General features: G+C 41.8%; 11 protein-coding genes, 2 long non-coding RNA genes and 1 pseudogene across 20 annotated transcripts; 9 read left to right on the top strand and 5 right to left on the bottom strand.

Moving 5' to 3' along the window:
* Positions 1-13,810: 13,810 nt before the first annotated feature.
* LOC143104058 (uncharacterized) lies at positions 13,811-15,938 on the bottom strand. Its single transcript, XR_012982987.1, has 5 exons — positions 15,850-15,938; positions 14,884-15,022; positions 14,568-14,624; positions 14,360-14,445; positions 13,811-14,148 (listed from the first exon to the last, which is right to left on the bottom strand). It is a non-coding gene; the product is annotated as an uncharacterized LOC143104058 (long non-coding RNA).
* An 8,825-nt stretch (positions 15,939-24,763) lies between these two features.
* Positions 24,764-37,034, bottom strand: LOC143104888 (class I histocompatibility antigen, F10 alpha chain-like). Its single transcript, XM_076269220.1, has 8 exons — positions 36,893-37,034; positions 33,887-34,144; positions 29,273-29,548; positions 27,962-28,236; positions 27,660-27,675; positions 27,059-27,154; positions 26,937-26,954; positions 24,764-26,827 (listed from the first exon to the last, which is right to left on the bottom strand). The coding sequence occupies exons 1-8, from the start codon at positions 36,948-36,950 to the stop codon at positions 26,517-26,519; spliced, it is 1,308 nt and encodes a 435-aa protein (XP_076125335.1). The 5' UTR covers positions 36,951-37,034; the 3' UTR covers positions 24,764-26,516.
* LOC143104767 (uncharacterized) lies at positions 29,949-32,501 on the bottom strand. Its single transcript, XR_012983128.1, has 4 exons — positions 32,337-32,501; positions 31,519-31,608; positions 30,749-30,834; positions 29,949-30,643 (listed from the first exon to the last, which is right to left on the bottom strand). It is a non-coding gene; the product is annotated as an uncharacterized LOC143104767 (long non-coding RNA).
* Positions 37,035-38,369: 1,335 nt separating the features above from the next.
* On the top strand, positions 38,370-51,857 carry LOC143104093 (major histocompatibility complex class I-related protein 1-like). Of its 2 annotated transcripts, none has more exons than XM_076268035.1 (8): positions 38,370-38,508; positions 42,318-42,575; positions 44,343-44,579; positions 45,027-45,302; positions 49,398-49,526; positions 49,630-49,673; positions 50,090-50,133; positions 50,289-51,857. In XM_076268035.1, the coding sequence occupies exons 1-8, from the start codon at positions 38,409-38,411 to the stop codon at positions 50,314-50,316; spliced, it is 1,116 nt and encodes a 371-aa protein (XP_076124150.1). In that variant the 5' UTR covers positions 38,370-38,408; the 3' UTR covers positions 50,317-51,857. The 2 variants fall into 2 exon arrangements, with proteins under 2 accessions (XP_076124150.1, XP_076124149.1); XM_076268034.1 differs by having other exon boundaries at positions 38,371-38,508; positions 50,087-50,133.
* Positions 51,858-54,645: 2,788 nt separating this feature from the next.
* Positions 54,646-64,141, top strand: card19 (caspase recruitment domain family, member 19). 2 transcript variants are annotated; one of them, XM_076269121.1, is made up of 6 exons: positions 54,646-54,752; positions 55,567-55,706; positions 56,231-56,387; positions 56,506-56,571; positions 61,980-62,045; positions 62,436-64,141. In XM_076269121.1, the coding sequence occupies exons 1-6, from the start codon at positions 54,746-54,748 to the stop codon at positions 62,546-62,548; spliced, it is 549 nt and encodes a 182-aa protein (XP_076125236.1). In that variant the 5' UTR covers positions 54,646-54,745; the 3' UTR covers positions 62,549-64,141. The 2 variants fall into 2 exon arrangements, with proteins under 2 accessions (XP_076125236.1, XP_076125235.1); XM_076269120.1 differs by having other exon boundaries at positions 54,709-54,803.
* Positions 64,142-64,228: 87 nt separating this feature from the next.
* On the bottom strand, positions 64,229-78,455 carry ninj1 (ninjurin 1). The gene is made up of 4 exons (XM_076269122.1): positions 78,127-78,455; positions 73,237-73,474; positions 65,966-66,132; positions 64,229-65,238 (listed from the first exon to the last, which is right to left on the bottom strand). Exons 1-3 carry the CDS (start codon positions 78,175-78,177, stop codon positions 65,990-65,992), a joined length of 432 nt encoding a protein of 143 aa, XP_076125237.1. The 5' UTR covers positions 78,178-78,455; the 3' UTR covers positions 64,229-65,238; positions 65,966-65,989.
* A 5,749-nt stretch (positions 78,456-84,204) lies between these two features.
* wnk2 (WNK lysine deficient protein kinase 2) lies at positions 84,205-121,204 on the top strand. 3 transcript variants are annotated; one of them, XM_076267949.1, is made up of 28 exons: positions 84,205-85,641; positions 93,203-93,375; positions 93,621-93,841; positions 94,738-94,895; positions 96,397-96,485; positions 96,968-97,187; positions 98,262-98,532; positions 99,827-100,242; positions 102,273-102,425; positions 102,709-102,747; positions 103,246-103,413; positions 103,877-104,305; positions 104,707-104,994; positions 105,426-105,475; positions 106,909-107,071; positions 107,504-107,620; positions 109,015-109,185; positions 109,649-109,697; positions 110,144-110,332; positions 110,815-111,671; positions 111,861-111,918; positions 112,036-112,097; positions 112,746-113,356; positions 113,723-113,970; positions 114,410-114,616; positions 117,747-117,782; positions 118,301-118,596; positions 118,925-121,204. In XM_076267949.1, the coding sequence occupies exons 1-28, from the start codon at positions 84,976-84,978 to the stop codon at positions 119,219-119,221; spliced, it is 6,702 nt and encodes a 2,233-aa protein (XP_076124064.1). In that variant the 5' UTR covers positions 84,205-84,975; the 3' UTR covers positions 119,222-121,204. The 3 variants fall into 3 exon arrangements, with proteins under 3 accessions (XP_076124064.1, XP_076124063.1, XP_076124062.1); XM_076267948.1 differs by having other exon boundaries at positions 117,747-117,785; XM_076267947.1 differs by having other exon boundaries at positions 117,747-117,788.
* A 5,941-nt stretch (positions 121,205-127,145) lies between these two features.
* LOC143104887 (inter-alpha-trypsin inhibitor heavy chain H3-like) lies at positions 127,146-144,712 on the top strand. Its single transcript, XM_076269219.1, has 21 exons — positions 127,146-127,150; positions 130,972-131,184; positions 131,344-131,448; positions 132,267-132,429; positions 132,543-132,653; positions 133,088-133,216; positions 133,352-133,468; positions 133,688-133,856; positions 133,969-134,079; positions 134,629-134,810; positions 135,871-136,065; positions 136,161-136,294; positions 136,381-136,643; positions 137,616-137,666; positions 139,495-139,560; positions 142,894-142,959; positions 143,350-143,457; positions 143,661-143,835; positions 143,927-144,075; positions 144,260-144,338; positions 144,424-144,712. The coding sequence occupies exons 1-21, from the start codon at positions 127,146-127,148 to the stop codon at positions 144,536-144,538; spliced, it is 2,706 nt and encodes a 901-aa protein (XP_076125334.1). The 3' UTR covers positions 144,539-144,712.
* A 4,530-nt stretch (positions 144,713-149,242) lies between these two features.
* LOC143104886 (myosin heavy chain, fast skeletal muscle-like) lies at positions 149,243-156,184 on the top strand (annotated as a pseudogene).
* Positions 156,185-159,007: 2,823 nt separating this feature from the next.
* LOC143104885 (inter-alpha-trypsin inhibitor heavy chain H3-like) lies at positions 159,008-180,087 on the top strand. Its single transcript, XM_076269218.1, has 22 exons — positions 159,008-159,079; positions 159,538-159,701; positions 159,840-159,944; positions 162,409-162,571; positions 162,733-162,843; positions 163,011-163,139; positions 163,716-163,832; positions 163,915-164,083; positions 164,378-164,488; positions 164,581-164,762; positions 168,869-169,048; positions 169,210-169,343; positions 169,430-169,638; positions 170,119-170,148; positions 177,209-177,334; positions 177,508-177,570; positions 177,672-177,716; positions 177,835-177,942; positions 178,865-179,042; positions 179,129-179,277; positions 179,446-179,521; positions 179,625-180,087. Exons 1-22 carry the CDS (start codon positions 159,008-159,010, stop codon positions 179,737-179,739), a joined length of 2,736 nt encoding a protein of 911 aa, XP_076125333.1. The 3' UTR covers positions 179,740-180,087.
* Positions 180,088-180,763: 676 nt separating this feature from the next.
* On the top strand, positions 180,764-201,066 carry LOC143104884 (inter-alpha-trypsin inhibitor heavy chain H3-like). The gene is made up of 21 exons (XM_076269216.1): positions 180,764-180,835; positions 182,084-182,247; positions 182,385-182,489; positions 190,321-190,483; positions 190,629-190,739; positions 190,912-191,040; positions 191,617-191,733; positions 191,815-191,983; positions 192,274-192,384; positions 192,477-192,658; positions 194,600-194,779; positions 194,941-195,074; positions 195,160-195,368; positions 196,770-196,847; positions 197,017-197,097; positions 198,131-198,175; positions 198,294-198,401; positions 199,727-199,904; positions 199,991-200,139; positions 200,306-200,381; positions 200,484-201,066. Exons 1-21 carry the CDS (start codon positions 180,764-180,766, stop codon positions 200,596-200,598), a joined length of 2,676 nt encoding a protein of 891 aa, XP_076125331.1. The 3' UTR covers positions 200,599-201,066.
* Positions 201,067-202,817: 1,751 nt separating this feature from the next.
* Positions 202,818-218,612, top strand: il17rc (interleukin 17 receptor C). 4 transcript variants are annotated; one of them, XM_076269377.1, is made up of 15 exons: positions 202,818-202,964; positions 205,827-206,085; positions 207,630-207,930; positions 209,270-209,373; positions 212,901-213,015; positions 213,293-213,325; positions 213,519-213,637; positions 213,738-213,791; positions 214,766-214,838; positions 214,949-215,166; positions 215,301-215,354; positions 215,562-215,607; positions 215,775-215,870; positions 216,783-216,821; positions 216,986-218,612. In XM_076269377.1, exons 2-15 carry the CDS (start codon positions 205,963-205,965, stop codon positions 217,624-217,626), a joined length of 2,016 nt encoding a protein of 671 aa, XP_076125492.1. In that variant the 5' UTR covers positions 202,818-202,964; positions 205,827-205,962; the 3' UTR covers positions 217,627-218,612. The 4 variants fall into 4 exon arrangements, with proteins under 4 accessions (XP_076125492.1, XP_076125491.1, XP_076125493.1 ...); XM_076269376.1 differs by having other exon boundaries at positions 202,818-202,972; XM_076269374.1 differs by lacking the exon at positions 202,818-202,964 and adding an exon at positions 204,590-205,289.
* On the top strand, positions 218,135-222,294 carry creld1a (CRELD disulfide isomerase 1a). Its single transcript, XM_076269379.1, has 6 exons — positions 218,135-218,198; positions 219,451-219,632; positions 219,740-219,823; positions 220,182-220,277; positions 220,804-220,944; positions 221,389-222,294. The coding sequence occupies exons 2-6, from the start codon at positions 219,464-219,466 to the stop codon at positions 221,607-221,609; spliced, it is 711 nt and encodes a 236-aa protein (XP_076125494.1). The 5' UTR covers positions 218,135-218,198; positions 219,451-219,463; the 3' UTR covers positions 221,610-222,294.
* A 5,986-nt stretch (positions 222,295-228,280) lies between these two features.
* On the bottom strand, positions 228,281-271,634 carry erc2 (ELKS/RAB6-interacting/CAST family member 2). Its single transcript, XM_076269215.1, has 17 exons — positions 270,942-271,634; positions 253,536-253,970; positions 252,967-253,041; positions 250,350-250,505; positions 248,450-248,617; positions 247,221-247,388; positions 245,826-245,963; positions 244,859-244,999; positions 244,509-244,649; positions 241,797-241,993; positions 236,805-237,163; positions 234,740-234,751; positions 233,125-233,314; positions 232,451-232,598; positions 229,743-230,198; positions 229,401-229,607; positions 228,281-228,307 (listed from the first exon to the last, which is right to left on the bottom strand). The coding sequence occupies exons 1-17, from the start codon at positions 271,632-271,634 to the stop codon at positions 228,281-228,283; spliced, it is 3,711 nt and encodes a 1,236-aa protein (XP_076125330.1).
* Between the last annotated feature and the right edge of the window lie 16,724 nt (positions 271,635-288,358).

Genomic DNA, 288,358 nt, shown 5'->3' with positions numbered 1-288,358 from the left:
TACACACACAGAAATAGGATGGCTGTGGTTCTATGACTGCTTATATTTTGTGTATTCTGTCACATAGTATGTAGTCACGTAGCTGCAAGTTGGAGGAGTTAGAGAAATAGAGACAAGATGTACATCTCTTTCATGCATGCACGCACATGCGTAACACACACACACACACACACAAATAGGATATAGGAAATAGGAAGGCTGTGGTTCTATGACCACTTTCATTTTGTGCATTCTGTCACATAGTTTGTGCATGTAGTCACAAGGGTTTTCAGCTGTAGTATTTCTAACCTCAGTAAATGTCATGCTGAGGTGAGTTTAACAGGTGTCACCTTTACATTATCCAAAGCTGCTATATAGTTGCTCAGGAGCTAATCTATTAATGTTGTCTATGTGAAGAGATCAAACTAATAGGCCTATACTTGCCTAAAAATATGTTAGGAAATACCAATGTAGGGTTTTTATAGGCTGTATTGCCAAGTCAAGTCAAGTTTATTTTATCCATAAAAATGGAAATTACAGTGCTTACGCCCACCGCCATGCCCACGTAAAAAAACCCTCAGTTGAGGGTATAGTATACATGCATCTGCATCGGAGCCTGTAGTTACAGACACTGATAAATTAACATTAAATCAACACTACAAGATAATAAGTTAACATTAAATACACACCACTACATACCGTACATACCACTAAAAAAGTTCTACAAATGTATGTTTAAAGTGCTCATTGTGCTGCCTAACCGCTTGTGGTATAAAAGAGAGAGCATACCACTTAGTGCATGTCAATGGTGCGTATTGTAATATGCTATAGTCAATGAATGTAATATATTTTAAGTCTCAATTTATCAAGTGCACCAGACCATCTATTTTGGGGGGCCCAGAATTATTTTCTGCAACAGGGTCCACATTTTCTAGCAGCGCCGCTGGTGTACAGTATGAAATTTTATTGTTATAGCCTCTCAAACCAATGATGGAAGTGTAGAGGCCAGTGACCCAAATTAGACGTTGCAAGCAGAGCTGTGTGTGCCTGACTGTTTGCAGTGTAAACAAAGATGACCATTTGGGAGATTATGCTTTACCATCTCATAGTCAGGGTATTAAGTAATTTCAAAGGGCATTAGTTGTGGAGGAGACAAGTTGTGATGTTGATGTTTGGTGTGGTCAGACCCATTTACTGTACAGCTCCATACATGCTTTTTTACATATCAGGGTAAATATTTTAAATGTTTTTACAGTTTTTACAGGGACCTGTGATGAGATTTAGATTTTTTACTTTCTGTAACAGGGAAACCTGTTCATAACCATTGAGCAATTAAAATTTGCTAGTTTGAATTTGGCTGATTACATTGGGGCCACTTGACAGCAATTTCCTGGACTGCTTTTTGTTGACAGTCCACCCATCCATGAGACACAAACATACACTCAAAATGAAACACTGACCACTTGTGTGTCTTTTTAGACATTGCACTTAACATTCAAAAGGCATTTGTTGTAGAGGAAACAAGTTGTGATGTTGATGTTTGGTGTGGTCGGACCCAGTTACCCTTTCAAGAGAGTTCCATTATCAGCATCATAGTTGGCCCCACAAGGCTTCCGTTTTAACATTCCATGTTATCTTAATGCAGAGGAAGTAGATTGGGACCCAAATAGAACGTTCAAGCATTGTTTTTGTTTTTATTGATGAAAGGGTAGCCTATATACGATTCCTTATTTTCTTTTACATATTGGAGTAATTTTTTATGTAAATTCATACCACATGAGTAAATGGAACTGAACATCTAGAGCAGGTACCAGTGAAGCCCCTCTTGAAAAAAAAACGAATTCACAACTCATCTAAAAAATGTTAAGATACTTTACCAGGTTATTCTTTCATTCAACACTGTTAGACATTTCAGTGGTATTTTACAGTAACTAACTGGCAGCACTTTTGCCAGTAAGTTACTGTAATTCAGATTTACAGTACCACTACTGTATCTCAATTACAGTAACAGTACTGTAAACCTTCAGATAAACAGTACTGTACTGGACACTATTCTATTATTAATATTACTATTAATAATTCATATTGTGTGTATAATTATAATATTGTATTTATTTATCCTTTTAAATGTATCATATAGAAGTAACATACTGCTGATCAAATTAACACAGCCAAACTTTGCAAAATATTGAAAAGTTTATTTCATCCAAAGTACACATTTCACTTCACCTTGGCCTTAAAAATTACTCCATTGGTTATAAACAGAGTGCTGCCAACAGTGTCAGTCTTGACACAAACGAAGAAAGTCACAATGGCTCTTCATCACCTGTCCTGGTTTCATACATTTACTTCCCTCCTTTCGAAGAATGTAGACAAGAGAAGATGAAAAAAAAGTATTGTATTAGATACATATTCAGTAACGTTAACAGTTATGATGAAGGTGAAGCTTTTTACATCCCCTTTAGGACATGCTACAACCATAGGTGATGACAGATCGAAGCAAAGACGTGTAGGGTTTTAATGTGAACACAGATTACTGTTAATGTTACAGAGATCCTGCCCTCCTGCAAGCTAGCCGCCCACTACTGCTAGCTACTGGCTCACTTAACATGCAACACCAACGTTAAACTATTCAGCGCTATCCAGTCAACAACACTTCATTTGATAAAGACTAAATATGAAACAAAATAAACACACAAAAACACATAGCCCACTGGTATTCTAATGCTACCAACCCCTGACATGGGCTAACCTAAAGCTAGCGTTAGCTATCTCACCATACCTCAGTAAATAACTACTATGATAAACGTCCAGCAGTTGAACTGCAAAGATGATAGCAGCTAGCCAGAGCAGCTGCCAATTTAAACAAAACATCGCGAACCGACATTATACAGCTAGGTTTCAGGACAGGACAGGACAGACTACCAAAATCGGGGACGTCTAGCACTTAGTCAGTCACCCTAGAGTTTTTACATTGGCTAACGTTAGCTTCTAAGTTATGTCAATGTGCATTATGTCTGTTCACTCTGTTGGCAGAAAGTTGACGGTGTCATACTATATCGATAGCTGCTATTTTACCAAACATTGACGAAAAGAAGACCCATGAACAGGGTTGTGTCTGTTTTGTTACGGTGCATTTACCTTTTTGTCAAGTTCTCTCAGGTCCAGTGGCGAAACAGTAGCAGCTAGCCGTTGTAGAGGAACAAACAGACAGAGCCCGTCTACGGAGAGCCTTGCCACTCCGTATTAAGTCCCATTGTACCGAATTTTGGTTGCAGTTCCACCATATTTCCACTGGGGGCGATCGCCATGAGTGCAGAATGAATGGGAGTCAATGGAGCTAGACGGCTAAATTTGTCTCTTTCACCTGATTGTCGTTGACAAATCTCAGATTTGATTGTAGTTTGTATAACTTCAACATGGGTTATAGGTCAAAAGTTGAATGAACGAGTACTTATGTCCTTTTGATTTCTTACAGTTTGGGTCGTTGTTGCCCATAACACGCTAGCATTGTGCTAATGAGTGACGTCATTGACACGTTTGAAAAGCTTTTTAGAACAATTAAGTGACTTTGTGGGGTATTTATATTATGCCCCATCTTTAAGGTATATTGAGTAAAGCCTTCAAACAAACCAAGCACAGGCAAACAAGTTGAAACAACCCAAATTTCAGGCAGTAGGCTAAAATGCCTGCAACTGAAAGCAACCAGGAAGAGCAACCTCTGCCTTACGCTGAATGGCTCTTTTTATGGTACTTTTCATGTGGTGTGAGTCAACATGTGAGGTCTTATTGGGTACATTGAAGATTTTTAAAATAAACATGCATCTTTCCTGGACAATCTATGTAAAGACTAATTATATGTTCAGAAAATCATCTTGCAGATTTGTGAGTTACTGTATGTCCCATTATCTTGCAGGTTGAATAGCCTGCATGTTTTAAATGGGAGCATATAGTGCACATCTGCATCAAGGATCAACAAAAATACAAGATTCAAGTAATGTCAAGTCAAGGTATTCAGGTCCTGCTCCATTTACTGATGTAATTTATTTGTAACATGTCCGAACTTGTCTGTTCTGTCTGTTTTTCCCCCTTTCATTTAGGCTGCCTGTTTCATGTGCTTTGTGTCTTTTTAACATTTACTTTAACCATTATGTGTGTTAAGTTAACTGACTGTCGCGCAGGATTAACTTGACGTGGAGAAGAATAAGCGGAGTGTCTATTCAATGTCATTTATTAAATTAACTTTCACATAGAGTACGGCTCTGTTCATCCGTCACCTTCATCAACTACATACAAGTGAAACTGAAGTAGCATGGCATACACGCAGGTATGAAAAACCGTAATACCCCACATATAACAACCAACACTCTTAGGCTACCGTAATACAATATAAGAGCGCTATACACAAATTATATTTAACACCCCCACTCGCTCTTATCTCATTAGGTTGCATGAAAACAAAATAACAGAATGAGGCTTCCTCATTATCTTGAAGTATAAAACACTCTTTGCACTCCTAAGTGCCAAACATGTCTCCTGTAAACTTTTTCAACTTCAGCTTAGTAGCTGGCTTTGTCAGAACATCAGCAATCATTTGATCAGTAGGACAATATTCCAAAATAAACTTCCCATTATTCACATTCTCTCTGATGAAATGATATTTAATATCAATATGTTTGCAACGTTGTCTGTTAACTGGATTTTTGGCTAGTGCTATGGCACCTTGATTGTCTTCATACACCTTTGTTTGTGCGTATTGGTAAGTGTCTATGCCCCTGAGCAGTTGTTCTAAGTAGATGCATTCCTGTATGGCTGAAGCTAAGGACATGTATTCAGCCTCACAAGTAGATAACGCTACTGTTGGTTGTTTTCTTGTTTTCCAGGATATCAAAGAGCTTCCCTCATTTAGACTGACACAATACCCTGATGTACTTCGTCTATCCGCTGAATCTGACGCCCAGTCAGCATCACAGTAGACCCTTAAAGCGTATGGTACGCTCCCGCGTCTGCGTCCCGCGCACGCGGCACTGGTGAGCGCGTGACGAGAATTGCGTCATTTTTACAGCATGCGTCGCGTCTTTGAGTCGACCGAATTTTAAGACCGCGCGTCAAAGTGACGCGTAGACTGCGCATGTGTGAAACGGAACTGCTGTAAACACTCCCCTCCAGTAGGTGGACCACATAGAAGAACAACACTTAAACCTACAAACAAACCTAGACAGAAGAAGACTTGTTTGGTTATAACGACGATGGAACAGAGAGAGCGCCTGTCCTCAGCTTGCCTGGCTTTGAGTTACGTGAGACACCACGAAATGGAGTCAACTTCAACCGATTAAAGCCACAATTATCCACAGATACATTCTTTAACATTATATTTAACGGTCACTTTATGTTGTTGAACCCAAAGTATTTCAAGACACCACATTTTAGATGAGTTGGGGACGTAATTATCTGCTGGCCGTTCTGTACGTCACCTGATTGTCGAAACAGGGTGGCTGCATATGGCTCATTGTGGCTCCTGGCTATTATATTGGCTTGCTTTGGTCATGAACCCTGGATCATGTAGCACTGAATGAGATGGCAAACAATAAAATAAAACTAATCATAGACTGTAGAAATGCGCTACACAGCACTAAAAACCGAATAGTTTATTTATAGTTTGACTACGGATATTTCACGTCATGTTCAAATAAAAAGTGACAGCCCTACTCCCTGCATAGAGAGCTGACATGACTTCGGATTAAATGCATCTTTTAAAAATGAGCGTAGCCTAGCACCTATTACTGAACAATGCTGAAATCAAATCGCGAAACCCAGAGCCATATAAAGGTATCTATCTACAACGCTCAGGCGAAACCCAGTAACACTTGCTGATCGAGATGCATTCTCGCCTGTTCCGTATATAATGCGTTATCAATAGTGATTATAATAATAAAGGGAATGTAGCCTACCTCTCCCAGGTGCAATCATTATCACCTAGCTCCTGAACAATGCTGAACTCAAATCTCGAAACTCGCCTGTCAACACCGGATATGCATTATCATAATAATAATTGAAGGAATAACCTAGGCTACCTCTCGCTCTAAATACACCCATTATCACAGTGAGACATTATACATTATGAACACAAATAGTTACTTCAAAACTTTTATTGACACGTCATATTTACAGGTTTTTGGTTCATACTTTTTGGTATGAGGCAGGTGTGAAGACTCACTACAAATTTAACTGAGGACATATGTACGCACAACTCGTTCTTACCATGCTGTGTTTAGAAAAATGTCCCAATTATTGCTGAAATATCCGTAGTCAAATATCCGTAGTCAAACTATAAATAAACTATTCGGTTTTTAGTGCTGTGTAGCGCATTTCTACAGTCTATGATTAGTTTTATTTTATTGTTTGCCATCTCATTCAGTGCTACATGATCCAGGGCTCATGACCAAAGCAAGCCAATATAATAGCCAGTAGCCACAATGAGCCATATGCAGCCACCCTGTTTCGACAATCAGGTGACGTACAGAACGGCCAGCAGATAATTACGTCCCCAACTCATCTAAAATGTGGTGTCTTGAAATACTTTGGGTTCAACAACATAAAGTGACCGTTAAATATAATGTTAAAGAATGTATCTGGATAATTGTGGCTTTAATCGGTCGAAGTTGACTCCATTTCGTAGTGTCTCACGTAACTCAAAGCCAGGCAAGCTGAGGACAGGCGCTCTCTCTGTTCCATCGTCGTTATGGTAACCAAACAAGTCTTCTTCTGTCCAGGTTTGTTTGTAGGTTTAAGTGTTGTTCTTCTATGTGGTCCACCTACTGGAGGGGAGTGTTTACAGCAGTTCCGTTTCACACATGCGCAGTCTACGCGTCACTTTGACGCGCGGTCTTAAAATTCGGTCGACTCAAAGAAGCGACGCATGCTGTAAAAATGACGCAATTCTCGTCACACGCTCACCAGTGCCGCGTGCGCGGGACGCAGACGCGGGAGCGTACCATACGCTTTAGACCTAGTTTTTCTGTGTCATTTCTCCTGAAGAATAACCCCTGTTCTGTTGTACCCTTGAGGTACCTGAACACATGCTTTACTGTGTTCCAGTGTTCTACTGTTGGTTCAGCAAAGTGCTGAGAGAGTTTACTGACCACAAAGCTTATATCTGGACGGGTGCATGTGGACAAGTAAATTAAACTACCTACTGCCTCCCTATACTTTCTTGGCTCTTTCATTTTCTCAGCATCTTCTGTGTATTCAAGTTTTGGTTCACATGGTGTTTCTCTAGATTTGCAATCCTGCATTTCAAATCGATCTAGAATCTTTCTCACATATCTCTCCTGTGACATTTTGACTAAACCATCTGCTTGTTCAAAATCTATCCCCAAGAAATGTCTCAGCTTTCCCATGTCTTTCATTTTGAACCTTTCAGTAAGCATCATCTTTACATTTCCCAGAACACTCTCATTATTAGCTGCTATGATCAGATCATCAACCCAAATTATTAGGATTACTTTCTCATTGTGTTTTTCTCTTGTATACACACAGGTATCAGCTGGGTTCTGTACAAAATCATTCTCAACTAAACATGTATGCAACATAGCATTCCAATTCCTCCCTGACTGTTTAAGACCATAGAGAGATTTGTGTAACTTGCACACTAGCTTTTCACCTGATTTTGACCTTTTCTCATAACCCTCAGGTTGCTCCATATAAATTTCACAGTCAATTGGGGCATGCAAATAAGCGGTCTTAACGTCCATCTGGTGTAAGACTAGATCATCCTGCACTGCCTTTTGCATGACCACTCTCACACTTGTCATATCAGCTGTGGGTGAGAAAGTCTCATCATAATCAGTGCCTTGTTTCTGACTGTAGCCTTTTGCTACAAATCTTGCCTTGTATTTGTCAGACCCATCAATTTCTGTCTTAAGTGCAAAAACCCATCTGCCCCCCACTGTCTGTTTGCCTGGTGGCAACTGAGTTAGGCTGAAGGTCTCGTTCTCCTCCAGAGATCGCATCTCCTCTTTCATGGCATTTGTCCACTGCCTCGCTTTGGTTGATGCAATAGCGTCCTGGTAAGTTTGAGGTATATCACACACCGCTCTGTAACAAGAGTCCATGCATGTGTGCAGTTTGTCCTCCTTATCACCAGTCTCAAAATCCTGTAGATGAGCTGGTTTCTTTCTATTTCTCGGTGGGTACCTTTTGGTCACAGTCTCTGTGACTTCACCTGGCTGTGTGTACTCAGTCTTTTCAGGTGAAGTCTCGGTAATACCACTTTGATCACCCTGACCTGGTACATCTTCCACATTTTCATCAACAACACTCTCTTCACTGTTGTCAACCCTTGGATGTACACCCCCGTGTTCTATGTGTGACTCAGATGTTTGTGTTTCTCTTTCCTGGGTTGTTTTAATGGTGAATTTCACCAGTCTATGCTTTTGGACCCTCTCTGTGTCTGGATAGTATACTAGATAGGCTGGGCTGTTTTTATCGTAGCCTATGAAAACGCCTTGCTCACATCTAGAGTCCAATTTGCTTTTCTCTTGCTTGTAAGCAAAACACATTGATCCGAATTTTTGCAATTTGGATACATTTGGTACCTTGCCTGTGAATAACTCGTAGGGCGTTTTCTTTGTGCGTCTACTGTAGCACCTGTTTCTCACATAAGCTGAGGTCTGCACAGCATAGTTCCACAGCTCATCTGGCAGCCCGCTTTCTATCAGTAGGCATCTGCTCATATCGTAGAGTGTTCGCCAACCTCTCTCCGCAGTGCCATTTTGGTGGGGTGAGTAAGGAGCAGATGTCTCATGCCTAATCCTATTCTTTGTTAATATTGCCTGAAAGTCTCGACTTGTAAACTCAGTGCCGTTATCTGAACGGATACCCTTGATTTCTCCATAAGGCGCTGTGTCTGCTAAGAATCTTTCTGTGGCCTGCACCGTATCACTCTTAGACTTTAGAAAGTACACAAGTATAGTGCCTGAGTAGTCATCTGTGAAGGACTGCACATATCTGTGTCCCTCTTTGCTTGGTGTGGACATAGGCCCGGCTAAATCAGTGTGAACTAGTTCTAGGGGCTTCTTTGCTTTCCTATCTGGCTCCCTATTTCTTGTCTGAGTGAACTTTCCTTGTGTACACACATCACATGACTGATCCAACCCAACTGCACCTCCCTTAATCTCCATGCCCTTCACAACACCTTGTAACCTTTTAACATCCTCAAAATTACAATGACCCAGTATTTGGTGCCATGTCTGTAGATCATGACATACATTACACTGATCAACATCTTTTTCAACAGTTGGCAAGTAATACAAATTCCCAGTCTCATGAATGTCAAACCTGCTACCATCCTTGGTGACCATGCGGCTGTCCCCCTTTTTGAAAGTGATTGTAGCTCCTCCATTTGACGCTCTTGCCACTGAGAAGATGTCGTGTGGGTATGATGGCATGTAGAGTGTATCTCGTAGCTGCACTGTGTGTTGTCGTCCAGCGTTGTCTAGAAGGTGGATCACCGCAGTTCCTCTCTGTTGGGCCATTCTACTGCACTTGCTTCCGTCGGCTAATTCCACACAGTGGGTCTCTGGCTGGAACGAGCTGTCAAAGTTCTGGAACTTGTTGATGTCGTTCACAATGTGGGAAGTTGCCCCCGCGTCTACCATGATGCCTTTTGTTTTCATGTTGAGTGGTGGTCTTTCACTTTTCACATGTTTAGCCATGAAGAGGTAATCTCCTTCATCGCCATCTTGTTCCTCAGCAACTTTTCTGGCGCCATCTTGTCCCCCCTTTTTCTTACATAGTGACTCAGCATGGGTATTGTTTCTACAGTAATTGCACCACACTTTCTTGTAACACTTTCTCGCCCTGTGTCCTTTTATTCCACATTTATAACAAGTCAAGTTGGCATCTTCTTCCTTTCTGTTACCTTGTGGCTTGCTGTGGCCTCCGCCCTGTCTTGTATGCGTCTTCATCACGTTATCTGTAGTCTGTTCTGTCATTTTCATTTTCTCCGATTCTTCATAGACCCGTAGCCTTCTTTTAAAGTCTGAAAACGCAACGTTATCCTCATTCTGCGTTACATGGACTGCTAGCGGCTTGAACGAGTCTGGTAACCCGCCTAGCATCATGGCTACGATTAATCCATCACTCATGGTTTCTCCCGCATCTCTTAACGCTGTAATAATGTTCTCTGCCCTTATTAAAAAGTCTGTAACAGTTTCGTTTTCTGCCATTCGCAGCTTTGTTAATGACGTGTACATATTTATAATCCGTGGCTTGCTTTTTCCTGAATAATGTTCTTTAAGTATGCTCAGGGCTTTCCTGCCATTATCAGCGGCTTCGTGCCTGATTAGCGATAGGCTTTTATCGTCTATTAGCCTTACCAGTTCGGCATAGCAGTCTGCATTTTTCCGGTTGTCCTCATCGCTCGCCTGAGCGGGTTCATGTAAAATGGTCTCCTTCAACTTGAGAATGTGTAGACAGCTTAGGAACCTCGTTTCCCAAAGGTCATATTTTTCTTCAGATCCGTCGAATAAAAGCTGCGGTGCTGGGACTCCTGTTGCTCGGTTTGCCATCTTCCAACCCCGCCAATTTCTCAGCTTCTTGCTGGCTAGCTATCGCGTAATACGTCGCGTTAAACTTTTTCACACTCGCTTATCTTCGGCCCTGGGCCCATAACCTGTTAAGTTAACTGACTGTCGCGCAGGATTAACTTGACGTGGAGAAGAATAAGCGGAGTGTCTATTCAATGTAATTTATTAAATTAACTTTCACATAGAGTACGGCTCTGTTCATCCGTCACCTTCATCAACTACATACAAGTGAAACTGAAGTAGCATGGCATACACGCAGGTATGAAAAACCGTAATACCCCACATATAACAACCAACACTCTTAGGCTACCGTAATACAATATAAGAGCGCTATACACAAATTATATTTAACAATGTGTATTTTCTATTAGGTGTATCTGATCTTTCAACACCGGCCCATGAACAACAGATATTTTACATTTCATGTTTATTAATGTGCAATGTCCATGTCAAATAAACCTTAAATAAATAAACCACTTTTGCAGGTAATCCACATGTGGTACAGTTTACACTATTTGTTTTGAGAAATGCAAACTGGTGTGCGAACATTAATGATGATTCATTGAAATGCACCAAAGTGATAAAGAGAAATTGTAAACCCTCAAAAGATGGCGAGTTCAAAGGGAGCTGGATAGCTGTAACAACGATTTTAGAACGGTGGAGCCTAATCTTTGGGTGTACTGGGTATATCCATGAGGGCTTGGACCCAGTCATAGTCTGGAGGCTGCCGCCACTTGTGCCACAGCGTCCACCATGCGGTTTGTTACTTTGAGGTTGAACAGAGCACAGCACATCAGTGCATGTCTGGTTGGACTGAAATACACTCAAAACTGAAATGAAACATTACACTCAAAACTAAACGCTGACCCCTTGTGCCTTTGTAGACATTGCACTTACCATTCAAAAGGAATTAGTTGTGGATGAGATGTGTTTGATGTTAGTAAGTTGTTAGTTGATGTTGATGTTTTTTGTTTTTACATATCAAAGTAATCTTTAAAATAAAATGTTCATACTACATGTGTGGCATACTTTGTAAATGGAAACGAAAATCTAAAGCAGGTGTACCAAGAAGTCGCTCTTGGACAAATAAAATCACAAGTTGTCTTCAAGGTGTTAAGATTTTTCCTACCAGGTTATGTTTTTAACCGCTTAGCAACAGACATTTTAACGTTTCATTGCCTGCACATTTCTTAAGTCCCAGAGAAGAGCCTCAGCTGTTTTAAAGCCCCTTCCCCAAAAGAATAATAGATGCTTCTCATCTCTTTTTTCCCTAAGTATATATTTTTTGGCTTTTTACCTTTATTCCGATAGGACAGTCAGTGAAGGGCGATGGAGAGATGGGGTGGGATCAGGAAATGACCGCAGGTCGTATTCAGACCTGGGTCCCCGTACACCCCGTGGATAGTATGGGCGCTGTAGCTTGTTCCGCCACAGTACCCCCCCTACACACACACATTGAACACTTTTAAAATAAACATACAGTATATCTTTCCTTGACAGGCTATAGCTATCCTGGGACTATCTAAAGACTTATTTACACCAGAAATCTTCAGGGAATCTTCTTGCACATTTGTGTATTAGGTCCATTTATCTTAGTTGAGGCTGCACATGTTAAATGGGAACTGCATAGTGCCTATCTGCATTAAGGATCAACAAAAATAATTGGATAGTGATTGAGACTCAGAAGGTATTGAACAGTCTTATTGCGGTGGGAACAAAGGATTTTCTGAAACATTCTGTTTTGCAGCTCAGCAAGCGTAGCCTTCTGCTGTAGCTGCTCCTCTGTCCCTCCAGGAGACTGTGGAGGGGGTGCTTGTTGTTGCCCATTATAGCATTCAATCTGCTCAATGTACCCCTCTCCATCACAGTTTTCAGTGGGTCCAGTCTCCTGCCTAACACTGAGCCAGCTTTCTTGACAAGCTTGTCCAGCCGCTTGGCGTCCTAAGCCTGGAGGTCTAACTGAATGCACATTTTCATATGAACATGAGTGTCTACAATTTATTCTAGTGTCTAGGATGAATCCCCATGGTAATTCGCTAATGAGACCAGGTTGGTAATTTATGTGCAATATCTTTTGTGAAACCAAGTCCGCCGGGATAACAAAAAGAAAATCCTGGCTTAATACCATATCTAAGTTTTGTGAAATACCACTTAGGACTAATCAGAGGAATCAGATGTTTGTCTGGTGACACAAATTTTAGTGTGTTGGCAAAGAGTCCAGTTCCTTTCTCATACTGGAGAACCCAGAAGCCGTTCTGTGGGGTTGTGGGATAATTTTTATGTTTCTCATTGAATGTTTAGTATACCTTATATGCATGTAGTGAAATCTAATTGTCATCTCCTTACTCTGACCCTTGTGTTTTCTGAAACTCCTATTTTGGAATGTTTAGTTAAATTAACCCCTGTGTCACCGAACTGTGGGTAACCCTCAGGATGGGGGGTCGTAAACATTTCTTATCTCTGTTAAAATACCAGATGGTTAGGTGATCACTGGAGGGTGACAACTTGTGATTTCTGTGGGTGTGTGTTAAGGGTATAAGAGTTGGCTTCACCCACAAATATGTCGGCTTGTTACTTTGACATTTCATGTGGGTAACATGCTCCCGGTGTCTTGAATAAAGCTGCAGTCTCACACCAGTTGTCTTGGATTAATTTTGACCACAGGGTCAAAGAGATCCTCTGTGTTTGTTCTGCTGTGGCATTGCACACCCCCACATACTGTACCACGATTGCCTGTTCTTATACCCACTCTAACCTCCCCACACTGTAAAAAATAATATGCCCTTTTAACTTAAAAAGGTTTGTTACCCCGCTGCCTTACGTTTTTGAGTTAACTTGACATAACGTTTTTGAGTTAACTTGACATAAAATTAAATTTGATTTAACTTATCTTTCTTAGTTAAGTCAACTGAAAATTTTACATAGACTCTTGTTGTGTCAAAAAAGCCATGTAAGTTAACTTGATTAATTTACATGTTGTTTCAAAATAGAATCATTAGTTGAAATAAATTTGTTCAGACATGTATTTTCCTTGTTAGTTTTATTAACTTTTAAAAACTTTTATACTTATTTTTTTCAAAGAGAGGATGCACATCACAATATCGAAGAAAAAAACAAAAACTAACTAAAAATACACAGGTGGATGTACAGCACATCAAATTTGGGGGGGAAACCCATTATGCTACATTATAAAAAATAATCTGAAAACACACATAAAAACAAATCAAAACTGAGGACCAAGTTCTACGGAAGGTTGTTGTACTACTCTTTACCAAGCAGCCTGTTTTGGAGAAAGCAGCTGCAATGTTCATGTGAAGAGGAGCTCCTTCCAATGTTCAAGAACAGCTTTTGTACTTCAAACGTGAATTTTAGATGCTTCGGGTAGTCCATATTGAGACCCATCAGTCCAAAGAGTTCAAAGGCCTTTGGAATATTGGAAATGTCCATGACGATAAACTGTTCCTCCAAAACAAGACATATGTGATTGATTTTGTAGAACTACGCATTTGCTGCAGTCCTCATACACGATCAGGATCCCCACACTGGTTTCTTTTAAGACATCTTCAACTGGACCAGTTGGCTGAAAAACAAATCACCAGAAAGGTGAATATTTAACTCATTACCAGGGACATGCTTTTATTCTATTACAGTTTAGAACAGTTAAAATAATCTGCTTAGTTCAAATACAATGTTACATGCTTTATAAAATTATGAGTTTCCATCTGTAGAGCATGTCCTTGTATTTCAACCAGTGCTTCCAAATCACATTTAAAATCATTTGCTAAACCAACCTCACAGGTCTTTAGAATGCTGGAAGTATCTTGACGAAGAAAGTGGGGCATGCCAAGCAGGTTGTTCGCTTATTCTGGTTGGAATCCTGAAATGCAAAAGGAAACACACAAACGCAAACACAATGTTAAACAAAAACAAAATAGAAAAAACTCTGAGCTCATTAATATTCACATCATAGAATGCAGGAGTCATATGTTCAATACTTACATGAGCATCAAGCTATCTAAGAATGTCTTGGAGCTTGTGATGGCAGGGTCCCTTTTTCTGAAAAGGACAAGAAACATGGGCAGATATTCATCAAGTTCACTGAGGAAGGTTCTCAAGAGATCAGCAGACATCAGACAGTTGAATTCCGTGAGGATGCAGTGAATGCAGAATATGACAACAAAAAAGAAAAGATAAAAGACATTAAATCAATATAATTTTGTGTTCATTCTACAGACAATTCTGTTAATACCTGGTGACACTATAAAATAAAAAAAAAGTCAATTGTGTGTAGAAATGTCCGTTGAGGTCAACTTGCCTTCTGAAGGTGATAAAACAAGCAGAGCAAGGGGCAAAAGTGGCTGTGCTGTCCGTGCTTCAGAGTATATCTTCTGATGACCCTCTGATTCCGCGTTGAAAATGGGCTCAGTTTACAGGTCCACTTCATTAACACTCTTCTGTAACAGAGATAAATTACAAGCATCTGAGATTTTAATGCACAAAAATGTGTTTGTAAAAGCATTAGGCCTATTGAGATATCTGTTAAACATTGATACTACATGGCCTACATTATAATACACAATATTATTCAGATTTGAATGAGGACTTTCTATGAACACTGTAAAAATGCTTAGGTAACTTTTATCACCTATACTAAACATAGTGAGAATGAAGTCATGCTTAATAAAGATATGCTTAATGGGTTCATAATAATATTCTACATTTATGTCCACTGTGCTAAATAGCATCGGAGATGGTTGATATAGGATGTAGGCTACTAAAGGATCTTTGATATTGACTCATTTCTTGCCACACACTCTCAGTGCTGTTTAAAGTAAACTTTTGGCTCAAACTGTGAAAACAAACATATCACCCTTACTAATCTGAATTAAGGTTAAATTGTCATTAGTCCTTGTGAAGGGAGAACATGCTCATGGACAAGAGAAGCTTCCGTTAGTTAGCAGGCTAGTTCGTACCCATCTAAGTGAATGTATGCAAATAGATAACCACCAACCAACTTGGCTTGCCTTAAACAAACAAACAAAAACATCTCCTTAGCTATTTTAAATACACCAGGGGAAATAACCATAAGGAATAGAGAAAAGACTTGTTTTCTTCAAGTGGCTTGGTACATTACAGCATTATGATAGCTAGCTTTTACTGGTACTAGCGAGATATGTGGTTAAGCGAAAACATCTACGAAATGCAAGTGTTTCATCCAATTATATGGAAATAGTTCTACTCATTCAATTCATTGAGTGGTTGTGTACTAAAGTTTACTCACCAAAAACACTGAATATTGACGGATTACGTCGGATGAAAGTTGAGACGATTCCTCCATGTGCTTTTCTTCCAACAGGGCAAAGTGATGTAAACAGGTCTGGCCAGAGGTGGCAGTAACGAGCATGTGTCGTGTTTTGTTAGGGCTACTTGTTCATTTAAGTGAAGACAACAAAGTGCTTGTTCATTGAACTTAGAACAAAGTTGAATCAGTGAAAACTTAGTATTTCTTTTTGACTCGACAATTTTCACAGAGTTTAGTTATATTAACTAAACAAATTAAGTTAAAGCAACAAAACCACAGTATTATTTTTTACAGTGCAGTGCTTCCCTGAGCTGAAAGAGTTTTCACATAACGCATGAAGAAATCTTATCTCTGTGCCCAAAACCTTTGATAAATCAGGCCAGAGAATTGAAGTTTTGTTATCGTGTGCTTTGAGAAAAGAAGACACGGTCTTCATATCCAGAGTCAGATTCACTAGGGGGGGAAAAGAGTAAATCAAGATTAATTTCACATGTAGTCATTTCACAAGCTATTGTTACAAATGATGAGAAAATTGCTTGTATTACCATAATGTTTTTTTTTTTTTTTGCCTGCTCCATATCTACACATAAAGAACAAAACAAAATGATACATTTTCAGTCTAGTATAGAATAATTACCTGGTATTCTGATTACAATGGCCCTTGCACTGTGCTGGCGGGCCACCTCCCAGATAGCAAGAGGCTGGCGGACCACTGTCGGTCCATTGGGGGCATAGCTGGCGGTCCGCTAGCATTTTGCTCATCGGTTCTCTGGTGGTCCACTGGCGGGTTGCAGACATATTGCCCAATATTTTGCCACTATTATAAAATCTTTTTCATTTGTTCAGTTATACTTCATATATAATTTTTTTAACTTTTCTTAATATTCATGACAAGTTAAATTTAGAGAGATGGTGGTCCAACGGCGGACCACAAGCAGCACGCCACTGGCAGCATACCACCAGCACTGTCATTTTTATGCACAAAACATTCTGTTTGACATTTATCATGTTGAAGATGGCAACATTCTCTTCTATCGTGCTATGTGACAGAAGGAGTGAGGTGTGTGTGTGTGTGCGTGTGGGTGTGCATGTGTGACAGTCCCCCCCCTGAGCTGATTCCCTGGTTCTCTCTCGGCAGCAGCCGCTTGTGGGATCACAGGGCTCCTCAGCGGAGAGGCATGCTGAAACTCGACGCTGAACACCCCCACTGTTGAGAGGTCCGCTATCTGCCAATCTGATTTTGCTATCTGGGCTGTTGCTGAACCATGGTCTCGTAACTAGCTGCTCAATATGTAACCAAGACAATATTGGTGTAACTCATAGACTATATATATATAGGGAGAGAGGGGTAAGATGAGCCACTTTTTACATTTTTCATCACAGCCACATGTTAAAGACGTTTTTTTTTTTTTGCAATCTTCACACCATATCAAATTGTGTGTCCTGCTATTGTACATTAACATTCTATGGTCCAAGTGCCCTTTTGAAAAAAAAAATGGTAAAGTGGCTCAACTTACCCCATGCACGGGGTAAGATGAGCCTATGTGTGGGGTAAATTAAGCCAAAACAAAAATCTCAGGTAAAAGATTGTTTTATTCACTCTTAACCCTTTCAGTGTTCATAACACAAAATATGGCCTATAACAACTATGGCAACCAATTCAGGCTTTAAACTAAAGCTTAAAGGGGACATAGAATGGATGCATGGAACATTGTACCTTGTTCTCATAAGCTAAAATAGAATATCTTCAACATTAATTTATCAAAAATAAACTGCAATTTTAGAAGCCTAATTAAAACCTTATATTTAGGTGGTGAGTTGAAATTGTCCTTTTGATGAAATGGTGCCCTCTTTGGCAACCACAATTAAACTACAATGGCTTTGTGCTATGACATCACTTGTATTTCCATATGAAGGATGTCCTTTCTATGTCTCCTTTAAAAGCAGAACAATGTAGAATAGTTCAGTGTAGCCAATAGCTAGTGGCTCAACTTGCCCCACCTCTTATGGCTCATCTTACCCAATAGCCACCTTTTTTAAAAATGTGCTTCTCATGACAAGCTAGGCTATAGGATTTGTCATTTTCATTAGCCTTCATGTACAGTAATAGCTTATAAAGGCACCAACTCAGATATAATTGTTATCTCTAAATCATCTTACAGTGGGCATTACTTCAAATTGGCCAGCTTCACTCGAGATTCCCACGTGACCTCAACGGGGATCATAGCCTGACGAGCCAGACCCACAGTTTGGGCACTCACCGTTCGCAGTGCTCAGTCCGAGGGGCGGAATAATCGGTTGTCTTTCAAATTCCCTCTGCACGCAATAGGACAGCGCTTTGAGTCCCATGCGTTTCCCACCAGCGGAGCTAGTTGGCTAGTTCAAACTTTTGCCAACTTAATAAAAGCTTAACTCGTATCACACTGTTTGTAACTATCCACTGGCTATAGCTTAAATTCAGTGACTCCACGGTCTCATACTGATGTCCAATATCCAAGTTTTTTTACTGTTGGAACACTGTGAAAACTAAGAAGACATACAAAGACAAACATACAACAACCGTTTTTTTTTTTTTTTTGAAGTATATTTTTTTGGCCTTTTTATGCCTTTAATGATAGTGACAGTGGAGAGTGACAGGAAGCTAATGGGAGAGAGAGCAGGGGTGGGATTCGGAAAGGACCACGGGGCGGGAATCGAACCTGGGTCGCCGGCGTACGGTGCAGGAGCCCCAGCCAGTTGCGTCACAGCTGGGGCCTACAACAACCGTTTTACACATAACATCTCAACAAGAAACATACAATCAATCTTTAAAATACGATACATATAAAATAGTTCATTACCGTGTGCGCCTGATAGCCAGCAGTAGAATTCAGTTCAACTTTAGATTCATGTACAACTTCAGAATCACGTACATGCGGCCTTATTCTTAGTCCATTCTGAACGCTAACGCGTCCGAGTCAAATAAGGAAAGGTCACGTGAAACACACCTTTCCGCCCAAGTACAAAATTAAACATGATCAATTTACACGAATTACATAATCCAAATACAATGACTCAATTCTTACACACAATATTCAATGATACATTCGCATGAAATATCTTATTTCCTCCTATGCTTCAACTGACCTTCCAGCGTCAGCTACACTGTTCGCCAACAGCAACATTATCTTATCTCTTTTCAAGTAGCAGGGAATTCAAGCCAAACCGTTGCAACTCTGCCATCAATCATTAGGTTAAGCTCGCCTAACGACTCTATACACAATTTGATTGGCCTGATAGAAGTTTAATTTTTCGAGCTCACAAGCCAACGGAGAGTTGCTAGACTAGCCCTGGCAGCAAATGTAATTTGCCGCTAGGGTGCGTCTAGATTTCTAGGCTAAGTTTAAACGGCAAGCCGGTAAGAAAAACTATTGTCAAGACATTAGGCAATTAGGCTACTGTACCCCGGAATACAAAAATAAACTTCAGAAAGACAGAAAGTTTGTTGTACTGTAGAGTCTCAATGACTGAATCAGTAGATTTACCTGTTGTCAGTTGAGTTCGTTCAATTCATTTATTGTAGGCTAGTGGCCTAGGCAAATATGAAACGGAGATGTAACTTGCATGTTTCATGCATTTTAGGGCAAAAAATACCATGGGATTGATGTGTTCTCCATTTGAGGAATGTAATAAATTGCGGACGTGCGGAGACAGCACAGACACAGAGCGCATATTCATTACGTAAAAGATGCTTCATACCAAAACAACGATATAGTAGGCCGACATAGTAGGCCTTGGTTAGGCTACTTTCACTTTCTAGAGTGCGCATTCACAGTGGTGGGTAGTAACGCGTTACAAGTAACGCAAATGAGTAAAAAAGTACTTTTTTCGGGGTAAGAATACTTTCCACATTCCTTTTTTAAGGCTGTAATTTTACTCTTACTCGAGTAAATATTTGAACTAGAATTGTACTCTTTACTCAATTACATTTCCCATTGGGCCTTCATTAAAATGAGTATTTCGATAGAAGTAGGCTACACATCTTCATTGACTGGAATACAAGCATACACGTTAGCGATGTGCCTTCCCTAGGTTGCAACATTGTTGCGATTACACAGCAGAGGAGACGAGTCGGCCGTTACGTTGGTACTGAGGACTAGAAACGCCATGGATGCAGAGATGAACGTTAGTAGCCTACTACCAAAAGCAGCCCCCACTCCCATGGTCAACGTCTGGCCACATCTGCAACACTGTTCCGTCCTATGCGAAGGAAGGGAGACAACCATAATGAAAGGAATGTGTCAGCCTAAGCATAACAATATCAGCCTTCAAAATGTTGAGGTAAATTGCATTGTTTTCTATCAATGGTTCTCGTAGTGCTACTTATTAGCGAGCTAGTCCTAGCTGTATTCGACTGAAACAAAGGCTATTTCTTGACATAACTCAGGGGTCTCCAAAAACGGTGCCGGCGGGCACCATAGCCTGCGGGATGCCTTTACGGCGCCCACAGCGCACTTTCTAAAAATAGCCAACAAGTCGCCTGCAGATCACGCTCTAAAACATCCTCCATTGTGTATTTTTAAATAGATATTTAATTGTAGACCATACATCTGTAATATTGGCTATATTAGCTTGCTCATCTGGTGTAGCCAATGCAAGCATATCTCTGCAAACGTTCTGTGGCTATTCCGTGTCCGTACGGTTCGTGCATGATTGTTCAAGGACTGTAAAACAATTGCTTTAGGTCACGGGCCCTTTCTCCTCCGTAGCCTACTGGTGTAGCAATAGCGTTGAAAATCTTGTGGCATGCATACCAATAGGACTGTCAGATCATGGAGAGATTTCAGATGTGCAATAAGGCGTCTTCAGTCTGGTGTTGGTGATTGCTATGGAAATGTTACAACCGAATTGTTCACTGAAATCAGAACTTAAACAACCTCTGAATTATGAATGGTGGGCATGCTTTTTGTAATCTACATTATTAATTGCATTAAAGATGGCTTTTTTCGTTTAAAAAATTAGATCAGATTCCTCATGGAAACTTTGAATTGAACTAACTGAACAATTAGTTCAGAGCCTGACGTTTGATAACAAAACCACGCCGAGTGTGGACTGGACAAACCCCTAAATGTATTTAAGCTATCTGCAAGTGACCATGTGTTTTAGATCACCAAAATAGGGCCTGTTATGTCTTTTTCACTGATCCAAGCACATCAATACAAAAATGAAAAGTAACTTGTAATTTGAGTAGTTTCATAAAGAAGTACTTTTTTACTTTTACTCGAGTAGGTTTGTCCAATTGGAATATTTACTTTTACTCAAGTAGATTTTGAAGGAAGTAAATATACTTGTACTTGAGTATAGATTTTCAGTACTCTACCCACCACTGCGCATTCATTACGTAAAAGATGCTTCATACCAAAACAACGATATAGTAGGCCGACATAGTAGGCCTTGGTTAGGCTACTTTCACTTTCTAGAGTGCGCATTCATTACGTAAAAGATGCTTCATACCAAAACAACGATCACACATTATCAAATGTATCATGACGTGTTGTCACAAAGACTTACTCCAATTAGAAAATCGAAACCAAAATCATGTGTTCTCTCATTGACGCCTGTAGGCCTATAAGGAAAATGTGATTTCAGTTTGTAAAATGTATCCCCCCCACCCCCCAACTGAATTAGTCCCACTATGTGAAGCACTGAAGGGGGGAACCCCCCCCCCCCCCCCCCCATTTTGAAAAAAATATTTTAAGCCCTGGATTAAACTTAGCTTCATGTGTTCCACTGAACATTATAAGTGGGTTCACAATATGTGGGGCTGTGCTAAACCTGACCATAAGGCTACTTTGGCCAGAGTTCAAAGTAAAAATGTATTGAGACAAGGTAGCATCCCATCAGGGTTATCTCAGCATAGTATACTAGGCTATAATATAGCCTACAAACCATAACTCATAAAAAACGCTTAATTAACTAATTGCATGCTGATCAGATAGGTTATGCCTATAGACCCCTCTTGAAAGACCCAAAGTGCCAGTCAGATATACAGTACCTTGAGTCTCACATTTGTAAAGTCTCAATGTGTCCATTAGTTTACACAGAATTCACTAGAAGTCATTATTTAAGGGGTTATTTTTCAAAATTTTCTGAGCTGTCTGGCTCCGCCCCTGTCGCTTAACCTGAATGGCCTCAATGGAGGGGAGTGAGGAAATTGTGGTGCGTTGGGCAGTTTTCACCATCCTCTGCAGTGCTTTTCGGTCGTAGGCAGAGCAATTGCCATACCAAACTGTGACACAGTTGGTAAGGATACGCTTGATGGTGCAGGGGTAGAAGTTCACCAGGATCTGAGGAGGCCGGTGGACCTTCTTTAGCCTCCTCAGATAGAGGAGATGCTGGTAAGCCTTCTTGATCAGGGTAGAGGTGTTGAGGGTCCAAGAGAGGTCCTCAGAGATGTGGACACCCAGAAATCTGAAGCTGGTGATACACTCCACTTCAGTCCCATTGATGAGAATGGGGGTGTGTGCTAGCTGTAGACTTCCTGAAGTCCACAATGAGCTCTTTGGTCTTCAATAATTCTGTTAACAGGACTTGCCGGAAATTGTGGGAACATATGAATTTGTTGATTCTATGCAAGCCTAACGCTGCCCACTACAGCTAAGTCTGCCTTCATCCATGAATTGTGACTGGTTTCAGAAACAGCATCCTCTGAACAATCTACAGAGAGTAGCTCAGTGCAATTAACACACACATTGGATAGCATCTTAATGGCATGGCTGTTGTGCAGGAGATGGTTGTCAGGAAAAGTGACATAAACTGTTGCCAAGATCTGGCAGAATGGCTACAATGACATATACTTATTATTTAACAACTATACCATCACAAACTCCATGAAAGACAGGATGAGACAGGTCCATACAATGGGAAAAGCACATGATAAGGGATAAAAAATACAAGACTCCACACCAATCAAAGACTTTAAAGCTTTCCTGGGATCGAAAGAAACCAAAGCCAACCCCGTCCTCTACCTTGCTCATAAAGCTGTTGAACTATGTAAACTGCCAGTCAGTTCATATACACAAAGGTGGTAGTAGCAGTAAGTCATTTTGGCAAAACCCCACATATCTACACATGTCACACAGATGTCTTGGTGCTTGCCCTTCGCAGGGTACTAGACATCAACAAAGACAGTCTCATTATCATGGCCACTGGAGAACGTTGACAAAAGATACATCTCAGCCTAGAAATCTTGACGCACCCTAGCGGCAGCAAATGTAATTTGCAGCCAGGGTAGTCTAGCAACTCTCTGTTGGCTTGTGAGGTGGAAAAACCAAACTTCGGTCAGGCCAATCACATCGTGTATAGAGTCGGTTGACCTATCGGGTATCCTATTGTATCCTATCCTATCAGAAAATTGAAAGTCAACCGTTTGTCCCGCCATTTACTGTTTATCCCGTGGGAAAGGAAAGGTTTCTGTTTCAAGTCAATCAAATCATGATGGTGTCATTAACACACTTTGTAGGCTTGTAGTAGGTCCTCATCCATCTCCAGACGTGTTAGCTGGATGTGAGAAATTTGTGTGTCAGCTCCTCAAAACATGGTTTTCAAACAGCTAAAGCCCTTCGGTGGAACATGTTTAAAACTCTAAAACCCAACCAGGGAGTGGAAAAACTCGGGAACTAGGGAAATCCCATCCCTATGATTGCCCTACCATCGCCTATTGCTGTCCCCATGCTCGGATTCCTGCCCGCGCAGCCTAGCGACCCACTACTTGTCCTAATTCCTATGGACAATTCATCCCCTACACTGGACTATTTGAACTTAACACTAAATAGGATTCATGCATTATCATACTGGTTATCTAACCATCCAACCACTTTGTAACATATACCTCAGGTGGCTCTAAATACCATATTCTATTGTCTGTATATAGATCTTACTGTCCTGTAACTGACCCCAGGCAGATGGGTCAGGCCCTTGAGTCGTGGATCTGCTTGAGCTTTCATCCTATATGTTTCTCCAATTCTTGGGAGTTTTTCCTCACCCCTGTCTGAATGTTAAACACTCTGTAAAGCGCCATGAGACATGTGTAATGTTTTGACGCTCTATAAGAGAAATAAAATTGAAATTGAAATTCTGAGAGCACACAGGCAAGCAAATGTTTGGGCACAAGCTACAGTGCCTGCTCCAAAGATTCTTGACCCACTATCATTGGGATGGAGACAAATTGTTGATGGGCAATGGGCTCCTGGTCTGTCAAAACTTACACCAGCACCAGAGGCTGTTGAAGAACTTGTGAAGTGTTGTTGTTTTGCCAGCCAATGCAGTGGAAGGTGTTCTTGCAAGAGTAACAACTTACCATTCACGCAACTTTGCAGGTGTGAAGGCTCTGAGGAGATGTGCACCAATATTAAAAAGACAGTGACAGTGGTGAGGATAAATACTTGAGTGACAATGACAATGTTTTGTTGAACTCTTCAATAATAAAACAAGATGCAGATTTTTTTTTTTTCTTTTTTTCTCTCTTTTGAAAATAGTCTGTATCTCACTTGTCTACCTTATTAGGTGTATATTTATCAAAAAGTTGACCACTTTAAGCCTTTATATTATTTTTCTGCATATATTGTCCGCCATCTTGAATTTTGGCAGTGAAAATGAAGAAAAAATTGGAAACAGGCTGTTTTGTATTCAATGGGGTCCTAGCAAGTAAAAAATCACCAGTTGCAAAAATCTATATGAACCGTTCCTAAAATTACATGATTCCCCTAACTATTGGGCAAAATATAGATGTGAAAGCTAATTTATGATTGAGTGTGCTAACACAGGAAAAAGCAAGTCTTCCATTGTCATCATTTCCAGTGGCATTTACATTGCAGGCTATTTTCCCGTTGGTCTTATTTAGGGCGCTTGATGATGTAATAAATATGTAATGTTTATTTTGAAATCGTCCCACATCACATTGTTTTAGGTGTGTTTCTTGGATCAGGGCAATGTCTACCTTATTACGATACTCAAGAACATGTGTGCGTTTGATAGCGGAGTTTAGGCCATGCACAGTGAGTGATAATATATTCAATGACTGCGTCAACATGTTATACAGCTAAAATCTGTCTTAAAATATAAACGTGTTAGTAAAAGATATAAGAGAAGCGTGTAATCATTCTGCCAATTACCGTACAGATGCCCCAATGCTGATGTTGGGGGTGGGGAAAACTATATACAAAAACATACACAGACGACCGCACAGACAAAAATCTGTAAGTATGTAAAAACAAAAACATTGTCTGATTCGTGACCAATCCACCACAACGAATGGCTACAGCTATCAGATAAACTCACACAGTCATGACACATGAAATGAATACATTCATCACCATTCGAACTGGTACAGCTAGGCTAATTTAGCATGCTAGTGTAGTGCAACGTTAAGGATTCTGAGACTGACCATTGCTACATAACTTGCAGGTTAAGTGATGTAAGTTCATTCCTTTTTGTCCATTAAGTTGTCTTCTCTGGCGTGTGGAAGATCCCCGTGGTTCTTCTCTATGGTCGGGTTCGAGGCTGCATGAGTAGCCTACCTCCACCGTTGTGCCATACTGGCGGTAACGTTATAGAGGTGGACCTCTGTGGAAGAGAGTTGATGAAATCTTTGGCAGCCTGAGGGGAGTCGAACATCTTCTTTTCGCCTTTGTACTGCAGTTTAACCTGCGCAGGATAGATGAGGAATAGCTCCAGGCCCATGTCTTTAGCCTTCTTCATGGCAGAGCTGAAGCTCTTTCTCTATACTGTTGTCGACTGTAGTCGGGGATTTCCGTTCGTAAATCACGCAGTGCTGGGACCAAGATAGAGTCCACAACTTCCCTGACAGCGGAGGTTACAGCCATATCTAGACCACATTGTTGTTCTTGGAGGGCTAGTTGTATGCCATTAACAATAGCTGCATCAAGTTCTTCCTTGCAGATGGCAGTATTTTCTTTAAAGGCGATTGTTCATTTTCCCTTTTCCTTGCTTCTTTGATTGGGGAAGGATTCATGATGAGATAGATGTCGAAGTATTCGAAGTATATGGTAGGATTATTGAAAAAATAAGACTATGTGAGCAGAGCTGAAAACTATGCTTGCATCGCTGTCGATGGGTCACTGTGATCTCAACAATGCAACTTTTTAATGATAGCCTAACTAATGTTTTAATTTGACAAGCAGCCCATTCATTTGTCCACTAAATGTCACTATCATCCAATTGCCTGTGTAGTGTCTTGACAAGAAAAAGGTTCAAATCAAAACCCAAGATGGAGCCGTCAACTTCGACCGATAGACCCGTTCCAGTCAAGAAAAATGCATTCAGTATTTGCCAATATTGCCACAATTTTGAATTAAAGGCAGTGGAAAATAAGAATGCATGTTGTGTGCAAGTTGTGTAAAATGTAATCCTAAATTGCCATGTATAGTCTGTACTAGTCATTAATGGATTACATTTCAAAGTAATCTGACCCAACCCTGGTGGTGGCTGGGTAGCTCATAAGTGGTTTACCTGGTAACAACACTAACACCTGCTCTATAGTGCAGACAGTCACCGGTTCGAATCTCAGGTAAAGTGATCCGGTATGAGCCCTTGGGCAAGGCCCTTTACACTACTAACTTGTCTACCTCATTACCAATATGAGTCACTCAGATGAATCCTGGTCTAACATCTGCAGGTGCTGAGGGATAGTAGCTCAGTGTTCCAATATCCTTGGGTTCTCCTGATGATCTTGGAGTAATCTTCCTTCTCACTCTCTCAGTATCAGATGTGGTACTGGAATCTGGAATCAGACTCAGTATCTTAGTACTGGTACTATCCTCCTTGGAGTTATCCTGGAACTGAACTGGAACTGGAACCTGGGACTGGACTGGAACTGGAATCACTATCACGGTACTATCCTCCTCCTTCTTATCAGTATCAGTATCAGATGTCATGGTACTGAAACTGGAATCAGTATCTGAGAAATTAAAACAAATATTAAACTTGTTGCTGTTTGTACCAGGAGGAAGTTATAATAACTTTTATAATATTATAATAACACCCAGGTTTATAACTGCAGTACTCACGCTCTGCCTTCTTGTAGGCTGTAAAAGTAGAAGCAAGATTAAGCAAGATTAAGCTGATGCATCATCAAGGGTGAAAAGTTTTACCTTAAAACAATGAAATGCATGAAAGAAATGATGTTCACCTTTTTTCGTCATCATGACAAACCCAACAATCACAATCACACCAGTCACAACAAGAGCAGCAATGACACAGCCAATAATGATGCCAAGGGAATTGCCTACAGGAAAAAAAGTTTCTGTTTAGTGGAATCTTCTCATTACCCGTGCGCCCTGTTATCTGACTAAAACTGGCAGCAGTATCACAAATATACATAAAGAAAATAGACATCCCAATCAGGGTATACAGAAAAAGACAGTGATCATTAAAATTTTTGCCTTTAGAATCATTAATATTTACTATATGAAAAACTGTTGAGATCAGTTAGCCTAGAAATCTAGACACACCCTAGCGGCAGCAAATTACATTTACTGCACGGGCTAGTCTAGCAACTCTCTGTTGGCTTGTGAGCTGGAAAAGTTAAACTTTGATAGGGCCAATCACATTGTGTATAGAGACGTTAGGCGGGATTAACATAATGATTGATGGCAGAGTTGCAATGGTTTGGCTTGAATTTCCTGCTACTTGAAAACAAAGAAGATGGATGTTGCTGTTGGCGTACAGTGTGACACGAGTTAAGCTTTTTCTAAGTTGGCAAAAGTTTGAACTAGCCAACTAGCTCTAACTAGAGTTGTAGCTGTCCTATTGCGTGCAGAGGGAATTTGAAAGACAACCGATTATCCCGCCCCTCGGACTGAGCACTGCCAACGGTGAGTGCCCAGACCCTACATTTTAATGTGGGTCTGGCTCGTCAAGCTAGAGATCAGTACTACACAGCAATACATGTGCTATAGTGATGGGTTTGGTTTATTAAAAAGCAGATGGTGTTACAACAGTTATTCACATTCTATTTGAGGCTTTGGGAGGTTTTACTAATACCAAACTAATGTAACAAGGCAGTGGTCCATATCCACATTGTGTATCTTACCATCTTCTTCAGGGTGATGCTTGTCTCTCCACTGATGTGAGCCACCTCACAGGTGAAGATACTGTTCTTCAACTCCTCAGGTGACACAGGTAGCACAGCTCTCTTCTGGAAGGTTCCATCATGATTTGACAGTGTCTCCCTCACAACCACACCCTCCTGCATCTCTTCTCCATCTCTCTTCAAGGTGATATTCACTGCCTCAGGGTAGAACCCTGTAGCATGGCACACCACTGGAGAGGAGGAGTTCATCCGGAGAAGAGTGACCTCTGGAGGAACTGAAATTATTTCATAGAGATAGATCAACAGTGGGAATCAATTACTGTATGCATGCAAGTAAAACAGCACAAGGAGGGTCTCACTTATAACATATTGTTTACGGCCACTTGTTTCTCTAAACAAATATGAAGGGATAATGTATTGTCTGGCAGTCAACACAAGGAAAATAAGTCCTAATAGGATCAACAGGACGACGACTTACTTCATCCAGGAGGGGCCTATTTGCCGAAATTGACCCCTGGATTATACATTATCTCGTACAATATCTCTATATGGTTCTGGGATTTCCAAACCTTGGGAAAGTCCATTTATGTCAATGGAACTTTCCGCAGCATTCTGAAGAGCCATATAATAAACATAATTCATAACTCATTAAAGTAATTATCCGGAGTAAAATGCACTTTAGATCGATTCACAATTTCGTCGCCGTTAAAAAAAAAAAAAAAAAACATAGTCCAGTATTTCTTTCGAAATTGAAATTAAGTTGTATGGACTGGACTATGTTTTTTTTTTTTTTTTAAACGGCGACGAAATTGTGAATTTCCAGAGCGTGTTACAACACACTCAGCAATAAGACTCCTACAGCAAAGATGGCAACATTTCCGGAAAGGTACTGGCTTGATGAAATTCATTCTGGACTCTCTATTCGACCACATAAAGACCTCGGGATACTTCGGTTTGGCTTTAGGGACCCTCTACTCACTACCACGTAAGTGTTATGTTGTTTGGAACTGTAGAAGAGGTATAAAAATAGCGTTTTGTAGAGGCGAAATTGAAATGCCCTGCTCACTTCCAGGCTACGAGTTGTGTGACTGAAAACGGTACAATCGAACTTTCTCAAAACACATCCGAATGACATGATTTTGATGTCAACTCAACGTATGTACCCCCAATCATCCGTAAATCGATCTAAAGTGCATTTTACTCCGGATAATTCCTTTAAGCATGATACTTTTTTCAGTAAGTCCTTTACTACAAGAGCAATTCAGCCTATTATAAAAACTGGCAAGTTGAGTATTGTCTGTGCTGCTGTACCTTTCCTCCCCAGAGTGCTGGTCCCATAATGAACATATTTTTTCAGCCATTCAATACATGTCTCTTCGAAATACACTCTCCTGTTTATAAAATGTTCTGTATTATCCCACTTTAGTTTGGTTGGGAGTGCATGTGCCACTTTTGCTTTCCATTTCATGGTCTTCAGGTCTAGTTTGAGAAAGTTCTCTCCATCATAACCAAGAACTTCATAACCATGGGTAGCTCCAGTGTCATCATCCCAATGACAGCCATATGCTTTCTGAAAAACATACACTCCTAAGAGACACAGAGGAAGACAAATTAAAAATGTTCCATGACAACAGATCCATGTGTTAGCCATTACCATCACTCCACGATGTATACAGTACATATGCACACTGTAAAAAAAAATATGCCTCTCCAACATAAAAAATTCTAGTGACCCGTTGCACCTAAAATTTTTAGTTAGCCCAACTTAAGTTGCGGAAACCAACTTTTTTTTGTTGTGCTGACTATCCCTGCATGTAGACTGAACTTAAAATAGAATGTTGTGTCAATTAAATATTCTCTGTTGACTAACCATAGCTTGTTGGGCCAACAAGCAGACTCAACTTGAAATAAAATGTTGTATTAATTAAATATTTCATGTTGGCCAAAATGTCTATTTTTCATTATTTCAAATAAATGACACACTATGTTCTGATAAAGTACATTTTATTTATTTATTTAAATCCATATGAACTCGCCTGTAAGGCTCAAGTGCAATATTACACAAGTATTTAACCAGTGTCCTAGAAACAAGATCTGAGAGTTCAAGAAAGCATGGCATGTCACTCAATAGTTGTATTGGAAAAACAAATATCTGCTTTACAAAATGAAACAAAAGTAAAACATGACAGCTTTGCCTGTGAACATCTGATGTAAAATTGGTTCAAAATGATTTGTGACATGTTCCAGAACAGTTACAAAAATCCAACAAAAAAAGTCACTGCCATTTAACAGAAACATTTGCATGAAACCTTTGATACCTCAAAATACCTCAATGACTGGCAATTAACATGTACTGTAATGACCATTACACCTGTAATAACTCTTTCTTCAAGGACTGTATCCTTGCTGTGCTTTTTCCCAGGTTTAAGAGAATCGTCTGGACTGCCTCGAATGTGTACCTTAAGTCCTTAGGGTACTCCATATTTAGAGCATAAAGCAGACCAAAGAGCATCATGAGGGTTTGTGAAGTCTCCTAGATTGTCCATGACAACTTCCTCCTCCAGTACTACAGCCACATTGACCACTGTGGGATATGGTCCTGAGTTGGTAGAACTGTCAGTTACTTCCAGGATCCCCATGTTCATGGCTTTTGTGTGTGGCCCCAGTGCCTCAGTCAGTATCCTGTGAAAGACAATAAATGACACTTAGTGTCAGACTGAAAGCATGTCTTAAGCAATCATTACTGCATCTCGAACAGTAATACCATAAAGTTTTCAAATGAATTACCTTAATAGTCTTTGAAATTGCAGATGCTTCTCTTAAGTACAGGGGAAGACCATGAAGAACAGCAGACCGTCTATAAGTAGTTAGATCTGTGGTGTGCAAAAAATTAATTATTATTAATTATTAAGTCACCTAATTCACAGAGGTTACAATGCAACAGTTTAGGATCACTTACTCCTTTCACCTTTGGGCTTCATTACAACCAACTTCATGAAATAGCTACCTGAAATGCATTAAGATTACAATCTGCGACGGATAATCAGCTAACAAGTGATAAGTACGCAGATCCCTTAAAACTGTTGGAATAACATTCCCAGAGTTAAGTTAGATACTGAAAGTGGTTTTCTAACAGTCCTAAAATAGTTCTCAAACATGCTGTGCACTTGTTGGCTGTTTTTTGTTCAGTCATATTGACCAAAAGCATGTCAGGTGACTTTCATGAGGCTGGTCAAGATGAACCAATGGTGAAATTAGTCAATTTTGCACAGTAGTGTATGTAGGTGCTGGTCAAATGGAGCTATATGATAGGAGAAAAACAGCTTAATACTACACCAGAATCTCTCTGTGTAATGCATACATGATGTTGATCACAAGGTCTTGATCAGGGAAGTTGACTGCTTTGAGAATTCACATAATTCACACCGAAAACTGGCATGGTCGGTGCATGCGCCTGTCTATTTTAGGATGTGCTCTCCATAAATGGGTTTTTAAGGCCCCTGTTTTTGTAAAAATACAAACACAGTCTGGATGAATGCAGGGGAAAAAAACGTTACCTGCTTGCCAATGATGAAGCCTGTAGTGCTTACAGCAGGATGTCTTACAATAGCTGCACTGCATTTAGTTTTAAGCCTGAAACAAAATACCTGAAATACAAACAAGACAAATGCATCAATAACTCATAATTCTATAAACAGGACAACCATGCTAAACTATGCTTAAGTATTTTAGGGTATTCTTAAACATGGCGCGTTAGCAATCATGCCTCTCCTAGGTTACGTATAGCTGGGTACCAGGCTAAAAGGGCGTTTGGTGAGGCAAATTGATTAGAGCTACGTCCAAATATGTTAAACAGCTTACAACTCTGGTAGCAGCTATTCGTTTTCGTGTTAGCACAACTGGTTATTTTTTTAATCAGACTGAAATGTTATTTCACCCTTGCATAAGGATGCTTTGTGCAGAGTACTAGCTGCTAACATGAGGGCACACGTGCTTTGAATGCCAGCTAACCGTTAGTACTAGCCGACACTCTGTGATCGCAAAAGTTGCCAAGACTAGCTGGCTGCAGCAAAGTCAATAATCATACATATCATAAGCCAGAATGCAAATGGAATTTGGAAAAACTACTAAACGGTAACATGCCATGCAATATAGCGATACTTAACTGTTAGGGTCAACGTTAAAACCACATGCCAGTTGGAAAGGAATGCTAACTTTTATGAGTTAAAAATGTGATTTGCCAGCACTGCTAATCGCTGTAGTAACTGACAATATAGCTATTTCAAACTTTGTTGATAGACAATAGATATTATTAACCTTAATTTTATGATTACCTCACAGCACAAAGATAGAGAGCTAACTTTGAAGCACTCACCACAAACAACGTCGTGACGGTCGTGACTCTTGGTGGGAAATTCCAGAGTAGTAGAACTCATTTGCTCATGCTCGGATGATTCCCTCTTGCTCGGCCAACATAATATTTTTTGTGCAACGTTAAAAGTTCCGTGAACACAATTATACATTTTATCTTGATGAACATTTTGTAGTACAGTAATGAAAAACATGCAATCATTGACCAAACATATTTTTCTTTGTTTACACAACCATTATGTTGAGCCAACATGTATTTCCTCATTTGTACAACTTTTTGCATCGATCATTTTTTACAGTGCATTATATATACACTATATATTCACTGTGTGTGTGTGTATGTGCCGTGTGCGCGTGCATGTGTGTGAGAGAGAGACAGAGAGAGGGAGAGTGTTAAACTATATATTGGTGTAGCCATCTCATTTTTAGGACCAGATACTCTCAAAAAAGTTTAAGATTTATATTGATGTAAGTGCAAGGTAGTATGCTTGGTCTTGGGGGAGAAGATATGCTTCGGATGCTGCCGCTGTATGAAGAATGAGAATAGCTAAATCACAGTCTGTATGTTTCCATAAGAAGATGTTTTTACATTCCCTTTACAAACCCAGACTATAAGATTTGTAAACTGTGAATAACACATTTCAAGTATGTAAGTTGCATCAGTCAAAAAATGTGTGATGAAGAGGAAAAAACATATATAAGTCGCATTTATCTAGAAATGCAATTTATAAAAGATTCACTGAACAAAAATGAAAATTTAGCTAGAAATGTGGAGAATGCAATGCAGTCAGGCATTTTGGGCGATGTTGAGGCACAAGCCGGCAGCAGATCAAATGCTCGGAAGGCTACCTCTGAGATTGAATGAGAACGAGAAAAAAACGCGTGTTTTAAAAGAACATGCAGATGAAGGTGTGAATGGCTACAAGCTGAGGCGAGCCAGGCAATAACAAGGGCCCGACAGTAATTGTAAAGCAATTTATTCACTGAACAAAAACACTGATGTGGTACATGAAAATTTAGCTATAAATGTGGAGAATGCAACGCAATCAAGCATTTTGGGCGATGTTGAGGGACACGCCAGTGCTGGCAGCAGAGCAGATGCTCGGGAGGATACCCCCGAGAGAGCGACAGAGAAAAAAAGATGCGCGTTTAAAAGAATGTGCAAACTTTCAACGGCGCTATACTAAGGAAGCTACCCTTATTTTAGAGACTGTTAATATGCCTTTCTTAACCAGTATGGACATTTAATCTGGAAAGGCAAGTTATTCAATTAGAACACAGAATAGGGTGACCAGACCTCCCCGTTTAACCGAGTTTGAGTTGTGTGTCCCGATGCCCGACAAAAGCCTGTCAGGAAGCTAAAATGTCCCGGTTTACACCAATCACTATTAAAGTGTGATCTTACAGCCTGATCATTAACTAAACCCATGTAGAAAGACTATAGCCTAAAGCGTCCAGCCCGTTAGTTATGTTAGTTATTTTTATGCTATGACTTGTGTTTCTAGGCAAGGTTCTTATTACATACTGTTTTACCTAAAGAGTGGCTGAACCTACCTCCAGTTTGATTAAAGCGTTGCCCTACAGTCACAATGCCCAGCCTGAAGATCTGATCATACATTTTAGACACGCTGGACTCTGAATCCCAGTACTGCTGATCCAGTTGCTCCATCCACATCTGCCTGGGAACACTCCTCTGTATGATGCTGTCATAGTAACTAATGTCCACACCATCCACCTTCCCAACACTTATAAACTCTGGAAAGTTTGAGATTCCTGATGTAGCTGTGTAGAAGTACTGCAGGCTATGGATTTCTGGAAAAGCAGAAAAATGAAACAGAACACTGTATCAGATGAAACTGCAAGATGATGGACAGAGAATGTCTGAGCCCCTGTTACAGAATGACTGAGTGAGAAGTTTTTGCCTCTTACATATTGCTACAGTTGGTTAATGTTGTAGGCTAGCTTAAACAACTGTATTCAATGTTTCATTTTTATAGCATGTTTTCATATGCAACAAGTAATGGTATGATGTTCAGATTAGTTCTGATGGTATATCAGGGGGCACTAGTATTATGCCGGATTTGTTCTACTGGAACATCATGAGGACTGGAATATTTGTTATTATTATTATTATTATTATTATTACTCAACTTAATTTGTCTCAATGCATAATATATTGCATATTTATTATTGGAAATAATTCAAGAAGGACTAGACACCTGATCATATGACAAACTAGGCCCATGCAATTAAAGGGAAACTCCGGCCTTTTTCAATAGGCCCCTGTTGTTTGAGTACTGTCGGTAGGAAAATAAATAAATATATTAGTCCTAGATAACTTGAGTCATCCTGCTGGTAGGTAGCACAGCCAGGTAGTGCAACATGTAGATCCTTACAAGACACTATGTGTGTTTAACCCTCCTATCATCCTTGGGGTCAATTTGACCCCAAGCAACGTTTAACATCATAAAATATATGGTTCACTTTTTTTTGCTTCATGTTTCATGACTTTCCCTCAATTGAAGGGACAACAGAGTTAGCATGAAATTTGTACAATAATATGTTTTCAGTGTCCTGTACAAATATTTTGTACATTGATGTTCCTTGGGGTCAGTTTGACCCCAGCTGTATGAAACATAAGATACATGAATATTTGACACATTATGGATATTATTATTGTAATAGTTATTGTTATTATCATTATTACATACACAAGTACATATTACATATAAATCATTTTGGCAGGACTGTATAAGTCAAAAGGAGAAGCAACAGCAAGCCTTTGAGCTGCTGACACTGGATGGGCAATATTGCCAGCCAGGGTTCCAAGGTTCATAAAGGGGATTGTTTTGTAGGGCTTTTGATGGTGGTTATTACACTCTTGTTAAGTGTCACAAAAAAACTGGGTAACAATATGAGTTATTTTTCAATCATTTTCTGAGGGTTTATTTAGCTGGGGTCAAATTGACCCCAAGGATAAAGCATGTCAGTAAGATTTGAGGGTAACACAAGGGTTAACTCAGTTATTGTGAAAAAAAGTATAAATCAAGTGTTTGGACAAACTTAGGATTTATACTGTTGATGCTGATAATTGTTGATGCTGTTTTTAGTGTTAGTATACAGATTTATAGAAATGCTGCTTCTTCACTCACAGCCTCACAGCCTATTGATCTGCATTTTGTCCTTTATGATTAAGTGTGTTGGTCATCTTTAGCACGAGGAGAAATAAACATGGTTGGGAAGTTACCATAAACTAACCATAAAATAACATTAATCTGTTACCATGTTGTTAGTCGCTTTGGTTAAAAATGCGTCAGCCAAATGTAATGTAATGTAATGTAATGTAATGTAATAAAATATTTTTATGCTTGTTTGGAATTCTGGACTCATAGTTGCCAAGTCCGCTTATAATACGCGACTTTGGGCTTGTTTTTACAGAAAGTCGCTTGGAAAAATGTGGAGTCGCGGGTTGCGTTTTTGGGCTTGTTTTTGAAAACGTGGTTGCTTAAAAATAAAAAATAATACGCAACTTGATTTTTTTACATTTCAATTGACTGGAACATTTCCAGCCAGGCGCCCTATCTCATAAGATTCCATCATAGAATTTTGACATAGAAGAGGGAGTAGGGGCGCCGTGAGCGCTTAGCGAGCAGTAGTGAGTTGCTGTCTATGGAAAAAGATGGATACAGGAAAAAAAGTTGTTGGTGGCTAAAATAGAAAAAGAAAGAGGGGAAAGGAGATGGCATGTCAACTCTCACTAACTTGACGCAAGGGGGAGGCAAGGGGCCTTGATTAAAATGCAGTTTCGGGTATCTTTTTAAATGTAATGTAATGTACATAGTACATGCCCTAGTCGCAAATTGTAAATACCCGTCACAGCTTGAGCTCTTTCTCCCTGGACACCGGTACATGTGCATTTGTAGCCGCACGATTAGCAATAGGCGAAGACAATCTCCAATGAGCCATATCTACTGACCAGGTAATGTTTCACAATTCTCACCAGATGTCACTGGGTCACTGTCAGCCAAATTGCAAGGCTGATTCTCCACCTGTGGGCATCAGCCAGCTATGCTAATGCACAATTCTCCCTATTACAAGTTTGTTTACCATCAAAATTACTTCAAAGTTGTTATATTAAGGTAGAAAACTTCAATAGTGTGCCTTTGATTTGCTGGGGGCAAACGCAATATGCATAGTGCATGTATAGTGCACGTATAAGGCTCTGTCAAATGCTCTAATGACTACTTCCTGGAATAATCTTCAACACACTGTAAAAATGAACTCTTTTCTTGGTCAATTCAAATCTGTAATCACATATCTTGTAACTGTTTTAATTCACTTTTCCCTTCACCTTCTAAAATTGTATGTTTTTTATTGCTTATTTTGTTTTGGTTTATTTGTACATTTCACTACATCTATTGCTGTTTTATTGTAATTGTAATCCTGGCATCACTGAAAATGAGGATTACCCTCAATGAACTTCCCAGAATAAATAAAGGTTGAATGAATGAATGAATTTAGTAAGCAATCAATAAAACATAAACAAGTATAAAGACTCACCGGTGGTAGAAAAGTGAAGACAACTGCAAAAAAGTACAAGTTGAATAACAAAACCCATGGTTTAACAGGCTTTTTCCACGCGTAGAACCCCTTGCGGGGCGTCCTGCAGTTGGATCTAGTACATGCTCTGGCTTGAAATCTGTACCTGCACATCCGGAAATAGAGCTCAGTAGTGACCGCCCACCTCTTCAACAGCTCAGCAGCCGGTTACACCAGTTGAACTCCATCTGTGATTATTTCAGTATGTTTCAATTCATGTACATGTCTGCCCACATTCCCTCAATGAACTAGTGTACTATCTCTGAATGAGAAAATGGATATCCTACATTCTGTGAATGCTGCCAATAGAAGTGTATTGGTAATTGAACAGATAATCACAAGCAAATTGCAACTTGTATAATATATAGGTTATGAAATGCAATTCCTCAATTTTGTGGGGCACTTGTATTGTGCCCCATTTGAAGGCATACTGAGTGTAGCCTTCAGTCAAACCAAGCACAGGCAAAAACATCCAATTTCAGGCAGTAAAATGCCTGCAACTGAAAGCAACCAGAGACGGCAACCTCTGCCTCACACTAGTGACTCTTACTTATACACTATACTATTCATGTGCTGTGAGAGCATGTCTCACACAGTAGGCCTAGGAGTATTCAGGCCTATTATTTAATTCTGTCTGACAAATTAAGGTTTTGCCTATTGACTTATTGGGTACAATGAAGACTTTTAAAATAAACATATTTCTTGTGCAACCTTCCTGGGACTATTTGGGTAAAAAATTATTGACAAATTATCTTCAGGGAATCTTCTAATTGTATGCTATGTATCGTGTGATTGTAATAGCAGTGAAATAGTGAATAGTGAAATAGCACTGGAAAGAAAAAAAAACAATAAATAGGCTACATTAATAGAGGCTAGACTATACGTGCTGGGTATTGAGTGTCAGTTGCATTCATGGCCTATGGCCTCATAGAAGAAGCTCCTTCTCTCCCAGTTTTGTGACTTGAAAGCACTTGATGGCAACAGTTGAAACAAACATGACTTTTGGCATTTCACATAGCCTATGGGATTATACTTTATGCTTCTGTCCCAAGGCATAAATCCCAAAATCACGTGACACCAACTTTGGGAATGTGTTACAAACAACACAAACAGTGTTGTCCCTATCTGGACATAGAGATGTATAAAAAACAACAACACAAGTCTTGTTATTTTCAACACATTTGTTTTAAGAGTGCAGGTACCATATGTGATAATTATTGTATTTGTAGGCCTACGACAATTTTGCCCTCTATGTATGATCAATAACGCAAAAAAAACATAATGTAAGATAATTTCATGATTTGGTGACACTTCCTACATACATACATAAACCTAAACATAGTTGTCATCTAGATACTGGATCCTACCCAGAGACAGGCCTAAAGGGCAAACACTGCAGCCTCCCACAAGTAATTGGGGGTGTGGTCAAGGTGGGAAACAGCAACAGTCAAAAATGTAGAGGTAGAGAGTATAGCCTATGGGCGGAAAAGCCAAATATCATCACAGCTCAGTCCAAATGGCGCAAAAAGCAATCATTATTGTGCTTCTTTTCAGTTATTTCCCCTTCTCGTTGTCCGGTGAGTTATATGTTCATTTATTTGTTTGTTAGTATAATACGCCGCCATACCTTATATTAGGCTAAGTGCGAGTTTCAAAACGCAAAAAGTTCATCTGATGAAAAATAAATAGCGATCAACGCTGACCGAAACACTACAGCCTAGCCTACTTAACAATCGTGGAAACGTAGGCCTAAATTAGGCATTTAGGTGCAGAATGTAAGTAGGCCTAGGGATAATGTATAGAACGCCGGTCATTATTTAGAAAATGGCCTAAGTCCCAAGAGCCATAGGCTATTATGTAGCCTAATCATAGGCAACATCAAACTTTTTCTTAATAACAATGAGATTGTAAGATTAGGCTACAGTGGTGTCTAGACGTCACTGATGCCAGCTACTTATGTTCAAATTGCTAATTACAAAGGCATTCATTCAGATTACACTTATAACCACTAACCGTCAAGATGGATACGAACATGTGTCAAAATAACAACATGCGTCATAATACACTGAGCCACAGAGCTCACAGCATAATGGGGCATTTTTTGTAACTGTATCTTTGCATTTCATTCTTTCCATCAGTTTTAAAAAGTATACCGAGTTGTCTTTGGCTCTGAATGGATTTGTACTTATGGCCTCCTTACACCAAACAACTTTGACAAGATTTGGGAAAGATTCTTGAAAGATTGGAGTCTTTTGAGTAAAGCTTGAATTAGCATTAGTTAAAAGACTCCAATCTTTCAAGAATCTTTCCCAAATCTTGTCAAAGTTGTTTGGTGTAAGGAGGCTATTAGATGTTCAGTGTCTTTGTTTTTATCATAAACTTCATGTGACTTCCTTAAAACCAGTTGACCACCTACCTGTTCATACTAGTCATGTGATCACCTGTTAAAATGTTGAGCCGAATGGCAACTTTTTTTTGTCTTGCTTTGTCATTTTGTCATGCTCTGATGAAGGTAATGCGGAAAGGTGTAGGCATGTTTTAAAATAATAGTCATGTGAAATAAAAGGCTTTTAAAACATAGAACCCTCATGGGAGATTCAGATGTTCTTCAAAATGTTTTTTGAAACGTTTTGGATCCCCAAACTAGCACCAGAAGAACACCCAGTCTTACTGTATACCCTAGCAGAAACTTCCTGCAAATTGTAGTGGCGGATTTGTTATTATAGCTTGGTTTTAACATGTAGGCTATATACCTACCTCTGCATTGCCATTTCTCTATTCCTCGATAGCTCTGTCCTCATTCCATTTGTAGGCCTACTTCCTCCCTGTTTTTCACTCTCTATTGTAGGCTACTGTATCCCTCAGTCAGGCTGTCTATGCCTTGGCTGCTATTTTTTATAACATAACATCAGACCTTTAATGTAGCGAGAAGAATAAAGCCATAGATTAAGTCTCTGTTGCAAAATAATGTTGTGCTAATCAAACCATGGTAATTTGGGACGGCAAGAAAATGTCCTAATCTAAAACAGGCCTATATGTTTATTTTGGGACACTATTAAACTAACCATGTTTGTATATCATTTATACCTACAATAGATTAGTCAGTCAAAATATAACCTTATTAAGCTTAAGCAAAGGTCTTTTTTCTTTCATTTGATGATTTTTGGGATCAAAACTTTGTGATGCAGCACACCCCCCTACATGATGTCGTATGAATTATGTGATTGGCTATGATGACTTCAGTCACATGCCTCCACAACAAGGTCTTTGATACAATAGCATTCAGTTACGCTTTTCAGGACAGAAAAAAATGCTGTTTTCTTATGCCGTCCCAACGCTCTTTACCTGCTGTTACAATATACCTGAATTCACACCAGATAAATAACGATAGAGTAGACAACTGTTTCACTACCACATGTAAATGATACACAGTAGCCTAAAGGATAAAAAAAGCTAATTGAATTAATTCACAAGGTCAGTCTACATGAGCAAATCAATAAACTTGAATAATAAATAATAATAAAAAAGAGATGAAACTAAGGTAGCCCATCATAAGTTTCAGGGTGCATTCGAGATGGGCTTAAGTCTATCTACTTAACGTCTAATGTGATGTGCAGTGTCAGCCAGGAAGAGCAAGAAAAGACAGCAGGCAAGCCTTGACTACTGTACTTTTCTCCTTGCAGTCTACACCTTATATGACTTACAGTTTTTCTCTATCGCTTTTATGTTTGTGTCAACTCTGACATCATCAACTGTCTCCAGTGAAGATCCACAATGCAGAAATTAACCAAGTCACAACCTACAAGTACTTGGGTGTCATCATGATAGACAAAAACCTTTCATGGATCCCTCACATAAAATTTACCTGCAAAAACATACAACAGCGGATTTATTTGCTACGGAGATTTAGATTCTTTGGAGATAGCACCCAAATAATCTCCTTGTTCTTCACATCAGTGATCCAGAGTGTAATGCTTAATTGTAGCACAGTTTGGCTGAGTAGCCTTTTAGTCAAAGATAAAGCAAAGCTATACCATCAAATTAAAATCTGTTCAAAGATCACTGGGCTACCTGTAGCACACCTCTTCCAGGAAGCCCACAACAACAGCATGCTCAGGCTGGCTAGATATATTTACACAGACACCTCACATGTTCTACACAGAGAATATCAGCTACTGCCCTCAAACAGGTACTTTAGAGTTCCATCCTTCAACCGCAACTGACTCAGATACTCTTTTATACATCAATCAATCCTTTTAACCGCAACAGACTCAGATACTCTTTTATACATCAATCAATCCTTTTAACCGCAACAGACTCAGATACTCTTTTATACATCAATCAATCATTTTGTTAAACCAGCAACGTTAAGATCTAGTGCAATATATATCCATGGATGCAATGTCGAAAGTTTGGATGTATTGATGTAGCCTCTTTGTAATATATTGTCTTCTGTCATGCTTGATACTATCTTTTGTGGCTATGTTTCATGTTTGTCTGTTGATACTGTCATGTGTGGCTAAGTTTCATGTTTGTCTGTCGATGCTTTATGTCCTACATGTATGTATTGTTCCTGTCCTTTGTATACTGTCCTATACTTAAATGAGCTGCCCAGGGATGCAAAAAGAATTTCAGCACAAACTCACAAATAAAGTTGTATCGTAATTTTATCGTATCGTACATCACATTTTTAAAACCATTAATCTGAACAGAAAGCACTCTAGCCAAAATGTCACATTTCGCTTGCAAAAAGCTGTTGCTCTCTCTCTCAAATTTTGCCTTCAAACACATCCTGTCATCAAATTTGTTGATTTGAAATCTGATCACTACGGAGTGCCCCAAAGGGCCATGATGGGAATTTGTTTTTAGAGGTGAAAATTTATTTTTAGAGATCCTTTGGCATTCTCTTGCAGTACTTTTGTCATTTATGAGGGAACACAAAACTTATTGTGAAAGAATACAACAATTGTTTGAGGGAATGTAAAACTATTGTGAGGGAACTCAATAGGAGCTCCCTCCCTTTGGGGGCCTCGTAGATTCCCACGTACTAAGTTTCTATCTTTTAGTATTTCAAGTAGGATTAAATAAAGTCTTCTTTAATTTGCTAGGCCACATTCACATCAGCAGCAGCAAATTCACTCATTCTCTCTTTACCTCTCTCTCTCTCACACACACACACAGAACGGAGCGCACATCAAATTCATTTTCAATGAAATTGTCAAATGTATCACTTTTTGATATGTCTTCTATGTCCTTTTTGAAGCTAAATATGCGTTTACACGCTTTGCAGAGTCACATTCTATTTTATACAGCATCCCTACTTTTTGAAATTGGGGTTGTATTTTCTTACGACATTCAATGTCTCTCATTTGTATTTTTTTTTTAGAAAACTATACCCTGCTTCATTGTTGCACAGCCATGTCAGGATTTGAAGGCTTTCCAGATTATATGGACATTGAAATGGTTGATGGTCAAGACTGGAGCCTTTATACCAGTATCACGAAGATGAAAGTCCCCTTGGATCCATTCGTGAAGGAACATCTGGATCCAAAGCACTGGGATAATAGCACTGAAGAGTCAGCTAGATTGGAGCTTGTAGTCACCACCATATTTGATTTGATAAAATTTCACAACAATGAGACTGGTGAGTGGGCATATACAAATGCACTATAAGTACTTTCCATGCACATTACAATAAGTAAGTAACATGTAACATGCGACGTGCTAGCGGAGTGCCTAAAACCCCCCTTAGCTGTTGTAGAATCAGCGTAACCTACGGACTCGAGTGGCTTATTGCTTTTCTAAAATTGTTGCTATAAATACCTGGCTAAGTTTAAAACAACCTACGGCCTCTCGGGGCTTATTGCTTAATTCAATTTCAATTTAATTTCACTTTATAGAGCACCAAAACACATGTCTCATGGCGCTTTACAGAGTCTTAAACATTCAGAGAGAGGAGTAACAGGGGTGAGGAAAAACTCCCTAGAATTGGAGATACATATAGGAAGAAACCTTGAGTAGATCCACGACTCAAGGGCCTGACCCATCTGCCTAGGGTCAGTTACAAGGCAGTATGGTCTGTGTACATGATAAATGAATAGGTTATTTAGGTGTAGAGAATAGCACATATTGTTTAAAGCCACCTGAGGTATATGTTACAAAGAGGTAGGATGGTTACATAACCAGTATGATAATGCATCCTATTTAGTGTCAGAAAGTTCAAATAGTCCAGTGTAGGGAATGAATTGTCCATAGGGATAAGGAGTTGTTACAGGGCAAGCAGTGGGTGGCTAGGCTATGCGGGCCAGGAATTCAGGCAAGGGGACAGCAACAAGCGATGGTAGGGCAGTCATAGGGATGGGACTTCAGGTGTGGGCCAAACACAAGGATGGATGATGACTGGTAATGGTTTACCTCACAAGTGAACTAAGGGGGAAGAAAGAGATATAGAGTGGGTTAGTATTACTCATGATGGTTAGTATTAATAAGTATATCAATGGTACTATTAAAGTGTTATACTATTGAGAGAAAAGGCAAGAGAGAGAGAGTTGAGAGAGAGAGGGAGAGAAGAGGGAGTTGAACGGCAAGACAGAGAGAAGAGGTAGGAGGAGAGTTGAGAGAGAGGGGGAGGGGGAGACTACGGCATGGTGAAGAGTAGTCAGCACTTAATCTGTGTTTCATTGAATTAGGCCCACAACACCTCTAGAAGGCTGAGCAGTGGTATGTGGTACCCCAACGGTATCATGTCCAAGAGCTCCCACGTACAAGGCCCCAGAGTGTAGCGCTGGAGCTGCCTGGCTGCATTAGCTGCTGTAGCAACTCGAGATGTGAAACCGATTGTTTTCGGGGTTTTTTTGTACCGACAGTACTTGGTGACCTCCAGAAACAGAGATCTATGTAAAAACTTGCCGGATTTCTCCTTTAAGTCCTGAGTAATCTCACTGACCAGGTGCTGCTGGGCAGGTTGCAGATCAGTGTGCTAGTGTATTCTCAGAGCATGTGTTTTGTTGACTGCAGCATGAAGGGAACAAATATAAAGTAAAGCAGCATTTATATTTTAAAGTTTTGACACAATAGAATTTCCTTTTTTTAGAATAGTATGATATCAAATTCATTCAAGTAAACAGCATTTTTTTTTCAACAAAAGACTACTGTATCAGTGCCAGTGTTCCCTCGAATATATGTTTTGGTATGGTGAATAATTGTAAAGTGAGAACCCCACATACGATCACAATGTGAACACAAATCTATGAACGTTTTGAATTCTTTCTCATAAAAATACCCACTGCAGAAACCCGTATAGACAAAACCTTTGTGTATTAGTTTGTCATTCAACTTTGTCAGTCATTTTTCACCCTTTAGTGTACATGATCTACCTTTTAATGTCTCTTTATATGCCTTTAATCTATAGCAGGAGCACATGTATTCCAGATGAGTATTTCCTGTTGGTGGGATGATAAGACTCATGCCACAGGTAGTAGTGAGGCATCTGCGTACGATGGACTAGACTTGGTATGGAGTGGACCAGTGGCTCATGTGTCAAATGGATTACCTGGCAAAGATGAGAGAGAGCCAAAATACCTGCAGGAGTGCATTGGGCAGCTAAAGAAATATGTGACGTCTGGGAAGGAATACTTGAACAGGAAAGGTACAGTAGCGCTTGCAATAGAGACACTTCATCAACCTATTTTAAAGGATTGTTTTTACTTATAAATGTTTAATAAATAATGACATCAAATATATGTTTGATAAATTAATTAAGTGCATCTACAAAATGTATAATATCATGGAAAAGTTCATTTTCTGTCCTCTGTCCTCCTCACACAGTGTTGGAGATTTTTGCAAGTTAATTGAATGTATTAATCTATACATAGTTAATTTAATGATTTATGTATTAATATAGCATCATAATATAATATATTGACATGTGATTTGTATGCCAATGTATTAGTTGTGTTATATATAATCAATTAGTGACTTTGTGTATGTAAATATAAATATGCACATTAATGAAAAATGTAATTCAATTATGGTTCTCATGGTGTATGATTTTCTTTCTTGTTTTAATATTTCTCTTCATGTCCTGTTCCTCCAGTCCCCCCAGATGTCTTGCTGTTCTTTAGCTACTCTTCCAACTCTTCAGTAGTGTGCCATGCTACAGGTTTCTACCCTAAGAGAATGAACATCACTTGGAGGAAAGATGGACAGGTGATGAAAGAGGATGTGGGGCCGATACTGCCCAATGGGGATGGAACCTTCCAGATAAGAGCTGTGATCACTGTGTCATCTGAGGAGAGGAAGAAGAGCAACTTCACCTGTAAGGTGGAACATGTCAGTGGACTGATCATCAAGATTCTGAGTGAGGAAAATGGTAAGAGAGCACTGGAACCTTGACTACCATACTATATATTATTTCACACTTGTCTGGTTTGAATGGACTCAATAAGGCAATAAAGATGATGATGATGACTAATGGGCGTAAGGTGCAATGCAACGGTCTTTGTTAGTTTGTGGCCAATGCAGTTGAGTTATCATTATCCCACCAGGCAGTTATCATTATCCCGCCAGGCACACATGTTGTCTAAATAGCAAATGAACAGGCACTAGTGATGAGACCTTAGTAATGTGTCAGGATCCCCACCTGGGGCCTATTGCACAAAACTAGGATAAGGGATTAAGCCGGGATAGCTCAATTTATCCGTGATCCGGTTGCACAAAAGCAGGATAGGTATGGAATCAATTTTGTGTCAAAAAAATTAAAGAATACTTATAAAATAGCAAGCAAAAAAATACAAATCAAAATACCAAATAGGAAAAAATCAAACAAAAAAATTAAACTCAATTAAAAAAATACAAGATTGCAATGAAATCATTTGGGTAACCGTGTAAAATATTTGTCTTTGCCTCTTTCTCAGTTTTGTTTGATGCTGTTTTCTCTGATTACGATTCCAGCTTTCTCGTTTGCGCTCCCTGACTTTTTGATTTCGGTTTTGACACAATCGTGTCTGGGGGTTGGGATTTCCTTGGGTGCATTCCCATTGGCTTATTTATGTTTGACGGACAGCTAAGCAAGCGTATGACGCGAATGCCGTACTCTGATAACAATGTCATCACCAGTGCGACACAGTTCTTCCAGTATGGCCATGTGAGTTTGTCGTAACGTTTTTGCCTGATTAAAGATCAACTTTGGAAGATAGCTGAGCATTATGAGCTGCTTATCACAGCTCAGGAGGAAAAAGTGCCTACAGAGAGAGAGCGAGAACCCCTTTTATAGCCCCACCCAATACAGGTGCACCTAATAATGTTATTAGCCTAACCAGGCCCAGCCCTGCCCGTGCACTGACAGGACAGGACCTGAAGGGGCACAGGGGGTCGTAACATATCACATATAACTAGATCCACTGTCATTATTTAAACGTTTGTGATCATTAATTACTGTATTTTCCGGACTATAAGTCACACTTTTTTTCATAGTTTGGCTGGTCCTGCGACTCAGGTGCAACATATATATATATTTATATATATGTTTTTCCTCTTCATGACACATTTTTTGACTGGTGCGACTTATACTCCGGTGCGACTTATAGTCCGGAAAATACGGTAACTTTTACATACTCATTCCCGACCTGTCATGCGACAATGATAGATAGATAGATAGATAGATACTTTATTGATCCCCAAATGTGACGTCACGGGAGCACCGTAACCATTTCGCGCGTGGTGGTCGCGACACTAGTTGCAATATTCTCCTAAACAGAGGTGTTGCTGTTTGTTGCTGTTGTGAAAAGCCTATCACTACCTACTTTACACCGTAGAAGAAGCAATGAAGCAGCTCTAGTTGCCATGGTGAATCTGTGATCGATGGCGGGGTCTATTTGAGGAAGCCCTGAGCGTGCACTTATCCAGGATAGGTTTCACCTGGCTTGATGAATCCGTGTCTGCTCATCCTGGCTTGGTCTTTTTGCAACCAATTAAGCCTGTGCACTCTTGTTTTGGATTCATTGAGCGCAGCTCAGTAACTTATCCTGAGGGGTATTTCACAAAGGCAGAATTAAGACATCCAAGATAAGTGATAAAGCGAGGTTTGACATAGCGTTGTCTGGTCATCCTAGCTAAACTCGTTTCATTAACGCCAATCCAAGATGAGTAGGAGCAACTGTGTCAAGCCAAGTGTAAGTAATTCAGGATGTGTGCGCGTTCTCGTTTTTGCTCCAAAATGCCCACGGTTGGAATAAAAAAGACGCGGAAAATAGCGTCATTCACACAAAGTGAACAACCGCTTTTGATATAGACTAACAAAGAAGTAAAGTTGTCCTTTTTGGAATGGGGAATCATGGCTATTTCTGTAAAACAGCGGGAGTAGGCGTGGTAGACCAACTGAATGCAAATTTACGTATGCACCCACGTGTGAGTGCTTTCTTGTCTCGGCACGCAACGTCATTAAGAAAGCGCTTGCCTCTGCAAAGATGCACATAGTATGATATACCTTAATATTATAGTTGAAAATACCTCTGAGAACTTGCCCCTCCACTTCCAATCAACTACAGTAGGCTATTCATTAAACGCCTTTCAATAAATTAAGCAAACAAAGAGTACCTAGGCCTATGTTAATAATTATAAGGCTATCACAATTAAAACTAGATGTACCGCAGAGCGGTACAAAATATGACCGCCGCCCAGTCCAGCACATTTTTTCCACAAAAATAAATCACGCTGAAAGGCCTATATGATTCTAACTGCCTCACTAAATTGCATTATCCACACTCAATTCTCACTGGTATCTGCTAGACAAAAAGTACCAAAACATGATTAGTTCATAGATTTCACATGTAAAATTCATTTTATACAACCCCACCCCCATCTTGCCTGTTCATAATTCTGAGAAATTCTTGAATTGTGTGCGCGTACACGTTTATGTTTATGTGTGTGGGTGTGTGTGCGTGCTTGTATGTTTGCCTGCGTATGTGTGTTTGTGCATGTGCATGCATGCATACATATGTCTACTGTGTGAGTATGTGTCATACTGTACGTATGATTACTGTGAATGTATGTGTGTGTGTGTGTATCTGTTTATGCACATGTGGGCACAAATGGGTTAACATGACCCCTGGAGGCAAAATACAGAAAAAAATGGTCATCCTAGGCCCTACGGTTCTCAAGATATTCACAGAAAACTGTGTCTGCCCTACCCTCCTTTCGGGGGGTCCAGTCCAGGCTACAGATCAAAACGAAAAACGATGGTTCCATGCTATCCATGTGGGGTTACATGCCCACCAAGTTTCGTGTGCCCCGGTCTTTCAGTGTCCCGGGAATCCTTGACGGAAATTTGGACATGCGAAAAAGAAAAAAAAAGAAAAAATCTGTCTAAACCTATATGACCGCCGCGCTTCGCTGCGCGGCGGTCATAATTAGCACGGAGGTCTGATGTGAATGACAGCTAGCTGAACCAATAAGACGACATAATTACCATTAGAATTAACTTGGCTGTTGGCTGTTAGCTGTGCTGTTAGCCTGGTCGGGACCAGGCTAGGTGCAGAGAATAAATTCTCATGGTAGCTTATGTGCCATCTCTTTTGTGAAACCAAGTCAAGGCTAAATTCATCCAGGATAACCTAAAAATCCCAGCTTAATCCCTTATCTAGGTTTTGTGAAATACCCCTCTGGATGTCTTAATTCTGCTTTTGTGCAACGGGCCCCAGGTTGTTAGTAAGTTTGTAAATTTGTAAAGTTTGTAGTGTCTTAAAGCATGTTTGTTGTAACTTCTGCGTGAAGGAGTCTTGCTGCTTGGTTCCTCCTGCAAATTCCTGACATAATGTGTCCCTGGCAACACAGTGAAAAGGCTGTGCTGGTGTGCTTGGATGAATGTCCTTAGGATTTTTATTTGAATGATATTGGGATAAATGTTTTTTTCAGGCTGTTTCCAATTGTATGCTCTTGTTAGTCGTTGCTATGAAAATAAATAACTAAGTTTAAGACTTTTGTCGTAGCTCTGTCTGTACTCTGCTTGTCACACACTCACCTGTTTTAGCAAAACAAGCTTGATGGTATCCTGCGCTTACATAGACAGTTGCAGATTCCTTCTGCAGAGATGTGTTCACTCAACATCATAATGCCAAAATGCTGTGGTCCAAGTGTTCCATGCTCTTAAAGGGTATGGGTGATGGCACTCTCATTGGTTTAATGGATATTATGCCCAAAACACACCTATGATTACCGGTCATTAAGAAACATAAGAACACCCAAAATGTATTTAAACCATACACTTCAGACCATGCGTTAAAATAGGGCCTGTTACAGCACCCACTCACTTTGGGGTGTACGTAAGTCAGATAGGTCCGAGTGCAGAGCCCTCATGAAAGATACAGTATCAGAATCATTATTTATAGTTTTTGATTTAAAGTATCAGTTGCATTTTTTATTTGTGAATTTTAATGTTCTTTCTGAAGTGACTTCTGATTTATTCCAGGTTCTTCGATTGTGATTGTGACTGTGATTTTGCCTTTGATTGTGATTATTGTGGCTGGATTTGGGACATTATTTTGGACAAGAATGAGGACACAAAATGAGACTGGACTTGCACCACAGAGAAGACAAGGTGGGACTGGATTTTGGTAAACTTTACAATTCTATATTGTATATTTGTTTTCTGACTCTATTGCTGCATCAGTGGTAATGTTAACATATTTTTGTTTTTACAGACAAAGAGGCTGCCTCTGAATGCTGTGTGAAGTTCTCAGATTTGGTAAAACACATCTGTGCTTCTCTCAGTATCTCTCTATCTCGCTCTCAGTATCTCTCTTTTCTCTATTTTGCTCAGCAAGGGAAAAACACCTGATAACTGGTCATTTAATGGTTCAGCATGTAGTTGTAGTTGTAGCCATGAGGGGAGCTTTAGTGCAAGCGGCAGCATGCATACCACATTCAGGTGTAAGTTCTCCAAACCCATGGTACTCTCCCAATTCTCCCGCCATCTTACTTTCCCACTCCTGTAAAAAAATATCTAGACATCCAATGATGTAATTCCAAATATATGCTTAGAAGGCAGGAGGTCCTCAATATCACTAGACTATAGCAACATATTCAAAAATATATAAATTCTGTTGATACATGTTGGTAATCATTGAATCTTTGTTTTGGTGTTTTTTTGTGCTACAGCAGAATGGTGCAAATTTCAGTGGATCTGATACACCTCTGATGACAAAGTATGTTTTTCTGCTTCAAAGTAGACTTATGACAGCTTTCTACCAAGAAGCTAAAGAGATGCTACATAATCCATATTTGTGTAGTCAATAATTAATTTAGTGTTCTCTGATTCTGTTAATTGTTTAGCCTAATGTAGTGTTTTAATTCCTTACAGCCCTGACAATGTTCCGTGCTACTCCTGAAAAGACAGGATTTTCATCCACAAATACCTGGTCTGAAAATGCCTTTTCACACCAGCCTGGCTGCCATTTTTACATAACACTGCAGTTCCTCTGTTTTTCAGTTTTAACAACACAATATTGTGAGAAGTTAAGAGAGTGTGGTTCTTATATTTTTGTGTCTTTGAGCTCTTTGTGTCTGTCAGGATAGTGCTTGTGTCTTTGTGTCTGTCAGGATAGTGCTTTCTCAAAGGGGCCTCCAAACTGAGCATTTACTAATGCTAGCAATTGATGAAATGGATTTTATAGGGCTGAAGATGGCATACGGCCACCAGCAAAAGGAACTGGCTGAGGGACCCAGTTGGACTGCCATTTGATCGTGGTTGTTATGAGGAAGTTTCCCTATAATAGGCCTACATGGGTGTATGTCTCTGATATGATGCCTTACGAGGCCCTTTTTTTTGCCAAAAATGACAAACAGTGAATCAGTAAATGAGAAATTTAGTCGGTCATCGGTTGTGACATCCACGTTTTGTGCCGTTTTAGCTGGGGTCAGTGAAGATGTCCAAGTCCTTTTAGGTAAGTCCCCCCACTCAGCAGCCATCTTGGTAACACACTTTGGGCAATTATGGGGCAGCTATTCCTATTCAAGTGAATGGGGAGGCATACAGGAAGGGACGGGATATGTGTAGAGACTACTGCCATGTTGGCGTCATGAACTAACCCCATGCATTTCTATGGAGGATTCTTCGGATCTGTAGGGAAATAGCTGCAGTAGCTGAGAATACCATGAGCTCAGTTTTGGAGCTGAAGGTGCCGATGTTTTCATCCAGACTGAAATATCCCAAATGATAATATGGTTATGAAGATGTTCTGCATAGCTCTGTGCCATTTGCATGTTTTAGCACAAGCAGACATGTTCACCTGCAGTGTCTGCATAGTTGTATGTGAAAATGTTTTTTATTTCAATTGAATGCATCTATTTACATATACAACAGTGTATGTAAATAACTAAATATTTTAAATGTATATTGCCCATCAGTATGATGGTTGCCGTGTAGGCCTACTCTGTTTTAATATAATATTTCAGCTATTTCAGCTGGGTTGTTGGGTACTTGAGATTTGGCCACTATTTATCCAATAGCAAGGAATTTGACATCTTTTCCTGTGTATACCAAAGAAAAAATGCAAAAAACTTAATTGTTTGTCAAACACAAAAAAATTTGATTTTTTTACAACAAACTGTCTGTTTATTTTTTTATCACTTTATCACTGTCAGTGGAAAGACTCATCCAGTCCTCTGTCTTTGCTTTCCTGTTTTTCACTAGGACATTTAAACAATGCTTGTTAAAGTCTGCTGGTAAACAAAAAAAAATCCAGAACCAAGACATGGTATTACCTGGGAAAGACAGACATATATTCATTTGTAGTGTAGCGAATATTTAAATAGTTTCATCAACAGTCATTTACAAGTAAATTAGCCTGGCAGTGTATTTCAATTTGTATGTTTACATCTCATTTGTACTGTAAAGTTGCAAATAAAATATTAATATTTTAAATAGAAATGGGTGTATCTGGCTTTGATGATTCTAAAAAATATATAATATTATAAATATAAATTATGATACCACTTCAGAATAAAATATCACTGAATAAAGAATTCAAAGAAAACGTCTGTCTCTGTGTCTGATAACTTGGGAGAAAAACAGTCTGCCCTCTAGTGTCCTATTCTGGTCACTGCACTGACATAAGCATCCACCTTCAGCTCTGTTTGCAATCACATAATAAAGTCTTATCAAAAAATCTTTGGCTCAAGAGATGCAGAATATATTCTCTAGTCATAAACAAAATGATTATGTGCAGATGAACATTTTTATTCCATCTAATGTAAATATAAACCACAGAATCTTTCGGTGAAGAGCAATGAGGAATGCTCTACATAATAGCCATCTGCTTCAGGCCCAGCATGATTTACACTAGAAATAGAAATTCTCTCCAAGGCTAAAGTAACACAATAGGAAGCTACAAAGTGCAATACCAGGTGTTTAGGGTATGCAAACTGTAAACCCAAACATGTCAAACAACTCAAAATAATGATTTAACAAAACTTTATTGACATTAATTCACTTCAAAATCATTGAGAAAGGAAACTCATAGCAATCATGTGAAATAATCAAATATAGTTGTCCGGGGAGCACTTTATATTAACATTGCATTTATTAATTTAGCATATATTAATTTAGCAGATATATGTATCCAAAGCGACTTACAGAACAGTTGACTGTGTGGGCTGACTGCACTAAAATGCTGATTCAATGGCCATGGATTGTGTCCTTAGTGAACTCTGACGTGTACTAGGAGGGATGCAGGTGAATGGAGTATGATAACCCTTATGGAGAGGTCAGTTGACCTACTTGACTATAATTTGTCTGTGCTCTCAATGTGAAACAGAATATTTAACAAAGTAGCATTGATTAGCACACCTGCAGATGTCAACAGTTTAGGCTTTATTGTCCACTGTTGTGCAGTATGTCCTCCCAGCTGATGGCAGTTCAATGAACTACTATCTGCTACTGTTCTTTGTTCATTTATGAGAAATTAAATATATGTGTGACCGACTTTCACTTCACTTGTGTAGACACTGTACACAACAGAAGAAAGACCCTGACTTTCACTTCACTGCTGTGTAGACACTATACACAACAGAAGAAAGACCCTGACTTTCACTTCACTGCTGTGTAGACACTGTACACAACAGAAGAAAGACCCTGACTTTCACTTCAGTTCTGTCTAGCTAGCCCTATGTATAGGCTACACAACAGAAGAAGGGCCACCACTGACTTTCATGTGGCAATTAATGGTTTGGTGATGTGAGATAGTTCTGACCTTTTTCTTTCAGGCCTCCAAAATAAGTTCAGAATTTGAAGTACACTGCAGTAGAAGGCCAAAAGATGGTGATACCTGGGACATATCTCACCTGGCTGCCAGAGATTAAAGCTCAAGAGATCGATTACATGATATGGAGGTAAAGATGCACAGATCTAGAAAGAGGGCTACAGTAACTTGATTAAAGTGCATTAGTCAAAAGCACTGAAAGCAATTAAGCACTTGAGCAATAGCAATTATTACATCAGTGCACTACTACACTCCGGGGGCATGTTCATGAGCCCATGTTCATGCCCCTAGCAGCTCTAGTTTGTTGGCTGCAGCAACACTAAGTAGAACTGATTGTTTTTTTCCGTACCAACAGTAGGCTACTCAGTGACTTTGAGAAACAGAGATTCTCCTTTAAGTTGATCTAAATGCCTGAGAGTGTTGTTGAGACATTGATCAGTGTTAATGTAATGGAGTACAGCATATTTCGGACAAATAAAGCAAAATTTTGTTTCCTGTTTTGGTTGATTTGGCCTCTGCACACTAGCCTGGAAAATCCAGACCCTGATAATCTAGAAAGATTAAGGGTCTGGCAAAGAGCAATGCAATGGCCCAACTTGAGGGGCGGCAACAAGCATGCATTTAAAAATCTCACTGCACGCAATTGGATAACACTAGACCATGTTTACTTTGAATGATTTCGGACTTAAACGCAATGGGATAACACTACGACCAATGTGTACTGTCCTCCAACGTTGCAGCGCTTTCTTCATCAGTTTAGCTGGTTTCCAGGAATGTTGGGGAAAAAGTAACGTGCATCATTGCTCTTTGCCAGAGTGTCTCACAGAGACAATTCCATTGTGTTCTCGCGGGAACTCTGGATTTCCAGGGTATCTGCACACTGCCACAGAAACGCATTTGTTGGAACAACCTCTGATGTGTGTGTTGTGTATGTTCTGTGTGAGTGTTTTGTGGTTGTGGTGGTGCTGTGTATGAGTGTGTGGGAATGATGTTGTGTATTATAATTTAGATTTTAGCACTTTACAGAACCGAGGGAATCCTGAGACAAGGGCTCTAGGCAAGTTTGAATATGTTGAGGCATTATCTGATTATGTGCTCATTTTCATACATTTTAAGTATGGAAATATGAAGCATTGGCAGGGCAGCCAACATCAACTGAGGGAAGTGGACAGTAGGCCTAGGCTAAATATTTTTTTTAACAAACCTAACTTGGGTGGGCAGCCTCGCTAATATTTCATTAGGCTTATTTGCTTCTGTTGCTTGCTGGTGTGTTTATTTATTTATGAATGCATTTAAATCCAAACTCTTAAACTTGTCAATTGAAAACAAGCCTATTTTGTCCCAATGTCCCGGAAGTTTGACTGAAGGACCTGAATGCATTTCTGGACTTGAACCATGAACCGATTCGACTGGACAGTCACTCACTTCGAAGACTCGAATCAGCAGGACGACTCTTATTTGCCATCTTGCCGTCTTTGCGTTACTTCCTGTTCGACCCTCCAGGCAGCTTACCATAATGGGAGTGTCAGAACAAAGGGCAGGGTAGAAGGAATCTGCAATGGGAGGTTTGTTTCGAATTTGGTCTCTACGAAAAACAGCGCTTATATTTACTTTGGGTCAGTGTTTATATGGCGACGATATTGGTAGGCTACATTGTGTTACATTTGTATCCTTTGTGCGTGACGTAAGCGTCAGCTAGTTACCCTTGAGCTCTTCTCCCTGCCCGTGTATACTTCAATAGTGTCAGTAGCCTAGCTCCATTTACAGTAAAGGTTAGTTAGGCTAGTAATTGAGTTAGTGGTACTTGTTTGACCAAAGTAGTTTATTGTACGTTGATCTTAAAGAGAAGCGAGAATGTCGACTCTCTTGATGTTTATAAGCCCAGCTGCATTTATGTCTTGCAAAGCAATAAGCTTTACGTCTCCGTTTACGTGGACAACTTGGTCTTGTGGAAGGCAGAACCTCACAAGGGGCGTTTAGTTTGAACAGTTGTCGAGTGAAAGTCTGCGTGTCCGGAACGACCACCTACCTAGCCATGCTTTAATTTAGTTGGTTGTTGGTAGTTAGTAGAAGCAATAATATCAACACAAAGATGTGTCGCCAGATTCTGCGCTCCGAGTCTGCCCTTTTATTGCCCATATTATTGGATTTAAAAACTGTTGCCATCATCCTTTTGTAGTCTCCTGCTTATGTTATTGTTTATTTTTCATTAAATTATTTTCTTCTCAAGCCAGACAGGCAGTGTCAAAATATTTTGCTGTCTCTGGTGATGTTTAATCATAGGTAGCCTACATTACTCACCCAATTAATGATTATTCCAATGTCTGTTCCTGCTGCTATGATATAGCCTAATGTTATTGCATGGATTATTTGCGTCAGAAACCTTCCTGGAACAGCTGCAAGCTGACAGCCGGTTCTTGAAGGCTGATCGGCGTCTGGATACAGAGGTAGTAGACAGACTCATCCTTCAACTCAACAGGATCTACCCCCAGGTTCTCACCGACAATGAGGCCAAAAAGGTATCACTCAATAATCCTGTGAAGGATGTTTTCTTTCTTTCAGGAAGATGTAGCACATCATCAGCAGGTGTTCTTTTTTTTTTTTTATGCTCCATGAGGGAAATTTGGTCTCTGCATTTATCCCAATCCGTGAATTAGTGAAACATACACAGCACACAGTGTACACACAGTGATGTGAAGCACACAGTAATCCCGGTGCAGTGAGCTGCCTGCTACAACAGCGGCGCTCGGGGAGCAGTGAGGGGTTAAGTGCCTTGCTCAAGGGCACTTCAGCCATGGCCTTCTGGTCGGGGTTCGAACCGGCAACCCTCCGGTTACAAGTCTGAAGCGCTAACCAGTAGGCCATGGCTGCCCCAAACTTTCAAATTAATGAATGAGCCAGTTACGCTAGGGAATGATTAGGGCCCAGACATGAGCCAGGTTGAGATTTTAGATATCCTACAGTACATCTATTATTTCTTTGAGTATGGAATTAAGAGTGTGGCTGGCTGTGGGTCATTGTAACCTTTTCCAAACTGCTGCAGTTCAGGGATCTGGATGTCCCCACCTGCATTCGGCTGGCCGAACTCCTGACACACTTGCAAGTGAAGGGTGAGGAGGCGTGCCGTGAGTTCTACCGAGCGCTACATCTTCATGTGGAGGAGGTGTACTTCGGCCTGCCTACACGCCTCCGCCGTAGAGGTTAGGCACTCTCATTCTTAACAGGCTAGCAGTTTGCTTTTTCTGTGTTTGTGTCTTGTATGCTTGTATCAGCTGAGTAACTTGCTTTGATGTAACTATTTGTCTTTGTTTTGTACAGAATCTATAGACCTAGTCATTAGTCCAGCATCCACCCCTAGACAGAGATTTGTGCTAAATGACAGAGGTAAGTACGAGTCATGTTTATTTTTTATTTATCTTTTTACTACATTGGTCTTTTTTAAACCCTAACTGCCTCTCTACATCTTTCTAGCTACCATCCTTTCACTTATTCAGTTGTCTATTTAGTATTTATTTGATCACTCCCTCAGTCTAAGCTACTGTGTTCAATGCATAGACTGTGTGTGCATAAGCTGTGTGTGTAAACACATTTCCCCAAGTCTGAAACCTGGGTATTCCAAGTATGTGGTTTTGTGATAAACCTTGGTAAAGTTAACTCAAATTAAGGTAAACCTTCTGATAAAATAAACCCTGGTGTTTCTTTCTCTTGTAAAGTCATAGGGATCTTCTATTAGGAGATGCACCACTTAAAGGAGAATTCCGGTGTGATATTGACCTAAAGTGTATTGAAACATGAGTTCAATTTCAATTCGTATGTCTCATAGCCCATCTCGGCTTGTCCCCTGCACTCCAAAATCTGGCGCTAGTTAGCCGATGCTACCAACAGCTTTTTCAATAGTGGTGCTTCGGCATCGGGCTAGCCATGCAAATAAATCACTGTTTTACACCCATTTACGTGGCTCAATGTATCTCCACATTTCATTGGTAGACTTCCGAGGGCCCTGACATTTAAAACGAGACATTGAGAACTTTGAAAAAGCACTGGTAGTTTACTTACAAGACGATTTATACAGACAGTATCTTCACGAAGTTTAGCGTTTGCAGCCATCTTGAATTTAGTCACGATAAGTAGAGCGACGAGTAAGAATGAACAGGTATGATAAGGGATCAGATTCCAAAAAAAATTCAGTGGAAATACATGGATTCCAGTTGCTGCTACTGGAAGAAACTGGAATCCATGCATTTCCACTGAATTATTTTTGGAATCTGATCTACCAATGAAGTGTGGAGATACACAGGTTTTTTCTGGAGCTGCGTCCGCACTTGCTGTAAGTTTTAATTGTATGGGAGTCTCGTGTTGTTAAGGGATTTGTTTATGTAGTTGTCATAGTTACAAGTTGGTAAACTAGTTATTAGCCGTAGTGGGTAGTGGTAGTTGATATTGTTTTCAATACGGCTGTCTGTTTAATTGCGCTTAGACTGGCCTTGGTGTCGTGAGTTTTTAGAGGGGGTGGTTTTCCGCGTGATCAATTAGGACTAGCATTTAAAGTGGTTATTGTGCTGGAGCGTCAGCGGAGGCGTCAGCGCTCGTGTGCAGCCGTCCTCGTGTGAAGACTTACTCGTGTCAAGACGAATCGAGTCTACCTGCGACGAGTCCACCGAGCAAGGACACAAGCAAGGCACCTCTCAGATAAGTTTCACTCTTGTCTCACCTTGTCTTGTTAGCTGACAAGCCTTCTAATAATGTGCCTTCAACATATCCCTGTATCCGGTCAGGTTAATAAGCGTACTGGTGTTGAAAGGCAACAATCAGTTCAGCAGGCTTGTCCTACTTTTTCTGTAGGGTTGTGGAATTGCCAATCTGCAGTGAATAAAGCGGACTTCATTCCTGCTCTGGCCTCACAGTTATCGCTTCAATTGCTTGCGCTTACAGAGACGTGGATTAGGCCGGAGAATACTGCCACGCCTGCAGCGTTGTCGACCAGTTATGCTTTTTCGCATACCAGTCGTTTGTCTGGTAGAGGAGGCGGGACAGGCTTTCTCGTCTCTGATGATTGGAGGTTTACACAGTTGCTGCCTGCTCAGGTCCACAACTCGTTTGAATATCATGCCATCATGATAACTGAACCATACAAATTATACTTGGTGGTTATTTATCGCCCTCCAGGACAACTTGGGAACTTTGTGAACGAGTTGGACATTCTACTGTCTGCTATTCCAATGGATGCATGCCCATTATTAATCCTTGGCGATTTTAATATTCATTTGGATAACTCGTCTGCAATTGACTTCCTGTCCTTACTCTCCTCATTTAATATCACACGTGTCCACAGTCCTCCTACTCACAAGGCTGGTAAAGATCTTGATTTAATTCTGGTACGTAACTGTAATACAGACAAGGTTTTGGTTAATCCATTACATGTATCGGATCATCACTTTATCAGATTCTCTGTGTGTCTCCTGGATAACCCAGCAGCTCCTCCTCCGATAATTTCGTTCCGGCGTAATCTCAGAAGCCTCTCAAGTGACCATTTTGCAACATTAGTAACATCTGCTTTACCTACTCCTAGCTCATTCTTGACACTTGAGGTTAATGACGCTACAGAGACTCTCTGCTCTACACTGGCATCTTGTCTGAATGCAGCATGTCCTCTTTCCTCAAGACCTACTCGTTCTAAACCTCGCCATCCATGGCTGACGAACAGTATAGTCTCAGTACGAAAGGAACTTAGAGCTGCTGAGAGGAAATGGCGTAAATCCAGAGATGGAAATGATCTTAGTAACTACCAGTCTTTGCTGTCATCCTTTTCATCCACTGTTACACTTGCAAAAAAGGCATTCTATCAAAGCAAGATTGAGAGCGCCACTGACAGTAGACAACTTTTTTCTACTTTCAAATCTCTCCTCAATCCTCCAGCACCACCATCAACTACTTCACTGTCAGCAAATGACTTTGCAACATTTTTCACTGAAAAAGTTGCTAAAATAAGTGCTCAGTTTGATGCTCCTATAAAGAGGGCTTTGCCTTGTGTTAGTATGACCCCATCATTTGACTCTTTCTCTCCTCTTGATGAGGAAGCAGTCTCTCAATTGCTTCAGCGATGTCGTCCAACAACATGCCCATTAGATCGATCCTGTCCCGTCCACTCTTCTACAGTCTATCTCACCCGCTGTTCTACCAGCAGTCACACATGTATTTAATGCTTCACTCAGTTCTGGAATAGTTCCTTATTCTTTTAAACAGGCTAGGGTTACACCTCTGCTAAAGAAAAGTACACTTAATCCAACTGAGGTGAAGAACTACAGACCTGTCTCCCTTCTTCCTTTCTTGTCAAAGGTTTTGGAGAAAGTGGTCTTCAAGCAAGTTTGTGACTTTCTTCATCAGAATAATCTACTAGACCCTATGCAGTCTGGTTTCAAGAGTGGTCATTCTACTGAAACTGCTCTTCTGTCTGTGACTGAAGCATTGAGAGTAGCTAAGTCCTCTGCTCAGTCATCAGTATTAATTCTACTAGATTTATCTGCAGCCTTTGATACTGTTAACCATGACATTCTCCTATCTATACTATCTGAACTGGGAATTTCTGGAAAAGCTCTTGACTGGTTTGAATCTTACCTTAAAGGGCGTTCTTTCAACGTGTCTTGGCAGGGACAAGTATCTAAGTCTCATGCCCTCACCACAGGTGTGCCTCAGGGATCAGTATTAGGACCCTTGCTTTTCTCTATTTACACCACTTCCTTAGGTGATACCATTCGCTCCCATGGATTTGACTATCACTGTTATGCAGACGACACTCAACTCTACCTGTCTTTCCCACCTGATGACTCTAGTGTTTCCCACCGGATTTCTGCATGCCTTAAGGATATTTCAGCCTGGATGAAAGATCGGCACCTTCAGCTTAATCTCTCAAACAGAGTTTTTGGTGTTTCCAGCTAAAACAGCTATTCCCCAACAGATTAACATCCAGCTTGACTCAACTTCACTGACCCCAACTAGATCGGCACGAAACTTGGGCGTTGTAATTGATGACCGACTTAACTTCTCTGAGCATATAGCTTCTATTGCAAAATCATGCCGGTTTATGCTTTACAACATTAGGAAGATCAGACCTTATCTGACACAAGATTCCACACAACTTCTTGTTCAGACCATGGTCATCTCTAAGCTGGACTATTGTAATTCACTGTTAGCTGGCTTACCCGCTTGTGTAACAAGATCATTACAGCTGATTCAAAATGCTGGAGCACGCCTGGTCTTCAATCAGCCAAAGAGGACACATGTAACTCCTCTCCTAGTTACTCTCCATTGGCTCCCTATAGTAGCCAGAATTAAATTTAAATCTCTCACTTTGGCCTATAGGACACTAACTAGATCTGCTCCTAGTTATTTTAATTCAATAATCAAGCCTTACATCCCCAACCGCCCACTGCGGTCTTCTGGTGAGCGTATGTTGTGTCGACCAGTCATAAAAACTGGGTCTAATTCCAGACTCTTTTCTTCAGTGGTTCCATGTTGGTGGAATGAACTGCCCAGTGGTCTCCGTTCCTGTGGTAGTTTTGGGTCGTTTAAGAGGGGTCTAAAGACATTCCTATTCAACATATACTTAGTTGTTTAAGCGCTTATGTGTTATGGTTTATATAATGTTGTTTTATTTTAATTGGGCTGTTAATTAATTTGACATTATTGTTTATTATTGATATTCTCCTTAATGTAGTCTTAGCATGTTATTGTTTTTATATTATTGATTGAATTGACATTATTGTTTTATTATTGCCTTTCCCCTTTTTTTACATTGCTTTTTTATTAGGCTATTGATTGAATTGATATTATTGTGTACTACAACTATTCTCCTTACTATATTTGACCTAGATTTTAATCTGTTCCCTGTTCATTTTTAAATATTATTATGTTGTTTTGTATTTATATGTCGCTTTGGACAAAGGCGTCTGCTAAATCCATAACCATAACCATAACCATACATTGAGCCTTGTAAATGGGTGTAAAACAGTGATTTATTTGCATGGCTAGCCCGATGCCGAAGCACCACTATTGAAAAAGCTGTTGGTAGCATCGGCTAACTAGCGCCAGATTTTGGAGTGCAGGGGACAAGCCGAGATGGGCTATGAGACATACGTTCACACTCGGTATCATGTTTCAATACACTTTAGGTCAATATCACACCGGAATTCTCCTTTAAAGCCCCCCTTGGTAGGATTAGCTATATTTCTCGCTCCGCTGGAGAAGTTGTGCATTACACTATTTCAAACTGGTGAAAAAACTAACTATAAAGCAAATGTGGATTTGTTTACAAGCTAGCGAAACGGTTAGCATAAGTTCGGCAGAACAATGTGGACGTTGCAAGGTAAGAAACACGATTTAAAATGAGTTTCTTGTTTCTCACTTCTCTTACCGGGACGTCAGTCCCAATGTTGCAAGGTTGGTTATCCGTCTGGGGACACTAGGGGGAGCGGGGAAAGTTACCATTTTTACCAGAACAGGTTATTTAACCATCCAAATGATTTCTAAACGGTTTTATTACTGTTGAAAAAAAGTTAAAATAGTTACCAAGGTCCCCTTTAAATATGAATGACCCCCTGAACTACATATACGTCCTGCAATGCCTTACTGTCTACTTCAGACATTAAAAGTGGATTGATAAGGACGAGGCTACAGTCTAGTAGCCATCTTCCGTTGGCCTTTTAAGAGTGATGTTAACACGGCTTGAGCTGGCTTGAAGCTCATGCACACATAGAAACACACAATCGCTGAGCATTTGTTTTGATCCTTTCCAGGTCCTTTGTTTTTCCTAAGTTGCTTCAGCGTGGCAGTAGGTGTAGCGCTTCTGTATTACTGTGGAGGTGAGTCATGGCTTTGTGTGATCAATCAATTATGAGGTTTGTTTGGAAACACCCTGTCCAGTTAGTTTTGATTACGCAGAAAGCTGATCGATAAACTCGTGACACACCATATAGTTACCATGCTTTGTAGGTGCTGGCTAGATAAAAAAGCTGATCCCATTCATGGTAGTTGAAGCTGTTAGAGACATCTTAACAGCAGATAGCTTTGACTTCTTGCTTTTTTTTTCATGACTCTTAAATTGGTTAAAAATAAAACATGGTAAATGTTGTTGTTTTTTTCATATAAAAAAGTAATATTTCATGAACAGGTTATTCATACTGGTCTGCACATGTATGAGCGCAAGGTCCGGTTTGTGCAAAATGAAATCTTTCCACCTCTCCCTTCTGCAGAGTCCAAAGGGGCAGGTGGCACCAGCAGGGCTCTGGGCCTGGCGGCTCTGGGTCTGGGGCGCCGAGTCCGGGAGGTTTTGATATGGTACACAGAGGACCCTATTCCAAAGTAGTCCAACTTCACGTTAACCAACAAGACATCCGATTGCACACAGGACACTTCCAAAACATCTCATGGTGTCAAATTTGTACCGAAATCAGGGGATTCACAATTTGTATGTCATATTTGCAATGCATTATTTGTACACATGCAATACATAGTATACTTTTTTTATGCATGCCTTGGCATTGGCTCTTATGATGGAGGCTCTTGTAGATTAGCACATTTCTGTATAAGGTGTATGCCTTTTTCAATGCATAAGGGCTGTATGCATTCTTGGGGCAATTGACCTTTGTTTGCTCGGTTTACATAACTAATTGTAACAGAGAAAAGGAATCATAGATTGTCTGCCTCATTATATTTTCCACTACATATTCTTAGTGGGAAGTGTGCTCTTGGGTCTGTTTTATTAGATATCTTTGACATGAAGGGAATGTATTTATTTAGAAATCCTATGGGTTGCATACCTGTTACTTAAACTTGTCTCGGAAAATCATTGGAGCAACAGTCTAACTAGAGAATATATCTCTGCATAACATGCTGCGTATTAAGATGGACTTTTATCTACAGTTCACTAAGTAGCTTAATCCGTCTACTGCCATTTGGGACACATCAGTGAGAAACCTGAAGATGCCTTTTTATTTTAAATGTAACTTACAACCTTCTTGTACTAGTCTCACAAAGAAATGATCAAGGTCCAGAAAAAAAATCTACTTTTTCATTCTGTCATAATCCAAACAAATGCATAAACAATGACTGTTCAAGTGCAAACCTAGCCATACAAAAATCTTGCACTGGAGTTTACTTATGTCAGTATAGCGGCAGGGACATCATGTCTTCAGTACAAGTTGAAGGCTTCCTTAACTTTCGCAAGCAAAGTAGTTGATTCTTATTTATACAGTCTGTACTTCCATAACAGTCCTCTTGACCTGCAGGTGATTGCTCTTCATGGATTACATGCTCCTTGTGGCCTTAACCTTTTTCAGCTCTGGGCTGTCAAATATATTTTTTTTTCATGTGTTTTCTAATATTTTGTTTTCTTGCTGACATTCAGTAAAACTACACACTACGCCTGGCTGGTATTCACATAATCATTATGTTACACCCCCTGTTCTTACAGTAAACTTGTATCCGCATGTCTGGAAGCTGGAGTATTCCAAGAACAAGAAGTAGTCACAAGCCTGGCTGAATTAACTCAAGAGCATGTGGTAAAGCATCTACTGTAATAGAAGAGCACCATGGTCCAATTCTACCTGCAAAACAAACCTATAATGCTGCTCTACTAGGTTTTCCCACTTACAAGGAGCAGGCGAGCAACTCACGTTTAGTTCACAGAGCATAAAAATAGTTTAAGAAGACTGATCTTTTTTTTTTTTTCAAATGTGTGCATTGCTTTAACGCCTGGTGTAGCCAGTTTCATTGTCTGTAGTGGAAGCTTAACTGTTTCAGCCTACACTCTGCGAATGGAATGGAAGGCTTGTGACTAATCAACGTTCTGGAATACCCACCAGCTCTTCTCTGGGCTGTTCTTCATTGTGGGACTTTTCTTTTTCTGCCTTTTGCCAGTGTGACTTCAGAGACAATAAAACACAAATGCTTATATACATATAGTTTTGAACATGATTGCTTTTTTTTACAAACTGTTTTTAACAAGGATAAATAGTCATACAAAAAGAATTTCAAACAATCACAAACATATTGGTGAGGCTGAATAATTTGGTCCATAGTAAAAAATAACTATACAGAAAATTGTATACTGTAAACTATACAATAGAAAAAATTACTGCATGATTTGCTTATATTTGTAATGGTGGTCTGTGTAAGGACTGTAACTATGTTGCTTGCATATACCTGGCGTACGGTCTTAAAGGTGCAGGAGTACAAACACAGAATGGACAGCAAGGACTATGATGAGCGAAAATTTAAAGGAACCATATGTAAGATTGTGGCCAAAACTGGTACTGCAATCACTTTCAAATTACTGTAGAGCAGAGTGTCCTCTCCCCCTCCCCTCTGACTGACAGAACTGGCAACCCGGATGCCGAAACACTACTGACTTTGTGATTAGTAGACAGGTGGAGGGTGGCGCATCAGGCCAAAACACAACATGAAAACATCAACATCAGTTGAAGGCTGCAACTTCACTTTTTAAATGACAATATCCTGGCCGGACTACCGTTGTCAGTGATATATGTATTTGAAATGAACATGATTTCTTAATGTCTAGTGGCATATCAGAGCCATTTTATGATGAATTGAAATACATTTCTTACATATGGTTCCTTTAACAAACTTTGACAAACATTTTAGAATCGCAGTCTAAACAGTAGGCCCACACACTATATAGACACCCTAGGCTACATCTTTCTAACAAATATTAATGCACAAATGTACTTGGTAACGGCACCTTAGGCAGTAGTAGAGGAAGTCAAAATAAAACAATGTACATAAAAAGGCAGCATTAAAAACTTCATATCTCCAATAGAAAATAAATATTTTCCTTAAAATGTATGTAATCTCAGTCATGCATAGAGGGTAGGGTTGGTAAGTGACAGGAGTTACAGTGTCCATGTAATGGCTATGATGCGATATGGGACAGGGGTATCACAGGCTCTTCATTGCATTGATGAGTTTTTGTTGTGAGTCTTTGGTCTACAAAATGTTCAGTGTGCTTCATAGCTTTGTGTTCGTTTTTTGTTTTTCCTGTGAGAGATAAATAATGGTGTGATGGTTAATGTAAATTCTTAGTATATTTTGTATGTCCACCTAAAAACTGCTAATTACATCTATCAGCAAATATGTATAGTAAATTAATCTAAAAGAAATAAGCAGATAAGTGATATAAGATGCAAGTGCTATATTTAGGAACACATCAACTTTTTGGGGAAAAAGCTTATTAATAGTCTACTCCAGATACAGATAAGAGGATACATAGGCTCCCCTTCCCGTCACCCAATAACTCAGTCTGATACCCCCAACTGTTAGCCTAGCTTAGCATAATTCATTGAAGTGGGTGGAAAAAAACTTGCCTCTATCTCCCATAGGTGACCATTTTATTTTCATGTATGTTTTATTATTTACCATGTGAATATAGTTCCAAGAATTGACCTGCTTAGAAATTTGCTGTCTCATTTTATTTTACGTTGGTATTTTTACACATACCTACACAAGTCACAACATGTCAACATGTCATCAAGAGACAAGGAGGGTACTCTTATCTAACTCTGAGGTAGATAGCAAATAACCTGATTTCCCAAAATCTTGGCATGTTCCTTCAAATAAATTATTTAAGATTGGAGGCTTTTAAGTAGTATACAACAGTATACATACACAAAAATAAATCAATGTCTAAATTCATATTTATTATCCCTCTTAATATATGACACATACCGAAGACAAACACGTGGCATGTAGGCTATGTTGTGTTTACCTATTCATAGGTGGGCCCTATGCCTCATGCACTGACGTTAGGCCGCTGGACACCAAATGCCGTTATGAAGACGTTGACTACCACTATTATGAAGACCATTGCTGTGGTGATGTTCTCCAGTACGTTGAGCTTAAAGTGCTTGCTCTCATCGTTAAGATTCCACTTCACTGTACGGAAAGACAAAATGAACATTTCTTGAGGTAAGTGTTCTAGGCAAACACATTTTGATGGTATGTGGTCATGTGAACGTCAAATACAGTGGTCATTCCCACCAGTCATGCAAGCAATGCACTGTGTAGTTCTGTAAAATGGAACACAACTCAAAAATAAGCTTTTACAGCATATTTCCAACCATACCATCAAGAAAAAAGAAAACACTTGTCAGCAAGCTTTTTCAGTGCCAACAGCACTTGTAGAAATTTTTATGTCTTTACTTGTTCCCTTTATTTAACCAAAACTCCTTACTGTTGTTTTAACAATGTCTTTATACAGTAGTAGATGTGAATTCAAATGTGGGATTTGGGAATTGATTTGAGATAAATTTGGGCAAAAAATGTTTCATCTTGAGCATGGAGTTGGAAATCAGGGTTCCCCAAAAGTCAAGTTTGGTGACATACTGTAAATGTGTTATTGAGCAACGGACTGACACACAGTAACCCGTCTGGTAGCTAACTGTAGATGGTCATCTATTGGCCTCAGGCCCTCCCATTGGTGGTACACTTTCTGAATGTTCCCCTACCCCCTTGTGGTTCCCACATTTTGAGAGAGAAGAGAGGCAGGTTCTTTTCAGTCGGAAAGTGGTCCTCGCTGTCTGGCCTGAACCCTCCCGTGTGATTGTGTGTAATTGGGGCGGTGCTAGTGTAGTGGTTAAGGAGCTGTGCCAACATATAGTAGGTAGTAGCCTAAAAAAGTTGTGGGTTCTATTCCCAACTTCCACCGTTGTGCCCTTTCAGCAAGGCACTTAACCCCAAGTTTTACTGGGGACAATGTAATCCCTTGCAATGTAGTTCACATAGGTAAGTTTGGACGACAGTGTCTGCTAAATGAATACATGTAAGTGCACATGTGAAAGACAACTCAAAACTAAAATGCCCGCACTGCCACCTCAAAAACTGAACACTCCAATTGCCCGCTTTGCCCGCCTGCTTCTCATTGAAAATGAATTGAATACTAGAGGGTGTCGCTTCTCATGTGAAAAGCCCTACAGGATCCCCACACATTTTCTCATTGAAAATGAATTGAATGCTAGAGGGTGTCGCTTCTCATGTGAAAAGCCCTACAGGATCCCCACACATTTTCTCATTGAAAATGAATTGAATACTAGAGCATGGGTTCCCAAAGTGGGGGTCGGGACACCCCGGGGGATCGCGGGACGCCGAGGGGTGGGTCGCGAAATGATTTCCATAAATCAAATAAAAAAAATGTTTTGGGGGGGGGGGGAGCTGTCACTTTACCTGTCACCGCACTTTAAAGACGGATTTTAATTCCAAGACGCTTGCAGAGTTCTGGATTTCAGTCGAGAGGGAATATCCACAGCTATTCAAGGCCGCGATGGACGTAGCCTACTGACGCCGTTAGGCTCTACATACCTGTTCGAAAAGATTTTCTCTGCATTGACATATATTAAAAACAAATACAGATCGCGTCTAAATGTGGAGGATGATCTCCATGTGGCCGTCTCCACAATTAAACCAAGAATGGACTTGCTGTGTTCCGCGCATAGGGCGCATCCATCTCATAATATGAGATTAACGCTGAAACATAGTTGCCAAAATGTAAATTTGCGCAGCAACAATGTACATTACAACAGTTTGTGGATATTACCCTGACTGAGATATTCTTCTGTTAAAATGGAAATTAAAGTAATGTTTAAGTTAAGTTTGCACGACAGCAATAATGTGCACTCATGTTACATGGATATTATTTTTTGACTAAGGTATTCTGCTTTTATCATATAGCAAATTTCTATATGTAAAATCATAAAAGGCTGCTCTGTTCTTTTGTGTTGTCATTAAGCCCGTGTTTGGATAAGCCGTATGGCCAGTGCGCACATTTTATTTTATTTTTTGAGTCACATCCAGGGATAGTGGGGGTCGCCAGTCTCTGGCACGGTTATTTTGGGGGTCGCGGGTTGAAAAGTTTGGGAACCCCTGTACTAGAGGGTGTCGCTTCTCATGTGAAAAGCCCTACAGGATTCCCACACATTTTCTCATTGAAAATGAATTGAATACTAGAGGGTGTCGCTTCTCATGTGAAAAGCCCTACAGGATCCCCACACATTTTCCAGGACATTTCCAGGAAATGGTCAGTGACAATTTAGCTGGTGGTGGGACAAGACAGGAATTGCGCTATGCACTAATGTGTTTCTCTTTGTGGCATGCCTCTGCTCCGACATCCCCATTGCATGCCATCCCGTTTCTTAGACAAAGGAAGGGCTTAGTCATTCCACTAAATCCGAGCCCAGGTCTCCGAGGTGAAAAAACTCGGTCTCCGAGGTGAAAAAACTGCTGTTTCTATCCACTACACAAGTCAGTGTCTTTCTCCTCAATGCTGCTGACGATGTAAATGATAACACAGAATACATCTTACAGTTCCAATTGCAATATTATCAGAACCTTATTTCATTCACAGATTATTAACTGGTAAACATTTACAGTAGCCTATATAAGGCCACTTGACATACCGTGATGTCATCCAATCAGCATGTCTTGTGCCATCATATGATGTGAGCTCGGATGTGTTCACAGCCTTGTTACATAACCGAGAGCAGCCTATTCAAAATTGTCTCATCCATAAACGGCCATTTCGATGTTAAAGAGAAACTATGCAGTTTTGCCAATTTCTTTGCTGTTTTCTTGCTTTTTTCCTCACAGGTTTCTCTGCAGAGCTCCCCATACAGCTTCAGAGTATATATTTTACGACACTCCTCAATCAGTCTGCCGGGTCGTCTTTCCCTGTTCCTCCGACAACGGTTTACTTGCTTTCTGCTTCTTTTTGCTGGCTCTGCCATGACGAATCTATGAGAAACTCCATCGCTACCTTGTTCTAGCCTGTGCCTATGGTGTATGTGTGTAGTGCAGTAAAGCAATTTGTTACATCACAAGGCTGCGAGACTTTCTGTCCGTCTGCCCGCCGGCCCAAAGTTGCAAGGCTGTTTTTTCTGCTCACAGGCGCTAGGGGGAAGCGAAACGGCCACCATTCGCCCCAGAAAAACTCATAAAACCATTCCAATGACTCCGAAGCTGTGACGTTTATATTAAGCTAAGCAAACTGCATAGTTCTTCCCCTTTAACATAATGCTGAGCATAATTTACCCTTTCAAATAACATTGTTTTCTGTTTTTGTTGTTTTCTGTTTTTGGGAGCTCTGATGGATAGCCTTGTAGAGTATTCTCAGTGAAAGAAAAAACAGAGGAGTGCAAGTACAGTAAGGATTGTTTTCCAGGTTTTGTAGGATGCGTGGGAACCGTGTAATTTAAAGTCATGTCATACAGTACATGCTAGGCATGCCACATACACACTACAGCAGTACCTTGGTTTAAGTAAGATGCACACATTGCATGCTGTGCATTATAGCAATGGTAGTGTCCTTTTCCATTATCGGGTCATAGAACATATAAATGTAATTTGAATAAATTTGTGAAAAATGGATCTAGCAACGCTGCCAAGAGGCCTTGAAAACAAGATTGAAATGGGAATTTTTGTATACCATACTTTGGTTGATTAAATAAATGTTGGAAATAAAAAGATAACAATATCAAAAAGGTATTCTGACTAAAAGTATACCTTGCTTGAATACTTTTGCTGGAAATGTTCATGCTATAAAAATGAAAATGTGTAAACTAGAATCATGTTTAAAAGTATAACTCTGCTTAAAGTATAATCATGTTTGAATATAAGAAATATAATCATCCTTGTGCAAAAGAAAGTGCTTGTGTGAACATTTGTGGGTAGACCGTTTGACAAGCTAAATGTCAAATAAACCACAGAAAAACATACTCAAAAATAATGTAGGGGAAATCGTACACAGAAAAAGCAGAACTGTGGTAGACATGAAAGTATCCTGTTGGGGGTCATAGCACGGTAAAATCACCTGACTGTCTGAAAGCTTTGTAAAAAAAGGACTGTATAACAACATACAGTCTTTTGTATCTTATATTTTTGTACTCTTTTTTTTATTCTTAAAAAATAAAGTAAGAGCTCATGTTTTTCCCTCCTTCTGTCTGACAGAAGGGGGAGCTCCCAGACTGCATTGACAAAAGGGCATTATTGTAACATGTTGGCTGAGGTGTTTTAGCTGTAGGAAATAAACATTTTATTATTCCAACTGGTAGATTAGGTGAATAATAGGCAAATGTTTCTAGGCTAGCCTGTAAGAGTTTTGACGGTTTTATAATTCTAAAACCTTTTGGTGAATAATAACACAGAACCGAAAAAACAAGCATGGGGGCTAACTTTTTAAAAATGGAGTCATTAAGTAGTTGATTTCCCAGCCCTAAACATTTTGTGCATGCCATGTGCATTTTTAGTATATTTTAGTATATCTTTTGGACCTTTTTTGTCTTTTCTCAAGAACATTAAATAACCCCTCTGAATGAAATTAGCTATAGTTATAAATAAACTTGGCTTGACTTTGTTCAGATAGCCAAGAAACAAGTGTGTGAGACAGAGAGATGGGGTGGGATTGGAAAATGACCACGTGTCATGTTCGAACCTGGGTCCCCTAGCACGCTTGGACTCGAATGTGGTACTGTAGCCACTTGCACCTCAGCTTTGAAATATGAAAGCATGGCATTCGATTCAATCGGGATCGATTCGGAGATTTTGTTTTTAGGCCATATCACCCAGCCCTAATCCAGGGCTGGGAAATTAACAATCAATTGGCTTCACAAAATGTCCATTTCACAAAAATGTCAATCCCATAAAAAATGTACTCCAGATGTGATTGAATTTAAAGAGAAAATTGATTTTCATAAAAACAAATAAAATTTTAATAATAAAAATTAATCTCAGATACTGCATTGCAATTAATAATGCAATGCAAATCCTCTGGACAGTGATGAAAATATTTTGGTGAATCCAGGCTAATCTGTTAGCAAAGTTGAATATGCTCTGCGTGTCAGTCTGGAAAAGAAGCGTTATGACATCTGTTTGACATCCGAAACACCAAAAACCTGTAACAACGTGTTATTTCTTTGAAATTGAGTAAACTACTGCATTTAAAATCATTGTTTATATGAAAGATGTGATTGCTGCATTTCTGAAACAATTCTGTTAGTTTAATGCACCAATTTCATGCACCTTTTAACTGCACTGCTGCTTATGTCCCTGGAGGTTGGAAAACGGGTGTCAATGGGATCCTTTCCAGACTTGCAGAGCAAATTCAGATTTGATTATAGGTGCGTCTGGTACACCCAGGCTACTGAGTAGAGCTTGAACTTTTAATAATACAAGATATGTTGCGTAGTGTGAGTGCAGGAAAATGTCTTTGTGCAAGCAGTCTGGTGAGGCCAATGATGACAAACTGACTTTGAGTGACTATTGTTAGTTTGGTGGATCTTCCTGACTTGAAAAGAAAAGAGCAGTCAAAGTTCACTCAGGGTCTAACAATGGACCCCTCTGCCTGTGCACTGAGGTGGAACAGGACAGAAAGGGAAGGACCTGGGCAACAAAGGAGGTCAGATTTATGGCCTTAAACAATGAGGACTAGTTTCCTAAGCAGTCCTGACGTGTTAAATTCTAAAAGTTGAAATGGACAACTCTATTTAATTCAATCCAAGTTGCCTCAATCCTTCACAGGGAAGGTATTTGACATGATTCCAAACAAAACGCATTGATGTGATTTTGACCCAATCCCAAAGTGAGCCCTGAGGACTAAGGACTAAAGACTCACAGACTTAATTGATCTCAGGTGCTAAGTGAGTGAGTGTGTGAGGCCACATGGGTTCAGATTGGTATAAATGGAATTGGGACAGCACTTCACGAGATCACATGTTACCATGGTGATGTTTAATAACAAAGATGTTGCTGATACTTGCACCATGCACGTGTCGTGCTGTTGTTTACCTGGATAATTACCTTGTAATTTCTGGATTTCCCTATGGTCTCGCTTTGAACTGTGGGTAATTCCCTTTGGTGAAGTCTGCACTGATGCAGACTCAAGGAAAGGGCTCGGTAAGTGTGTACTCAAACCCTCACACCCTTTGAAATGCAACACTGGAACAGACCTAAGCCCTTACAAATTTCGCGAGAATGCGCAGCAAAGTCTGTGAGTCTGTGAGTTCGGACTTTGGGATTGGGCCATTGGGTATTCTTAATTTTGTAACCCCTCCCATCACTGTAGGAGTCTTTTCCCCTAGGACATAGCTCATTCCATTAGACTGTAAACAGCTGAAAAGTACACACCACTATTGTTCAGGCCAAATCTGTGCCTGTTTCCTCCCCCTCACATTTCAAATATCCACTTATTTTAATCAGAACTGATTCAAGAAGACATTTTCTGTTCTCAGACAGCACCAGTAGGCACAGCCATATATTGCCACTTTTCCCTAGAAGTCAAAGGGGTTGGTCTGCAGTGAGATGGATGAGACTCTACTGTTTCTATTGGCTGTACTTGTGCACACAATGACCATCATGTTTACAAAACCAGATGGTGAGCGGGGCACATTAAACAAATACGGTGAGAGAACTTGTGTACACACAGTTTACTTCTGAGACAGAGAAACCACATTCCAAAGCTCCACAGACCTTTCTCACAGTAGCCATTTTAACTACTCGAAATAGTAAGGCAAGCACAGGTGTTACTAATTACTAAAAACTAATGAAGACTCTCTGATCATTTAAAGTGCTCCGCAAATAGGCACCGACATGAGTGCCATGTCACTTCAACACACATCAACGCCAAAATATGTGCAACACTGGTGTGTGGGGTTGTATTGAAAGCAATCTAATGTAGCCGAATGTCGAAAGGGGACTGTGCCGCATTCATGTCGGTGTCAATGTGCAGAGCGCTTAAGCGTAGCAAGATCAGAACCTTAATTAATGTCATTAGTAACACCTGGGCCTGCCATTACCGTACATTTCATGTCAAAAATGGCCCCTGTGAAAACACTCCATCCACGCTGATGATGACCTAGGGCCGAAATACCTATGTTTGCTGAAGACATGGTCCGAAAAAGACTTAAGAGTTAACGTTTGAGAATGCGGTTTTCCACTTTGTTGAACATTAACCCAGTCCCATCCCGGAACCCACCCGCCCACTCACTGACTGACCAATGAAGATGAGTAGCACGCCCACGAAGACCTGTAGGATGAGAGAGATGCTGATGAGGGTGATGAGGGGGACGTAGAAGGTGAAGTCGGGCCCCTGCTCCAGCACGGCCTTCAGCTGAGACGCGTTGGCCATCAGCAACGCCACGTCCAGCATGCTCTCCGCCGCGCTCTTCTTATTTGCGTAGTGGTTCATGTTCAGAGGAGCAGCAGAGCGAGGCCAGCGCCCTGGACGAGGAGGCTGAAAGAGAGAGAGAGATACACAGAGAGAGAGGGAGAGAGATACACAGAGAGAGAGGGAAAGAGAGATACACAGAGAGAGAGAGAGATACACACAGAGAGAGAGAGATACACAGAGAGAGAGGGAAAGAGAGAGAGAAATACACAGAGAGAGAGGGAAAGGGAGAGAGAAATACACAGAGAGAGAAAGAGAGGGGGCATTTCGCTTATTGTAGTTATATTTCTATAACAAGTTTATTATTGATTACCAAAAGTTCTCTACTGTATGAATCAGACATAGAGAGGGCGAATAGTCTGTCAGTAAAACAGCAGTTGTGTTTAACAGTTCTCTACTAGAGCATGATCGATAAATATACATATTATCTTATCTATATTACTGTAGTTATTTGCTGATCTATCGGTATCTGCGTTTATAATGGCCAATTATTATTTTTTTAAATTACAAAGCTTAATTTACCACAAAAGCGTCTGCCAAATCCCATAACCATAACCATAACCATTAGGTAAAGGAAAGCCAAGTACTGATCGGTCATCTAAATTTCCAGTATTGTCTTTCCATTGCCATGCTGCGAAATTGTGGCAGCTAGAAATAGGAACAGTGCCTATTTTCCACGCGACACGCAAGCATGTTGGAAGTGTTTCCTGCAGCAGTGCCGCATCAGAGATATTTCTGGTATTAATGCTCACATGAAACGTGACGCAGCAGTGTCACATTGTTTAATGCTGCTAACGGTAAAATCAATTACATACCTTGAAAGTTATCATGGCATTGGTCTTTATCAGATTAGACCTGATGCTATTATTCATAATAATTATTTCATAATTTAGCCTTTCATTAGGATACCAGATACTTAGGCCTATTTTAAACACAATGTCCCACCTTGATCAGAACTTTTCAATATTGTAAATATTCAAAATATCATCGTGCTGAATGAGTACAGTAGATGATTTATTGTTTATTGGTTTTTCAAATATCGAAATCGGTATCCGTCTTTAAAATCCCATATTGGTCGGGCTCTATTCTCCACTGTTTGAATCAGACATAGACAGGACTAAGATTTTAAAACAGCAGTTGTGTTGTATGCTGGGATCTGCAATAGATCGTAATGCTTCAGAGGAATAAGCTTAGTCATTATAATAATTTACATGGGGATATTAATGAGAATCCTTGAATTTACAACATTCATATATTCGTAAATTTGCAATAAATTCGTAAAAATTTTTTACATTTGTACTGAAATATTAATGTTATCTCAGCCAATCTTAGTCAATAGCACTAATTTACTAGGCGGAACAAAATTCATCTGGCGAGAGTCAGGTTACTAATTTACACCCCAACAACTACTGCCAATGCATCTGTATCAGTGGCAGAAGCTCGTCTTTGAAAAAGGGGAAGCTGTAAAAAAATTGTCAATGATTAATTATTTTACAGTATGCTATGTACAAAGACAAATAAAAACTAGCTGCAGGCTATTGCTGACAAATATATCAGAATTTGAGCTGCAGCTTGACTCTCAATTTCACCTGCCAACGCACCGCAAAGCACTGAACTTGAAAACTCTCCCTCCGATCGAGACATACAGTAGTTTTAAGGCTATCATCACCCAGAGGCGCAGCGTCCGGACCATCCTGCCTCATTCACTCCCAGAGACACCGGGCTTCCCTGGAAGTGATGATTTTGGGGTGTTTGTCCAATAAACGCAATGTAATCAGCCCATTCTGAAGTACCATTGAAAGTCCACTGAAGCTGAGCCTCTATGGGTTTTTAAATGGATCGTGTCGTCTGAGCAATGTATGAGAAAAAATTGCTATAGACTACCGATGTATACTTATTGCTGAACAAGCTAGACATGAACACATTCTAGCATAACCTACACTAGTTGGATTAGTAATATAAATACAGTAGGTTAGTTATTGACAAAAGTTTCTGTGATATCTTAGAGCAGGCAGAGCCCTTGTATCTGTATTATAAATATGGTCCTCAAAAGTGCCACGAAGTGATTTGATCTAGTGTGAAAAGTCCACTGAAATAGCTTGCAAGGTCCAAAGAACTGTGGTCTGTCACTTGAGCTTTGACATTATGGGTTTTGTCATCATGTTTTTCCCACTGTGATTTCAGTTATGTGTTATTATGTTATGGCCAAAAGGGAAGTTTGTACTCTATGAATTCCACTGGAAACTTCACTGGGTATTTTTAGAGGAAGTAAGAAAGCGCTGAAGACATCTTTCGCAGGAAGTAGAAGAGCCCCATGACCTAAGAGGAAAAGGGAGGCGTGGGTGTGAAAACCTGAGCATAACTTATTTCCTTCCTTTCTCTGAGAGAAAGGGTTATGGTGGTACCAGCCCTTTTTGGTTTACTTTGAGCTTTACATTACATCTGGAAACTACTCTCTCATGACATGCATTCTCAAATGTCCCCAAACAGATAACAGACATCTCATGTAACTGGTTAGCTATTCACTTCAGAGTCATGTTTCATTAATTAGACCTACTCGGGTGTATTTCACTCTACAAAGCAGCTTAAGTCTGCTAATACAAACTGAGGTATACAATTATATGACACAACCATGCATGTGCAAAGATGTCTGTGACATTACATAAAATGTCCATGACCTTATAAATACAGCCAACGCAATACATACCAAAAGGAGACCATCAGGTGCTTCATTAGCAGTGAGGCTAAGAGGCTAAACCCACGGTAGGACAAAAATTCTGGTGATGGTGTCACCATTTAAACATTCATTCAGATCTCTCTCATGTGTTTTTCCTGTTTTTTTCTGTTTCCTCAGAGAGAAGTTCAGTGTGCAGACCTAACAACAGGGGCCTTGTGTCAGCCTTGGTAGCAGCAAAAAAAAAAAAAAAAACGCGGACAGACGGTCCCTCATAATCTCCACAAACACAGGTCCACTCCCTTAGACACTGTCTGTTATCTTGGTCTGGCTCTCCACTTTCTCTCGCTTTCAGCCCTACACTCTTCCTCTCTGTGGTAATTCAACCACTTGACTTATGCCTCTCTCTCTCACACACACACACACACACACACACACTCACACACTCACACACACACTCTCTCTCTCACACATACTCTCTTTTATTTAGTCTGTTGTAAAGTTGTTTCTTTTGTTTGACTTGTGTTAGTCAAGTCTATATTACACTACAGCATTTCGCTAATTCTTAACTTAAACAACTAAAATGCTAAACAAAAAAAAGAAATATTCACAGACTGATAGATTACAAAGGAGTGTGAGTCAAGGGGCCTTTCTTTCCGCCACTCAGACCCCCTCTATTATTAACTGAGACGCTGACCTTTTCTCAGTGAGTGAACAATCCATGTTATTTAAAAGGCCACTATGTTCAAACATTGAATGCTTTCTTTAAAATGAATAAAATGGTCTATTACTGTATGAATGCTACATATAATATGTGCATACTGCATAATATTACAACTTTCCTGGAGCATGTATAAAGTAGGACAAAGTTGACTTGTGAGCAGCCATCCTACATTTGTTTATAGAAGAAATGACTGGCCTCTAAGAACAGTCTGACTACTTATGATTAATTTTCTACTCATGGATGTTGGTTTACGGCATGCCCCACCACATCCATGTGTTAAATTTAAAAAGGTAAGAATAATTTGTATTTATTTGCCTTAACCATGGCTCAGAGCAATCTCTAGTTTATTTTTTCTTGTAATGCTTTGTCAAGTGAATAAGTTCATATGCATTTGGGCTGCTTAACCCTCCGTTGGTATTAATGTAAAGCCAAAGGGAAAGACCCAACAGGTTAAAAACTAGGCAGCTTGTTTGCTCATGCACCCTATGGGTTTGGGATTTTCCTGCAGTAGTAACACGTGGTTATGACCTCATCACGATTCTGAAACAGGTGGGCTTTGAAACTAATGGATGCCAACAATGTAACCTCAACGGATCTGAAGTGATTGACCTATTTAATTTCACCTTTAGACCTAGATGACTATGGCATGGGCCTATGAAATGACATGCCACTGGTATACTTCGTAAACGTGTAAAAAATAATACACGAACACAAAATAAAGTTAACATTAGCCTATACAGAGTAAGCTGAATAACCTTCCGTCCTAATGCCAACGAATGAAGAGTAAACTCACTGCAGCTATTTAAGAATCTAAACATTTTCAACAGAAGGGATGCTGTTTACGCAGGAATGCGTCGCGATGGGATGAGGCAAATCATTCACAGTCACTCCCATAACCTAACAATCCGCCGACTTTTCAGATACACTGTAGACTAGGTCCCAGGCACCTATGCCAGTCTGGCTTAAATAACTATACTAAATTCCGATTCCGAGTGTAGGCCTGTTTCACATGTATCTTTCTTAGCCCAGGGTCCACACTGCGCCCTGTTTCAAGAACTAGAAATCCCGTTCCATAGCGCAATAACGGGAATAAACGTAAGGTGATTGGGCTTTCAGATGGCTAAAGAGGAACGAGACTGTTTTTTTTAAATCTACTTATCTGGCTGAATAGCTATAGCTCAAATACTTGCCGGACCCTGAACCGTAGGTTACGATTCCGAAAATCGGGTTACCATGCCGCGGTCGCGCTGCTATACGAGGACATTTCGTCCAAAGTCCCTACGTCCAGATAGCGCTTACAATGCCCAGCTCTTGGCTTACCTCTCCTCCACTGTCATGGTCCGCTCCTCCATTCATTTCCATAGTTTCCATTGTCAGCTTTCGCTGTGGTGTGATTTCTTCTTTGAGGAAAGGTCCTTGTAGTTTGCGCCAGATAACCGCTTTGTTGTTGTGCGTCGTCAGAAGGAGGCGGGGGAAATTAGCCTACTAACTCGCCCGCCAATCCTTGTTATAAAGCTTCAGTGAGTGAGGGGTGGGTCAGTGTTGCCAACTATTTCTAGGAGAAAAACAAACAGGTGCAATAAAAAGGGACATTTTTGCACGTGTTTGCCAGCAGTGTTGCCAACTATTTCAAATGAAAAGTAGCAAAAGCCAGCTCCAAAAGTCGCTAAATGTCGCTAGATGACGTCATGCACTAATTTGCATATCTATTACGTCACCAGGTCGTGACCCCCCCCCCCCCCAAAAAAAATGGTGATGGCCCTTTAATTCCCCTTTACACCTCTCCTAGGCCTACTGAATAGGCAACTTTAAGAGCCTAATTTAAATATATTTCATTTAATATACTTATATATTAGGGTAATTGATACATTTTACACTTCTGTAGGCCTACATCTTGTCATAGTATACACCAGAATGAGCATTAAGTGGCTAAAAAAATCAGTAATTTCCAACCTATTCCCAACTGCTGCATTTGTTTTGCACAGCTTGAAGTCTGATTATAACTTTACTAGGCTACACAAAATTTAACCTTACAACAATGGCTATATTTTGGATTTATTAATGTCACTCAGACAGTCTGACAGATTTTTTTCCTCCTTAGCCGACAGTCTGTCTTGCATTGACAACATTGAGGCTATACAGCCTAAACGAATGCTTTAGGTTTTTCAAACTTCCAGCTTCTAGCTCGATTTTGAACTATCTGCTTGTGAATGAAGTTGTACCCTACTTTCCTTTGTTGAACGGTGCTGGAAAACGTGTCCCTGTTTCCCTGTCATCATTTCATTGCTCTCGTCTCGTTGACTCTGGTTGTGATCTTACCCGAAGTTGCTGCACCTTCCAATAACGTTGTCTGAGCTGTTAGATCTATAGAACATCTACTTACGTGGATAACATGGGCTGATACTACATAGGCCAGTCATTAATTTTATAATCATGGGACTCTTACACAGCACAGCCGAACTCACTGCTCACTCAGAAGAGTAAAAAGGGACGTTACATGCCATCACATCAGAGTCTCAAAAAGTCTCCAAGAACGCCAGAACAAGTAGCTAGATTTGTCGCTAGTCGCTTTTTACAAAAAAAGTCGCTTGGGGGGTCTGAAATCTCGCTAAATATGGCGACAAAGTAGCTAAGTTGGAAACACTGGGGTGGGTTAGCAAAACGAAAGTAAGCGCAGGTTATCAAGAACTCACGGACCAAGAATGTAAAACTAATTTTGAAGTCTCCTCCTATGAAGATTATAATCTATTCTACAACATTGTTTGCGCTTGCGAGCATGAAGCATGGCCAGCAGCCAGCAACCTCCAAAGTGGTTTTAGTGAAAGGCTAATACCACACTCCACACACACTTCTCAGTTTCGTAAGGTCATGGCGCACAGGGAAACTTTTTGGACAGAGTTGATGATAGACATGTTCTTAATGTAGACCTACTTTCACATTGATATTGGGCAACATTTTTCATCCGGATATCTTTAATTAACAGTGGGCGACTTTTCACGAGCATCCAATCAGAACACTGGGAACTAGTCATGTGATATGTGCCCGTTACTTATATGTTTTCCTAGGTTAAGATTGAGAGGGCCCTTGTAAAGTCTCGAAAAAATATTTTATTTTTCCTGAATATTTCTATTTCCAAATTAAATGGCTTTTTGAATTGAAGACGAAATGTAAAGTTAATTTGTGAAGTGTACTTGCTGAATAACTTGGTTGATTGACTGAATTTTGTATATAAAAACTAGTGAAGACTGTCTAAGGTCATACTCACCACTTGCTAAAGCGCAAAATGGTTTATTCCACCTCCAGGACTGTAGACTATTCACTTTTTTGTTGTTGTCAAATTGATGAAGATGTTCTTTTAAGTTGCTTGTGTTTTGTCTATTTGCAAGTGTTCTGTCGATTTACATGTGTTGTCATAAATTGCAGGTTGTTTGCACCCGTCGGCCAGCATACTGACTTGCCCTTATGAGAATGGCCCTTGTAAGTCACTTTAGGATATAAATGAATAAATGTAAATGTGGCACTCTGTACTCTGTAGCAGTGGACTAGTCCAGCCTATTTACACACAAATAAGAAGGCCGTGGTTTTATGTTTACTTTCATTTGCATTTGTGAATGTGGTCACATTGTCACATAGTTGTAAGTTAGAGGACTTAGAGGAATAGTGACAAGATATACAGTCTCTTACACACACACACACGCACGTGCACACACACACACACACACACACACACACACACACACACACACACACACATAGAAAGGCTGCGGTTCTGTGATTGCTTTAATTTTGTGCTTTAATTTTGTGCAGCCACTCTCCTTGACACAAAAGGGTTGAAGGCAAAGGATACTGTTAAAAATCTTGGTGTATTAATTGACAGTGATCTAAATTTCAACAGCCACATGAAAGCGATAACTAAATCAGCTTTTTACCACCTCAAAAATATTGCCAAACTCAGAGGGCTGATGTCAAAACATGACTTAGAAAAACTCATTCATGCATTTATCTCCAGCAGGGTTGATTACTGCAATGGACTGTTCACAGGCCTTCCTAAAAAGACTATTAAACAGCTTCAGGTGATACAAAATGCAGCAGCTAGTTTCATGTTTCTATAGCTTCCTCTCAAGGGTTTTCAGCTTTGGGTGTATTTAAATTCTTCTGCCCTCAGTAGATGTCATGCTGAGGTGAGTTTAACAGGTGTCACTTTTACATTATTCAAAGCTGCTAGCCTTTGCTCAGCAGTTACTCTATTAATGTTGTCTTTATCTATGTGAAGAGATCAAACTAAACCTGCTTAAAATTGTGTTAGGAAAAAAAATGTGTAATACCAGTGTAGGTTTTTATTGGCTGTATGCTATAAACAATGAATATTATATATTTTAAGTAGGGCTGTCAAAATAACTGATTAATTTCGATTAATTAATTTGAGAAAAAATAACTGATTAAAAAAATTAGTGCAGATTAATCGATTCCGTATGACCTTTGACCCTGAGCCGTTCAAGTCAGTAAAAAGTAGACTGTAAAATAAAGGAGAGAGAAGAAAATGTGCTGCCTGGATCATTGATTGGAACATTTACTTTTAAAAAATGGCCTGATGGTGTTGATAAAAATAAAGTGTTGAAAATAAAGTCCTCTGCAATGTCTACAGCAAGGAATTTGCATATCACCGGAGTTCATCAACTCTATAGTCTAACATCAATGCAAAGAAATAAGTGTTGACATTGAGGGGAGTGTTAATTTATTTTCATTGTGTCCCCTAGGTTATTAGCCTGGCGAGCCAGACCCACATTATAATGTAGGGTCTGGGCACTCACCGTTCGCAGTGCTCAGTCCGAGGGTCGGGATAATCAGTTGTCTTTCAAAATCCCTCTGCAGGCAATAGGACGCAATAGGATATTTGTTTTCAAGTAGCAGGGAATTTAAGCCAAACCGTTGCAACTCTGCCATCAATCATTATGTTAAGCCCAACAAACGACTCTATACACGATTTCAATGCCAGATTTAGTTTCGATTTCTAGAGCTCACAAGTCAACGGAGAGTTGCTAGACTAGCCCTGGCAGCAAATGTAATTTGCTGCCGCTAGGGGCGCGTCTAGATTTCTAGGCTACTAGATTATATCTGTGCCCTGAAATGCCTTGTATGTGAAAAAAAAACTTCTTCCCGAAGCACTGTTGAATTTATTTCCTCAGCGTATTAGGTCATATCATAGATTATTATGGCCATTATTTGAACAGTGAAAATAATAATAAAAGAGTTTTTGAACTTTAATGTCACTAATGCTGATTATTCAATGATTCATTTGAATTTAAATATTTAAAATACTTTCACAGCAAAAATTATATATGTGATTAATTTAGATTAATTAATCACAGAGTATGTAATTAATTAGATTATTTTTTTTAATCGATTGACAGCCCTAATTTTAAGTCTCAATTTATCAAATGCCCCCCAGACCCCCTAGCATTTTAGGGGGCCCATATTTTCTAACAGCGGCCACATTTTCTAACAGCGCCCCTGATGATGACCAAGTCAATGCTTTATTGCCAGTGTGATGGAACATCGCCTGGAGTTTGGTTTAGTGCTTAGGCTCATACAGTACAGAAAGACAAAACATACAGTAAGACAACATACACAGCACAAGACATCTATGCAGAGGACAGAATAAAATGCAAATGGATAAAATACAGGAATGTTTGGAGCCCTATAGTTAAATAAATTACTTACACAATAAAACAAAATAAAAAAGATAAATAAAACAAAGCAGTGGTGGTAGTACCTTAAAACTGACTCAGAGGAGGACGTAACCAGGTACTGTGCAGATCAGATACTCTGGGATGATGGGTTTTGAGGGCTCTTGCTGTCTGGGGATATGTACTGTTGGTGAATCGTGAAGTTCTGGCTGTGATGCTTTTAAACCTTTTCCCTGAAGGAAGAGGGGTGAATAGGGCATTGGCAGGATGGGAGGGGTCCCTGACTATTTTCCCTCCCATTTTAAGCAGTCGGGTGTTATATATGTCCTTGATGTTAGGGGGGTCGTGCCCTAAGATTTTTGAAACTGTTCTGACAACCCTATTTAGCGCCCTCTTGTCGTCGGCTGAGCAGTTACCAAACCAGACTGTGACAGAGAATGTGAGAACACTCTATCACAGCTCTGTATAAGTCCCTCATCCCAGCCTTAGACACCTTGAATTTCCTCAGTTGGTGAAGGAAGAACAGACGCTGGTGAGCCTTCTTCAAAATGTGTTTTACATTAAGGTCCCATTTGAGGTTGGAGGAGATGGTGGTACCCAGGAACTTGAAACTGTTCACCCACTACGGCTTGGTCAGTGATGATCAGAGGTAAAAGCCTATTTCTATTTTTACGGAAGTCTACTACCATTTCCTTGGATTTGGAGATGTTGAAACTTAAGTTATTTACAGTGCACCATTCTCCCAGTAAGAATACTCTGTAGGCGGATGATGATATAATATTACTTTTTTAATTTCTTTTTTAATCTGGTCTATAAACCTATCAGACCAAATCAGACCTAGCATAGCCAAATATCAGACAGTGGGCCATTTTTTTTTATTATGGGGAAAATTAGAATGAGTGATACCTTTGCTTTGGTCCAAGCCAGATAGTTAGATGACATGACAAAAATACACTACAGTGAGCTGTAGTCTGATAAGACTATATTAATCAGTCAGCTTTACAAATTAATATAATTATTTAGATAACACAGAACAGGTGTTCTCCCAATGGTAATGATGAAAATAGGAAACGTTCAAACTCCTGAATAAGCGCAGGAATAGGTTTAAATGGTGTTATAAAGCATGACGTCCAGTAGAGGGAGCAGTAGTTCATCCAGAAGGAAGGGTAAAACAGCACCGTCATGTATCATTCATCTGTCCTATACAGAGCATATGCCTTGAAATATTTAACACCCACGTGAACACAATCTCTATAATTATTTTATGTAGCGGACATGCCGTTGGAAATTGTTAAATATGCTATATGACTTTTGCTTAATCAAAATTTGCCAGTATTGTAACTGTCACTTTTTAGTCTTATTTCCTCTGAAGAGTACCGTCATAGGCTCTTTGATTAAATGACAACCAATCATCTCCCCGTTACCTTTCCCCTGACGCTACACTTCTTTCCTGTGCAGGGATGTCCTGCACGTTGATGCGCGTCCTTCAGCAGCCTTGGCGTCACGCAGGAGCTGGGCGGGACGCTGCGTGTGGTGTGGTCCGTGACGACCCCAGGCTCAGAGGATGAAGGTACCACTGAAACGTGCGCCTTTATTGGATGCATATTGTTGCTAGGGGCGTGGGGCCTGGTGTTAAAAAGACAACGATGGCAGGACCGTGTGTCATCGTTAGGAATTAGCATATCAACAGAAGAAGTCTTTCTATTTCTAGCAGGGTAGCCTAGTGTCAGAATCGGCAACGGTTTATTCACCGGGAGAAGCATTGCCGCAGTGAGTGAATAATCTTATCCACGCTTCAGCACCAAACCTCGGATATCAGCCAGATGTACTTGTCTACACAAAGGTTGTGCCTAAGTTTCTGCGATGCGGATTTAGGTGACTGTACGGTAAATAATGATGTTATGAATTCTGAATTCTTTTGACATTACTAGGTTTATATGAATGCGAGGCGTGTTAGCAACTGAGATTATGTCGGGTCACAGCTGCGCACTTGATAGTTTTATGACGAGCTGTCTGAGGGATTAATGAGCGACGTAACCACCTCTGTCAACTACAATTGTGGCAAAGCTAGCCCATGCACGGGAATAGAGGGAAGAGACGGCATTTCTTTGGATGTTTACAAAAATGAAATGTCAAGTATAGGCCTGTCACTTGGACTAATGGTTGGTAAAATATACCAAAATGTCATTTTAAGATGTTGGCGCAACAGTACTGCGCGGTCATATTAGCTGCTGTGTGGAATTGTAGGCCAATTGGAAGGAGATGAACGTCGCCCGTCGTTTTTGTCGCTGATGCTGCTTTGGAATGAAAAACACAGCAGGTTAATTGATGTGAATTTGCTGACAGGATAGCCTGCAAATGAAGCCAAACTGCGTCAGAGCAAACGGACATAGCAGATATCCTCCATTCTTCCGGCTCAGGACGAACCATGATAAAAGCAGTCATTGAGTGTCATAGATAAGTATTTAAAAATTTACATGAGATGGATTCAGGGCCAGGGTCCGGCTCGGAGCCGCCTCTAGGATGCGCATTCTCCTCTGTTCCCAACCTAGACTCTGACATGAACTCGCGCTCTGTTTACGTGAACGGTGATGATTGCAATGTCAACATGGACCCTGGCGCAGCGCTTCGAGTACAGGGGGCAAGTGATCCCAGTGCGTATCCCTTATCGGATTACCGTGGACTGGTCCGCCAGAGGTTCATACGGAGGAGTTTGTGGTTCTCCGAATCAGAGGATCAAGCCTTTGATGCGTCAGAATGTGATACCAGCAGTCCGATCGTCAGCGTTCACTTACGCACCATTGTGGATAGGACTAGAGTTGCACGCGTTGGCTTTCATGAAAGCTCGAGCACCGAAAGTCAGGTGGGACAGAGAGGCAGCGCTACAGAAAGTACCAGTGCGGAGGATGATAAAGACAAGGCTCCAGCGGAGCAGAAGACGGAAACTGCATCCCCAGAACAGCTCAGAACAACTGGGAAAGCGGGAAGCGATGAAAATGAGGAGGAAGCCGAGATGAAAGCCGTCTCTACATCACCTGGCGGAAGGTTTCTCAAGTTTGACATAGAGCTGGGACGGGGTTCCTTTAAAACTGTTTACAAGGGCCTAGACACAGAAACATGGGTTGAAGTGGCGTGGTGTGAACTTCAGGTAAGTAACTCCTTTGTAATAGCCTGCTAATCATTAAAAGAACATACCTATTTGTACAATCATAATGTTCAGGAGTGGGAATCACAAAGTGTCTCACAATATGAAACTAGCTTGAGACGTTGCCCACCACAATGATGTGGTATTACAGTTTAGTGCTCCTGTGAGGCTCACTACATTGCCAGAAAATTATCTACAATATATCATGGTAACTGTGTAACTGAAGAACAACATTTCTAAAAAGGCAAAAAGCGAAAATGATATTCAGCATCACATTGCAACTTCACCAACCTACTATGTAAATTTATTGTAGGCTACAATTTATAACCTTGAAGCTATCTTATTACGAAGTTTGTAAGATGTCTGAGCTGCTTTTATCCTCAATGTGGATTTGTCCAATCTATTTAAACATGTGAATCAGGCAGGGATATTTACATTACATTTACATGTATTCATTTGGCAGACAACAAGAGAGTAACATCCAAATATCATACAGCAATGTCTGTGCTTAATTTGTTTGCTTCCAGGTTTCTACTCAGACATAATTCAACTCTGATCAGTTCAAATACATCCGGAATGTGCCACTTAGGTTTGATCAATTATGTATGTGTGTGTGTGTGTGTGTGTGTGTGTGTGTGTGTGTGTGTGTGTGTGTGTGTGTGTGTGTCTGAGGCCTCCTAATGAAACAAGCATGCACCACAGTCTCTGCAGTGACAGTTCTTCAGTTACCCTTCAGAGGAGATGAGATCACATGAAAGGTCTCTGAAACCCGAGTCCACCAAATTCAAGCTTAAGGAGAGTAGAACTAAAAGATGGAGCCATTGCATCAGATTTCTTTTTGTGTGGTTGATGCTGCTGATTTCCTCGCCTGACCCAATGTGTTCCCCTGAGGGTCTGGGCCACCACGATCAGATCAGGACAGTGGTCGAACACGAGCCAATAAGACTCAGCATCCCAAACACCACTCACAGTCGCCGACCAATCAGACGCTGCTCTTACAGATGAGATGGGGGAGCGGTGTGGCTTCTGTCCAACCGTGTCTGAGAGCTGAGGGTATTTTTACTTCAGGATGCGGAGACGAGCAGCATGGTTTGTGTCCATCAAGCTGCGATCTGTTCACTCAAAAACACAAACATCTGCCTTATGGCTCATCTGTAGTATCCATGACAACCCCAAATGACATGCCAGTAAAGCAGTACTAGGCTGATATTATTTGTATTTTTGTCAGGTCTCTTGAAGGAGAATTCCGGTCATTTCTCACATAGATATCCGTTTCTGGAGGTCACTGAGTACTGTCTTTACAAAATGATATCTAGCTGAGTTGCTGCAGCTAGAGCAACAAGGCAGCTACAGTGCTATACTCTGGGGGCATCTTTAAAATCATGGTGAAAAATCGCCGGATTTTCCTTTAAGGAAGGAATCATCAACCGGACATGAGCTTTAGTACCATGCCTCCACCAGGATATTACCGGTGACATTTGCAGAGGACAATTGCTGAGCGGAACTTTCCAAACTAGTTGTCTGGTTCCACACAGGAAGTATGCCGGTTGTTCCTATGCAATAGCTATTACATGCTGGTTATACCAAGGAGACCCTTACTGGTCAGGGCTCTCTCATTCTCAGTTGTTTTTTATGAGGAGTTTAGTTGAGCATCAGATATGACCTTATAACTGGCAAAGAATAATAGCCTCGCCCTTTTCGGGGGGTCCAGGTTAGGGCAGGGTAAAGCAGAGGAGTGAGCCATGCATCTTAGCCGAGGCAGGGTTGTTGCTGTTGCACTCTGGCTTGGTGTTGTTCCAGCATTCCCTAGAGAAATGTGCAGGGTGTGTGGCTCATGCTTAGTGTGGCTAAAGGAGGGGGAGGGGTACCGGTGCTACTGTCCATGCAATAGTGTTTTCACAGCATGATAAATATCTACACTTTAATTTTGATAAATGTGGCAATTACATTCCCTTGTACCCATACCCGGTTAAAGTGGTATATGACTAAGATGACTAGATGTAGTTTATCATCAGTGCAGTCTGTGTTGCCATATGTTCCAGTGCTAATTGAATGTAGCCTAGGAGAGTAGAGGAAACTAAATGATATTAGGTTACAACATACATCCCGTTGACACAAGGCTTACATCTGGAAATCTCACAACCTAAGAGTCTTGCTATGTGTATGTATGAAGAAAGATATTGAGGAAGTAGCTATGTTTTTAATCAAGCATGGGCATGAAGCAGGATTTGATATGGGTAATGAATATCGGTTTCTCATTTAATAATTCAGCAGGCAGAATGTGAGGTCCTTATTTCAGGATAATTTCAACCAGTTGTGACACTTGTGCAGCTGCCTGAGGTGTTTTGGATACAACACAAAGAGCTGATGGTGTACTTGCTGAGTCCAAAGACCACTCCCGTTTTTTGCTGATCAGAGGTTGGGTGGCCTCAACAGCATTCAGGGCTCGTAATGAGTGCTACACCTTCCAGTAGGCAGGACTGGAATAGAAAAGCACTGGAGTGACCATTTAATAAGGACACTCGTCTGCGTCTGTGTCTGGTCTGTGACACTGATCTGCGTCTGTGTCTGGTTTGTGACACTGGTCTGGTCTGTTACTCTGGTCTGTGTCTGGTCTGTGACACTGGTCTGGTCTGTGTCTGTGGTGAACGCCGTCCAGAATAGTCATACAAGTGATCATTGTTTTTCAAGGAATGTTGAATGAAAATTCATCTTCATAGTGCATACTCAAATCTTGTTCAGGGAATGAATGTTGCAGATGAAAGCAACAATACAAAGAGGTTATCAAACAGCACTTGATAAAGCTTAATGCAGGACAGTACTGTCAATCAGTTTGGGCTTTTGTGACTAGACATCAAGGAAATCATAGTCTAGACTTCAGATTAAAGACAGCGTGTCCACAGAGATAATCAAGAATCACTAAGCACCTCCAATAAAAATATCCAGAATCTGGACTAAAAATAAAGTATACATAGCAGAATACAGTAGAGATAAATTCTACGTAAACATCAGGAATGTCAGTCAGTCAGAAAAGGCAAGGTCACAGGAATCTGAGGCTGAAAACTGGGGGTTGATCTTTAGATTCTGGGATTAGGGTGGATGCTGCAGTTTTTTGAGTGGGGGAGGAGTGCTGGTGTCAGGACTGATGGAGCACCTGACGCCCAGGCTGCCTGTCCCTTGTCCCCAGGGAGGAGCAGGTCTCTGCTGGTGTGAGATCAGCGCTCTCCCCACTTGGCCCAGAGTGGAAGCGTGCCGCTGAGTGGGAGAAGGGCTCCAGATGTCGGGCAGATTCCTCAGTACACCTTTTTTTCACTCTTTCATATTCAATCTCTATCTATCACACACAGAGACAAAGGGAAACAATTATAGTCATTGTCTCACAGTTTTAGCATTATACATTAGATATTATGAATAGATAATGTGGGGACTGGAAAGGTGATTTGTTTGAGTCACGGTGTAAAATGCTTTGTGATGGGAAAATACTGTGTCATATAATGGGAAATGATGTACTAATGTAATAATTATTTGCTTATGTACTTTACTCTGGTAAGAAGCTGAGACAGTCATTCACAGAATCAGTTTCGGTGTGCTATTTTGTCATACTGTGAGTTTATTATAATTTTTTTGGGGGGTCTTATTTGAATTTCATTTGCACAGCTGCCAGATGGTTTGTTTCTGTTCTGCTTCACACTGCATCCAGAGATAGAGTGGCTCCTGAGTCTGTGTACTCCTCTTGTCGTGTAAATGTGGTTGCTAACGGCTTCCTCGCCGCGCGCTCAGCTTCCACCCCCTCCTCCCTCCTGGAGCCCTACAGTACGGATCCACAGCCTCCGCGCGCCTCTGAAATGGAGGTGATGATGAAGTCAGTCTGATGACTTGGCAATACCGGTTGCTATGTACAGTAGACAAGGCCTTGCCCTTTGGTGTGTGTGTGTGTGTGTGTGTGTGTGTGTGTGTGTGTGGGTGTGTGTGTGTGTGTGGGGAGGGGTTGGGGGGGGGGGTGGAGAATGGGAACTGCACAAGGCTCAACAGCCTGCTCGTGGTTTGTAATGTAACTGTGCAAACCTTAGCAGTGTATTGAGAGACATGCAACGGATAGATTTATGCAGAAATCTCTGAGAACCCAACATATATAAATTGTGTGGTAAATCAGGCTTCTAAATGAGAATGTGGCTTCTTCATGATCTGCGGCAGTTGTCTGTGATGGTGGATCTGAGCTGGGTGTGAATGATTGCACTCTACATACAGCCTCTGTGTAGGTCTGTCTGGGCGGGGCGGGGTAGGGTGGAGGGACTGCTGACGCAGCCTCCTAAATCTGCAACGAGGAGCGCGCGAGAGGAAGAGAGAGAGGAGAGAGAAAGAAAGAGAGGGAGGGAGAGAGAGAAAGAGAGGGAGGGAGAGACGAGCACGTGCACACACTCACAGATGCTCCCCGGGAGAGTTGGGGTCGTTTAAGGATAAGGCTGGCTCAGTTTCTTCTTGCTATTGACTGGATGCGGCTTGTCCTCATGTTACACTGGTTTCCTTTTGGAATGGAAGCGTGGATAAGTATTACAGTAAAAAAGGAAATCCTAGTCTGACAGATTACAGACGGCGATTACAGACGCCGGGGCTCCCACCCGGCTCCATCCGTCCACCCTGTCAGTATGGACGCTGTGCTGCGCTGAGCTAATGAATGCACCAGTCTCCATGGTTGCTGCTTCAGCTCCTGCCGTCCCTCAGACTTTTTTGCGTTATTTGGCTAGAGGCCTGTTCCCTGGGCACGATGATGCTCCTCTGAAACAGTCGCATTGGGCTGAAAGGGAGGGGGAATTATCTGTGCAGAGGCTGCACCTCCACCCTGTGCCAGTGAATGATTGTTAAATTGCACTGAGACAAAGAATCAGATATCTTTAAGAAAGCCTATGAGTTTGATCTTAAGATAGGTAGATGGAAGACTATACACATCTGTAGCGTATTTTATTTTTGTGTACTCATTGTTGTAATTATGGGTTATCTATCTATCTATCTATCTATGCTGAGTGCAGACATAGCTTACACACTCTCTCTGTGTGCCGTTTATATGGATTTGTCAGATTTGTGTCGGTGCCAGCGGCGGAGGTTATGTGAGGCGGCGTGTCTGGCCGAGCTGAGTAATGTGGCTCCTGGTCACCGTGTGCTGGGGCAGGAGTCGGGACAGACCATTGGATTGTGTATGTGTGTGTGGTGTGTGTGTCTCTCTCTCTCTGTGTGTGTGTGTGTGTGTGTGTGTTCTGGGGCAGGAGTCGGCACAGACCATTGGATTGTGTGTGTGTGTGGTGTTTGTGTCTCTCTTTCTCTGTGTGTGTGTTCTGGGGCAGGAGTCGGGACAGACCATTGGATTGTGTGTGATTTAGTTCAGGAGAAAGCAAGATGTGGCATGTCATCCCGTGACACATGTTCCCGCAGGACATGGGTTTCTTGTCTCAAGTCTTTTTTTAGTTTGAAACATCATGCCGTTTGCTCCAGGCCAATGACGCGGCAGCGGGGTGTGGCCGTTGCTGGGGTCAGGGTAGATGCAAAAAGCTCCCTCCGTCAGCACATTGTATTTATACAACAGCAGTATGGGCACGGGGGCCAAGGTATTGATCCAAAGAAACCCAGTCACCTCCAGGAGGAGAGTGGTGACCATCTGATCACACCTCCTGAGAGGTATCGGTAGCGCCCTCTGGTATAACTTGCTAGACCAACCAGAAGAGCAGCATGTGTCTCTGTCCATTCATTTTAGATCTCACCTTAGTGGCATTTATCCCTTTTTAAGCTAGCATTGCTTGATGCTCATTGAAACAGTAGGCTACATCTTTGCCAATTATATTTTCATTGTATACTTGGTCCTTAAAATGTGAAATAACATGGAAAAATACATGGAATCAACTCATTAAAACAGTTAAATTAATTAAATCAAATCACTTAGTGATTAGATTATTTGAAATAATTTATTTTCAATTTTGTCATGCTCTGTGAAATAAGTAAATGCCTCTACTGCTTCTGTATTAGCAAGTACCAACTCCGCTATAACTGCTACATCAGTGAGAGTAGGATGCGTCCTCCGATGGGTTTGCTAATACAGTAATAAATCCAGAGTTTAAAACAGAGTTGTCTAAAACTAAAGGGCTAACAAGCCAACAGACTTGCAATATGACAGTAAAGTTGAATCTAATCTAACTAATCTAACAAAACAAATCAAATCTAACAGACTTGCAAGATTATAATTTATAATTTGACGATGTTATAAAAAAACTAGCTATATCCATAAAACATATCACAAAGATTAATACTAGGTCAACATAGTGCTGCTTTAATCATAACCAAGATGAATTGTCTTAGATTTGTTTGACAAAGTTATATCTGTGCAGGAAAAACAACGGCAGTTGACCCAGTGTGCTTTCATCTGCTATATTTTAAGTTATAAATAAAAGGACTTGACAAGTTACAAATTATAAAGATTATATATGTTTTTAAAAAGTTTATTTAAAAAAAAAAACATAGCATTATGATAGAGGTTCCTCTCAGCCTTTACCAGTGATAGTCTTCATACCTGCTGTATGTTGTTTACTCTGTAAAGCGACCTTGGGTGCTTTGAAAGGCGCTGTGTAACAAATAAAATGTATTATTATTATTATTATTATTATTATTATTATTATTATTATGTGCAGCTATGGGTTCTGCAAGTCTGCAGCATATTGTGTCCATAGCATCCACTGACTGTGCCTTTGACATCTGCTGTGACTTTACTTGGACATTTTGTCTGAAAACACTTATGTTGCATACACAAACCAACAGCATAGCTGTCTTGAGTCCCTATATTCCCCTCGATGAAAATATTATGATTGACATGTATATCCCCCTTACAGCTATGAGCAGAATGTCTGGTGTGTTGATGGTGGCTTTTACCAAAGTTTCGGTAGCTGCGGTGACAAATGTGTGCACTAATGACATAGTTTTTCACAGTGTGTTTGATTATGGCTTTTTTTTTATTGTGTTGACTAATCAACTGTTTTGTTTAGTATATCAAGATGGCTTAGACCCGCAATGCATCCAGTAAAAAGGCTATGTGCTTGACTATCACAACTGATCTTTGTTCACATCCCAAATTTAGTTGGAGCACACCTGCTTCTTGTTTAGTCTATTTCTAGAATATTTGCCAGTTCCAGTAGATGGAGGTGATAAATGTTTCCATTTGAATTCCGTGTGTTAACACTGAACCAACTACTTTCTTTGACAGCTTCCTCTGTCTCGTCCAAATCACACTGAAACTAGATTAGAGGAGAAGAAAGCATTAAAGCAATTTAAAATTCTTATTAAATTTAAGGTTTCGGGACTGAAAGGAATTGCATACAGTGTGAAATGAATGAATGAACAAATTGCACTGACCCTAGACTACTTGGGGGTGGAAGTCCTGGAGGACCTCAATAATGACATTCTGGGAAACTGGGTAATATTCAGAGCAATAGATCCCCTGTTGATATGAAATCATGATCAGTCACATATCAGGAGTCTTACTGTTTGCGTGTGTGTATTCAGTGCATTTTGGCATCTCCTTTAGGATCGCAAGCTGTCCAAAGCAGAGAGACAAAGATTCAAAGAGGAAGCGGAGATGCTCAAGGGACTGCAGCACCCCAACATCGTGCGATTCTATGACTTTTGGGAGTGTCCTGTTAAAGGGAAGAAGTGCATTGTCCTTGTGACAGAGCTCATGACCTCAGGAACACTAAAGACGTGAGTGTCAACATTCGAGCGTTCCTATATTTTTTGCATTTATCGGCAGTTCCAGATTATTTAATAAAAGAGCAATGAAACATTAAGAAACTCTGCAAGTTTGACTACATAAGAAACACATGATACAATAATATGCATGAAAAGGGAAACTGCACGGTTTATGCAAGAATGGTGTCAAATTCATCTCTTTGATGTTTTGAAGGTGGCTGATGCTGTTTGAAGTGTTGTTCTGCTGTTTTCTGTAGCTATCTGAAGCGGTTCAAGGTCATGAAGCCCAAAGTGCTGAGGAGCTGGTGCAGGCAGATCCTCAAGGGCCTCCACTTCCTCCACACGAGGGGCCCTCCCATCATCCACAGGGACCTCAAGTGTGACAACATCTTCATCACCGGGCCCACTGGCTCGGTGAAGATTGGGGATCTTGGTCTGGCCACGCTCAAGAGAGCTTCGTTTGCCAAGAGCGTCATTGGTGAGGAAGACTGTTCTCTCCTGCACAGACTCACAGTAATTTTTTGCCAACACATTACATGAAATGGTGATTTCCTTGGTGGGAGAAATCATTAATAGTAAACATGTTGTCAAAATGAGACTCTCAGATAGTTGTTCTATGCTTGAGTTTGTGATTTATGTTTTATGTCACTTTGAAGTAAATATGCCTATTATAAATGGATAGTCACAATATTCTGCAGAAATAGCAGAGTAAAAATGTTGAAATAACAGAGAGCAGTGTGCAGAGTAAAGCCACCCTGATCAAAGAATAACTGCAAGTGAAAGCAGCTATCTGGCAGTGCTGCTTGGACGTCTCTAAAGTGAGGAAACTGCTCAGATTTTTCCACATGGTTCAGTTGCAGCCCGTTCTACTGGTTTTGGCGATAAACCCTCATATGCCTATACACACTCTTTCCTATTATTGACTAATGTTATTGTGTTTTTATTGCTTGTTAAAATAAAAGTTTGGTGCCTGAACACTACCTCAAATGCACAATATTGCACATTATATATGTTGTAAGACATTTGTAATAAATCATAAAATGACCATAATATGTCATCAGAGATTAAAGAAACATGTTATTTTTAAATACTGGCTTAACTGACAACAATGGTGCAGCCAGGATATTCACAATTCAAACTTTGTGTTGAGTTTGTGTTTTGGCCTGCCGCGCCACCCTCCACCAATTCACCAATTGCACAGCTAGTAGCATTTCAACCTTTGGATTGCCAGATCAGCCTTAAAATGTTTGGATTTTGGACTGCAATGCCAACGCTAGTGGTTGTTCTTACATATAGCATCTTTAATGCAGTCTGAGTTATCTCTTCAGTATTATAATGACTTGATTTGTCTGTTCCTTTGTGCACGTATCTCAGGTACTCCTGAGTTCATGGCTCCTGAGATGTATGAGGAGCACTATGATGAGGCTGTGGATGTGTATGCCTTTGGGATGTGCATGCTAGAGATGGCCACATCCGAATACCCGTACTCTGAGTGCCAGAATGCTGCACAGATCTACCGCAAAGTGACCAGTGTGAGTATACCAGACGAGCAACCCAACCAGCTCGTCACTGTTTGTGCGTTAGCTCAATTTAGGCCAGCACATCATTGTTTGTGTGTTAGTTCAGTTTAGGCCAGCTCGTCACTGTTTGTGTGTTAGTTGAGTTTAGGCCAGCACATCATTGTTTGTGTGTTAGTTCAGTTTAGGCCAGCTCGTCACTGTTTGTGTGTTAGCTCAATTTAGGCCAGCACATCATTGTTTGTGTGTTAGTTCAGTTTAGGCCAGCTCGTCACTGTTTGTGTGTTAGTTCAGTTTAGGCCAGCTCGTCATTGTTTGTGTGTTAGTTCAGTTTAGGCCAGCTCGTCATTGTTTGTGTGTTAGTTCAGTTTAGGCCAGCTCGTCACTGTTTGTGTGTTAGTTCATTTTAGGCCAGCTTGTCACTGTGTGTTAGTCCAGGTTAGGCCAGCTCGTCACTGTTTGTGTGTTAGTTCAGTTTAGGCCAGCTCGTCACTGTTTGTGTGTTAGTTCATTTTAGGCCAGCTCGTCACTGTTTGTGTGTTAGTTCAGTTTAGGCCAGCTCGTCATTGTTTGTGTGTTAGTCCAGGTTATGCCAGCTCGTCACTGTTTGTGTGTTAGTTCAGATTAGGTTAGGGGAAGGTCTGGGGAAAGATGACTGTTTGGCTATGACGTTAATGGAAACCTATGGACATCAATCAGTTACATATACATATTTCTTCATAACCGTTGTGTTAATAAAAAGATGGAATGTCCTGTGATTAATAACTAGATGTAACATGTGACTACTGGCTATCTTTTCCATTGGTAGCAGATAAATGTATCTTTATGACGATGCGCCATTAGTACATGGGGGGAGGGGCGAACTTGCTCCGTTTTGTTTGGTATTTACTTTGAACGTGAACAGAAGTACTCATAGTGCACCTTTAAGTTGTTTCTCTGGCTTAGACCAATAGGCCTACACAAGTAGACAAGTGGCAGTAATTATCAATAAATTCCAGAATTAGTCTCAACATATATATCTGCCACAGAGAGCATCAAAGCCATTATCTGATTTCTTTTAGAGTTGATAGGTGATTTCTACCTCAGCCTCATATTATTTTTGGAAAGCCTAGCCACCAAGTAAAACCAATACAGTAATCAATTAGAGTGTACTTTAGTTCAGCAATGCTTTCAAGGGAAAGCTTTTTTCTATAGTGACATATTGGAACATGGAGAGCATGCAGAGTTTCTGTAATCGAGAGATTGTTTCATGCTTAATATGAATTTTAAGGCATTTTCATGCATCAAACCAAAGAGGCACTTTCTTTTAAGTCTTTATTATCATGGCTTGGTCATTTTAAACCATTAAAAACTCTGACACCATGTGCAATCTATAACCTGAGGGATTGTTTCATTCTTGATGTGTGTGTGTGTGTGTGTGTGTGTGTGTACGCTTGTGTCAACATGTGCAAAGTAGCCTAACAGAGATATCTCACAACATGTTGTGTCGTCCTTGTCACTGCGCTTGTCCCCGCAGGGAGTGAAACCGGCCAGCTACAGCAAGGTTGCCGTCCCAGAAATCAAGGAGATCATTGGCGAGTGTATCCGCCACCACCGAGAGGAGAGGTGAGAGGTGAACAGAGGTTAAAGGTTAAAGAGGTTAAAAAGAGCTGTCTGTGCCCCGGGGCCTTGAATCTGTTCGCCTGCATGATGCTCTGTTGCTATGGCAAATTAGGCACTCGTGTGCATTCTGCCATTAAAATTAGATCAGTGTCAAAGCATTCATTACTGAGTACCTAGGGCTATTTCCTGTTTGTGTGTTTGTTTGTTTGTTTGTTTGTTTGTCTGTTTGTACACATGAAGTTTGTAGTTGATGTACTTATTCATTTCAGTCTTTGAAATCTGCTTAAGATGAACTGGGCTGTAAAAGATAAACTGGGCTGTGAGCAGTGGAATTTTCACAGACCCACTTGGCGTTGTAACCGTAACACCAGTATTTACAGTGTGGGTCTGTCGGTGTTGATGTTTTGTGTGTTGTGCAGTTGCCGTGTGCAGTGTTATTCCATCTCCTGCCCACATCCTCTGCTCTTATGTCGTCGTTTTTCTAGGTACTCCATCAAAGACCTCCTCAACCACGCCTTCTTTGCAGAGGACACGGGTGTCAGAGTGGAGCTCGCGGAGGAGGATGATGGGAAAAAGTCATCGATTGCGCTGCGGCTGTGGGTTGAGGACCCCAAGAAGCTGAAGGGGAAATACAAGGACAGTGGGGCGATAGAGTTCACCTTTGACCTAGAAAAAGAAGTCCCCGAGGACGTTGCACAGGAAATGGTGAGAATGGACATTGTGAAATGTCCACCAGTTGTCATTTGATCTTTGTTTTAGTTCTTGTCCAGGAAAACTTTTACCATTATTATATGCAATTATATGCAAATGCATATGACTTCAACAGAGAAAGATCTTTAGCTCTTGAAATTGTAGTGTTTTCAGTGATAATGTGTCAACATTTGTGTTTTCACAGTAAAATCTCATCCAATAGCATTCATCCTTATGTAGCTGGCATCACTAGATTGTCTCACCTGTTTTCAGGCATTAAAGACAGATTAACGTTGGCATATGGATGACTCATTAAAAGCACACACAGTCCACTGGTGTATTCTGTGGAAGTGGGTCGTTGATTGGGTGTTATGTAATGTAATGTGAATATCACCAGTGGTCTTATGACAGCAGGGAATAAAAGCTTCAGGGGTCTGTGGAGGATCAATTTTTTACCAGCCCACTGGGGCGTCTGACCTTTTATTCATAATGAGACACTTTGGTGCGGATGTATTTCAAACAAAAGAGCTTAGAAGCGTAGAGAACATAATCTCATCATCGATGACAAGCCCAGGAGATGATACAGTGTTCTGTTGTGCACATGGGCATGAGTCTGGTCCTGTGCCAGTAGTTCCTGAAAAGAGAATCACTGTAGCCACAATCATTTCTAGTTCCTGAAAGGAGAATCACCATAGTTCCATTCATTTCTAATTCTACCAGAGAGACTCAAGAGACAGAAATGTAATGAATGAATTTAATCCTGAATAGGATATACAGAACAATAAAAAGAAACATGAGATGAAGAACAATCTGAATATTTAAGCAGTCTTTGGCTTAGGTCCCCATCACCATAGCCCCATTCTAGTTCCTGAAAGGATAATCACCATTGCCCCATTCATTCCTAGTCGCATGAATTTTAGATTCAAGAAAACAGATAATCCTCCCTGCTGTTTAAAGAAGATTTTGACGTGCCACAGTGGCACAGTGTGAGTCGAGATATGTCGTTAGTAACTGCAATTAGTTGAATAAAAGAATAGATGGATCAGGGTGGAGACGGAGTAGTTTGTGACCTTCCCCATCTTGTGGCAGGTGGAATCGGGATTCTTCCTGGACAGTGACGTGAAGGTGGTGGGGAAGTCCATCCGCGACCGCGTGGCCCTGATCAAGTGGAGACGTGAGCGGATAATCTCGGTGGCAGCCACTGCTGAGGAGGAGTCCGGGGAGAAGGGAGCAGAGGGAGCAGCCAGCCTGCTGCAGGTGCCTGGGGCCAGCCCGGCACAGACCGCCCCCTCGACAGCTCCCTCAGACACGGACGAGACCGTGTCAGAGCAGGACCCGGCCTCTGCCACCACAGCTACATGTGAGGAGCCAAACCAGCAGCCACGAAACAATGCGTGTGTGTGTATGTGTGTGTGTGTGTGGGTGTGTGTGAGTGAATGGGTGTGTGTATGTGTGAGTTAAGTAAGCTGCCAAACCAGCAGTGTGTGTGTGTGTATGTGTGTGTGTGGGTGTGTGTGAGTGAATGGCTGTGTGTGTGAAAGAGAGAGTGTGTGAGTTAAGTAAGCTGCCAAACCAGCAGCCATGAAAGGAAGTGTGTATGTCATGAACATGAACATCTGAATCCACTGATAATTGTGTAAATGGTTAATAAAATGACACATATTGTTAAAATTCTTACATATAACAAAATAAGGCCCTATATTTCTGAATCTATCCCTCAAACTGAAAATATTGCTATACATATTGTATATATATACCTAAGTACCGATGTATACAAGTCCAAACAGTAATATGAGAGTGAGACTGATCGAGAGCAGTACTCAGCATGTTCCTGTAGAAGATATTTTCATGAGCGTGTACAAAGTCTGGCTGAGAATACTGATCCCTTTTGGGCTGCCAGTGCAGGTCCTGTGTTTAGTATTGTGACTGCAAATACCACCTCTCCGGCAGATACAGCAGCTGCTCTCCTCCCCTGTCGCCACAGTGCACTCACCATAGAGGATTTTGACCTTTCCAATATGGCACCCATACATACCACTGTAGCGGATTTTGACCTTTCCAATATGGCACCCATACATACCACTGTAGCGGATTTTTACCTTTCCAATATGGCACCCATACGTACCACTATAGCGGATTTTGACCTTGGCACCTATAAGTACCACCTCAGAATCACCGCAGAAGTTAAAATTCGCTGAATGTTGTCTTTTGATTATACCTTCAACATTTCACATCCAAACACTGTCACAGTTCACACTGCACTCACTTGGGTGCCCAGCCATACATCCTCCAACTAAAGCCAACAGGACAAATGGATCTAACCTGGAGATATATGACAGGATAGGTCATATACTCTCACCTGCAGTTCCAACCATTTTGTCCTTTATCTTGTCTTTAATGTACAATGTCCCCTGTGTTTGTAATGTCTGTCTGTATGTACTGTTTACCATCCATAACCTTTTAATTGTACAGTGTCATTGGGTGACTTGAAAGGCCCTGATAAATAAAATGTATTATTATTATTATTATTATTATTATTGTCCGTATTCAGTGTGACAGTGCAGAATGCAGTGCAGAATGGTGCTTGTTTTTTTATTGTTTGTTTGTGTTTTTTGTTGGTTTGTTAATTTCCTCTTCCTTCTCTTGTTACCTAGCTGACAGTGGTGTTGGGTCTGCAGTCATCTCAGATGTGTTGAGCCACCAGCACAGTATCCCCTATCATTCTCTCCCAGAGCCCATCGCCACTACCCAGAGGGCGTATCGGGCCCCTATGCAGCCAGGGACCTACCAGCAGCAGACTGCTCAACCACTACAAGGGATCCAACAGCAGCACACCACACAGCTGCACCAGGGGGCCCAACAGGAGCCCATGATGCAGCTGCACCCAGGGGCCCAACAGCAGCAGACCACACAGCTGCAACAGGGGGCCCAACAACAACAACAACAACAACAGCCTACTGCACAGCTCAATCAGGGGGTCTACCAGCAAGCCGCTGCACAACTGCACCAGGGGGCCTACCAGCAACCTTCTCTGCAGCTGCATCAGGGGACCTATCAGCAGTCTCCTCCAGTAAGGCTGTTTAGCATATTCCTCCATTTACCTTCTCATTATTCATTCTGTCATTCTCTCCTCCTTTTATGTTTGGGCATCATTTGTGAAACTAATTTGAAAGAACCCTTCATCCAATTTTGAAATAATCCTTCTCTCCTACATAACGTGACGCAAACAGAGGCACTCAAGCGTTCCTTGTCAGATCAAGGAGTACCTGTCGTCGTATCAGTGGGCAGAGGGGCACGACCACAGTGCCAGACGTGGCAGCACCTCCATCATTGACGTGCTGAGGAGCAGCATGCAGCTGTGTCCTCCTCGGAGTCCTCGGTGCTCCTGTCGCTCCATGGGAGAGCTGTCGGCCCCTCCCCCCGGTGTGGGAGTGCACCCCGGCCCGCCCCAGTCTGACCCTTCCCACAACGCCCCCAGTCTGCAGCCTCAGTCTAGCTCCTCAGCCTCGGCCCAGCTCCCGTACTGCCCTGCCGGTCCAGCCGCCCAGACTGGCGGCGGCGGCGGCGCAGCACCTTGTCCTCACAGGCCGCCAGAGCCTCCCGCTCACTTCTGCCCCAGCTGCCTGGCCCTGCTGCTGGCGCCCGTCGTGGACGGCACTCTCCGCAGCCGCCGCCCGTCGCATCTAGGTCTCCTCTCCCCCATCCCTCAGTTGTCCCCGAACGGCACCCACTTGGTCCCCCCTGCGGCCGCTCTCCCCCCCCACCACCACCAGCAGCACCAGCAGCACCGCATGGCTGCGCGCAGCTGCCCGGTCTCCCCCAGGACTCCCCTCTCCCCTCAGAGCCCACCCCTGCCCTCCTCCCCTACCTCCCCGCTGCCCCGGGCGGCTCTCCCGAGCTCCAGGAGCCTGAGCGACTGCTCGGACCTCTCCCTGCTGCACCAGCAGCTGCAGCACATCATCCAGCGCCGCACCAGCTCCCCCATGCTGCCCCGTCAAGGGCTGGCAGGGCTGCTAGGCTTGCAGATGAGCTCCGCCGACAGCCCTATCTACTCCAGGGCTACTCCAGGGCCCCAGGGCTCCTCCGACGGCCCCGTCTACTCGCTGCCCGTGCCTCAGGGCCACGTCACGCCACGGCAGCCGTCACCTTTGCCCAGCCCTCCGTCGCCACCTAGAGGCCAGGGCATGTCAGGGCACCTGGTAAGGTTGTTGGTACTAGGAGGGGTACTGTTTGTAAAGCTGCCAACGTCCCCTAGATACTGCTGTATCCTCCTGTAGACACCTTAGCCTGAACCTGAGCCAGAGCAGTTCAACTCGCCTCCCTCCAAACTCCAACTTGCCTCCCTCCAAACTCACTTGTTTCTGCTCCCCTGTCATTTGTACCTCAACAAGAGTCCTACTCTCCAGGATCAACTGCACCCTCTCTGCTTTGCCATCATGTCTAGACACCGTAGGGCTTTGTCCATAGATGGAGAGGCTGAAGAGTATGAAAGGAATGCCTGCCTTTTGTGATGCTGAATGATGATGACAGGCGTGTAAGCATGACTCCCACGTAGACGCTGGCCTTCGAACAATATTATCCGCTCTCAGAATTACCTTCCTGTTTGATGTTCGTTTTAGACCCGAGTTTGCAGATAAATATTCCTTTAATGTTCCATTTGTAGTTCCTCTTCTGCTTCTAGTGTCAGAATGGCTGCTTGGTCTCCATTGATGTCTGCTTACTGTTGAATGAATGCTATCACATGTCTTTAAACTTCGTTAGATCTCGACTCCTCCTTTAAATCAATGTGGATCCCAAGTACAGAACATAAGTCCTGGTCTTGTTTTTTCCAGGCATAATGTAATGACTAATTAGGGTTTTACATTTTATTTTAGTTATCTTTTTCTAATGTTCTAATAGCTATTTTAAACTATTTAACCACACGTTTTGTCCAGGAGAAACAGTGTTTTATTTTTTGATTGATAAAATGACTTCCTCACACTTCCTCATCATTAATATAGCCTTGTGGATTAGCATTGGAAAATCAGCAGTGCTTCTGTGGTCTTCTGTGTGTGTGGCCTTGCGTGTCTGTGTGGCTAAGTTGTCTGATGTCTTTCCCAGCCGAGCGTCGCCTTGGCTTCCTCTGTTTCGGCCGCTCCCGTCCTGAGCATGCCGCACGGCCAGCAGAGTGTCCCCAGCTTCCCGCCTCCCTCTCAACCAGCACAACTAGTGCAGCTGAGCCAGCAGCCACCGCCGCAGCAGCTACCACAGGAGGTGAGTCACCGTGGTGATGCACAGGAAGCTTAGCTCTTCCATAACACTCTCAGCCCCCTTTTGGCCCGCTAATAGTGCGTGTGCATGAGTGTGTATTTATAACTGTGTGTGTGTGTGTGTGAGAGAGAGAGAGAGAGAGAGAGAGAGAGAGAGAGAGAGAGAGAGAAGAATAGAGCAAGGGAAAAAATCAGCTAGAGACTGTCTTTGTGTGCTAGAGAAGTTGATATGTGGTTTAATTTAGGCTGATTTCTTCCCTGTGTTTTTTATTTTTTATTTCTCTCAGTTCCATCTCTATCTCCACCCTGCCGTTTTCCAGGCCCAGGTAGACCCACCGCCTCAGACTAATCCAAACACTGAAAGCAATGTCTTAACTGGGCAGCCCCATGTCCCAGTCTTGTCTGAGGCAGCTGAAATGCATGCAGTCAGCCTAATGCTCAGTCCTTCTGTTTTGTCTGATCAAGTGGTACCAAATCCAAATCCAAAAGCCAAACCCCACATGTAGCAGCATCTATTAATCCCTGGCTATATGGGAGACTCCGTCTGCTCAGAGGAGTTATTATTCTCAGATTATTTTTCAAGAGTCTCATGTCCACAGTCATGTACAGGGTGATGTGCTATATGTGTCACGAATGACCTCTCTCTTCCTCTCACTCTCTCCTGGTCTCCCTCCCTCTCTCTCTCTCTATCTCTCTCTTTCTATCTATCTTTCTCTCTGCCCGTCCCCTCTCTGACTCTCTCTCTCTCTCTCTATCTGACTCTCACTGCCCCCCTCTCTCACTCTCTCTCTGTCTCTCTCCCCCTCTCTCTCTCGCTTCGTTAGCCATTTTCTACTGCTCCACCTCTATCGCAGGCTGGCTCAGATGGACACCCCTTTCCTGCACAGCTGCTCCAGACGTCCACCACCATGCCGGGCGCCATCCAGTCCCTGCCCCCGCAGCAGCCAGCCCACGTCACGCCCCTTCTCCAGCCCCTGCAGATCACCACGCAGGTCTGTGTGGAGGCTTACTCTAATCCCCCTCCTCTCTCTGTGTCTCTCTCTCCGTCTCTCTCTCCCACATACACTAATATGTACTGTATGTCAACTGTATGTTTGTATACTTACAGTACCTATATGTTTGTATATATGTTACCGATACTTACAGTACCTATATGTTTGTATATATGTTACCGATATCTATGTATGTATGTATGTATGTATGTATGTATGAATGTATGTATGTATGCATGTTACCTATATCTATGTATGTATGTTACCCATACCGATACATATGTATGTATGTATGTACAGTATCTGTGTATGGGAATCTCAGGTCTTTTATATCCTCTCCCCCTCAGTTCATATTGATTATTCTGTCCTCTTTGTGCATAGGGTTGTCTGACTTAAATATGATTTACTTGTCTTTGGTTTTTATTATATTCTTTTTTTTTCCTTTTTCTATCTACCTCCTCAGTTCCCTTCTGCATACTCTGTGCTACCAGCAGGGGGCACACCAGCTGGATGTGAAGCAATGTCTTATTCCCCCGCTCCCCTGTCGTCTGCTTACCCCACCAGTGTTGCCCCCGTGCCCTCTCCCTACTACTCCCCTGCCCCTGCCCACCCCTGCCTCCCCCTGGCGTCCACCCAGTCCGTGCCCTCTGGCCTGGGCACCCCCCAAACCCCCAGCTCCATGCCCCAGCAAATGTTGGCGCCCCCTATTCCTCTCCTGGCCATGGCGGTGTCACCCTCCATGGCCACTACGCACCAGCAACCAGCTTACTCTCCCATTCCCCAACCTGAAGCCCCCCCCATCGTCTACCCCACCCAATCTGCTCCCGTCCCTAGCTTAAAGCCTGCCTCCCTCCCTCAGCAAGAACAAAGTTTGGCTGAGACAGCAGTGCAGGTAAATGTTGCACCAGCACTCCTACCAAACTGCAAACTGCCAACGCATAACTGCTGAGTTTTCACTTATGTATAGGTGTGGCATGACATTTGTGAAAATTCTTTAATACACTTAATTCATGGAGACGCTGCCAATACCAGTTTTTTGTTATATCTTTGAACTCTGTACACCATGGTTCTACAAGCACTAGCATTCCACAACGGTTCACAATATGTATAGTTTCATCTGATGATCATATTGGGCTTTGGCCCATTTCTGGAGTGCCACAGACAGCAGGGCGGGACACAAATGTGATTTGTCATGCTGATGCTGTATATCCCCCACGGCAGTCTAATGCGGCACCTACTCTTCCCTCCCCTCCTCCCCTTCCTCTTCATCATCTTCCTCCTCCTCTTCCCCAGCCGCAAGAGTGCAGCAGCGCCTCGGCCCAGGAGGAGGCTCCTCTCCTGGCTCCCGTCCACGCTGGTGTCCCCACCTCCTTCGTCCAGTCTCTTCCGGTCAGAGTCGATCAGGAGGCCGATCCCTCTACTGCTGTATCCCAGCGCTGCCACCCAGAGAGTCCTGCGCCCACGCCACTGATTGCTGGTGCCCTGGCACCAGGTGCGCCCGAGGGTGCCAATGTTAGCTCTGGGTCTGTGCCCGCCCCAGCGTTGGTCTCCACCCAGCAGCCAGCAGAGCTTCTTCAGGAGGTAATGTTAATGTCCACTCAGCAGCAGCCCTGCAGTCACCCTGTAGCATCATACAGAAACTCTGAGATCCTAACTGTGCCGCCTCACACATAACGGAAGTGTTTTATTGTCCCATTCAGTTGGACAATGTTAAAAATCATATTTTGTACAATACGGCTTATTAGTTATTCTGTAATCAATTACAACATTCTGTAATCATATTTCACTCTATTTCCTTTTCATACATACATAGTTTTGGCCTAACTATCTAAATGATTTATTGAAATGTCCTCTTTGTACTCCTCTAATGTGCACTCTCTTTCTGACAGTATAATATATGCACATATTCTGTACTGCATGTTGCGCTTAATATGGCTAATCATTCCTGGCTTTGGTGTAGGCTCTTGTGTTGTCGTGCTGGCTTGAGTCTGAAACACTTTTTTTTTTGTCAGGAGCCGATGCCAGATAGACAGGCGGCCTTCCTCAGCTATGCCTACGACAGGTGGGTAGCCATGCTGAAAAATGATTCATTAATGCGTCTGCCCCTCCTGGCTGGCTCGCCAGCTGTCCACGCTCACAGACATTCCTCTGGTCCAGTATAACTTGGTAATCCTGTTAAGGCCCCTGGCCGACCTCCAATATCTGAGATTGAATATTTTCTGGTGCCGAAGGGATTTACCCCCAAAATGAAGGCCATGCAAAACTATGAAAAATTACCTCTCAAGTATTGTTTTGTGAATTCTTTGTGAAAATATGAAAATGCTGTGAATTCTTATGTAGAGCAAATACTGGATTACTTTTAATCCATTATTATTTCTAATCTGTTATTAACTATCTTAATAAGAAACACAAGGCAAGGAAGTTGTCCAATTGAAATTCAGATAGATACTGGGCATGATATTTCCTCAGTCTCAGTCAGACTGCAACATTGAGAGGATTTAGGCAAACAAAACAAGATTGTACACATGTTGACCTGCTCATGTAAAGATTATAGAGATTTGAACAGCAATGGACCATTAAAAACCTGTTTCTAATGCCATGACATATATTGCCTGGCCATATATTGGGAGGTAGTTCAAACTATTGCAACACATCTAACAAGCTAACACACCTAACATGCACTTATTATGCACTTCTTTTCTTCCTTCCTTCTACCTCCTCCTTCCTCTACCAATACCTCCATCAACTACACTTTGATTAGTACTTAAACTTCTGCACCTCTCATCCTCTGGTAGTGGTATTTATTGTGGTAGTATTTATTGTTACTCAAGGTCTCCTTTGCATTGTAGCTTGATTGTTAATTCTTATTCTTTAAGTGCCTTCGGATAAAAGCATCTGCGCAATTAATAAATGTACTTGTAAATGTGAAGCACATATGCAGGGAATTCTTGGCAATTGAGGTCAGTTGAATCAAACATGGGTATGACCGCACAATTATTAGTCCATCCGATAAGTCTGTCTGGTTTTTTAAGCTGTTCACATTCAGAGGATAACCCAGTCTTAGAACAAAATGGCACATCAAACAGTGAAACAGTAGGGCACGCTAAATGGATAACATTAAGAGCTAAATAATATTTGCCCCATTCAATGTCTTCCTTTATATTTAAAACATTTTCAAATATTTTATTTTGTTAGGATCGTTGAAAATATATCAGCATCATTGAACATGAGGTCTACCCTGAATTTCCCAGAATTAAATGAATGCTGACTGAATGATAAAATACATCTTTCTTCAGTGTTACTTAAATACAAAATTATGTCTGAGTTACCATGAGCTACAGCATCATGTTCTGCACTGACAAGCTTGAAGTTTAGTTGTGGCTTCAGTGAAACAGACCATCTGTAGTGTTATCAGTTGAAACTGACCACAATGTCTGACTGGCCAGTCACAGCTAATTCTCTTTTCTAACTCAACACAATCCTGTGGTATCACAGTGTCAACTCGGACGCGGCGTCAGGTAAAGAGATGAGCGACAGCTACGAAGGCGCCACCAGTGGAGGCAAAGGAGACGGGAAACCACGGAAACACCACCGCAAGTCGGCTCGCACTCGCTCCCGCCAGGAGAAGACCAGCAAACCCAAACTGAACATGCTTAATGTGAGCCACACCTCACACACAACACACACCTCTCTCTCTCTCTCTCTCTCTCACACACACACACACACACACACATACACACACACACACACACACACACACACACACACACACACACACACACACAGGACAAGGTACCTTATATTGGCTTCTGGAGCCAGAGCAAGAGGTGGAGTGGGGCATCCCAGGTTATCTGGCAACTGCAGGCAAAGACTGTTATCACACACATTTTAATAAAATAAAAGGACATTACAGAGTAATAATTATATTTCTGATATGTTATTTTTACTCATTACTTTAGTACTAATAGTAGTAATAGTGGCATGCGGTATTTAAAAGGGAATGGGTGCGTTCACATGTGGTTTCTTCATACAGTAGTTCATATTCCTGATGCTAAGAACAGTGGCTTTATTGCGTTGGTCTTGCCCACAGGTTTGTGATACCGGTGACAAGATGGTGGAATGTCAGCTGGAGACTCATAACCATAAAATGGTGACCTTCAAGTTTGATCTAGACGGGGATGCTCCCGAGGAGATAGCTACATACATGGTAAAGCATCTTCCCACGCAAAATGAAGACAAGATAAATATTAAGCAATCCCAAACTGTTAATGCTGGTCAAGCTCAAGCATGCAGTTACAAATGTGGCATTACAGTTTTTTACAACTGTTTACACACGTTTTCAAAACTCTGTGTCTATTTTTCAAAACTCCACACACAAAACCAACAATCGCTCACACAAAATGCAAAATGTCTCAAATCTCCAGCAAAATGACACACAATGTTCAAAATGTCATAAACACATCTTTAAATCAAACATTCGCCTCACATTACAAACATTTCTGTCATAATATGACATTTTGGATACATCATGTACACACTGTTGCTCAAAAACTAACGCTCTTTCGTCTTTCATAGACTTTATGTATTTCCATACAAGAGTGAAAGTTACGGTATCTACAGAGAGAAGTTGAAATACACAGTAAAAATGCAAGCAATATTGAAACCAAAAAATAGTGATTTTTCCCAAATAATTTGCTGTTGCGAATACAGTGTTTTACAGCCAACAAGAACAAAGCAAAGCAAAATACAATGACCACCAGATGTACATGGAGTTTTGAAAAAACTGATTTTGCCTAAGATGGAAATGACTGACTACAATCAAATTACTTGCTTTTTCTAAAGAAAAGTGTGTGTGTGTGTGTGTGTGCGTGTGTGTGTGTGTGCGTGTGTGTGTGTGTGCGTGTGTGTGTGTGTGTGGGGGGGGGGGTGGTTATGTATGTATTCATAGGTCTATAGAAACATTTATTGAGCTAATGGTAACTTGGGAGACACAAAAATATAGTAAAAAAGACAAGTTTTACTGTACATAAAGTCGACGTTTTGTAGAACATTCCTTTCAAAGTATTATATCTGCATTGGTTCTGAACATTTCAACTGGAAATCCTCTAGGACCAGATTGAAAGGGTCCATACCTACATATAGAGTATATCTACTGTACTGTATTCATAGGCCTATACTAAGGCAATGATTGGATGGTGTTCCGTAAAGTAATGAGTGTTTACACATGTGAAGAGAGAGAGTGAAGCACTGGTGATTTAGTGTGGCATTTTGATGGGTTGTGTTTCGAAATCAAGTTACTTCCTGTTAGATTTTTGTGTGTAGAAGTAGAAAATTGTGTGTGGTGTTTTGCAAAATGTGTTTTAGTACATTGAAAACTGAGTCAAACATTGAGAATTAGTGTATGGTTTTGCAGATTTGGTGTGGGGTTTTGATGTTTGGAAGACATGTTTAGAAAATGGTGTGACAAGCAAAGATTTAGTGTGTAAGCAGTTGAAAAAAACTGTATATAGAAAATCTAAGCAGCACAGCTCCATTTATGGGACAAAATTATATCACAATTAATGTGGCGAGTGTGGTGTAATGACCGTGTTTGACCTGCAGGTGGACAATGGCTTTATCCTGCCCATTGAGAAGGAGGTGTTTATTGACCAGTTGAAGGACATTGTGGACAAGGCTGAGGACATGCTGAGTGAGGACACGGAGGGGGAGCGGGTGTCCAGCAGGGGGAGCAGTCCTCAGCAGAGCCACAGCGGCAGCCTGACCGGGGGCGAGGTGAGGCAGGGAGCACACACATACACACCTATATGCACAACACACACACACACACATGCACACACACATGCCTGCATATGCACACACACGCACACACATGCTCACACAAACACACACACACACATACACACCTATACGCACATAACACACACACACACACACACACACACACACACACACACACACACACACACATACACACACATATGCCTGCATATGCACACACACACACACACACATGCACAAACACAGATACGCACACACACACACATACACGTGCACAATGCACATGCACCCATACACACACACATGCATGCACCTGTTCACATTATTTCCACACCTGTCAGCATCCTCCCCTCTCTCTCATTCCCACTCCAGCTCTTTCTCTCTCTCCCCATGTCATGCCGTGGACCTGCTCCTGTGTTGTGTTTAGTTCTCTCTGTGCTGTTCTGTTTTTCATCAGGGTCTGAGCGGTTCTTCTGGAGTACCCCAGCCGGTCTATCAGCAGAATGGTCAGTGAATGGTATTCTGCGTCAGGCGTACTTCACCCTTTCTGATCATGGGTACAGGGACTGTATTTCAAAGAAGCTGCAACATTTTCCTTTAAACCACATGTATATTTTTTATTTGACATATTTATTGTTGTGTTAAAAGCCAACAAATGTGGTGTTACATTCCAGAATGTATTCCAATGGAGTTTTTAGACCAAGCCACACATAACCCCCAAGGTGTTACAGTTGTTTGCATTACTACAAAGCTGACCTCTTTTACAAGTTTACAATGCCTTGTTATGATGTCCTAGTGACATGGGTCCTAAAGTGCCCCACATAGACAAAACGTGCCCCCTTTTCCTACACAACAATATATGAGAGTCTATTTTCACACAGAAAGACCACACACACACAAATGTAGATGCCCCCCCAAATAAACTGTTCCATGTCTTGCCTGTTGCCCTCAGTTCTACACACCGGTAAGAGATGGTTCATCATCTGTCCGGTGGAGGAGGTTCCCCTGGGCAGCCGAGACGCCCCATCTGATGGCACAGCGTCCACACACTCCTCACTCACTGGCACTGTGACTGTGAAGCCTGATGGGATGAGTGGCCAGCCAGCAGGGGGCAGTGTGGCCTCATCCACATTCTCTAAAGGTACCACTGACAGCATTGAACATCAACATACACTCCGCTCCCCGTTTATTGGCAGCCCTTGTAGTTGGGTGAAAAGAGGTATTCATCTTGCCAAATTTATGTTGTTTTCACTATGAACTATGAGCTATTATGTTGTTTTCACTCCATCCTTGTAAGCATATCTAATCAGAGAAAATAAATATTTTTAACAAAAACACATGTGCTATAATTATCTGCAGCCTTAGACAATTTCTCCCAATATAAATGTTGAGGGTGTTGTTTACATGTTTCTATGTGTCATGTCATTTTGTAATCTATCTGCATTGTTTTGTGACCTATTTGTTTGTAAAATGTTGTCCTCCCTGCTTTTACTTACTACTGCGTGTTATTCTCTGATGGTGTAAAGCACATTGAATTGCCTTTGTGTATGAAATCCACTATATAAATAAACTTGCCTTCCCTTGCCTTGCCTTGCCTATGATGATTATTATTTGTGTCTCTAGACTCTGATGGCTCCACCTCGGCGCCACCCTCAGCAGGCAGTGATGTGACCGGCGTGTGCAGCCCTCTCCCCCATCCTCTGACCGACCCGCTGGCTTTCTCTCTCCCCTCCACCGCCCTGCCAGCCCAGCCTCCGCCCCTGCACTGCCCCCCTGATGACGGCCTAAGCGGTGCGGCTAGCTCAGCCCAGACGCGCATGGTGCTGGCCCACCCACCGGCCGGGACAGGGCTACGCAACTCCCTGTCCGTGGACGAGAGTCAGCTGAGTGGACGCCTGGCGTCGCTCTCCCCGATCCACGCCGCGCAGCAGGTGGCAGAGATGGCCTGCGCCAGCTCCCTGGCCGAGGAGGTGCCCTGCTGCCCCCTGGTCATGCCCCTCTCTCTGGACGTGAGCATGCCGCCATCCTTGACCCACTCCGCCCCACCCACGGACCTGAGCTCCGCCCGAGAGGCCGTCCAGATGCAGACGGAGCGGGGTGGCGGTGGTGGTGGCGGCGGCGGCCACGCCTCGGTGGTGATGCAGCAGCCCTTCGCCAGCGTCGGCGGTGCCAAAGCCCCGTCGCTGCCCCAGAGTCCGGCGCTGCCCCAGCCCTCGGCCACCGCGGAGTCGGACGGGGAGGGCGGGCGCGGCCGTGGGGGCTTCGTGGACAGCACCATCAAAACGCTGGACGAGAAGCTGCGGAACCTGCTGTACCAGGAGTACGCGCCCATGTACCCGTCGGGCAGCGCGGCCGAGACGCCCGGCTCGGGCACCGAGTATGTGCAGTCTCCGCCGGGACCCGAGAGCGCCGTGGAGGGGTCGGGGACCAGCACGCCTGGACCTCTGGGCGACGGACGTCTCAGGGCTGGAGAACAGCTGGTAATCACACAGGATTGGGATTGGGGATTGGGATTGACAGATAATCCCAATTGTCAACTGGGATTGATAAAACAATTCCTCCACTGTAGTCTGCCTTCTGATACTGTTGAAATGTCATCTCCATGTCTGACATTTCTAATCTGATTTGTATTCTCACCCTGCACCCTCTTTACCCTTCCCTGCTCTCAGCCTCAGATTCCCGAGCGGATGGACAGTTTGAGCATTCACAGCGACTCAGGCGTAGGAGGTGAGGAAAGCAGTAAAGCACATTTATGAGTGGCCACCAACACAGACAGTGAACGGAATGCATTATCCACCCCAAATAATCCCAAACTCCTTAACTGATAACTGTCTCTGTCTGCAGTTGCCAGAAGACCTGGGATGCCCCACTCCACCTCTTGCTCTGGCTCCAGAAGCCGATATAAGGTACATTGTCCTGTGTGTGTGTGTGTGTTTGTGTGTGTGACCGGTGAGTGTGACCTGTGTGAACTGTGCCCCAGAAGCCGATATAAGGTAGTTGTCCTGCATCATGTCATTGCCCTGTGTCATTGCAGTAAGTTACTATCTGGTCAGAGGAGAACAGTTCAGGTGTTATGGTGAGGGTAACAGACAGGACTCTTTATTAGACTTATTACTGTGACTTGTGAGAGCGGTTTGGTTATGAGTGTGCGTGAACTAGGGCTGGGCCATATAATTTTGTCTATGGTGTGTTGTGATAATCCATCCCCAAGAATACACTAATACAAAGTTTATGTTAATAGTTAACATCAATGAGGACAGTTTCCATGGGCAGGGTGCTGAAATAGGCCTACGTGTTACAGAAGTTAATTAGTTGAGTATGTGTCTGTGACCTGTGTGTGTGTGCTGTGTGTGGTGGTGGTGGTGTGTGTGTGTGTGTGTGCATGGTGGTGAGAGTGTGTGGTGGTGAGTGTGTGTGCTGTGTATGCTTTCTGTGGTGGTATGTGTGTGTGTGTGTGTGTGTGTGGTGTGTGTGTGTATGGTGGTGAGTGTATGGTGGTGAGTGTGTGTGGTGAGTATGTGTGTGTGACCTGTGTGTGTGTGTGTGTGCTGCAGATGATGGGCGTTCCGCCGGGCGCTCTGTGCGAGAGGAAGCAGCGTAGCTGGAGCAGCGGCGGGGCCGGCGTGTCCAGTGGCGTGGAGGAGTCCCCTTGCTCGCCGTCCGGCGGCGTCCTGACCGTGGGCCGCTTCTCGGTGGTGAGTGCGGAGAACGGGGCCACGCGCCGCAAGCACGGCAGCCACTCGTCCACATCCTCCCGCTACTCGGCGCCGCCGGACTTTTGCCTGGAGGCGCCGCCGCCCGCCCTGATCGCCAAGCGCGGCTCGCTGCCCCGTGCCATGACCGCCGTGCCCGTGGACATGGCGATGCACCCCCGCTTCATGTCGTCCGACTCAGGGGCAGAGAGCAGCCCCGCCCGCCTGGCTCCAACCACGCCCAGTCGCCACGGCCGCTCCGAGCGGAGGGGAAGTGACCTCATGAAGAGGGCGGTGGCCTTCCTGCGGCGCTCTGGTCGCAGCAGCAGCGTGCAGAGCTCTGATTCGCCCAGCCGGGCAGCCAGCGGTGTGCCTTGCAGTCCCGTCCATCAAACCTCCTACTTCAGCAGTGACAACGACTCCGAAATGGAGGACTCAGACATCAAGAAGGAGCTACAGCGACTACGGGAGAAGTAAGTGACCAATATGCATTTGTTCCCTAATCAGGGAACCCCTAATGCTAGTATGCCTGTCTAGGCTAAATGTTTGTCTATTTATCTATACTGTATACGTTTGCATGTCTTTATAGAAGGCAAAAAGTTTGTGTACAACACAACACATTGCAATTATATAGCGCTTTTCAAAACACCCGAAGCGCTTCACAGTGAACCACCACCGATGTGTATCACCCACCTGGGATCAGAAGCATCTGTCAGAATCAGTCTGTGTCCTTGGGAGGGGATAATTCATCTGATTCTGCATTTTTGCAAAATTCTGATTCTGAGTGTGCATTGTTTCCAGCCCTTGTCCTGTCTCAGCGTTGTTATTTTTGTGTGCAGGCACATGAAGGAGATCTCAGAGCTGCAGGCGAACCAGCGCGGGGAGATCGAGCTGTTGTACCGGCGCCTGGGCAAGCCGCTGCCGCCCACCCTGGGCCTCAGCTCCACACTGCCCCCTGGTGGCCGGCGCCGCCGCGCCAGCAAGCACAAGCTCAAGGCTGGCAAGCTCCTCAGCCCTCTGGTGCAGCAGCTGCGAGGTGTGGCCAAAACCAGTGACCCCAGCAAAGCCACAGAGGTCACCAAGAGCAGTGAGTGGGACTGTACTCAATTGATATTAGCATGTCACATTATTGAACTGGATGAACTGAGTAAGGGAGTAATTTAGAGCTTATAATGATCTTGTTCCATACTGATAAGGTGTTTACAACATTTATATAGCTCTGGTATTTAGAGCTTATAATGAATTTGTCCCATACTGATACGGTGTTTACAGCATTTATATAGCTCTGGTATTTAGAGCTTATAATGAACTTGTTCCGTACTGATACGGTGTTTACAGCATTTATATAGCTCTGGTATTTAGAGCTTATAATGAACTTGTTCCTTACTGATACGGTGTTTACAGCATTTATATAACTCTGGTATTTAGAGCTTGCTGTATGGGGAGAAGTAGCAGGAAGTCTTACACTTGCAGCTCTGAATGACCTCTACTTGTGCCCTTGTGTGTTGCTGTGGTTCTCTCTGAAGGTGACCATGCCCCTAGTTTGAATGGCTCTCCAGCGAGAGGTCCACTCCTGTATGATGGCAGAGGTCCGGCTGGGACCATGCCGGACTCCGGCTCAGAACCGGTCCAAACCCAGCAGCCCTGCTCACTCAAAGGCTCCCTGTCCTCCGACAACATCTACTCCAGCCTCCAGGGGGAAGCTCCGGCAATGCCCGGCGGGCCAGGTCAAGGTGCGTCTGCCCACCCCCCTGCCCTCAACACACACACACACACACACACACACACACACACACACACACTTGTGCCCCCTACCGCCCCACTCTCATCTGCATCTCCCAGCATGCCACTGTCCTACAGTCACACTCTGTCACAGCCCTAGGCTTAATTAGTTTATTACATGGACACATCACATTGCACTACATGTGAAGTAGATGATATGTTCTATTCTGTGAGGAGCTGTTGTAAGGTGGGCTTGTAGTAATCGGCGGGATATGCCGTGTTAATCCTCTGCTACATTCAGTAACATGATGCTCTTGTGTTCCGAAACTGCATTCACAAGAATGGCATTGAATGTAGGTAGGTGGTTGTAAGAGTGGTGGTAAGCTAGTGAAGAAATATCATCAGATTTAGATTAGATGTGTGGTTAGTAAACTATCCATGATACTTGTGAGCCAACAATGGGCATCGATTCGCCATGACACTTCAGTATTCAGAAATCCGTTTTTCTATTTCTGGCTGAAGCTGTGTTGTATTAATTTTAATGTGATAGTAGACAGTGCCTGACGCATCCTAAGCCATGTAACAGTAAACTTTTTGTTTGGTATAGAATATTCACATTTAATGTAGAATCGTCAACATTTTGAAATAAATATAAGTTGAAGCACATTCTAGTTAGCCTGCTGAGACTGCACTAAGTTATTATGTTAACAGAATGGACGGAAGGTGAAAACCGGACAGAAGTAGAGTTTCACGAATAAGGTGGATACTGATTATACTCAGATACTGTATCATCTTCAGTTGCAATCAATGGAAAATTCACAAATATATTTACATACACTTAACCCTGTTCTCCCATACATTGCCCTAACCATTGAAATGGATATATTCACCAGAATGGTAGAATGCATGCTCTGTGTAACATTTGCTTATTAACAATTTTGACACCTTCATTTTCCCATTGTCTAATGTGTGCTGCAAGTGTATTCAAGTACAAATGTTTATAGTTCTTAGTTCTTAGTTACTGCCTTTAGCAGATGTAACATCAACAGTTAAGGTGTCACACATGGCTAATAATACCATATCTTTTGGGGAGACACACAGAAGAGTTGTATTTAATAGGGGTGTAAAGGTACACGCATTTGTACCAAACCGTTTAGGTACAGGATGTTGAGTTCAATACAGATGTACTGAATGTACCGAATGCAGTCTCTAACAGTAGAGTTTTTTCCATGTGGACCAAGTTTCAAATTTTAGTTCCCAAACAAACATATTAAGTGGTGAAACATATGTCAGTTTAGACAATTAACATCAAAAAACATTTGACACCATTTCAAAATATTATTCCCCCATCAGCGCATCAGCAATATTGTCACTGAATTTTAGGCTAGCAGTACCTACAGGCTTACTGTACTAAAAATTAACCAAACAGTAACATCAACACCAAGGTACCGAATCATGATTTTTGTGTACCGTAACACCCGTAGTATTTAACATGCTGCTCTTATATGCATGGTTTAACATGGAGGGACTTAAACAATGACCCCCACACATGAGTGCAGCGCACTCTACTTTCGACATTCAATTTTTGTTTTCGATACAACCCTGCACACCATCGCCGAACTCTTTTGCAGCCGTCATTTAGATTACGATTCAATGTCGCTCAATAAAGTGCATCACACCTAGGCGCTGACATGAATGCACTGACACTTTCTGTCACTTGTCCACTCACACCAGTGCCGAAATGTTTAACTGACAAGCACTTGACGAACTGGATGGATTTTATGGATAGGCACAGACAAAAATACAACAAAATCGTAATCTATAAAGTGGCTTCAAAAAGGTTTGATGGTGGTGCAGGGCTCTATCCAAAACAATGGAATCTAATGTAACAGACCAGCGAAAGCAGAGTGCACCACACTCATGTCGGCGCCTGTGCGGACCGGAGGCCTTCAAATCCATTGTTTATCGAATGTTTGTCAGTTGAAACCATCAGCACTGTTGTGCAGAGGCAGAAAGTGTCGAGATACTCATGTCGACTCAGCGCCTATACGCGGTGCGCTTGAGAATGCTGTTGAATGGGGACTCTCTTGCCTTTGGGGCTAGGCCTACTTCCTGTTTTTTTTTTTTCCGTGGCTCAGTCCACTTCCTGTGACTCCCTGATTCCTGCCCGCTGTGATCTCTCTCTCCTGCCGTCGGTCAGTCAGTCACTACTCAGGCTGCAACTCTTGTGTGTTCTCTCTCCTCTCTCCTTCCTGTTTGTGTTGGTCTCTGCAGGCTGGCCCACCTATCCCCAAACACCTGAGAGGGTCACCTATAAAGGCAGTAGCAAACCCCGCGCTAGATTCCTCAGTGGGCCTGTTTCTCTGTCCATCTGTTTGTATCTATTCGTCTCCTCCATTTCTCACTTCTGTTGTGATCCTTCTATTTTATTTGATTTGATTAGTTGATCTTCGTTTCACCTCAGTTTTATTTCTCTGCCTCTCTTGATCTCTCCCCTCGTCTCTGTCTCTAAGCCACTGTCTCCCCATCACTCCTCACTGTCTTCCCTCCTTTTCTCTTTGTCCTGTGACAGGTTTTGTTTGTTTGTTTTTTGTTTCTTTGTTTGTTTGATTGTTTTCAGTTATTTCTTTGTGTTGCAGAGTCTCTCCTTTGCAAACACACACCTACAGTATGCATGAGTATTGCATGGCTCATGGTTGATGTCCAGTATGCCTGCTGCAGATGCACTGCAGTTGTTTTTTTCTAATGTTGTCAGAGTGGGAGTGCTGTTTCTTCTGTAGCACTGTTCACCAATTGAGCTTGACCGCATGGTTGTTTAGATGCATGCGCTCCATGTGTGAAGTAGAGTCACCCCCATTAGAGCCGATGTCACCTATTAGTTCAGAAGTGCTGTATATTTGTGGATGTTTTTGGTCTTTTGTGATACAAGCCAAATTGTACACAATTTAAGATAATCAGTCCATAACAGATTAGATGTAACTGCATTTAATTGCATGTGGTTATATTATGTAGAGAATTATTGCTTACTGTGCCTAATCAGTTTTGTGGTACACTTTGCTACAAGCTTGTGAAGCAACATTTGTGTTTATGTGTATTTTATGAATTTGCACAAGCCTTCATCAAACTGTATTTATCTTTCAGGGTCAACCTTGAAGCGGCTGTGCCTCGGCAAAGAACGTGGTAGTAGTAACTATTCTGTTTGTTCCTCCTGTTCCGCTCAGTATCTGTCCACAGTTCTCATCCTTTCCTCTCTTGCTTCATATTTCATTTACTTAACGTGCCTGTCAAATACTGTCAAGATATTTGCTATTCCCCTATCGTTAACGTTTCATAACTCCTGGTTTATCATTACATTTGCACTGTAAAATCTAACAGCTATCCTTACTTAAAATGTTTAGAAAGTATAACTCAGTTTTTGTCTTTTGTTGATTTTGTTTTTTGAGATTACTTGCCTAAAATGAGTGTAATTTGATGTTGAGGTGGAAAAGTAAACATGATCATTTAAATCAAGTAAAGTATACTTGAATTGCTGTGTTTTGCTACACTGTTAGATAGTTAAGGTAACTTCTGTGATGCTACAAATTAGACTTCCTTTCAAACACAACAAGTATGTGATTATATTAGTATCATTAAATACCCTGTGTAGTATATGACGTTTGTGAGATGCTGTCTGAAGTGCAGACATGTTTTCACAGGGTCCGGCGCGAGCTCAGCGGCCTCCTACCAGCCTCAGACGGCGGGCTCAACCCCTCCGCCACACCAGCCTATAGTGGGTCTCGCCCAGACCAACAACAGCAACAACACGGGTGCTGGCGTGCAGCAGCTGCACTGGCTGGTGGAGGACTGGGCCGGGGAGCTAACGCCCATCGTGGCGACGAGCCCCTCGGACAGTCCCCAGCACCAGGCCACCCCAAGCACGAGCGCCGACTGGCAGGAGAGTCGCGCCAGAGCCCGGGCTCGGGTCAGAGCGAGGAGAGCACTGACCCTAGAGGTGTGTGTGCAGGTGGACAGGCGTCAGACAGAGGGATAGTGGTGCATGTGTAACCTGCATTGTGTTGACCGCACGGCTCAGCCCTGCACTCACCCTGATAGGCCTGGTATAGTCCTGCGTCTGTGTTCCGTGAACGTGACACGTGGCGAAACAGTCCGATCAATTAGTCTGTCAGTCAGTGTAAGGGAGTGAATATGTGCATGGAGTAACAGGCAATAGTTGAAAGGAGTCTGTGATACTCTGAGTCTGTGAAAGTGAGAGTGTGATGTGTGGTGAGTGTGCAGTTGGATGCTGTCTGACTGCAATGTGTGCTTACCATCTGTCCCAGGTGACCTCCACCCCACCAGAGGCTGCTGTGGCTCAGCAGCCTCCGCTCTCCTGGCCCATGATTGACAGCTGTCCGTCAGGCACCGGTCTGGACCCTGCTACGTTGCTTAGCGGAGGCAACGTCATGCCACCCGTAGCGCTTGGAGGACTGCCGACCTCACCCCTCTACGCGGCTCAGTGGGCGGAGCTGACCTCACCGACCGGCACACGGGTCTTCGTCTTCCCTGCCGCCTCGCCGCCATGGACCGCGCCCACATCTCCTCAGCAGGCCCCTAATCCTAGAACCAGTACTCTCTAGACTCGAACTATATTCAAACTCAAGCAGGGTGTTTTTGGTTTGTACAGTGTAGCCAGAATATCCCAACACCATGCCTACAAGAGCTCTCTTGTATATTTCATGATTTGGAATAGGTCCTAGAACCCAAAGTGTGTTATTTAATCTATTTGAGAATGTAAATATCGGAATACATGTAGACTTGAGCTCTTCCATCATTTTCTGTACATATGCTATGGGCATTATCCAGGTGGCTGTATATAATTGTTTTGATTTGTTGGTTTAAAGGCCCCATGTGTGTACATAATTTATCCTAGTTAAGACACATTTGTACCTAGCTGAGTGTATGTGTGTGTGCTTGAAGTCTACCACCCAGCCAAGTACTGTAGCTATGTATATAGGTATATATATACGTACAAACTTCTGTACATAGGACCACTTCTCCACACATATGTACACAATGCAGTATACATGATGACTGTATGTATGGGGGCCATTGCTGTGTGTACATTAAGATGCTGTGCATAGATATATGGATATATCTGGATATATCAGTGTGTATAGGACAGGTTTTAAGGATGAGGGGGTGTAGAATTTAACTGTTGCCACTCCATACATTACAATGGTTAGGAAAGGAGGAGCACAGCTATTAGAAACATCACATCACTGTGAACCTCTCCCCGTCCAGGTCACCTGTGCCAATCGCTTCTGCCTGCAAGCCTTCGTCCTCCTGCACCCGGACCCTTTGCTGTTAACATCACTGCTTTAAACTAGAACTTGAACCGGAACTTGAACGCCAGCTGTATACTTGAGATGAAATGCTCCCCCTTGTGGGTGTGCCTTGAACTGCCGTTTTCTCTAATCACTTTGGAAGGATGCACACAAAGCACTTAAGTTTGTCGCAGCATGAGTGGCCTTTCTGAGCAGGTTTGCATATGTGATGAATGTGTTTGGTGTAGAGTGCACCTATGAATTTTTTTTGTTTGTTTTTTTGTTTGATTGTTTTGTTTTTGTTTCTTTCTTTTAAAATTGCAGTATGATACAGGACAAAAAGGAATATATTATAATGTTCTGCTGTGGAAATGACATTGACTGGAGTGAGAACAGTAGGTCTATGCCATTTGTGGGAGGAAGATTGAACATGAATAGATGGATTAGGTTTATAGTTTAACCTGAAGTATATCTGAAGTATGTTGTTTGGACACAGTTTCCTTGATGTACTTTTAATCTAGTCACTGTTCATATTAAGAATATGTGGAGAGGTTTAGGCAATATGTGTGATTATCAGAATTGAAAAGGAAGCTTTATACATTTTTAAGGTACCAGATATAACGGGATATGAATCACATTGATAGCAGAATTTTGCTGACAGCATTTCTGGTATAAAAAAACACATGGAACCAACATGTAAAGACGGTCACGTTGAAATGCAAAAAGAAGGCAATGAGTTCCTTATTTACTGTAGGGGTTGGGTGATAATTCAGTGTGGGTTGTACAGCCAGATGAAGATTAACAGAACACAGAACTCTTGGGGAAATTAGCTTATTTGTGGGGTAGATGGCAAATAAGGTAATTTCCCCAAAAGTTGCCGTGAAACACAGCCAAACTATATTTTCAACCAAGAAGAGCTCAGAAACCCTGGATTTGGCATTATGCTCCTACACCAGGAAACCAACATTGAAAAGTGGTAAGCTGTGAGTGGATTATATATTTTTTTTTTTTTCTGGGCCAGGTTGATGATCACCATTGACAGCATTCAAAGGTGTAGTATATATACAATGATCTCTGTAGAGGGAGTCCCTCGCTCACTTCAGAGACGTGATGTGAGTTGAAAGGAAGGAGAATTCAGCCTCGCAGCTTTTCTGAAGTTTCTTTCCATCTGATCCACCCTCCTCTGAGCACCATAAGCAAGGAATGCACAGCTCCATCCCTGGACATCTTTATGTCACATGTGCAAATTTTAAGTGACCAACAATTACAAAATTAATAAAATTTGGCTTGAGCATATTTCAGAGTTCTCTCTTCTTAGATGACAAATGTAGTAGGCATACTACTGTAAGCCGCTTCAACATCACACACTGGTACAGAATGCTTCTGGATTTGTCAATTATCTTTCACAGCAACTCATCACCACCAGAAAATTCAATGGAAACACACAGGAATGTTTTTTATAAGTAAAGGTAAATTAAGGCCTTTTTTGATAAATGTTTACAAACTATGATGAAATTATGCAAGGACAGAGAAATGGCTGTTTTATAATGTTTCTTGGAATTTATGGATATTTATCAACAATCTTGTAAGATATCTGGACAACACAGAGCATAGGCGTTTTTGATATTATGTCAAAATGGTTATTTCTTCACATTCAGTTATATATCTAGGTAATATTTGAACGTTTAACAGAACAAAAAAAACCTACTGAACGGGTGAACGTGAGTTTCTCCAGTTTGAAGGTACAATAAGTAGGCCTAGCTCCAACTGTTAAGTGGACTTTAACAGAATGTTTTTATCTTTTCTGTAATTAGGCCTATCCCATCAATTTCACCAATTCCATTCAAGTTTTTGTCACGAAAACCTTATCCAGCTGAGAAATCCCTTCAAATCCAAGTCTCTGGCTGCAAGAATCCATCTCAGAGGCTTAGACAAGGCCAGGCTACTACACACATCAAAGGCGGCTTGAAGATGTGGACTGTACTCCTGTAAGCCTAAGTTTTTCGTAAAGTCCCTCCTACGAACGTCTTACTGTAAGATTTGCAGGTGGGCCTACTTCTCACTGAGGTCACCAGCAGGACATACAGGGAAATTACAACTAATCTTCAAACGTCTTCTTCATTTTCACCCCAAAACGTCTGGGCTACAGATGTGGGACTTGATCGCCAGATCAGGTCATCCAATCGAAACTCTACAATCGGGCCGAATGGCTGATGGACACGTCAGCACACGCAGAGCCCGCCCCCAAGGCGAGGCTATAAACCACACTGACGCGCATCCATCTTCCTCTTTCGCTCCTGAGCACCTCAGCAGAGACACACTGTGCTTAAAGGAACCGTATGTAAGAAATGTAATTCAATTAATCATAAAATGGCCCTGATTTTTCACTAGACATTAGGAAATCATGCTAATTTCAAATACTTATATCACTGACGACAGTAGTCCGGCCAGGATATCGTCATTTAAAAAAGTGAAGTTGCAGCCCTCAACTGATGTTGATGTTTACATATTTGTGTTTTAGCCTGATCCGCCACCCTCCACCTATCTAGTAATCACAAAGTCAGTAGTGTTTCGGCATCTGGGTTGCCAGCTCTGCTCTAGTTACCACATCTGCGGTGTACACCGCTCTACAGTATTTTGAAAGTGATTGTAGTACCAGTTTTGGCCAAAATCCTTTCCTTTAAGTAGTAATAGATCTGGTCCCTACTCAGGGAACCGGTGTTACATCTGTAACCCAGATGTTCCCTGCGACCTATTTACTCAATGGGACCGCATCCATACACGCACAGAGCTGTGTCGATGCAGAGGGATCACCTAACATGTTGTCATAACACAGTACCAAAGACATAACAGACCCCCGACCACCCGTGCTATAAGGGGGAGGGTGTAACCAGGGATCAAACAAGATATTATCCTGTATATCCTAACATGGGTGGAAATGGCCACATGCGATATATATCAAGGTGCTTATGCAACATCAGAGCTCAGGCCTCAGTGCCACTAGCTCCTAACACTGCTTGTGAACCAAAGGTCCTGACACATCCAGCATGTAGAACCATACAAAAGTATGGACGGAGCTCCACCCAGCTGCTTTACAGATGTCACTCACAGATATGCCTCTGTGAAGAGCCCACGACGATGACACACCCCTTGTTGAGTGTGCATGTAACCCCGCCGGCGGCTCCATATCAAGGCTCTTGTAGGCAATTTCAATGGCCTCTACTATCCAGTGTGCAAGCCTGTCCTTAGATAGAGCTTTACCCTTTGAGGCTGCCCCGTAACACACAAACAGCTGATTACAGCGCCTGAACCCCTTTGTGCCATCCAAGTAATGGCACAGGGCATGCACTGGACATAACTTATTCATCCTCTCATCCTCTGCCGAAGCGAAAGGCGGTGGCGAGAAACTACACTCCATAGCTTCCTCTTGCGAGTCGAGTTCCGGCTCAGCAGGCGGGGACGGTGGGTCGGCGTCTGCTGGTGGTACCGGTGCTTTGTCCCAATGCACCAAGCGTTTCCTCACTTTAGCTAGAGGCATGAGGCCATTCAGCCATTCAGCATGATTATAGAGTTTTGATTGGATGACCTGATCTGGCGATCAAGTCCCACATCTATAACCCAGACGTTTTGGGGTGTCAATGAAGAAGACGTTTGAAGATTAGTTGTAATTTCCCTGTATGTCCTACTGGTGGCCTCAGTGAGAAGTTGGCGATCAAGTCCCATTGAGTAATAGGTCGCAGTTTCTGCGACAGGGAACACTATTTCGCAGGCAGCACCCACAGTGGTAAAGTAGCAAAGAACAGGCATGCAGTGTTTTTCAACCACTGTGCCGGGGCACACTAGTGTGCCGTGAGAGATCATCAGGTGTGACGCAGAAAATTGCCCAAATGTCACTCACTGGTCCAGAAAAGCAACTATTGCATCAAAGAATTTATAACCACATGCTCTCATTGATTGTATGATTGCACTATTTGTGGTATGCAGGCATTGTACAATGGGGGCCCCATATCCAGTATTCACAGAATCATCCCATATCCAGTTCATAACAACAACTAAATTAGATATAGTCACCTACAAATGAAACAGAGGGCGCTTGTTTTATTGAGCAGGTCTTGCATAGAAGCCATAATAAGGCCATATCTGTGTATTATTTGAAATTTTAGGCTATGGTATGGTCATTTTTTCTTCACACAGGATGTTAGTGTGCCGTGGGACATTTTAAGTGTCAAAAGTGTGCCGTGGCACAAAAAAGGTTGAAAAACACTGGCCTACTGAGTATAGCCTAAGCCTAATTCATACATCTTGCAACAAATATAAAAATGGTGCAACAATCTAATCTTAAAACTACTGTAGATATACCGCAAAGCAGTACAACATATGACAGCAGCTCAGTCCTGCACATTCTCTCCGCAAAAATAAATCACGCTTTTTGACTCCATCTTCTACTCCATCCCGTACTCTTGCAACTTTTGTGTGTGTAAACGAGTGTGGGCATGTGTGCATTTACATTATCTTACTTACATTGAGTTGACTGTGTGGCTTAATCCACAGATGTGGTGAAGCACTGTTTCGTTATGGTTTGCTAAGGAGTAACCCATTGCTTGAAATGGTGGAGAGCTGGGGTGAGAACATTGTGTCAAATCTTCGCATTGTATAGCGGAGTGATTTATTATTAGCTGTGCAAGGTCTGAGTTGAAATGTCCAGGGATATTCCAACTCATGGAACGTCTCTCGGCCAATCAGAAACAAATAAATAGTTCCATAGAACCCAATTGTTGTATAATTTATTATGGTCCCTATGAACGGACTTCCACGAAACTTGGCATGCATTCAGAGGGTGTAATAATGATCATAAACTTCCAATTTTGTGCAGTTTTGAGCATGTCAGCCAGAGATACCTCAATTTCCTTTTTAATTACGTGGCAGTATACACCAAATGAGTGGTTATGGGATGGGTTGACATGGCCCTTTAAGACCAATATACAAAAAAAATTGGGTCTCCTAGGTCCTACCGTTTTTGAGATATTCACAGAAAACTTTGTCCGCCCTACTCTCCTTTCGGGGGTTCAGTCCAGCGGGGGAGCGAAAAAATGGTTCCTTGTCATCCTTGTGGGGCTACATGCCCATCAAGTTTTGTGCACCCAGCCTGGTCTTTCAGTGTCCCGAAATTGTTGACACAAAATTACTGAAGAAAATAAAAATCCGGAAGAAAAACTCTGACTAAACCGCTGTGCGGCGGTCATAATAATTACTATTATTGTGTGTGGTAGGCTATAGCTTACTGGGGATGCTTACATGCAGATGTCAAATTTTTTTTTTTTTCATATTGAAGTCAATGAATGTGTAGATCCGAAGTTTAAACGGTAGCTAATGTCACCTGACATCACCAAATTAGAGGATATTTCAGAACTATTAACGTGGACAGCTCCCTAAAGAGCATCTTAAGAGCAGTGCACGTGCGTTCATGCTACAAGCATGTTCGGGAAACAGTCAGAAAAAAACTCTTAAGATGCATCATAGAAAACTCCATGTATCTTATCACATTGTTAACTGAGCCCAGGGCTATTTCAGAGTAGCTGTGTAACTGGCGGTAAGGGTGGGGCAACTACAGATTCTGGGGCCCATGTGCCACCCCCATCCACCCACCCAACACACACACACACACTCACACACACACCCACACACTGATTAGTCGTTATGTGAGGGCTCCCAGTCCCTGTTAAATAATAGTGTGTGCGGGCAACATAGGCAGCTTAGCCTCTTTAAACCTTCCTCTTATAGTAATCCATTCATTGGAATTCAACATTGAAAAAGTTTGGCAAAGAGTCTGCTGATTTATGGTCACTACCCACCCCCAAACAAACAGTTCAATAGTAGCCTGCACAAGGAGATATAAGGAGCCTGGAGCTGGAAGTGGTGTAGTTAGTACTGTATCTCTGTTGAGCACCATGGGTAGATCAGCTGCTATTCTGATCATTTTTGCCAGTTTTTTGCATACCACAGCAGGTCAAAGCCAAAAGGTAAGGACATGATTCATTATTTATCAATTCAGAGACATGTGTGAGGAAATTCAGTTGGCTTAACTTGAATTTTGGGGTCAAATAACTAATGAAATACAGCCAATATGCATATAGGGCACTTGTGTTGCTTGGGAAAGGTGAATGAATGTAAATCCATTGAATCATTTGCATGTAGGCTAATGCCTTATACCTAAATGGCTTAGCCTACATTAAGTTACATTCTTACCTGATTATGATAAGGAATTCCATATGTTCAGCAAACAGTTATTGTGTGCACATCCCACCTCTGGCAGGTGCAGGACAAAAGAAAAACTTACTCAATTGAAAAAATATATAATGTCCGCAACACTGCTTTTGACTCCCATATATTTAATGCACAACAGGCAAACGTTGCTTGTTGTTCGTTAAATATATGGGAGTTAAAAGCAGTGTTGCGGACATTATATATTTTTTCAATTAAGGAATTCCATACGGCCATCACTTCCACTTTTTTCAAAGTTTTATTTGTGGAGCTGATTAAGCTCTTCATTTATCCTGATTTGAGTTATCTTTTAGGCTACACCAGCATGTAATATATTTCAGCTACAAAATGACCTTCGGTTTGTTTACAGAAGTTGGTGGAAGGTATATTTGCAACCCACTATTTACCTTGTGTTGAAATAGTGTTTGCCTGCTGATTGCAGGGGTCTGAGAAAAATTGAAACACTGACTGAACAACAGCACAAGAATGCAGTGGGGTGGGACTATATAGAGCTTGGTGGGATTTGGCAGAGAAATAAAACCATGGTGTGATTAAAACTGATTGCAATGTTTAGAGATGAACTAAAACATGTGAATGCTGCTGAATCCTTCTAAGCCACATATTCCATTAAAGTTAAATGTATGACTTTACAAGGGAAAGGAGACACCTGACTGAAATGAAACATACAGTATGTAGCCTATTAGCCATCATTAAGATTTCATTAAGATTGTGTTCCATGTTTAAGCACATTAAACCCCAACATTTCAGCCTGGGGGAATCCAGACGAACCAGGTAGCAAATTTGAATTTGCTCTGCAGGTCCTTCTTGGTTCTTCCTCCTTTGAGACCTTCCCACTAAAACTAGCTTCCAGATCACCACAAACCCAGGAACTAATCATAACTGATTGTCCGACATGGGGCAGGGTTTATATGTTGACAGACAGAGGAGTTAGCAGTGACAACCAAGGGCTGAACCGATGGCGTCAGTGTTAAACTATGTGGGCGTGTATTTTATTTGGAATTGAGTGAAACAACTGCATTTAAAAGCTTCATTTACAAGAATATATTTGCTGTACTTCCGAAAAGCTTTGGTAAGAGTTCACTGTACCTATTTCAGTTTAATTTCACTCCTGGTTATGCCCCTTGGAAATCCAAAGTCATGTCATGCCATTCTCAATCTCAGTCAAATTTTGAGAAGTGGTCTGGTGTTTGACTAGAATGCAGGTCTGGATTACCTCACATGCCTGTGGAGGAAGGGCCTGGTTGTCTGAAATGTCACATGTGGTGATTCAACTTTTCTAATGAATTTGTAGCTAATTCTAGTGGTCAAACTATTTTTCCCTTTTCCTGTGGACTGGGACCAGGACTCCAGAGTAAATAGTTGCACCCTTTGAGCTAGTTTGGGGTATGTTTACCAGCCCTCTTACGCTCTGATATTCAAAAGGTATATTTACACTTTACCTTTTCAAGGTGCGTTTCAAGGTGTTTAGAACACTGAGCAACATCTCATATTTATCTAGGATCTAGTTACAGGCATTCAGGCTCACTATGAGTAAACACAGTGTCCCAGTCAGTAGCCTTCTTTCTGTCATACAATAATGATGTCAGTTTGTACACTGTTATGGTTATGGTTATGGTTATGGATTTAGCAGACGCCTTTGTCCAAAGCGACATATAAATACAAAACAACATAATAATATTTAAAAATGAACAGGGAACAGATTAAAATCTAGGTCAAATATAGTAAGGAGAATAGTTGTAGTACACAATAATATCAATTGAATCAATAGCCTAATAAAAAAAAAAATGTAAAAAAGGGGAAAGGCAATAATAAAACAATAATGTCAATTCAATCAATAATATAAAAACAATAACATGCTAAGACTACATTAAGGAGAATATCAATAATAAACAATAATGTCAAATTAATTAACAGCCCAATTAAAATAAAACAACATTATATAAACCATAACACATAAGCGCTTAAACAACTAAGTATATGTTGAATAGGAATGTCTTTAGACCCCTCTTAAACGACCCAAAACTACCACAGGAACGGAGAGCACTGGGCAGTTCATTCCACCAACATGGAACCACTGAAGAAAAGAGTCTGGAATTAGACCCAGTTTTTATGACTGGTCGACACAACATACGCTCACCAGAAGACCGCAGTGGGCGGTTGGGGATGTAAGGCTTGATTATTGAATTAAAATAACTAGGAGCAGATCTAGTTAGTGTCCTATAGGCCAAAGTGAGAGATTTAAATTTAATTCTGGCTACTATAGGGAGCCAATGGAGAGTAATTAGGAGAGGAGTTACATGTGTCCTCTTTGGCTGATTGAAGACCAGGCGTGCTCCAGCATTTTGAATCAGCTGTAATGATCTTGTTACACAAGCGGGTAAGCCAGCTAATAGTGAATTACAATAGTCCAGCTTAGAGATGACCATGGTCTGAACAAGAAGTTGTGTGGAATCTTGTGTCAGATAAGGTCTGATCTTCCTAATGTTGTAAAGCATAAACCGGCATGATTTTGCAATAGAAGCTATATGCTCAGAGAAGTTAAGTCGGTCATCAATTACAACGCCCAAGTTTCGTGCCGATCTAGTTGGGGTCAGTGAAGTTGAGTCAAGCTGGATGTTAATCTGTTGGGGAATAGCTGTTTTAGCTGGAAACACCAAAAACTCTGTTTTTGAGAGATTAAGCTGAAGGTGCCGATCTTTCATCCAGGCTGAAATATCCTTAAGGCATGCAGAAATCCGGTGGGAAACACTAGAGTCATCAGGTGGGAAAGACAGGTAAAGTTGAGTGTCGTCTGCATAACAGTGATAGTCAAATCCATGGGAGCGAATGGTATCACCTAAGGAAGTGGTGTAAATAGAGAAAAGCAAGGGTCCTAATACTGATCCCTGAGGCACACCTGTGGTGAGGGCATGAGACTTAGATACCTGTCCCTGCCAAGACACGTTGAAAGAACGCCCTTTAAGGTAAGATTCAAACCAGTCAAGAGCTTTTCCAGAAATTCCCAGTTCAGATAGTATAGATAGGAGAATGTCATGGTTAACAGTATCAAAGGCTGCAGATAAATCTAGTAGAATTAATACTGATGACTGAGCAGAGGACTTAGCTACTCTCAATGCTTCAGTCACAGACAGAAGAGCAGTTTCAGTAAAATGACCACTCTTGAAACCAGACTGCATAGGGTCTAGTAGATTATTCTGATGAAGAAAGTCACAAACTTGCTTGAAGACCACTTTCTCCAAAACCTTTGACAAGAAAGGAAGAAGGGAGACAGGTCTGTAGTTCTTCACCTCAGTTGGATTAAGTGTACTTTTCTTTAGCAGAGGTGTAACCCTAGCCTGTTTAAAAGAATAAGGAACTATTCCAGAACTGAGAGAAGCATTAAATACATGTGTGACTGCTGGTAGAACAGCGGGTGAGATAGACTGTAGAAGAGTGGACGGGACAGGATCTAATGGGCATGTTGTTGGACGACATCGCTGAAGCAATTGAGAGACTGCTTCCTCATCAAGAGGAGAGAAAGAGTCAAATGATGGGGTCATACTAACACAAGGAAAGCCCTCCTTATAGGAGCATCAAACTGAGCACTTATTTTAGCAACTTTTTCAGTGAAAAATGTTGCAAAGTCATTTGCTGACAGTGAAGTAGTTGATGGTGGTGGTGGAGGATTGAGGAGAGATTTGAAAGTAGAAAAAAGTTGTCTACTGTCAGTGGCGCTCTCAATCTTGCTTTGATAGAATGCCTTTTTTGCAAGTGTAACAGTGGATGAAAAGGATGACAGCAAAGACTGGTAGTTACTAAGATCATTTCCATCTCTGGATTTACGCCATTTCCTCTCAGCAGCTCTAAGTTCCTTTCGTACTGAGACTATACTGTTCGTCAGCCATGGATGGCGAGGTTTAGAACGAGTAGGTCTTGAGGAAAGAGGACATGCTGCATTCAGACAAGATGCCAGTGTAGAGCAGAGAGTCTCTGTAGCGTCATTAACCTCAAGTGTCAAGAATGAGCTAGGAGTAGGTAAAGCAGATGTTACTAATGTTGCAAAATGGTCACTTGAGAGGCTTCTGAGATTACGCCGGAACGAAATTATCGGAGGAGGAGCTGCTGGGTTATCCAGGAGACGCACAGAGAATCTGATAAAGTGATGATCCGATACATGTAATGGATTAACCAAAACGTTGTCTGTATTACAGTTACGTACCAGAATTAAATCAAGATCTTTACCAGCCTTGTGAGTAGGAGGACTGTGGACACGTGTGATATTAAATGAGGAGAGTAAGGACAGGAAGTCAATTGCAGACGAGTTATCCAAATGAATATTAAAATCGCCAAGGATTAATAATGGGCATGCATCCATTGGAATAGCAGACAGTAGAATGTCCAACTCGTTCACAAAGTTCCCAAGTTGTCCTGGAGGGCGATAAATAACCACCAAGTATAATTTGTATGGTTCAGTTATCATGATGGCATGATATTCAAACGAGTTGTGGACCTGAGCAGGCAGCAACTGTGTAAACCTCCAATCATCAGAGACGAGAAAGCCTGTCCCGCCTCCTCTACCAGACGAACGACTGGTATGCGAAAAAGCATAACTGGTCGACAACGCTGCAGGCGTGGCAGTATTCTCTGGCCTAATCCACGTCTCTGTAAGCGCAAGCAATTGAAGCGATAACTGTGAGGCCAGAGCAGGAATGAAGTCCGCTTTATTCACTGCAGATTGGCAATTCCACAACCCTACAGAAAAAGTAGGACAAGCCTGCTGAACTGTGTCTGCGGCTCTGCAGAGGTCAAATCAAGTCACTTTTATTTATATACTGTAGCACATTTTTTCAGATGAGCAACTGGGATATCTACAGTTTTCACATCAATTCCACTGTGACGAGTCGTTATGCCATCACAGTCATCACCAGCCGTGTGGCCAATCGCCATGACAACTCCACCGAGATCTACTTCCATGTGAAGATCCCTAAAACTGCTTTCATCAGCAAATTCAGAATGTAGGTGTGCTACTATAAACATTGCCAACTAGAACAGAGAGTACATAGTGATACAAATTTGTAATTTTCATAATAATTTTATAATACATAGGCTATTTAATTATGCGTATTTATGTTTTGGTTTCTCTTGTACAATTTTGTTATTTTTATGTTCATAAGGACAATTGATGGGCAAATTTACGACGGGGTGGTTAAGCAAAAAGAGGAAGCCAAGCGGCAGTACAATGTGGCTGTATCACAAGGCCAAAGTGCTGGACTTGTAAGGTATGAAAAGCCCATGTTCATTTTAACAACAACAACAACAACATGTTACATTTATATAGCGCTTTTCTCAACACTCAAAGCGCTTCACAGGGAAGGGGGGACCTCACTAACCACCACCAATGTGTGGCACCCACCTATTTTAGTCAAATGTTCTCTGTTCTATATGTCTGAAAACTTTGTAGTTTTGTGGTAACACATACCCTTGTATTAAGCCTAATTTATTACATAACACATTATTTGAAAGGTTGTGAAAAGTTACATCGACATGACACTTGCTAAGAATATGAAGAAGCCTTCATGAATGTTTATGACTGTAATCATAGTGTCAAGTGTTGTTTTGTTTTTTAATGTCATTTTTAATTATGGCATACAATGTGTTTTCAAATAATCTGCCCAAGTACAATTTGTGTAAAGATTCTGGAATGCCAAAAAAGTGGACTACAGTGGATAAAGCCTCCTAAGAACTTACAAACTTGATTTTACAATGTAGTTAAGCTTCTGCCTTAAGATGGTGAATATAAATATCAAAACTGCTATGTAAAATCCAAAAATGTTCTAAAGATAGCAGACACCAGGCCCTTCCTCCACAGGCTTATCACAGGGAAATGTTCTGCAGTTATGTAATGCCATCAGTATATGATCATCATTTATCAGTAGATGAAATAATAACCGTTGCCATGACAAAAATGTTCTTGAATGTTCTTAAAAATGTTTAGTTTGATGGTTTATTATGTTGAGCATATTTGTATAGTTATCCATGGTATTATTATGTTTGTGTGAATTTGAAGTTGCCACTGTACTGTCACTGTCATCCTCAGTGCTGTAGGCAGAACTTTGGAGGACTTCAAAACATCTGTGACTGTCGCCGCTCACAAGAAGGTGACCTTTGAACTCACCTATGAGGAACTGCTGCAGCGTCGTCTTGGCAAATACGAGCTGCTGATCAATGCCCAGCCTGGCCAACCTGTTAAGGACTTCAAGGTGAAAAAGAAAGAGAGAGAGAGAGATCAAAAATGTGTCATGTTCAAATGTTGATGCATGGTATAGTGTAAAATGGACACGCACAATTTGAATAGTCTTTTCTTCTATTTCAGATTGATGTTAGTGTGTATGAAAAGCCTGGAATAAACTCCCTAGAGGTGGGAGGTTCTTTGGCTTCAAAAGACCTGGCCAGTGCCATTAAGAAAACACATGCAGATAAAGAGGTAATATGCAGAATAACGTCCTTCACAGAGTCAAAACATTTGCATTTGCGTTGAAATCCTGTTACATTTGAAACAAACATTTGTATATACTGGTTCACAGAGGACCTCTCCTTTGCCATGGAACTAAACTGTACTACTTGTATGTTAGTATGATGACAGTCAAGAAAATAAGAACACTATAATCATATGGACTGCCATTTTTGTTAATGGTTGCAATTGGATAGCTACTTTTGAGTCTGACGAGGACTTTTCTCATTTTATCTGATCATTTAAAAATCCCAACCTATATTTTATTTGGCACAATGACCTCACTCTTCTGATACCACTGAATGCACAAGTCTCCTGGCAATGTGTCTTGGATACAAAACATAACACCTGTGGATGTCCTGTCCACCATGACACAGTGCATGTCAATTTTAACTTTTCTGTTGTAGGCATGGGTACATTTCTACCCCACACAGCAACAGCAGATGACATGTGAGGGCTGTGAAGAGAATGGATTCAACGGTGAACTTAAAATTATCTATGATGTTGAGAGGCCACAATCTCAGGGAGATATAATGGTATGTGACATGTATGTCAAGCTGATATAATTCCATTATACTGTTGTAGATATTACATTTTATTTCAGTCATAACAAGATGTCATTTCACCAATAGTGACATGCTGTGTTCTCACTGTCTGTGTGTATCCTGAAGGAGCACGGTGGGTTTTTTGTCCATTATTTTGCCCCTTCTGGTCTTCCTCGCATTCCAAAAAATGTGGTCTTCATTATTGATCAAAGTGGCTCCATGCATGGCAAGAAAATCCAGCAGGTATGTGTTCCCACTACCTGAGACTGTCACTGTCTCTTTTTGAACTAACTAACAATACAGGTAAGCTGGATATGTTTTTGTTGACTGCTTTTGGTTGCAAAAAATTTAATAAATGGCTCCTGAAAAAGTAAAACATACAATGACCAGGGGAACAGAAGAACAGAGGAACTCTGTACAGCATTCAAATGGTATATGTACAACTCTTGGATGTTATTACAGACTCGATCAGCTTTACTGAGGATTTTGGAGGATCTGGGTGAGGATGATCATTTTGGCCTGATCTGTTTTGATGATAGAATATTACCATGGAAACGTGAACTCCTCAGAGCAACCCAACAGAACCTGGAAAATGCGAAAGCATTTGTTAGATCAATACAAGATAGAGGAAGTAAGATGGATTCCAACAGGCCACAAAACACTGCTGAGTCCTTTTCAAAATGTTAAGACTGTGTACAGAGCATAATCCTACATGCCTAAAAGAGATACCTAATCCTCTGCAGGTACAGACATAAATGCCGCTGTATTGAAAGGTGTGGAAATGATCAAAAGATATCACAAAGAAGGCTCAGCTTCCGTCCTTATACTGCTGACTGATGGAGATCCCACCTCAGGTCTCAACACACACACACACACACACACACATGCGCACATGCACACACATTATAATTAACAGTCAGTAAGTCAGATATTTTTGATCTGCTTTATCTTCTCTAAATCCCTTATGATTCTCCTTTAATCATAACTGAAATCTGAATTGAAGTCTTGAGATCTATATTTGAGATGATAATGGAAATACTCATTATAATCAAATAGACCCTAGATTCTTGTTGGACTGGATTTTCCCTCTAAATGAAGATTCAGATTCAAAACCCTCTGTCTGACCACTTTCTTTTAAATGAGCATTTATTATCAGGCTATTATCAGGTGTTTGCCTACATATCGATATACAGTATCAGGCCAGGAAGAGAGTGGTATTAAAGTATCTGAGGCAAAATTATTTGATTAACGTATACTATGTGTGGAGAGCATTCACTCACCATCCTTATCTCATTTTTGACGGAGGGTTTTGCATCTGAACTCTTCAAATCTACTCACTGTTTTAAGGTAAACAGATTGTGCTTGGTACATCTTATGTTGATGATGTATTGTTGTCATGGAAGGTGTGACTGACCTGAGTAGAATCCAATCTAACGTGAGAGAGGCCATTGGGAAGAAGTTCCCACTGTACTGCCTTGGATTTGGTTTTGATGTGAACTTTGAGTTCCTGCAGAAGATGGCCCAGGAGAACAGTGGTCTGGCACGCCGGATCTACGAGGACTCAGACGCAGCTCTGCAGCTCAAGGTACAGATGCGTCTCACCACTAAATATATAGGGGATCTACAGTATGGTTCAGTCTTGAGCCAAGAAAAAGAACTTGGTTTTTAGTCATGCTAACTGCAGTATATTAAACTACATGCAGTTAAATATGAAACATTAGTGTGTAAAGATAGGAAACACCTAACAGCAGACTACAGATGGACAGAAGGTCATGCTAGTCTTTGCCGTGTTTCTTGGTGTTTTATGCCCCCAATGTTATCTTCAAGGCAGCGCTGCCTGGAAGGCACTATGGTTAGGCGTGGGTTAAGGTTAGGGTTAGGGTTGGGGTTAGGTGCCTTTAAGTCAGCAGTGGCAGTGCTGCCTGGAAGACAATGTTGGGGGCATAAAACACCATCGAGTGTTTGCCGTTTGGAATCATACTTCTCTTATTATACATGGACAGTCTCCCTTTCAGTGATGTTTTTTTTAAACTTCAGTTTCTTGAAACTGTAGCTGGTTTTAGAAACTGATTCAGAACTATAATTCCTCATTGTATTATGTGGTAGTCTTTGTAGATTGCCACTATGTTGGTGAGTGAGAACTGAATATAGGCCTATACAGTAGTGATGGGCAAATGAAGCTTTGGTGAACCACTGAACCACAGCAGTGTGAACCTAGCGACACTAGCTGAAAAGCAAAAAGATGGCCGCCACACATGCGTTTTTCAACATAAGAGTCCTTAGCAAACCAATATTTTTTGTTACATATACTGGTTTGGGTAAGGACTTTTATGTTGAAAAATCTACATGTGGCAGCCATATTCGATTTTTTCATTAGTGTATCTAGCTTCACACTGCTGTGGTTTAGTGGTTCACCAAAGCTTCATTTGCCCATCAATGCTATACAGCTTGCTAAAAGATCTGTGAAACCATGTGAAACTAGATGGCAGAAACAAATAGAAACAAATGCAGTGTACATACTCCAGGTTTTCCTGTATGAGATAAATATATAATGTGTACACAATATTCTGCATGTTATGCAAATCCAGTTTGTATCTCAGGCCGTAATGATACATCTTTTTACCACTATCCTGATTCCTGAACAGGGTTTTTATGAAGAAGTTGCCATTCCTCTCTTAACCAGTGTAGAGATGAACTACACGGGTGCTACAAACCTGACCCAAACCACCTTCAGTTATTATTACAATGGCTCGGAGATTGTAGTCGCTGGAAAAATCCTTAACAATAACATAGATGACCTCAGTACAGAAGAAATAATCTGCGAAATCATAGCAACATCGGTAAGACTTCTATTTTCCAGGTTTCTCATCACAGTTAATGTTTCTAAATATCCTCATACTTCCCGAGAAGAACAATGCAAATGTCTCAATGGCAGAAAAACATCAAGGTGAAGTACAGTGATATCAAGGCCTCTAAAGATGACAAACTGCCTGCAGTGATGAGTGGTTTTGAGAACTTCCTCCAGAGACTATGGGCCTGCCTCACTGTGAAACAGCTTCTGGAGAAGGAGTAAGTGGACAGTGCATACGTGTGGTCTGCTAAATGAATAAATATCTGCTGTGTGAGAAGCTGAATTCCTGCTGTACGTGTTTTAGGTTGATACTGACCGGCGAGGAGAAGGAGGCAGTGAAGAAGGAGGCCCTTGACCTCTCTCTCAAGTACAGTTTTGTGACCCCACTCACCTCTATGGTGGTCACCAAACCCGAGGGCGAGGACTCTCAGGTGGCCAACAAACCCAAAGAAGGAGAGAAGCCTCCTCCTCAATTTCCATTCATAATGGGACCACCTGGACCTCCTGGACCACCTGGACATCCTGGAATTCCTGGAATTCCTGTTAGTGCTGGAATTGGTGCTGGAGGTGAGTTTCAGTCTGGAATATTCATTTCTCTGTGGATGGGAAAAATCTAGAAACATTTTTCCAAAAACAACATTTGTGCTGAATGACACTTTATTATGTGCATTAAAGACATCGATTATTTATTTTATTCAAAACCTGTGAATGTAGGGATTGGCAACTATTTATAAAGACAGAAAAGGAAAGAAAGTTGTAATAGACGTACAAAAATAGTGTGTGTGTGTGTGTGTGTGTGTGTGTGTGTGTGTGTGTTGTGTGTAAGTGCAGTTTGTCAAGTCCATGTAGTGTAGTAGTTAGTAAAAAGTTCTGTGTGTAGAAACTCCTCCTTTTAGCATGTGACCTGTAGAGACACAATATTTATCAGGAATCGAACACGCGCAAGAATTAAATTTAATCATTGATCTTGCATCTTACCCACTAAACTAACTTATATCTTCAAAAAAGGGTTCCCAAGATAATTTCGGAGAGACGCAATTTGATCCCATGTCAACTAGTTTCAGGGATACATTTCAACATGCCATGATTCAGTTTTGACATAGCTTTTTGTTTGTTCTCTCTTATTTTCTCAATGATTTGTTCATACATCGACTCATGTGACCAGGATAATGTATTGTACTACAAGGACATATTTGACATTTAAATATGTCATGCATTGTAGGCCTATTTGTACGTCTCCAGTTTATATCAGAGTGACAAATCTGCAAGCAGCTGGATCTGTCGAAGAAACGTCATCAATCGTGAAACGTAACACCGGCAGCGCCACTGCTAGCTTAACTTAGCATAGTGAATAGAATCTTTTGTTGCCAGGGCCTGTCACTCATGTGTTGCGTGATCTCTGCGCCCTTTTACTCATGAATTGCTATCTATAGCTCATCAGCTATCAGACTAGCTCACATTGAGCAATAGCCAGTTAGTCGTAAGTAAAAGTAGTGATGGTGTATTGCATAAATTCTGAATTTTTCTTTTATGCTGCAGGGGCTTTTTTGATTACACAGATGGGCAACAGGGCCTATGATGATCTGAGTGGTTCGTATCTAGGTTCTTATTTAAAGTAATATCTCAATCCATGTTTGCCATCCTCATTGTGTATCTTGTATCCTCTTAAAATAAGGTGTGATCAGTTCAGAAGGAAACTGAGACTTAGGTGGTGGCAAAAATGTGCCATCAAATTGTATATATGCAAATATATGTAATATAATATATGCTGTAATCAGTTGATTTGAATTGACCACTTTTAATGGCCTTATTCACTTTTCATTGTAACAGCACCTTTGATGAATTTATTGAACAGACTGATAGATGATTTAATATCAGTACAAGTAGCCTAATGTGTGCTTCTACTTACGCTTCTACTTCTACTCTAATGCTGTGGGCCATATGAATGCAAAGTGCACCCCAAATCACACCCATTCCTCTTGGTTAAATTTGATTACAGAGTAAGCCTATTCATCCCACACATATATCACGTAAAACAGCACGACTTGAGCTATCTAACACTGCTAGTTGCTAATTGCTTTGATAAACAGTTCACAAGGAAATCAACTTTTAATTTACAGCAAATTTTATTTAATTTACTGTTTGCATACCACTCTGCATACATCTTCACAAATCGCTCTAATATAACATGGTATACCCTGGAAATTCCAGAGTTCTCGTGAAAGTACAATTAAATTGTCTCTGCGAGACACTCTGGCAATGAGTAATGATGCACATTACTTTTACCCCTTGCATCATGAGGAACCAATCACATCGGTGTATCTGATATAGGCGGGCCATGAGGCGAGCTAAACAGATGACGACAGCGCTGCAACTAATCAGTCAGTAAACATTGGTCGTAGTGTTATCCAATTACGTCGAAGTTAGCTGATTTTTAATGAACTTTACTGTTCCTTGTATCAGCACCTTTTTTGAATTTATTAAACAGACTGAAATATGCTTTAAAGTGCTTTCCAATGGTGCTAGTCGCTAGTTGCTGTGATAATCTCAAATCAACTTGACATCAAATATAATCATATTTACTGTCTGCAGCTCTGCATACATCACCGAACCGATTCTTCTTGCCGCAATACCTCACACACTTCACACTTCACTCCATAACATGTTCGTCAGTTTTTGAAATCATCTGATATACACATCTTCATATACAGCTCTGGAAAAAAATAAAAGACCACTGCACATTTTTCTGATGTCATCCTATTCCTACGGTTACTGAGTGACATTCGAATGAGTTGATGGTCATATTCATAATTAAGAGACCACTGCCAATTTGAATTTGACCGTCAACTCATTTGAATGTCACTCAGCAACCATAGGATGACATCAGAAAAATTTGCATTGGTTTCTTCATTTTTCATATATATATATATATATATGTCTGGAAAAGAAGCTATATATAAATAGAATACATTTTGATCAACATGACATAAGCAATTGATAATGTAGGAAACAGCAGAGAATTGTAATCATTTGCATGGATGTACCAAAGCGTTTGCAACTTGTTCAAAGAAAAGAGAAACTGCTTTTTTGATGTGCACAAGTGATACAATGATGTGAAGATTGAACAGGTAGTTTTTTGAATTTCAATTCTGATCTGAGAAATGTACCAAAGTGACTGAGAAAAACTGTAAGTCAAAACCCTGGCAATGGTTTCCTGAGCCTTTAATCTCTCCGTCTATGCAATGGGCAATGGACTTTTCCACAATATTGTAATATTTTAAGATGCACCTGAATAATGAGCCAGATGAAGGCTCAATTAGAATTAATCAGGCCATTGAGTCATAGTGTGTACATTTAATTTCCCCCTTCTCTTCCTATTTACCAATCCCGCTCCTTTTACACTGCCTTTCTTTTTCAGTTGCTGTGGATTTCGAGTATGGCGGAAGTGATATGTTAATGGAGAGCGTCGATTTTTCTCTACCAGGTAAATTTAATTTAGAGTTTTTCCATTGATATAACTATTTACTGGATTTACAGGACATTCCATAATTATTGGCACCCCTAGTAAACTAGAGTAAAAAGACGTGAAAAAGTAATATTTTGGAAGTTTGTCTCATGCTGGGCTTACAACTGTAACGGTTGGCTGTAGAGAGCTAGACCGAGGCGCAGGGTAAGTAGAGGCAAGGCGAGATCGAGGAAAATCGGAATCTTTAATATGACTTCTACAGCAAACCATGTAACAACTTTAATGACCGTCAGGGGACTGAGGGGAGACAGAGGGTTTAAATACACAGGGGTTAACAGGGCACAGGTAAACAAGGAACAAGACACAGGGTTTAAATACACAGGGGTTAACAGGGCACAGGTAAACAAGGAACAAGACACAGGGTTTAAATACACAGGGGTTAACAGGGCACAGGTAAACAAGGAACAAGACACAGGTGGAAACCATAATTAAACTAACAAGGAACAGGTGAGGGGCAGAGACACAGGCACATGGAATAGAGACACATGGCAAACAAACAAAGGAGCACATGGCACAAGACCCAGGAAGTAAACAAAGCAAACAGGAAGACACAAGAGGAGCAGACATGATGGGAAAAACACTAGAACGGGAAAACAAGACAAGAACAAAAACAAGGATCCAGCATATGACATTTCCGAAGTCGGAATGAAATCATGTGAATCATGTCACAGCAGGCTCCTCTTTGTTTCACATTAAATATGGGAGTTTAAAGCAATGTCGCGGACATTACATTACAAGTTTCATTTGTCCTGCACCTGCCAGAAGGTGGGACATGCACACAATTACTTTTTTGAATGTTGTGACTACTTGTGTAGCACTCCCTTTGTCTCCATGAGTCACAGCACGCTCCCATCAACTAGATTGTTTGATGTAAGGTGCCAATCTTAGAGGCTTTAAGTCAGTCCAAGTCAGTCTTGTCCCAGAAGTGTCCTATTGGCTCGTCTTTACAAAAAAAAAGTTTCAATACCCTCTAGAGTGCCACTTCAAACAAGGGCATGTGAAGGGCATGTGTCCATCAATCGCATTTTGTGCGCCGATGGCGGCTATTTTCTATACAAATCCTATGAAGTTCAGCGTTCACAGTGCTCAGCGCCCTCGGCGGATAAAAGCCCTCGGTGCTGACCCTTTTTTTCGCAGCACTCAGAGCGCAGAAAGTTCAAATCTGTTAAACTTTTAGAACAGCGCTGGGCTTGTCAATTTCACTTCTCTCTTGGTTTTTGGTAACCTAGCAACAAACACTTGACTGGAGTGCTCTGAAAATGAGGTTGAGGGCCTATACGTTTGAAGAACATGTCTTAATGAGTGGGCTTCTAGTGTTGCAAACGTAATGCAACACCCTATAAGATGCCCCTTAAAATGGTCTATATTTACTGCCGTTCCCTACGTGTGCCCTTCCATTGGAAAAGGGTGACATTATGGAGTGCACTCTATGCTGCCCCTACATGTATTCCAAAGGGTTTCATTTTAGTAGAGAAATCAGTGGAATGTAGCCCTATAAATTGTACTACATCTGAGAAAGAAGTGCCAACGTAGGTGCTCCTCTAGTGGATAAAATGTGATGCAGTGAAGTAAAGGGCGTCCCTCCTTGCGTCAATATAGGGAAGTTTCCAAATGGATGCCACTGAATTGGAAAATATATGGTAGGTGCCCTTGCAATGGGATAAACTTGAGCTTCCCTACAGATGCGTTTCTGATGGAAGAAATAGAAAAATCATTAAGTGCCCTCTTGGAAAGCACTGTGGCACTATGCAGTGCCCTTGCAATGGAAAGGAACAAACCCCAGTAAAATGAGATGTAGCGCCCTGTAGCTCTTTTGATCCAGTGAGGGAAATTTGGTCTCTGCATTTATCCCAATCCGTGAATTAGTGAAATACACTAATCCCGACGCAGTGAGCTGCCTGCTACAACAGCGGCGCCTGGGGAGCAGTGAGGGGTTAGGTGCCTAGCTCAAGAACACCAGCCACTTCAGCCACACTGCGCCTCGGTCTAGCTCTCAGCCACTGGTCGGGGTTCGAACCGGCAACCCTCCAATTACAAGTCCGAAGCGCTAACCAGTAGGCCACGCCCCCCCCAAGTGGCATCTTTTTTCACAGTAAGATGCCTTATATATGTTGATGGTTGTGTGAAGATAGGGGCGATTAAAGCAGTATAATAGTGCATTTGCAAATCACAAATGATTGGTGTTGGGCTAGGTTGATGCAGGCCCTATAGAGACCAACTTACTATAACAATTTTGTCATCCTCGGTGCCACGGTTCAGTAGTTATTTTTAGGAAAAACTGCATTTTTTGTGTTGCGTGGGTGTGTGTGTGTGGGGGGGTTGTCCCCCTGGACAATATGAATTACAAATGTAAAAGACTTCACCATACCAACAATACGAATTGCAAATGTAAAGGGAGTTTCTAACTGCTCCTGAGACTTCATAGTCACATGGTTTCTATGGTCAGATATGGTCAATTGATCTGATCTGAACTCCATAGAAAACAGTGGGTGAGCTAAAAAAGAGAATGCATGAGAAGACCCAGGAATCTGGATGATCTGGAGAAATTCTGTCAAGAGGAATGGCCTCAAACTACCTTAATTTGTATATTCTCGGGATATCATAGCCTATTAGCAGAAGACTAAGAGCTGTTTTATTCGCAAATGTTGTAGAACAATTTCTTTAGGTATTTATTTCCTCAGAATTAATTTGCTTCTCTTCAAGGTTGGATTTTTCCTTAATGTTTTCATTTTGAGACATAGGGTCTGTTTACATTTGTTTTTAGAGTGTATCATCTTGGGGAATCTGATCACGCTTAGCTTTTACACTGCAAAAAATATGTGATCAAATGCATTTCAGACCACCTTGGCAAGTTGAGCGAATCACAATGTGTCTTCTTGATTGTTTGCACTTGTATTCAGAACTGACCACTTGTGATCGGTTCACCCAAGACACATTTTAAAAACAAATGTAAACAAGGTCTAAGATAAATTGCCAAAAGATGAAAATGTTGCAGAGGTGTTTAGGCTACTGTAACTGCAGAATAGATTTGTGATTGAAAGACATAGTAACCCTACCGTTTGTACCGGTAGAATGTAGACTTATCCTATGATAGCATGCATTTCATATTACAACACTAAAATCAAAAGTAGAATAAGAAATGTTCTATGCTGCCAAATATTGCTATATAAAGTTATTTGTATTGTATACATATTATATTTAATTGAATATCCTATCCATCTAGTAATGCAGAACTTTTGATGCCACCTACTGTACCTCCATCCCTTGCTTTGCTTTGCTCTCACCATCCAGATCCTCCTCCTTTGGTCTTTGCTACTTCTACAGCATTATTATTACCAGAAACGACTCCAATACCAGGTACCCAACCAATACAGTTTGTAACCTGTAACACTTTTTGTCACATTCAGCTAAATATTATCTGCTAGCTGTCCATTCTGTAAGTCGTTATATATATCCCTGACTCTGAAAATTGGAAACAAACAAAGTGGAGCAAGCCTGTCCCGGCTAAGACTATAACAAAATTGTTTCAGCCAATCACAGAAAGGGAGGGGTGGGAGTTTGGGGGAATAGAAAGGGCAATTTGGGGAGGGAAGGAGTGAGTTTCCTCTCTGGGGTTTTGTATGGTGTTTGGTTCAAACATCAATGGACATGATTGGACGTCTTCCAGAATAACTTACCGTACCTTTAAGTCTTATTGCCCCCTGTACCTCGCACACTCTCTGTCTCTGTCTCTTTGCCTCTGCGTAGTACGGACGCCTGTGAGGTTCTTGATGGCTGCCGAGGGCCAGTCTCTGCCGCTCTGCTTTGACATCCCAGCAGGCCATTCTGTCAAACTGCTGCAGGACTCTGCATCTGGTAGGGCGGCGCCATGTTCAGGCATTTCACCTGTTGATCCTTATCCATGCAGACTTTTAAAAAAAAAAAGCTCTACAGATATATTTATGTTTATAATTATTGGTCATTGGCAGTAAAGTCAGCTTGATCTATTTACCTGACTGTGAAAATGGCTCTGATCCTACCTCACCTGGTTGTTGGGGTGGATATTTGTATCACCTCAGGGCTGTCTATGAATGGTGAGTTGACGTCTAGGGAAGGTAAGGGCTTCCAGAGGGTCATCATTCATGTTGACACCACCGAACATATTGAGTGTGCCACCGATAAAATAACTCTGACGGATGAACGGGGAACTGTCTCTTTCCTGTGGACACAGACACAGACGCACAAAACACACAGGTATGGTGGTTATTTTGGTGTTCAGTTGCAGACGTCTGAGTCACCTCAACCCGGCATGGCTCAATTTGTGCCTGTATCTTTGTTCTTCCAGCATGATTTTAAGTCTCAGGGAAAATGAGATGGAGGTCTCCTCTGGATCCTTACTTATCATCATCTTTCTTCACCAAAAGGACGGGGAAAGATTCCTGTGGCCTGCTGTTAAACAACGGCCATCAAATACTGCCTTAGTGGGCATTATGGGTAATTAAGCAAACAGCTCACTAATTCAGTGTGGTTTATGTCAACAGCATGTACCATATTGATTATCAACCAACAACTGATGATTGTCATTTGATTATCAACTATTTGATGAGACGATCAATAAACTATGACACTATCATGAGTGCCTTGATGCAAATAAGTAACTTTAATAATGCATCTACAGGGAAAGAATTGGTCACATATGAAGAAAACCAGTCTACATCAAAACTGAGGATTAAAGATGAGGAAGTGAAAGCATCAAAGTGAGTCACATTTAATTATAAACTGGTTATACTGTATGTGTTGATAAACATATCTATACTTTGTTATATCTGTGCCATATTGCAGGGTTTCTGCTCAGGACTTCAGTATCAAGACTGCACCCATAGTGGCATGCTGGCTTGTGGAGGTGAAGTTTGCCCTACAGGGAGAGCTGTCTGATTTCACAGTTCCCAAGCTGTAAATTCTAACATATGGACCTCCTTTGAATTGTTCAGCATTGACTCCCAGGTCATTAATAAATCCTTTTTTTTTTTTATAAGTATATTTTTTGGGCTTTTTGCCTTTATTCCAACAGGACAGTGAAGATAGACAGGAAGTGAGTGGGAGAGAGAGATGGGGTGGGATCGGGACATGACCGCAGGTCTGATTTGAACCTGGGTCCCCGTGGGCCCGTTCATGGTACGGGCGTTGTAGCCTGTTGCACCACAGCGCCCCCTCATTAATGAATCCTAACAGAGAGATCAGTCAACTTCTAGACATTTTTAAGTTGTATTTCTTAATATCATCTTTGACATTTAAATGCTGCAGAAAATAAGACAATGCTTCATTGGAAATAAATTGGAAATTATTTAGGAAACTGCAGGTGGAGTTATTATTGATATGGAGAATTATTATTAATTATTATTACTAATTATTTGAAATTATTAATCGGGGTCTGTACCTACAGTAAAAAGCTCCACCAAAATCCACCATTTATCATTTCCTGTGAAATCATAGTTATGGACGATAGAGAATTAACAGTCGACATTTTTTTTTTTTTTTTTAAGACTTCATTCTTTGTTAATCCTTCGTCAAAAGGGATCATTGTAATTGTTTGAGATTCAATTAACAAACAATAAAGTGCATATTTCACGACATATCAGCACAGGTTTCTATTGCAGCGTCTATTGCAGGTTACTTTTGTGGAACAAGTTTTATGAAGTTGATCTAAGGTAAAAAGTTTGGTCAATACAAATTCAAAATAATCAGTACCACTTTATATGTTGCTAAGTTTATGACAACTTGAGTTGACTCAACACAACTAGGTTAGTTGATATGATATGATAATTTAAGTTGCATTCACTAAATAGAATGTTGTGTTAACAATGACTCCTTAGTTGATGGAACAGGTCATATTAGTCAGATCGGTAACACTTTACTTGAGGGGTGAGTTCATAACACATTCATAGCAGCGGTCATAAACTGCACATAAGGCATTCATGACTGTTTCATGAGACTTGACTTAACATTCATACCAAACCTTTCATGAATGTGGAAAACAGAACGATGACAATTTATCAAAATAAAAGTCCATCAATTGAAACAGTCATGAATGCTTTATGTCAGAGACTTTCTAATGTGGAGACACAGCACTCAAAAAATACTCCATAGAAATGCATGGGGCTAGTTTGTCACGCCAATATGGCCGTTGTCTACACATATCCCACCCCTTCCTCGGCAAAACGTCGACATATGAATACATTGAGCCAATCATGTGGTGTGATGTGAATACATTGAGCCAATCATATGGTGTGTTGTGAAGACATCGTGCCAATCATGTGTTGTGATCTCGCCGCTGGAGCAAGATTGGTGTCGTGAAGCCTTGCGCACGCGCAGTTCGACCCAAAGACTGTGCCCGATGAGTGCCCAAAAAGCGTTGGTATATGGCCGCCGAGTGGAGGGACTTGCCTAAAAGGACTTTGTTTATGTGCTGTTTATGACAGCTGCTATGAATGTGTTATGAACTCACCCGTCAAGTAAAGTGTTACTGTCAGATCAACCATCTTGAGTTGACACAACTTAATCGCCTCATTTAGCTAACTTATTGTATTATGTTAAATCAACTCAAAATTCCAAGGCAACCAGGTTACACACATTTTTAAAGGTGTGTACCCCTCCTATGGCCCAGCAAATGTTATATAAAACACTGGCAAGACATTTTTGTTTCACAATCAATCATTTCAGAATAAAATAGATAGATAGATAGATAGATAGATTGCCTGATTGATTGATTGATTGATAGAATAAAAAGGTTAGTCAATCCTACCAACCAGCACACAAGTGCAGTGGGTAAACATTTTAAGTTTGCTGGGCCTTATTGACACTAAAAACATGTTTCTTTAATTAGCCATGTGAAGGGAAACATTCCAAATTTGAGTGGTCAACTTTTCAGCACATGTCCACATATCAAATGAAATAACAGACCGAAATGGACATTTGCCTTCTTCACAGGGAAGATAATGTCAGCTCAAAGTAAGGGTGTGCATGCCAGCTAGCAAATATGTAGCCTAACAGTGATGCCATGTTATTGGTTTCATTGACCTATTTCATAAGAGAGGCTATACTTGTCTTTCGACCAAATAAGTACTTATATTTCAGCTAAGCATATCAGTTATCACATTTTATTGGTTTTATTGACCTAATTTAGAACTTATGACCACATAGTTAGGTTTTTGCCAACATGATTGTGCCAAAAGAGGATTGACTTTCAAACTCAACATAAACACAAGATGCAAAATAATAAATCTTCAATTATAGGATTTATGAGATATATTAGGTAAAGGCCTTATGCCAAAGCACATAGTGAAGCGGTGATGTAGAAGCCATGTATAAAAGTGAATGGCTCTGTGATCTGGTGTACTGTACCTACATACCTATTTCTTTCTTTGGCAATTCTAATAAGCAAGTAGGCCTACATTTTATTCAGAAAGTGTTTTCCACAGAAGAACACCAAGGGATGCCCAAAAGGGAAGTACAAAAGGGTGGTTTACAAGGGATGGAAAATATAATATACAATATACGCAAGACACAATGTTCAAACACACAAGACACACTACACATTAGAAGTGCATAATAAAAACATACAAATACAGACTACAAATGAAGATGGATCTGGTAAACATGATAAATGGAGGTAGGCCATTCCAGAGTTGGGGCACGATGTGTCTTGAAAAATGTTTGGGTGACATGTGTCTTGAATAGCATGTGTTGGATATCAGTCAGATAAGCAGGAGAATGAGTTTTAAACTGGATCCTGCGTGAGCAACTATCTTTTGAGATAAAGTTATCACCATTTATTATTATTTTTCAATATTTGTCATTTAGGTGATTATCCTGACTGAATTACAGTGAAGTAACTAGGCTACAGTATTTGCTCTGAGGCATTTCCCGACTGCACATGATTATCAAATGCATATGTGCCTGTTATGTGTCAACACTATAATTCTTGCATCCAGTTAAATCTTCAAAGCACCTTTATTTTACTGTTGCCATGGGTGAATTGCCAACACAATATTACAAAGCAAATTCCAGTACATGTAGTTATCCAGTATGTAGGTTACACACTAGACTTCAGTTGAGTTCATTCATCTTACAGGCCGCAACAATGTAAGAATTGAAAAATTGAAAACAGCCTGGCAAATGTATGGATTACAGACCTATTAAACAGGTTGCTGTACTGGTATACTAACCTTTACTTTACACATATTTTGACTACTTAATGTGAATTTCTTATCTCTGAATGTATGTAGACAATTGTGTTGTGAAAAAAGGACCAGAATATGTCTATATGTAATTTACATTAAACTCAAAAATTAAACGATGCAAGACTAAATCTAAAAAGGTGGTTTTGTTTATTCTTGGACCACCAAGTTAAAAAATAATGCCTCTCATGTTTTTCTCAGGATTACAAGCATTGTGACTATTGCAACAAGATCCTTCTGACATTTCAGTTCATCTCCACAGCTAAAAGAGGCCACAGTTCACTGCTTCATAAAACCTCTCAGCAACATAAAACCTGAAAAAGAGCACACTGTTGTGGAGAATGACAAATTGCATCAAAGAAGAATATCACTAGCCATTGTTACCTCAGCAAACGTCATTTAAACAATAAACATTTGTTTCAGACCAATCAACACAATCAAACATCTTGAATTAATTTGAATTAAATACATGCCTATATGTTTTTTAACATAGGCATTAATCAACAGTGGTACATTTTGGGTAAATATTTATTGTAATGCCAACTTTGGTGACATTGTGGAGAAATGGTTGTCTGTATTTCGTATTGATGAAACCAGATATATTGAGGAGCCAAACATTTATTGATGTAAGTGTGTTGTCATGATAAAAATAATTACAGTGTAAATATCAGGCACTATGATAGTATCAAGTAGTGCATGACCATATCTAGAGTTAGTGTTTTGCTGACTGGTCACAGGGACGTCTATATAAACCTGCAGCTCTGGGCTTCCCCAAGGACTGACCCAGACCCACTGAAGGTGAGTGGCACTTCTCTGGACTACTTCAGCTCATTATGCACCATTAACGAAAAATGGACATCTCTAATTTGGACCTCTCCTGTCATAAATGCACACTGTAATATTTTAATACATATATGTTTTGCAGATCTTCTCTACCTGTCATTGCTGACTGACAACTACTTGACTGCACTCTTGACAAGAGCAAAGGTACACTAGGAGTGGGGGCTATTCCAATAGGATTAAACTGAGATTTCAATGAGCCTCATTTAATAGATGCTTAAGATGAACTTTGATATATTTGGCAAAGGAGTGCATGAACCCATACTTTGCTAGATGTTCATACAATACCAAAAGAAAAACATATGTGTATACATCTGGGAGTGGGGAGAGCAGGAAATTATGATGCCAAAGGAAATATCTGGAAAATATAGCAGTGTGAGAATGATGAGCAACTCCAGTAAAGAAGCATAGGCTATTTGAAGTAACAAAAAGAAGCATAGGCTATATGTTATTTTAAGTAACAAAAAGAAGCATAGGCTATATGTTATTTGAAGTAACAAAAAGAAGCATAGGCTATATGTTATTTGAAGTAACAAGATTTAACAAACACTTTATTTCTATCTCCTTCCATTAGAATTGTCACCATGGGGGACTCTGAAATGGAGTGCTTTGGCCCGGCAGCCATCTATCTCCGGAAACCGGAGAGGGAGCGCATTGAGGCCCAGAACACACCCTTTGATGCCAAGACGGCTTTCTTTGTAGCTGAAAAGGAGGAGATGTACCTCAAAGGGGTGCTTGAGAAAAGAGAGGGTGGCAAAGCCACTGTCAAAACTCTGTGTGGGAAAGTAAGTGATTCTGAAAATCTGCTTTAGCTGAATCTTACTCCTTCCACAATGACATGGAAAACTGATGTGTTTTTTATTAATCTGAAAATATTGTCTGGATTTCCAGATGAAATGTGTACGTGTGTTGTGTACATGGCTTTCATCACTTCATTAATCTCTGAAAATCAATATCACTGTTGATTAATGTGAAGTCCACTATATGCATAATTTAACATCATATGCATATTGATCACTTTTAGACTCTCACTCTCAAGGAGGATGAAATCCATCCCATGAATCCTCCAAAGTATGACAAAATTGAGGACATGGCCATGATGACCCACCTCAGTGAACCAACTGTGCTGTACAACCTCAAAGAGCGTTACGCAGCATGGATGATCTATGTAAGATTCACACTGAAGAACTTTCACACTGGTTCAATAATGATTGATACGTTGAATGATGTTAATGAAACTGCTTCTAATATAATCATTTTATGTGTTTTTCTTTCATTCTCATTCAGACCTACTCTGGGCTGTTCTGCGTCACTGTGAACCCCTACAAGTGGCTCCCAGTGTACGATGCTGTGGTTGTAGCTGGGTACAGAGGCAAGAAGAGAGTTGAAGCTCCACCCCACATCTTCTCCATCTCTGATAACGCCTATCAGTTCATGCTTCAAGGTGGGATATTAAAGTTATCAATACAGTATTCCTGAATGTACTAATAAAAGGAAGAATGGCAGTATGGCAACACAGCATTTCTTTTTCTTTTCAGATCGTGAAAATCAGTCCATCCTTATCACATATGTAACCATGATTGCATAAGAGCAATGTAAATCACATGCTTAAGTAATTTCTAATTTACAGTAAGAATACGCTTTTCTTACCTGTTTATCCCCAGTGGAGAATCTGGTGCTGGAAAGACTGTGAACACCAAGCGTGTCATCCAGTACTTTGCAACAATTGCAGTGGCTGGAGGATCAAAGAAAGCTGAACCAGTCCCCGGTAAAATGCAGGTGAGAAAGAAAAATTTAGCTCATTGTTGATTACGGTAAAGGTGCTAAAGATGCAGCAACTTCCTAAAATTGCCTGATGTTCTCTCTAGGGGTCACTGGAGCATCATTGCAGCCAACCCTCTGCTGGAGGCCTATGGCAATGCCAACACTGTGAGGAATGACAACTCCTCCCGTTTCGTAAGTGTTTACTTTATAGACAGATCTATTAGGTGAATTACTAATCACACTGAGATGTGCCACAGTGCTGAAAGAGGAAAATAATATATTTTCCAATACATATTACTCAGGGTAAATTCATCAGGATTCATTTCGGTACATCTGGCAAACTGGCTTCAGCTGATATTGAGACCTGTAAGTATCCCAACTCACTGATGAAAATAATATAATCAAAATAATAATGTTTCATAATGGGAAAATCACATCACAGATCTGCTGAAGAAGTCAAGAGTGACATTCCAGCTGTCTGCTGAGAGGAGCTACCACATCTTCTACCAGCTCTGCACTGGACACAAGGCTGAACTGATTGGTAGGATATGGAACAAATTAGTCAAGTCAAGTCAAGTCAAGTCTAGTCAATTCAAAGTCATGAAATTAATAGGAACATGATAATTATATTTAACCTGTGTGTGTTTATGTGTTTTTAGAGGCACTTCTCATCACCACCAACCCATATGATTTCCCAATGATCAGCCAAGGTGAAATCACCGTCAAGAGCATCGATGATGTGGAGGAGTTCATTGCTACAGATGTAAGACATCCACATAAATACTCATTTTTACATTGAAGTTGATTATGAGTCATTCGTCCTCATTCCAACTTGATCTCCTTAGACGGCCATTGATATTTTGGGCTTCTCTGCTGAGGAGAAAATAGGCATCTACAAGCTTACTGGTGCTGTGATGCATCATGGGAACATGAAGTTCAAGCAGAAGCAAAGAGAGGAGCAGGCTGATCCTGACGGCACAGAGGGTGAGATCTAAATTTTCAAGGGCTGAATATGTGAGAATTCCAGTCTTATGAACTCGGAACACTTATCACATGTTGAAATCATTAAATTCTACAGAAAGCTATTGGTTTTTCAAATGTTTTTGTTAATAATAATAATAATAATAATAATAATAATAATACAGTTATTTTGTATGGTGCTTTTCTAGACATTCAAAATAATGGTTAACAATAGTATGTTACTTTCTATTAATTTACCATGTTTATTTCTAACAATTACGTAAATGTGTCAAACAGAAATACACTGATGTTATTATTGTTCTCAATCAGAGGCTGATAAAATCGCCTACCTCTTGAGCCTGAACTCTGCTGACATGCTGAAGGCTCTGTGCTACCCCAGAGTGAAGGTCGGAAATGAGTTTGTGACCAAAGGTCAAACTGTACCACAGGTTGGTAATTATGCATATTTTCACATCAATTAAATGTGATACTGTTTATACATAATTACTTACTGCATGTGTTGTTCTTTGACTGCTTAGGTCAACAATTCAGTCATGGCTCTGTGCAAGTCAATCTATGAAAAGATGTTCTTGTGGATGGTCATCCGTATCAATGAGATGTTGGACACAAAACAGCTAAGGCAGTTCTTCATTGGTGTGCTGGACATTGCTGGATTATACTATTATTTATTGTCATATTATTACCACATCTTATTTATTGGTTAGTAAAGGTGTATAATGGTTCTGTTTTTCCAACAACAGTTCAACAGTTTTGAACAGCTGTGTATCAACTTTACCAATGAGAAACTGCAACAGATCTTCAACCACCACATGTTTGTGCTGGAGCAAGAGGAATACAAGAAAGAAAGAATTGATTGGGAGTTCATTGACTTTGGTATGGATCTGGCTGCCTGCATTGAGCTTATTGAGAAGGTGAAGTAACAGATAAAATATACTGTATGTTGATTTGTATTCAAAAGCATAAATAAAACATGTTATAATATCTTAAAACATGATTTTCTTTTACAGCCGTTTTTTACAGCAGGCATCTTCTCCATCCTTGAAGAGGAGTGCATGTTCCCCAAGGCCTCAGACACTACCTTTAAGAACAAGCTGTATGACCAGCATCTTGGCAAAACCAAATGCTTTTAGAAACCCAAACCAGTAAAGGGCAAACCAGATGCCCACTTCTCCCTGGTGCACTATGCTGGTACTGTGGACTACAACATCAATGGCTGGCTGGACAAGAACAAGGACCCACTGAACGACACTGTTGTGCAGCTGTACCAGAAGTCTTCAGTGAAACTGCTGGCCCTCCTGTATGCAGCTCATGCTGGTGCTGATGGTATACTATTTTCTTTTCTTATTTATTGTTTTTGTCAAAACCATATCTTGAGTATCACATTAGATCCAGTAGCTCAAAAAATATCACACCCTAATAATAACCAATTAAAAGGCGTTTGTTAATCAAACATCAAATATTTGGTTTCATAAATTTTAGACGCTGGTGGTGGTGGCAAGAAGGGAGGCAAGAAGAAAGGTGGTTCCTTCCAGACTGTGTCTGCTTTGTTCAGGGTGAGTAACTGGATGATTAATTTCATATATATATAAGATACTACAGCTTTAGTCTAAACGGTCTTTAAAAGAGCACTATGCAAGTTTTTACCTTAACAGGTAGTTTATTTACAAGACGATTTATACAGACAGTACCTTAAGGAATTTTACAGTTCGACGCCACGCTACGGAAGCAACTGAATCCATGCATTTCCACTGAATTATTTTTGGAATCTGATCCCTTATCATACCTGTTCGTTCATACTCGTCGCTCGACTTATCGTGACTAAATTCAAGATGGACGGTAAAATTCCTTAAGTTACTGTCTGTATAAATCGTCTTATAAATAAACTACCAGTGCTTTTTCAAAGTTCCCTATTTCTCGTTTTAAATGTCAAGGCCCTCGGAAGTCTACCAATGAAGTATGGAGCTACTTTGAGCCTCGTAAATGGTGTAAAACAGTGATTTATTTGCATGGCTAGGCCGATGCCCGAGGCACCACAACGAAACACTGTGTTGGTAGCATTGGCTAACTAGCGCCAGATTTCTGAGTGCAGGGGACAAGCCGAGGTGAGCTATGAGACATACGTTCACACTCGGTATCATGTTTCAACACACTTTAGGTCAATATCACACTGGAATTCTCCTTTAATTGAAATATAACTGCTATTGAAAGGCCAAGAACGCCCTGGCTCATGCTGTCCAATCAGCCCGTCATGACTGTGACCTGCTCAGAGAGCAGTTTGAGGAGGAGCAGGAGGCCAAGGCTGAGCTGCAGCGTGGAATGTCCAAGGCCAACAGCTAGGTGGCTCAGTGGAGGACCAAATATGAAACTGATGCCATCCAGCGCACTGAGGAGCTGGAGGAGTCCAAGTAAGACATAGTTAAAAAAAAAAGTATTTATATATAAAAAGTGTTTTGTTTTCACCCATTCAAAAGATGCTGAAATCCCATTTTATATTTCATATCTATGAAACATTTATTACTTAAAGGAAAAAACTTGCCCAGCGTCTCCAAGATGCTGAAGAGTGCATTGAGGCTGTGAACTCCAAGTGTGCCTCTCTGGAGAAGACCAAGCAGAGACTGCAGGCTGAAGTGGAGGACCTCATGATTGATGTAGAGAAAGCAAACGCACTGGCTGCCAACCTTGACAAGAAACAGAGAAACTTTGACAAGGTAAATAAAATCAGTATTTTGTTTTGCTTTTGAGTCAATATAAATGGTTATGGTTACATGTCATTTGGCATTCCTCATATCACCAGGTTCTGGCAGAATGGAAGCAGAAGTATGAGGAGGGCCAGGCTGAGCTGGAAGGTGCTCAGAAAGAGGCTCGCTCTCTCAGCACTGAGCTCTTCAAGATGAAGAACTCCTATGAAGAGTCTCTCGATCAGCTGGAGACCCTGAAGAGGGAGAACAAGAACCTACAGCGTATGTCAACATTTACATATGTATTATACCCAGAAAATAAACATACACACACAGTTATCTAAACATATCATTGTTCCTTAGTTGTTGACACTTTTGAAAAAAACATTCAGATTCATTCAAATGTTCCATACAGAGGAGATATCTGAACTAACTAAACATGTTTTGTACCCACTGATTTTAGCAAAATTGTACCTACAAGACGTACACATAACCACTGCATGAGATACAGTGGGGTCATTGTAAAAAACTTGATGATGAAAGCTTTCTCATAGCATTCAACCAAACCTTATTGTCTTTTCAGAGGAGATCTCTGACCTGACTGAGCAGCTTGGAGAGACGGGCAAGAGCATCCATGAGCTGGAGAAGGCTAAGAAGACAGTGGAGACTGAGAAATCAGAAATCCAGACAGCACTGGAGGAAGCTGAGGTAAGACAATTACCAGCTACATCGTTTCTAAAATCTTTAATTGTTCTTTTTTATATAGTAAATTCAAACTTTGTGTCCAATAGGGCACACTTGAGCATGAGGAGGCCAAGATTCTTCGAGTCGAACTGGAGCTTAACCATTAACCACTGACTCCATGCAGAGCACTCTAGACTCTGAGGTCAGGAGCAGAAACGATGCCCTGAGAATCAAGAAGAAGATGGAGGGAGACCTCAATGAGATGGAGATTCAGCTCAGCCATGCCAATCGCCAGGCAGCTGAAGCTCAGAAACAGCTCAGGAATGTCCAGGGACAGCTCAAGGTACCAAATGACCCCACCCCACTCCCCAAATCACAGTTTTAAACCTAAAATGCTTTTTTTAACCAATATAATTTCACACAGGATGCCCAACTGCACCTTGATGACGCTCTTAGAGGACAGGAAGACATGAAGGAGCAGGTTGCAATGGTGGAGCGCAGGAACACCCTAATGCTGGCTGAGATTGAGGAGCTGAGAGCTGCCCTGGAGCAGACAGAGATAGGCCGCAAAGTGGCTGAGCAGGAGCTGGTGGATGCCAGTGAACGTGTTGGACTGCTGCATTCACAGGTACTCAACTAGAAAAACAAATTGTTATTGCTCTACATGATCTGCTTCTAAATGTCACTCAACACTAAATCGGATGAAAATTTTCATAACTCCATGTAGGATGTTTCTGTACATAAATGTAAGCACTGTGGCAGTAGTAATGCAATATTTACATGTAGAAAATGTACTCTTGTACCCTTGATACTCAAGTACTTTTAAAAACAAGTACTTCTACTTTTACTAGTAGACATCTGACTGTTGTACTTTTACTTGTACTTGAGTAAAATTTAGCAAAGGGTATCTGTACTTTTACTCAAGTAATGAAGCTGTGTACTCTGTCCGCCTCTGGTAATGAGTAATGATGAATTAGTCATTTTAACCTCTAACTGTGACAACTTTGAAATTGCGGATTGACATCCATCATTGCCTATAATTTTTACAAACTGATTTTTTTTCCGGATCACCAGGAATAACAAACGATGTCTGTCCAACCAAGGAATCATAAAATATGAATTCCCCAATAAAGCAAATGAATATAAAATCTATTATGATGTTCTTTCTTATTCTTAAATTCATCTTCAGGTTTCATATTAAAACTTACAGAGGCTCTGAGAAAAATACAATCTAATCCACCAAACTAACAACATGGACTTGGCATACTGCGCTTACATGTACCACACAGTGCACTTTTTTCCCCTTCTCTCTCAATCTATTCATTAAATTTTTTCTAAATATCTCTTTCTTTATCCTTATAAAAATAATCTTATAAATTGTTGGTGATCTCTCAGGACATCCCTGCACAGGAAAGCTGAGCAGCTAAATGTCATTTCACTACATGTTTTACAACAGTATCTCTATGTACAGTTTGACAAATAATTGACAGTGAAATGGTTTATTTGATTGGGCTACTGATCAGAGGAGTCTTTTTGGCTGATTAAAGACCAGATGTGCTGCACCATTCTGAATCAACTGTAATGGTCATACTACACAAGCAAGTGGGACAGCTAACAAGGTACAGTAGTCCAAGGTACAGCTAACAATAGTCCAGTATGGATAAAACGATGGCCTGCACAAGATGTTGTGGCATATTATGTCAAATAAGATCTGATCTTCAATTGTGACACCCAAGTTATGTGCCGATTTAATCAGTGAAGATGAGCTACACAGAAACACCAGCACAAGTATAAATCCTCCCAACGGCGTAGGCCACGTGCATAGTTGGCGGCATAGGCTCTCTGTATGCATTACTAGTTTATTATTACCAGTGCGCAGCAAAGCGACAGTCATATAGGTTTAGCCAGTTTTTTCTTCAGGGTTTGTTTTTTTCTTCAGTAATATTTGTCAACAATTCCCGGGACAATGAAAGACCGGGGTGCACAAAACTTGGTGGGCATGTAGCCCCACAAGAATGACACGGAACCATTGTTTGCAGGCAAGGCAAGCAGGCAAGCAGGCACACACACACACATCCCATTACTCCCCCCACACACACTCATAACTGAACATGCACACACACACATGCAGACACATAAAACACACACACATGCAGGCAAGCAGACACATGCACAACAAACCAGCACTCATCCTAAACAGGAGCTCCGAACAGGTGTTTGCTCCAGGTGCACCAGAACATGCATCCTGCAGCAATAAGTGAGTACTCTCTGGCTGGACTATCATAACCATGAGAAATACAATCAATATAAATCAAACAAAAGCTCTGGTGTGAGGGGACTAACTACTAATCTGATGATGAATGATAGATATTAAAGTCAATGACCAAAAATAGCCTGATCACTTTAATCCAAGCCATGTGTTCTATGGCCCTCTCTCTGTCTGTGCATGGAACCTGTTGTCTTTATCAGGTTCTTGGTGAAGTTGGGGACACCTGACAAAATTCTCCAGTTCCTGCTCTTCTCAATGAACCTGGACACTCCAGATGACCAAAAGGGTGTCACTTCATGTGTGAAGGCAGCTAGTGTGAAACTCAGAGAAATATACCAGTTACATTGTAGATGTCTGAAATTGCTCTGATTTTTTACATGATAATGATAAAAAAAAATGTAGTTAGTGTTTCCAGAGTGACTATGAAAGTTGTTTTCCTGTCTTTTTCTGCAGATCCATTTGTGTACAGTTTCCTGCTCAAATATTATGTATTCATGACATCTGAAGAGCTATGCTCTGCCCTGCTGAAGTAATATCCTTCCAAAACAACTGCCACTGACTGATCATTGCTTAATAGTAAGATTTTAGACATAAGCTGCTACACTATAGAACTTCCATATATAGTTTAAGTTTGCTGTGTTTCTGAAAGGAAAGCAAAGCAGGTTTGGTTAAGTCAGAGGTCACACTTCCTTAACAAACGTTTCACTCTCCATTCTGAGCAATCAGTGGACACTGGGCTGGTGTAGGTCAAAGAGAGAATAATGACGCTGGTCATCCAGTGGGTGGCACTGTATGGTCTTATCCTGCTGGACAACCCTGCAGTGGTTCACTTCTTGGAGGTAATGATGTTTGTTTGACCCAGTGAGTGTGTGTAATCCCAAACTGTGTGCCATGAGAGCTGTGCAAGTGTGTTGTCAGAAACGTTCCAAATTGTTTTTGTTTCTTTCTCCTTAATAATCATTAACAATTTGCCCAAAAGTATAGGCTATCAAGTTACATTTCAGAAAATCACTTCTGAACATTTATGCATACGGTTTTGCACATTCAACCTTTTTTCTTGATACCATTTGAATTGGTCATGGTACAATGGTACAAACGGGCAACAAACAGGAAGAAATTAAGCTACCAGGAAGGGACAGGCAGGTTGTATGTTGTATGCAGGTTGTATGTGTCTCTTAAAACAGAAGCTGTTAAAACAGGTGAAGGGTCATGCACTTCTCCGCATGCTGAGAGATTACATCAGTGCAATGAGATACATATTGTGAGACACACACACACACACACACTTGGAAACATTAAGGAAGTAGTAAGCTCCTCCGTCTGTGTCCCGGGCATATGGCGTGTGACAAGAATTGCATCAACATTGCGGCAGGCGGCGGGTGTCGTGCCTCCCAACTGGGTCTTCTTCAGGCAAATGGTGGACACATTTGATGAAGGGATATATGTAAGCCTTACAATCAGCAGGGTCGAAGCGAAAGTAGTGTTGCCGACATTATATTTTTTCATTTGAGTAAGTTTTTTTGTCCTGCACTTTGCAGAAGGTGGGGTGTGCACACAATAACTTTTTGCTGAATTCAATAACATAACAGTACATAGCTGCAGTCAGGCAAGTGCCAATCTATGCCCTCGTCTCGCAATGTTGAAGAAAGTGACATCCTGCATCCAAATCCTTGTCCAGATTAGCATGTAGGAGGACAGAGATACGGTGATCATCTAGCATGTCTGAAATTATAAATGAGGTAAAGGTAAATGAAACTAGTAGCATTTAAGTTATGTGTGCGAACACATACACACACAGACACAGGCATGCACACACACATGCACACACACACACACGCACAATTACAATGCCCTTCGCCTGCTGGGGAGCAAGGGCAACTAAACTAACAGTGCTCTCAGCTTGCAGCAGCCAATAGCAGCCTCTGACCTCATATGAAAAAGCCTGTGTGCGAGACCTGGTCTGCATTGCCATAATGGATCTAGCAGCGGCTGTGTTTATCTTCAGCCTTCTGTTCACTGCCTCAGACTCTGCCCTCTCTTTGAAGGTAGGACCCGTTTTAGTCTGTAGTAAAAAAGCAAATTGAAAACATTGAAACCAAAGTGGCATTAAATAAATAATAATAATCCCACATGCACCAATGTGCAGTAATATGAGTGGAAACAGGGAAAAGGAAAACTTCACAATTATTTTGTGATATTTACCTACTAGTTATTAAACCTTTATGGTGCCTCTCATTGTAAAGCTATGACATCATGTCCTGAGGTCAGGCATACTGTAGATCTTAAAATATTAAGTGTAAAATTACTACAATTCTGTGAAAGAAATTAGATCCTTACAAAAAGATGTCTCCCTATTCAGTTCTCACACGTTAATTATTAGCTGATCATTTTAGTATTTTCCATCATAACTATTGGTTTTGAGAGATTTAGAATTGTGTTGTCAACAAACCAAAGTAATTATACACTTCTATCTAACCTACTATATTATTATTATTATTTGCAGTCAAGAAACTGGGATGTCTACAGCTTTCACATCAACTCCACAGTAACCAGTCGCTATGCTATCACAGTTATCACAAGTCGTGTGGCGAACACCCGTGACAACTCCAATGAGATTGACTTCCATGTGAAGATCCCCAAAACCGCCTTTATCAGCAAATTTAGAATGTTGGTAGTCCAATTTACTCTATATTCATAACTCTAAATTGCAGACCGTTAAATATCTAGACATTCTAATTAAACTGGTACAATATCATCACATTATTCTAATAATCATCTGTCTCTTTTCCCTGCTTTTAACTACAGGACTATTGATGGGCAGACATACGATGGGGTTGTTAAACAGAAAGAGGAGGCTCAGCAGCAGTACAGTCAGGCTGTCTCACGAGGCCAAAGTGCCGGACTTGTCAGGTAAACAATCAAACCACAAAACATATTTGCTGTCACAGTGACAGCAGGCATATACTGTAATGTTTCCAGTGTGCACATATTCAGTTTGCCCCATGCTGGACAACCTCAAAACCTCAATACCCACGGGGCAAAGTACACAAACTACTTGTAAATGTTTGACACATTCATCAACAAAATTCTGTCATAGATGCAGGACAGTTAATATAAGGGAACAAAAAAGTTAACATTGATATTTATCACGTTAACATAATCGATATGGCAACAATACATTTAAACTGTTTTCAGAACTACTACAGCTACTGACTATAGTATGTACTATATTTGTTTTATAAGCCACTTTGAATAAAAGTGTCTTCTTGGCAAAGCTTCATATGGCCTCTAGAAAGTCAAGAACCTCCCTGGTATTTTCTGAGGCCGTTCATGGCTACTCAGCTGTGTACCATTTGATACAACTGGGGGAGCGTGTTCAGAAGTGTAGTCACGGTTTCCCAGTGGAACAGAGAACTTGTGGAGAACCCGCTTCCTCAGAATTATTGAGATACTTTGTGGATTATACCCGTGTTTTCTATCTGCGGACTCCTCGTTCGTGTTAGCCAACAAGGGACTTTGGATGTGCATTGACTTTTTTGGAAATGTCCCAGTTGAGGACTTTGTTTGGCTGCTTAGATTTGACTGCACAGTCCACTGTTGATTTATGATTTCTAAAAGAGGTCGTCTATGATTTTTGACACCTTTTGTCAACTCCATCACACAGCATGATAACTTTATGTCTGTGGTCTTTGCATCGGTGCTCTTGTTGATCTGTGACAGTGTGAGCACTGCTGAGGCCACAGGGCTCCATTAAGGGCTGTTCAGACTGACAGGCGTTTTTGACCTCCAGGCGCTCAATTCGACCGTTGCAACACGCCTCGCGTTTGAATGACCATAGCACAAGCAAAAAAAAAAAGCGAGGCATTTAAAAGTGTAAAAGCTCAAATTTAATTTTTTTTTTTAAAAACAACTTTTAAGGTTGCATTTTTTTTCAATAATGGGTCATTGCTTAACTGCCTGCCTTAGCTAAGTCAATTAGCTGGCCAGGGAAAAAGTTCCGGATGCCCAGACCTATGTACAGTAACAGCCAAATTAGCCTACAAAAACATCCATTGATCTTATTCATTTAGATATAATTCATTAACATTTTTTTTAAAAGTATGTTGATCTGTTATTTCTTCAACAAACGCTGTAAGTAGAGTCAGAAGTTGGTATATCTGGATATTTAGTTAAACACAACATAGCAACAACATGTACACAATCAATTTCCACTTCACATGTTTTTAACACACACTACTTTGGAAAACTTGTGTTTTGGATGTAAAAAAGTCTGTCAGTGAGAACTCCGCCTTAGACCATTTCCTACAGGATAGTATGAATGCCGCCTTAGACCATCCCCCAACTGATCAGCAGGCACACTGCAGGGAAGACAAATAACTGACATTTGAGTAAATAACTAAGTCTCAGGTCTACAGTTTCTACTGCCCCCTTTGCCACCTCCTTACTCAAATCCCACACCTGCAGCTACAATCAATATGTTCATGGTGATATGATGGAGATCTTAAGGTGCTTAAGATGCTGAGGGTTCATCACTCAGTCTTTTCTTGCCATTGAAATGCAGTCAAGCTCTTCCCAAACTCAGGATTCAAAAGGGCACCCATATCATACCTACCTTCCTCTCTTCCTTTACTTTCTTGGCGCTTAAACATGTAACTATTCGTACACAAAGCAGCTGTTAGATAAAGCAAAACAAGCAAGCCCTCAGCTGGGTGTCATGAAACAGTTCCAGTGCATCTTTGGGCCTTCACTAGAAACGGGGGGGGCATTCTCCCTCAGGGCCAGCACTCAGTGGCAGGTAGTGGAAAATAAGGCATTAACATGCCTCCAGAGTGTAGCACTGTAGCTGCCTGGCTGCTTTAGCTGTTGGATGCAGCAACTCAAGCTAGATAAAACTGATTGTTTAAGTTCATTTTCGTACTGACAGTATTTGGTGACCTTGAGAAACTTTGATTTATGTGAAAATTTGCTGGACTTGTGATGAGATGTGTCAATCTGAAAAATAAAAACAAATCATGGAATAAAACATGACAAATACATTGGAGGTATTAAGGTATAATTAATATTATTATTCATAAATTATATTCTTATATAGGGTATATTGTTGTATTAAATTATTGATTCATTTAAAAGTATTTATTGACATAAACAATGGAGGATAGATTTATACACCTAAAAATGTCACAAATCCTCCATACACAGTACACCTGATATACAGAATGCTATTAGTTTTGGTGATTGATTGCTAACTTCAGTTGATATCGAGGCATTTTTGACATTATGTTACATTCTTCACATTCTGTTGATATTTGTTGGTCATTTTGTACATTTCGTAATACAATAGCACCTTTAATGCTTTTTCATTGCATGCCCTTAGTTCGGTGGGCAGGACTTTAGAGGACTTCAAAACATCTGTGACTATCGCTGCTCATAGCAAGGTGACCTTTGAACTCACCTATGAAGAACTGCTCCATCGTCGTCTTGGCAAATATGAGTTGCTGATCAATGCCCAACCTGGTCAAATTGTCAAAGACTTTAAGGTAAAAAAGTAAATGGGTATGATAAGGAGACACTGTATCAAATTCATTAAAGGGACATCTTTTACTTTCTTATGACTCTCTTACTCAAAGAGAGAGACCACAATAAATATGTAAGTGCTATTTCCATATAATCCATACAAGGTTCATGTCTCCTACAACAGATTGATGTAAACATTTATGAGAAGCCTGGAATAAACTTTTTGGAAGTTAAGGGCTGCTTGGGTGAGAAAGGCTTGGCCAATGCCATCACAACCACACGTGCTGACAAACAGGTAATGCACAGGATTTTCCCATGATCAACATGTACAGTACAGTACAGTAAACTTGTTATACCTGAAAGCTGTTTAACTGGCGTGACCATGTCTGAATCAGCATAAAGAAATGTACATTTTCTTGGTGTACTTTGCTTCACCTTTATCTCAATGTCTTCCCATTTTAGGCATGGGTAAGTTTCTACCCCACTCATGGACAGCAAATGGATTGTGATGGTTGTGGAGAGACAGGACTTAAGGGAGATTTGAAAATTCTTTATGATGTTGACAGACCACAGTCCCAAGGTGATGTAACGGTATGTAAATGACTTTGTGATTGAGTCTCCAAGGTCAATCTATTATTTCAAATTTATTCCCAAAAGCCAAACTTTCCTCTAGAGAAAAATCTGGGAATCAAATCTCTTACAGTAAAGTATTTTATATTTTCATATTTAATTTATTTGTAAATGACACCAATAATGTGTGTATGCTGTGTGCATGCCTTTTGTTTTTGTTTGTGGCTTGATTGTTTGGTAACACTTTACTTGACGGTATCTACATAAGAGTGACATGACACTGTCATAACTTGTCATGACAAAAACCGAATGACACTAACCCTAACTTGTCATGACCAAACCAAATGACACTAACCCTAACCCTAACTTGTCATGACAAAAGCCAAATGACACTTGACAGAAGCGAGTGACAGACGTGTTATGTCATAAACGTTTATGACTTGTTTATAATGTTTATGACACGGTCATGACAGTGTCATGTCACTCTTATTTAGATGACGTCAAGTGTAACTGATTGTTTAAATGTGTGCACCATTCTATTTAGTCAAAGTGTTTTATGTGGCTGTCTTTATACTCTACATGTTCTGTACCCCCAAGGAACATGGCGGCTACTTTGTTCATTTCTTTGCACCAGCTGACCTTGCGCGTATCCCCAAAAATGTGGTCTTCATTATTGATCAGAGTGGCTCTATGCATGGAAAGAAAATTGCTCAGGTAAAGTGGCACCCAATAGATTTGTAAAAAGCAGTGGAGGTGTGCTGTACATTTCAACCAAGATCTGCAACCTTTTCTGCAGACTCGAGGGGCTTTACTGAGGATTCTGGATGACTTAGCTGAAGATGACTATTTTGGTCTCATCCTATTCAATAGCGATGTATCTCCATGGAAACGCGAACTCCTCCAAGCCACCCAAACTAATCTGGAGATGGCAAAACAGTTTGTCAAAGGGATTACAGATCATGGTGGTGAGATAGACCTCATCATGAAAGAATTGTTTACATTGCAGAATAATAAGCCTTCAGTGTTAATTTAACTTAGACAGCAGTGTGTAAATAAAACTTTTCTTGAGAACTTAGAACTTATTATTCTTATTGTCATTAGTAGTAATTGGGTAGTAGTAGTAGTAGTAACCATAGTAGTGTTAGTAGTAGTAGTAGTTGTTATAGTAGTCACAGTAGGAGTATTTAGTATTTATTTATTATACTCTACAGTGCACATATTAGAAGTTGCATGATGCGTGTGTTGGATCCCCTCTCCAGCAACAGACATCAACGCTGCTGTGCTGAAAGGAGTAGAGATGATTCAGCAACACCCCAGGAACGGCTCAGCCTCCATTCTCATACTGCTAACAGATGGAGATCCCACATCAGGTGTGAAAACTCATCTCAGCCTGGGAGCTCTGATTTAAACTTTAACATGAGATCGGCTCAAATATTATAATGGATTATTTTGCCTCTTGAAGGAGAAACTAATCAAGGGAAAATCCAGTCTAATGTGAGAAAGGCCATTGGGAAGAAGTTTCCTCTGTACTGCCTTGGATTTGGGTTTGATGTGAACTTTGAGTTCCTGCAGAAGATGGCCCAGGAGAACAGTGGTCTGGCACGCAGGATCTACGAGGACTCAGACGCAGCTCAACAGCTCAAGGTACAGATGCGTCTCACCACAACTGTTAGAATGATTGACACATAAAGCTTAGTGTGACGTTACCAAGAACTGGCAAGAAGTTTAATTTAGTAGCTGACTACGCCACCCTAGTATCAAAACCAGGGAACATGTTTCTGTTAATCAAAAGACTCAACAGGCTCACAGGTTCAGGCATGAGACGGAGACAGAGTTCCACAAAATGATATGTTTTTATTTAAGCACAGAGGACGGGGAACAAATTAAGAGAAACCTAGACTGGAAGGAAAGAGCTGGAACACAAGACTAAGAAAATATTAATTCATTATTAAAAATGTAGGTAACACTTCACTTGACGGGTGAGTTCATAACACATTCATAGCAGCTGTCATAAACTGCACATAAAGCATTCATGACTGTTTCATGAGACATGACTCAAATTCATACCAAACCTTTCATGAATGTGGAAGACAGAATGACGAGAGCTTGTCTAATAATAAAATAAAAGTCCAAAGTCGCAAAGCAGCATCACTGTTTTTGGTCCAAACCTCTTACCTGATCATGTCACATCTGAGTCAATGGGCTACTCCAGCGCCAAAAAGACAGAACATGGTCAAGCAAATAATTTTTGTTTCATAAAAATATATTTGTTTTATGATCTCTGCAGATGATTTCTCATCTTTTGCTACTGGGAGTGTCCAACCGTTCCAGGTTACACAAATACGGGTCAGCTGAATGTAGGCTAGTTTACCTCCCAGGGTTAAACTCAGTGATTACAAATACTTCACAACTTGTATAGTAAAGTGACATTCGATGTAGACTTCAAAAGATATTCATGAAATATTTACAAAGATACACAAATACGATGTTGGACTTTTATTTTGACAAGTTGTAGTCGTTCTGTCTTCCACATTCATGAAAGGTTTGGTATGAATGTTGAGTCATGTCTCATGAAACTGTAATGAATGCTTTATGTGCAGTTTATGACAGCTGCTATGAATGTGCTATGAACTCATCCGTCAAGTAGTGTTACCAAAATGTACAACTTTGTGCCCCATAGAGTTAGCCTGGGTTTTCCCATGCTGCCTTACGCGCGCGATTTTATTCACGCTGCTAGGCAGCCTGGATTCCATGGAGCAAATTTTCGCCTCAGTTAGGGGACCAATCACAGAACGGAGGGAGGGCAGCAAGACGATGACGACACATCGAAGCCGTTATGAGCTACATACAGACGCATTGATAGACATTTGTAGCGCCCAATAAACGGCTCTGGGCATTCGTAAACCACGTTTCAAATACGAGAAAATAAATGCCTAGTTCCCAGACCCCATCTCAATGAGATGAGGTCTGACATTAGCCAGGCTACCATAGAGTGGGAACTGAAGGTAACAAAACATGAGACAAGACAATTAGTTGGACAGGAGGAAGGGGGCTTACCATAGGGAGGCAGGCTATCCTGAAGAGAGGGATGTCAGGATCACACATGGATATAGGAGACAGCAACCACCGCAACCCACACAGGTAAACAGTACTGGAAACACACACAGTGAAGCCACACATGCACTACAAGTTAGACTCCCACCAACACCAGGTGACCAGCCTCCCCTGCAGCACCCCCCTACTCCTGCAAAACAAAACACAACAGACAACGAAAAGTACAGACAACAACAGTAATCACACTAGTAGGCCCGGATGACACAGGCTGACCCTTATAGAGCTGACTGAATTGTCCCGTTACCACAATGAATACAAATAGAAACTAAATCAAAGACATACAAGACATTCACACAATAGGGAGTGGATGGCCATTCAAATTACAAATTCAAATAGACAACAGACACACACAACTGCTTTGAGAAGCCCAGCATCAATAGGAGGCCTAGACTAGGCTGTAGAATTACACAGAGCATTAGCTTACCTTCCAGTATGCGAGAGAATCCCAAAACCGGCTGCCACCTGGAAGATCACCACACAGACCGGAACAGCCTTCCCGAGAACGCGCTGAAAGCCAAACAAACCAGCCTCACCAAAAGATGGTTGATTACGAAGATACTTCCTGAGAGGCCATTTCCTGTCCCTGGAAATGTATGCAAATAGGGTAGAAGTAGTACACGCCCCGCACGAGGGGGGGGGGGGGGGGCACTATCCCCCATTTATGCAGTGATCGGGCTCCCTTTTTAACATTGAGGTCTATGGCAGAATCCAAGAATTTCCCAGAATTTGTCAAAGCCTTATTTTTCTGAGCAATGGATGCATACTTCGGACACGGTATCATGATCTCCAAACCCTCCTCCCCATTTCAGGAGAATGTTGTGACTGTATGCCCTCCAGTCGGGAGAAAATCAACATTAATGAGGGTGTACACCAAGTTTGTTTTGTACTCCGGCTGTCTGGCGTGGAACCGAGGCGTTCATACGTCAGTCATACGTCAGTGACACGCCCCTGTGCAGGCGGGGACTGAACCAGAGCCCGTCTCTGCCTGAACTTTGCCCTCATAGACATGAACTAGGACGACCCATCTTGCTACGCATTAATTATCTTTGCCTCACCTCTGCTGCATACCTGACCCACGGTGCAAGTCAACTTATATAGAAACCAGCCAGCTGTATCCACTGATTTACTAATGAACGGCTTTAATGGCACAGGTGCGCTATTTCAACCCGCTACAATCGCAATACTAATTTGTAGAGAGTTTATGTTCCAATCAAAGATGTGAGTAAAGTTTTTACTGTAGCCCTACTTGCTGCAATAAATAAAAAAAGTGGCTAAGCATTAAACATTTTGTGTGAATATAGGAAAACATATTTTAGGAAACACCTATAGCTGGCTGACCAGGTTATTTTCATCATACTAGTCCAGTTTGCATTTGGAAATAGTCATTGTTTACTGATTTATACATACTATTTCTTAATATTTTGGTATCTTCCACAGATTCCACTTTGGTTTGATTTTATTGGTTTTGTATTTGTGTTTTGCTAGTTTAAATGTGTCTGCACCATTATAATTAGCCAAAGTGTTTTAAAGTTAATTAGAATTTTAAAGGTACACTAAGCAAGATTTTCACCTTTTATAACCATTAAAAGGCCAATTTGATGGTAAACGAAGCTTACCGTACGAACAGCATAGATAGACCATGCAACTTCAAGAATGGCGGCCCGACAAATCTCGCGAGAATCGTAAAACATTACCTTGTGTCACGGCAACACCAGGCTCTTCATTAGCCACACCCACTTCTAACTCTCCTCACTCTCACAAAGTTTCCACCTTCCGGTCTAACTCCCCAGTTTACTGATCACCTGCAGCCCATTAACACCTTCCCCACTTAAACCCAGGATTCCCGCCACTCTTTGTCTGGCCTTGTCGTTGGCAACTTCTGTTTGACTCTGTGCCATTCTTCCCTGAGATTCTACGGCTGTCCTCTGGATGCTCTTCTTGGAAGCTGGTTGGACAGCTATCCCTGTGTTCATTTGTGTGTTCCCTTTTGGCAGTGTCCTGATCTTTTGTGTATTTTTTGGACTCTATTTTGTCATCTTGTGTGCCTCCTGTACCTCATTTAGTTTCTTATCCTCTCTCGCCTGCCTGCCCTTGGAATTTCTGACTCTTTGTTTTGGTGTGAATAAAACGTGTTCCCTTGTGCTGACAACAATAGTCTGAGCCTCTGATCTGTGATGCCAATTTTTAAAATTAGTTTGTTTTCTATCCCTCTGTGTGCCTGGTAGCAGCAACTGGATCTATGTGACTTCACAACCACCTCACTATAAAAGTCATCCCACCGATTCAGTTCACATGTGTTGCCACTAATTGTCTGTATATTATTTTGGGGCAGCCGTGGCCCACTGGTTAGCACTCTGAACTTGTAACCGGAGGGTTGCCGGTTCGAGCCCCGACCAGTGGGCCGCGGCTGAAGTGCCCTTGAGCAAGGCACCTAACCCCTCACTGCTCCCCGAGCGCCGCCGTTGTAGCAGGCAGCTCACTGCGCCGGGATTAGTGTGTGCTTCACCTCACTGTGTGTTCACTGTGTGCTGTTTGTGTTTCACTAATTCACCGATTGGTTTAAATGCAGAAACCAAATTTCCCTCACGGGATCAAAAAAGTATATATACTATACTATATATTTCATTTTTCCAAAGGGATTTTATGAAGAGGTGGCAACTCCTCTCTTAACAAGTGTGCAGATGAACTACACGGGTGCTACAAACCTGACCCAAACCACCTTCAGCTATTACTACAATGGCTCGGAGATTGTAGTCGCTGGAAAGATCCTTGACAACAACATAGATGACTTCAATACAGATGTTATAGCAATATCAGTGAGTCACTCTTGATTGAACTAATTTCATGAAATGCATTTCATACGGTTTATATCAACATCCCTGCTTGTCATGCTGTGGTATTGATGCAGGTTAAACATGCCAAATGTCATGTCTAACCTGTTCGGTCCTTTTCTGCTATTTTACAATACCCATGACAGAAACATGACATGGTGAAATACAGTGATATCAAGGCCACTAAAGCTGACAAACTGCCTGCAGTGATGAGTGGTTTTGAGAACTTCCTCCAGAGACTATGGGCCTGCCTCACCGTGAAACAGCTTCTGAAGAAGGAGTAAGTGGACAGCGCATACGTGTGGTCTGCTAAATGAATAAATCTGCTGTGTGTGAGAAGCTGAACTCCTGCTGTACATGTTTTAGGTTGATGCTGACCGGCGAGGAGAAGGAGGCAGTGAAGAAGGAGGCCCTTGATCTCTCTCTCAAGTACAGTTTTGTGACCCCACTCACCTCTATGGTGGTCACCAAACCCGAGGGCGAGGACTCACAGGTGGCCAACAAACCCAAAGAGGGAGAGAAGCCTGCTGTCCATTCTACCAGGATGTTTTCCCCACCCTCAAGCGCAACCGTCCGTAAGTAAAAGTCACTAAATGAAAGAAATTAAACTCTGCTATAAGCATCACATTCTGGCATTACTTCTCATATGATAGTGATAGAAACAAAAGAAAACAAATATAGAAGATATCCAAACAAAAGTCCAATCAGCATCATACTGTAATTCCCCTCTTATTACTACTATGTTAAAATAACTGTATACTAATGAATACAGTAAATGGTAATGTTTGAGATTTCACAAATCATTCTTGTGAGCTGAATAGTCTGGCTGAAGTTTCCCATCATAGACGTATGAAGACCAAGGGCGTTATTAAAAGTCAACATAACACATTGCACATGCATAAACCTCACCTTGGTATGCATTTTATGTATATATATATATACATATATTATTGAAAATTTCACTTGTCATGACTTACCCCATTTACCTTACCTTACACATTATTTGAAATCATATTTGATGCAGAGATTCATTTGATTTTTATTTATTTTTTCAGAATTGAGACGCACTGGACAAGCATACCAAGGTATGTCCTTGGTAGTAAGACTCTAGTTCTCTAGTTCACATTTAGCATCATACCTCAATGTCCACAGGCAGTAAGATAGTGGTTCAAACTGAGAGCCTACAGAGGCAACAAAAACTATATGAACCCTTGAGTCAGCTGGTTTTATTAATTGGTCATAAAAATGAGACCGGATTTTCATCACAAGTACACAGAAAACAGGACTGGAAATCAGACTCATAAGGTAGACTTCCAAAAAACAGAGGATATTATCAGATAGTGATTTATTAACCTCACCAGACTCCATACAAAAGCCTAAAGTGCAAGTGCATAACAAAAACACACAAATACATTGTGCTAGTTAGTAACACTAGAAAAAGTATAGTCTTCGATGTTATGGACCTTGAAGAAAGGTCATAATATAAATGTAGAGACACAGCAGATGTAAGGCTCAAAATAGGGGTTTATTGGATAATCAAAAATGTCAAAAATACGAGTCAAAAGTGTTGTGGTTCTCAGACAGAATGCTCCTCTGCATGTGCTCTCCCCTGAACTGCAGAGTCACAGGTCTTATGGAAGCAAAGCACGGTTAATTGGAGACAATTTGAAACATAAATTCTAGGCATACTTTACATAGAAACACTCAATATAGACTGTTGAGTCAAGAACACAATCGCACTGTGGGTGCCATGTGCCAGGATGAATCAGAATTTACAACGTAGTTGTGATCTCCGTATCCAAACAGTTTGATCACTAGGTTGTGAAGGCACTGGATCATGCCCATGGCTGGACCTAGGGAAAAACTTAAAGACAAACTTAGAAAGAACAAAAGAAGCCAAAGGAGGTGAAAAACAATGCTCTCAATGGCTTTCAAAACACATGAACTAGTCACATAATCAGGATTTAGGTTCTTCACCATAGACTGCAGAGTTGCCTTGGCAACTCGACTAGGCACACATTCATTTTCCTGACATATTCCTCAGCAGCAAGCTTACCTTTACCCATTAGAGAACTGTCAGGGTCCTTCAATTCAACCTTGTCCAGATTACCTGACGTTGATAGCCCAGACGCACCCTTACACTGCACCTTACTCCACACAATCTTAAGCCCTCCTTACACTGACAGACTTAGCAATGATTAGAAAAAGATTTTGAAAGACTACAGTCTCAGACCCTCTCACATCTAAAGACAAGTAATAGAGTTTTAAGTCACAGACTATGATTTTGCAATGACTAGGGATCTTGCAGGGTCACTATTTACAAGACTGCAACTAGATTGGCCCATACCCAGATTGCTAGAAGGGCCCATACCCAGATTGCTTCTGCCCACTGGGCTTACAATTTGAGGAAATCAAACGCACAGTTTTTGCAGTCTTCCTCTTAAGCACTAGGCAATCTGCAATGACAAGGCCAGGCCTTTTACAGTAAAAGCATGACTGTTCAGAGCTCTTACTATGCATGTCTTGCTTACGAAAAGGCCTTTCTCGGTGTGATTGGAGAGGCAGAATTTCTGTAACTTTTTCTCTGACGAGAGCTCAACTTCATAATTAGCTGCCAAATCAGTCAATTGCTCCTTAGTAAGGGTTTCCATCAAGGACGCATCAGGATTTGCAATAAAGACAGTCGCCATTGTAGCAAAACCACATTAGTTCCAAGTACCCAAAAGAAACTGCAGTTATCAAAACACCGGAGTTATCAAAGCACTACTTCAAACTGCAACAAAATTGTTATATGCATTTGAAACTTCATTTTACTAAAGTGGTCAGCAGTAAGAACAAAGACCACGAACAAAGTGCGCTTTTCACAAAATTATGCAACCACAAACGCTAAGGGCACGTCTAATCAATAACCTGCAAAGAGGTTCAGCAAATTTAACGAAGCGTTAATAACGCAAAAAAACTAACAGTGAAGTGTTATTAAAGCAACACGAAAACTCAAAGAAGCTTCTAGCCTCACTCAAATTTTGCAAGACAGAAGTGATCAGGCACCTGGGTGACAGAGACACAGAACAAGACAAACACAGCACTGATACCACATAGCCAGCAGGGTGTGCCAAAAATGACCCCATAAAGTAAATTAAGAAATGTAGGGTTCATAAATTATGTATTTTTCCCAGTAGCATTTTGGAGGGTCAAAGTGCTCTTTGGTAAACATCAAGTGCAATGCTTGACTATGCTGCCTCTATGCTGTTCTATGGACACTCTTTATGTTCCATGTTTTGCTTAAAGCAACACAATGCAGATCTACTACCTCAAAATAACGGCTTAAAGCAACACAATGCAGATCTATTACCTCAAAATAACGGCTTAACAACACCGACAGGGCGAACCAGACCCCGACGACGCGTAGTGGAGGGGTCTTCTTCCGCCCTGAAGGGACCTATTTCCCGATAATGACCGGCGTTCTATACATTATCCCACTTATTACACGGCTACTTGCCAAAAGGAAACAATAAACTCCCCACAATATGACTCTTTAGCCTACATAGCCTTTAGCCTATTTGTTACCGTTTCATCAAGTTTCATCATGGCTTTTGGCATCATGGATGCTGAGAAACAAATAGTTCGCAACAACATGCTGAACTTGAATCAAACATTCTTTAAAACACAGATCAACCGTCTGCTTTCACTTTTGAATGAAGTTCCGGTACTTGCCAAGGGGGCAGGCGAATTCCCGGAAGTTGAAACACCAATGGAGGCTGGATGGCCCATCTCTTCGCTAACCCCCATAGAAGCCCATTCATTTAGGATTGTTTTGAAATCCCAATATAACATATATCCTGTGCCGACCTTGTAGGTTCTGTATTATCTACATACACAATAGAAGGCAAAACAGGCTCAACTACCTCGTACGTAACGTTGGGTTCCCGTAAGAAGAATGTTTGGCATGTCCGGTTGTAGGGAAGCTAACTTTGATGTAGTTATGCCCATCGCACCGTAGGGAGATAACCATATTGTTTGGATAGGAAGCTAAGTCCAGCCAGCAAGGAAAACTCATGAACAAAGCTATGTAGCCTACAAGATTATTGTATGTTAAGGTAAAGCATTAAATAGGCAAGTAAACCTAATAAAAAAACGCCACTAACGTTAATCATTTTAGAGGTTTTCGATGGATTGACAGTAGGTCGGAAAAGTGGAAAGAAGATTAAGCTATCTTAAGCTTTTTTGTTTTGTTTTACCATTGACTGTGTTTGAAGATGATCATGTCTGGTCGTTTCAACATATATCACTTGTGAGGATGATATTAATAATATTACATAAATAAATGTTTAACTTTGATGACTTTGAAGGCGAAGGAAGTGTGAGAAGAATTTCTGTGTGAACCATCTATCAGATGAGTTACAAGATTCAGTTTGATGGCTAACGTCACGAAGTTAAGTGCGAGTCTGCGCAGTACGATGGGAAGCCAACTGAAAAAAAATATTACATTTGTGTCAGTGCCCTCCCATTGAAGACAACGGAGTCTGTTTGTCCATTTCATTTACTGTCTATGGTACTTGCAGTGTGATATGAAAGACGTGAATTAGAAGCACAAAGCCCATTTTCCTTGACAGCGGTCTGTTATACTTAGGAACTGTCTGTTATCGAGAAATATCAGACCACCGAACGTTTGGAAGGCCCATTCAAGTGAATGGAGCATTCTTCAGCATTATGAAGAGCCGTGTAACATTGTTGATCGGGTAAGATACGCTTTTACCGTATTTTTCGGACTATAAGTCACACTTTTTTTCATAGTTTGGCTGGTCCTGCGACTTACAGTAAGGTGCGACTTATATATGAAAAACTATATCATTGAACATGTTTTTAAATGTTAATTCATATTAACTGACATGAACCCTACATGAAACATTACCGTCTACAGCCGCGAGAGAGCGCTCTCAAATGCACAAGATCTGTGCACTTTCAGTTAGAGATTAGTGCTTGCACTATGCCTGAAACACACGTTGTAGGCGTGGTTTGGGTAGGACTGTATAGTTTCAATGGTGGGAATGATGTTCGCCACGGTATGCCGGTCAGAGCATATATAAAAGGAGTCAGTCTGAAGTTACTTCACTTTAATTGGTATTCAAATTAGCAATACACAGGGGGGTCAGTTCACTCTAATAGGATTAATCGAATATGTATTGTGCATACATATGTGCAGGGCGTTGATGTGGATGTATGTGTGTGTGTGTGGTTTCTGTAAAGACATGAGCAGATATGGAAACACAATGAGTAACATTCACTACAATACAATTCCTCAATACAAATAACAAATGATTGGTGGGATATTGGCAATTGCAAAGCATAAACATATACATTCAGCTACATAGCTAACCAGTGCACGAATCACATATGTAACTCTTGTGGCTAGGAGAGGAATAACACCGTAAAATAGCTTATTAGCCTCACAAATATGCTGACTCATTTCTCATTAATGCCTAATAGCTCAACATGCTACATAGTTCTTCACATCTTTGCATGAAATTATAACACTATGAAATATTAACAGTAAACTATACACTATATGAAACGAATGACATTAGTGTGCAGGAATAAACAGTGCTAAGCATGAGCATTGCATGGCTAGCTTGCTACATTCAAAGTATATTTCATTCGTATCTTGCTATATTTAGCCTAAATAACCAAATTATACATCATTAGAATTCGCTAGAAACTAACATTGTTCACATCTTAAATGACTACAGTAACCGGAAATGAAATTGGCAACACCAGAGAATGTCTAATAAGGGGAGAACCTTCACTCTCGGAACACTTCCGGTGTGGTACTGCATCTAGGGGCGCTCGTGGGCGAGTCCAGAATGAATGGAGGTCTATGGAGCTGTACCCCTCAAAATCTACTTTTCTTGGGATATAATTTTTTTTCAAGTAATTTGAATATTGTATTCGAAAGGGGAGGCAAAGACAATACACTTGGTTGAGTATTATATTTTTTAAAGTCTCTTAATTGTTCTAAAAAGCCTTTCAAACGTGTCAATGACGTCATTCATTAGCATGATCATAGCATAGCATAGCATCAATGCTAGCGTGTTATGGGCAACACGACCCAACCTGTAAAAAAACGAAAGGACATGACTCCCGGATTATTTCATTTTTGATTGATAATCCATATCCATTTTGTGAAAAATAAAATTAAATCTGAGGGTTTCAGTTGTTAAATAGGTGAAAACAATAAATGTAGCCATGTAGCTCCATAGGACCCCATGTATTTTGGACTCGCCCGCGATCGCCATCTAGGTGAACTCTGGTGAACTGCAGCCAAATTCGGTTTGTATGGGATTAATAGAGAGTGGGGAGGCTCTCCGTAGACGGGCTCTGGCAACACTTACCCTTATCATTTACGCACACAAGCCACGAACATAAAGAGCTTACTCAGTGGACACGTTGTCCTGTCTGACCTTCAAACTGTGACTCTCCTCACTAACTACTGAACTTACTGCACATATACCCCAAAGCTACAGACGGCGCTGTTTCTACATAGTCAATGGCCTTTACAACACATGTGCATAGCTAAATCCTCAAATTATGGCTGGGATTCTATTTATAGCCGGGCCTCAGATTCGGACAAATAAAGGCCAGTAATAATTTTGTTTCAATTTAACTCATAAAAGAGCTCTTCTTAATATTTTATATTGTTGATTGGTTTAATATTGTTGCCAATGAAAAGTCATTGTCCTACACCATGAGTCTCCAACAGTCGCTTGCCGTCCCCTTCTGAGCTTGCCAAAGGCTGAAACAGTAACCTACATTTAAACACAATTGTTACTGCCAGGCATCAGCCTACGAATTTGATAAAAAAAAAGTAAATCATGCATAATTAAAAAAAATAACTCAATTTAGGCTATCATAGACCTCTTTGGCTATACGGAATAAGTTTTCCATTACAGCACAGAACACACTCCATGAATAAATGAAAGCGGATGTCTTATCTCGCAATAAGCAGATGGAACTACATGAAACTTAATAGTGAACCATCAAATACCTCACAGATTTCAGTGGTCATCAGTCCCGATATTTAGCAATATAGTCAAACAGTCCAAACGTAGATTAAATCCCAAATTGAACATCTTCTGCATAGCCTACCGGTATGCCGCTCCAAACGAAAAGTAGGCCTATATGTCTCACAATAAAACGCACCACGTAAGAAATAAAGGCCTAGCTGCCTCGAATACAAGCCTGCCCCAAATAAAGATGCTGTGCTATGTGCAGCCTAAATAAAAGACCCCAGCCATAATTTGAGGATTTATGATCTGTCTCCTAAACATTCCTAACCCGTTATCTAGACATGCGTGAAAACATTTGAAAACAAAACTCACTGCCATAGAGAGAATTAAGCTAATGTCATCTCTATTTAGTTTTCATACTGGTATGAAGTATGTACCCTTCAGATTAGCAATATGCATACAAAAATTCTAAATATGCTAAAGTGGTTCTTAATGCTGCGCCTGGGTTCCGCTGCTTACATATTGTGTTGCCTTGCTTCAAGCACATCTTCTAAATTAAAGTCTGAATATAATGCACTTTAATAGCAAGTCAGGTATATCTCACCCAAAGGCTGACACCAACAAGTTCAGTGAGGTATGCAAAGTAAAGATGGGCAACAGTATAATACTGTTATAACAAATGAAGCACGTCCGAGATGGAGATACAAATTGAACAGTTCATGCCTACATTGCATGTCATGGGGTCGCCATTGATAGTGTTCTTGTTCCTTCTTACTAGGGCAATCAGGTGAATGGATCCGTGTTCCAGGTATATCTCCAACAAGTTCAATGAGGTAGTAGGGAAATATGGACTCACATGCCAGCAGCACTCTTGAGGCGTCGGGGAGTGAGGTTTATCAACGTTCCACAAGCACAGCTAAGCTAGCTGGCATCCGTTACACTCACCCCCCCTAAACCTCACTCCCGATCCGGGTCACGGCACCAATGTAACCTGCGTTGTGTTGAACCTGCACGATTCAGCCCTGCACACGCCCGGACTTGAACCCGCAAACAGCAGCACCTCGGATCGGGAGGCGAGCGCGCTAACAATTGAGCCAATAGCCCATCTTTGATTAATAGTGTTGTTGTTCCTTCTTCCTAGGTCACAAAGCTCGTTCTGGCAGGATCCTTAATCGCCTTAGAATATCTAGTCCTGATTATGGTGCATTTCATCCACCTATGATGTATGGGTCAATTGGACACGGTATCCACCACAAACTATTGCCAGGTTTGTTTAAATCACTTTGAATTTTTACCCATAGTTTTTTATTTAACTACACCTGAGGACTTATAAAGCCTATTTGATATTGACGAAGCAGGATGGTGAAGTTGATCTCAGATATTAAAGCAACATCATGACAAATCATATAAACGCCTCACTATCTCCATGCCTCCATCCAGTCTTCCCGGAGTCTGATTATGAAGACCTTACATCATTAATGCTACAGGCAACTGCAATACCAGGTAACACAACTACTTAAATAAGTCTTCTGAGATCAACAGAGATGACCTTATATCTTACTGTCTCCTTTGTTGTGGCTCACTTTTGTCATCGTCTCTCAAAGTCCCAAAGGGAGCTGGTTTATCTCCACCACCAACTGTAATATCAGGTACCCAACTATCAGTCAGAGGAGATACACACCAATTCAATTCTTCACATATGATTATTATTACTTATTGCCCCCTGCACCTCCCACACTCTCTGTCTGTCTCTTTGTCTCTGCGTAGTACGGACGCCTGTGAGGTTCTTGATGGCTGCTGAGGGCCAGTCTCTGCCGCTCTGCTTTGACATCCCAGCAGGCCATTCTGTCAAACTGCTGCAGGACTCTGCATCTGGTAGGGCGGCGCCATGTTCTCATCTTCTCAAACTCCTTACATCAGACGGGGGGGGGGGGGGGGGGGGGGGCGCACTGCTACGGGTGTGTATGTGTGCTCATGGTGAGCTCATGGCTCCTAGTGTGTGTGTGTGTGTGTGTGTGTAAACTTACCCCAGATGGGTTAAATGCAGAAGAAAAATTACTGAGCACTGAAGCGAAAAATAATGGAATTTAACTTATTATTTTCTAAGTGCTCTCACCATAGTGATGGAGAAGACGTACGTGGCCTTCAAAAAGCCTGTAATGCCTTAGTGTTACATACAGTATGTATGGTGTTATGTGTTGCACGTCAGCTTATTGTTACACTTTTGACTGCTATCATGCTTCCCTTTATAGCGTTACCCCATTTCACTCTACAGAAGCATGAACTCCTAGAGCAGGATTTACAAGGGCAGTACAAGGATGTGTTATCCCACAATGCAACATTCTTTTTCATTTATATAGAATTTCCCATACTAAATTTATGATTTAAAGCAATGCCCAACAAAACAGTTACACAATACCAGTCTGAACAGATCACACAAAATGTGCAGATTTCACACACAAAACAGTGCAGGTCTGTAAAAGATTATCTGCACAATACACACTCCAGTGTCTGCATCATTTATATTCAACTCCTAAAGCACTTTTAAAATGTCTATATATCTCATGTTTTAAGGAAATATCTCTCATCAATGTGTGTGCTTGTCTATGTTTTCAGTAACAGCTGAATGAAATAAATGTTAAGTTAGTACTTTTGAACTCTTGTGAAATATAATTGATACTGAATATTTCAGTATTTCCATGAAGGGCCCACATTGTCCAGCATGAATTACTTTATTGTTGGCTTGTTCATGTTATTCAATTAAATGCAATTTGTCTCCACTGTTGAACCAATTAAGGATTCTCCATGAACGGACAGCTCATGTCAGAAGGAGGCAATGGTTTCCAGAAGATCATTATTCGTGTTAATGCTGACAAGCACATTGAGTTTGACACCAATAAGATCACCATCAAAGATGGACAGTACATGCAATCGTTCATGTGGACAGACAGTGACACAGACCACACTACAGATAGGTACTATGAATTTACCTGGAAAGTGTTGACATGCACGTGTAAGTGTAACATGAGAACACTGTTGCTGATGTCTTTTCTCTAAACAGCATGATAGTGATTATACGGGACAGTGAAGCGGATATCACCATGACAAATATCCGTGTTGTCATTCTGCTTCATCGGCAAGATGGAAAACACTTCCTTTGGCCGGCAGTCAGAAAACGTCCATTAGAAAATGAAATCCCTGGCATCATGGGTAACTAGACACTGCTAATTGCTGTTTTTTAATTAGTGTTGTTGTTCTATACAGCATACCCTTTCATCTTTTCATCTCTGATCCAATCATAATTTATGCTTTATACCAAAGCCAATGCATACAATTCAGAGTATATAAGTAAAGTACACTTTTGGCTGTTGTTCTCAGGTAAACTACTAGTTGCATATGAGGAAGTCAACCCCACAAAGCTGAGAATTCATGGTGTGGAGGTGAATGCTTCCAGGTAAGGTTAAATTCACTGAAATTTTCTATGATTTAAAACACTTTGATCAATTTATTTGTATCCATTTAGATTAATCAAATCGACTCACCATGTTCTTCCACAGTGATTCAGCTGGGGACTACAGTATCAAGGCTGTGCCCAGAGTGAAATGCCAACTTGTCGATCTGAAATCTGCTCTGCAGGGGGAGCTGTCTAACTTCACAGTCCCTCAACTGTAAATGAAAAACAAAAATAATGATAATAATAATAACAATAATACAATATCCATACAGCATATGTGTGATATCAGCATTTTTAATTGAAACACTATAGTCATATCCCTTTAAAGAAACAATAAATCAGTTGTGCATATTCATGCTGAATGATGCTGTTTTATCCTACAACAATGGTGACTCATAGTAATGTGTATATGTGTAGTCGTAAAGCTATTATCCTATAGTTGAAAAGCTATTATCACATGAGTTCCTCTTGTAGTTTGTACTACAAGATTGTGTATTGTTGTATGAATATATTAGATAGTTGACTAGTAGGCTAGCACTTGTAGGGTGCCATATCATTTTAAACTACCGGCAAAATACTGTCAGTGAATTAGTGGTACAGTGGAGTATTTTTCTCTTGTGGAATTTTTGGAAAGGTTTGTGCATTTGTAATAAAAATAAATAAATGTTATATATAAAATATATACCAGTAAATGAAATATATAAAAACAGGCTGAAATAATGATTTGTCTATGGTCAAATCTGTGTTTGTATCTACAAAGATCTTCTCTGTAGTCACACAAACTCTTGAACTGAATCATCCTTCATGCCATGCCTTCTTTAGAATTCCCTCTCAACTGTTCTTTGGAATAGTCAACTGATTACACATACTGATTTAAGTCAATATTTGTGGCTGCTGCTACTTTCCTCCAACTGGAAACGGTCAATAACATAACAGTCCATAGCTGCAGTCAGGCAAGTGCAAACCCTTGCCCTTGTCTTGCAGTGAGAAAATGACATCAAACTCCTGCATCCAAATTTTGATTCAGATTAACATGTAGGACGAGGTATGATACATTAAACTAGTAGGTTTTTAGTTATGTGCACACACACACACAGAGACATGCATGAACGCACACACACACTGCTGGGGGGGGGGGGCGAGGGTAATTAAACTAACAGTACTCTCAGCTTACAGCATCCAATAGCAGCCTCCTACCTCATATGAAATGCCTGTGTGCGAGACCTGGCCTGTATTGCCATAATGGATCTAGCAGCAGCTGTGTTTATCTTCAGCCTTCTGTTCACTGCCTCAGACTCTGCCCTCTCTTTGAAGGTAGGACCCTTTTACTTTTCAGTAAAAAAAACAAATGGAAAACTCAGATGCTGAAGTGACATTAAATAAATAGTAATAATGCCACATGCACTAATGTGCAATAATATCTTGAGTGGCCACGGGGAAAAGGAAAACATAATGTTTTTCTGATATTTGCCTACTTATGAGTGGATTTATTAAACCTTTATAGTGCCTCCCCTTGTAAAGCTATGACATCATGTTCTGAGGTCAGGCATACTGTAGATCTTAAAATATTAAGTGTAAACTCACTACAATTCTGTGAAAGGCATTAGGTCCATACAAAAAAATGTCTCTCTATTAAGTTCTGGCATGTTAATTATTTTCTAGTTAATCATTATTACCGCCGCGCAGCGAAGCGGCGGTCATATAGGTTTAGTCAGATTCTTTTTTTTTCTTTCTTTTTTTTCTTTTTCGCATGTCCAAATTTCCGTCAAGGATTCCCGGGACACTGAAAGACCGGGGTACACGAAACTTGGTGGGCATGTAACCCCACATGGATAGCATGGAACCATCGTTTTTCGTTTAGACACAGTTTTCTGTGAATATCTTGAGAACCGTAGGGCCTAAGATGACCAATTTTTTCCGTATGTTTGCCTCCAGGGGTCATGTTAACCCATTCCATGTGCACACATGTGCATAAACAGATACACACGCACACACATACATTCACAGTAATCATACATATGACACATACTCACACAGTAGACATATGTACGCATGCATGCACATGCACAAACACACATACGCAGACAAACACACAAGCACGCAAACACACACACACACACACACACACACACACACACACACACACACCCACACACATAAACATAAACGTGTGCACGCACACATGCACACAATTCAAGAATTTCTCAGAATTATGAACAGGCAAGATGGGGTTGTATAAAATCAATTTTACATGTGAAATCTATGAACTAATCATGTTTTGGTACTTGTTGTCTAGCAGATACCAGTGAGAATTGAGTGTGGATAATGCAATTTAGTGAGACAGTTAGAATCATATAGGCCTTTCAGCGTGATTTATTTTTGTGGAAAAAATGTGCTGGACTGGGCGGCGGTCATATTTTGTACCGCTCTGCGGTACATCTAGTTTTAGTACTTTCCATCATAACTATTTGTTTTGAGAGATTTAGAATTGTGTTGTCAACAAACCACAACCAAAGTAATTATACATTTCTATCTAACCTTCAATTATTGTCTTATTTGCAGTCAAGAAACTGGGATATCTACAGCTTTCACATTAACTCCACGGTAACCAGTCGCTATGCTATCACAGTTATCACAAGTCGTGTGACGAACACTCGTGGCGACTCCAATGAGATTGACTTCCATGTGAAGATCCCCAAAAACGCCTTCATCAGCAAATTTAGAATGTTGGTAGTCCAATTTACTCTATATTCATAACTCTAAATTGCAGACCGTTAAATATCTAGACATTCTAATTAAACTGGTACAATATCATTACATCATTCTCGTAGTCATCTGTCTTTGTCCCTGCTTTTAACTACAGGACTATTGATGGGCAGACATACGATGGGGTTGTTAAACAGAAAGAGGAGGCCCAGCAGCAGTACAGTCAGGCTGTCTCACGAGGCCAAAGTGCCGGACTTGTCAGGTAAACAATCAAACCACAAATCATATTTGCTGTCACAGTGACAGCAGACATATAATGTTTCCAGTGTGCACATATTCAGTTTGTTTCGTGCTGGCCAACCTCAAAACCTCAATACCCAGGGGGCAAAGTACACAAACTACTTGTAAATGTTTGACACATTCATCAACAAAATTCTGTCACAGATGCAAGACAGTTAATAGAAGAGAACAAAAAAGTTGGTACAACAAACATAACATTTATATTTATCACATGTTAACATGATCGATATGGCAACAATACAGCTACTGACTATATTATGTACTGTATATATCTGTTTTATAAGCCACTTTGTGTACAAAAGTGTCTGCTTGGCCAAGCTTCTAATGGCCTCTAGATAAAGCCAAGAACCTCCCTGGTATTTTCTGAGGCCGTTCATGGCTACTCAGCTGTGTACTATTTGATACCACTGGGGGAGCGTGTTCAGAAGTGTATTCACAGAATCATTGAGGTCAATTCTTTGTGGATTATACCCGTGTTTTCTGTCTGCGGACTCCTCGTTCGTGTTAGCCAACAAGGGACTTTGGATGTGCATTAACTTTTTTGGAAATGTCCCAGTTGAGGACTTTGTTTGGCTGCTTAGATTTGACTGCACAGTCCACTGTTGATTTAAGATTTCTAAAAGAGGTCGTCTATGCTTTTTAACATGTTTTGTCAACTCCATTACACAGCATGATAACTTTTCGTCTGTGGTTTTTGCATCGGTGCTCTTGTTGATCTATGATGGTGTGAGCACCATAGAGTAAAGGTGTTGCCCCCAGAAATATGGCAGCCACACTTATGCACTAATAGAACTCGAACCCAATGTGGTATCTAGCTTTCCAATATCTATGCTGAGCACTGCTGAGGCCACAGGGCTCAATTAAGAGCTGTTCAGACTGACACACTTTTTTGACCTCCGCAGGCACTCAAATTCAATTGTCAATTCGACTGTCGCATTTAGATGGCCATGGCACAAGCAAAAAAAAAAAAAAAAAGTGCTAAATGCTCAAATTTAGAAAAAGCATTTTTTTTCCAATAATGGGTGGTTGCTTAACTGCCTGCCTTAGCTAAGTCAATTTGTTCTGGCCAGGGAAAAAGTTACGGATGCCCAGACCTATGTAACAGCCAAATTAGCCTACATAAACATCCATTGATCTTGTTCATTTTGAATGTATAATTCATTAACATAAACATATTTTTTTAAAAGTATGTTGATCTGCTATTGCTTCAACAAACGCTGTAAGTAGAGTCAGAAGTTGGTATATCTGGATATTTAGTTAAATACAACATAGCAACAACATGAACACAATAAACCTCACATGTTTTTAACACTTTTGAATACTTGTGTTTTGGATCTGAAAAAGTCTGTCAATGTGAACGCCATTTAGACCACTTAGACCATTCCCCAACAGGATAGTATGAACGCCACCTTAGACCATCCCCAAACTGATCAGCAGGCACACTGCAGGGAAGTCAAATAACTGACATTTGAGTAAATAACTGAGTCTCAGGTAGCCTGGCGTTGTCATACTCAAATTCTAGTCAGAATATGAGTCTGATACTGCTCCATTGGGATGTAATTATGGGGCGTGTTTCAACCGATACAGGGGGGGAATAGAGCATCACAGTCCCGCCCACAGGAGTTTCCGGAAGTAAGAATTCAATGCAATTTCTCCATTGACAATTCGGGTATAAGCCATAAAAACTTAACTGCACATGGTAGACTCAAAACCAGCTACGGCTGTACTAAGCGATTGTGTATGCTCATATAGACGCCAAAAGCTCACGGGGCACTAACCTTGTTTTGAGATAAATGTCTTTTATTCGCGATGTCTTGGATAAGTACTTCATTACCCACAATCCTGAACAATCCCACAATCCCACAGTGATGCCTCTGATTGGTGGAAAGGCCGTTAAGGTCATAGCAGAGAATGTCTAATCCGTAGACTGGCTCTGGTCATAGTTTGAAACTTAATCAGCGAAAATTATTGACAAAAATGGCGGAGTCTTTTACTGCCTATGGCGAAATTCTTAATGTGAATAAAAACTTTCTAGACGAACATTGGTACTTGTATCAACAAGGATTGTGGTTTATACATCACACGAACTTAGTCAGGGCCAATACACCATCAAATAGAACACTGGAAATGCTAGTTTGAACGCTTAACTTTTCAGTTAGCCGACAGGCTAATCATTAGCCTTTCAGACATTAGAATGTCATTATAATGCTGCTAACATTAGCCTACATGCTGCAACACAGGTATGAAATATATTATGTTTTAGTGACCTTGTTGTTTCTATGAATATGAATTGTTGTTTATATGAAACATCAACTTAGTCGAGGCATAAAAAGCCCTGTATATCCCCATTAAGTACTTAAACCTTTGAACTAGCTAGCTAGCTGATAGCACAGGCTGGATGCTACCGCCGGCTAGACACTGCAGTAAAATGGTTAGCAAACCGTCCATGCCCCCGTGAATATTTCACTGTTTCAAGGACGAAATCAAGAGTGTCCAAAGGGGTGAAAACCACTTTAAATCGGGTCACATTATTGACTGTTGTGTGTCGAGGGTCAACTTGTGGGTTTTATAAGGGCCAGCATGAGGGACAAGACCGATCAAACCTACGAAGTTGTGTGGTGAGTTTTGCAGGGAGGTTGGAAATGCTAGTTAACATTAGCTAGGCTACTGTAGCCTTCATACTGTACGAGCCATATCATCAACCATTAACCTAGAAATACTTCTTCGTACATTTAATGAACATTTTGTGTAATAATTCACAGCAAGTTAATAAACTGAATATGGTGGTCCAAGAGCAGATCATGCACCGGTCCATGCATCAGGATGGCAGTCAGATATGAAGCACTGCACAATGTTGCTAACGTTAACGTTAACCGGTTTCACACACACGATATAAAATACACAATGGTAAATATAACATTCAATACCAAAACACTATTATTTACACGATTACTCCTGAAATAACTGCTATTAACTATATCAAAATCATTGTTTGGAGGAAAGGGTTCGCGTGCTGTGGCCGGTTGGAAACATCATGGTTGGAAATGATTTTGTGCTGGTTCGTGCTGCTTATATATTTTTCAGTGAGGCGCGGTGGTTTATGGGATGAGTAGTTCCTTCGCTCGGAAATAAAAATATGTACACAGTCTTGTACCTTTGACTTTTTTTGGACTTTCTCTTCGTTTTTTCACTCGAAATGATATGTTGTATGCTTATGAGTTACGCCGTAGCTGATTAGCCTAAGACATGGTCTAAAACTCTTTAGATACGGATTTTTCCAAAACGTCAATGGGAGAAATGAATGGGAAATTTACTTCCGGAAACTAAGCTCTCTCGGAGGAGGGGCGGGACTGTGATGCTCTATGCCTCTGCACTCAATTAAATAGACCTAACCAATCAGAGCAACGAAGTAGCTTCCCTTGAGATGTAGGAAGAACACACAAACCATCCTTCTTCTCCACAAATGCTTTAACATTGTTTTCTGGTCTTTTGTAAAAGTTATTGTGCCGTCAATATATCCTACAACACTCGTTAGTGAAATCGAAGAGATACAGGTAGGCTATTAGGAAAAACTGATAATTCACTGAAAACCGATATGCTACAAACATGTTATAAACAGCTGGGGAAGGCTGTCGCAAATCCCTCGAACAGGTGGTCAATCAGAGATTTCAAACAAACAAGGGAACAACATGTCACAATGCAACAAGCTGTTTTCCCTTGATGAAAGTGAAACCATGAGTTTTCCCACATCTCAACTTTGGCCAAAGTTTTCAGAAATAATCGTTTTCAGTGATAAAACCTCATTGAAATAATCTGCATTTTTCCATATGGGGTCTTATCTGTCTCCTTCTAGCCACAGCGTTTTTGTTTTTTAATATAATTTTTCATGTTATGATTTTGACCGGACTTTGACACAATTGGATAACACTGTACATCTGTTAGCTCGTCTCTGGCCCGCCTATATCAGATACACAGATATGATTGGTTCCCTGCGAGGCAAGGGGCAAAAGTTATGTGCATCATTACTCTTTGCCAGAGTCTCTCACTGAGCAAATGCTTCCGCGAGAACTCTAGATTCCTAGGGTATTTTTGCCATTGAAATGCAGTAAAACTCCTCCCAAACTCACCATTCAAAAGTGCATCCATATCATACCTACCTTCCTCCCTTCCTTTACTTTCTGGGCGCATACACAAAGCAGGTGTTAAAGGAATTAAAGGAGTAAAATGCACTTTAGATCAATTTACGGATGATTGGGAGTACATACGTTGAGTTGACATCAAAATCATGTAATTCGGATGTGTTTTGAGAAAGTTCGATTTTACCGTTTTTAGTCAAAACTCGTTAGCCTGGAAGTGACCAGGGCAAGTAATTTCGCCGCTACAAAACGCTATTTTTATACCTCTTCTACAGTTCCAAACAACATTACACTTACGTGGTAGTGAGTAGAGGGTCCCTAAAGCCAAACCGAAGTATCCCGAGGTCTTTATGTGGTCGGATAGAGTCCAGAATGAATTTCATCAAGCCAGTACCTTTCCGGAAATGTTGCTGCTGCAGCTGGTGTCTTTAGGGGAAAGTCCGTATGAGTCGATTGTCGAGTGTGGAGTAACACGCTCTGGAAATTCACAATTAGAAAAAAAAACCATAGTCCAGTATTTCTTTCGAAATTGAAATGAAGTTGTATGGACTGGACTATGTTTTTTTTTTTTTTTTTTTAAACGGTGACGAAATTGTGAATTTCCAGGGAGTGTTACTCCACACTCGGCAATAGTGTGCCTGGCTGCATTGGCTGCATAAGCTGTTGAATGCAGCAACTCAAGCTAGATAAAACCGATTGTTTCAGTTTATTTTCGTACTGACTGACTATTGTGTATGTCAGTGTTTCCCAAAGTCTGGGTCGCGACCCACGGGTGGGTCGCAGGAGATTTTATTTGGGTCGCCAGCACAATTTATGTTGTGTTATAGGCCTAACTGATACCATTTGTCATTTGATACCAGGAAAGCTAACAGTTTTCTATTAGGATGTAGATTGTTAACTACCACATTCACGGTTTTGTCATAAAAGGACATGAATCCGCCTATTTGCACGAACATTAATAGATACCAGCTCCTCAACTTTACCGATTAAAATCTAGTGACCGTGCTGTCAACTAAAGCAGACATCCATAGACCCAGGGCCGTTTCAAGGAATTTGGGGGCCCCAAGCAAAATGGACATGGAGGCCCCCCCCCCACCGCACGCAAAGCCTACAGGAACCACCGCATAGCCATACAGTTTAAGTTCACCCACAGTTTATATAAATACAAAATTTGACAGTGCAATACTGCAGTTGCATATATATATATACTGTGCATTAGTTTTGAACATTTGCAAAAACACCACCGTACCATAAAATCCAATATACATGTAAAAAAGTGCACAATAACTAAATCCAACATACTTAAACACACACACACACACACACTCACATTAACATTTTTCAGTTCTCACAAAGTGAGAAAATAAAACACTGCCATCTTATGCAGAAAAAGGATGCATTGTTATACTATAAAGAGTGCAGGTTGTATAGCAATTTAAAAATCCAACATAAATACAAGTACACACACACACATAAGATTAACCTTTCAGGCCATCTTCATCAGTGGAGGTATCCTTAGGAAGAGCCTGAGGGCTGAGAAATTTAAGCAAAGCACCTTGAGGGAGAAAGAAAAGATATGTTAGCATTTCCATATTTTGATATTCAGAAGGGATGCAGCTGCTTTCACAACTACCAATGCTTACTGTAAAAACATCCCAAGCTAATGTTATACATTGACCTAGGCCTACTTGTAGCTTAACATAGCATTTAAGCATTCTGCTGTTTGAGAATTAGACAGACGCACCTGATGCTTTAAAGACAGTAAACAGCTGGCGTGCATGAATACTACTAGACATGAATGTTCCAGTCTGCTTTGAGGCACGGAATTTATCGTGTAGATTATCACGGTCGAATAGTTAGTATAGCAGAGAATCTATGCCACTTTCATCAAAACCTTTTACAAAGCTATAGCAATGTTATGTCATTAAATATGATAAACAGTGATTCTGGAACAGATTTGCGTCTTCCTTATCCTGTTAATAAACATATTACAGTATGTAACCATATTCCGTCCGTTTGAAAAAAAAAGTTGCGCTAACTGTTCTAGTTTGTTACAAGCAGCATGGGCAGTCAGGCAGGTAGTTAACATAAACATTTTTTGCTAGGCTAGCCTTCCTGCTGCGACATTACACCATTTGTACAAGACAATTAGAGTTATTTTATCCAGTGTAATTTATCACTTACCACTATCTTGTTTTTTCTTGTCATCCTATTCCTTTCTCTTCTGGCTTCCGGACGCATGACTCCACTTCATCATGACTGCCTGTTTTTTATTTTCGCGGCAGCAGCAGAGATCACAAACCTGGCTGGCTGGCTGCTGTCAGCGACTACTGAGAGGGGCCCCCTTGAGGGGGATCCCGGTATTGCCGGTAACAGTGTCGTTGCACTTTACTGCATTATCAAAGGGGCGCTCACAGTTTGTCGTTGCATTTTATTTTTAACCAGTCGTTGTCTTGGGGCCCCTGGCCAGCTCGGGGCCCCAAGCAATTGCTTGGTTTGCTTGCCTTCTAGCGACGGGCCTGCATAGACCGGACATAAGGCCATTCAATTTGCATACAGTTTCGATTGCAGATGCAATCTTTAAAGTTAATAGCAACCTCCTCACATTCTTATTTATGATTTAAAATGCACAACAGTGCATTATAGTCTACAATTTAAATGGGCATTTTAAACACTATTCCTCTCATTTTCTACCTCGCTAACTCCAAAGTAAAGGCGCATTCTTCCGGCTATTGCGCAAACGCCTCTTGTTCTGATATAACGACTATACAATATAATATAATACAACAATACAATATAACGACTTGAGTTATTTGCTGTTTACATTGGAATTGACGTCCAAAGTGTTATGGACCCATTTGTCTGCAACGCAACGTAGCCTACAACATTTTTTTTTAGAAATACAGGAACAGCTTACTATGCTGACGAATGACGACTGCGCAACATGCGAGAATTTCCCCTACTTTCGGATGCGCATTAAAACGTATCTTTTCAGTAGTCATTTCCAACTTTTCACGCTGATGGTGCTCAAAATGCAACACAACCGTGTTCAAAGCAGGGATCCTATAGCAATGTATGGTTGGGGGAGGCATAGAAAAGTTGGAGAACCTGTGGCCTAAAACAATATTGGTGGTTGCAGGGTAGATTTGAAGTGAAATGGGTCGCGATGGTCTGTCATTTTTAAAAAGTGGGTCGCCAGAAAAAAAGTTTGGGAAACACTGGTGTATGTGTCAATGTGATGAGATGTGTCAATACATACTAAAAAATAAAAACAAATTATGGAATAAAACATGACAAATACATTGAAGGTATCAAGGTATTATTATATAATTAATACATTATATTATTATATAATGAAAGGTATATTGTTGTATTTAATTATTGATTAATTTAAAACTATTTATTGACATGAACAATGGAAAATAGATTTATACACCTAAAATGTCTAATCCTCCATACACAGTACACCTGATGTACAGAATGCTATTATATGGGTGTTTTGTCATGAAGCTAGTTGGTTGTTTGCTAACTTCAGTTGATATCAAGGCATTTTTGACATTATGTTACATTCTTCACATTCTGTTGACATTTGTTGGTCATTTTTGTATGTTTCGTAATACTATAGCACATTTAATGCTTTTTATTGCATGCTCTTAGTTCGGTGGGCAGGACTTTGGAGGATTTCAAAACATCTGTGACTATCGCCGGTCATAGCAAGGTGACATTTGAACTCACCTATGAAGAAGTGCTCCATCGTCGTCTTGGCAAATATGAGTTGCTGATCAATGCCCAACCTGGTCAAATTGTCAAAGATTTTAAGGTAAAAAAAAGTAAATGGGTATGATAAGGATTAAAGGGACATATTTTACTTTCTTTTGACTCTCTTACTCAAAGAGAGAGACCACAATAAATATGTAAGTGCTATTTCTATATAATCCATACAAGGTTCATGTCTCCTACAACAGATTGATGTAAACATTTATGAGAAGCCTGGAATAAACTTTTTGGAAGTTAAGGGTTCCTTGGGTGAGAAAGACTTGGCTAATGCCATCACAACCACACGTGCTGACAAACAGGTAATGCACAGGCTTTCCCCATGATCAACATGTACTGTAAACTTGTTATAGGCTACTATACTTTCAGAAAGCTGTTTAACTGGCGTGACCATGTCTGTGAATCAGCATAAAGAAATGTACATTTTCTTGGTGTACTTTGCTTCACCTTTATCTCAATGCGTTCCCATTTTAGGCATGGGTAAGTTTCTACCCCACTCATGGACAGCAAATGGATTGTGATGGTTGTGGAGAGACAGGACTTACGGGAGATTTGAAAATCCTTTATGATGTTGACAGACCACGGTCCCAAGGTGATGTAACGGTATGTAAATGACTTTGTGAGTGAGTCTCCAAGGTCAATCTATTATTTCAAATTTATTCCCAAAAGCCAAACTTATTAAATTCCTCTAGAGAAAAATCTGGGAATCAAATCCCTTGAAGTAAAGTATTTTATATTTTCATATTTAATTTGTTTGCAAATGGCACCAATAATGTGTGTATTCTGTGTGCATGCCTTTTGTTTTTATTTGTGGCTTGATTGTTTGGTAACACATTACTTGACGGTATCTACATAAGAGTGACATAACTTGTCATGACAAAAACCGAATGACACTAACCCTAACCCTAACTTGTCATGACAAAACCAAATGACACTAACCCTAACCCTAACTTGTTATGACAAAAGCCAAATGACACTTGTCATAAGCGAGTGATATGTCATAAACGTTTATGACTTGATTATAATGTTTATGACACGGTCATGACAGTGTCATGTCACTCTTTTTTAGATGACGTCAAGTAAAGTGTAACTGATTGTTTAAATGTGTCTGCACCATTCTATTTAGTCAAAGTGTTTTATGTGGCTGTCTTTATACTCTACATGTTCTGTACCCCCTAGGAACATGATGGCTATTTTGTTCATTTCTTTGCACCAGCTGACCTTGCGCGGATCCCCAAAAATGTGGTCTTCATTATTGATCAGAGTGGCTCTATGCGTGGAAAGAAAATTGCTCAGGTAAAGTGGCACCCAATAGATTTGTAAAAGCAGTGGAGGTGTGCTGTACATTTCAACCAATTTCTGCAACCTTTTCTGCAGACTCGAGGGGCTTTACTGAAGATTCTGGATGACTTAGCTGAAGATGACTATTTTGGTCTCATCCTATTCAATAGAGATGTATCTCCATGGAAACGCGAACTCCTCCAAGCCACCCAAACTAATCTGGAGATGGCAAAACAGTTTGTCAAAGGGATTACAGATCATGGTGGTGAGATAGACCTCATCAGGAAAGAATTGTTTATATTGCAGAATAATAAGCCTTCAGTGTTAATTTAACTTAGACAGCAGTGTGTAAATAAAACTTTTCTTGAGAACTTAGAACTTATTATTCTTATTGTCATTAGTAGCAGTTATAGTGGTAGTAGTAGTAACCATAGTTGTGTTAGTAGTAGTTGTTTGGTATAGTAGTCACAGTAGGAGTATTTAGTATTTATTTATCATACTCTACAGTGCACATATTGGAAGTTGTATAATGCGTGTGTTGGATCCCCTCTCCAGCAACAGACATCAACGCTGCTGTGCTGAAAGGAGTAGAGATGATTCAGCAACACCCCAGGAACGGCTCAGCCTCCATTCTCATACTGCTAACAGATGGAGATCCCACATCAGGTGTGAAAACTCATCTCAGCCTGGGAGCTCTGATTTAAACTTTAACATGTGATCGGCTCAAATATTATAATGGATTATTTTGCCTCTTGAAGGAGAAACTAATCAAGGGAAAATCCAGTCTAATGTGAGAAAGGCCATTGGGAAGAAGTTTCCTCTGTATTGCCTTGGATTTGGTTTTGATGTGAACTTTGAGTTCCTGCAGAAGATGGCCCAGGAGAACAGTGGTCTGGCACGCAGGATCTACGAGGACTCAGACGCAGCTCTGCAGCTCAAGGTACAGATGCGTCTCACCACAATTGTTAGATTGATTGACACATAAAGCTTAGCAATACTAATTTGTAGAGGGTTTATGTTTCTATCAAAAATGTGAGTAATTTTTTTACTGTAGCCCTACTTGATGCAATAAAAAAATATATGGCTAAGCATTACACTTTTTGTGTGAATACAGGAAAACATATTTTAGGAAACACCTAGCTGGCTGAGCAGATTATTTTCATCATACTAGTCACATTTGGAAATAGTCATTGTGTACTGATTATATATGTATAACTATTTCTTAATATTTTGGTATCTTCCACAGAATCTACTTTGGTTTGATTTATAGGTTTTGTATTTGTGTTTTGTTTGTTTAAATGTGTCTGCACCATTCTAATTACCGTAGTTAAAGTTTTTTAATGTTAATTTGAATTTTAAAGGTACACTATGCAAGATTTTCACCTGGTGCTATAAGCAATGTAACTCAATTGCTAAGCTAAAACATTTTTTGTCACATACAGCTAACATCACCTCACCATCCGCTAGCTACTGTGTCCCGAATACACTGTAAAAAACATGTGGTCTTTGTGGACAGCCTACAATAGGCTCCAGATCTAGCTCTCTGTTATGTTTAAACCGTGGTTTGAACGCCAACGGAAGTGACGTTACCCTGCTACCCTTTAATAACCTTTATAACGAAGCCAGTTTGATGGTAAACAAAGCATACCGTACTAACAGCATAGAGTCGCTACCGAGAAAACCAGCCATGGAACTTCCAGAACGGCGGCCCGACAAATCTCGCGATAATCATGAAACATTACCATTGTCAGTAGATATGGCTCTTTGGAAATAATAGTTTTTGCCTGTTGTTAATCCTTCACGTCCACCACAAAAGCATTTTCATTTTGTACAGGGGGGGGGATAAGTCATGAGAAGTTTGCTATTTACAACAGCAGAGTAAAATATAAATATATCGTGACTCTATAGCAGTGTTTCTCAAACTTTTTCAGACCAAGGACCACTTAACCAAAAAAAAAGAAACTCACGGACCACTTAACTAAAAAAATAAAAAGATTAGACCTACTTCAACAGTACACAGGCCTACTCACTGAACCACCACCTTGGTTATTGTCTTTGCACCTTGCTTATTGTGTCAGAGGATTCATATGATTTAAACTGGCATCTCTTACATAGGCAGTGTTGCAGAACTGTTTAGATTTACATACAAGTTGGTTCAATATTGCAAACAACTCATCTATATTATATTTTACCACATCTGCCCGCGGACCACTTGGGATAGCTTGCGGACCACCAGTGCTCCCTGGACCACACTTTGAGAAACACTGCTCTAGAGCAGTGGTTTTCAAAGTGGGGGCCGCGAGGGGGTGCCAGGGGGGCCTCAGCAAGTTGGAAGGAAAAATAAAAGGAACAAATAAATACATTAAAATATACCTATTACTATGATGGTTGTTATACAATGTCATTATAATATTGTGTCGCATATATGGACATTATATTTTCCATGATAATAACTATCGCGAAGTGCTTGTGGCTAAAATAATTATTAGGATTAGCTTAATGTATTTTTACATTTGCCGTAGTATTGTCGATGGGTTTAATAACACATTAAGGGGGTCCTTGGCCAGAACCTAGTGGTATTTGGGGGGCCTTGTCGTGGAAAAGTTTGGGAACCCCTGCTCTAGAGGATGGTCTAGACTCTAGAGTACAGTCGCCAAAAATATCTAAAGCTGTGTAGGGCGCCTTCAAGTTTCATCAGCTTAATTCCTTCAAAATTAGTTTGTTTTCTATCCCTCTGTGTGTCTGGTAGCAGCAACTGGATGTATGTGACTTCACAACCACCTCACTATAAAAGTCATCCCACCGATTCAGTTCACATGTTGGTATAAAATGAAAACACAAGTGTTGCCACTAATTGTCTGTATATTTCATTTTTCCAAAGGGATTTTATGAAGAGGTGGCAACTCCTCTCTTGACAAGTGTGCAGATGAACTACACGGGTGCTACAAACCTGACCCAAACCACCTTCAGCTATTACTACAATGGCTCGGAGATTGTAGTCGCTGGAAAGATCCTTGAAAACAACATAGATGACTTCAATACAGATGTTATAGCAATATCAGTGAGTCACTCTTGATTTAACTAATTTCATGAAATGCATTTCATACGGTTTATATCAACATCCCTGCTTGTCATGCTGTGGTATTGATGCAGGTTAAACATGTCAAATGTCATGTCTAACCTGTTCAATCCTTTTCTGCTATTTTACAATATCCATGACAGAAACATGACCTGGTGAAATACAGTGATATCAAGGCCACTAAAGCTGACAAACTGCCTGCAGTGATGAGTGGTTTTGAGAACTTCCTTCAGAGACTATGGGCCTGCCTCACCTTGAAACAGCTTCTGGAGAAGGAGTAAGTGGACAGTGCATACTTGTGGTCTGCTAAATGAATAAATATCTGCGTGTGAGAAGCTGAACTCCTGCTGTACGTATTTTAGGTTGATGCTGACCGGCGAGGAGAAGGAGGCAGTGAAGAAGGAGGCCCTTGATCTCTCTCTCAAGTACAGTTTTGTGACCCCACTAACCTCTATGGTGGTCACCAAACCCGAGGGCGAGGACTCTCAGGTGGCCAACAAACCCAAAGAGGGAGAGAAGCCTGCTGTCCATTCTACCAGGATGTTTTCCCAACACTCAAGGGCAACCGTCCGTAAGTAAAAGTCACTAAATGAAAGAAATGAAACTCTGCTATAAGTATCATATTCTGTCATTACTTCTTATATGATAGTGATAGAAAATAGTTATCCAAACAAAAGTCCAATCAGCATCATACTGTATTTCGCCTCTTATCACAACTATGTTAAAATAACTGTATACTAATGAATACAGTAAATCATGGTAACGTTTGACTGCTTACCTGAGATATTTCACAAATCATTGTTGTGAACTGAATAGTCCAGCTGAAGTTTCCCATCATAGATGTATGATGATCAAGAGCTTTATTAAAAGTCAACATAATACATTGCACATGCATGAACCTCATTTTTAGCCTGACGAGCCAGACCCACATTAAAATGTAGGGTCAGGGCACTCACCATTCGCAGTGCTCAGTCCGAGGGGTGGGATAATCGGTTGTCTTTCAAATTCCCTCTGAACGCAATAGGACAGCGATATGAGTCCCATGCGTTTCCCACCAGCGGAGCTAGTTAGCTAGTTTAAACTTTTGCCAACTTAATAAAAGCTTAACTCGTATTACACTGTTCGCCAACAGCAACATCTATCTTATTTGTTTTCAAGTAGCAGGGAATTCAAGCCAAACCGTTGCAACCCTGCCATCAATCATTATGTTGAGCCCGCCTAACGACTCTATACACGATTTGATTGGCCTGATAGAAGTTTAATTTTTCGAGCTCACAAGCCAACAGAGAGTTGCTAGACTAGCCCTGGCAGCAAATGTAATTCACTGCTGCTAGGATGCGTCTAGATTTCTAGGCTACCTCATTTTGGTATATATATTTATATATATACCAATATATACATGCCTACATACTGTTCTATGGACACTCTTTCCATTCCTTGTTTTGCTTAAGCAACACAATGCAGATCTATTACCTCAAAATAACGGCGTCAAATTCATTCTGATAATACACTGACTTACAATGTGGAGAATGAAGTCTGACATTTGCAATGTGTGCCTGGAATGCTTGATATTAGACTATGTAACATTGTTGATCGGGTAGGATCATGACGCTTTTAGTTGTTTTTGACTAGGCATAAATATAAATTCTACCAAGATATTTCTTTAATAATTTAATAAGATGGACTCATGATCAATGATATTGTAGATATTGTGTTGCCTTGCTTCAAGCACATCTTCTAAATTAAAGTCTGAATATAATGCACTTTAATAGCAAGTCAGGTATATTTCACCCAAAGGTTGACACCAACAAGTTCAGTGAGGTATGCAGAGTAGGTAAAGATGGGCAACAGTATAATACTGTTATAGAACAGCAAGGATGCCAGAGATGAAGATACAAATCGAACACCAGTTCATGCCTACATTTCATGTCATGGGGTCACCATTGATTGTGTTCTTGTTCATTCTTCCTAGGCGACAAAAGTACTTCTGGCAGTTTCCAAAGTCATTTGAGCGGCTTTTCTCTTGGCGGAGGACCACTAAAGAGGCCAAGTTGGTTTAAATCACTTTGATCAAATTCGTACCCACAGCTTTTTATTTAACTACACCTGAGGACTTATAAAGCCTATTTGACATTGACTGAGCAGGATGGTGAAGTTGATCTAAAGCAACATCATGACAAATCGTATAAACGCCTCACTATTTCCATCTCTCCATCCAGATTTTTTAAAAACACAAAAGTCACCGGCAAGAAGGAGGGTTCAAGTGGAGCGTAAGCAAGGATCTTTGCCGGCAATAGCAGGTAACACAACTACTTAAAGGAATTATCCGGAGTAAAATGCACTTTAGATCGATTTCCGGATGATTGGGGGTACATACGTTGAGTTGACATCAAAATTATGTCATTCGGATGTGTTTTGAGAAAGTTCGATTGTACCGTTTTCAGTCACAACTCGTAGCCTAGAAGTGAGCGGGGCATTTCAATTGCACCGCTACAAAACGCTATTTTTGTACCTCTTCTACAGTTCCAAACAACATAACACTTACGTGGTAGTGAGTAGAGGGTCCCTAAAGCCAAACCGAAGTATCCCGAGGTCTTTATGTGGTCGAATAGAGAGTCCAGAATGAATTTCATCAAGCCAGTACCTTTCCGGAAATTTTGCCATCTTTGCCGCCACCTTGAGGGGAAAGTCCGTAGGAGTCTTATTGCTGAGTGTGTTGTAACACGCTCTGGAAATTCACAATTTCGTCGCCGTTCAAAAAAAAAAAAAAAACATAGTCCAGTATTTCTTTCGAAATTGAAATGAAGTTGTATGGACTGGACTATGTTTTTTTTTTTTTTTAAACGGCGACGAAATTGTTAATTTCCAGAGCGTGTTACACAGCAATAAGACTCCTACGGACATTTCCGGAAAGGTACTGGCTTGATGAAATTCATTCTGGACTCTCTATTCGACCACATAACGACCTCGGGATACTTCGGTTTGGCTTTAGGGACCCTCTACTCACTACCACGTAAGTGTTATGTTGTTTGGAACTGTAGAAGAGGTATAAAAATAGCGTTTTGTAGCGGCGCAATTGAAATGCCCCGCTCACTTCCAGGCTACGAGTTGTGACTGAAAACGGTACAATCGAACTTTCTCATAACACATCCGAATGACATAATTTTGATGTCAACTCAACGTATGTACCCCCAATCATCCGGAAATCGATCTAAAGTGCATTTTACTCCGGATAATTCCTTTAAATAAGTCTTCTGAGATCAACAGAGATGACCTTATATCTTACTGTCTCCTTGTTTTGCTGTGGCTCACTTTTGTCTCCGTCTCTCAAAGTCCCAAAGGGAGCTGGTTTATCTCCACCACCAACTGTAATATCAGGTACCCAACTATCAGTCAGAGGAGATACACACCAATTCAATTCTTCACATATGATTATTATTACTTATTGTCTCCTGTTCCTCCCACACTCTCTGTCTGTGTCTCTTTCTCTGCGTAGTACGGACGCCTGTGAGGTTCTTGATGGCTGCCGAGGGCCAGTCTCTGCCGCTCTGCTTTGACATCCCAGCAGGCCATTCTGTCAAACTGCTGCAGGACTCTGCATCTGGTAGGGCGGCGCCATGTTCTCATCTTCTCAAACTCCTTACATCAGACAGGGGTGGGTGGGGGGGGGGGGGGGGCGCAAAGTTCTGGCTATAGCTCCCATTTGGGTCCATGTGCCCACAGGGACTAGGGTTCGAGTCTGACCCAGCTAATTTCCTGATCCTACCCTGTCTCTCTCCCACTTGCTTCCTGTCACTCTCTTTACTGTCCTATCAAATTAACTTAAGTGTTCTCACCATAGTGATGGAGAAGACTAACCTGACCCTAGCCAGATGAATTTTGCTCCGCCTAGCTCCACTCATCCATCTGGAACAGATCCATTGGAATGGTGTTTCAGAAGGCTGGGCCTAATCAAAAAATGCTTGCATATGATTGAATAAGCCACTTGTCCGTCATCTATTGACGTGCTACTTCAACCACTCACATCGAAGCCAACCCGTGACGCTGATAACAGTCTCACGGTCGCTTCTCCACTACGTCACATCTATGAAACTCCCGCCCTGTGTCCTGATTGGCTGAACCATAAAGTCGGTTGCAGAAATCACTCTCAATGGAAGAGGTCCCAGATGGATGTGAGTGAAGCTAGGCGGAGCTAAGCGGAACGAAATTCATCTGGCTATGGTCAGGTTAGGAGAAGACATACGTGGCCTTCAAAAAGCCTGTAATGCCTTAGTGTTACGTATGTATAGTGTTATGTGTTGCACGTCAGCTTATTGTTACACTTTTGACTGCTATGCTATGGCTATGCTGCTATGCTAACCCCTTTATATCACTACCCCATTTCACTCTAAAGAAGCATGAGCTCCTAGAACAGGATTTACCAGGGGAGTACAGGGATGTGTTATTCCACAATGCAACTGTGGGATAAACACCATTCTTTTTCATTTTTATAGAATTTCCCATGCTGAATTTATGATTTACAGCAATGCCCAACAAAGCTGTCACACAATACCAGTCTGAACAGATCACACAAAATGTGCAGATTTCACACACAAAACAGTGCATGTCTGTATAAGATTATCTGTACAATACACTCCAGTGTCTGCATCATTTATATTCAACTCTTTAGAAAACTTTTAGAATTTCTACACATCTCATGTTTCAAGGAAATATCTCTCATCAATGTGTGTGCTTGTCTATGTTTTCAGTAACAGCTGAATGAAATAAATGTTAAGTTAGTTCTCTTGAACTCTTGTGAAATATAATTGATACTGAATATTTCAGTATTTCCATGAAGGGCTCACATTGTCCAGCATGAATTACTTTATTGTTGGCTTGTTCATGTTATTCAATTAAATGCAATTTGTCTCCACTGTTGAACCAATTAAGGATTCTCCATGAACGGACAGCTAATGTCAGAAGGAGGCAATGGTTTCCAGAAGATCATTATTCGTGTTAATGCTGACAAGCACATTGAGTTTGACACCAATAACATCACCATCAAAGATGGACAGTACATGCAATCATTCATGTGGACAGACAGTAACACAGACCACACTACAGATAGGTACTATGAATTTACCTGGAAAGTGTTGACATGCACGTGTAAGTGTAACATGAGAACACTGTTGCTGATGTCTGTTCTCTAAACAGCATGATAGTGATCATACGGGACAGTGAAGCGGATATCACCATGACAAATATCCGTGTTGTCATTCTGCTTCATCGGCAAGATGGAAAACACTTCCTTTGGCCGGCAATTAGAAAACGTCCATCAGAAAATGAAATCCCTGGCATCATGGGTAACTAGACACTGCTAACTGTTGTTTTTTAATTAGTGTTGTTGTTGTATACAGCATACCCTTTCATCTTTTGTAGCTCTGATCCAATCATAATTTATACTTCATACCAAAGCCAATGAATACAATTCAGAGTATGTAAGTCAAGTACACTTTTGGCTGTTCTCAGGTAAACTACTAATTGCATACGAGGAAGTCAACCCCACAAAGCTGAGAATGCAGGGATTGGAGGTGAATGCTTCCAGGTAAGGTTAAATTCATGAAATTTTCTATGATTTAAAACACTTTGATAAATTTATTTGTATCCATTTGGATTAATCAAATCGACTCACCATGTTCTTCCACAGTGATTCAGCTGGGGACTACAGTATCAAGGCTGTGCCCAGAGTGAAATGCCAACTTGTCGATCTGAAATCTGCTCTGCAGGGGGAGCTGTCTGACTTCACAGTCCCTCAACTGTAAATGAAAAACAAAAATTAATTTAAACACTATAGTCATGTACACACAAAGTACACAGTGACAACAATTAACATACACATAGATTCAGAATTGCAAATATTGCAGAAAGGGGGACCATGAATCTTCATAAGATGTCATGTTGTTTTTCAAAGATGCAGTAAGCTTTTCTAGATTTGAGTGATTGGTTAAAAGATTGAGCCATTGATTTATAGAGATTTTAACTCTGTTTTTCCAGTTTAATAAAATTGTTTTTTTAGTCATAGCACTTTAATGAAACAATAAATCAGTTTTGCATATTCATGCAGGAATGCTGTTTTATCCTACAACAAGGTTAACTCATTTGAAATTAAGCTGTAATTGTGAACAAGACTGTTCACAAACTCAAACCTGAAAAGTAATTTTGTAATATTCCATTAAACTTCATACAGTATACTGTACATGCTAAATTTAAAACGTTCCCACAATTGTTGAAGTCAGTATGATGATATGCTTTAATTGAGGAGTGCAGCTCAGTTCATATTTGAAGACCTCTTATAAGAGATGACAGTTAATTAAAATGGACAGACTGCAGGCTACAACTTTCATTTTATTAAATTTGTTTGATAGCCATTACAGTTTCTTGAGTTGTCGTCTCAATAGCTGACACAATAATTCTAAACAACATGGTGCTATAACCTTTGAAGTGAATCAAAATGAACTGAGAAATAGATAGATAGATAGATAGATAGATAGATAGATAGATACTTTATTGATCCTCAAGGGGAAATTCAAGGGTCTCAGTAGCATACAGACATAACACACAACATGCACTTACAGCAGAAATGGTAAACATAAGTGTAAGTATAAACATATAACTAAACTCCACTGTACAATAAAGACAGTAGAAGATAAGACATAAGAAAACTAACAAAACTAAATACTAAATACACTATATAAGTTAAATTAAGAAAGTCCAATGTGCTTGAGGATGATCAAGCATAAGACGCTTGTAGTGACAGGGCCAGGACTGGTGAGGTGCTAAAGGGAGTGAGTGTCATGGTGAAGGTGCAAACAGTAGTCCAACCATAGTCCTTAGTTATGTGTGCCTGGCAAGGTGCTCAAGAGAGTGAGTGTCATGGTGAAGGTGCAAAAAGTAGTCCAACATTAGTCCAACAGTGCAAGAGTAAGGTCTAGAGACCAGCATAAATAATATAGACAAATAGGAGAGTAACGTGTAATGTAGACAAGGTAAAATAAAAAACTATTTCAGTGCAAGAAAAGGTTGAGGTAATAGGGTTATAGCCATTCATTCATTCAGTATTGTATCAGAAGCCTGACCGCAGCCATTGATCATGTGTGCTAATATAGCATGAAAAACAGTGTAGCAGTAAAACAGTAGTGAAAACATTAGGCTGTGTACAATAGTAGAACAGTAGTAAAACAGTAGTAAGCAGTAGTGGGCAGTCAGTACTCAAAAAACATGGACATGGAGAGGGTGGAGAAGCAGACAGACTAAGCAGAGAAGTCTATGTCTCCTCTTCCCTTTAGTGAGGCATTGAACAGTTCATTGGCCCTAGGAACAAATGACTTCCTCAGCCTTTCAGTTGTGCATGGCAGTGAGCGAAGTCTCCAGCTGATCAAGCTCTTTTGGTTTTTGATAGTGCTGTAGAGCGGATGACATTCATTGTCCAAGATGTTGATCAGTTTGTTTAGGGTCCTTTTGTCAGATATTGAAGTGATGCACTCCAGTTCAGCTCCCACTACAGAGCCAGCCTTCCTTACCAGCCTGTCAAGTCGCCCAGCATCCTTCTTCTTTGTGCTTCCTCCCCAGCATACCACTGCATAGAAGAGGGCGCTGGCCACAACAGACTGATAGAACATCCTGAGGAGCTTGCTGCACACATTGAAGGACCGCAGCCTCCTCAGGAAGTACAGCCTGCTCTGTCCTTTCTTGTAGAGTGCATCAGTGTTGGCCGACCAGTCCAGTTTATTGTCCAGGTGGAGACCCAGATACTTGTAGGTGCTTACCACCTCCACATTGACCCCATCAATGGAGACTGGTAGCGGAGCGGGCTTAGACCTTCGGAAATCCACCACCATCTCCTTGGCTTTGAAGTGTTTAGTTGAAGGTGATTGAGTTTGCACCACTGCACAAAGTCCTCCACCAGGCTCCTGTACTCCTCCTCTTGCTCGTCCCTGATACACCCCACAATTGCAGTGTCATCAGAAAACTTCTGCATGTGTCATGACTCGGTGTTGTAGCGGAAGTCAGATGTGTACAGGGTGAACAGGACTGGAGAGAGCACAGTTCCCTGTGGCGCTCCGGTGCTGCTGATCACAGTGTCAGAGAGGCAGTTCTTCAGTCTGACGAACTGTGGTCGCTCGGTCAGGTAATCTGGTAATGATGGTCTTTTAAACCTTTTAAAGTATATGCATGCTTTGTTTTATCCAGAAATATGTTTTACCCTTGTTATAATGATAACTAGACTAACACAGAGTCAATGGATATAAATATCCACAAACTGAAGCCCTTGTCGGACTTTAGCAAAGCAAAGGAGTGTTTGAATGCACCAAACAGGTTTGTGAACATTTGATCCAGCTCTGATTGCTTCTGGAATGTTCTTTTCCTGATCAACAACATTCCAGCCATCGACTCAGAATTGTATTCAGGCCTAAGCCTATACTTAATTTTTGTGATATGCTTCTGACCACATACCAATGTCATAGAGCGCTGTCTTAGACTTATAGTACTCTGAGTAAGCCTGTTGGAAACACTTTCACTGAAGTTTTCTTTTGTAATCTAGAGTAAATATGAATGCTTTACTATAAAGTGGAACTATAAATGCTATTTTCACTTCAGTGTAGCCTACAGTAGGCGTACACCATTAAGAGACAGGCCACAAACTAAATCCATGTCACTGTGTTGTCTGTCTATGGCAGTGGTTCTCACTTTTCAGCACAGCCAAAGGACCACCTCAGAAAATAATTGGCTCTACAAGTTACCACCATTATTACTGGCATTAAAATACAATGGCACTGGTCAATTTCACATTGTATACAGTATACAGTTCACATACTGTTTTGAGTTGTTTGTTGCTGGCAAGTGCCATGGAAGCCATTGATCCATCACGTTTGCTTCTTTTTTCTTTGCTTGCCATACCGTGAGCTTCGGGGGGTACAGCTATTTCGACTGGTGACGTCACTCTCCATTTAGGCTGACATACATGATTTCACACTTGTGGTTCACACAGTCAATTTTCTTTCGAATTATAGGTCATATGACCGTGGCTGGCTGGCCGACAAGTTAAAAGAAACGAATCTAGCAAGCACAATGCACCCTACACGTTATGGGAAGGGTTGAATTCGGGAAGGGGCAAACACTTTCAAGGTGCGCCCCGTGCGTAAAATTGCGCGCCACCGTCAAACAATATGTTTGTGATATAGCAGTGCAAACATGGATATGCATACAGACCAATAGCACATAATTGGAAAACATACGACTTAAATGTAAGACCCAGAATTGTTTACAGATGGGCTACAGAAAGTCTCCCGTTTAATAGCCAAGTTCACCTAGCCTTGGCCTGCCTTTGGTTCATTTGATTCGTTTTACCTGAATAGCCTAAGCCTACCAAACATCAAAAATAGTTTAAATGTAACTTCAGTGATCGCGTGGTTAAGGATTTTGGATGTTATATATCTGTATATAATTTGAAGTTATTATGTCATCTTTATAAAAACAAACATTGGTACTCCTGGAGTAGGCTACCACTAGAAGGAGTCTGAGAACTAGGCTACTGGTTTATGGGAATCACAGTAAAGAATACAAGCACACAACCACGCATTTGTCTTCGGCTGTGATTTAGTGACAGTTTGGGGTCCGTTTCCCAAAAGCATAGTTGCTATGATGGCAACTACCTTAGTCTCACTGCCAAATGTGAGTCCGTGTGAGTTACGCATGCACAAACACTTAAGCTTCATATTGTCACATATGACGTTTTTTTAAGAAAAAAATTAAGAAATAAGAACATAATTTGTTAGCATTTATTTGGTACTAAAATGTGACAGAAATACGACCGAATTTTGTATTTCTGTATCTGTAACGTGTGACTCAAATAGCCTACTGTCAACAATTTGGCAGTGAGTATGCATCATAGTTAGCAACTATGCTTTTGGGAAACGCACTGGACTGGACTTGACTTTGATCACTAGGCCACACTCCTGGTTAAAGTGACAATTTCTAAGACCTGAACTTAATAGGCCCTATCCCCCACCTCGCAATGTGCTTGTGTTGTGCATTTAAAACAATATGGTACGGTATGGTAGGCCTACTGGGTGGGGTGCAGTAAAATATTGATATTTACTTAACCCGCTGTTTAAATAAGAGTGAACCAGTAAACCAGCTCCGTGTTCTTATCAGTTTCAGCTAATTTACCTTCAGGGAGAGCATTGCGTCAGAGATATAGGGGAGGAGTTCCGCATAGTCATCGCATTGAATCATCCACCTGTCGCGTTCGGCAAAAGTTTAGTTTTACTGGAGCTAATCGTAGTAGGCCTACCTTACTGTTTTCGTTACCACTAACTTCAGACCATGCAAACGTTCTACGATTTTTAGGAGCTGGGTGACATGGACAATCTAACCTAGGCCTACAATCAGTAGGCTAGCGTGTGTTAGCCTACTTACTTACAAGGAACTACAGTGTCTGTCAACTTCGAATGTGAGTAACATCAGCCTTGGGTAGCCTAGGCTACTGTTATTTATTCGCTGACTATTTTAAGCTAATTGACATTTCAAAATGTAGGCCTTTTGCCTAACATTACGGGCTAAAAGTTAAATATCCCAAGATTTTTGTACTCAACAGGCAACAATATTACCAATTGTAAGATTTTCTAAGTTTCCACATCCTGAAACATGAGCGGATATGTCACTCCTTTGGGGTTGGCTCCTAGGACGTGCCCTTACCTGTAGGCTACACGATCTGCTCCGTTTGTGACCGAATAGCCTTGTTTCCTAAACGGGCATGTCATCTTTACTTTCAAACATGTTCAGACAGTGGGCCTAGCCTAGATATAATTGATGTAGTAGGCTAATGGACCAAAATACTGTGCTCAATTGTTGTCGGTCCGGATCAACCTCCTTTAATGGGGCTGCGTGAAGTTGCCTTGACTTGAATGTAAAACCAAGATTTATTACTGAGGAAATCCGTTTTACCCTGGTGTCACAATGACAGAGATTCTCCGTTTTTATCATACAGGTTTGCTTTTGGATCCATGAATTACCCGACATGTAGGCCAGTGATGTGGTCAGTCGTAGGCTACCAACATAGGGGAAATTTATAATTCCTATGTAATTACGACGCAACGTTCGGTAGAAGGAAACTGAAACTGTCGATGGCTACGAGGCAGCTGAATTTGTTGGGATCCCTACTGATCATTCTTCAGTTTAGTATAAACACTTCCGCTCACCTGAAGAAGTTGGAATATGACTCGCAGAACCCCTTCAACCTATCCGAGGTATGCTATTGGTAATTTCATAATCAGGGTATTATTGACTCAGCTTCTTTTTACCCACAAACAAACAAACAAACAAACAAAAACTTTATTATGAGCCAGAATAGAATAGGTCTTTATTGTCATTGTCACAGATAGGCCTACAACGAAATTTAAAGGTCTCTCCAGTGCATCATTATTTTATCAAGAAATGTGAGCTGGCCTATTTGAAATGTAGGCCTAGTTCAATCAAATGTCCATCAAATATGTATTTAGAGAGAGAGATAGCTGATTTGGTAATTTCTGTAAATAGGCTATGCAATAGAATGAGCAACTTGTTAACTGGTATGATAACACATGCCACCATAATACATCCTACAAATATATCAACAAATATTTAACCTTGTTGCCTGATGCCAAGAAACTACATTTGTCTCAGATATCCACTCCAACATACTTTGAGTTTCATGTTTCACAATTGCTAATGAACATGCCATGAACCATGTTTTATTATCTTTAAACAGATGTATAGCCTATTGAATAAAAACAAATAATGACATGTCAAGGTTTAATATTGAGTCTTTTGAAACAAAGTGCCGTGATTGTAAAACTATAGCACCTTACCTAAGCAAAAGAGGTTTTGAATGGGTAAGAATATCAGCCCAAGTAGCCCACCTCAGTAGATATCAGCAAATCAAGAAGATGTGAAGTACCTGAACAGGATAGTAATTTTGCTAATAAGTAAAGCAAAATAATGTTGCTTTTCGATTAACCCTGACCTATGAATAGTTTAAAACTATTAGTAGCAAAATCAAAAAAACAATACCAAGTTTTAGGCTGTCTTAATGCAATATGTAGTTATTTTTTATTTGTCTTCTCATCTTGCTGTTTGGTGTTTAATGTGTTTGTCACAGTTAGATAATGTACATTACATGTCAAATAAAATAGGTTTCCACCTCAATTCTTATTCTGTTGGAAGATGAATTGTGACCCAAGGGAATTTGCCCATCATAATGACTCAACTTCAATCTAACTACAACTAAATATTATAGCTATGGTGGGGAAATGCATATTCTGAATCTGAAGAGAATTTGTCATTTGTCTGTCATTTTGACAGACCAAGTCATTGATAGACCCAATAGACCCAATCTCAACAACAGTATTGCTGATCAAGCCAGAGAAGAAATTCAGGTTTTGTGCAGAGGCATGATTTTAACCGAGGCCGCAGGCTTAAAAATATTTAGTGAACACCACAATCCTTTCCAGTGACTGCATACATTTCTGCTGTGATCTCCCAGATAGATACACACACTGGAATCATGGTCTTCACACAGCTTGTGGAGACCCAGTTTGTCCTGTTTCACACCTCCCGTGCCCTTGTGCAGCATTGGCCTCTAAGGCAGTTCTTCCAAATGTGTGTTCTCTGTGACTGGAATTGTACCTATAAGCCACAGTTGTTTTTGACCATGGAAGGAAGCAAGTACGTCAGAGGGAACATGCATCTAAGAAGACCACATTCGTTACATGTTACTAACACCTCTGTGTTTCACTGTGGTATGTTCCTAAAGGGTCTGTCGGTCTGCGCCATGGAGAGCATGTTTCCTCTTCTGTTGCCATGGCCACACTCTATGAAGGTGCTCAGCATCCAGGCCGAAGTCTGCCTTTGCTCTACAAAGAGCAGTATGAGTATGTATGAACTCTGTCTACAAGTGCAGTTAGAGCTCAGCATCACTAATGACTCCTTCCCTGGAAGTGATGATGATGGTGGTGGTGATGATGAAGATGATGGAGAATACCCCGAGGAAGAAATCTCAACAGCAGGGGGAAAAGAGGTGGAGCCCCAAACCTCTATTGCAACAAGTGAAGAACGTAGGTTGTGTGTGTGTCTGTGTGCGAGTATGAGAGAGAGAGGGAGAGATTGTTAGTGAGTCATTACAAGCAAGTTGGGACTAAAGAAGCATTTGAAAAGCCTATTATTTTGCTTTTAGTTCTGATCAATTAATATCAGTAAATACAGCTTACAAATGTTGAAATTCAAGTGTGAAATACAAAGGCTGGTCTGTATTTGCCCCAGGCAGGTACAGAGGTTTACGGTTTCTTGGGTTAGCTCTGTGTCTGCACCAAACTTTTCATGGGCTGGGCGCAATGTACTATGAAAGACCTTTATTATACCATAAAAACTTGATTATTAGTAGCCCTGGCTTTTATTTGCTTGGGTCGCTGAGCTCAACTTTTATTTTGACCTGGCGTCTATATGGGCCAGGTCTTAAATTATTTCCCCACAAAACTTTTGCTCAGCAAAAGAAGGGAAATACTACCAGATTAATTATTTCAAAGTGAGTGAATTTTTGGCAAGTTGACTAAAAATTAGGCTGTCCAATAACATATCAATTACAAATGATCCATTAGATCTAGCTCCAGGAGACAGGGCCTGAGTTCGGCGGCGATATAGGTAGCGGGAAGCTACGTCAAGGTGGGGACTCTCCAGTGAGGTGAAATTTAATAAAGCAATCACACCCTGAAGCCGGGGTTTCATTGTACGCATTTTGACGCTTTGCCGCTCTTGCACGTGCTGCGGTCGAAGTTCAAGCCATGTTGAACTTTGACCGCAGCAAGCTCTAAGTCATAGGTCTTTAGCACTGAGCCCGTCGGCAACCACAACAAACACCTCAACCAAGAGCAACTTAACGGTGAGCGCAACGCATGCCGTGTACAATGTGAACGCCCCCTTAACACTGTCAAATACACTCAAACTCGCACCCACCGTATTATCTAGGCGAACCTTGCACACACACACACACACACAAACACACACAGAGAGGGAGAGAGAGAGATTTAAATTTAAACATGTAGGAACTCATGTGGCTAACACTGCCTGCCATTCATCAGTGGAAAATGTGTGTTTTAGGCAGTGGCGTCTTCTCTAATTTTTGAGTGCAGCATATCAAAGCAGCATAGAACTAGCTCAAGCAGGCGATCTGGAGGGCTTCAAGAGGCTGTATACAGCCAAAAAACTTCCATTAAATAATAGACCAGGCTTCTAATTTAGACCTCCCTTTATTTGTCCCAACCTGGCCAGCGAAAGGGACCTGCGTATAATTTGGACTAGACTTGTATTCAAGTTTTCACAGTATTTTCCTGTGCATTGAAACTGTGGCTGACTGTTTCTTGACTGATTGCCCTGACGTTCCAGTTTTGCTCCTTGCAGCTGCCTCCTTGAATTTGTGCTACACCATCGCGCAAGGGCTCCCTCGTTGTTACAAGGTGGCGTGTGCTTTCCACTCTTCACGGAAGCATCCTAGGCAGACTGAGGTAAGCAGCTCATGTTCGTGGCCACAGGTTGTTGTAAGGGGCGCAACTACCCATTTTTGTTGTTAGGGTGCAACTACCCATTTTATCAATATTAAATGATACAACCAAAATGTAACACAAACAACTTAAGTAAAACAAAAGGCCAATAATTTACACTATTACTGTGTATTTTTAACTTGATAAAGTTTTGATAATTGGTGCATTGTCACTTTAAGGGGAGCTTAGTCAAACGGTTATCATAACGACCTTTTGCCAGCTCTTGCTCTTGCTCTTGCACAAAGGATAAAGGCCCGGTTATACTCGCCGCACCGGACCGGTAGCGCGACAACGTGACGTCAAAATGACGTAGATCTCTCTTGCGCGCCAGGGTTTTGGCCGTGTAGCCCACGGTAGTGCACCACTCATTTTTTTTCAGACGAGCGCGACAAGGCGGAAACAGGAAGATGGACTAGTTCGAGGGCAAGCGAGTTGCAGTGTTACATTCGTGAATTTTTAATAGTTTGCTGGATAAGTTAACAAAGTTACCAGTCAGAGTTGCAACACATGGAATTAAGAGGAAAGAATAGAAACGATTTATTTTCAAACAAAGGATATCTATTAAGGCCTGAACAAAATCTCTTTCCACTTCAGGAAATTACACAAACTCAGCCAGCTGCTAGCTAGCTAGCCAGCTAACTAAACTGTTTAAATGATTAAAATTTCCCTCAGGATGACTAAAGTATCTATCTATCTATCTATCTATCTATCTATCTACCTGTGCGCACACCTTGGAAACTAGATGATAATGATGGTGGTAGTTGTGAATAGTAGGGATGTGACGCTCGAAGCTGACGTTTCGAAACAGTGTCGAGCTTCCGAAACGCAAGTGTTTCGAACAGTGTTTCGAAGTGTGGTTCAAAACGCCCATGTCACGTGACCATGGCTTAGTGAGGCTTCGTGGTGTTTCAATTTGGTTTGGACAGGTGCACAGCCTTACCGCGCGAGCCAATTACCCGAGTAAACACCTGTTTGATCTAAATTACAAAGTCCCAGAATGCTTAAAAGTCATTCAAACACATCCTATCTTTGTGGGTTTTTTGTGAGGAGAGAGATTTTGAGAGATATAGCGACATAGAGACATATAGAGATATAGCGATTTATAGTGCATTCTTGTGATTGATAGGTTAGTGATATAGATTAGTTGACAGGCTAGAGACAGACAGTGAGCGATAGTTTAGATAGATATAGTCTAGTGACGTTAATATTTAGATAGTAGCAGAAGTAAAAAAATATATGACTGATGCCTTTATTTCAAGAACAGCTGACCCTTTGAAATACTGGCAGGAGAGGAGAGTGGTTTATCCAAACCTAACTGTGATGGCCAAAAAATATTTGTGCATGCCAGCAACAAGTGTGCCTTGTGAAAGAATTTTTTCCAAGGCTGGGGAGGTTTATTCAAAAACAAGAAACAGATTAAATGCCAAGACGGCAGAACAACTGTTATTCCTAAATAAAAATGTATGTTGACATACAAAAAATGTGTTGTTTATTTTTCCCATGTTGTACCTGTTTAGTCTAACGCATGTATCCTTTATTTCCCTACAACATGTTCCCAAAAAAAACCCTGGGCCATAAGCATAGCCTACATTTTAAAACCATTGTAGCATTTTCCTCTCCAGCATATTCCAAAGGATAATGTACTATGAAACTGAAATAACAAAACATCTAACTGGCAGATATAAAAATATTCTTGTTATTGAAGGCATATAGTCTGAAATTTCTAAGCACCAGCAGGGAATCGAACACCGGACGCTCCGGCCGAATGCAAGTGTGTTAACCACTCAACCACGTAGCTGTGGACGAAATCGTGCGTTCCATGTTGGCTATTTATATTCTTCGTCTGAAGCAGTTGTGCTTCACGGTCAAAATGTGATGGTGACATCTAGTGGCTAGTTTTGCTAACATGGAGTTACGGGTGTCGGATTGTTTCGAAACCTCGACACATTCCGGCGCAATTGCTTCGAACGTTTCGTTGTTTCACAAAGCCTCGTTCTGCCCATCCCTAGTGAATAGTAGCAACCAAAGTCTGAAGTACCATCACAGAGGCTAGGTAATAGCAGAGCCCGTTTACTGTCTGCTACTAGTGTTTCTTAATGCAGCTTCTTCTGCTGTGTAGCCTAACGTAGTTAGCGTTAATCATTTCACAACAGCGACACCTCTGTTCAGGAGAATATTGCAACTAGTGTCGTGACCACGACGCGCGAGTATAAATGGTTACGGCGCTTCTGTGACGTCACATTGTCGCGCTACAGGTCGGGTGCGTCGAGTATAACCGGGCCTTAAAGCAACACGCCACCCAAAATCAGTAGTGATATATGTTCTTACCGTAACTTTCACGAGTTGAGTCGTACCTCTCCCGCGTCGGTAGGTGCACTCAAACGCTCTGTCGCGCGGCGCGAATGTGTTAGCATGTTGCTATGCTAGCGGGCTCTGCCGTGGCCGTAGAGAGAGGCACATAGCAGTATTCAAACACCTCCACGTTTTACCTACTTAAATACAGTTGCAGGAGTAGTTGATGAAAAATGTTAGGGCACACAACATGAAACGTGACGATTTTCCAAGCGAATAAACATGAGAACTACAATGTGTGGCGCAATAGCACTTGGGAGTACTTCGACCTAGCGTGGTAATATTATTAACACCTAATTGTAGATCCTATCCACCACAGAGTTTAGAATCCATGCTGGATCGACCCTCAGCCTCTCCCTCCCCTCTGAGCGAGAGAGGCACACACACTAGAGGTGGTGGCTGGTTGTTTTAATGTAGGCTATATGGGTGATGCAGCGCTGCTGACGTGAGGCTAGAAAGCCCTTGCCTGTTCTAGAAAGACTGATCTAATGCAGCAAATATATTAAAAGGCAAAAGTCGTACATTGGCTAGGCCTATCCCCAGAATATCAGCAGCAAACTCAGTCTCTGTCGCGCAAAACAGTCTCCAAATAAAACGCACATCGGCCTGTTGCCTATTCTGCCAGCTTGTGACAATATATCGTCCAAAATGCTTGATTGCATTGCATTCTCCACATTTTTAGCTACATTTTCATGTACCACATCAGCATTTTTGTTCAGTGAATCTTCGCTTCGCGTCGGGGCCGTTTTACAACCTCGACCGTGCATTAACTTCTGTGAACAGACCACCGTGTCGTCCATTATCCCTTACATATGGAATGTTAAAACGGAAGCCTTGTGGGGCCAACTATGATGCTGATAATGGAACTCTCTTGAAAGGGTCTATAATGTTGGCCTTAACTGTAGCCTGTCTTAGTGGTCTAAAATGTGTGAATAATGATAATTGAGCATGTTTTAATCACTTAAGAACTGCTAATGACAGCAAATGCACTCTTTCATATATTTTATATGGAATTTCCCCCATGACTTTGGCGCGCCCTCCGGCGTAGCGCCCCTTTGTGCTACATATGTTGAATGCCCCTTTTTGCGCCACTGGGTGTTGTAATGTGCTGTCTTCTTTGTGGTTGTCGTTCTGTACAGTGGTTTGGTGTGTTGTTGAAACCGAAGGGTTTGACAGCTGGCAGCATAGTGCATGTGACTGCTGATTCCATCCGTAAGGTCACAACTACCGTCACAGTACCCACAATAGCCACAAGTAAGTGTTTACTTCCTATGACCGTTAGATGTTCATATAAAAAACGAAAGTTGACTTGCACATTAGAAGACATCCATAAGACTTTTCTTTTAATCACTGGCATAAAAAGTGCTACTGAGCGATACTCAGTAGCGTTGAAAATGTTGAACATGCTGAACATGCCATCCCCACATGAAAGAGGTGTGGTGGCCTACTGTACTGTGGTTCACCTTAATATCTCTAGGGCAGAGCTCTTGCAATGATGGAATGTTGATGTTGTTTTGGTTGTGTTCCACAGATTGTACAGAGTCACAGCTCAAAGATTGTGTTGGTAAGTCAGTGTTTACAGTCCATCGTGTTCCTGTGATCATTCAGTGAGAATGCGTGTAAATCCTATTGAATGAAATTAAGCCAAACATTTATGCTGTAATTTTGTTTGAAGAATGATATGATGATTTCATTATTTAAGTGTAACGATAAACACATCAAACACATTGATCCAAGTTGTTATGCTGAATTGTTAGATCCACCTAAACTGTCAACTGAAGTGGACCTGAAAAAAGGGGAAGTTCATATTAAAGTTGAAGGCAAAACGGACAAGGTGAACATTTGTGTGAAGTCAGAAAGGGCAGGGATTTGCAAGGTAAGGCCATTTTTTTTTTTTAACGACACTCACTATTAGTTGTTGGGGATATAGAGGTGAGCTTTGTTCCCCACTTGACATGCTTTGCATATCCCAACAGCCATTTCCCAGACCCATTCCACTGCACTCTGTCACCCCCTGCATGTGCTTTCAGGTAATTACATAACAACACTCGCACATTATTTGTAAACTCATAGAAAGCTATGACATACACATTTTAGGGTACCTTTGTTACAAAAATAGACATTATATTTTAGTGATCAAATCCAAAATGCATTTTTAACTATTGATTACTTCCACTTACCTTACAGTGACAAATGGATGATTTGCAAAAAAAATTACAGTTTGAAATATTTAGATTATGAGATTCAACATAGCATGTGTAATGCAAATTACCATATGTGTGAATATACTCTTATGCAGTTAAAGAGTTGGACACAAGGTACCTTACACAATATAAACTGCTTTTAGTCATTTGCCATAGGGCTTTCCATTTTTGATTGTTACTTACAGGAGAAATCCGGCGAGTTTTCACATAGATCTCCACTTCTCGAGGTCACAGAGTACTGTCGGTACGAAAAAACGGAAACAATCGGGGACATGTGTACACACACCTACTGTATATCACAGCACTTATTCTCTCCACAGCACAAACATATTTTGTATAATTTGGATTTCTACAACAAATGATACAAAGTTGGTTTGTATTTGGTTCCGTCCTGATGTATTTGGTTCCACTTATGACTCTTTGTAAATTGACATTTCCAAGCCCACATTTCTGTTCTAAAATTAATTTATTGATGAAGTACTATGTAAATGTTGGAAATTGTCATTTTTGCATAAGAAACAGCTGGGCTTAAGGACATGACCTCAGAGTGTAGCGCTGTAGCTGCCTGGCTGCGTTAGCAGCTGGCTGTAGCAACTGGAGCTAGGCAAAACCAATTGTTTTTCATTTTTTTCCATACTGACAGTAATCGGTGACCTCGAGAAACGGAGATCTATGTGAAAATTCACCGGATTTCTCCTTTAAATGTGACTATGTTCAATGTATTTTAATGTGCCCCATCGTTGTAATGTGCAATACTATTGTTATTATCTAACTATGTAACTCAACATCTCTGTGATTAGGCATGGAACAAAATGGGAAAACGCTCTGAAAACTGTCTCTTTAGGAAAAAACAGGCTGCGGACGTCCACAAAGGTAGAAAATTTCTGTAAAAGATGCCTAGCAGTATTAAGGCTTACGATGTGATTCCGTAAAGCTGCTGTTGTAAGACAAGTTGCCTCTCAACTCCTCCCTTTCTCTCCCAGTGCTACGTCAGAATGTTTTGGCTAACGTCACGGCATCCGTGGTGCTCAGCCGAACCTACAGCGGCGTGCTGGCTCTGAGCTGGAACGTGAGTGTGCCGTGCCAGGAGAAGGTGGTCGTGAGGCTGTGCCGCCTAGGGCCTGGTGGGACCTGTCGGGATATGGAGAATGGCACCCCGGAAGGAGGTGACGATTGGATAAGCAATGACAATGGATCATGGGTACGTAATTTCAGCTCCAGTGCTCATAGGTCACTAGACTAGATTTGACAATAGGAAAGTGATCTAAGTTAGTAAGTTAGATGAACTGTAAACATGCACACGAATGACTGTGTTCCTGCTGTTGAATCTTTCAGAGGTTATCCGGGTCTTTCCTGAATGTCAGCCCTCACCATCCTCTTTGCATTAGGGTAAGTGTCTTTTCAAGGACTCTCTTGTCTTCTCCAGAACAAGACAAAACACACTTTTATTCACTTAAATATATTCAATAAAAATGCAATGATATACAATTGATCAAATAAATTAGCTGTAGAATTGAACAATAGAAAAAAATGGATGATGGTTAATAAATAACCCCTAATCCTTATCTAGTAGTCACCCTGCTGTCTCTATTTCAGATGGAGGTGATGGGAGAAGAATTTGGTCCATTGTGTCCAAAACATGGTGAGAATCTAAATTACTGTAATTTTTTTCCCACCAAAAATATTTTTTTTGTTTATTTCCTTTGTTTAGAGAGTCTGAAGTATGTTGAAAAAATTACTAATGATCATACACTACTGACCTTATGTGAGAATCATTATCGGGCTGTACTCTACAATATGTCTTCCTAGCCAGAAGATGGCACTGGAGTATTCCGATCGTTGTGGTGGTTCTGCTTTTTACTCTGATCATCTTTGGACTTTATTCAAAGAGGACAACTCTTGAGAGTAAGTGCTTCTTCTTTTTCTCCCACATTACTTCCTTATCTGGTTCCTTGCTGATTTCAGTCATTTATCGTCATCCCAGGTAGCCCCTACCTGCTGGAAAAGTAAGCACAGGCTCAATTTTGTTTTTAATTTTGTGAAAACAGTGGTAAAGCATGTGAACCAGGTAATCTCTATTGTCAGATTCTATTGTCTGGTTGTTGGAATGTTGCATCCAGTGCTAAAGGCCGCAGGTGAAAGGTCAGGGGGATGTTGGCCACATCTAACCTTTTCTCTTGGCCATACGGCCGTTGGCCCTACAGTATCTTTAATTATTATACGGCTCTTCACAATGCTAGTAGAACGCTCCATTGACTTGAATGGGATTTCCCAACGTTTTACGGTAAAATAAATTCATGTAATTACCGCTGCAAACATATAATTACCGCTGTCAATGGCAACGGGTTTTGTGCTGCTGATCATATCACTCCGCAAGTATTCCGGTCACTTCTTGCATTGGAACTTCATTCAAAAGTGAAAGCAGACGGTGACCGGCGTTCTATACATTATCCCTTACTCAATGGATTCATTGTCCTGAACCATGTGGACAGGTGAAGAATCTGTGGGAAGCATGCAAACCAAACACACACACACACACACACACACATACACTGGCGCACACACACACATGCATGCACACATCTACACCTGCACACATCCGCACATGCATGCACGCAGACACACACACACACACACACACACACACACACACACACACACACACACACACAAACACACACATGGAAATATGGGCACATGGTGTAGCTTTTTATATTGATTTTGAAGAGCAGCTTCCTAGCTGTAGCTACAGTGTACAGGCCCTGCTGCGCTGTGGCATGGCATCCATGTTCATATGAATTTCTGTTTCTTGAACAGAGTGGATCCAGAAGTGGCAGAGAACGAACCTTCGCCAAGGTGTGTATGGATATGTATGCTTATCTGTTATCTGTTATCCCTCCCCATGAAATACATTTAATTGGAAAATAAGCACTTTTAAAACACACTTTTTCTCCACACATCCCCCCCTCCACTCTCAAACAAATGCACTCTCACACACACACACACACACACACACACAGGAGGACGGGGTCATGTGCTGCTGCTTCACCCCCCGTGTGAGGACGGGTCCCTGTCGGAGCAGGTGTGTGTGCTGGGCTCCACGCTGCGGTCTCTGGGCTTCGCCGTGTCGTTGGACCTTTGGAACCTGATGGAGCAGGGTGCTCTGGGCCCCGTGCCCTGGCTGCACGCGCAGATGGAGCTGCTCCGCTCCTCGGGCGGACGCGCCCTGGTGGTACTGAGCCGAACGGCTCTGGAGCGGGCCGAGGAGTGGACCTGGCAGGGCTGGACAGGGCCGCCTCGCGCCGGGAGGTTTGGAGACAAAGACTCAGACGGGGACGCAGCTCCTCCGTCACCCGCCTTACCGCCCGCAGACGTGTTCGCTGCTGCTTTGGGCTGCCTGCTGGAGGACCACCAGAGAGGCTGTGCGTCGAGAATCTTCTCCTTGGTGCAGTTTGACTCTCACAGCCCCTTCCCCCCAGGGGGAGGAGACCCCGGCCTGCCACTCCTGTTCCGGGGCCTGAGTTTGTACAGCCTGCCTGCAGAAAGTCAACCTTTTCTGGATTCTCTCATGGGGCTTGGTGGGGTATCTGCAAGACCCAGGGGGAAGTGGCTGTCCAGGACACTAACAAACTCTGGTGAGGCAGTGCCTCTCCAGCCCTGAGTTTTTCCTCATTTAAACATGATGGCTGTCATGACGATGCCATCGCCACAGACCTGTATCACAGCACTTATTATGTCTGTACACAACACAATATGTTGTATAATTTGGAACCTGTTAAAGTGTATTTGGTTCCGTCCGGATTTATTCTGCTTATGCTTCTTTGTCAATTGACATTATCAAGCCCACGTTTCCGTTATAAAATGAATTTATTGATGAAGTATGTAAATGTTGGAAATTTTTATTTTTGCATAAGAAACAGCCTTCACTTGGGCAGTTGCAGGAATTTGTATTCATCTGACGACCTAACTTTTTGACCAGCGGCGAGTTAGAAACTGCTTGCATATCATGTGTGCTATGTTTAGAAATATAAAAAAGCTATCAGTAAGTGGTACTCAAGATGGCATGTCATTGGCCGTCACAACACTCCAGCGAGTGAGCGGAAGAGCACAACCAATCCGAGCGCTTGTTTGAGTTGGCCAAGATATAGATGACACTCCCCCACGCAGTTGTAGCACGAAACGGAAGCACGAGACAAGCAATAAGATATTTCTATGAGACCTTAATGGATAGAGGTAAACAATCATTTTATGTATTTGAGTCATTTTGGCATGTCATTCTACTGTTCGATTAAACAGTGTTTGTTGAGGACCATGTGCAATTCTAGCAGTTGTAATTCGTACACCCGAAATAAAAGTACTATTTTTGCCTTGTCACCGGTAACATTTTACGCACGTTTAAACGAACAGGTCCTGCGTCTACGGGTTATCGGTTTGGTGAAGGCTTGTAATAATGATGTATAATAATATATAGTGACAGTATATGCACCCTGAAACTAGCCTTCAATTCGTAAAACAGTTCGTTGATTAGAAGGGATACTGACATGACTGTGGGAAGCAGGTGAAACACAGTGTAACAGAGTATTTTTGTGAGTGTCGTTACGAATAATAAATAATGGGAGTGAAAATAAAACAAGTGTGCTGTCACAATCTGTTTCACTCTCTTTTTGTTTGTTGTTTTAAAATAATCTCTCCTGTACATGTCCTTTCAACAAACCTCTTTCCAGATGCATATTGTGTTACACAGTAGATGTCCACTACAAGTGGTTTAGTCACAAACTTGTTAGTTAGGTAAGTGGTGAGCCTCCTCAAAGAAGAGCGCTAAGGCTTCATGCTAACAAAACGATAATAGGGCTCTAGTTTTGGGAGTTATACCACTGAGTCTTAATTAACCTACTCAGGTTTATGACCTGATACTTGATATAGATATAGGTCTAACCAGATCTCATCTTTGTGTGTGTGTGTGTGCAGGGATGTAGTGGTAAAATAAGAGCTGGGTAAACTATGAATTCTGTGATAACGGTGAGGTGGACTACATGTTTGATGATGGTGGAGGTTATTGTCCAATGTTTATAACAATACGTGGTATTAAATGGTTCCTAGAGTGGTTATGAGTGTACATATTGTGAATGTGGATAATACAGTATACTTTTTGAATGTTAAAAGTTGCCATTACTGAATAAACTTGGTGGTGGACAGGTGGATAAACTCTAATAAGTAGGTATAAGTCTAACCTGATCTTGTATTTGTGTGTGTGTGCTTGTGTTTTTGTTTTTAATACCTGGAACTTTTTCATTGAAATGTATTACATTTGCACTCTGTACAAGGATTGTTTTGCAACAGAGACCCCTTATGGGTTGGGGCATATTTCTACATCCATAGCTGAATTTTGAATATTGGATTTCCACAACAATAGCCCCTACACATCTCCCTGTATATTTATGGAAGGCAGTGTGACATGGTTCTTTTTGCGTTGTTTCCATTGTAGCTTTCATTGAGTGATGCCGCCACTGTGGAAGTCCACCCTGTCTGCCATCCTGTGCCTGTCTCTCCCATGGCTCGTCTTGCTCCAACAATGTTCCGACTCATGCAGAGCCTGCGGTGGGTCTGACAACCACACATGCCTTGCGTGTAAAGATGGCTGGAGCCTCCATGATCGCCACTGTGTGGGTGAGTGAACAGGACTCTTCTGAGCTCAAGAGTAAAGAGGAAGTGAGGTCATGTCTGTCTGAACGTATATTACAGTCTTTGGTGTTCCTCCCTGTTGGACTTTGCAGATGTTGATGAGTGTGACACCAAGCTGGCCGGTTGCCCGTCGAACACCTACTGCTTTAACACTGAGGGCTCATTCGAGTGCAGAGGTGAGAACACAGATATTAGGGATGCACGTCTGAGATCGCAAGCAGTGACGTCTTTTTTTCACTGTGCATAACTTAGAGTGGAATATAAAACAACTGCACACACAGGGTATAATGCACCAGACATGCAGACTCTTTGGGACATTCATTGTATTTGGGACATTCAGACTGTTTGGGACATGTCGGGGCATGTGTGGAAAACATAGGGATGCAGTGTATTAAGAACTGAGAGTAATGTGATGCCACCAGTACACCAGTGAAATTGCTGCCATGACAACGCCACGTCATAGCTTCAGTACTCTATTGTGCGCCCTAAAGTTGCTTTTGTTCTCCTAATGTTTTTCTTTCTGTATCTCTATAGGATGTGATCCTGCATGTGCAGCGTGTATGGGCAGTGGACCAGCTCGTTGTAAGAAATGTGCCACTGGATACACGATGACTGGCGCAAAATGTGTTGGTATGAGCTCAGCTACTTTGGCCAGCAGTTTCAATCACAGTGTTTTATTTCGCTACTCGCATCACAGCACAGGTTAATGTAAATGTAAATGTAAAATGTTACACGTAAATGTAAATCAGATTTATAGGCAAAGTATACTTGCGTATACAAGGAATTTGGTCTCTGCATTTATCCCATCCGTGAATTAGTGAGCACACAGTGAAAACACAGTGAGGTGAAGCACACACTAACCCAGAGCAGTGAGCTACAGCGGTGCTCGGGGAGCAGTGAGGGGTTAGGTGCTTTGCTCAAGGGCACTTCAGCCGTGGATATGGGCATGGGAGAGCAGTGTTCAACCACTTCCCCCACCCACATTTTTCCTACTGGTCGGGGATTGAACCGGCAACCCTTCGGTTCCAAGCCCGAAGCCCTAACCAGTCGGCCACGGCTGCCCCTATTAGGTTATGATATATAGGTTACATTTACAGTAAAAAAAAATTCATGGGTTTGGTATATGCCTAAATAACCAAAGTTATCTCTCCTCTAGATGTGGACGAGTGCAGTGAGAATGAACTGATGTGCCCTGGCCTGGATGAGTTCTGTATGAACAAGGAGGGCTCGTTCTACTGCCAGTGTGCTAAAGGGTTCCGTCGGGAAGATGGCGTCTGTAAAGCCATTCAGACATCTGGTGATTAACACGGACACATCACTCTCCTCATCTGTTTCTAGACCTCATCTGTTTCTCTCTGCATTCAGACCTGGAGTGTTTTTCAAGTATGTAGATAGTCACAGAGGTGGAAAAAGTCTAGCTTCAGAAAGTCCCACCATGTATTGGTTAAGGTTAGGTTATACTTTTACACCTTCAGTTTAGTGCCAAACCTGGGTAAGTTAACACACAGTAAGTGGTAAACCTTCGAAAAGAAGAGTTTTTTCGACTTTGTTTTGTAAGCCATGGGATTCTCCTATTAGGAGATTTACCACTTCTGAAGGGCTAACTTTGTCACTAAACCACATTGTATGGATGGCACCGCTAATGCAACAGTCTTATAGCTTTCCTGCATACATATGCTCAGGCACATAGAGTACATTCCCAAAAACGTAATGACTTCTCATCTTTCTTATGTGATTGAAGCTGCTCATGAGAAGGGCTTGTTTGATGACATCCAGGAAGAGGAAATAGAGGTCCTCCAGCAGATGTTCTTCGGTGTGATCCTCTGTGCTCTGGGCACGCTGGCGGCCAAGGGGGACATGGTCTTCACCTCCATCTTCATGGGGGCGGTGGCCGCCATGGCAGGGTTCTGGTTCTCAGACAGAGGCGATCAACTGCTGGACTCCATGTTGAGAGGACGCTAATATTGTCTGGACATAGTCACACACACAAACATACAGATCAACATACAGTATGCACAAAAGTACACACATACCTATTATTTATGGGGTTTTACTGGGACTGAGTGTGTCCAACACTCTGTATTGCCTGTCCTGAGGTTATGAATGGCTCTACAGTACTCTAAATGGGCATGATTGATCCAAAGAGGGTTGAAGCGGAAATAAATTATGTTGCTCTATTTTGTTAGTTGTCAAAGATCTTTGATTGAGCCTTTGTCAAGTCCTGCCTTCCTATGTTACTGCTGCTAGGTTAGCCAAACAAACAATGGCTGTGTGGGCTCAATTCCCATAGAAGCAATGGAAGCCTGTTGACTCGGTAAGCGTAATTTTGAGTCTGGAATATTTGAGGGTCAATTATTCTCCCCTTGACAGGTTCTCAAATAACATACATTTATGTGAGTCGCCTTGAGCATATCTATGGGAATTTCCCTCACGGGATCAAAAGAGTATATATACTTATACTTTTGTACCACCACACCCACACCAGATTTGTGTGCAGGCTTTGAAGATTAGCCCCTTTGTGTAGTTGGAAAGGCACGATGCTGACCATAACTAATTGATTGACCTCATTATTTCCCTTATTTGTTCCATGCTCACATGGAATTTGAACAAGTTTAAATCAACTGCAATAAAAACAATTGCTTATTAATGCTTATGTATGTACTCAAACATTTGCAAACAAAACGCTATTCTAATGTTCATTACTGACCCAATAGTAGAGGAAATATTTACACTCTTTACTTATGCATTACTTCCCCATGTCATCTTCCAGATAATGTTCCAAATATCTGTTCTGTGAGCCTGTTCGGAGGCAGCTGTCTCCCAGGCAGTTGTTAGGCCGGTCAGACTGGTGAGCACAAACAGGTGGCCACTGACGGCTACAGTTTGTGCAGAAGTTTTCTCTGCTCCTCTGTTTGTAGTTCTGGGTCATTCTCAACTTTTAAAGTCTGTGGGAAATTGTTAATATTGTTTCTCTGATATAACACATGGTTTGTTAAAGCCACAATTAAATCATTATTAATTAGTAAATGAATAATTACCGGTAGTAAATAGTTTATGCATGTTTTGAATAACAATCAGCTTGGAGAAGGGTTTATGTGGTAATTAAATGTGTAATGACAGTATAAAAACTACAAACCCCTTTTCATTAAAAAAAAACATGGTACAATAATAACAAATTCTGACTTTAATACAAGCACATTATAAAATTGAGAGTCAAAATAAATGTAATGTCCTCTGATAAAAATCTGATACAGTATACAAGAACTATCTCTTTTGGTAGGCTACTTCCAGCATCCAATGTAAATATATTTTCTGTAGTCACTAAACTTACACAACGACAAACACTTACTTCAGAAAGAAATTCACCTTTATTGAATGGATATAAACAAGCTGGCCAACACTCAGTAATATTCTGATAGAACACATACAATAACAACCACCAGGGGGGAGGGGGTGGATCGGAGCTAGGTGTCCCTGGAGACAGCCTCATTGGATTTACAAACACCAAACATGACAAACAGTACCCATGCTGAATAATATCAGTCAAACTTGCCCTCTATCAGCTCACCCTTAACTCACTCTCAGTCCCAGACCAGCAGATACCGTCACACTGGTGTGACGAGAATGTTGTGAAATTGAACATTCTAAAGAATATCTGGGTTTATTTTTATAACCTTACATTGTTGCAGAACAGAATCTTCTGTTAGAATGTTCAAAACTTTTTTGAATTTCCCATTGGGGATCAATAAAGTATCTATCTATCTATCTAAAACTCCCCTGCTGAAGGGTTAATGTTCAGTTCACCCACACACAAATACACCCACCCACCCGACGGCAACGCACCGCACACACACCCTCACAAACACATGCACCGACCCGACCGCACCTCACCACACACACAGCCTCACAAACACATGCACCGTCGACTCATTTCTCAACTCGCTGAACAACACCTCAGAGACATGCAAACTCACTTTCATAAAAAACAAATGCACAGGCTGTCCACCTACAGGGATACGACAGGAGAGAGAGGACACACCACTCTCAAACACATCACACCAGTACAATGCGGATGCATTTATCGTATGAGGACTGATGCACCATGGGACTTTAACCCCACGTTCACACAAGTGATCATTCAGCATGCTGGACACTCACATTAAACTCAGATCCAAATCATTACTGTACAACGCAAAAACATTTACATATACAAATATTACAATCTCAAACGTACATATTCAAATGCTTAAACTATAGAAATAACAAAATAGAAAAACACAAATATATAAACAAATTGTCTTTTAAAAAAGTGAAAACAAAAAAAAGAAAACATGTTTCTGGCATTGGTCACAGTGTTTTGCTTCATCCAGAGGTTTGCATTTTTGACATCATTAAAGAAAAACAAAAAAGCGACTGGGCAAGAGAGCCAAACATGTACAGGAAGAGTCATACGTTTCTTTGATATACTTTTTTCATACCACCAGGCCTTTTGTGCGACATTAAGTTTGTCATCCCATGGCTGAGAATTTGTAGATTTACCGAGCCACTGAATAAAGGCCCCACCTTTTCATGATATGGTGTACTATTATACCATACTCTGCATAGAGGCCAAGACAGTATTCTCAAATTGTTGTTCACACTATTAGTTGGCACAATAAGTAAAAATGATCATGCAACAGCACTTTTTTATTTTCTTTCGTCAACCATGTACACTATATAATAATCTCAGAGCAGAAGACTGCCCTGCTACTTCAAGTATTCAGTGGTAAAGGACCTGAACAGGGAGGATAGAAAAACAAAAACAAATCTATCCTCCTTCAGTTAAAGTGAAAGGTCTGGACTTCCTCTGTCTTGCATTGTGTAATCTGCAGACACGCTACTGACTTCTGACTACTGACCAACACAGAATCACAAACAGAAAACAAATGACACTAGCCAGAGGGTCCACCCACAGCGTTCTTTGACAGTCAATTTGACAGACATATTCGGAATTACACACATCAACCTGACAGAGAACAAGGGACTTGAACAGTGAACAGAGGACTCCTACGACGGCCACAACACCAGTGAACATGGAAGAGTAACCCTCCCTCCATTTGGAAGGGCTTGGGAGAAGAAGCAGTAACAGTCTAATAATCCACTTTTTTTCCTTATTGTTTTACCATGGAATGAGTTGTCTGGTGTCCTATTCTAAAACACCCAGACAGACATGGTCCACACGAAACCTCACAACAGCAGAGAGGAACAGCAGAGGGACAACAGCAAGCAAACAAACAAAGACAAAGTCAAACAGAGAAAACCAGTAGGCAATGTCTTAGTGACTGAGGTGTTTAGACTTCCACTTTAACAGTATCGGTGATAGTCCTCACTCACCAGTGCATGATTGGGTTGACGGCTCTGCTGCACTTTTCTCATTTCTGCTACTGCTGCATCACATATTTATCATGAAATCTTGGCAATGACTAATTGCATTGCAACCCAAGCAACTGGGCATTGGGGATAAACGTGAAATAGTGAGTTTTGAATTAACCAAGCCATTAATGCAGGACTAAGACACATAAGACTGACCAACTGGAGGCAGACATAAGCAACTTTAGCTCTTTGTTTGGGCCGAGTGCTGAATGTTGCAACCTTAGTGATTTGTTGTTGCCTATTAAATTTACCAGTACTGCAGGATGTTTGTCCGAAATGACAATTAAGAAAATCCAATCAAATCCAATTGACACTCGGAAACCACTATAATAATCCTATGTTTGAGATCAACTAAATCTCAAGGAACAGCAGCTAAGGCTTATGAGCAGAACTCTGATATATCTCTGCTGCCAGATGAGGGAACTTTCTCTTCTAAGCCACTTCATACTCAAGAGTAAGATCTCTGAGAGTTAATGATGAGTGAAGAAATAAAACTCTCACTCACACACACACTCACTCAGTCTCTGACAAACACCAGTCTTGACAGTAGGAGAGATTAGAATACTGAGGGCCACACTGAAAAGGGGAAAAAAGTAGTTCTCTTCGCATTCTAATTATTTTTAAAGTCACTATTTTCTCAGCACGTAAAGACACATTTTAAATATATCTATTTTTTTTATATATATATTTATCTATGTATATTTATATATGTGTATATATAATGTCTCGAGGCACAGGCCACCAAGTTCAAGGGGACACCAAGGAGTCACAGAGATAGGGCAGGGGTCAGTGCAACAGCTCTGGGATGAGCTGAACCAAATGAATGAGAGGCCAAGGGATTTGGTCATACGGTACTGCTGTGGGGACTGATTGACCCTCACTACAGACTAAAGGGGCACCGACTCCACGAGCTACAGATTCCCACACACACACAAACCACATCTCATAGAACAGATAGGTCATCTGAGGCGAGCTGACCATGAACGATTAGAACAGATACCCAAATCTAAGAATGCGGTTCCCAACACGTTTGCCTGTGCTGTAGATTTAGGAACCAGTAGATGGTTTGTAGGACTTGAGATTACTTCATCATTGTTTGTTTTGATTGTTTTTATCTGTTAGCACACTTCTGCTGCCCCAGGATCACGTTGAGGATCCAAAAAGACAGCTGCTTTTTTCTGTTCAAAACAGTCTTGTTTGACCAGAGAGGACTGGGCAGGAGAGGCCGAAGTTAGAAGCTCACTCACCAAACAGCTCAAGTGTTGCTTGTCGGCGAGATCACCTGTTGTTTTTCGGGTTTTATTGTTTCAGATCACATTAGGTTTGTCGTCATGACTGCTGGATCTGAAGCCTTCATGAGCAGGAGCACCAGCTGAAGCACCATTAGAAATATACCCTGGAAGAGGGAGCAGGTGCATAGGCGCAGGATCTTCTCTAGGAGACCAACCAGAACACGCTCTGAAAAGGAGAATGCTCAGAACTCCAGAAATGTCCACAGCTGACCAGTATGATTCAATACTGTTTTTTTATGATAAATGTCACACACACAAACACACACACACAAACACACACACACACACACACACACACACACACACACAGAAACACATACACCAAACACTCACAGAAACACATACAAACACACTCACTAAATGAAATTGTTCTGATTTGTACTCTCAAAGGTAACTGAAAGGTAACAGCACAAACCCCTCAGAAGACTGCATAGAGGTGGGCTGCTTCAGAATGCTGAACTGAGGTAACAACATGTATGGGCCAGACCACAGCTGTGCACACTAGGCCCTACTCTCTCACGTCACCAGAGGGCAGGGAGGCTTCGCTGCCAGTAAGGCCGTACTGATGGGGGGTGTACAGGAGGAAGCCACCAGGGGGCAGAGTTCCTCTGAATTCTACTTCCCTGATATGTAACAAAAGATGTGCTGTGTGGTGAGAGTTATAAAGGCAAGGTAAACAAATGTTTCTGTGTAAAGTTGGCAGGCAACCGCATTTCACCAAAAATATCGATCCAATTACAATTATACAAATCAAAACAAAATCAAGAAATAAATGAATACATAGGTAAATCTTGGCAGCAGAAATTGCAAAGATGGAAGGAGAGAGACAGAGGCAGTTGGTCCAGACAACAGCTGTGTGTGGGGCTAAACAAAGGCAGGGGACTGTGACCATGTGGGCGGGGAGAACATTAGCTTGGCAGATCAGTGTCAGAGAGAGGGGCGGAGCCAGGCAGATGTGAACAGGATGATAGGTCAATCACGTGAGCTGGGCAGAATCAGGCAGATGTGAACAGGACAATAGGCCAATCACGTGAGCTGGGCGGAACCAGGCAGATGTTGGAGTAGGTGCAAGAGCAGCCAGACAGTAGTTGATAGGTAATCTGATCACAGTTATCTCAAGAACTTGAGGGATAAGATCTTCATGGAGGTGACTGCTGATCCAGCACAATGCATTGTCTAGGTGGATGAGGAGATTCCTTCCCACTGGCATACAACATCAGGTGGTGGATACGTATCCATGTGTCAAGGTCCATACCCCAGTCCTGCCTCAGTCTTAATCATCCTGCCCCAATCATCTGTGAACAACACAGAATGGAGGACAACTAGTTACCAGTGCATACATGAAGAGCATAGAAGCCCAATGTTTGGAAACTCACAACAATCAAATCAATCAAATTGTTAGCTGTAGAGACTGCATATCATGTTCCACAAGAAGCAGCAAACAGAAACAGCACGAAGCAGTATGCTGAAGAGAGTCAGACATCAACAGTTATTTATTTGAACTGGATTCATTGGATGACCTTTTTAATAAGCGGAGATTTTACCTGCTCAGTTGTGTATCACTTCGCTTGGCCCTCCCACTTGCATGACTCCGCCCCTTCCACTGAACTGAGACAAAATGGCAACCTACTCCAGCGAAGGCAACAGATTGAGGGTAAGGTCTGGTCAGATGTCTGGTCAGATGGACAGTGTGTTGTTTCAGCATCATGGCATGGCTGTTCTCCTCCAGTAGTGACTGAATCATCTGCATGGGTTATATGTACGAATCTGAGTTAGTCATATAAAAAACAGAAGACAGAGAAAGGACTGAAAAAACAATAATTTCCATCGATTGCAAACAAACAAAGATTCTATTGCTCATATGAAGGTCATTTCATGCAAATCACTCACCCCAACAAAACAACATAAGAGCTTTGGTTTTGGAAATGGTTATGCCCAAATGCCTTCCTCATCATCCTGACGTGATTAGAGTAGCATACAGCAGGTCAATGCGAAGCAAGGTGGACAGAGCAGGGGTGATTCAAAGGGACGGAAGGAAAAAGCCAGGTTAGACCAGATTAGACCAGTGATCTGAGAGGAAATAAGCGACTTGCAAGCACGAGGATGTCAGAGAAGTGAGATCAGACTCCAGTTAAGAGCACACACACACGCACACGCATGCACACAGATACACAGACACACACACACACACACACAGACACACACACACAGACACACACACACACATATATATAGGTCCTTATGAGGGCTTCCTGCTTATGGAGACAAGATCATCATGCTTTTAGTAATCTCCATAACTTCCAACGTACTACAAACACCTAAAGCGGTTCGCAACCATGTAATATCATGGTTAACAATCATGGTATTGTCACAATGTCATTCATTATTTTGGCAGACACACACGCACACATTCAGTACCCATATTTATTGAAGGTCAACTGAAGGACAACTTAATAAATGTAGGTACTGACTTAACAAATAAAAACAAACTTAACAAATAAAAACTCATGTTAGCTCAGCTGTGCTCTTTTTTATTCTGTACTGTGATTTTTAGCCCAATTCTATTACTTTACAAGGCATCAGGTTGGCACTGAGTATTTCAAAGACATGCTAGTAGTTCAGACACCCTAGTTACGCCCAAATGTAGATCAAAGTCCGCCATGGTTGCCCCAGGGTGTATTACAATAGATATCTAGCTCGACAGGAACTGCTCTCACGGTAATTAGCCACTTTGTTTGCACAGTCCAGTTATTAAAGAGGAGAGATTTAAAGGCAAGTTGCTGATGGCAAAAACAGCCGTAATTACACAGTATCACCATGGAGTTCTTTTTATTGCTATTGTTTGCTCTTGTATTGTAGGCTGCATTTCTAAAAACTGGCCAGGGACAACTGATGAAGATTAGCACACAAAGTTAACACCATCTTATTCACAGCATTTTGTCTGCCAATTAATGAGCATTGTCACTATCAAACAAACAAACAAACAATCCATCCAACAAACAAATAAACAAATAAATAGTTTTAGAGAGGAGGGAGGAGGGGAACCCACCTGGTCTGCGGAGGGTCGATGTCCAGCGTGGGGTCCGCGTGCCGGGCCGCGGTGGTGTGGTGGTGGGTGACGGGGGTGCTGCTGGCCGTGGGGCTGAGGGTGCTGGGGGTGCTGTTGGGGGTGTTGCTGGGGGTGTTGTTGGGGGTGCTGCTGAGGGTGCTGTTGGGGGTGTTGTTGGGGGTGCTGCTGAGGGTGCTGTTGGGGGTGCTGTTGGGGGTGTTGTTGGGGGTGCTGCTGAGGGTGCTGTTGGGGGTGGTGCTGCTGCTGGGGGTGCTGCTGAGGGTGCTGCTGCTGGGGGTGCGGGTGTCCAGGGTGGGGGGGCTGCTGCTGGGGCTGAGGAGCATGAGGGTGCTGGGGGTGAGGGGGATGCTGCTGTTGCTGCTGCTGCTGCTGCTGCTGCTGCTGCTGGGGGGGCATGGGGCCGTGCAGGTGTTGGGGGTGTTGGGGGTGCTGCTGCTGGGGGTGGGGCTGCTGGGCCCGGGGGCCGTGCTGTTGGTGCTGGGGAGCCGGCTGTGGATGTTGGGGGTGCTGAGGGTGCTGGGTATGCTGGGGGTGCTGAGGGTGCTGGGGATGGGGAGTGTACTGGGGCTGTGGTCCCTGGGGGTGTGGGTGCTGCTGTGGGGGCTGTGGGTGCTGGGGGTGAGGGGCGTGGGGGTAGGGGGGCTGGGGAGCATGCTGGAGGTGCTGGGGATGCGCTGGGTAGCCTGGCTGGGGTGTGGGCTGCTGTGGGTGAGGGGGGTGGGTGTGGTAGTGGTCATCCTCATAGTTATCTGCTATCAGCTTCATTCTGCTCTGGGTCTGAGGACACAGACAGATAAACAACGTTTAGTTGTCACTGAGTTGTCACTTATTACCCAAGTTGGTAACACTTTATTTGAAGGTGTCTACATAAGGGTCACAGTCATAAGAATGACATGACACATGTCATGTACATTAATGACACATTATTGATGTTTATGACCGTTGTCATAAAATGTGTAATTCGTTTTTTGGAATGTCAAGTTGACATGGTTTGGGTATCATCATTATGACAATTTGACATTAACCAAGATGACATTATTTGACGGTGTCTTTGTCATGACAACTTGACATTAGCCAAGAAAATGTAAACCGTTTACAATATTGTCATGACAACTTGACATATAACTGTGTTTGGCCTAACTTATCTTCTAGATTTGTGAAGTGATGGGCCTGAACAATTGACTGTCATGACACCATTATAATTGTGTCATGAATACTTTCCTTGGCATGATATTGTCATGACAACTTGACATAATTGTTTAATTATTACATGAACAAGTTTATATAACTGTGTTTGGCCTGACTTATCTTCTAGGTTTGTGAAGTGATGGGCCTGAACAATTGGCTGTCATGACACCATTATAAATTGGTCATGAATACTTTTCTTGACCTCAACTACAGTGGTACAGTTTTGACTTGTCATTAAGCTGTCACAAAGAACTATTACACACCAAAATAGTTTCCTGACAGTGTCATGAATACTTACCTTTGACCTAAAGTACAGTGAACCATCTGAGATGTTTCCTGAACATGTCATTAAGTGCCATTACACTATCATGTAGGTCCTATTTCTGTACATTTTACATTTCTGGAACATTGAGTCTATTTCAACTATAATGACAATAAATACCATACTCAGTCATGACTTAAAAGAGTTTATTTCAGCAATGAATTTTGCAAAACCATAATACATGGACATGTTACCATGCCAGCTAACCTAACTGTGCATGTGGAACATGCATTAAACTATTCACATACTAGTCTTTAAGCACCATTTCATTGCCATAATTTCTGCAGCTTTTTCAAATCATGCACAAGTCTACCCAACACATTACGATGGCGGATTCCTAACCAGTAGTACCATTCAATCATTTTAAGTTTTGAGGGACTGAGGGGTTCGATTCCCCCTGAGACACCATATTTAGTTTTTGTATGTCTGCAATGCACGTTCAATATGTTGAGTATATCTAATTTATATTGGTTTTATGACAGCCAATTGTTCTGGCTCATCACTTCATAAACCTAGAAGATAAGTCAGGCCAAACACAGTTATATGTCAAGTTGTCATGACAATATCATGCCAAGGAAAGTATTCATGACACAATTATAATGGTGTCACGAAAAAATCAATTATTCCGGTGCACCACTTCACAAACCTAGAAGATGACTCAGGCCAAACACAGTTATATGTCAAATTGTCATGACAATATCATGCCAAACACTTTTTTGTCGGCTAATGTCAAGTTGTCATGACAATATTGTAAACGGTTTACATTTTCTTGGCTAATGTCAAGTTGTGATGACAGAGACACCCTCAAATAATGTCATCTTGGCTAATGTCAAGTTGTTATTATGATGACATCCAAACAATGTCAACTTCACATTCCAAAAACTGAATGACACATTATGACAACAGTCATAAACATCAATAATGTGTCATTAATGTGCATGACATGTGTCATGTCATTCTTATGACGGTTACATGTCACCCTTATGTACACCACTTCAAATAAAGTGTTACCAAAAAGGTTAGAACAAGCAAGCTAATTGTCTAAACAAATCAGACTCACTTTGTAAACACCAGCAACAACACAGCTGACACTGATTCAAGTTAGCTGTCTTGCTAACTAATGTATTCATCATGTTGTAAAAGCTGTTCTTATATTTACATACAGGGCAGTCCAATAGACTTTCTGAGAACCCTATACATTAAAAAATGATGATGAAATAGAGTGCAAACAAAGTGTTTTGGATCTACGATGACAAAAACACTATTCTCCCTAAAACAATGTTAAAGCTGTTATATTCAGGTAATGACCTAAATGACCTAATGGCCTAAAGCCAAAGTAGGTTAAACTGGTGCAAAACCTCCACAGGAGCCCAGGACTCTCCCCGTCATGACCCGAGCACATGCCCTTCTCATGGGGAGAGGGAGGGGGAGAGAGAAGGAGAGAGACGGGGCAGAGAGAGAGTTGGGGAGAGAAAGAGAGAAAGAGAAGGAGGGAGGGGAAATCCTCCCTGCTCAGTACCTGCTGTTTGAGCTGGTGCACCAGCTTGTCCTTCTCCCTCTTCAGAGACAGCACCTCATCCTGCGTCTTCTTCTTGTTGGAAGCGGAGAGTTCCAGAAGGGCAATGTTGGCGTCTTTCTCGCTGATGGCTGCCAGCAGAGCTTGTTGCCTGTAGTGAATGAGCACATGTTCTCACAGCAGTAAAAACATGCCCCGTGTGGACAATAGACAGCATTACATGAACAACATACGGAGGAAAACTATTCACTGACGTCGTACTACACAGACAGATAATGATGACATACTACAGAGAAATTATTGCACTTGTATATGTACAATATGCATTCAGTGTTATTGAAATATGTCAGCTTAAGTGACATAACATGTTTGTATGAAGCCAGTGTCCATGTCCAAATGTCCATGTGTCCAACTGCTCCCTGGGCTCCGGATCAAGGACTGCCCACTGCTCTGGATGTGTATGTGTGCTCCTAGTGAGTGTGTGTGTCTGTGTGTATGTGTGTTGTGTGTGTGTGCGTGTGTGTGTGTGTGTGTGTGTGTGTGTGTGTGTGTGTGTACACTACACCCGGATGGGTTAAATGCAGAGGACAAAATTCCTTTCCGGACAAATGAAGTAACTTAACTTAAACTGTTTAAAGAAACAAAGAGAAAAAGAGCTGAGAGAAAGAGTTGCTCACTTCATCTCCAGGATCTCCTCCAGGTGTTTACGGCGCTCCTGACGCATGTTGGTCAGGTGACCATCGCGCTCAGACAGGGACTGCTGGCTGGAGGACAGGCGCTGCTTGGTGGCGTCAAGCTCCTGCCTCGTCTTCTCTAAAACGTTCATCAGTTCCTCCATCTGATACAAATGAGCAGAACGTTGCAAAACTAGTAAGTGAGTATTAAAGTTACTTTAGAGTTTAGAGTAAATGCTCATAGAATGGAAAATCCTTCACTACATTAATATGGAGCTTCTTGAGGAAATCCTGTAGGTACCTGAACAACACTATTACTAACAACCATATTGACACTGATCCTCGAGGTGGACTGAAATTTGACTAACAAGGGTTGTTCCATTCGGGTGGGAGCTGGGGTTGGAGGGGTTGAGGCTCAAAACCCTATTGGAGGTTGCCTTATCCAACACTAGAGTGTTGACCTAGATGTAATGCCTAAATACCTCGTGCCTACAGCCGAATGAAAGCCATGGTGATATCTGCTACCAACACCACTCTCACTCTGCTATATTGCTTAATCATAAATCAGACAGACAATGCAACACAGGTGATAAACAATGCAATAGCTGAAATAATCGCTACCTGACAATTAATTATCATGTTGCCTTTTTAAGTATTAAACACAAAGAATACTGTGTAAGACCTGTTTATCCCAACACTTGCACCATCACACACACACACACACACACACACACACACACACACCTTTGGGTTGTCCATAGGGTTGTCCTTTCTTGCATCCTTCTTGTCTCCCTGAGGGCCCAATTTGATGCTAGGGCCCTTCTTGGTCTGGTCCTTGGTTTGCCTTCAGCAAGAGCAACAGCAGGACAAGCCTGTTAGCTGATGGTCCATCGCACTTACCACTCAAATTAACATTAGTAGCCTGTATACTAGACTTTTAGTTATTTCAGAGTCAGCACAATAATAAAATCCTACTAAAATGCTATAGATTGTAAAAGTAACACAAATAAATACACATGGTTCTTTTATTATTTTTTTTATAATTAAGTACACAATTTATTGTTTAGATTTTAATCTGAAATGCATGTTACACATGTAGTAATACTAGTCATTACCGCGATTCATTGCTACTAATCAATACTGCTAGTCAATACTGCTAGTCACTACTCCTGAATTAGTTTTACTAATGAGACATCCACAGCACACCAGACAAGACACAGCACCACAATATCTATGACACATGAGGCACAAAACCATAAAAACAAAAACACATCAATGTGACGAGACTCAAACAGGACTTACAGGAGACAGTCAGTGAAATGCACAAAAATAAACAAAATAAAAAAATGAAAAATAAATATTTTTTTCACATGATCCAATTCAACATCCTACACACAAGATCCAAATGAGACACATGCTTGAATGAGAGTCCAACCAGACTCTCTGCCTGGCAGTTATGAGACATGGGCTTGTCTTCATAAGAGCCCTAGGGTCACCTGCTCTGAATAACTCATTGGGACAGCAGGCACTGTTAAGGGAAGAATGGGGAAGAGAGGGGGGTGGGGTTGGGACTGCCAACCCAGCTGGTGAGGGGTGTGTCTGCTAAGCCTCTACTTACCTGGGAGCGAGGCTGTAGGCAGAAAACAGGAAGGAGGAAGAGGAAGGGGCAGGGCAGGAAGGAGCAGCCGCAGACACAGGAGGAGGAAGAAGAGAGTGGACAAACCACAGGGACACATTAGAAGTCACCAACAGCATAGCCAGGAAAGAAAGAGTGGAGATGATAGTTAATCCCAAACCTCCCCTCCCCCCCCATAAATGCATACAGGAAAATACAAATAAATCCCTCCACCCCCTTCCCCCTACCCAATCCCACTGAGGGACAGCAGCCAGTGCAGGATGCAACTGCTCAACTCAAGAGGACAGCATTGGATCGTTCAACCACTGCCGAGCCTGTGAGGGGCATGGGTGCCAACATGCAGTACCGGGGACCAGCTGAGCCAGGCCTAGTGTGCCAGGGAGCAGGGGGCAGGGGGCAGGGGGTTAGGGTTAGGGACACGGAGCTCACGGGCCCAGGAGGGAGGGGGGAGGGAACGAGGGGGTGACAAAGGTCCAAACAACCAGACAAACCACAGGGGGCATGAGACTTGCTCTCGGTTCTGTAAGTAACACACACAGTTAGGGGGTATGGAGCCCTACCTAAGGAAACAAACACCTTAAATCACTGATTCCCTCAGGACCTGCAGTACTGCAGCACGGGGCAGGCCATGCAGGTTACAGGGGGTGGGGGGGGGAGCATTGGGGGTTGGGTGGGGGGGCTTAACTCCTCAGGCCATGGGTAGTAGGAGCAGGGCACACACGGAACTACCAGGCATTGTGGTGGTGATGGTAGACGGGGAGTGGGTTTTGGAGAGGGAGAAGGAGGGAACTGAAAGGGGAGGATGAGGAAAGGAGGGGTGGGGGGGTGGCTAGAGCCTAATGGGGAGGTCAGGGTGGATCATGGATCATGGGGGGTATGGAGGATGATAAGAGCGGATGAGCCAGTGGAACAGGTGGAGCTGACGCTTTGGCGTCAGGATGAGAGCTCTGCCCTAAAGACAGAGGTTCTGTGCTAGACACCAGCTTACACGTCAACCAAACACCAACAAACCAAACTGACACAAAAAAGAAAAATACACACTGAGAATACACTGTGTGTGTGTATGTATGTGACTGTCTGTGTTTGTGTGAGCGTCTCTGTGTATGTCTGTGTGTGTGTACAGTATGTGTGTGTGTGCATGTCTGTCTCTGTGTGTCTGTGTGTGTGTGTGAGTGTGAACATGCACATATGTGAATGTTTACATCATTTGTAGTTGTGAGATAGTGTGTGTGTGATTATGTGAGCAGATGAGCACACATGTATGAAAGCAGTTCTATGAAAACACACCAAAACCATCTAACCCATTGTGGTGTTTGTGAAAGAACTACACGTAGACCAGTTCAAAAACTTCTCTGAGATTCACTCGGATCTTGTTTAAAGGCATGGCCTTCACCTTAACCTTGGTGTGCTTTCACAATGGTCCAATGTACAGACCCATGCCAGTGATGAGAGGGTAGAGATGACAAAGTCTTGAAAGTTTTATCTCGAAAATATCAGGAATGTACCTCTCACATGTTTGTACAGCTCTTTCATATCCTGTATTTAAACAATACAAGATGTGACTAATATCATAGAAAAGACTGACAGATCAAGATAGATTCCTCATTTTCAAATGCCCGACTTGATATAAATTAATCAGGAAACAGGATTCATGCCCACTCTATCATACAAACACATGCACACCCATGCGCTCACTTAAACATTCTCAATTCATAAGCACACACATCAACAAAACGACATGCGCTCACACATACATACATACATACATACATAACCTTGACTACAAAAACACACATTTGAAACAGATCTCTATGTGAAGGTCCTTGTATTTCAATACAAATATTTTTGAGTAAATGAGTTTGAGTTCGTTCAAGGCTATCCTAGCCACATAAAGATCTGCTAGGTGAGACAGAAGCAGACAACGAGCAGTCGCAGACAGTTTGGCAAACACAGACATTGGCAGACATTTTTTCCAAAGATGGACACACAACTGAAAGGCAGAGAGACAAGACAGCTGAGCTGAGGTGTGCCAGGGCAGAGCACTCACTTTCCCAGGAAGTCCCACACCATGCCCCCAATCTGCTGGGGGGCAGCGGACACAGAGGGGGCCGGGTCAGGGGGGGCTCTGCCACCGGGACGAGGGGACGCGCGAGAAGTAGGGGTGGCGCCAGGGCCATGGGTAGGACCAGGGACAGAGGCAGGGGGATGGGCATGACCATGAGGGGCATGAGGACCCTGAGGGGCATGGGGACCATGGAGAGAGTGGGGGGTATGGGGTCCCTGTGGGGCATGAGGACCCTGAGGGGCATGGGGACCATGGAGAGAGTGGGGGGTATGGGGTCCCTGTGGGGCATGAGGACCCTGTGGGGCATGGGGACCATGGAGAGAGTGGGGGGCATGAGGACCCTGTGGGGCATGGGGACCGTGGAGAGAGTGGGGGGCATGGATTGCAGGGCTGTAGAAGGGTATGGGGTACCAGGACACAAGAATCACAGATGAAAAAAACAGAGGTAGAGGAGAGGGAGAGAGAGAGGAAGACAGAGTGAGAGTGAGGAAGTGAGGTCGGGTGTATGTAAGGGAGGACAGGGGAAGGGGGAGCAGGAAGTGAAATGTGAGGAGGGAAGTACATGATGGCGATAATGAACGCATGACAATAGTGATGACGGAAGAGGAAGGAGTGAAGAAAGGGGGTTGAGAGATTGATATTTATGGTTGAGTAGCCATGAAAGAAGGGAGCCAAGAGGAAAGAAGAAAAGAGAAAATGGGGTCAAGAGATATGGATAGCAAGAGAAGTAAGAGAGGAAAAAGAGAAGAGGGGAGAGAAACAGTGGGCACAGTGGCAGAGAAGAAAAGAAATATACACCGTTAATCCAAAGAGCCACCAACAGTCACGACATGAGCATGGCAAACAAAGAGAGATGCAATGGCAGTCTATCAGGGCGACGGGCACTCGGAATTGAGGAAACACTGGTTTCCTTCCCACGGGAGCGGGAGGGGGGGGGATTATGATGTACCATTATAAAAAATCAGTTGAGGGGACTTTTAAAGGTGCTAAACCTAGGACGGATTAGCTGTTGACTGGCAAGCTAAATAATTCCATACCACGCAGTCCATGCATATTGGTAGCAACATATAACTTGTTATAAGTTATATATTAAGATATTAGTAGACTTGACCAGTACACTAAGTACTTGACAGTTGTATTTTCCTGTTAAAAACCACAAGTTGTTATTGTCATAGGGTTGTTGTGTACTGTACAACATTATTAAACACAAAGCCAATTTCTCATTTCAGTACAGTAATGACACATCTCACTGGCTATCATGGATTATTGCATTTTATTTTTGAGTTTCAAAAAGGCTAGAGCAGTGGTCCCCAAACTTTTTCTTCCGAGGGCCAGCTCACTATGCCTGGCTCTAAGAGAGGGCCAGAGACTCGGAGTATATCAGTAACCATAAATAGCTTAGTGCTGTGAACAACAGAAGTCTACCTTAGTTGAATATTCTATTACATTTAATCATAGGCTATTGCAATTTAATACAATTGTTAGCTGTGTTTATATTGTCATCATGCCATATCAGTGTAAAATTAAATAATACTAATAAAAAAATGTTTGCATTCCCAAAAGTATTAGCAGGGAGTCCCAAAAGTATATTTTATTAAAAATGTGTGAACTCTGAATTCTGTGTCTTTGCATACACAGCTCAAGTTGTGAATATCCTACAAATAATTTAAAGTTCTCAAACTATGAGAATTTTATGAAGTGCTGAAGTGGTCTGAAATGACCACCATTCAAACTTTCAGTCACCTGCTGAGAACTTTGTGAACTCTTTGTATGAACATTTGAACGAATGAATAAAAAATAGAAATAACTATCCCAGAAAGTCCCAGAAATATGACTTGAATAGAAGTTAGTTATTAACAATTAATTGATAAACTTTTAAAATACGTTGAGCACTGATGCAGTCAGCATAGGCCTCTTACATTGTTTGCAGGTACTCAGGTATACATTTCATTCTCTATTGCCTGGCTTGCCTCAGCTTCGGTCACGTCCTTTTACAATTTTATCATTGTAATAAAAAACGCAATTTGCCACATAATTTCAGCATGCTCCTGGCCTACTAATTAATGCCTATTGTACTTTATTTTTTGCAAAAAGAAAGAAATCCTTGATAAAATAACAAGTCATTCACATTATAGGCTACTTTACACATATGTCAGGTTGACTGACAAGCCTGTTCTGAAGACTCCCATTCATTTTGACTGCACGAGCGCGTTTTCAGACAGACATCGCAATTCATTTTATAGGCCATCGGACAAATATGATGCCTCGATATTAAAGAAACTCCGACTCCATTCATTCTGAATTCCACCGCACAACAGTGCAACGTGCATGTTCACATTTTTAGTAACAACCGCCAAACTTGCTTGCTTGCCTTACACATCTAAGTTTTCCGACTATTTTTCTTACCTTCTTTTTCCGCTGTGGATGTTATTGAGTTTGTAGAAGTTTTAGCTCTTACGTTCTGAACATCTCGCACTGCCATCGCCCGATGTCATTTCTGAGTCATATTACTCTCTGTCTCTCTTTTAAATGCCTATTCCCTGAATGGTAGGCTACAATTATGTGTTTTATATATAGGCTAATATCTAAACAAAATAACCCAGGCAGTCTCATCTAGGATATAACACAGGTTGAAGTCAACGTCAAGTTGGTTCTATTTAGGGAGGTGAATGTGTGTAAACATCTGTAGATGACTCAGAAATGACATCGGAAGACAAGGAGTGAATAGTGGCAAGAGGCAAGCCGAAGTCTGCTGACAAGGGCCCGACGGTAATTGTAAAGCAATTTACAAAAGATTCACTGAACAAAAATGCTGATGTGGTACATGAAAATTTAGCTAAAAATGTGGAGAATGCAATGCAATCAAGCATTTTGGACGATATATTGTCACAAGCTGGCAGAATAGGCAACAGGCCGATGTGCGTTTTATTTGGAGACTGTTTTGCGCGACAGAGACTGAGTTTGCTGCTGATATTCTGGGGATAGGCCTAGCCAATGTACGACTTCAGCCTTTTAATATATTTGCTACATTAGATCAGTCTTTCTAGAACAGGCAAGGGCTTTCTAGCCTCACGTCAGCAGCGCTGCATCACCCATAGCCTACATTAAAACAACCAACGGATGGTGGGCGGGTGCAGTTTTGAAAATTGGTCAACAAACTTTGGTGCTGATGGATGGCTGATGGATGATAAGTTTTGCTATGCAGTTATGGTTGAAATAATAGCCCATCAGCGCATCTCTAGTGTGTGTGCCTCTCTCTCGCTCAGAGGGGAGGGAGAGGCTGAGGGTCGATCCAGCATGGATTCTAAACTCTGTGGTGGATAGGATCTACAATTAGGTGTTAATAATATTACCACGCTAGGTCGAAGTACTCCCAAGTGCTATTGCGCCACACATTGTAGTTCTCCTGTTTATTCGCTTGGAAAATCGCCACTTTTCATGTTGTGTGACGTACACATTTTTATCAACTACTTGTGCAACTGTATTTAAGTAGGGAAAAAATGGAGGTGTTTGATTACTGCTATGTTCCTCTCTCTACGGCCACGGCAGAGCCCGCTAGCATAGCAACATGCTAACACATTCGCGCCGCGCGACAGAGCGTTTGAGTGCACCTACCGGCGCGGGAGAGGTATGACTCAACTCGTGAAAGTTAAGGTAAGAACATATATTACTACTGATTTTGGGTGGCGTGTTCCTTTAAGACTCGCCATAGAGAGTGAATGGGGGAAATTGCGGAGGTTTTAGTTTGACGATGTTGTACTCCCGTGCGGGCCGGATGCTATATACCATGGACATGTTTTGGGGGACCACCCAAAATGAGGTGGCGGGCCGTATCCGGCCCGCGGGCCGTAGTTTGGGGACCACTGGGCTAGAGGTTCATAATACTTATGTGCAAGTAATGTATGGAGGTTGGAAATTATGAAACGCTGCTGTGATTGGTTCTAACTTATACACTACAGGCATAATACCACTGACGTACCCAAATCAAGAACATTACATCAACTGAGGAAGAATAAGCTGGTGTTTTCGTGACCAAAAATGTAGACCTTCAAATTAGGGCATGTACAATAACATATTAGTTTTACCTATTCTAATGTGTGCTTTTCTATGGACCTAGACCTTGTGTAATAACATCTTCAAGTTTATTTTGTTGGTGCATAGTCATGGGATACTGAGAGAAGTTTGAAAAAAAAGCTATCCATGACTCAAGCACACTGACTGCAGTTTCCCTGTTGTATGTCACTGACTCTACTTACAAAACAAAGCAAAAAAACACAGCCAAAGCTAGTTGATTTTTTTTCTTGTTAAATTAAAAATGCACAGTCACAAGCTAAGGGTCATATAAGGGTCATGTGCACTGGCCAGGTCAGGCTTTCAAAGGATTGGGCTTGACAGGTCACAACATGACAGCAGGATCACAAAGCACTGACAAACAAGCCCCCCCCCCCACACACACACACAAAGAGGGAGCTCCTACACATTAGCAAACAAACCCCAATGCAGTCATCTGTTATTAAAGCAGACAGCTCACGGTGTGATGCAGAAAGCACTTCCCTAAACCATCTCAGATGATTGGAAAAAGAAATCAAATGGTAGTTTTACCATACAGGAGATCTTCCTTATCTGTATCATGCAACACCATCCTCAGCCGTGTTAATATCAATATCATCATCATCATCATCATCATACATTATAATTATGTAGACTTTTAATATCACCATATAACATAATCTTTTTCATTTTTTTTCACACGCATTTGAACAATCTTCAAGTCTTTTGGTCTCTGAGCTAGGCCTGAAGATCTAGCTAGTAGATTACACATCTAAAATCATGGCCAAAAAGCATTGCAAGTAATGGTAAGAGCAGGTTGGATGACTATGGTGTTAATTAAATTGAATCTAATTCAATCTTAATTTCCAGTGCACAACTGATTTTCCACAGAGATTTTAAGCATGACAAATGCATGAGGTGTACCTTTCGAGTTCAGCAATCTTCTTGTCCTTGTCGTTCTTCTCTGTCTCAACTTCACGGAGGATTTCCAGCAGTCTCTCCACCTCCGCCTGGGATTTCCCAGACTCCTCCTTGTAGAACGTCACCTCCTTTTCCAGGAGCTTCACCCGATCCATAAAGTCAGGGTTGCCACGGGAACTCTGATGATCCACCTCGTGTGCCTTCTGCAAGGCAACATCATAGCCCCGGTGTCACAGAGGCTTAACATTCTCCCAAGAGTGGACAATCAGACACAACAAATGTATTACATAGACCAGGTGTGCAACATTAGAGTGCAATGGTTTAAGATTAATCCTTCAGAAATTGATTCTTCAGTGATTAAGAAGTACATGTGCATATTCTATAGTTAATTTAAACAAGATCATCTACATATATTATATAAAACAAGATCATCTACATATAGTATAAAAAACAAGATCATCTACATATAGTATAAAATCAAGATCATCTACATTTAAAAAAAAAGTAAGTTAATCTACATATAGTATATACAACAGATGTGTGCTTCAATGGCTGTTGTCACACAAAATGAAGGTGGTGAACCTGCAAGCTGGGCTTTGTTTCAAATTGCCATCAATAAAACACAGTAAAGCTACAATAAAAAGAAACACAAAAGTGACAACAAAGAATATGGCTACTACACAACACCACAGCCTGGAAAAGTAGAGATGCCACAACAACAGAGGATGAGAACAATTCACCAAGAGACAAGAGAGGTACTAAAACATAACAGACACTTCACTCCACCCAGCACCAGCATAACTACAGGCACACAAAACAACACACAATATTTCAGCAGTCAACAGCGCTCTCAATCCTGCTCCTGTAGAAATTCTGCTAAATTGAATGTGTTTTAGCATAAAAAAGTAAAAATCATAGAGTAAAAATATTAGTAGCAAACATTAAAGCATGCCGAAAGCACCCCATGCACTCAGTGAATCTTGTGAAATGCTTTCAATGTGACAGTTTTTTTTTTTTTTGTGTGTGTACGTGTGTGATTGTCTAGTAAGTCTGATGAAAATTGAGGAAGGATCCAGCTCCCCCAAAACCAGCTTGATAAAAATGTTATCCACAATTAGCTAATATGCCAATGCACTGCTACTGAGTACAAACAACACTGACTGTGTGTTTGGGTTTCCTTGTGTTTTTCTATGATTTCAAAGTATAGATTTGATAATATATATACTTATACTTATACTATACTTATATAGTTCATAAACTGTCACTGTCAAATTCTGTAGGTAACAATGCTTTTGAATAGTTCAGAGAACAGCAATGTGTTGAGAGAGGACAGTTTATATAAAATCACTACACATCACTACATCGCATCACTATGTTACTTTTCACATGCAAGCAAGATGATAGCTAAATGTGGAGCAATTATGCTAACCGCATAAATCATGTTCACGTGAAACAAATCATAACCTGACTATAATGAATAGAGCAAATGATCATTCTAAATATTAAGTGCTAATGCTAGTATACAGTGTGAGTGTGTGTGAGAGTGTGAGTGTGTGCAAACAGTCTGGCAGCGTGGCATGGCCTTCAGCAGCAACAGTGCACACATGCATTTTAGATGGAGGTGCAACACACAGTAACGTGAGCCTTCCTCTAACAACAGGACACAGAAAGAATCCCAACATGTTGGTGTCCTCGTTCTTTCAATATGTGCTGCAAAATTCTATGAAGGCACTTACAGGGTTGCTCATCTGACTGAACAGCTGCTCTGCTTGCTACATCGCAGAGGGAGGGAGGGATCATTGGGAGGGGGGAGCGTGAGGGGAAGGAATAAGGGAAGATTTGTAAGACAGGGTTAGCACTGTTATTAGCATTCCGCTATCAAATGTGGCAAGCTCATTTCAGCATATATTTTGCAATCCAGGCAAATGGGATATTCAATGAGAGGCATAATTCAGGTAACATGGTGGGTAAAGATGAAATGCTGTACTCTGCAGTGAGGTATTTTTAGCAGAGTTTGGGATTTTTTATGTAAACATTCCATCTATGAAATGCTGTGGATAGGCATACAACTCAGGTGGATCTCTGGTTTATGACAGCTTGCTTATTATACACTTGACCAGATGAACTGTGAAATCATTTTCAGTCAGAGTAATAGCTACGTTTGTGATGCTGAGACTCGTTTTTTTTCATACATCCTCTGATATTTGTTCTGAATTAACATAATTTGTCCACCAAGTGGGTGTTAAGCCATTTTGCAATTCCAATCCTCATTTGAAAACACAGTTTACAAGCCATTGCAAATTGCTTATGTAACCCAATATGAGAAGTATACCCAATGCCGTAGCCAAGAAATCCAGAGGGGAAATATCACTCGGGGTGCCATGAAGTATCCTCACAACAGTGCTAACATGTTACTGAAAATGTAACAATTTGGAGACAGGACAACAAGCACGCATGCATGTTAGTTAGAGCCTATTCCTATCTAATGTGTAATCACACCTAATTCTAGGTTTTGCAAATCTTTGTTTTTGAAGGTCAATAAGAGGTCATTATAGAGGTTATTAATTCGCCATACCTGTAACAAAATTAATAAAGTATGATACACACACACATGCTCACACACACACACACACACACACACACACACACACACACACACACACACACACACACACACACACACAAACTTCAGATACAAATACAAGGAGGACATACCTTCTGCAACTGTGTTTCCAACTTACTGCACTCCTCCTTCTTCTGCTCGATGGCAATCTCCAGGGACTTCAGTTTGGAGTCCTTCTTAAGGCCTGAGGAGGCCAGTGAGGAGGCATGCTCCTTCAGGTCAATCAGACTGGACTGGAGAACGCAGATTAAACACAAGTTACTCTTACCCTTACAAGAGAAGATTTCTATAGTAGTTTATTTTTTTAAGGGTACAGAAGGCATAGATTCCTAGCACATATACATTACATTACATATACAAAATCTAACACCCTGTCTGCCATGGCTGAAACCAGACTCAACATTTGTACAATCTAAAGAATAAACATGCAGTATGATCTCACCTCTTTATCAGTTAACTCCAATTGCAAGGTGCCGACCTTCTCCTTGAGGTCCTTGTTCTCTTTTTTGTAGGCCTCCACCTCCTCCAGGCGCTCACGATCCTCCCTCTCTCTCTGATCCTTAAGCCTCTCAATTATGCGCTCCTGGGAGAGACAAGTGGGATGTAAATAGTGTATACATGGCACTTGACATTCACATCTGCCCATTTCATTAGAGCAGAGAGGTTCTGTTGTAACTAATCTATATCTTATAAAGTCAACAACTCATACTGTTGTCTATCATAATATGGGATACATCCTCATATAACATAAATACCTTTCAAAGCCACTTGACACCATACTTTCACACACAAGGTATTCCTGGTAACAAATACAGAGTAACTATACCCAAGAATAACTTTGTGAAATGTAGTTGGCCAAAAGTTACTGAAGTGTGCCCTAATATGCCCCCTCTGTAGCATCTGTGTACATTAATATATCTCACCTATACCCCTCTAATTACTCACTCAGAAGCTAAAAAGCTTCATAAAACTTTACCTTTCTTGTAAATTGTGTCATTCTCATTTTGAATGATGTCATAAAAAAGATAAAATAATATTTCATATTTTTTTCCATTTTGTATCCAAACCAACCCAAAATTAACTGAAGAGGACTTTCTATCCTCAGGCCATCTGGATCCTAACCACAAACAAACCTTTTTTAAACTACACTACATGAACTTGACAAACTGCACTTACACACACTACACACACGCCACCGCTCTCTCACTCTTAATTAAATCTTCTTAATCTTTCTTTGTCTTTGTATATAGTTGGTGGTCCCTCAGGACACCACTGCACGGGAAGAGGTTGAGCACCTAATGCCATTTCACTACATGTTTTACAATACTGTCTACGCATGTGACAAATAAAAATCCACGAATCCTTGAGTCGTCGTTTGATAGTGCTACTGAGCGTCGTTTTCAGAAGACCTTTTCGGAGAGCGCCTCCTCCAGGGTGGCCAGAGCCGTGTCCGTGTTGCTGGAGTCAGTCTGCAGAGACTTCACTCGGTCTTTCAGGTTCCCTAGCTGCTTGTCCTTATCCCGCAGCTGCTCCTGGAGATTCTCAATCTGTAAGGAGTCGTGTGTGTGTGTGTGTGTGTGTGTGTGTGTGTGTGTGTGTGTGTAAGACAGAGAGAGACAGAGAACGAGAGAGAGAGAATGTGTGTGTGTGTGTGTGTGTGTGTGTGTGTGTGTGTGTGTGTGTGTGTGTGTGTGTGTGTGTGTGTGTGTGTGTGTGTGTGTGTGTGTGTGTGTGTGTGAGAGTGTGAAAGAGAGAGTGTGTGTGTGTGTGTGTGTGTGTGTGTGAGTGAGAGAGAGAGAGAGAGAGAGAGAGAGAGAGAGAGGGAGTGTGTGTGTGTGTGTGTGTGTGGGTGTGAAAGAGAGAGAGTGAGTGTGTGAGTATGTGTGTGTGTGTGTGTACATGACAGAGAAGCAAGACAAAAAGAAAAGACATCAAAGGTGAAGAAACCAGGGAGGCATCATAGCAACAAAGACTAAAATAACTCCTGAAGTAACTGAATTTTTGGAGGGCTTTTAGAATGACGCATCATGTCTGTACATTTCGGGCTGTAGAAGAATCCGGAACTTACTGAGGCAAAGAGGTCAAGATTCACATTGTCCCATGTATTTTAAGTCATAAAATGTCATGAAAAAGATTTCCTGCGATGGCGGCTGTAGGGACCCAAAGTGCAGACAGGGGAGTGGTGACCGAGAGGTGACCGAGGGGGAAAGGGGAGCTCTTCTGCCGCTATATATATAGAACAGGCTCTTTCTGCATCACTATCCAGATTTCAGCTCAGTGGCCTCGCTGTCCCCCTTCACCTCTGGGTGAGCAGCCCACTGCTTCCTGTCCCCTGGTTCTCTCCGTAAAGTGCTGCACAGATCAAAACTGGCTGCATGAATCTAATACTTCCCCTCTCAGCTCTGTGTGGACTGTGAGGTGATATACCCCAGGGGCAGACAAACCCATCAGAGGTGCGGCAGAGCCAGCCCTCTTCTCCGTCTCCCTTTTTCTTTCCTCCCTCTATCTCTCTATCTCTTCCTCTTTCTCTCTCTCTCCCCCAGTAGGCCTCATCTTCTTCTGGAGGACGTTTCTCTCTCTCTCTCTCTCTCTCTCTCTCTCTCTCTCTCTCTCTCTCTCTCTCTCTCTCTCTATCTATCTCTCTCTCTGCCTCTCCGCTCTCTCTCCATCAGCAAGCCTCACTCACCTTCTTCTGGAAGACTTTGAAGACGTTTCTCTCTCTCTCTCTGTCTCTCTCTCTCTCTCTGTCTCTCTCTCTCTCTCTCTCTCCTCTCTCTCTCTCTCCCTCAGCAAGCCTCACTCACCTTCTTCTGAAGGACATTGATCTTCCTCTCCTTGACCTCCAGCATGTCCTTCATGTCTCGAATCTCGCCGGCCAGAGTGCCCTTCTCCTCAGTCAGGTCCTGCAGCTGCTTAGTCTTCTTGTTGAGGAAGGACTCCTTCTCCTCCAGACGCAGTCGCAGGGCATCAACCTGCAGGGCAGCACACATTTACAGTGGTCACTCAGTTTGGCAACTTCTTTTGTCTTTTTACGTGTCCCTGTGCGTGACCTCCTGGCTCAATGACACAGGAAACGCTACCAGTTCAAAATGGAGAACTAGAGCTTCATTTCATAAAGGTTTAGTGTGTACATTTGGTTGTAGAAAATCAAAGTGACGGAAAAGATGAAGTTGGACTCTCTTAATTTTACAGTCACTAAGTAGCCCACCGGCAGCATGGACAACATGCGCCATTCTCAGGCTCTTGCAGGTACATTCTTGAATTCAAGCTAGAAATGTAAAGTCATGCATTTACTTTATCAAAGCATTTACCCTCTAAACCTACTTATATATCACCTAATTACCTTTGTTTTTCCTATTTACACAGTTTATCAACTATAAGCTAACTCTAGAAGAACGCCCGTAAGAATCAATATACAGTATCAGTGTCCTGTTCCACAAGTGGCTGAGAAAGTTCAGCAAACAAATGATACTTTCAGAGTAACAGATAAAGTCAAGAGGAGTTGGCACAGTTCTCAGCATTCCCCGTAATATCCTCATTCTGCAAGTCTGCAAGACAGGAGTTCCTGAGAGGTAGGCCAAGCAGCTGTTCATTTCCTAAAAAGCATATCTCCTAAATGAATACTGCTTTATCACTTTGGAACACATACAACTTACACTGTCACTGCTTATTTCCTGTGCAGTAGTTTGCCAAGTTTTCCTGAGCCTCTAAAGAAGATCATATTTTAAGCATTTTTAATATCTCAGTGATTGGTCTGTTCTGTACTACTACTCAACAAGGGAAGTCAAAGGCTTTATTATGAAACTGCGCACTATGCTAGTGTAACACGCGCCAGTGAGCCGCAGAGTGTAGAGGGATTTTGACTGTACGTTTTTTTTTTTGCTATTGTGCCCTGCCAGGGGACTGCAGATGTAAATTAGTCTGTGGCTAACTCTGGTACAATGTATCAAATGGCAACATTTATGTTTAAAATTGTACATGGTCCTTAATAAATAAAAACAAAAAAAAAACGACAAAGAAAGGGAGGAAAGACCTCAGTCTGAAGGATGGCAGCACGTTGCTCCTTGGCAGTGAGGGACTCTTTGAGCACTTCAATGTGCTGCTTGCAGTCCGAGTTCTGGTTGTTCAGAGTCTCCAGCTTGGTCTGCAGGGCCAGCAGCTCTGACTCTTTCTTTGAGAGCTCCTGCTTCAGCTGGTCAATCTGCAGAATGACGGGGGCACAGAATGAAACACATGAGTCACAACATGCTAGCACATTATGGAGTTCATTTGCATAGCATGTGTGCGAGTGAAACCTACCTAGTAGCATTTGCAACAATGGTTTGTATCGTAATTTGAATGCATGGTGGTGGGTGTGTAATGTGTGCAATGTGTGTTTGCATGTCATGTAAGCAGGGGAGCATGTCTAGCATATACGTCATCTCTCGGTGCGTGCATAAGAGACTATGAGGGCGAGAGCGCCTCCTCCATGTTGGGTGACGGGCCAAGCTAAGCTGAGCTATGCCACTGATGCTCAAGCTCTCCACCGGGCCCCTGCATTCATCATCTATTATACATCACCTTTATCTATGATGGATGAAAGAGCAGCTAAAAATAACACAACAATCCTCCCCGATGCCCCTCGCATGCTGCCTGTTAACAGCAACGCTACTTACTGTACACACACACAGACACAGTCACACACACACACAGAGACACAGTCACACACACACACACACACACACACACACACACACACACACACACACACACACACAGACACACTGTGTACATACACACATTTGTCTCCCACTCTCTCTTAGGTGCTACAGAGATGTCCATACAAGCATACACTGTAAACAAGCACGCACACATGTGCGCACACACACACACACACACACACACACACACACACACACACACACACATACATAATTACACTAACACGTTCACGCATAAACACATACACTTTCACTCTCTCATATACACATAGACATCCATCACTATCCTATCCAAATCAATCAACTCTTTCTAACAGGTGCAAACAATATTGTCATGACACAAAATGAAAAAGCACACACACACACACACACACACACACACACACACACACACACACACACACACACACACACACAGGTGCAAACAATGTTGTCATGATACAAAGTAAAAAAGCATACACACACACACACACACACACACACACACACACACACACACACACACACACACACACACACACACACACACACACACACACACACACACACACACAGGTGCAAACAATGTTGTCATGACACAAAGTAAAACCGACAGAATTACAGCTGCAGCTGAGGAGGGAACTAGCAGCGAAATGGGGACAACTCCAAACGTGGAATGCACATAGCTGTAAGCCATGATACGATTACAGCAGGCTAAAAAGCCTCCAACCTGACACACACAGATACACAAGAAGTAAAAGCTGAGAAGAGGCTTGGGCTGTGCTGTCTAAAAATAAGCCATGCTGTGGGAAACACACTCTCGCCTGTATGTGCAGGAAACTCACAAACTGTACCATGTCAAAATCCATGCACAAGGCTGCCAGTAGATATCACAAAACTAAAGACAAGAGCGCTTGAGATTAAGCTCTGCTTTCACTGCTGCTTGTTTGGCGCTATTTATGAAGACCTGAGGTGAATCTTCCCAGTCTACAGTACAGCATGCCCTCTTCTATGTTGACAAACACAGACACATGTTGCTCTAGCGTGCCAGCGTGACAGCTGCCAGCTCATCTCCTCGCTAATAGATGCAGATCTCATACTAGCGTTGACAGTTTCATGGCTCCGCAATGGAGATTTCAGCATGCACAATATCTGAGGTGATACTATTACTGCTGGGCTTTCCCTAGTGATTCTGATACCATGCTGTCAGTGGGTATGAGTGCTAAAGTGCTGTGGCATGAGTGGCAGGAGTACCTTGGTCTTCATGAACTTGGAGTGGTTCTTGTACACCTCCATCTGTTTGATCTCCTCCTCGCGGTCTTCGGTGTTCAGCAAGCCGTTGGCCTTCAGCATCTGAATCTCGTCCTCCAGGTCGCGAATGTTGCGCTCCAGGGAGGCGATTTTGGTGTCCTGCACGAAGCCAGAGGAGAGCAGAGCAAAGCAACCATTTCTAAACACACGGCACACAAGAAAATACTCCTGCAATGGTGGGCGAGCAGAATTCAAATCATCTTACATAAGACACCTGCGAGAGAGAGAGAGAGAGAGAGAGAGAGAGAGAGAGAAGTACAGACAGACAGTGTGTGAGAGAGAGGTAGAGAAAAGAGAGAGATGAGAGAAAGCATTTGAAGTAGTCAAGAGGAGTTTCATCTTGCAGATGAGAGGGCTAAACAAAAGAGAGAGAGAGAGAGAGAGAAACTGCAGCATTTTATGGCGAAAAACAAAATAAATCCTCTCTTTTCTCCGCTCCGAAAGGATTATTTGGCTAATCACCATTTGGAAGAATTGCGCACACATCCAGCCCTGGCACTAGAGATCAACCGCAGCAAAGTAGAGGAAGAGGGAAGCGGGAAGCAAAGTGGGAAGCGGGAACCGGGGAGAAACAAAAACCCCACAAACAAAGTGAGCGCAAAGCTTCCCTATGCTCTCTGGACTGCAACTGTGAGAGCAGCGTTGACTTCACAGCTTTTTAAATAAATAATAGCCCGTCTTTGAGATTAGCCATGCTCCATCTCCCAGAGATGCAGAGCCCAGAGAGAGAGAGAGAGAGAGAGAGAGAGAGAGAGAGAGAACCACCCCTTCCTTCAACTCTCCATCTATCGCGCTCACTCGCCATCTATCTGCTCATGAACTTCAGGGACTAGCCCTGACCGGGGCTCGGGCGGCTATCAAGAGCTCTGACGGGAAAAAAGCCAGACCACTACAGAAGATGAACAGAACCAGTGGGAGCACTAAGTGGGAGCTGGAGGGAGAGAGAGAGATGGAGAGAGAGGGAGAGCTGGAGAGAGAGAGAGAGATGGAGAGAGAGGGAGAAAACTGCAGAGAAGAGCCACTGCAGACCCATACATGCTCTTTTATGTGTTTCTTGACCCATTTAAAATACACTGCAAAAAGTATTTGCATTGCCATGTCAATAACAATTTTAATTTCATAAAGCTTTAAAACTATGACATAATTGTGCCTACTAAGATTGCATGGTTATTGCAATGCAGTCCACACTTCTGAAAACTGAAGTATTGTACTTTCATAAATTGACCATACAGATTACTGATTCTACATGACCAGCTGTAGCATTCTAATGTGCTAACATATCCTGAATCTCAAAAGCAATAGTAGTGCAAGTCTTAACAGTTAGTAGTGCAAGTCTTAGCAGTTAGTAGCACAAGTCTTAGCAGTTAGCTTTTAGCATCGAACACGTACACGTATGATGTGGAAAGAGGAAGAGTGACAGGAGCGTCTCCCTATACCTGAGTGATGGTGGGAAACTGCACATGTCACTGTGCAGCACTGCACATCCCGCTTCTTTTCTAGATGCCTCTAAAACTCTCTCTTCCTGCTCGCCTCTTCACTTTCCCAACCATCGCCCTCTTTCTCGCGCGCGCACACACACACACACACACACACACACACACACACACACACACACACACACACACACACACACACACACACACACACACACACACACACACACACACAGAGAGACAAACAACCTGCACCTAGAGAATTCACAGGGCTGTGCTAGCTCCCCGCTCACCAAGCGTAAATGAGTGGTGAGCACACCTGATCATCACCATGGAGATGGATCGATGGACGGGGGAGAGGATGAGAGGAAAGTTAGCTGCTGTCAGAGTGAGCACAGACCAGTAGGGAAGCTGAAGTTCTCCCTCTCCCTCTCTCTCTCTCTTTCTTTTTTCTCTCTGATCTGTTTTTCTTTCTTCAGAGGAAACATGGAGACAAATGATCAACAGCAGACGCTGAATTAACAAGGCTGTTGAGGCTCCCCTGGGTCATGTGCTTACAGCCAGGCACTCTGGGTATTGCACAGAAGCACCAATCACATGAGACTAGGAGGTGTGTTTGTGAGTATGTGTGTGTGTATGTGTGTGGGTGTGTGTGCACTTGTGTGGATGCATGTGTGAGTGTGTGTGTGTGTGTGTGTGTGAGCGTGCACATCTATAAACGAAAGACAGATAGAGAGACAGAGAAGAAGAAAGGAGGATGAGAGAGAGGAGAGAGAGGGATGAGGTCATATCTTATTTTTAGACAGCGATGTAAGGGCTATGCTGCCTCCAGAAGCTCAGAGAAGCCACACTGCTGCTGGCTGATGAGGGGAAAAGGGCTTCTGCTGAACTTCTCTGGCCACAGGGTTTACTCTGCTTTATTCGCCTATCATTTTACCTTCATATTATTTGAGCATTATCTAAGATTAGATTCTAACCCGTTTAAGTAAGAATGAAAGTCTAATTCAGTGATAATTCACTATAATGGATGAAAGCCAAAGTTGCTGTTTTTCTGATTGCGGCAGTACCATATCTCATGTCATTCTCCAGTCATTGTACCAGCTTTGCAGTTGAGATTGCGGTCTCACCTTCATCTCGATGATGGTCTGCAGGGCTTTCGTTTTGCTGGGGTCCTGGTGGAGCTGGTTCCTCCGATGAAGCTCCTGCAAGTTCAGACGTAACTTCACATTTGTCTGTGTATCTCCATTACTCTGACTATTATCATCCCCCGACCTCTCTATCCCACAGATCAGACTCTTGGAATGGTCTCCCATTTTCAAAAGCAATTAATTAGGGGTTATTTAATCATTTCAGGTATAATTTCAACTTTAATCATTGTGTCAATCTAATATCTCCCAAACGGCTCTGTACATATTACCAGTTTATTACAGTGTGTGTGTGTATATGAGTGTGTGTGTGTGTGCGTGCGCGTGTTTGAGAGTGTGTGTGTGTGTGTGTGTGTGTGTGTGTGTGTGTGTGTGTGTGTGTGTGTGTGTGCGTGCAGGTTGTCTCTTCCTTTGTGTCTTCTTAGGGCTGCGCTACTGGTCCTCTATCCAAAATCTTTGCCGCATTGATACGGTAACTCCACAACCCCTTTACAGAAATGGTAGTCAGGGGGAGGTCGTCTCTTTCTGCTTTTCTCTCTCTCGGGACTGACCTCTCTCAAGTGGATGTTCTCCTTCTCCTTCTGGTCCAGGATGACCTCCAGGTGGCTGAGCTGGGCCTCGGCCTCGGCGATGCGCCGCGCCCGTTCCTGCTCTTCCTCCTCGGAGGCGCGGCCGCCCGTCGCCAGGCCCTTGCTCTGCAGCATCTCCAGCAGCTTCTTGATGGACTCGTCGCGCGCGCCCAGCGTCTGCTTCTGCGTCTCGATGCGCAGCTCCATCTCCTCCAGCGTCTTGCGCAGCAGGAAGAGCTCTTTGGCCTGCCGGTCGTGCTCGGCCTGCAGCCGCCGGAAGTTCTCCTCGGTCAGCTCGATGGTGGTGAAGTGGTCGTTGCCGCCCATGCGCCCGCTGTTCTCCTGCTGCAGCAGCTGGTTGAGGTCCCTCTGAGTACGCAACTCGTCCTGCAAGGCCTGTATGGTCAGCTGCAGGTGCTGAATTGAAGAGAAGAGGGAGGAGAGGAGAAAAGAGAGGAGAAAAAAGAGGGACGGAATGACGAAAGGAGGAAGACAGAGGCCGATAGATACACAAACAGAGTTAGCAGAGAGAGGAACAGCTTGACACGTGGACATCATTTGGATAGTTAACATGTACACTCAGCTAGTATGTGGTATTTACATCCTTTGGTTCCTAGGCATGCCAGGGAGAGGAATCAAAGTCTAAAATCCACACACATGCTGCACCCTACAAACACTAAACACTCTCACTGAATGTAGGCTACTCTTAAAATACTGCAACTATTCCAAATAAATATGCACTAGATTGTCTGATAGTCCACACAATGACCAAAGGTGTCAGTATCATAGTGGTACATCATTTTTTAAGCAAACCACACACAAGGTCTAGCTCTTGTGTTTGAACCAGACAAAGAGGATAAGAAAATATTCAACTGTGACTAAATTGGTATCAACTACCAATTGTATACTTGTTTTCTGTGGAAGGCACTAGAGAAACAGTAGTCTTCCAGCTATTACAATGATATATAGTCACATGCATATGATTAATAAACATGATTTCAATTAATACAGAATTTACCTAAACTGATCAATAAAGATTCGGCCTCATTCACCAATATCTTCCTAAGACATTTTCCCACGAAAACTCTTAAGCAGATTCACAAAGGTGTTCTTAAACCTCAGAATCATTCACATTTTTGTTCTTATCATGCTAAATCCAATTTCTTCTTAAATTGACATGGCGTGCCGATTGTTCTTAATTAGCATAGGTAAACGCCCTCTCAATCCCCATAAAAGGGCATAATACTGCAGGGCCGTGTGCATATAAATTGAAGCTGAGGCACCAGCTTTTAATTCTACCGTAAATTATACACTACATGAGCAAGACAATTTGATTACCGTATATGACACATGCTTTGAAGTAAAAGCACTGCTGCAGGAATTGAACAGTAAATGAGTTGTTATATTTAGTAGTATAAAAAGTAAAAAAGGTGTTATTTGTTGTGTTCATTTATTTCTAAATACTTTAATGCTTTGTAAAATAGTGGAATTTATTTTATTAAAAAATGATTATATTTTTATTAAAAATATGTACTTGTCATTTAAATTCTATTATATCTTACACCTGCAGAAATGATGAAAATGCAATAACCATTTATTTTGAACAAACAAGCCAATTTTCAAATGTGCGTAAGAGTGCTTTTGAGTGTTCATAGATTCTGTTCTTACCTAAGAACAAGAAAACATTTTTGAATATCAGAATCTTCGTAAAAAATGCGTGACTGGGTTTTAAGAACAAATGTCTTAATAAGAACGGTTGGTGAATGGGCTCATTCTCCCTCCGAATAAAGTGTATTTAGAAACAATTTCATATGTCAAACTCAACTGTTTTGACGTATGATCAACATGCTACAACATCACAATCACAAACACAGGAAACAGGGGAAAGAACAGGACAGAAGCTGTTTTTTTTCTCCACTTCAGCATCCTCGGGATCAGGTGCTGCCTGGACAGTAGTGAAACACAGTCAAACTATATGACAGGAGAAACGATCCAGACATCGTGTTAATCGTTGATCAGTTAAGCTGGTCCAGTGAATCAGTGAGTGGTTTTGACCACAAAGGAGAAAGAGAGATAGAGAGAAGGATGGAGAGATGGAGAGATGCAGAGAGGGATGAGAGGATGAGGTGACTGTGTGGAAGGGATGGGTATGAGCGGACGAGAGGCTGAAGCAGCTGAGAGCCTGGTTATGGACTCGAGCCTCAGGCTCTGCAGGAAGTGGAGCGCATCATCAACTCCTCAGTCCTGCCTGTGGCCGCACTACCTCTCCTTCCCAGCAGAGGGCACTGTGGTGGGACCTCCTGTTTAAACTGCCACATGACGCCCTCTTCAGCACTACCACATTTCTATGATGTTACAAAAAATGTACTTGAAACGCAGTGCAGGAATAAGCTTGGTGATTAACCTCTAAGAAATGATGCACTGACATCAGGGCCAGTGGAGAGTATTACAAAATGGCCACAATATAAAGAGAATACACTGACAAACAAAAAGGGAAAATGGTGGCAGGTAAGTATTAAATACAACTCTAGCACTTAAATACAACTCTAGACTCTATACCTAAATCAGTCAGTCTAGTGTTGTAAAACTATACTGAGGGTATAAAGTAGTTGGAGATACAAAGTGCTCTACAGATCTAGAGTGGATTTGGGAGATATTTAACACACAGGAAAGTGGTCCAGTACTGGGATAACAGGGAGCGTGGCAGGGGAGAAACCAGATAGATCAGGACCAAAAAACACACTACACACACCGCTGGGTGGCACTCTATGTTCTGCACCCTCAGCTGCGGTTGCAAACATAGCCACAAACCTTAGTCCTCCTGGCATCCAACAGCTGCGGACCAGACCGTGATGGCAGAAACAACAGGTCATAAAGACAGAGAGAGAGAGAGAGAGAGAGAGAGAGAGGAAGAGAGATAGAGTAAGAGAGAGAGAGAGAGAGAGGGATGGAGAACACAATGTCAGAACAGAAAGGAAACACCACTGGGCAGAAGCAGGTGGGACAGTAGAGAGCAGAGAGCAGTGTGAGGCTGTGGACAGAGCAGAGAGTGTTCATACAATTTCCTACATACTCATCTACAGTGAAAACAAACCAGACAAAACAAACAAACAAACAAACAGCATCAGCATCTTAAGTACCTTGTAGATGGAAACCCCTTTTTGGAATGACCACTATATTTGCCTCCTGTCACTGCTGAGGTAGTTCATATTGCTTAGACAGAAAATAGGAATTTTAAGCAAACCAATCAGCTAACTGCTTTCTTAATTACTCCAAGAGCTTGTGAAGCCATTTTAAGATTTTAGTTATGTGGAATCCAGTGCCACCTAAGCTGTAAGACTGAGCAATAAATATGTGTTGCTTGTTGGTTCAATGAGTAAACGCATATTGGTCCTCAAACCAAAAGCCTGCAACTGAACTGAATTGTTGAATTAGCACCACTGCAGCTTGCACTTAAGTTCAAAGTGGCCTTTTTAATGTTTAAAGGTTTTGAGTTTGTTTCCGATGCTGTTTCTTCTTTGACTCGTATTATCTCTAAAGTGTAGCCGCTGATCTCTGTGTGGTGCAGTGAGCTGTTTTCACCAGCAGAGGGCCCAGGTCCACATCCCAGGCTATGCACTGCTACTGTGTCTACTGGAACGTGCCAGTGTGTCTTCCTTCCAGGTCTCTGGGCATCATGCTGCTTACATAACCATGCCCTTTTCAGGCCATCCCACTCCGAGTGCCCACTATGACATATGCAGAGCACTCAGGGAAAATACTCACGCATGTACACAAATACACGTGCCCGCACACATGCTTGTTCGTGCATAAGATGTATTCACTCACAGTCTCTCTCTCTCTCTCTCTCTCTCTCTCTCTCTCTCTCTCTCTCTCACACACACAGACACACACACACACACACACACACACACACACACACACACACACAATTCACCATCTTCACTCACAAGCACAAATGTACTGTGCGTATGCATTGAAATTAGTGAGTTATACTGATTGGGACTGAAATGATTTCATATAACTTATTATGTCATATTTCATGGTTATTGATCCTTCTCATATATTAAATCATGAACAGCTAAGCATGAATGCAGCCGCCATAGAGAGAGGAGGACCAGAATAAGGGGAGTGTATTCACTAACTAGTTAGGGTCCAAGACACATGAAGCCAATTACTCAGTATGAATCACTCAAGATGGTCTGTCCTCATTAGGACTAATGGCATCCAGCAGAGCTGAAGGCTACTGCTTTATCTACCACAGTCACACATACACACACACACACACACACACACACACACACACATACACACTCAATCATTTTAAACAACACATTAAGATATAAACACATACTGTACAGCTATATATGCTTACGCACCCACACACACACACACACACACACACTCACACACACACACACACACACACACACACTCACACTCACACACAACGACAAGATTAGATTTCCCTTAGGGGGGAAGTTCATTGAGGGCACTGCTCATTTCTTCTTTTCTTGGCCAGGTTCTTTTTTTCCTCACTTCCTCCATCTCTCCCCACTTCTCTCTCTCTCTCTTTCTTCTTTCTCTCCTCTCCTCTCTCTCTATCTCTATCTGTTGATCGATAGTGTCTCTTGCTGGAAAAGGATTGAAGGAAGCACTCCAATAGTTCCATCTGCATAATTAAACTTGTGGTTTCTTAGGCACACAAGCCACAGATAATACCCCCCCCCCCCCACAACACACACAAACACACACACACACAAACACACACACACACACACACACACACACACACACACACACACACACACACACACACCACTCCTTCATCTCTCTGTCTCTCTCCACCTGGCCTCTGATGACCTAAATGTGGGTCTCATACACTCAAACACAACACACAACACACACACACACACACACACACACACACACACCAGGACCACCAGGGGGTTTCTGTCACTTGTGACTCAGCGGATGCTCGTTGCCAGCTGGCAGCGTCCATCTCCGGAGAAGGGTCTCTCTCTCTTTTGGCCTCCTGTCCTCTCCTCTATTGCACCTGAAAGCCAGACTCTGGGTAATACCGGAGGCCTCCGGAAAGTTCCGCCCTGCCCATCCTTACCACTGCAGAGGATGGGAGGCCCATCAAAGTGGTCACGACAAGCCTGGCCACTGTTGTGCCGCGCCAACCAACAACAACAACAACAACAACATTCAGTTCCTGTCTAAAACACAAGGTGACGAATCTGGCTGTTCTGCATGCAAATACAGAATTGTGAGGCTCCGCTGACGAATCTGTCTGTTTTAGATGCGGAGGGGATCAGCACTGTTGCTCTGTTAGTTGGCGAGCCAGCCCAGGATCCCATCTGATCTGAGTGCCTGTCCAGAGCCTGGGCAGAGGGAGAGGTGAGGGGGAGGAGATGAAGGAAGAGGAAGCAGGCAGCTGTGGCCTCCAGGAGCCATAGAGGAGATGAAATGTGTGTGTGTGTGTGTGTGTGTGTGTGTGTGTGTGTGTGTGTGTGTGTGTGTGTGTGTGTGTGTGTGTGTGTGTATGTGTGTGTGTGTGTGTGTGTGTGTCTGTCTGTGTATGTTACATGGACAGCAACACTACAGTGGGCATTACTTTCAAATGGCCACTTCAGTCGCGCATTACGCGGCGTGAAGCTGCGTGAAACGTTAGTACCACTTTCAGCCACTGTGCGTCGCTCTGCCACTGTACATCGCTCTGTCAGTAGCCTGCCTGCCGCCCCTTCTGAAAAAGCAGGAGGCTACCTTTAAACATAGTTGTTGCCGAGAGGAATCCCAGCCTACGAATTCAATAACAAAATAAATCATGCATAATTAAACATTACCTCGATTTAGGCTACTTGGGTATGGCTTAAGGCTTGGCTACACAGTGGTAACGAAAATCGAAATCTGCTTTTGATAGCCTACAGGTGCCGCTCCACAAAATGAACAAATATCTTAATTTGCTGTCTACGTTATTGTCAGTGTTGGGGGTAACGCAACTACGCAAATCAAAACAGTGTCTTGTGCAAGAACTGTTCATGCAGACTACAACTGGCGCGGTGTAGCCTACACAACTTTGTTCAAAATTGATGCATTCAAGTTAACTTTGCAAAGTTATCACAACGTTGTCAATCGCAAACGCTAATTTATTATAACTTGATAACATCTTGGCTACATCACTGCACTGACCACTCAGCAACTAACCTTGAATGTGATGGCATGTAGTTAATGTAATGTGCATCTAATTCATGTTCATTCACTCACGTAACGGCAGCCAGCCGGTACGTAGTTGTGCAGTATGTATGTTGTGTAAACCTCCCTCCCAATCCCTTAAGAGACGTCCTAGTGAGAGAGCTAGCAGCCTGGGCTTTTAGCTCGATTGCTAGCACACTCGACTCCTGATCCGAGGTGCTGCTGTTTGCGGGTTCGAGTTTGGGCAAGTGCAGGGCTGAGCCGCACGGTTTCGTCACAAAGCAGATGACAATAGCTTCTGTCTCAACACTTATTCTTAGTCCTTTACAGTAGATCAAATGTCACTTCACATTGCACAAGGAATGTATGTGTTAGCTAAGTTAACATATTCATCTTGATAAGCATTGTGTAGGCTTTAGTGTTTGTATTTTTACTAAGCTTTCAGAGGTCTCGGTCATGATCAATCAGAATCAAATGACAGAAATTGTATATGAAAGCAGCGCATATTCACAGTGCATGTACAGCATTTCCTCACTCTGTTAGTCTGAATGCTGGTGCCTGCTTCCCTGGTGCTAATAGAGGACATGCATGCCTCACTGCCTGCCTGCATCAATCAAAGAGCGCAGGTGTCTGTCTCCATGTCAAATTTGCAAAGCAGCTTTTTTCTCTCCTTGACTTCAACAAAGATTTCCTCCACTTTCTTCATCCTTCTGCCTCCGGGACTCTATCTCTTTTCCTCTCTGCCTCTCTCTCTCTCCCTCTCTCTCTCTCTCTGCCATAGAGCACACAAGGTGCCAACTCAGCTCTCCTACTCAAAACTTAATCACTATTCTGGGCATGTGAGTGTGGATATGTGTGTGCGTGTGTGTGTGTGTGCCTGTGTGTGTGTGCATCTGTAAGAAAACCCAATCCTAAGTGCGACTCTATGGGCTTGTGTGGTGTGGGGTATGTGTGAGTGTGTGTATGCGTGTGCCTGTGTGTGTGTGTTTGCATCTGTGAGAAAGCCCAATCCTGAGTGTGACTCTATGGGCCTGTGTGCAGGGGCAGACTGGCAATCTGGACGTTCTGGAAGTCCAGAACGGCTGTCCATCCGACGGCCGTCAGCTGCCTGGCTCAGTGCTTCATCGGCCAAGTGCGGCCTACTGTCTCTCCACATAAATATGCATCAATCAGGCTTAATCAAAGCTTTCAGTATGTGTACGCCATCAGTTGTCATTTCCCCCAAAATAAAGGTACAGTAGGCTATATCATTTATCGACAAACTTCACCCCTAAAATAATATATCATAGCTTACCATTCTGTGTTTGGCGTGACTCAAACCTTAGCGTACCCCTCTTCCAGTTTGAGACATGCTAGGCATTACCGTTTATTTTCTTCCATTCAACAAAGTTGCACATATTCATAAAGCATTGGCAAAGCTGTAAACTGTAAGAGCTTGGACCTCAATACGTGTCCTAAATGACTTAAAGTAAATAAACATTGCACATGCAGTACAAACTTTCTTTACGAGGAGCTGTAGCCTTTCTGTGTACAGTATAAAAGACAGCAAAAGTGTGTGTGTGTGTGTGCGTGCATATGGTAGTGGACCTATTCGTAAGAAATTCCAGGGCCTTTTTTAGTCCCAGTCCGTCGTTGCCTGTGTGGTGTGTGTATACATGTGTGCATATGCATGTGTGTGTGTTTGTGTTTGCATCTGTGAGAAAGCCTAATCCTGAGTGTGACTCTATGGGCCTGTGTGGTGTGTGTGTGTGTGTGTGTGTGTGTGTGTGTGTGTGTGTGTGTGTGTGTGTGTTTGCATCTGTGAGACTCTACGGGGTTCTTTGAAGTAGTGTGTGTGTGTGTGTGTGTGTGTGTGTGTGTGTGTGTGTGTGTTTGCATCTGTGAGACTATGGGCCTGTGTGGTTTGGTGTGGTGTTTGTATGTGTGTGTGTGCGTGTGTTTGCATCTGTGAGACTCTATGGGCCTGTGTGGTGTGGTGTGTATATGTGTATGTGTTTGTGTTTGTGTTTGCATCTGTGAGACTCTATGGGCCTGTGTGGTGTGGTGTGTATATGTGTATGTGTTTGTGTTTGCATCTGTGAGACTCTATGGGCCTGTGTGGTGTGGTGTGTATATGTGTTTGTGTTTGCATCTGTGAGACTCTATGGGCCTGTGTGGTGTGGTGTGTATATGTGTGTGTGTTTGTATCTGTGAGACTCTATGGGCCTGTGTGGTGTGGTGTGTATATGTGTATGTGTTTGTGTTTGCATCTGTGAGACTCTATGGGCCTGTGTGGTGTGGTGTGTATGTGTGTGTGTGTGTGTGTGTGTGTGTGTGTTTGCATCTATGAGACTCTATGGGCCTGTGTGGTGTGGTGTGTATATGTGTGTGTGTGTGTGTGTGTGTGTGTGTGTGTTTGCATCTGTGAGACTCTATGGGCCTGTGTGGTGTGGTGTGTATATGTGTGTGTGTGTGTGTGTGTGTTTGCATCTGTGAGACTCTATGGGCCTGTGTGGTGTGGTGTGTATATGTGTGTGTGTGTGTGTGTGTTTGCATCTGTGAGACTCTATGGGCCTGTGTGGTGTGGTGTGTATATGTGTGTGTATGTGTTTGTGTCAGGGCTTTGAACCGATTTTTTTCCCAATCGGTTCGTTCCGAACAGAAATGGAATTATAACGTTTCCGGTTATGAGTTCCACCAATAAATTGACGTTCCCGAACCGGTTAGAACAAAAAAATACTGTTCCCGGAACGGTTAATTTCGTTCCTGTCAGCGGTTTAATGCTATAGAATTATGTCACATCTTTCTCATCCAGCTTAAACCAAATGTAATAATATTACAACCATTATTAAATAATAATAATTATATTATTAATAATAGTAATAATTAAATAGGCCTACAATTATTTCAAATGTGTAGTTTATTGTTAAAAGAGAAAATTTCCACACAAACGTAACGTCATTATTAAGACACGTGGTTATGCCACTCGGGCAACAACAAATTCCAATTGTCGGGGGAAAGGCCATCCAGTAGGCCTACTCATACCGTAACAAGTCTTTTGTTTTGTCTTGCTTAGGCCTACTTGCAATTAGGCCTGTTTCATCAGGTAGGGCCTATTGTTTATCAACAAACATAGCCTACTAATTATAGCCTACTAAATGTTCGCTAGTCCATCATTAACGTGGAGTCGACAAATATAGCTATTGATATTGTGTTTGGAATGAGCGTTTTAATTAACGATGGATCGTAATTTACCTCTTATTTAAGATGTGGAGTGGAGACTTTGTAATCCACCGCTCTCTCTCCATTCAGTCAGCGAATGTCTGATGTGATGTCACACAGGAAGTGAACCTCAGCCATCATGGTAACGTGTGCAGGAAAATAATTACTTTTTTTTTTTAGTTAATTAGGCAACGAAAACTTTGAGGAACGAAATAAAACCGGTATTAACCGGTTACCATTATTTTTAAATAAGTGTTCCTGTTCCAGAACATAAAAAATAATAAAGTTTCCGGTTTCGTTTCTGTTCCCTGTAAAATACAAAAAGTTCCCGGTTTTCGTTTTCGTTCCTTGAACCGGTTCAAAGCCCTGGTTTGTGTTTGCATCTGTGAGACTCTATGGGCCTGTGTGGTGTGGTGTGTCATCATCAGGTGTACTCAGAGCTGTGAGAGTAGGAGGAGGAGCTGAGAATGAGCAGAGATGACTCAGACACTAGCTCCGCGTAGAGAAGCCAGAGAGGATCAACATTAATGTGGCTTCATGTTATGTGTATGTGACTGCGATAGTGTGTGTGAGCGTGTTTGTGTGTGTGTGTGTGCGTGTGAGAGTTTGTGTGTGCGTGTGTGTGTGAGAGTTTGCGTGTGCGCGCGCATGTGTGTGTGTGTCAATGTACATGATCATGTTCAAAAATGTATGTGAACTTTATGCATTATGACATCTCATGTTTCATGCTAACACCAGTGTTTCTAGTGTGTGAAACGTTTGCAGTTGTTGATCCATGTGTGTCCTCACGGCTCTATATTTATCCGAGTGGTTGTTACACCCCTGGTGGGTTACTCTCACTGTGCATGCATGTGTAAAATGTTTCACGAAAACACTATCAATTTAAAACATGTTTCTTCTTTACCGCAGAACACCTTCTTAACCCAGATTCCAAAGCTTACACACAACAGTGTAGGACTGCTGAGAGATGGCTGGGGGGACCTGGCATGAGTGAGGAGGCCAGGTTAAATGCCTGTTGAAAAAAAACTGAGAGATGGTTGGCAGGGCTTTGGCATGAGTGAGCCGGCCAGGTTAAACGCCTGTTAAAAAATTATGAGGCATACAGACAGCGTCTTTGCAGGTGAGTCATCAAACATGCTTCCTGGAGGCATGTCAGAGCATCTCTTTTCATCTCTTTTCTTTGTGGCACAGCCTGCCACACATGCACATGTGCACATTAAGCCATACACACACACACACACACACACACACACACACACAGACACATATACACACACACAGTCATCAACAATGCATACAAACATACATACATTTACACACACACACACACACACACACACACACACACACACACACACACACACACACACACACACACACACACACACACACACAGTCCTCAACAATGCACACATGCATACACGCAAACATACACATACGTATACACACACACAAACACACACGCACATTCACACAGAAATCCACAAAACGAAGCTTACAACAGTGGGGTTTTTGTTGTTGTTGGAGGGCGATAAAGAGGGAGAGCTCACAGCAGGGAGACGCGGAGGAGACTGCGGGAGCGGCGAGTGAAACCTCAGTGAGCAGGAAAGTCCCTAGACTGAGCTGACATCTCCACTCAGCCTTGTTAAGCCACTGCTCACAGGCATGCTCAGCAGGGCGCTGCCACTGATCGATACACACAACCTGCTCACCAGAAACACACAGGTTTCATTCACACACACACACATACACACACACACACACACACACACACACACACACACACACTCACGATACACTAGTACACACAGAGACGTGTGCACACACACACACACACACATACTCACACACACACACACACACACACACACACACACATACACACACACACACACACACACACACACTCACGATACACTAGTACACACAGAGACGTGTGCACACACACACACACACATACTCACACACACACACACACACACACACACACACACACACACATACACATACTCTCACACACACACACACTCACACACATACACACACACACACACACACCCATACACACATATGCAAACAGACCCAGTGGTGTGCAGACAGACCTCTCTGGCTCCAGTGTCCAGGCCTGGGCTGCGGCTGATGAAACTAAGCTGGCCTGGCACTGCTCGTCTGCCATGGCATCTCGCTCTCCCGGTCCCCCTGTCTCATCCAGTCTGTTGCCTCCCTCCGCCAGGCTTTCTGCTCCACCTCCTGTGCCCTCTCCGCCTTGTGTTCGCTCTCTCCCTCCCTCCCTCCCTCCCTCTCTCTCTCTCTCTCAGCCCTCCTCCACCCTGGCTCACTCCCCTGCTCATGCCACACCACACCACCACCACCTCCTTTCATCTCCCTTTTTCCTGCCACTGGTCTCGTGCAGGACTCAAAACAGAGGAGGCGAAGGGAGCAGAGGGCGCAAAGCAGGCTGCCTCCTCATCCCTATCCAGCTGTCTGCGGTTCAGCGGGTTAAAGTAGTAATCAGGCAGAATACAGAAAACAGCTGTGTCTTCATATTTGAGAAGAGAGTCTGGCCCTTTGGATTACATCCAGTGGAGTAAGACTGACCAGGCGGGCAAGAGCGGACCCTGTGGTGCAACAAAAACAGGTCCGCCACATCGAGCGGTCGTCTCATCTTGGCCCCGCTCACAAACCTCGCTCCATGTGGGATGACATCTGAGCGGCTTCAGCGGGACGATGTGATGCATGCCGCCACACTCTGCCCACTCGTTCGCTGGCTCCCAGCAGGGGCGCCATTAGACACGTGTGTGTGTGCAGTGTGACAGTAAACAGGGCCTGGAGCCAGTAGTGCTTTGCAATGCAGATCCGTCGTCAGCCTTTCCTCTTCTCACTGAGACACGGACGCGAAATGGCTTCGTGCTCACTGAAAGCAGCATCCTACATTTTACGCACACGCTCTTTGAAGTGAGTGGTGAGAGTCAGGTGCAGGGGCTTTCATATGAGCTGTGCTTGATCCATATGGAACATTTCCCTGCAATGAATGCCTGAAGACATGCAGTGTTGAGGTCTAGCATAGTATTGATATTGCAGCTGTAAAATCAGCTGAGCCACAGTCCACAGTTAACCCTTCACCTGAGGAGTTTTGAACATTCTAACAGAAGATTATGTCCCGCAAAAATGTAAAATTCAAAAATTCCATGTTCAATTCAATGAACCTAGAGCCCTAGAGAAAAATATATCTATAAGGCTCTGAATGAACCCAGATATTATTTAGAACGTTCAATTTCCAACATTGCTGTCACACCGATGTGACGGTACCGGCTTAAGGGTTAATATGGTGTCTGGTCTCTGCAGTGTGAGGTGTCATATACAGTACAGGTGTTTCTGGTCTCCATGTTTCCTCTGTGGTGAGCTGTTAGTAGCGAGTTAAACATTATGAGTGTTGACATTTACTGAGTCAGTGTAGTGTTACATGCTTAACCTAACAGGGGAAATATCCCCCAAGCGAACCTAGTCTGAAAAAAAAAATGTCACCCAACAACATTCAGCAGAATACAGAAAACCAATCTCAAACCAACAACAGAGCAGCAAATCTGGCATTCTCATGTCTCTACCAAGTCAAGAGTAAAAGGAACATGATTTGGGTCTACAGTCGCAACGTCCTGATCGTCTCACTCTCACAGGCAAAACTACTGCACCAAGCACTCATTCGGAATCCAGCATCAGTTAGTTCCAGTGCAGTGCAGCCTGACTCAAAGAAAAAGAAATCATGTTATGGCAGCTAATGCCATCCACTCAAGCTGTGACAGAAGTTAAATTAGTGTTAATTTTACTGCTGTTCACGCTAATCTTCAGCTGGCTCTGCCCTGTTCACATCACCGAGTTTTCATGTGTGGACACAGCATCGGAGTCAAAGACCCCACGTCACAGCTTGTTAGCTTCTTAGTCCTCTCCCTCATGTTCCCGACACCTGGGGTCGTCCAGGAGACGTTGCCGAGACGATCACCCACAGCGCTAGCTGCAGTCAGAAGCCATCCCATAATTAACGGTGTGATTTGCCCTTCAACTTGTGTAGCTGGGCGCAGTCAGGCCCAAACATTTCCCCCAGTGTCCGTGGTGTAGCGCCCAGTGTCACTCTCTGTGAGTGAGCATGGCGGGTTAAATGAGCAGTACCGTGATGGCAAGGCACAGCTGTTCGCCACGTGCCTGCAGACACACCTCATTCATTAAAAGTGTACCTCCTGGGAGACAACGACCGTCTACGGCGTCGGAGGAGAACCTAACTAAGAGGGAGATGAGGCGGGATAAAATGTGAGTGAGTGCAGACCGCGTAGGCCCACGTGCCATGCTCTCATCCCTGGCCCTCTCGGTCTTCAGTCGTCCCGCACACACACACGTTAGCGTTCAAAACCTCAGCACACAGGCCTTATGATGACTGATCTGACTGAGAAAGAGAGCGAACCGCAAATAAATGTCTGAGGCATTGGAACAACAACTGCAATGCAGGTAGGGCTATCAGAGTCAGTAGTGCCTGATGCGTGATAAATGTGTTTCATATATTCATATTTTCACTGGAAGATTGTTTCACTGCCACTGTTTTATACAAATTATTATTATTACTAGTTAGATTGGGAGGGGAGAGCTCATGAAATTGGTCGTTCTAATCGAATTTCTTCTCTTCTGGGCTTTGCTTTACAAGAGAATTAAAGTTGATTGTCTGTTTTGAGGTTTATGATTAAATGGAGGCTGAACACTCATCATTTCAGCCAAACTGACTTCTGCGATTCGATCTGCCAACAGTGTTATCAGCAGAGTACAGGAAAAACTGAATTAATTTTCCCAGACAAAATGGTGGCACTGAATCAGTATCAATATACACAATACAAGGAAGGTGAACAATTATAGCAGATCAGATTCTATACATTTATATGAACAACAATACCAGAAATACAGTATGAACAACCATACCAGATCAAATTCCATAGGCCTACATCAGTTGAAAACTCACAAAATACACCCACACTGACAATACATGATATGCTAAGTGCATGTCTAAAGCTACACAAACCCTGGCACATTCACACAAAGGGCACAGAGAAATGCAGACACACACGCACACAGACACACATATTATACTGTATCTACTGCCTCTCTCACACACACACTCACAGGAAACGTGTGCTTCGTCTGGGGCTTGGCTAGCGAAGGCTATTAGCTCTGCACAGACGCAGTAGCTTCATAGCTCCATGGGCATCACCTTGCGGGTCACTGACTTTCTCCTGATGCGATCGCCATCGCTCCCGGTGCTCTTTAACAGTGAGAGAGGGCACAGAAATACTGTAAGACCCTGGCCTGGATCCATTCAGCTGATGAGATGAGGGATGAACAGACAAGAGGTGTGTAGATAACCCAAGACAACTCGGCTCTGCTAGACAAGACAGAGCTGTTTCCTTTGGGATAAACACTCAATGTTTTGGAGAGCCGTGTATTTTTAGTCCAAGGATAGATAACTATGACCAATGAAATCAGATATGCATGCTTGCTTAAAGCAGATGGAGACTCACGAATCACACATGCACACACACACACTAACAAGCACACACACAGACAGACACACACACACATGCACACACACTAACAAGCACACACACAGACACACACACACTAATAAGCACAATCACATCTACATACCATACAAACAGGCTAGAATAATGTGGCAAATACACACGCACACACACACACATACATACACGTGTGCACAAATGCGCACACACACACACACACACACATTGGGCCTGGGAGGTGACAGGACAGTGCTGTAACCTTGAGAGTTAGCGGATGTGGCGTGCGCCTGCTGAGCTGAGTAATGTGCTGCTGCCTGTCTGAGGCTTTGTAAGAGCCCTGGGGGGGGGGGGGCAATACTCCGGCAGCCACAGGCTGACTGACCTGCATGCACAATCCCATCACAGGTACGCTCCACAGGTTCTGACCACATGGCGCTAGCCACTCCATCCTGGTGGTCCGCATATGCCAGGTGGCAACGAGTAAGCCTTCAGACGACGGTAAATTAGTCATGGAATGTACGCTGTCTACTATTTTGAGCACTAAACGGTGCTGGATAATGCTGTAACCTTGAGAGTTAGCGAATGTGACGTGTCTGGTTAGTGCTGCTCTGTCAGTTTAGGTTTTAGATTTCAGTGCTCTTCACTCTACACAATCCCCTATTCATCTGTTTGCTATATTTCCTGCCTTTAATGCATGCTACTGTACATACTAGGGATGGGCCACATCATATCATCATCAATATACAGGTAGAATTCCTCCCCATGACAAGAATGTGTCATATTGCGATATAAATGATATAGGCGATGACATATTTATATGTGGCGTTATTGGCAAAAATATCATGATATGTCATAAACATGATATAGTTTTAAGTCTACTGTATATCACACATCCCTACTACATACACATATATGCATGTTTTGAATATCTGTGCTCCAACAGCAGACAGGTCAGTGAATGGCATGGGATTTCCTATAGGAGTGAGACAGAGACAGGTGAAGGGAGATGAGAGTGAGAGACAGACAGCATGACAGAGGAGAAAGATAGCCCATCAGAGTGGGAATAGTCTCAGCAAGAGGAGAGGAGTTGAAGAACGAGAGAACCAAAGGGGAGAGGAGTTGAAGAACAAGAACCAAAGGGGAGAGGAGTTAAAGAACAAGAACCAAAGGGGAGAGGAGTCAAACAATGAGAAAACCAAAGGGGAGAGGAGTTAAAGAACGAGAGAACCAAGACTGCTGAGGAAGACAAGAGATGAGTGAGAAAGCATACGGGATAAACAGATAGGAAGAAAGGTAGATAAAGACTGCCCCCCCACACACACACACACACACACACCGCCACCGTCAAGAACGTTTTGTCCTTGACACCACTCTTACAGCTCTACAAAGACAGCTCACAGTGAGTGATGTAACTAGGCCACATCTTCTCACTCGCATCCATGCAGAAAGACAGTCAGAGACAGAGATGAGAGAGACAGAGAAAGAGAGAGAGAAAGAGGGAGATAGAGAGAGAGATAGAGAGCAGCAGCGAAAAAGCAGAGGAAGACCGTTTAAAATCAGCCAAGGGTCACCTGTAGTAACAGCTAATGTTACCTGTAAGCATCAGTAAGACGCTTGCAAAAATAACACAGTGATTTCATCACTCGTCACCAGAATAATCATATAAGACATAATTAGCTTCAAGTGGCCGTTTACCCTCATTTGCCAAGTGGCATATTTGTGGACATTTCACCTCATCTGCCAAAATATAAAAATAATCCGGTATCTATCCCCAGTAATCCTGATATCGCCCCTCATCAAGAGCATGGGATAATCCTACAAGCTTCCAGCACTAAACTGTAAGCCACTGACACATTGAAATGACCAGATGTTTATACATATGCCATGAAATTGTAGAAATGTGGACAAATCAGAATAGTTATTTGCCACCACAAAGCAAAACATACAGTAGCACTTCAAATGTCCAGTGAATCCATTTCAATAATTTCACGAACTGAATGTTACAACTGCACCTCTGCAAACTGACTAAACAATCAGCCTGACACTGGCATCAAAAGACAATATAAAAAGGTAACAACTCTGTGTTCTTTGGTTCTTTCATGTCTTGATGTCTTAACAAATTTGTTTTACACTGTATCTGTATGGATGCAATTACACTCGCTGACACTAGGACAGAGCCTGTGGTCTTTGTTGTATAAAGAGATCAACGCTAGTGATAAATGTTAGCTCTCTCAGAGCTTCTCATGGTGGTTCTTAAATGAATCATTCCAATAAGGGGTTTCACATGAGCAGACAAGCAATTTAGTCAACACCTGAGACACAGAAAGACAGTGTGGACGCACACAGACGAAACAGAAAATCGTGTAGAACACAGAATGCAGTGACCTACTGGAAGAGAGACAGAGAGAGTGTGAGTAAGAGCGGTATCTCTGACCTGGTTCTCTTCATGGGTGACCCTCATCTGCTCCTTGAGCACTGAGGTGCGTGCGGCCTCCTCCTTGCGCATGACGCGCTCCTTCTTGAGCTCGGGGCTCCAGAAGCTCTTGATGCTGTTGGCCGAGGAGCCCAGCTTGGTGTCCTTGAGGTCCAGCTCGCGCCTGAGCAGGTCGTTCTCGCGTTGCATCTCGCGCAGCTGCGCCTGCATCTCCAGCAGCTCGCCGCCACTGCTGCGCACCGCCTGGCGGAGCAGGGCCGACGGCGTGCCGCCGTGGTGGTGGTGGTGCAGCATGGACAGCGAGCCCATGTCGGCGGCGCCGTAGCCCAGCAGGTCCAGGTGCGAGTGCGGCAGGCCCGCGGTGGCGATGTTGGGCGTGCTGCCCATGGCGGTGACGCGGCCGCCGTACACGCGGCTGGTGGAGCGGCCCAGCGTCATGGTGCCGCGCGGGTAGGTGGCGTGGTGGCCCGTGCCCAGCCCCTCGTGGTCACTCAGGTACATGGGCCCCGAGGTGGCGTAGGCGGCGTTGAGCGACTGGATGTTCTCCATGGAGAGGGTCTTCCCCCCTCCGCCGCCGCCGCTGCCCCCTCCGCTGTGGGCGCGCCGGTGACCCAGCCGCGGCGAGCGCGGGAGTCGAGGCGAGCGGGCCGGGCTGCTCTCCAGGTGGCTGACCGTGCGAGCGCTCCCGTACATCTCTACCGCCTCCCGCCGAACGCCGTCTGCGACTGGGTGTGACTGGACGCCCGGGGAGTGTGTGCGTGAGGGCTACTCTGACTGGAGGCTCCGCCCTCTCACTGCCACACATCAGCCGCCTGCTGCTGCCTGACTGCCTGCCTGCTGAGAGCGAGGGAGAGAGGGGAGAGAACGAGTGAGACAAAGAAGGAGAGGAGAAAGAGAGAGAGAGGGAGGTGAGAATGAGTGAGACAAAGAAGGAGAGGAGGAGAAAGAGAGAGAGGGAGGTGAGAATGAGTGAGACAAAGGAGAGGAAAAGAAAGAGAGAGAGAATGAGTGAGAGAGCACATGTGAGTGAGAAGGAGTTTCTCCAGGTGGAACTGGTGTGTCTGTGTAACATTATTGCCCCAGAGCCCAGTGGGCCAGAGTGCTGTGGATCTCTGGGCTTATTGAGTCACCTGGCGTTGGCTTGGTGAGTACCAGTACGAGCGCTAATTCAAATGGAAGCCTGCTGGGACGTGAGGACTATCCTTGGCTTTCCCCTCATGATGCAGTGCTCCCATTCTCATTAGCTTTGACCTACTGTTGAGCAATGACACACTTCCTGTAGATACACACTCAAATACACACGGTCACTTGCATACAGTACTACACACACACACACACTTTTAGATTTAAAACTTCTAACCTCCAATCACAGTTAATGAACATATATTATAAAAAAAAGTACTTGTGGTTTCGTAACGCTGCCTGTTAAAAAGCATAGAAAAACTCTCACACATACAGTAGGAACGTTGAATCAAATAATGTGTCTTGTACCGAATTATAGCCTTGGCGATATCCTTCATCAACACCACTCCCACTAGAGTCATATTGCTTAAATATAAAATCCTGTACCCAAATCTGACCAGATGCAAATTAAGTGGAACTTACCAGAATTGAATCAGAAAATCTCACGTCACAGTTTATTTTAGTACTTCAATCTTTAACCTTACAGTAAATCCAATCTCTCAGGTCGTACCAGAGACCTGATTTTAATCTCAATGCCAAAGTCAAAGTTAAAAAGGTCATGTGCAGTGATGTCACTGTGTAACTGACAACTGAGAATTAGTATGCCATTAGTGTGCCTCTGTTTTACTGCATGTTGTACAACAGTGCTGGTGGTATGCTGTGGCAGCTTTAGCCAGAGCTTTCTCTACATCTTGACAGGACCATTTTCCTCCCTTCACTCATCTGTGTCAAGCACACAGCATGTGGCTGTGTGTGTGTGTGTGTGTGTGTGTGTGTGTGTGTGTGTGTGTGTGTGTGTGTGTGTGTGTGTGTGTGTGTGTGTGTGTGTGTGTGTGTGAAGTGTATCTGTCTTGCCTCAGAAGGCCTGCTGCTGGCTAACATTCTCCTGCTGCTGAGGAGTCAACGCTTACCGTACTCCAGTCCCCGAAAGCTATTCAGCAGAGAGAAGACTTTAAAATGGCTGCTATTGCTGGCGCTGTCTTTTCCCATTTTGTCTCTGATTACAGAGGAGGACGTGTTGCATGCGCAGATTACTCGCCCACATCACTCCTCGCCTCGCCTCACTCACCGCCCTCGCCCACTCTGCCAGAGGAGGGCTAAAGATCCGTTATTAATGTGTCTTTGTCTGGGTGAAGGACCGGCAGCCCCAAACCCTGCACTCAGCCATGGTCAAACCCACAGCGGGCTAATAATAGTCTCAGGTCAGTCGAAGTTTAATAACAAACACTGTCCGCTCAAAAAATATCTGTACCCTTTGTAGTGGGATGTTAGGAGAGAGACTTGACACCCTTGTCATACTATTTGTGAGTTAATGTTACTATTGCTGGATTTGTATGTGTGTGATACACTGTGTTTCTAATCTGACTACACTGAAAATAAAGACTCTCAAAAAAGACTTGACCTCAGATGACTTTGCAGCAGACCTCCAGAGAAGACATTTATTGATTAAATAAATAAGAGCTATGCACAATAAATTTGAAAGACAGTTACTAAGAATGTGTGCTCTATGTCCTTCTAAGATGTCTCTCACTCCATGTGTCTACCCCTCCTTATACCACTAAAGAAGCTTGAATCACACGTCCAACAGCTGCACACAGTAGGCCTAGTTTTGAATTTGGAACAAAGCATATTAGTCAGTGGTGAAATCCAGCGCAATATGATATATGATGTTGTTCTTACATTGAAGGTCACGGGCCAGGTGCAAGGACTCTACACTGAAGGGAGAGGATACTCAATTCTATCTACAGTACACTGTAGCCCCTTCTTTAGTAAGAGGCTCTGGTCAGATCTAAGCTAACCAATCGACCCTCAAAACCATATAGAGAATCTCTATAGGGCAAGATAGCCCACATGGGCAGGCCATGCACTGTAAATCAGGTCTAAAAGAGTGACTATCTACCAGAAAGCACCCTTACTTTGAGAGGTAACCACACACTGAGAAATAGTCATGTTTTCATTCATTTTTGAATCCTAAAGTAATATCACATATGGAATTTCACTTACATTCACAGATCAAAATCATAATTTTATAGATCAGAGAGATTTGTAATGAGATGTGGTTCGTGATCAGTTGGTCTCAGTACAAAGATCAAAAAGGTTTTTATGTTCTTCTCTCTATGATTTAATATTTTATCCTTTCAGGGCCTTTTTCGCTGTATCGATTTATCAATTTCATCCTTTTAGGCAATTTGTCACTTGCAGGCTCCTCTTTAAAATGTTGGCATGGAAACCATGCCAACGAGGTTAAAAATAGCACACCTGTCTGAAATATGTACGGCCGAGGCCCTCTGGCCGAGCAGCACTGGGGTGCGTCCTTTTGCAGAGTGAAGGAGAACTAACTCAGGGCTGCAGATGGCAGGCTGGTCATCTGCATGCCCATCCATGCCAGGGCAATGACACCATCATCCTTCCGGAAGCTTCACTCCCCACAGAGCCACATGACACATTATACAGCACCATTGGAGAATATAACCATCTTTGCTTAACACACTACACTGCACAGGATGCTTATGTAAGATCTACAAAAATGACAAAATGCAATGAACTAAGACTCCGATTCTGTGCTATGTACCGGTATGTAAATATTCTCAGGAGCAATGTGATACAAAGGACTGGTGTTGGCAAAACACATCAAATGAATCAATAAGGATTTGCTTGTTATGTCTTTCTCCCGCCCTCACAAACGCATCCTTTTTTCCCCACCAGCACCCTCTGAGATTTGTGCCACACTTGCGTATATTTGATATTATGGTACACAATGTTATGAAAATCCACAGATATCATACATTTCAGATTATGGTACACCATCGTATCATACATGAGATTATGGTACTGTACACCATGGTATGAAAATCCACAGAAATCAGACTGCGTACATTTGAGATTACGGTACACCATGGTATGAAAATCCACAGATATCATACTACGTACATTTGAGATTATGGTACACCATGGTATGAAAATCCACAGATATCATACATTTCAGATTATGGTACACCATGGTATCATACATTTGAGATTATGGTACAACATGGTATGAAAATCCACAGAAATCAGACTGCGTACATTTGAGATTATGGTACACCATGGTATGAAAATCCACAGATATCATAACTGCGTACATTTTAGATTATGGTACACCATGGTATGAAAATCCTCAGATCATACTGTGTACATTTGTTTACTATCAATATTGAACAAAATGCAACTAGATGCAGAGTGGCTGCCACAGGACACAAATGGTCCAGTTCGCCCATATCAAAGACAATCTCCCCATGCAGATCAAAGCATGTGTCCTGTTTATAACTATAATCCCTAGCAAATAATCTGTGAACTGTTCAAAATTGATTATAAAATGCACTACTTAATTTCTATATCTGTTGTCTGTCTGTTTGTAACCTCTGAATTAATCATACAAACATTATAGACAAATGCTGTGAAACCGTATTATTTTCTGAGACGCTTCTCACACTGACAGTCTCATCTCATAATCCCATGGGAATCAATAAAGTATCTATCTATCTATCTATCTATCTATCTATCTATCTATCTATCTATCTATCTACCTATCTATCTATCTACCATTACAACCCTATTGCCAACAAAGCCTGTGTCCCCCTTCAGACTTTTTTTCTGTGTCTCCTTCAGACAACTTGTATCAGTGCCAGGTGTGCTGCTGTGTGCTGATATTTGTAATATTTACATAACCTTTTAGGTAGTTTACTAGTTTCAGACCAAATAACCTCCTTGCCTATCTAGACACATACTAGAGGCAGTCTACAAAGTAGTCTATCACAGGCTGGTGAAATTTAGGAAGTTAATGTGCCTACATAATACACAGCTTCCATCTGAGGTAAGCATCCTGACCATTCTTGATCATTCAGATATGAAACATGTGGGATCATTGCTCCCAAAAACAGCATGGGATATTTGCCAACAGAAACTGGCGAAATTGCAGGAGCACTGGCACCTGAATGCAATGCATCTTAATAGGGCAATGAAAGGGAGTAGGCCAAGGACAGACGACCAATATTAGCCATACTGGTTAAACCATAATTTAATCTGAATGATAGTAGCCTACTGATGGGTCTGTCAGATGTCCACTAGTCCCTCTTTCGCTGTCTTGAGTCTCACACGATTACCCATTAAATCTCAAGCTTTAAAAATGTAAAAATCTTACATTGGCACAAATAGGAGGGCTCATGATACACTATGTGTACTAATGACAGTACCCTACAGGCCTAAAGATTTGTTGAGAATGAATCGGTTGTTTCCTTCTCCGAATTACCAGGGCGCACAGTAGTGACACCACAAAGGCCTTGCAAAGTAGACCAATAAAATAAGACTTATGGGCCAAAAATCAATCTCCCTCGATAAAAATAAAATCTCTTTGCCATCTTCCAGGACACCGGCCCATGTCCCAGCATGAGATGCTGGGCAAACGTGCAGCTGTGTAGATGCCGTGTAGGGAAATCACTCGAACTTATGTGAAGGAAACACAGGTGGCATGGCATTTCAGAAATAGGACTTTCCAAAGACCCAAGGGATGCAGCTGCAGCTCAGCCATAGTTTATCCCGATGTTTAATCAGTAGCAAGGCTTATTTCAAGCAGAGCAACTCCTCTTGTGTCTAGGCCGCTGATACTGACAGCTTACGTTTTCTTCACCCCAGACATTATGGCCATCTCCAGTAGGTGTGGCCCCTCAGTGACACGAAATTAACTAGATGTACCGCGTAGCGGTACAAAATATGACCGCCGCTCAGTCCTGCACATCCATTCCGCGAAAATAAATCATATTAATGAATTTGTCTCCATCTTCTACTCCATTCCTCACTCTTGAAACTTTTGTGTATGCTTGTTTGAAATGTGTGTTTGCACACATTCCGCACACAAAGTAGCCTACTGGCGCTGCAAAGGTGAATAGATTTGTTTCTGGGCCAAAAAATCTGTAACATTGTTATAAAACCTTTAAAATCTCTAAACAATCACAAGTAGGGCAGTTCATCACAGTCCATTCATTGCAACTGGACTGATGAAAGGTACACCTGTAGGCTACATTGTATTTGGGAAAAGCAGAAGGTAGCAGCATAATGTATTTATTTATTTATTATTAAACAAAACAATCCCTGTCAGTTCCATGCAGTTTTCAACAGCTATCAAGAAGAGAGGTCATGTCATGGATTTTTGTGAATGTTTCTTCTTCTACATATGCATAAGTTTAGTCATCTAGTTCAAATGATATTCAGCTTTATTGTCAATGCACAAATGAAATACCAGTAGTCTAAAACAAAATGCCGTTTTTCCCAGTGGTGCAAATAACTGACATGTCCAAAGGGCCTTCATGAAATGCGTTGCGAGACTGTTCATACACATTTTAACGGGCAAAGTTGAAGAGCTACTCTCCGTTATTGTTTGTGCAAATAATATGCTGATTCATGTTCCCTTGCATTTTGCAACCATGAGGTCAATGGTTAAGCTCAATCTTTTGACGCAATCTTTTGATTTTCACCCAGCCTAGTCCATGGTAGGCGCCCGATAGAAATATTGTTTAATTTTGCGATTGAGATATCCACGCACTGGCGCCCCCCCTGCGACGTGTTCGCCCCCCGGTTTTAGAGCTATTCTAAATGCAAAAATGCATAGAGGGAGTTATGACAAAACCGTGACTGTTAACAAACTATAAGCTATATAAGGTAGGCCCTATGCTAGGCCTATTACACAACACAAATTGTCGCTAGGCTATGCTGGCGACCCAAATAAAATCTCCGTTGGAACCAATGGCTTACACCTTACAGTATCAAGCTGCCACCTCTTGGCGAAAAAGTTAATAGTTTTGCATATCAGTAGTAATACATTTCACGTAGCTGTGAATCACGGAAAGGGCGAATGAAGTGGACACTTCTAAACGGAACCCAACCCACTGTACAGTAGCTCAAGGTCTGTGGCTAAAGCAGCCATAATGAAAGCGTTATCATTGTTTGGATACTTCACACACACGTGTTTTTTAATCGCATAGACTACAACTACCAAGCTGGAATCAAAGCACATCGACTCCCCTCTCACACCCTAAACACGCACTTCGAACAAACAAAAAGCGCCTCAGTCTCACGGAATAGCCATAGGCAAAACTGTATCTGACCCTTGTAACGTTGGTACTAAATCATTCATCGCAAAGAATGATTTTTGTAGCACGTGCAACAAATATGTGTAGGTACAGCCCTGCCCTGAATACATCTCAACGTGCGCTCTAAAACATCTGGTTTAAATGGAGATTGTAGATCATCACGGGATCAGACAGGTTATCTTTCAGGTAGCCTATATATTTTCCATTAAAAAACCATCACGTAGCGAACGTGTTGTGGCTAACTCACTTAGCTCCTGTTAGTAGCCTAGGTTATGGTCATAAGCAAATGAGATGACAGTCGAAAGATACAATTAGTGCTGTTATCGATTTGCTTGGTAGCTTATAAACGCATTTATGGTTTTCTACAAATACATCAATAATCAAATTGGCCTCCATCACTCAACCATGCTAACGGTAACATTATTTTACCTACGTTCTGCTATTGATAGGATTAACGTAGCCTACCTGCAGTAAAAAAACAAGCATGTCCGATAAACATTCTCAGATTTATTTCGGCTTCAAGAGGAAATGGGAATTACATGTCATGCAGAAATCATCCTACCCTTAGACGTTCTCTGCGGTAAACTACTGTAGCCTACAGTCTTGTCCTTGTAGGAAGCATAGTGTCTTTCCAACCCATTTAAGATTAACTTCCAACAAAATTACGTCTCACTGCAACGATGCGCCATCTAGTGGACAAACGACTACTTATCGCCAATACTGGAAATGCAGCCATGATGATGATGATGAATATTTATTTTGGCTTTCTTTTAATCCTACTGAATTTGTAATTATGTATCGGCCGTTCTAATACCGATAGTATGTGGGTGCCTGTGTGTGTGTGTGCATGTGTATATGTGTGCACCACCATCTACAGGCCAATGAGTGTAGGGTCACTAAATGTACACATAACTTAATTTTTTAGACCCCCCCATGGATGAAATTCTACGAAACTTGGCATACCCCCAGAGAATGTCAGGTTAATCATACACATAAAATTTGGTGCAGTTCTGAACGTCTTTACTGAAGAGAGGGGCGTTTAAAGCAGAATGATATTGCATTTTCATTTTTTACCGGGGGGGTGCAAATCACAAATGAGTGATTATGGGCTAAGTTGATGTGGGCCCTTGAGACCAACATACCATAACAATTTCTTCATCCTCGGTGCCACGGTTCAGGTAGTTATTGAGGAAAAACTGCATTTTTTGGGTTTCGGGGGGCCCAGCGCGGAGGGGGAGTGGCCCCCGGGGACCAAACGAAATTTTTCCGTAAAAGTCTAGTGGGGCTACATACCCACCAAATTTCATGTGCCCTGGTGTTTCGGTGCCCCGGGTATCGTTGACCAAAATTTCAGGAAGTAGATGACGGGAAAAAAAAAAAAAAAAAAAAAAAAAAAAAAAAACTTTGACAATCCCTATATGACCGCTTCGCTAGCTTCGCTAGCGGCGGTCATAATAATTCATCAACGGGCCTCTCGGTGAAAACTGTCAAACACACTGACAATACAAAATGTACAGTTTATGCATCCAAGCAAAGTAGGCTATCCAGCGCACTCTGTCAGGTTGCCTCAGACTTCTGCATCGGGCATAACGTTATGATATGAGAGGCTAATATTGCCTATCAACACGACAGCGCTTCTGTCTGTTCATAAGGACCTGAAGCAGAGCTGCACTCACAGATGCTCTATAAATGGCACTGTCATTTAGCCTGAGAAATGGATTTAAATCGTAATTGTCTCTCTGGTGGCGTTGGTTAGGCTACTTTAGACTCGGTCTTGGTGTTATCACGTATGAAAGAAAACAGCTTCTGATTGAAACTATACATTTTGATAGACGCACACAACCTTCCTTAGCCCTCCTGCTGCCATTGTTGATTGGCCATCTATAAGAGGTTGCCTTTCTAGTGGACTTCTTCGCTGTCACTCACGTGAAATGGCACATTCAGTGAGGGTTAGTTAGCGACATATTATCTTTTTTTTCTAGGCTACGGGTGAATTAACAGAATTCACGGATATCCTACACGAATAGCGACGTTAGGTAATAACCAACACTGTCAAAAATTCGACTATACAATGTAGGCTAGGCTACTGACAATGTAGCCTTAGACAAAAACGAATCTGGAATCACGAAGCATTGTCTAAGGTTTAATGGTTTTAAAACGCTCATTCCGAGGCATAGGCTAATTGACTAATAATATCCTGCATAGTGTAGGGAACGCTGCTCTGAATTGTCATATGATGTCTGTCTCTGACTCTGAATTGGTGAAATTGGTGATGCAAACCTAAATGAAAAGCAAACACAGCCTATTACAAGATCCACAGAATTCCACCTTAGAATGTTAAGGCGAGTGATCAATTAGCTTAGGCTCAGTAGCTACTCCCTGAGCAAGTAGAGTGGTGATTGCAGTGGCATTATTTTTTCCTTAGTCGTCACCGAACAAATTGGCCTCATTCTAATCAACAGATTGTTAACACAATTGGTGCCCATCGGCCGAAGGCATCGCGGTTTACCTGGATTCGCGTTTGCGCTCCACAATTTCAAAGCTGTGATTCTCTGCGAACGCCTGCCTGTGCAGAAGAGCATCTTCGTTTGCCATTGTACCTAACTACAACTTTGAATCATTACACAACGTCGATGAGCCCAAATAAAATGTATTTGATCTATGTCGGCTATAGTGTAGGTTCATTATATGTGGGCTGTAGATGTGCATATCCGTACTACCTTTTAATGGTGATTCCTCTCCATCACAGCGCCGAGCCCATGTCTTGCCACCTCCATTCACGCGAGTCTGTCAGCATCCGGCACCGTCATTGGGCCACGGACACGCGCCCGGCTCCTTTACTCACACTAGAGCATCAGTTCAGCAACCGTTAAAGGGCCAGCTAACTTAGCCTAATATGTGTATGTCAACATATAGAATTAAGGCTAAATCAAGCTACTTTGTCTTTTAAAGCAGCCAGACAGTAGCCTAATGCCAGTTTCATAAAATGACGTTGCGCCCAACATACAGATTGTCGGTGTTGCAACATCTCTGAATGCATTTTAGAACTGTAACATGTCTATCTTCTATCCTCTCTGTGTCATGTTATGACATGTTATGACTATATGTCAGAGCTACCTTCCAGACATATATGTTTTTTATAGGTTGTGAAAGAGTCTTTGTATTAGGGGTGTCGCGGGCAATAATCATGATATACAAATGCTATGATTTATATTACAGGCTATAATAATACAAGTTTAATATCATCTTTTATCAATTCTCATACACTTGTAATGTTTACAGGCTCTCCACCTCACCACAACAGTTTTGTGACTGCACACAAAAGGCTGAATGTAACTAATAGCGTTATCAATCATTTGTTCAATTTGTTTTCCCCTGCACATGCTTCTGTAAGATTATGCAACACTCTAAGTGTATCCAACAGGCTAGTTACTTTGCTAGACATGTCCCTCTGAAGGAGGACTCATCAGGCTTTGGCATCACACGCCATTGACACACCAATCTCCTACCAGTATGTGTGTGTGGCTTGATGGTCTTTTGAGCCCACACTGTCAACCTAACCCTAACCCTAACGCTTTCCAGGCAGCGCTGTATTGAAATCGACGGTGGGGGCCCAAAAGACCATATAACGTGTGTGTGTGTGTGTGTGTGTGTGTGTGTGTGTGTGTGTGTGCGTGCGTGTGTGCGTTTGTTTGTCGGTGGGGTTAACATACAACCCCATCTTCTTCTTCTAGTGTGTCTTCCATCCAATACAGTAGGGATGTGTTAACCCAGCCAATCACATAGGGCCATGTGTGGTCTGCTGTAATTGGCTTTGCTGCCGGAGGGAACTCTGTGATTGGCCTGACAGGCAGAATGAAGTCTCCCCTGCTCCGGCACTGTCCTCAGGGGCAGAGCTGGGAGGAACCATCTGCTTCAGACGAGCATCTCAGGAGACCCGGCAGCAGCACTGCTCTAAAGCACAGAACTGTTCTAAAGCATTCCCCACTTCATAGAACTGTTCTAAAGCATCCCCTGCTTCATAGAACTGTTCTAAAGCATTCCCCACTTCATAGAACTGTTCTAATGCATCCCCACTTCATATAACTACTCAAAACCATCACTGAACAGAAGTGTTCTAAAGCATTCCCCACCTCATAGAACTGTTTTAAAGCATCCCTGCTTCATAGAACTGTTCTAAAGCATCCTTCTTCATAAAACTGTTCTAAAGCATAGCCGCTTCATACAACAATTCTAACGCATCCCAGCTTCATGGATCTGCTCTAAAGCATCCCCGCCTCATGGAACTGCTCTAAAGCATCCCCGCCTCATAGATCTGTTTTAAAGCATCCCCGCCTCATGGAACTGTCCCGCCTCATGGAACTGCTCTAAAGCATCCCCGCCTCATAGATCTGTTCTAAAGCATCCCCGCCTCATAGATCTGTTTTAAAGCATCCCCACCTCATGGAACTGCTCTAAAGCATCCGCACTCCATGGCTGTATACTGCTGATGGTGGCACAGGGAGGGAGGATGGAGGTGGGCAGGGAATATGAAAAGCCTTCTTTTTTATGTATGGGAGCTTTTGAAGCCCACACATGTTAATCCGAGAAGTCTTCAACCTTACATGAAGGAAGGGCTTTAAATCGTGCCATGTGAGGGAGGCCACAGTCAGCCACAGAAGTCTATGGTCAGCATGTTAAACAGTAAATCGTGATTGCATGTGATGGTTGTAGTGTTCGAGTCTGAACGGTGTTGAGGAGACAGTTTAGGGGTGGGCTGTTTCCATGGAGATCCCCATGACTCCTTATGGAGCAGTGAATCAGCGTTTCACAGATAATAACGGTAAATCACAGCAGTCGAGGCCTCCTGTGTTCAGTGCTGCTCTGAAGTGAATCAAATTGAAATACGGCAACCATGCACCATGAGGCATTTTCTTCACATATGCCTGGAATTCTTCTAAAGTAAAATATCTGACCGCAGAGTTAATCACCACATATTGTGAGAAAACATTTCTGTGACTGTCGAGCATGCTGCAGTGTATGACATCACAAGATTTTTTTCTGGAGGTGGTTGGTCTGAGTAATACCCCAGCCCCTGCTTTGCCTCTGCCTACCCGCTACACACACACACACGCACACACACACCCTGCACATACGCACGCAAACACACCGCACATAGGCACGCACACACACACACACACACACACACACACACACACACACACACACACACACACACACACACTGCAAACATGCACACATATCACCCTGCAAGCTGTGCTGGTGTCAAAAATTTCCCAGCCAATGTTGATGATGACTAATTGTGACAGGAGGCAGAGGAATTTGAGGCATCACCAATGCCAAGGTTTCACACACACACACACACACACACACACACACACACTCACACACACACACACACACACACACACACACACACACACACACACACACACACACACACACACACACACACACACACACACACACACACCTTTGTAAGAGGTTAAATGGGAATATACTGTACTGTACCTTTTCCCATTAACAGCTCTGGTTTCATTGGTTTCTCTGGCCATTTCCCCCCAAATGACAATCAATATCAGCCTATTGATTTTCTGAGCTTCAGTCTGACTCTAAGACTGAATCTTGCAGAGAAGAAATTAAGTGTTGCCTTTTCAGAGTGCATTGCCAATGGTAAAGTGTTGTTTTAATTATCAAAGAGCCGGCTATTGATCGAATGGTGTTGAGAAAATCAACTCAGATCCGTCTGATTGAGGAACAGATGAAGGAAGAATCGCTGTCTTGAGTCAACTACAGCCTGCTTGCTGTTCATGTCTCTTGTCATTACATACAGACAAAAGCAATACCTTGATTCAAAATCAGCCTCTCCTCTCCTGCTGCTGCTCTTTGCTGACCTCTTGTGGCTGTCAGATGTACATGTCAAAACCCTGCTCTGTGGATGCAGTTACAATAAAAAGAACTGCTCTATAGATGTACATAAAATGGCACCCACAACACACTGAGTTTTGATGGAACTGGCCAGAGAGTATGTAAGAAATAATGTATAGAACGCCGGTCATTATCGGAAAATAAGTCCCGACAGGGCGAACAGGATCCGACGTGCCAGCGCTGGGGTCCTGGGGTTCCGATAATGACCGGCGTTCTATACATTATCCCTTACATAATTCATATGTTAAATTTTGTTGAACGTTTTTGCATCACTATATTATGTTTAAAAAAGCTAATAACAGAATAGCATGTTATTCTGCCTTAAACTAAGAGACCAGGTAATGTAGCCACCAATAGCCAAAATGTAAAACCAAATGTAGCCAAGATTCCTCTCACACCTAGAAAATAAATACCATAGAGTGGGAAGGTACAGTAAGTTAGAGCGGGCTGGAGATGCTGATACTTTGTGATAAAGACAATACAGCGGGGAAAATAAGTATTGAACACGTCAACATTTTTTTCAGTAAGTATACTTCCAATGAGGCCATTTGCATGAAATTTTCACCAGACATTAGTATTAACTCAGATAATCCACCCATATAAAATCCAAATCCAAACATTAAAGTCCATAGGTCGAGTTATGTGCAATAAAGTGGAATGACACAGGAAAAAAGTATTGAACACCCCTGCTGAAATTTCTTAAATACTTTGTGGAAAAGCCTTTATTCGTAATGACATCTTCAAGGCATTTCCTGTATGATGAAACTAATCAGTCACAGTATTCTGGTGTGAGTTTGGCCCATTCTTTTAAACAGATAGTCCTTTATATTGAAGATTTCAGGGGTCCCTCTTGTGAATCCTGATCTTTAGTTAACTTCCAAAACTGTTCAATTGAATTGAAGTCAGGGCCTTGATTACCTTTCTCTGAAACCAATTGAGAGTTTCCTTTGCTGAATGCTTTGGATCATTGTCCTGCTGGAAAGTCTAGCCATGTCTCATCCTCATCATCCTGGTGGATGGAAAGATTCTCCCAGAACAAAATGACTCCATTCATCATTCCTTCAACTGTATGAAGTCTGCTAGTACCATGAGATGAAAAACAGCCCACACCATGATGCCACCACCTCCAAACCTCATTGTTGGTATGGTATTTTTAGTGTGATGCACAGTGCCATTTCTCCTCCAAATATGGTGTGTAGTACAGTGGGCAGTGCTTCGACTTGGCCAGCTTCACTCGCGGTCCGCGCGTGGGATCACGCGGTATCACGCGACTTTAATTTGTATTTTCCCAGTGAGACGCTGCAACAACCCAAACAACCGGTAGATGGCTCAAGTGAGTAGGGTGTCTCGTAAAAAAAAATGGAGCCTGGAAAACCCTACACAGACTTCACTACAGACTTTAGCAGACTGGTTTAGAAATAATTTAATAGCCAGAAATATGCCTGCCCTGCCCTAATAAAGAAATATTTAGTTAACTGCGAGTGAATCCCGTTTGCAGCCTGTTTGCAGCCGTAGAAGAAACGCAGGACAAATTAAACATTCTGGTTTTCTCCGAGTGCAACGATGATAGACAGACATCATTTGGACAAAATATAGAGCATATTAACCTCCGTTGCTCAGCCAAATGCCTTCCTGTTACGTCCTGTTATCACAGAGTTACAGGCGATAAACGATTTTTTAAGGTCACAAGTTTACTTCATTAGCGGTTTATTTTTTTTATTATTAAAGAGTGTTTTTCATTTAAAGGTTTGACTTAGTACTTATTCAGTAGAGCATTTTTTAGTGCTCTTCCCAATCCCAAACGTTCACATTGCATGTTTGTTTGTAATGGATGCAACCGCGAGATAGGCTACGCGTTTGACGGCAATGAGTTGTGAACGGACATGAACCAAGACATATAGGCTAGCCCAGCAGCAATCTAGGGACTGTTCGTTATTTATTGAAGGGGCCACCGGATGAATTTTGAGTGCTTCAGTAAAAAGTTGCATGACCCTCCCTTGCCTGCTAGAAATTGTTCAATGACCCTCCGACAGAATTGTTAAAAAAGACATGACCCTCCCCTTGCCAATTGTCGCATGTCTTCCGCCAGCGCTGCTTTGCGCCACAGCCACACACTGTGATAACGTTCTTAAATCAATCTTTCGTGAGCTTGCATGCTACCAGTCCTTCCTTTTCAAATGTGTTGCGCCTGTTTGCACAATTTCACAAATAATCATATGTGATTAATAATATGACAAATGGTCCGTGTAACGCTTTGCAGTGCTGTGTTCTATTTGCAAAATTCACATGAAAAAATATAAAAATAGGCTTAAAAATCCGTTATCCATTCTTTAGGACGGCACAGTAAATGGGTTATTGATGCTTATTTTGATTTTCAATTGAGCACAATTACGGTTTTCTGGTCAGAAGTTAAAAATTTAAATTATACGTCATTTTTCTAATTTTCCTTTTTTGCGCTTGTGGTTGGACTGAACCACGAGCACCGGGGGGAGAACACCATCTAGCTGGGCCAGACTATATGGTGGACGAGAGCGCCGCCTGAAGTTGTTCGTGATTTTGACTCATTACTTTAGAGATTAATAAATAAAACTTCGCCGATTCTTGGGAGATGGGACGTTAAACATAACTTTCAGCCTATGTTGAACGTACAGTATATTTGAATACCATGGTCATGCCATACCATAGCAAATAATTCCCCAAAGCAGAATGCTTTGCCATCGACGTCAGTCTAGGCTATACAGGCCTATAGGCTGCTACCCCAAGCACTGTTTGACATGGGACGTTTGGGATACGCAATTTCATACAGGCTTGGAATGCACACTTGATCCCGTCTAAAGGCATACCCGATTCCCTGTTCGGCGCTAACTTGAGAACCACTCGAATCCCACCCCAGTTCCGCCAATCTGGTGTCGGCGTTGCCACTTGCCAATGACTACATCAGGAACGGTGGAACCCTGACTTTTCCCTCCCCCTTTAGCGGGACACCCTCGCCACCCAGAACTTCAGATGCAGAGGGAGACAATGCTGCGTCCTGACACTTATGATTACGTGTTCTACTCATGTCTCACAGAGAAGAAGTTTTATTTATTAATCTCTAAAAAAATCACAAACAACTTCAGGCGGCGCTCTCGTCCACCACTTTGTCTAGCCTGGCCCAGCTAGATGGTGTTCTCCCCCCGGTGCTCGTGGTTCAGTCCAACCACAAGTGCAAAAAAGGAAACTTAGAAAATTGACGCATCATTTCAATTTTTAACTTCTGAACAGAAAACCGTAAACCCATTTACTGTGCCGTCCTTAAGAATGGATAACAGATTTTTAAGGCTATTTTTATATTTTTTCATGTGAATTCTGCAAATAGAACACAGCACTGCAAAGCGTTACACGGACCGACAAATAATCCCTGTGCATGGGGACCGAAACAATGCATGCCAACTTTTTCCGTGTTTATCACGTATTTTAACTTTCCCCCGCTGTCGCTACCCATAGATATATACACTAGATGTCGCCTTGACTACTGCTGTTCATTGGAACGAATGCGTCAATCGAGACACCATCTTGCTTCAGTGATCCACTCCTCTATAATGCATTAGCGTCAATCTGGGCAAAGATCTAGCGAAAATAAAATCACCATAAATCGTCAAAATCTCAAGCAATTATCTAATTTTTTGGGTTGTTCCAACTGACAGGCATGTATTTATGGTTGAGTCTACAGAAAACTAAGCTTAAGACGATAATAAAGATACATTTTACCCGTCTAGCCCCATAGACTCCCATTCATTCTGCACTAGCTAGCGGCGGCCCCTAGAGGAACAATGAGTAAACTGCAACCAGGTTCGATACAATGAAAGTAAACAGGCTCTTCGTAGACAGGCTCTGGTTGAGGCCACATACCCCTCGTCTCGTTTACTCATGTAAGTTGTAATCTCACCAGAAGTTGCTGTAGATCTGTAGAACATTTACCTCTGCTACTACATAGGCTACGCCAGTCGTTACTTTTATAATCATGGGTCAGTGCCATGGGCAAACGAGATGTAGCTGAATTCATAAATGACAAAGCCATGAGAAAGGTGATTTTCTTACGTTTCAACAACAAAGAAGCCGATCTGCCATCATTGTGAGAAGTTCCCAAATTTGTCGCTAATCGCTAAAAAGGTTTTCTATCGCTGGGGATGGCCAAACGTC

Source organism: Alosa pseudoharengus, unplaced genomic scaffold (assembly GCF_046254945.1).
Source record: "Alosa pseudoharengus isolate Yale_2024_CS ecotype anadromous, Long Island Sound unplaced genomic scaffold, YU_APseudo_1.1 YU_APseudo_1.1_scf_5, whole genome shotgun sequence".
NCBI lineage: Eukaryota > Metazoa > Chordata > Actinopteri > Clupeiformes > Clupeidae > Alosa > Alosa pseudoharengus.
This window is presented reverse-complemented; position numbering and strand designations above follow the sequence as displayed.

Coding starts and splice junctions, on each gene's coding strand:
- LOC143104888 (XM_076269220.1), bottom strand. CDS start 36,950: ATGGGTTTTGTTATTCAACTTGTACTTTTTTGCAGTTGTCTTCACTTT. Junction 34,145..36,892: donor TCTTCACTTTTCTACCACCG/GTGAGTCTTTAT, acceptor CTGCTTTTCCAG/AAATCCATAGCCTGCAGTAC. Junction 29,549..33,886: donor ACGCTTTAATCAAACTGGAG/GTAGGTTCAGCC, acceptor TGTGTCTCTTAG/GAGTGTATGTTTTTCAGAAA.
- ninj1 (XM_076269122.1), bottom strand. CDS start 78,177: ATGGAAACTATGGAAATGAATGGAGGAGCGGACCATGACAGTGGAGGA. Junction 73,475..78,126: donor ACCATGACAGTGGAGGAGAG/GTAAGCCAAGAG, acceptor TCTCTCTTTCAG/CCTCCTCGTCCAGGGCGCTG. Junction 66,133..73,236: donor CGTGCTACTCATCTTCATTG/GTCAGTCAGTGA, acceptor CTTTCCGTACAG/TGAAGTGGAATCTTAACGAT.
- LOC143104093 (XM_076268034.1), top strand. CDS start 38,409: ATGGGCGGAAAAGCCAAATATCATCACAGCTCAGTCCAAATGGCGCAA. Junction 45,303..49,397: donor GATTCTGAGTGAGGAAAATG/GTAAGAGAGCAC, acceptor GATTTATTCCAG/GTTCTTCGATTGTGATTGTG. Junction 50,134..50,288: donor GATACACCTCTGATGACAAA/GTATGTTTTTCT, acceptor AATTCCTTACAG/CCCTGACAATGTTCCGTGCT.
- LOC143104885 (XM_076269218.1), top strand. CDS start 159,008: ATGGATCTAGCAGCGGCTGTGTTTATCTTCAGCCTTCTGTTCACTGCC. Junction 177,943..178,864: donor GCTGCAGGACTCTGCATCTG/GTAGGGCGGCGC, acceptor GAACCAATTAAG/GATTCTCCATGAACGGACAG. Junction 179,522..179,624: donor GTGGAGGTGAATGCTTCCAG/GTAAGGTTAAAT, acceptor GTTCTTCCACAG/TGATTCAGCTGGGGACTACA.
- erc2 (XM_076269215.1), bottom strand. CDS start 271,634: ATGTACGGGAGCGCTCGCACGGTCAGCCACCTGGAGAGCAGCCCGGCC. Junction 253,042..253,535: donor AGAACATCCACTTGAGAGAG/GTCAGTCCCGAG, acceptor CTGAACTTGCAG/GAGCTTCATCGGAGGAACCA. Junction 241,994..244,508: donor TGGAAACACAGTTGCAGAAG/GTATGTCCTCCT, acceptor GCCTTGCAGAAG/GCACACGAGGTGGATCATCA.
- wnk2 (XM_076267947.1), top strand. CDS start 84,976: ATGGATTCAGGGCCAGGGTCCGGCTCGGAGCCGCCTCTAGGATGCGCA. Junction 93,376..93,620: donor ACCTCAGGAACACTAAAGAC/GTGAGTGTCAAC, acceptor TGTTTTCTGTAG/CTATCTGAAGCGGTTCAAGG. Junction 117,789..118,300: donor CCTCGGCAAAGAACGTGGTA/GTAGTAACTATT, acceptor ATGTTTTCACAG/GGTCCGGCGCGAGCTCAGCG.
- card19 (XM_076269120.1), top strand. CDS start 54,746: ATGGGAGGTTTGTTTCGAATTTGGTCTCTACGAAAAACAGCGCTTATA. Junction 54,804..55,566: donor AGCGCTTATATTTACTTTGG/GTCAGTGTTTAT, acceptor TATTTGCGTCAG/AAACCTTCCTGGAACAGCTG. Junction 56,388..56,505: donor TACACGCCTCCGCCGTAGAG/GTTAGGCACTCT, acceptor TGTTTTGTACAG/AATCTATAGACCTAGTCATT.
- creld1a (XM_076269379.1), top strand. CDS start 219,464: ATGCCGCCACTGTGGAAGTCCACCCTGTCTGCCATCCTGTGCCTGTCT. Junction 219,824..220,181: donor GGGCTCATTCGAGTGCAGAG/GTGAGAACACAG, acceptor GTATCTCTATAG/GATGTGATCCTGCATGTGCA. Junction 220,945..221,388: donor TAAAGCCATTCAGACATCTG/GTGATTAACACG, acceptor ATGTGATTGAAG/CTGCTCATGAGAAGGGCTTG.
- LOC143104884 (XM_076269216.1), top strand. CDS start 180,764: ATGGATCTAGCAGCAGCTGTGTTTATCTTCAGCCTTCTGTTCACTGCC. Junction 182,490..190,320: donor CAAAGTGCCGGACTTGTCAG/GTAAACAATCAA, acceptor GCATGCTCTTAG/TTCGGTGGGCAGGACTTTGG. Junction 196,848..197,016: donor AGGACCACTAAAGAGGCCAA/GTTGGTTTAAAT, acceptor CTCTCCATCCAG/ATTTTTTAAAAACACAAAAG.
- il17rc (XM_076269377.1), top strand. CDS start 205,963: ATGGCTACGAGGCAGCTGAATTTGTTGGGATCCCTACTGATCATTCTT. Junction 215,167..215,300: donor GCAATGACAATGGATCATGG/GTACGTAATTTC, acceptor TGAATCTTTCAG/AGGTTATCCGGGTCTTTCCT. Junction 215,355..215,561: donor ACCATCCTCTTTGCATTAGG/GTAAGTGTCTTT, acceptor TCTCTATTTCAG/ATGGAGGTGATGGGAGAAGA.
- LOC143104887 (XM_076269219.1), top strand. Junction 136,295..136,380: donor AAACAGCTTCTGGAGAAGGA/GTAAGTGGACAG, acceptor TACGTGTTTTAG/GTTGATACTGACCGGCGAGG. Junction 143,458..143,660: donor GCTGCAGGACTCTGCATCTG/GTAGGGCGGCGC, acceptor GTATCACCTCAG/GGCTGTCTATGAATGGTGAG.